The sequence below is a fragment of the Larus michahellis genome, chromosome 8, assembly GCF_964199755.1.
Source record: "Larus michahellis chromosome 8, bLarMic1.1, whole genome shotgun sequence".
NCBI classification, from domain to species: domain Eukaryota; kingdom Metazoa; phylum Chordata; class Aves; order Charadriiformes; family Laridae; genus Larus; species Larus michahellis.
In genome coordinates this window covers 510421-731282 of record NC_133903.1, presented here as the reverse complement: position 1 = coordinate 731282, position 220862 = coordinate 510421, and the positions used below count along the sequence as shown (strand labels likewise).

Here is a 220862-nt window from a genome sequence, read left to right as displayed (position 1 = left end):
GGATCAGGAAGAATCCTGCCAATTGATCAAGGAGCACAAACTGATATATCTAGCACATGTACACCGGAAAAGATGATTTTTGATACTTTCCTTGATTTTTAACAGTTATGGGTTCAAAAGACAAAATTCAGAACAAGAACCATTTATCAAAGGTAGTAATTGGACATAAATTTCTGTACTATTTGGTAATCGGAACAGAAAGAGGTATAAAATACCTCAGTGGAAATTTGTTACAGAGAAAGTAATGAAAACCAACGAGCAAAGCTTATGCCACAGACAGGGAACGACTCACTAAAAACAAATTGCACAAGCATTTTAAGAAACTTTGGCACTGTTAAGGACAGCGTCTTATTTTAAAAGTTTACTTATTAATTTTAACTGGTTACTTATGAAAAACAAACAGACCTGAAATACGTAGCTTATTTTCCTTATCCTTGCAGTCTGAGAGTCTAAAGATCATCCAAGAATCAAAGACCTCCCATCTTCCACAATCCCTTTCTCATCTTTGTAATAAAACTAATCCAACAAAAACAGGTTTACAAACTTATTTAAAAGTTTGGAGTCTTACAGGTGACGTTGCTTTACTAGTAGGATTATAAAATCCAGACAGATAAGAAGATAGTGAAAATTCAAGCAAGGATCATACTTAGCACAACTGTTTTTTCCTCTCCAATACTAACAACTTAATGAGCTCAGCTTGCCGTGCCGGACAGCCCTTCCCCCCTCGTTACAGCATCGTAGGTATTGCGTGTCCTTTCATTCCGCACTATATTGTATGGCCGTATCCTCCAAGGGAGCAGGGCTGCCTAGGTGACTGATATTACTCGTGGGTGCCAGTGCATGCAGAAATACTGATGAACTCTAGGAAAATACAGGGAATGATCCCATCTGGTAGGAGCAGGAGCTACCTGAGCACTGAAGACATTTTTCAAAACACACACCTCTTTGCTACTTTTCAAAGCTTTGACTAAACTGAAAAGGTCCAATTTCATTCAATAAATGTCAGTAGTTACAGTTTTCCTCTCCAATCCAGGAAAGGAAAAATTTGTCCAAATAAAAAATGCATTTATCTTTATGGAGAACCCGTGTTTTCTTTTGCTATCAAAGTAACGTAGAAACCAATAAATATACCTTTGTTTATTGTTTTGGTATATCAGACAAAACAGAATCTAAATGACTTCCGAACAGTATTAAGGGGTTTGATGAGAAATTGCTGACTATTTATCTGTCTCATGAATCAAAGTCTTTGTATGCTGAGTAATTAGGAAGAAGTGGTGGCTGACAAGTTGCATTTTTTTCTTCATAATTTCCAAATGTAAATTATTTGAACATGAAGGAATTTCAATCTGAAGATCCAAAGCTAATCAAAGTCCAAAGGCTGTAAGAGGTTCAGCAAGAGGATCTCTTATTCAGATCTGTGCACAATACCAAAAGGATGCGCTGTTTCGGTGCTGTGAACTCCATGGGGTACAGTGACTATCAGTGTAAATTGAGAAAAAACATCGTAGGACATTAAGCTAGATGAGAGAACAGTTAACAGCACCTTTGCCAAAATTTTAATTCCTCTGCAAGTGCACGCTACCTGTACCAGGTAATTTTGACCATCCAAATGTTTTTAGAATAGCTGACATACCTGCTCCAAGACATTACAAAATGTTAAAATCACGTCTACTTGAAACTTCCTTTTCATGCAGAAGCAGAATAGGAATTTTAAAGATAAGGAAAAAAAGCCCAACTTTATGTCATAATGTACTATATAAACCATTAAGCATGATTTCTTCTTGGGTTATAAGCATGTGCCATCAGCACATGGCTGGAAAGCTGCCTAACAAGCTGACAACTTGTGAATTAACCCTGTGCGAATACAGCTCAGGTTATCTATTTATAAAGTCGTACCACAGGTGATGCCTACAGTGGGATATTACAACAAGCAGCAGTTAACAGAGCTGTTCTCCTTTCGATGCGACCCAGGTGCTCAGTTGTGCCTTATCAGTCTTTCTGGCTACTGCTCTCAATTAGAAATTCCGGGCGCCTGGCATCTGGCAGAGGAAGACAACAGAAGTTAACATTACCATTTCCCAGGAGTCATGGATTAAACATGGCTCGCACCTGCTCTGTTTGCTGCTGAGCTGGTAAAAGCAAGATTATCACTTTTACCCTTTCATTGGTTAAATTTTACAGCTTAACCATCCAACACAGTATGGACCACTTACTAATTTGATCCAAATGTAATCTTCATCCCACGCACACCTCTAGACACATTTATTTTCATCAAAGACCTGTCTCAAAAATGCTGAATCACTGAATGCAGGTAACAGAAAATGTTATTTTTATTAAGCAAATTAACACAACTCGTATTGCATTTCTACACAGGTTAAAAACTCCTGTTTTACATGAAAATCTTACGCTGCTTTGTGCGGAAGCAGAAACATCAGAGGATCATGTCTTATTTTTCCTCTGCCTAGCATTTGATTACGGTTGTTGGAGATTGGAATAGTTACAAGAGCTTCCTCTTCACTGTCACTGCTGAACAATCAGCTGGTCCCAGCGCTGGGAATGGGTTTGTACACACGCCCTTGCTGCAATATGCTTTGCTCCAGCTGGCAAACACCAGCCTGGACACAATCTGGAGCATTCTCCATGCTGATCTTGATCCCCTGCCCAAGCAGACCTGCTGGAGAGGAAATATCCATGCTGAGGATTCCTGGTCTCATCTACTGGGAGCTCATCCTGTAGAGGAGGTGCTAATAGGAGAGAAAGTGGAGAAGGAACATCTGGATGGTCACTGAAAGGCAGGAGGTCCTGTCTGCACCCCACCATCACCTGGCAGTGACTCCCCCAGAGACGTGACCAGCACCAGGTAAAGCTCGAATCCAGACTTAACCTTCCCTGTACGCTCTGGTGCTGTGGCACCTGTGCAGGTGGCTCAATTAATGGGCACAGTTCTCCTCTAGTTGGAATAAACTCTGAGCGACAAACACACAGGAGCTCTGCCATGGACTGGTTTAGTGTCCAACGAGCTCACTAGCGGATATCGCTCCCTGTATGTGCTCCAGCCGCTTCTCTGCTCTGCCACTCCTGTCCTTGTCTGAAACACGGCGTTGTGCACCACTGAGAAATTAAGCACATCTCCGGATGGCTCTGGACGTTGCTTCCTTTAAGCAGAGTTCTGTACTGCTCTACAGAATTGCAAGACATTACAGAGTATCAGAGAAAGTACGCTTAGTGCCCTACAAAGTAAACAATGTCAAAGGGGCTAAAAACTAAGAGATACGAAGGTCACCGTTTGGAACACAGCAAGCACATAACATGGATTTGCTGACCCTGTGTTGAAGGAATCTTGCATTTAAAGATTTGCAGATATATATAGATCATTCACATAGAGAAAGAATATTCATTACGTTCAGAGGACCAATAAATTAGTTATATCGACAACAAAAACTGAAAGTGTTGGTTTTTTTCCGCTGCTGCATAACAAGCAATTAGCATATGCACTTGTGATAATTACAAATTAAAATAAGCAATTGGTGATGCATTTTGCGTATGTAATTTTGAGTCCAATTCATCATCTGGCCCAGGAAATACTGGGAACAACTATCATTTATAGTCATGTTTATTTACACCGCTCTTACACTGGGTCTGTGTTCCACATGACCAGTGTCTAGCAAGCTTAGCAGAAGCGAGAGACAGTCAAATGGATCTGGAGTAGAACAGGCCTTTGCCTGTTCTCTGCCGACCGCATTATTATTGGTATGCTTTTGCTTTTTGCTTCATGTTACTACATTTGGCAAAAGAACTCAGGCTCCTGCCCAATCTTAAAAAAAGAAGAATTGCTTAGGAAGGACGGAAAAGGAAGCCCACAGATAGATTTGGACGTGACAGACATACGTATGAACGCATATCAAATCCCAAGGAAACAATGTCTACATTAGTGCTACAAATTCTGTAAGCCTTTAAGCTGCTAGCAGAATACCCCTTTGATTCTGCCCTTTTTTTAACTGCTGGAGACTTCAATAGCAGTTCCGGCCGTCCACAGAATGAAGGGCCAGCCCCTAAGAGACTGATAAGGCATTACAGAGATCACTAGAAAGGAAGAAATACACCCACTTAGGGCTTGCTCTCCTGAAAAAGGACATGCTAGGAAGAAAACAGTGCCTTTCGAAATGGAACTACACAAAGCAGAATTTAGAGATCTGCCTTGTCCTGTGGCTGTCTTGAGAAGTGCAACATGACCCTGTTTATGCAAAGACCTCAACTCCAATTAGTTGAGGCAACACTTCTTCCCAAAACCAGGAAAAGAAGATGTAGCTTGCCTTCACTTAAGATGCTTTTCAGAGTTGCTCATCCTTCATTATACAGTCTTGTAGATGCTGAAAAATGAGTTCCTAGCTGAGAAATTAAAGAGGAAGCACACCAAGAGTGAAATAAACACAGTATGGGAATGAGGTGAGAACCTCAGGAAAATTTCATATCGCATTTCCCAAAAGTGAGCTTCTGTCAGAAAGATGATCATGACTGCATTAACAAGCCCCCCGGTTATTCCCAGCAACATGACTTTCAACAGCCTTTGATACACATAATGACAACTTTGCAGTATTACAGCTTAATTTGTTGTGAGTAGAATTCTTCCTTGATTTTTCTCTCCACTGACTCTGATGCAGTTAATTCCCCTGACAGTGCTGCTTGGAAAACCAGATAAGGCAAGTTAAAGCAGTTAATAACAAATATATACGGACCACATGTTCTTCCCGTGTCTGAATATCCTGTGCATATCTTCATGTAGAAACAATGACTCTTCTTGAAAATATACAGTTCATGTGATATGAGGCTGGAATTCTTGATTTTACATACATACACATTAATGACCTCAGGAAGAAAACTGCTGCAAGTCAGAACTTTATGTAGCTTTCAGAAGTGAGAACTGGATCTAGGTCACAACTGAAGCTTTAAATAAATACCACAGACCTTGGGGAAACTGAGGTCTAGGCTTGCAGCTTTGGTTCTGTAAACAGGAAAGATTATTCTGTATTTTCACTGGCATGTAATTCGTATTACAATACAGTTTTGAAGAAACAAATATGTGATCACTTATAAAACATTTTTCCTAACTGCGAATGAATCTATGGCGAAACAAAATAACAGGCTAGGATGGTGGGATCTTCCCTTCTCCTCGGCCCTCAAGCAAACATCCCCTGGAAATTCACATTATGTATTTTCAGATTATAGAACAAGATGTGAGATACTGAATAAGGCTTCTCTATCCCACAAGTCGATTGAGTCTTTACACTTTGATTCTGCAGTCAGAAGAACTTTAACTCTGTGAGTCCCAATGTTGACTCGTGCGTCTTAACAGAATCACAATGCTGATTTGGTAACACTGCCTGAAAGAGTTAAAATCAGCAATGAAAGTTCCCACTGCAAAGGGTTTTGTCGAGAACATAATGTGAATATAATGTTTTGGAAAGACCTGGACTGATGCTGTAGACTATAAATAGCTGAACTGGTAACTGCCTCGACTGTGAAGGCACCAAAACAACTTGTTTCATTCAAACCATTCAGACATCCGTGATTGGACCTGGGACATACATTGGGAGTATTATCACCATTCACACTATCACATACTTGCACTGGTATCTCTAAGAAGCATGACACATAGCATGTGCCCATAGAATAATAAATGTTTCGGGTTTGTTTTGTCATCTCTATTAAGCTATCACACATACTGCTGCAGGTACAAAACTCCACCTGAGTTGGAGCTGGAAAGTGATATTCAGAAACAGAGCACACATTTGCCCAATTTTCTTCATCAGCATTGAATCATGGTAGTATTGGCAGTGACATACTGCCCGAAGCTGAAGTCACGGACAAAATCATTTCTCCCCAATGGAGCTTACAATCCAAGGAGCACTATACAGCCTGCACGGAATTACTCCTATGGATCTGCTCACCAACCTTGGGTAAGACTCATGTTCACTCTGCACCCTAAAATTGTAGGCAGAAGATCAAGTGTTTATTTCAGCTGTCATTTTCCACCTGTAAGTCTTCCTCCATGTGAAACAACCCTCCTGTCTCACCCACCCATCCGTAGGGGCATGCAAAAAGAACTGCTGTGCTACCCTTCCGGCTGCAGCTACAACGCCTGCTGCCCGTAGCTATTATCTAACGTAGAAAGGCACAATATTTACTTTCTGAAAACAGTTGCTCCTGACCCTATGATGGCAATTCTTCATTGTGCAAACATTTGAAAAATGCTTTGCATCATCCAGCTCTGTCTGGAGGCAGTCCCAGCCCCAGCTGGGTGTGTGCAGCCACAAGTGACTGGGGTGAAAAGAACTTCAGCAATGTCGTTTCTCAACAAGTCCTTGATTTTTGGTTTGATGTTGCACTCGCTGCCGAGAAGCCGATCTCTGGTGGATTCAGGGGATCAGGTATGTGGGAGCACATCTCTCCCCTGGCCCTGCTCAAATTTATCATCTCAGTGAATGCCTTTGTGATGTGGCTGAAATCGTTTCTCTGAAGAAGAAAAGAACAAATAAGACAGGGAGATGCCTCGTTAGCTCAAATAGTTCTCTCCATAGGAAATGCCCTGACTGTTCTCATTGCCTCTGGGCGCCACAAAAATACTGAAAAAATTATATCCACCGGGGGGCAGATCAATAAGCATGAAAAGCAGTGTTTCTGTGCTCTAACGTCATAGGGATACGTCTCTCTGACAATGCTGAGTGGGTGTCAGGGCCTGAGGACCCGTGGAGTCAGGGTGTTCAGACAGGCAGCTGAATTCTCCAAGGTCTGTTTCAGACGGGTATTGAGCTGCCCGCTGGCAGCACACAGCTGCTCTTCTGCGTGCCGCAGGCCGTGCCCCGGGTCTTGAGCAAACTCTTGCAAAGAAACAATGGCAAAGGCAGACGAGAAATGAGGAGCTGCAAGGCCACGACACAGCTCTGCCTCCTGCGCTTCAGCTGGGGACAAATACTGCCACTAATGTGCTATGCAGGGAGCTCCTCAGGAAGGAGAGAAATGGGAGCAGAGGAGGAAGGGTATCACTGAGTGTTAAAGAAATGGCTGAGTGTAAAGATACCTCCTGTGATCACACGGATGAAATAGATTCTCTTCGCGTGGCAAGGACTGGGACAAGCGATGACACAAACTGCCCCAGAAGGATACTGCTAAGGATCTTTTACAGCCTCCCTCCTTTATTTAAACTTGAATATAAATTATAAGGGATGTAAAATTATGGGAAAATAATTCCTTGTTTATGGAAGAATTTAACTTCCCAGACACAATGCAGAAAATAAATGCCACCCGTGATGGCAGAGCTCCATCAAAGACAGGCGGATGGTAAAAGATGGGTTTCTGTAATAATCAGTTAACCAACAAGAGACGGCGTTTCTTCAGAGAGTGCAAAGAGGACCTTTGCCTTGATTTACATAAGGCTGATGACAGATGGGAATGATATATAAAGGAAACAGGAGTAGGATAACAGAAATCACAGTATCTTAGGAGAAACAAACTGTATTTCTTAATGCAAAAAACATTGAGGGACACATACAATCTCTTCCCTAGCATACTGAAAGAACTGGTACACAAAATTACAAGTAAACGCAGACAGTGTTTAAGGAATTTGAATGAAAGTTTGCCTAGGACTTCAGTATAGCAAATATAATATTCATATTCTAAAAAGTATTTTTTAGAAAGTATATATATTCTAAAATGTGTTTTTTAAATTCAGTATAATGCCAAGTCTTGGAACAAATTTTGAAAGAAAAAACAATTCATTGTAGGGAGCCAAAGAGAATGTGAGAAAAAATACATGGTTTACCGAAGTACAGGATGTCAAACCGAGCCAGTACATTTTGAGTAAGACAATTGTCTCTTTAGAACTGAATAATGCAGTGCACTCAGTCTGCTAACGCGGGAACAGATGATTTGACACAGTGCTCCACAGGAAATCGCTACTGCAAGTGGAGATGACAGCGATTAATACAAAAGCAATGTGAACAAGGAGCAACAGGTTATAATAAAAACGGAGTTATAAGAATGGCGCAAATTACCCGATGGCATTCCTCAGGGATTGGTCTTTGGAGCAACGCCATTTCATGTATGCTCCCATGAACCGGGAATGATGGTCAGGCCCCGCCTGCAAAAATGTGCATGTTATACAAAGCTGGAAGGGATTGCCCATACTGAGGAGCACCAGATCATCACCCTGGAATTAGATGACCTTCTTGCCTGCAGTGATAGAAATTTAATAATGTGAACTGCAAAGTCATGTTCTTGGGATTCATCAGCTGGAAGCAACAGAGAAGGAAAAAGATCCGAGTGTTCTGATAGACTGTCAGCGTGCCAGAGCGGCCAGTACGACACAGCTGTGGAAACAGATAATGTAGTGTTCACACGGGTGAGGTGAGATTTTTAGTAGAGAAGGAAATATTGGGACTTTTAGACAAGGCACTGATAAGATTTTGTGTGAAATATTTACACAATTCCAGTCAACAGTGTTGAAAAAGATTAGCTTAAACTGGAATCAGTGCACACTGGCTATTAGAATGATTACAGAAATATCAGTCTTAAGGAGAGATAAAAAGAGCACTGTTTGTTCAGTGTGACAGTGGAGAAATAATATGAAGTCCTCTAAAAATAGCCTGGGAGATATATAGCGTGGAAAAAGAACTAAGTTAAAGGTTAATGTGACTGTGAGATCAAATTTTTATAATCTGATCAGCAGTATGTTTAGATTGAAAACTAAAGAAAACATTTCTAACTATCCAAGGAGATCACACATTGGCATGATCTTTCAAAGACAGCAGTAAGGGCAAGGAGCCTAAATAAGGCTTAAGATGGGACTTGATATACCCACAGAAGAGTTGTATAACTAAGTAAGACAATGAGCCTGTGGTCAATAAATGTTTTGGGTATTCCCAACGAGGTGTGAAACAAGACTAGATCTCTCTTGCTCTGTATTTGTTGTGTATGGATCCCGTGCTTCACACAGCTTTCTGAGGGCCAAAAGGTTCCACCACCAGGGAACCAGCGGGTTCCTCCCAGCACATCCCCGTTGCTGCACAAGTTCACTTCTGAGGTCTTTTCACGTTTCTCTGAAGCACCGGAGCTTTGCCAACGGTTCGGTTTCCCCCCTGAGAGAAGACATCTGCCTGGGCAGTGCACGTTGCTAAATGATCTGCTTCTCATCTCAGACAGCTGTGATTGGTTTTGGCCATACTGATGTTTGGAAGGACACACAGGACAGGACCTCGCTGGACCAGCTCCTTCTCTCTGGGCCCGTCTGCTGCACTGGCTCCAGCGCAGCGGCACCCGACCCAGGAGTGCAGTCTGGCTTTCCCTTTTCAAACAAAACCCACTCTCTTCCATCCCCTAAACGCTGACATTTTATCCTCTACAACCTTACGGCTGAATTGTCATTCCTTAAGTGCTTGCTTTTTCTATTCTTACTTACCTTGGTATGAATCAGGAGCAGCCCCCCTGTAGGCCCCCCTTGGTAGCTGAAATTGGACATGGGTTATTACAGAGGACTTGGGAAACTTGGATTGCGTATTGTATTCTTTTCAAATACCCTTTGCCTCCTAAGAATTCTATACAGCACCAGCTGTTCAGTCTACATTCTCTGCTTTATTGGTTCTTCTCTCTTCTCTCAAAGTGCAGTATGTGATAAAGAACTTTTGCTGTGATGCTCAAGGATGACACTTCTGTACCTGCCAAAGGTGATTCTCTGAACTACTGCAGAACGGCTGAATGTCTTTATATTACTCTCTTCTCCCCAGCTCTCGTCTTCCCCACCCTATTTTACAAGGAAAGCAAGGCAGGATACTTACAGAACAGGCTCTCAACAGGAAGCAACGCAACTGCCAATACTGTATTTAGGTTTTTTGTTTCCATGTCAAACTGAAAAAAAAGCTCATATCCTACTGTGCACTACCTGGCCAGATACAATCCTTTCCTCTATGTCTGAGACAGACCTATGACATCTCGAACACTTGTGGGAATAGTATCAATAACAGTTACAACGACACCACATTTACCATGGTTTGAACTCACTGTTATGTTCCTTTTGATCTCTTTCCTGATGATCTGACGTGATCTGTCCCTAGAGCTCTCACATAGCCTACTCATGTTGTCCATCACATGAAATCTTTTCATATTTTTCTGGATTTTTGAACATGTGAAATCGGTACAAATAACTCTGATTTAATCACAAAATTCTCTGTAACTTGCAGCCTGTCAGGATAAACTGATTTACTCTCTTAGAATAAGCATAATTCCAACAGGCTCTGACTGGACACTTAGGCACTCTTGTGTCCCAATGGATATAGCACTGCAGGATACTTCAATCCCAAAGGACTGCTTTGTTTGAAACTGGGTCCTTTATTCGAGGATCCACTTTCTGAGGTTTCTACACAATAGAAGGCACCTCCATAAGGTTCAGCATGGGTGGATATGATTCAGGTCGCAGTGCCAACAGGACCTGTTCATAGCTTGATGAGAGAGTCAAGACTAGAGGGGAAAATTTTTCTGGAGAACTGAACCTCCACTGTGGAGAAATGCACTAAGGAAGATGGCAGCGGGATGAAGGCTCACGTGCAAGATACCCTGGCAGGATGAACGGGGTTTGGGTCATCTCAGAGCAGCTCTATGCTCACCTGTGGGAACCAGAGGAGCCACAAACAGGGGACACCAAACGACGGAGGAGCTGGAAGGGACAGCACTGGACACTTCCTTGACTTTGCTGCTGACATTTTGTCTCTCGATTTTTGCGGTGCTGGGCAGGATTTAGTGACCTGTCAATAAAACCTCACACTCACCCTCCCAGCTAACTCAGCAGTGTAAGAGGAGTAGCCTTTTCCATAAAATGTGATTACAGGTGTTTTTACAGCCTTGATTTTTGACAAACTTACGGCCTCAGCCTTTCGGTGAGCGTGCCCAGCCCATCGGTGAGCTCGCCGGCCCATCGGTGAGCGTGCCCAGCCCATCGGTGAGCTCGCCAGCCCGTCGGTGAGCGTGCCCAGACCGTCGGTGAGCTCGCCGGCCTGTCGGTGAGCGTGCCCAGCCCGTCGGTGAGCTCGCCAGCCCATCGGTGAGCTCGCCAGCCCGTCGGTGAGCGTGCCCAGCCCATCGGTGAGCTCGCCGGCCCGTCGGTGAGCGTGCCCAGACCGTCGGTGAGCTCGCCGGCCCGTCGGTGAGCGTGCCCAGCCCGTCGGTGAGCGTGCCCGCCCGTCGGTGAGCTCGCCAGCCCATCGGTGAGCGTGCCCAGACTGTCGGTGAGCTCGCCGGCCTGTCAGTGAGCGTGCCCAGCCCGTCGGTGAGCTCGCCAGCCCGTCGGTGAGCTCGCCAGCCCGTCGGTGAGCGTGCCCAGCCCATCGGTGAGCTCGCCAGCCCGTCGGTGAGCGTGCCCAGACCGTCGGTGAGCTCGCCGGCCCGTCGGTGAGCGTGCCCAGCCCGTCGGTGAGCGTGCCCGCCCGTCGGTGAGCTCGCCAGCCCATCGGTGAGCGTGCCCAGCCCATCGGTGAGCTCGCCGGCCCGTCGGTGAGCGTGCCCAGACCGTCGGTGAGCTCGCCGGCCCGTCGGTGAGCGTGCCCAGACCGTCGGTGAGCGTGCCCAGACCGTCGGTGAGCTCGCCGGCCTGTCGGTGAGCGTGCCCAGCCCATCGGTGAGCTCGCCAGCCCATCGGTGAGCTCGCCAGCCCATCGGTGAACGTGCCCAGCCCGTCAGTGAGCTCGCCGGCCTGTCGGTGAGCGTGCCCAGCCCGTCGGTGAGCTCGCCAGCCCGTCGGTGAGCGTGCCCAGCCCATCGGTGAGCTCGCCGGCCCATCGGTGAGCGTGCCCAGCCCATCGGTGAGCTCGCTAGCCCATCAGTGAGCTTGCCAGCCCGTCGGTGAGCTCGCCGGCCCATCGGTGAGCGTGCCCAGCCCGTCAGAGAGCTCGCCAGCCCGTCGGTGAGCTCGCCAGCCCATTGATGAGCGTGCCCAGCCCATCAGTGAGCTCGCCAGCCCATCGGTGAGTGTGCCCAGCCCATCGGTGAGCTCGCCGGCCCATCGGTGAGCGTGCCCAGCCCGTCGGTGAGCTCGCCGGCCCGTCCGTGAGCGTGCCCGCACGCAGCAGCAGCGGGCGGACAGGACGGCGCGTCCCGCGGGAGCCCCAGCTGCCACCCGGCGCCGCCGCCCGCGCCCTGCCCAGCCCCGCGGCCGCTCCGCGCCCGGCAGCCGCACGGGGGGGCTCGGGAGCCTCTGCCAGCCGCGGGGCCGCGCTGGGCTGGGCGAGGGACAGCCCGGCCGCCGGGAGCCAGGCTGGGCCAGAAAAAATCTGCAAACCCTGCGCGTCTAAGGGCTTTACGTTTTAAGCAGTCTTACGCAATGTAACAAACGTATTAAGGTAAGGTATGAAGGGAAAGAAAATTGGGGGAGCCAAGAGACATCCCAACGTGCTGGAGACAGAGCTTCTAACTTAGGATTTGCAGCCTCACCACCTGTGTCCTGTTCTTACTGCCAAGCTCAGACGACGGAAGCAAGACAATGGAGAAAGGTAAGACAGCCTAAGACGAGTAGTACAAGACAAGATCTTGTTCACATTTTCACTCTTGTTATTTTCCCGTCTTTCCTCATTCCCTTCTCCCTGCCTATTTATTTCCCTTCAGTCTCCATACTCTGTTCTCCTGTGCAGTCTCTCAGAAAGCACAAAGGGAGGGGCCCCAGCAAGCCCCCCGCGACTGGCAGCACAGAGCTCTGACCTCCCCATCGCAGCCAGCACACTGCCCCAGAGCCACGCTGCGGAGCGCACGTCACAGAGGGATCCCTGCCTTCGCTTCGTCTGAGAGTCAGCTCCTGCTTGAGAACTTACATTTACGTAAATGTCACAGGGAAGGGAAGACAGCCAGACCTCGCTGATCACAATGCAAAGCTCTCCCTGAAGGGTGGTTGATTATCATCACACCCCCTGTTACTTATATTTCTCCTGTAAAAGCAGGTCAGGCCTGCTTGTACGTGCTTTATTCATATAATCGTGTCCACGTGCATCACATGCAACGTGTGCTACTTGTGTTGAAACTAGCTGGGCAAGATTAGGTATCTGTATTTATTTATATTGTTCTTCATCTCAGAACAGTTGTCTCCCCGATTTCTTGGCACGGCCAGCATGTGTGAGGCCCGTTCTTGCACGCACTGACGTCTGGGGCTGCTGGAGTTAGTTGTATGACTTATCCCTGGGTAATGCCAACTAAATCAAAATTATGTTCATGCATAAGAACCGCTTCATTTTTCAGGCATCCAGCTTTACTGCAGGCAGCTCAGAAATGCTTTCCCTTCTTTTCTCCTTAATGCCTTGTCAGAATTTGATTAGTGTGTTATCCCTTCTATTCTTCCAGAACCAGCCTTTAAGCAACAGCATTCACTCTTCTTTTCCATCCTATTCTTATGACACTTCCTCTTAAGCAAATCCTGCCTGCTCCATGATCACAGAGGACTCCAAACATAATCTAATCTGCAAGGACTGACTACCAAGCGGGTGTAGGATTTAATGAGTCCACACACGGTGGCCACATCCTTTGCAAAGACCAGTTCCGTGGCTGTTGACTGCTACGTACCTAGAAAGTGTAACAGAGTGCAAGGTGCGTGTTTGGGATAAATAAAAGCCCGCTGCCAATGCTCTGTATCCCCCCCAGGAGCATCACAGCAAGATCAGAGCCATCAGGAAGCCGTGGTTGGCGCTGTGCCCATTGGCCCTGGTGGCACAGCCTCGCGCCACTGCTGAATGCCTCAGCTGAGCTAGAGGGGACAGTATTTATCCTTCCGCTTCAGTTTACTTAGACCAGTCAGTTCGCCCAGCTTGATCCCTGTACTGCTGCAGCAAAGATTTTCCAACATACCAGCATTCCTTCAGCCACTGGAAGAGCAGAACATTCCATGCTCCAGCAGCACAGTTTAAGTGGTACCTCCTCCAAAAGCAAAGGTCTGTGCATCTGCTGCAAAAAGCTGGAAGACCTCAATTCCCACCTCCAGGGCTGCTTCAGCCACCGGGGAATAAGTCCCGCATCTTTAAATGCCATTCAGAGGTCACAGAGATGCACTACCACAGCCATGGCGATTTACTGTTTGCTCAGTTGCCCCTTTGTCAATCAAAACAATCTAAGTGATTAATAAATCTCAGCAGTTTCAGAAAGGCGCGCTGTACATTCAGTAGACAGCAGTATCTGTAACAGCAGAGAAAGATGGCTCGCTGTCCCGTTGCTCGTTTCAGCTTTGGGAAGTCTATAAGCTAGCCATAAACAGCTACTTTTCATTACAATTAGGCTCCAGATCTTCACCTACCAACGTAAGATAAATCTGCAGTGTGTTTATATGTTTGTGCCGTATTTAAGGGAGACACTCTGAGAAAAACCTAAGTGCAGAATTGCTGATTGACTGATTCAGCAACAGTCAAAATCTGCATGATCTTGACCCACATTTTTACACTGGCTCAGTCTGTAACGCTTTACTTAAAACATTCCCTACTCCTGAGACTAATCTGACTTATTTACATATTTATTCTTGCACTGCTCCAAATCCTGGTACAACAGCTACCTCCCAGAGAATGTGGATTTGGAAAAAAAAAACGAACAACAAAACCAGATCCAAACTGGAGCTTCATTCTAGAATTGAACCCTTCCCTCTTTCTTTCACACAAATACTGTTATTCTGTGCTTTATAAAAGTAGGTGTTGGGCAACTGCCTAAAAATAGAAACCTTTCATTTTTTACTTTAAAAAAAAAAAGGCAAAGCAGAGAAATTATTCTCTGATTACTCTCTCTCTGATGCAGGAGGGTTGTTTTAAAAGTGAATTATTTATTAAAAAACATAATTTCCTTTTAACACCAAAGGCTTTTTTTATACATGAGGGTTCCCTGGTACTTAGTCGGTAGAAAGGAAAATCTTAGGTTTTCAGGGTGAAAGACGCTTAAAGAACAACATCACGACCGTAAGCATTTACTTTTATGATAATGGTTGAGCCTCTAACAACTAATACAGCTGATTACCAGTAGAAAAGCAATGACTGGCCCGTTCCTTAAAAAGGAAGCACCTTGCCCCGTCTTCTGGACAAGAAGCGGCTGAAGAGGATAGGGAGCGTTGCAGCCCGGCCACTCCAAGCAATAACACGTGAAGGACCAGCGGCGAGGAGCTCGGTGCCCTGGTCCGTGACAAGACACTAGCAGAGCTCAGATCTAACCCTGGCTGTCGCCCTGCTCCCAGAGGGACTCGTGAAGCGCAGTGTCGCGCTGTAACCCCGCGCAATAACCACTTTAGCCCCAGCCTTGCCCACGGCTCCTCTTGGGGCACCACTGCGAGGGTCAGATCAGTACACAGAAGTGGCGAAGGTGGAGGGTTAATGTTGCCCAGCGTCAGCATGTCACTTCTTAGCTTCAGTAAGCTAGGGATCTTGTGTCTGCACTGAAGAATGATTCATTTTAAAAGAACGTAGGGATCAAAATGCAGGCAGTTCTCCAACTACATACAAGTTAGACTATCCGTTTCTTGCTGATACAAATTTTCACACACTAGGGGGGAAAAGTGCTGGTTTCATGCATCACTTTGCGCTGGATTGTGTCCAGTTGCTTTACTTATCATTATGCAACTTAACCCAGGGCAACTCAACACCCAAAGACAAAATTAGAAATGCAAAAATATATTTGCACTGTTTCCTTGCTCTCCATAACAATATTTGTTTCACTCCCCAACCCAAGATGAACTGTACAGCACAAAATGAAGTATAGAGAAAAATACTAATAATTTCATTTTTTTCTGAACTGAGAAGCTTTGTCAATGCACAGGGATAAGCAAGGACTTGGGACTAATGAAAGACAAATTCTGTTTTTACCAGAATGAAGAACTTACAGAAAACCTAAAAATAAAACAAGTGGCCTGTACTTAAGTACAATTTTTCATCTTAGAATTAATTAATGGTAACTAGCAAGTTCACACAACACCTTTTTAAATCATTAAAGAGATTGGCCATGTTCTCATTATAGGGAAACAGAATCTTAAATAACATATGGAACAATTTGTGATACGCTTACACCAAGTAGGATCTGATTCCTAGATTCACCTGTCTTGCAATGAAGCAGCTTGTAGCACAAGAATCTGTTCAACATACACTTGAGGCAATATCGGCAATACCACGGTTTTCCCTTTGGGCTTTGACCTCTTTCTCTGACCCGCTTTTAGGGACAAAGCCTATCACTGAAATGCACGTGCGACAGACTGCACAGGGCAGTACAAACACAAGGCACACAATAAATAACTGCCCAGGGCCACAGGGAGGCTCAACACCAACACCAGAATTAGAATTCAGATAGCCCATGCTGGGGGCAACTGCGGATGTCTCTCTGATAAGCATAAATGATAGAAATACAGAGACAGAAGTTTCCTGGTGGCAGAACTGCAGAGTGCACAGTAGTGGGGTCCAGCCCTGCACTTGCTGTTCACCCCTAACAGTAGATCCTCACTCCTCAGCTCCGCTCACGGGAACTATTCAGCCAAATACCAACCTGCTGCCACTCCTGGGATCCTGCAACTGTTGCTGTCTCAGGAGTGTCCTTCCTCCTTACACTGAAAACTACCATCTTTCTTTGACCATATGTTGAAATGTTCCTATTTTGACTGGAAAGTAATTTTAAGAATATGGCTAATATTCTAAGAGTATGACTGATAATAACCACATTGCCTTAACAGAAACTTCCATTTGTTTTGCCAAAGACAGAGTCCACAAAGAAGGTTTCCCTAATAATACTACTACAAGGGCTTTAACCATGAAGAGGTACACGATGAAGAATTTATAGAGCTTGGTAAAAACAAGGACACTATTTAATTTTAAATTCAAGTAGTAGAGAAACAAAGAAAGACTCAATTCATACTAATGATCCACAGCTTCTGTAACTATCAGATCCACCTCATTAAGCAGTTTCCCAATGCTAATTATATAATAATTTTAATGGGAAACATTTGTCTTATTGCGGTCCAGATTCTGTTGGCACTGAAGTCAATGGGAAGTTTGCCATTGACTTCAATGGAAACAGGAATTCTCTGTATAGTAGACATTTATAAATGTCATATGTTTGTCCCTGTAATCTATAAACGTTTGCTCTGCTTGGAAGACTGAATCTTACTCCAGTCCCTGCAAAAATCCATGGAATTCCCTTGTCTTGGACCCAGGAGCACTGTGCCGGCTGTGTACTGTATTTATCCCTGTAAGGGAAAGTTCATTTCATTCTGCAATCTCATCTGTTCTCTAGCCAATGCAGAAATGACAACAGCAGCCTCTCAAAGAGCTTTGCCCAGCTCTCATCAGCCACAACGACTGTCGCTACGGTGTAAGAACCGCAAGACACAGGGATATTGCTGGCCTCAGACAGACCACGGGGATATCCAAGGTGAGACGCACTCAGATTTTAACTAGATCCATTCGCCCAGAAAAACTGTTTCTCATCAGAGCGATTCCTCAACGCAGGACAAACCCACCTGATTACTATCAGTTGCTACAAAGTGCAATTCTCCAACCACCCTCTTCTTATGAAGCTATAAATACAAAAATTCATAAAGAAAAGGCTGACCTAGCTACCACACACGTACAGAGCCTGTCCTTCTGTGCACAGGGGAAAATTCAAGTGCTACTGACTTCAAAAGATCATTTCTTTGTAAGTTGTTCAGTTGGGAGGATTTAAATACAAATACTAAGTTCAGGCCACAATCCCAATGCTGAGAAACTCAAAGGTTTTATAAGAATGAAAAGCAAAGAAAATAATACAAATAGGAGCACATAATAAACTTCAGTGTTGCCATACTTACTAATGCAATACAAACCCCCCTGTTATATAGGCACTTTACCCTAACCAAAACTAATGAAGAGATTGATCCCACAATCTGTATTCATTAAGTTCCCACTCACTCCTTACCAGAGCCCTGTTTAGAAATTTGCCAAGACTCCTGTTTCCTGTAACTTCACAGCTGTAGAATTTACAACCCAATTCACTACTGAGCAAACCTTGCCTGCAGAAACGTCAGATGATGCAAACTCAGAAAGATCTGGAAAGTGCTCAGCGTTCCTCAGAACAGAAATAGCCATTACCCAGGAAAGATTCCTGTCACGTACGGTTCAAAGAAATGGACTTTGGAACTTTAATTGCATGTATTTAAAAGTCGACACAATACAGAGAGTGCATTACATTTGTTTGGGGAGTGGGCTTCATTTTCAATGTTAAGAAGAATCACTTTGCCCAGGTTTTCCACTGTACCAGCAGCTTCTACTATGATATTTACAGACAGATATTTAAAACTCAGCATTCGGTACGCAGCTCTTCAAAAACCTAACTCCAGTACTCTAATATTTTTAACTTTGAGATAAAGGAAAAATAGGTGTTTTGTCCACATTGTGCTGGAGACACACCGCAAAGGTGTGCTCTAGGCATCATCAGAAAATACGTCCCTTCTCCCTTGCTCGTCAAGACTGCGCTTGTTCACCTGCATGAAAAGAAAGGAAATACGATGCTGCATTTTTACCAACACTATGGAGAAAAGAGACTAAGTCCTTGAGGTTAAAAACTGGATGCATTTAAAGAAAATATCTTCCATGTATTTATCTCAAAGCCATACCTCTCTCCCCAAACAAGCACAACCTGACAAAATTCGAAACCAGTATGTGGGACGTGATCAACAGGAGAAGCTCGGGAGAACTGGGATTCCAGTGACTCTTTTGGGGACGGAGGCAGAGTCTATTACCCAAACACAGAACTCAGTGTTTTTGTTAAATATAGCCCTAAACTCTTGCTATGCTTGAAAGTATGTGTCAGCTTTATCTGCATTGACCAGTCTGTAATTTTACACCCTGTCAGGGATCCGTAAAAACAGTCTTAACACGAAGTAGGTCTGTTCAGCTCAGAGAGCCTGGCCTTTTAGAAAACCCTGGGGCTGCAGTAATAGTCATGGTCTTTTTCACTGTTGTACTGTTGCTTTTGCACCAAGACCACACCGTGAGTGTTGCGAGCAGCAGCACAAACTAGATAGCTCTTACTACAGTATTGTTCAGCTTTGCTCTGTATGAGCCCAGTGGGAGTAAAGAGACGCGGTCCTTAGAGACTAGAGCTTTGAAAAAAACATCTAAAGGTCCTAGAAAGATTTCTACTTTTCACTTCACTTTCGAAAAGTAGAAAGATTTCTACTTTTTGACTTTTCACTTCACTTTGGATTTTGGTGGAGAGAATTTCTCACCAACAAGAAGGATCCATTAAACTTCTTTTCTTTTCCACTTAATTCATCGTTATTAATGAATTGCACTAAATGGCAGCAAAAAATAAGACCATTCAAGACACTATCCTTCAATTTTGAGGTTTCTAATATTGATGCCATTATCTTTTCAAGTAAATCCTCTGCCATGATCAGGTAAACAAGTCTGTTAGTCACTAAGTCTGCATGTTTCTCTTAAGAATGGTGCTAAAGCCATCATGGGGATTTTGGGTCAGCTGAGACACAGGACATCTGATCCAGCAGATCCTAACTGGAATTTCCTTAGTAGCTGAAACAGTAGAGGACGAGCTGAATTACCAAATTCATCAGACAACTTAAAATGGTCCTAAATTAAGTGGTGGAGTTAAACAAACTGATTTGCTTTTGCTAGGCTGGAGTGCAGGGAAAAAAAGATCATTTTGAAAAGCAGTGTTTGAGTCACGTTAATTTGATTCTAAATGGAGTTAACAATAATTTTTGTATGTTAAGCCTTTTTCACCCTAACACCCTTCAAAATAATCAGGAGAGAGACATACATAGGAATCTCATGCTTGTCACTTTAATTGTGAAGATTTCTCATCTATAATTCTATGTTTTTTTAATCTCTTCCATCTGCTCCGCATGTAGACACGGCGAGTTGAGTAACCGTATTAGCTGAGTTCTGAATCTCTTACCTCGGGCCGGTGTGACTACCGGCAAGTAGGTTACATGATTTGCTCTCGCTCCTGCTGAGAGAAGGGCTCTGCAATTGCCAGTTACATGGAATAAGACAGTATCTCAAAACAGAGTTTGCTCTTTTGAGAAAGCTGGATTCCAGGCTATTTTTCTTCCTAGAGGCGCAGTGCAGAGCTGAGGTAGGCTGTGTAATGATGGCTTCGGTGCTGCCCAGAGCCAGCTGCCATCTCCACCAGCTGCCGTGGGCTCTAACTGGGCTTACTGGAGAAGCTGAGATAACAAGGGGCAAAGCACCGTGGCCTCATCCCAGAGTCGGCGCTCCCCAATCCCACCCCCCAGCCACTATCCCGACACAGGGGATACTCCAAAGCGCAGTCTCCAGGAGGTTTATGGATGTTTGCCTCAATAGAACAGCATAAAAACAATTGTGGGAAGGGAGTTACAGCATTTTATCCTCTGAAGATTGCACTTTTATTTTCCATTTGACTGATTGGTTTTGTTTCTCTAATAGCTGTCTTGCTATTTTTGCCATTGTTGTTTACACAGTTTTCATTGGAAAACTCTGGGGGCTTGCTGAAGAACTGGCAGAATTAGGACACCACGATACAGTGAAAGTGATGCCCGATTATCAGCTCATGTTTTTCATACTTCTAGTTTTAAAACTGGGTGAAATCCAATTCCACTCACCCAAAGGAAATCCTCCTTGTGGAAGGCGACCTGCTGGCCATGTCAGCAGAAGATGAACTCCCGTCTTTGTTTTGTTAATAACACTTAGCTAAATGCTGTCCTTATACCCAGGGTCTAAATAGAAGTGTGTTCTGCAAATAAAGGTGATTACGGGAGACGTTCGGCCAAATGCCCAGCTCAGCAGGTCACCCCTCTGGAGGAAGTCACTCTCCCTCAGATCCATCAGAGTTACTGCTCATCGGGAAGCTCCCTAAACTGGCTCCAGCAAAATGGAGCAGATGATTGACAAAGATGAAGCTGATCGTTTCAGCTGCCTGCACCCGTAAAGTCACTGACATAACTACTTATAGATATTTTAATTTAAGAGTGGTGGCTTTATATACCGACTTCAACAAGGCTTAGAACAACTTTCAAACATTATTCAATGGAAGCTTCTCTATCTGTTTTGTAATACCTACACATTTAACAGAAAAATATGCTTGGTTATCTGAATGTTCATGAACGTTATGCCATGTCTAACTGTGTAATTTTCCCCAAAGCATGACATGAATTCTTCTACTAGTTCTAATAATGCACACACTTTAATTCCTATGCCAGAAAATGCCATCATTCATAACCAGAAGCATTCATAATTTAAGTGACTGTCTCTGCTGTTGATGACACCAATTATAAGGTTATGTGATGGAAAAGATCTGCACTGATTAGCATGCATTTTTCAACACCGCTGTTAAGTAAAGTTTTATAAAGCTGTAACTTTCAGGAAATAGCTGGGATTTGGTACTCTGAAATTACCTTACCATGGTATTCTGAGATAAGAGCTTTGGAGCATTGCTTAGTGAAGGCTTCACATTTCAAATGATAATCAAATTTCAGTAACATCACATTGTGCACAGAAGTAATTAACATTCCAGCAAAAATTTTAAGTGCAAATTTTGCCCAGAACTACAGTTTGCACAACCCAGCTCAGCATTGTGCAGGACATACAATACATTTGCAAAACGGTCTTGCTTTTCAAATTCAGCAAAGTACTTAAGCATATTTTCTGTTTAACACCTGCTTCCATCCACCTCTACTCAGAAAAGGACAAGGCAATACGGAGAATTCAGGAATCAGCAGGATACCTCCTGCTCTCACCTTCTGGATTTTCAAATCTGGAGCTTGCTATACAGTATATCCAAATGCAAAAGTTAAAAAATAATGAGTAAAGTCCTTCAAAAATTGTAAGATCGATCCAAGAATCTCCAGAGTTTTGTTCACCTATTTGCTGTCTACGGATTACAACGCCCCTCTGGGAGTTGTCTCAGAGAATAACAGCTGCAGACAAGCATCTGCCCATGTACCGCTGGCAGGACTCATCTCGTGTCAGCAAGAGCTCATGGCCGGTTTCCGAACAGTTCAAGGGTATTTTCTGCTCTAACAGCTAAGCAGTCACAGCCAGACTTGAGCTGCTGTTCAGAAGATGGAGATTCACTTAGCCTTTTCTTCTGAAGTTTCCAGTCTACAAAAATTTCCTTTCTAAATGTGTCCTTTTAGTAAAATGCAATCAGTGCTATAATCCAGCTTAGGTGGAGGCCACTACAATTCAAGGAAAGGCTGTTATGTTTTTCTCACTAGAATACGATACTATACACCTGACTGCAGCAATTTGCTAATAGGGCCCACAGTGAATATGTCCATAAAAGAATAATAAGAACTCACATTGTCGGTCTGCGTTGTTCCATACTATACAATAAAGCTTGAGATCACTGGACTATCTGGACACTGGTATTACTCAGGAGCTACAGCACAAATGCAGCACTGTATGGGAAGAACAATGCCCGCTTCTGTCTTTTCATCCCACTGATCCTTTAAATATTTGAACAGTGGCATCACTTTATTGATGCACCATTTGATTAAACCAGGCTTAGCTCTCACATGCTCAATGAATTCTTGTTTGTAAAGACTTAATGCTTTCATATCCAATGCCATTATGTCTCTAGTACCAGTTTTCATATTAATTCAGCTTACTTTTCTATAGTCCTCATTCCAATTATTGTCAGTGCTTTGCTGCTTGTTGGCAATGTCTAACGAGGGACGAAGGAATGCTTCCGAGTTCCCGAGTGGGGGTGCGTGCCCTGGAGACATGAACTCCACATTTGGACAATACCCAACCACCCCTCAGCCCCTTATTACGCTCAGTTTCCCTAGGAAAGCAGCCTGAGCACACAGGCTGGACCGGAGCTGTGCTGGGTTTTGGCCAGTTCCCGAGCTCAGCAAAGGGAGGGGCAGGGGTTAAATGACACCTCACCAGGCACCCATAAATCACAGTGCGTACGGCTTTGTGCACAGGAAGACATCTCTGAGAGGAAATGTTATGTCAGTCAGCATTTGGGATTTTTGAAACCTATATATCCTTGAAATATATATATCCTTAGCAAGCAGCTCTGCCAGGAAAATGGAAGGCACTGCTTTATTCAGCAATATCAGCGCTAGATTAGTGCGGGCATGAATAAGGCCCAATTCTTACTTCACCCTCCTGCAATTACATAGGTGCAGGGAGCCGTTTCTGTTTATGGTGGGACACATATGTACACAGGGTGCTAAGGACTACACAAGAATATACCGACAGGCTCAAAAACGTTGGGAGTTAATTTCCAACATAACTGTATTTGAACACCAGCTGCAACTGATGATGGTTTATTGTGCTTATAAACCCCGGTCCTGGAGCAGGACCGCGCTGGGCTGCGCGCTGGGAACACACAGACAGGTTACGACAAGGACCCTCTGGCGCGGTGTCATCAGAGGGGAGCTCAAGAACAGAATACAGTAGATCAAATATGAAATAGAACTTCTGTTTTCAGCAAGTATCTTCGCTTCCAACTTAGCTAGAGAAGACTGCCGTGACAGAACTGATTTTATTTTCTACTCAAAAAATGTGATTGTCCCACATGTACCGTTTTATTGGCAATTTTATTAGGATACTTTCAAAAATAGTAAGCTCTTTGCTTCAAATTGAAGCAGGAAAATTATTTATTCTGTAGGCTTTCTGACACTTGCTGCATCTAATTTTTAAACTATGGATAGACTCATCCAGAGGTTCAAGTATTTTGTCCATTTATGAATGATTGCATCAGATTTAATGGACCCAGGAATCTATCATTTCAGAAATCATTCTATGTGAATTTCTTTCTTAAAAAAAAAAAAAAAAAGCCTTTTTCTTTTCGCATCAATGCACTAACATTTTCAGAAAGAAACAGAAATGGAAGTGAACTGGAAAGTTTGAATTCAGAAACAAAAATCTCAAGCTACAGCTTGAGAAATCACATGGATTTTACATCTGGACCACATTCCTTTCAAATTCTGGAATCAGAATTGAAACTGTCTCTTGCAAATTTCAGATATGCAGAACCAGAAATTGTTCGATTTATGTAAACAATACAATTGGCTTAAAATTATGCTTTACACATGTAAGAAAAATATGAATGGAGAAATTTCATAAATTAGCGCTTTAAAGGGCACTTGAAGTTGAAAAGTTACCTTGTGAATTCTTAGAATCTCTGAAAATCTATCTCAGAGGCTGAAGCCACTTGACGCTAGGATGATAGCTGATGAAAAATACATTCCTTTATTTTTGTCATTCATTCAAATTTGCAAAAATAAAACAGATGCTATTCGGTATATTTCCCACGTACAGCTTCCTCACCCCATAGCAACCGTTCTGGTGTTTTTCAGCATTTTACTGGGGGGTAGTTACAAGATGTCTACAGGTACTAGATTAAGTAATATAAACCTAAAATCATTCACAATATTTCCAGATCACTCCAAGAGTTACGTTCCTCAAATGACAGGTGCATGATGCATTAATATAATTACACTAGATTACATTCATCCAATTTCTTTCATCTCATATATTCCCAAAGCAAATTGCAAGCTGAAGGAATATTCCACTTTCCCTATTCACATGTCATTTAACAATAGGTTAAACGCGTTATGTACGGTGATTTCTGTTCCTTGACTGGTGACTATGGATATCCCTATCATAAGCGTTCAGGGAAGACAACTCAGTCATACACGAGGGCAGCAAAGCACGCTTATTTAAATTAAAGCAGGCATTCGCAACTGTTTGTTTAGTGTATTTTTGTTATTCTGTTGCACACGATTCACGTCAGCACTCAAGGAAGAATGACGAGAATATATTCTAGAACAATCACAGAAATTCTGATGACCTAAGATGCAGCTTTTTGACCTGGGGAGGTTACTCCAGGTGTTAGAAGAGTTAAGATCAAAACTGGGAAGAATAGAACAACAAGAGAGGAGCATTCCATTACAGAGCCCTCTAAAAGGCAGTGAGACTCGGCAGAGAGAAATGCTCAAGTCGCAGGGTTTAAAACTGCTTTTAGTGCTAACCTGGCAATCTGAAAGGGTATCTTCTCCTTGGTTTTTAATACTTCCCCAGTTCCTCTCCCTGCCACGTTGGAAGGCAGCTGGAAAGTTACTAACGGTATTTGATTTAAGAAAGCAAAAGTGACCAGACAGATGTTTTTGCAATCTCTACTGTAGGGCTTGAAAATAAAATGGTTGTAAATAGAGTTACATGATCCTTGTGCATTTCATCCTGCCGGCCAGCGCACGTGTTTTGGATCTCTAGTGCCTCCAACCTCACTGCAAAAGTGACTCCAAAACTTGCTGGAGTCTGAATGCAGCGCAACAGACTGGAGCCATAAATCATTTGACGTTCATGCTTTATCCTTAAAATTTCAGAGAAGAAAAGGAACCATCTTGCTGAAGCCTCTTAGAAAAACAAAGCACCATTTTAAAGGCTGCATCCTTATATGATTCACATACAAAAGTTCAAACTAATGGCAACAGTCCACAGGCATTAAGGGAAATAACAGCAATCAATGCTATTTTTAAAGGGAAGAGTGGGGGCGAGGGGTTAACATATGTGGAATTAGCTCTGGGCAAAATGAGAAGCCATTGCATCTAAAATCAAATGCATTCTCTGAAATAGATACCAGAGCCCAAATTCCCATGTAGACTCCTGCAGTCCAAGAGTTTCAGCAGAATTTGGCCTTCCTCTTAACTTAGCTTCATTAGGTCATATCATGCCGGCAGTTTTTATCTTGGACGCCCTACTTACTTCACATCAGTTGTTGGCACTATGTAGGCAATTTTCCGAATTGGAGGGGGAGAAAAGGCTGGTGTGCGCACAAGGGAGAGGAATTTTTTCCCATGTAGAATAAAAGTCATTTCTTAGAAGAGTTTGAGGGGGGAAAGTGATATTTGTAACCCTTCTACCAGATGTCACCAGTGGCAACAAGAGCCAGTATTAAATATCTATCCATCAAATTCTTCTTGTAATTTTTCAGCGTCAGCTGGTGAACAACCCATTCAGAAAACTGGGAAAGCTGACATCTTCCACAGCCATTCATAACCAACAGTTCTTCCCCTCACGAGAATTATCTGTGAAACATTTTCATGGAGAGCAGACATGCAGAATTTGTAAAAAGAAGAAACCCTGTAGCAATAATTTCTCTTATGTCTATATGCAGCAAGTGAACTGCCACCCCCTCCATACACAGTATCTTTTGCGATAGTTTTTGTTCCTCTTTCACCAGCTGCTGTCACTGTTGGATGCACTACGGTCTCGTAGGTACCCCACTTGCCGCTTTTTCAGCTTCACACTAGGATTTATTAGCCGTTGACTTCAGTGCTTGGCTAGGTTTGCCTTCCACCTTAGAGGGAAGTGCTTCTGAAAAAGGATGCCTTGATACTCTGTCTAACATTAAGACAGCCTCTCTTACTGTGCCACCACCTCAAGCTGTGATGCGAGTTGCACTGTCACCCCATGCCATCCCTTACCCCTGGCCATAATGCCACCTTGGGCTGTCATCCATAGCACTTGTCTTTCCCTGTTCTGCTGCCTCAAGCCACAAGTGAGACCAAGGCTCCTCACCCACTTAGGCTACAGCATTCAGGAAAGAAAACGGAGACCATCGAATTGTTTCTATGCTATTTAAAAAAAAAAAAAAAGAAAAAAGAAAAAAAAGGTAACTAGCACAAAGGAACACTTGGAAACAGTGCTGGCCAAAACCCCTAAAAACCATAATCACTTATCTAAAAGAGATGGGAAGGTAGGCTACAGAATTGCAAAGACGCTCCTCACATAGTGTTCCCTGCAGTGATGCCGCTATCGAAATTTTTCTCTCTACTCTGAAAGCAAAGATCTTTCATGAAGGGCTCAGGGGCTTTTGTCTCAGAGACAGCTGGGTAGATCACAACCCCTTTGCTTCATACATACGCGACTAAACAGGATGTTAGAACCTTTCAGAATTCTAAGATTTTCTCTGGAAACATACCAGACAAAATACCCTCCCCCAACCAACTGTTCCGTGGATTGACATAATATTATTTTACCTCCTGTAGCAACAAATTCACTGTGTGGTGCTTTTTTCAAAACAACAACAGACCAGAAATTCTGGGAGACCACACCACTATTATTTCCCCTAAATGGTTTGCTACACAAACAATATTTGAACAGGACTTTTTTGATTTTTTTTTGTGTTCAGTGCTGTAACGATGAAACTTTATCACATGAAGTGTCTACAGATAAGATAACAAGTTATCACATTTAAACATTCATTAAAGGCATCTCTTCAGAAGTTAGTAGTGCTTCATTTCATCTGACTCCTTGGATCAAGCATATCCGATAGTGGGGGGGGATTTCTGCCCCACATCATATGGAGAAGTTGGTATTTTCTGCTTAAATCAGAAGAAATTTGATATGGCTCTGTCCTTTTCGCCTATCTAGCCACTTATCTTGTTTCGTTTGCGAATATCATATGTATTCTCTTGAGATAAAAATAGTGCAAGATGATTAGTTAGGCAAGTTCATTTGACACCATTCCCCCTTCGTGACGCCGAAATCTAAAATCTGTATATGGTATACAACTTAAAGTATATATATGCAAGCTCAGCTCCGGTGGAGACACACAGCAAGTACGTTCCTCCCAAGCAGATTGCTTCCTTATCCAGTCAAGAAGACCACAAAGGTAAGCTGATTAGATCCTCTGCTTTCAGAAAACGAAACACAAAAGCAAAATGCTCCCTAAATGGAAAGTGCCTATGCAATTAAACTATCTGTTCTTCTCTCAGCTTCCCGTATGTCTTATCTTTCTTACAAGCTAACTTGGAATAGAATCAGCATTCAGATCATAGGAAGGAAAAAGACAGGAACGATGCCCCTTGTGAAAAATGAGACCATGCTGCAATTTTTAGGTTTTCCTTCAACTCTTCCCCATTTTTAATCCTGTCAGCAGAGAGAATTAGGTGAATGGCAGAGCTCCAAATTATCTCGCCTAGTGCTGAGAGGGGGAAGTACTTTGCACAAGAAGCCACTGGGACAAAATAACTGCCAGCAAAACAAAAGTACCTCGTCAGCCTTAGCTGGAGAAGTGCTCATTGCCGTCAGCGTGAATTTGTCCCATTGTCTCCTTACACCTTCTGAGATATTCCAAAAGGGACTGAAATGGATGACAATTTCCTCTGCTGCAAACCAACAGGTACGGAGGCAGACATTTCACATTTGGGGCAGTTTCGACTTGTATGTAGATCTGAAACCAGTGCACAGACTATAAATGGTGTTTCCTTCTCAAGAACGCTGCTTTCCATGCTCAGACCGGACGGGGGATGTTGTTGAAGAGCAGTTAGAGATTCATGAAAAGATATTTGTGTTCTCTTGTGGCTTTCAAGAATAACTTTTCTATGCCTTAGTTCCCCTTCCTTCATTAACATGAAGTTACTTTACAGTATTGTCACAAGTTTTAAATTGCACTGGTGTGTGCCGTTTACCAAACCGTAAATGCATCGATGCTACGTTCACACTAAAAAATTGACTAGAAATTCAGGCCTTGCAGCATTTTCTTAAGCGATATGTATCATGTTGGCAAACTCTTGCAGCTGTTGGTGGCTGAAGAGTTATCTTTTGTCAAATGCTGCTGTATCAGAAGAACACACCTCCTCCGCTCTATTAGGAATGAATATCAAGTCTCAATACCTCTGTTCTAAGCACATCAATATACTGAAATGCCAAAATTTGGATAAAAATCTGGTTTATTATCACCTACATGGAATTAAAAAAAAATAAATCAAAAAATGCCACAACAGACATAAGAAAACTTTTTTATAAAGCTATCGTGAAATGTAATCTTTTAATGATACAGCAGCCCAGCAAGCCAAATTTATAGTGCAGTTACATTTATTGTTGCAACTAAACAGGAGGAACTTGCTCTCCAAATTTAGATTTCCCTGAAATGAGTAAAATTATTATTACTTATTCTGCACGACGATTTTCATTCTTTGGAAAGATCACCACATGTATGGATAGTAATTGTAGATTTTTAAAATTCCAATTACATTTATTCCAGATACAGTTCTAGGGGTCATACTGAGCCTTATTTTAATTGAATAATGAGATTTTAATTGAGTGGTGACGCCCCTCCAGGAAGCCATGAAGTTCTTCTCTAGTGGCAGAGATTGTAGGTTGTTTGGTTGGACTCGATGATCTTAAGGGTCCTTTCCAACCATGAAGATTCTGTGATTCTGTGATTCTTGGTGCCAGACCCCCGAGCAGCAGAGGCCCAGACGCTGCTGAGCCCCGCGCTCCGCCTGCACAGTCCCTCCCTCCTCACCCAGCTCCACGGGGGAGCACCTGCTGCAGCATCTGTTACCGTGCGCCCCGCTTGCGATTAGATGAATAATGTCTGCCCTATCATATACTGTCACAGCAGCAACTTCAAATAGAGCCACGGAAGAGGCAGAGAAGTCATTTTAATGACTAATTAGCTCACATTTAATTTATTTTACAGTTCAACAATGGCCATCACCGACATCCTTTCTGCTAAAGATATCGAATCTGCTCTCTCCAGCTGCCAGGGTAAGGAATGGTCTCTCTGCAGCCAAAAGATGCATATCATTTTTATGTCTTAAGATGACATGCCTATCATTTTCCCCTTAGATTCCTTCCCCGTGAGGTCTCTTTCGAGCTACATTACAGTACAGCCCCTTGAATTCACAAAGTCTGACAAGTGGTTATTTGGTGGGCAACATTCCCCGAAACACAGCAGCAATTAAAGGGCCACAGTTTCAGTTAGGGCTGGCTTAACTCTAAACTTTGACAATTTTTAAACCCATTACAGGTTTATTTATATTTAAATAGTTAGCCTTTTCCTGAAAAATGTCAAAAAAAGCCTCAGCTTGCAGAATCAAAGTGTCATTTGTGAAGCAATGACCAGTCTCAGCTCTCTTAAGAATTCCTCAGCAAGATCAAGCCAATTTTCCAAGTGTTCAAAGAGCTAGTTTAAGACCGTGAATTATTTACTTTTCTACCAAATTCCTCACCACAGTAAGGACTAAGCGAAAAGGAAGTAAGAATTATAGGAGCTGGTCTGCAGCTACAGTAGCACCCTCTAAATAATTGCTATTAATTGCCTGTGAGACATTGCATAAATCCTGATTTAGCAGAATGAGCACTGTAGCAGAAACCTTCAAACTGGCTGAAAGGATATATGACCACAGGCACAGAGTGATTAAAAAGGGAAATCATCCACCGAATCGTCTTTTTTGCTACACCGGAGAACAAGAGAAAGAGGAGCAGGCTGATGCATAAGAAAAGACATACATATTCACAAGGAAAACATATAGTAGTAACAACTTCAAGGAAAAATATTTGAACAACTTCCGTTTCTTCCAGCTGACGATTCCTTCAACTACAAGTCTTTCTTCTCCATGGTTGGTTTATCCAGCAAAACTCCTGATCAGATAAAGAAAGTTTTTGGAATCCTTGATCAGGACAAGAGTGGTTTCATCGAAGAAGATGAGCTTCAGTAAGTATTTTTTTAAACAATGTAACTTGCTTGGTGTCCTAGAAAAACTTGCTGCCATTTTAAAAATAAAACCCAATTCCTTGCCTTTCCTTGAATCTGTGTGGATTTCCTCAGCTAACAAGAGCAGGCATTACATTACGGGTGTTTTGGCACGGGCTGAAGAAAATCAGAAATACCAATATGCCAGGGCATTTCAGAGAATAAAACTCAAGCACAGTACTCTCCCCGGTTCTGTTTCAGGCTGTTTCTGAAGAATTTCTCTTCGAGTGCCAGAGTCCTCACCTCTGCGGAGACCAAGGCTTTTATGGCTGCAGGTGACACTGATGGTGATGGCAAAATTGGAGTGGAAGGTAAGACTTCTGGAAACTTCATAAAATTGGTGTTTTAAAATGCATGCGTTTAGGGCTGCATTCCAACTATGGCATGAAGAACACATCCAAGTACTTTGGCCTGGTACTTTCTGCCACAATTTTTATACTAGCGACTACTCCTTTATTCTCATAGCTTTATTCCCATTTGGTGTCCGTTGCAGCAACAGGATATTTAGGCCCAATGCAGAGCCTGTTCCTCCAATCAATAATAACGGCTTGGGGCTAATTCTGCCGTATGTCTGATCCATACACTCAACGTGACAGATCTTTAAAACATTCCCAACACCTATTCATTCTTTGAATTCCCATTTTGGCGGTGGATGCTCTGCACTTCTGGCCGTGTGACACTTTCATTTTCAAACATGCTTCCACCTACGTAAACTTATTTCTTCATCTACCACTGTCAAAGGTTGGCAAATATTACTGAGTGGTTAGTTCAGTAATGTAAAATAAGACTGGTGGTGTTTTTCAAGGCTGGAACTGCTGCAATGCAGCACAGAATTTTGTGCTGGAGAATTATCAGATAAGGGCAAGTTTCACTGGGCAGTCTACAAGAAACTAAATCAAATTCCTAAAGAAAACCTCACAGGGATGATGTGAATTAGCCAGGATTATTTCTTTTAGAAACTGCAGCAAGGGAAAATAGGACATTATGCATCATGTATTAGAGATGAAGTCACTGAAAACAGGGCTGTCTCGGCTGAACTAGGACAGGTGGCAATAACTCTAACAGACACGTGCTAATCTTAGCCAGAGTTTGGGAGGAGAGGGAGATACACTGTTGGAGGAATTTGCTTTAGCAGCAGCTTTAGCAGCTCCAGTTTATGAGCCCCAAATAAGGCAGATCTTATTTGCAAATATGATGCAGATCTTAGCCCTTAACCACTGAATCTCCCTTTCAGAAATTTTATCACTACTGGTGTTTCTTCTTTGGAATAACAAAACCAAAAAATCCCTCATATTGAAACCTACAGGCTCGACCTAATTCACTCTCTGCTTCCTTGGCTATAGTCAGTTTGTAACAGGTTAAAGACAGTTTACCTTTAGCTCAGGATTTCCCACAAATATGAATTTACAGGCGCATTCCTCCTCTCTGCACTTACTCCTTCTAAGGAGTGAAAAATCTGTTCCGCCCCCAGAATCTCAGTTTAGCAGTAGCTTGTGCAGTGTTATAATAACTTGGGAGCCCTCCATGGCTAGGAGTTTAAGTCATTTCTACCTACCTTTTCTAAAGATGTTAAAAACCACTTTCATCTAGTTTTATTCCCTGCCTTTCTCATTTTCTTCCTTGACAGAATTCCAATCTCTGGTGAAGGCATAGACAGCATTAGACCAAAGGCAACCTTGGACTGACTCTTCCAATTACCTCGTCCAACAAGCACTTCGCACTCAGCATGTGTTTGTACATTTTTATATTCTTTCGGGCGTTAACAATTCCCCATACATCAAAAGTTCACACACCAGATTGCCGAGAAATCTTGCAATGTACAGATGTTTTGGTCACATTTTATTCTTACACCTCCATTGTAAAGAAGGCACTTTGTGATTTTCAACCATAATGTTGAAATTGTGGCTGGAAGAGGAGGAAAATATTAAAAACAAAACAAACCAAAACAGAACAAAAAACAACTTCGAGGAAAAAGCTGCTTTTTAAATTTTGTTTACGTTTTCCATCCTCATGCTTGACCATGCTGACTCACCAGACAGTTTTGATGATCTTAAACAACATGACATCTTTTAAGGCTTAATTGTACTGATTTCGTTGAGTGTTATTTCTCCTTAATTCTCTGATCCTTGAGGAAAAGCAATGCTAACAAGATAGCTAAAAATAATTTATATTAAGTCCCAACCCTTAGAATATGAGAAAAAAATTTAAGAGGAGTTGACACATAGCTCAAAGCATGGAGTAAGTTTGCAGATAATTTTACGAAATGAAGTACTAGGCTACAGCATGCATCGCCAGAAAGTGTTTATGGCCTAAAATGTAACTCTCCCTTAAGAAGATTTATCTTTCATGAAATCCAAGGCAGCTGTGAGATAGAGGAGAAGGGTCTAATCCCAACTCTGACACTGTCACAAGTCACAGTCCCCTGACAACATGGGCCACAGGCCTGGTGGTTTTTCTGTGAATCATGAACGTGTTGCTTATTACCTCTTACTATGTACAAAACAATAATACTTTGCCACATCTGTGAGTTTCTGTGTTTCCTACAGATGAAACAACAGCTAGTCTTGCTGTTTGATTACCTTAAAGCTCTGTTTCATTGCTAAACAATGGCAATTACTCACTTCTTTCATTTATTATACAAATAATTATCTAGATAATATTAGCAATTTTCTTAAGTCTGAAAACTACTAAGAACTAGTCTTTCCTTTGATAAGTGTCTTAGAGGATTCAGAGCTAGTTATAGCATTCTCTTCCGTAATGGACAAAGTCAGTAATGTCCACGGTTAAATGCAGACCTCAACAGACTGAGTAGGGCATTTCTGGCTGAGTGGGCTGGAAATTTCCCCACCAACATTTAGGGGTCTCCGTTCCTGAGAACGGTCTCCTCCGGACCACATCATGACGTGGTTCCAGCTCACAAGTAGGCTGTCATTTTAATACTCCCTGCTGAAACTGCATGATAATTGTAACATAATTTGGCAGCTGTTTCGAAGAAGAGCAGAAACAAAGCCTGCTGGAACTTCTATGTAACACTCAGTGTTGGCATTTCCATGAATTGCAAGATGACGATGTGAGGCAAGTGCAGCTCACTCATACCCAGGCACATAAGAGAGCTGCTCGGCAGAGTTAAGACGGCTAATGCAAAAGAGGAATTCTAGCAATCAGACTCACTGAAGCCTTGGCGGAATTATAATGAATATAAATCCTAATTCTATCCCCACCGCCTTTGATGTTAAATCTGGACTAAAATTATAGCTGCTGTTAATTGCAGCACTGAAATATTTTGCATAATTATCAGACTCTGTTGGTTCCTTTTACCTTATTCATTTTTCTATCTGCTGAAGAAAAAAATCCAGAGCAATCCAGATTTGCAGCAATATACAGACATAACATACACATTAGCTCTTCACGCTGCTAATCTCTAAAATATCATGTCACTAGTTGAAAAGCAGCTGGCGCACACAATACCGTAAGTGACAGACCTGCATTCCTTGCACATCTGAAAGTCGCATGTGGAATGCAAGAAATGCAAGACTTCATAGTGGCTTATCCTGTATTTCAGAGATGCTGAACAACTGCACATCACTGCCTTCTGTTGCCACAAGGAGGAATTAAGCACTTCTGAGAATCAGGCGATTCTTGTGTATGTCGCAACTTTACATAAAACTTAAGAGAATGTTGTTTATGAGAAAATCTCTTCTTCTGAAACAGTAAATCCTGTCAAGACGATGAGTTTTAAATCTTATTAAAACCATCCAGCCACTTCATTAGAAGGAATTACAATAATTTTTAAAAAAGCCCATAGACCGTTCAGCAAAAACAACGCCTAGTCCCTATTAAGTCTTCTATTGGCACCAGAATCCACATTTTTAGAGCTAAACCAAACTAGAGGAGAATACTTTCCACCAAGAAGAAACAAATTCAAAAAATGTAAAGTTTTCTTGGAAGATTCATTTCAATGAATTTAAGTTCAGCCAGTGGCAGCCTTCAATTTTCTTAGGGAATAGCAAGGATGGCTCTCTGAACTTGACAGTGTCATTGAGCTAGAGAAAACCTTTGATTGCAGGATGCCTATGTGGATGCCATCTGAAGTAGTAAAGAGACAAACAGTGATATGACAATGTTACCACAATTAAGGTACAGAATCACAGAGTAATTCATGCTGGAAAGGATCTCTGGAGGCCTCTGCCCCAAGCGCCTCCTCAGAAGGCCAACTTAGGGCACATTGCTCTAGGCTGCGTTTGAATATTTCAAGGACGGAAGTTCTCTAACCTCTCTGGGCAATCTAATATGTAAGGATTAAATCCTCTGAATCAAGCTTTTACGAATGAAGTACACAAATAAAACACTGCTGAGTACACAGTTAAAAACGAAAATTCTGTTAGAAATTGTTTATGCTCCAACAAATCAGAAAGGATCTAAGAACACCCTGTATTATCACACTGATAACCTGTTCTCAGGTTTAGAGTAAGACGATCCTACTCAGTATGATACTCAGTATAATACTGCTGCATAATTCCCAGGAGAAAGGAAATGTTGTTTATATGTTTTACCTTTACTTAAGACAATTAAAGAGCAACACTAAATGTGAGTGGCAGATCTGAGTTCCACCTGGCCCAAAATCTGTCAGTTCTCAGACACACCTCGGTCCCCTCATTTCCCTGTAGGAGCAGGTTAATCTCTAATCCTCCCAATACTTCTTGTGAAATAAAGATATACTATGATCTCTTTAAGTGGGAACTAAACACATAGAAACTGATTGTCCTAGACAAGCTCTTAGAAGAAGAGGGCCAGGGTATTGAAGCCAATATCCCAGACCCACCCTAGTGCTCTAGCCACTGAACCCACCATCTCTCTTAAAATGAAATTATGGGTTGTCCTGATAAAGGAGCAGAATCATGCAAAAGATAAAATCTCCTGGTATTTAGCTGTCTGCCTCCTAACTTCATGTTCCTTTGGAAATCCCAACCTAGAGCCATTTGTAAACTTGAGATTCAATTTCAGCTCTCCAACTGTTCGAAATCTCACAGTCATCTTCTAACAAGTAAGACAGCACAGAAAGGGCAAGGGGATGTCAGAACATTCATTGCACACATACACTGGTAAAGTTTCCTCTTTGAGTTAGCAGCCAGCCCATGTGGAAAATCTTTGATGCAGCATCATCAGAGGCGCCTGGAGCTCTTCACACAAACAGTGTGGGCAGAGGGGGCCAAGGATGGATTCATTTCCTGGAATAGGTTACTGGAATAGATACAACTTGATTAAAACACTGAACAGACATGTACCTAACATTTTCATGCTTAATTGTTCATATATTTTAAAACATTTTAGTAAGTGGATGCTGCAGAATATGAACTAATTTAAAGTGTTCACATTTTATGAAACTTCATTTCCATATTGCTTTTGCTTGCAAGCCCACGAAGATACCAGTGCATTGGTATGGGCTTTCTGGTACACTTTCTGCATGGAAGGCCTATAGAGCAAACTACCTAGCAGCTGGGATATGGCTGCTCCCTAACTTTTGATTTGCTCACCAGCATGTCTTAATGCTCATGAAAACAAGAAAATCAGGGTTGTTGTATACCAAGCCCCAGAAAAGAAAATCAGACATGTAATCCCATGGGTTATAATATGAAAAGATGGTACCCCTAGACAATGACTTCCTCTGCAGTTACAAAGATATCATTGACCCGAAGTTCAAAGGGGAACTTAAGTCAAAGTAGAATATGCAAATACTTGACTCAAAGAGAATCACATCAGTTTCATCACAACCAGAAACTAATCACCTGGTATTTCCTAGATACTAACTTTCTGCTCTAACTCCCAGCCTCCAGAACAAACTGATCTTATGTTTGCAATGATCTCCCTGACAGACACATTGCGCCAGCATAAAAATAAACACAGTAAAGCCTGGTTTTGTTGGACAGAAGAAAAAACCTGTTCTTACTAATCATCACTGAAGGAAAGCCCTCTGGAATTATTTCTGAATTTTCAATCTAGCCTGTTTATATTCCAATCTTTCGAGTGGTTCGGTAGACTTGACTTTTTTTTCTTTTAAATATCTATTCCTTGCTCTTCTCTCCCTGTCTCACGAACGCCCACCCGTTACCCCTCTCTCATGCTCCGCTCCTCGGCTTTCTCTCACCCGAAGTTTCCCGCCTGGACTTGAGTGTCTTTGGTGCCATCTACGGGCAAGCTCCGGTTTGCCACAGAAACACTCAAAAACTGTTATCGACAAATGCTTTGCAATCTCGATGTGGTCTTCTCACAAGGATTATTTCTTGAATGTTCAGTAATTCTGACACAATTATCAGATCCTCTCTGATACCAGGCCATAGTCTCAACTATTTCCCTGGAAATCTGAAACAAACGCAAAGCTAGATTCCCAGATGGAAAGACTGCATCATTAAGTTTATATATCCACCAGTTGAGGATAAAATGCTGTCAAAAGTAACTTGCTCAGTTGATCTTACAGAGTCCAGAAAACTTTACTTTCACAACGCTCAATTTACCACACAGCACGGGTTTAGAATAATACAGTTAGCGCTTCTCCTAAGTATTCTTCTCTTGAAGAAATGATCAAGGGAAACCAAGATGTGCAAGAGAGGTTTTGTCTGTATTTACATGTATATAATTTTTGAAAGAAAAGACAGCAGCTTTATGTTATATTGACCAAGTGTTAGGCTTTATTTTAAATGTAATGGCATTACTCAAGTATTATTGAAGTCTACAATGCACACATTGAAATCTCCGTGTACATTTATGTATGTGTAGTGTGAAATGTTCTCCCAAAGGGCTTTTTACACCATAGGCCAATTTCAGCCATGCTCAAGGCCACTAAGTTCCAACAGATTTCATGCGCTAGCCGAGCGGAGGATCCTATAACCAGTATGAGAAAAGCTCCAACTTGAGCTTAGCTGCTGTTTGAACCCTTACAGAAGTTTATTTTTTCAGTACAGCAAAAAAGAACCAAATATGACAGATTTCACTGCTTAGTTCCACTCCTTACCATTAATTGATGCATACTCCTGTGTGCTGCTGAACAACTGACAACCTTCATTCTATAAATGGACGCATTTTATGACAACGATTTAAAATGTGCACCATGCAATGAACGAATACTGAGCAAATGTCTTCAATATATAGACTTCTATAGTCTGAAGTACATAGTTCAGAAATTAGGTAACCAAAGCTTATATACCAGCTTATTAAAAATACTTTGGGCTGATTTAAAATTAAAAGTTTTATCTATGAGATTCTACTTGTATGTCAGATATATCTATTACAAATGTATGAGTATTATTTGAAGAGTATTAGGGCAATTGCAGGAGTAATGTTTCATGGGTAATTCCTATCAGGATTGGGCCCTTAAAACTCTACCATGATGATGTCCATTTGTAGCTATCAGTAAGCAATAAAAACAATTTATATTTTTTCATTCACAGATCAAAAATAATTCGCTAGCCTAAAAATAGGCGCAAGCTGAGAGGATTTACTTTGTATGGCACTAAACCTTATATATTGTTTAAAACACCAGGCACATTCCTTTGGGATATAAATATCAATCTGATTAGCTAGCAGGTCTTGTCAGCCGCAGTAATTTATCCCCTGGGGTATCTGAGCCATCACGTGGCTCTAGGACTTCTGTAGAAGGTCGAGAGGACTTAACTAAGGTCTATACGTCATTTGAAAAATAATTAAGTCAAGAAGGCTCTGCAGATCTTTTACCTTAGTTTTTTCAGTTCTTGGCTTGGGGAAAACTAAGTGGCAAGGTGAGTTCAACCCTTCCTCTGGAGCTTTTGAAGACATCACAATAATCCACACAAAAATGCATGGATACAACCAAAGATCCCAAAATGCTGTGCAGTTGTATAAATATGTCTGGTTTTGTCCTCAGCTTGTGCACTGAAGACTTAACTAGAGATACAGCCAGGCAGACGCACTGCACGCATCTGAGCTAACGGATGGAGCAGTCGGCTCCTGCGGGGCAGCTCCCCTGATTTGCCCTGCGACCTTGGCTGCAACCGCCCCACTACTCAAAGCGGGCCGTCCTCACGGGGCAGCACCAAAGGCTGGTAGAGCAAGATCAACATGAACCCTACCCAGTATTATTTTTCATTTTACAGGAGCTTTGACATGGCTCTTGCAGGTATCCTGACAGAAGCTGAAATTGCTGCTGGCCTACAGAGCTGTCAAGGTAACATTTATGTTTTAAATTGGGCTTGTCAGTTTATCTGTCAAATTCCTTTGTCCTCACTACCCCCAACATCCCAATTCCAATGGAAACAGAAAAGGCTGAAAGGATGAACTAGATGGTATAATGTTGATTTCCTCTCCAGGGTACATGGTAAGATGTTCTTTTTATGTTTGTTTGCTAATTACAGCTTTAATTGTTTTACCAAAAAGAGAAAAAGGAGGCAAGGTAATGAAACATGCAGTTTTTAATCTCTGCCAGCCAAGTACAGGCACCCATCAATACTTGTGCACTGGAGCAATTTTAAGTATGAAAAAATCCAGAGGCTGAAATCCTGGGTTTTTTTCGCAGAATAAAAATAAAACTCCTGCTGATTTCAATACGAGCACAATTTTTACCATCAAGTTCTGTGAATTTACGTTTGAGTGAAGTATCTATTTACAAATGTATGTTCTTGCATGATGAAGACCACAGTCAATATTTATCTTCCAAGGTTTGAGAGATCATTGATGGAAAAATCTCATTAATCTGAAATGAACTCAGGAAAATAAAGATTGTGGATTGGGGTTTGTAATCACCCTCATTGTACTGCAGAAGTTTGCTACCTTTTGACCAAAAAGCTATTTTTTTTTTGTTCCAGATACTTAACTACTTTTCTTCATCTTTTCTTGCTTATTTCAGCCGCTGATTCATTTGATTACAAGACCTTTTTTGTCAAAGTGGGTCTCAACTCCAAGTCGAAAGACCAGCTCGCTCAAGTCTTTGGAATTCTTGACCAGGATAGGAGTGGCTTTATTGAGGAAAATGAACTGAAGTAAGTAAATAAAAAAATGAGTTACCAACAGGCTTGTGTTTTATCGTCTAAAAATGCAGGATAAGATTAGAAATACTCCCTTTCCTTCAGTCTCTTTGAACGAGAGACAATTGTGTGTGTGTGTGTGTGCACGCATGTGTGCTTGTGCTGAAGGAGCTGCAAGACAAAGAACAAAGGAAAGTCTGGATCACAACGAGAGAACACTTTGATAGCAATGCAACTACTTGTTTCATGTAGGGATAACTGACAGACTGTGAAGATAAAAATAGCAGTTCTGCTAGAGTTTGCTTTTTATTATTCCAAGATCTTTTACTCGGCTGAATTCAAAGTGCTATTTTTCTCTCATCTTTCTTTGTATCACATGAAGATCATATTCATCTGACTTTGAAGCTACGAGTAAGGTTAGAAAAATTCCTGCCACTCTTAAGAGTCTACATCTTAGGAGAAAAGAAGGAAGATAACACAGGAGGCAAGATGACTCCTGCCACTACGGAGTCAGTTTTAACTTTGCCTTTCTAATCCAATGAAACCAAAACATCATCAAGGATTTTTTCACATGTTCTGATGCAACATCCTCTTCCTTTCTCACCCTTATTTTCACTGAAGTTAGAGGAAGATTTACTATTGAATTCAAAATGATTTACAAAAAGCTTTTGAAATAGTCTCAAGAATTGAATCATGCTTGGAATTTCACAACTATTATGAATAACAAACTCTAAACGCTTCCAGTACTGAGTTCATCTCACTCATTTGTCCTTTTCCCTTAACAGGCTTTTCCTGCAGAATTTCTCAGCCAGTGCCAGAGCTTTGACTGATGCTGAGACCAAGGCATTCCTGGCAGCAGGTGACAGTGACGGAGATGGTAAAATTGGAGTGGATGGTAAGACTGCCTGTATGAAACCCAGTAGTATCTGCCACTGAGACCTGGCACTGGCTAGCTCTGGGCAGCTGCCCTGCTCCATACGGTGGATGTTACGGATCTGATTCTCAGGTGCTCAGACCTGCTTGGTATTGTGGAGAGGATTTAGTACAGGAGCCGGTCTACATTCTGCCCTTGGCTACAGGTAGTCAGTCCCCTTTTTCATCTACAGAGATTTTTCAGGATTGGAACCTAAATCGATATATTTATAAAATTTCAGTATATAATTTCACTGCTTTTTACTATTGAACCACTGTACAATGTGACACTTAAATGCAACACTTCCTTTGCTTTAAGTATCTAATATTATGAGTATACAATGTGCTACCTTTAAGGAATGATTGTCAGAGAAGTATCATTAGTTTCCCATTTTAACTCTAAAAATCAAGTACTTTTTTGACTGTGCTATTACAAAACGTGGTCCCATTTTATTATTCTTTTATTTCTTTTTCAGAGTTTCAAGCCCTGGTCAAATCTTAACAAGCAGTCAAGATAAAGACCAAGATATCTGTGCCATAAACAATCTTTCCTACTGCAAGCCTACTACTTACTTACACATTTTGTACCCTGGAAGGTCATGAACAATTGCTGGCAAGTGATTTCGTATTGCTGGAAAACATCTGAAGTAGTGCAAGCACTACTTAAACCACGTTCCCCAATGTCTTAAGCAGAAGGTCTTTATACCACTGGGAGACTGAATTGGAATCCACTCTGCTCATCTGAATTTTGGGCATTAAAAATTCTAGTAAAAAATATTAAGAGAAGGAGAAATTAAAAGCATCTCTGTGGGCCATTTAATTTTCAATATTTGCATAAATAGCTAGTACCTGTTGTAAAAACCTAGAATTAATAAAATGCCCTGGTGTAAAACCTGGTTATGGTAACTGGTAGCAGTGGTATTTAATCAAGAAGTGTATTTAATGCTCCATACGTTTTTATGTCATTCTTTATGCAACTGATTATGTTTCATACACTAATTATATGGCAGGACCTAGTGTTAATTAAGTTGTCGATTTTAATATAAGATCAACTGGATGCAGGATGTCTCTGGATTACTGAAATAGCAATACATTCAAAATTCTCCAAGGAATTGCTCACGTTCCTGCCCACCTGATGGCACTATTGTTCCACTTACAAGAAGTTAAACCACTACTCTATCAGCTTGAATTAATTCAAGCCAGAACACTTCTATTATCCCACTTGTCCACTTCTACTGATGACTCAGTTTTGCCAGATTAAATCATTCCTGGACACAGAATGATAACAACTTGTTTTCCAAAGTAGGGGGTGCTGTGCCTCAGATCTTGGGAGCAGGACGGAGGTCTCGGGAAAGAGCTGTGGTGCTAGTTTGTAGTTGGGGAATAAATATATTTTGTTGGGCCTGCTTGGTACACTGAATGCTCTTTAGTGCCAAACCCCAGGTGCAGGGCCCATCCCTATCCTGTCTCCCTGTGCTAGCAGATCACATACTCAGCATACCAGCTGGTATCTGGCAATCAAAGTTCTGCTGCTTTTCTCCATCTCAAAACTGAGGGTAACATAATGCCCACATCTCACAGGGCTGTAAAAATAAATGCATGATAAATAAATGTTTGTGAGGAAAGTATAATAAAATTAAGAGCATGATAAAAAAATTGCTAGGAAATCAGTATTTTTTTTCTTTACAGACAGACTGAAATAGCAATCCAGAAATAAGGAATGAGGAGAATGCTGAATTCTGAACAGTTGCTCATTAATTGAAGTTCATCCAGCTTGTGCGCTCACCTAGTTAGGGTTCGGGTTGAAAAGTAGGAGTGGGATGATGTCATTGCGATTTTATCATAATGCAAACATATACAACAATCAAATTAGGTTACAAAAATGAACTAATTGCAAACAGTACCAACTAGACACTGTGATGTGTGGGTTTTTTTAGGCTTACAGATGTGATAAAAATAAACAGATATCTAAACAGCCTTTTAAAAAATCTAGACGGCTTTAACCATCCAGAACATTATACTTCCAACACGATAGTTGCTCCTATGTAGACTTTTCGAAAAATTCGGAACTCTTGAAAAGTCTGTTCTTGGGCATTAAAAAACTGTATGACTGTCTCATATTGTATTTGCTGGAGCTATTTAAGAAGACGTTTCAGTATTTGCAGATCAAAAATCTTCATTTCAAAATGATCTGCTAATGTTATAGTGTTTCTGATGCAGAACACATTTATGATAAGACATTACAGAGAAGGAAGGAAACACCAATACAGTGCTGGGGAAATCATCGTATTACACAAAATTAAAGCAATCTACAGGACTTTAATGAATACTTAATAACGTGTTCAGGGCTTATATGTTAGCAAAAAATATATTTCCATTAACTCTAATGAACTAACCAGGCCCTGATACTGTAGAATTTTCCTTAACAGTGAAAAAAGAATTATCCATCAAACATATTCACACGATTTCAACGACATCTCAGGAGAGCAATAAACACAGGAAATTCTGTGGAATTAATAACTGCAGTCTGACTGCAGGGCTAAAAGCTATCATTATTGTCAGAAAATGCTATGTATCAGCTGATACCATGTTTTATATTTCTGCCATGTAATATGGGTCACCTGAAGATCTTCGAGCATCATACCAGTATTAATGGCTACGAGAGACAGGCACAGACAGCTCAGATAACTTTTGAGTCAGCAAGCAGCTCCTGTATTTAACCACACTTCCTTCCACACTGATTAGCTTGCTAGGTCTACAAATCTAAGACAATTTCACCACTTACCATTCCATTAAGAACAGTAAAAAATTAATGACAAGGTAAGTCTGATATCAGCTTCAGTGATCACTCCAGAAAGTAAAGAAGAGCTTGTGACTAGAGACATTTGTAGACGTCTCCTTCTTTCAGTATTACCACAAAGCAGATTGGTGACGAAAATGCCGTTTTCTGTCTACAAGAATATCCTTCCTTCCTCCCTCCCTCCCTCCCTTCCTTTCTCCCTCCTTCCTTCCTTCCTTCCTCCCTTCCTCCCTTCCTTCCTTCCTTCCTTCCTTCCTTCCTTCCTTCCTTCCTTCCTTCCTTCCTTCCTTCCTTCCTTCCTTCCCTCTCCGTCTCTCACTCACACAGGCTGTCAGGTGCTGTAAATTTCTGCAACGGTTTATTATGTGCTTTAAGAAAGCTCTTCAAATTGTGCCTGTAAGGCCACACCTGGAAAGACAGCTGCATGATCATAAACATACATTCCCACACAGCTCTTTTAGACTCAAGAACACTCTTCTGGAAACATAAATTTGGAGGTCCGAGACCATGGCCTGTATTGTGCAAATGTTTCCATCCAACCCTTTTCACCGGAGTCCCCAAATACGTGGTTGCCTTTTGTCAACAGAATTTTGTCACATGCTTTATGTGTGTGTTTTAAGCTCTTGTCTGAATCTAGACACCTGCTCCTCCTTTATTTAGAAGGCCAATTCTGTTAAACAAGTGACTTTTCATGATTACTTATTAGGTTAACTCTAATTATAGGGTATTTTTACTTTATACCTGACTAAGGGTGATACATCCTCCTACCACGGAAATTAATGGCAGAAATCCCACCTACATCCATGAGGACAGACAGCGAATACAGAAATAGCTGGAACCATTTCGGTGCTATTTGCTTTATTTTGCCATCGCTTCTTACACTGTGGGTCACAGTGAAATACAGCCATGTGCAAAAAGCCTTTGGTAATGGTATAGTACCACTGTACATATCTTTTACATGTTCACAGAAAACCCGAACAACTTAGACTTTTAAAGGTCATTCCATGTAACGCTGTCTAGAATGCTGACAGCAGACAGAAACATCTTAGACAATTACGTTTAGGGTCAGAGTCAGAAAATTGTGTTACTGAGTCACAGAAGCACTTGCAAGCACATTTAAGGACAAACACACAGGATATCAAATGCTAGCAGAGATCTTCCAAGACAGCTTTTTAAGTGAAAAAGTGTCCTGATCAGAACAAACTCTATGAATTAGTTACACTATTAAGCAGTTTATGTCAGTCTATTCTGCTATCACTTTCAAAGACAACTCAATCTCGTTTACATAGGACACAATTTAAACGGGGGAAAGTACACAAGACATTTCTCCTAACACGAGAAGTACCTGTCTTTGTTTAGCTCCAGACCCACAGTGCTGCAGGATGTATCTTGTATCTTGGATTCTACAGGCCAGCTCTCTGCTCAGTGTTCTGAGTAGTATCCTCTACTTGCTGGAGGGAAAGAAAGCTTTGTCACTGAGGCTTCCAAGGCCTGGATTTCATCCTTCATTGTAATAACACCCAGGACCACAAAAGGCAAATACTAAACTGTGTTCTTAAACCTCTCCATTAGATATGGTAAAAGATTATGTCCCAAGCAACCATTCTGTAATTATTTCTATATGATTAAAGCATGTGCCTTAAGAAACAACTTGAAGTGGCGGAACAGAACTAATTTTGTTGTAATGGTCTTTTTCAATGATTATAATTATATTCACACTAAGATTCTCTGCCATTACTACTGAGACATCAACACTAATGATCAACCACATAGATTACCGAGTATCTATTATAGTTACTTCCAAACTCATTACAAAAGCAGACTCTCTTATCCAGGATCATGATACAATTGTTTTGGCCCTAACGCGAAGATGGTTTGTATGGCTTTTAGAACAGCTGCTCCGGCATCTCTTTACATGACTGTAGTTGGTCTCAGGTTAACACCTCTCCTGAGACAACTGCTGATGTTCCTTTTGCATCTGCTTGAAGTCATGGTTTTGGTTGATTGCCACTGCTAATTAACTCTGGACTTTGCACCAAACAGAACACAAAGAGTACAAGACTAGTCCACTACTTGTCAATGATTTAGCAAAACACAACTTTCCTCTGCTTATTAGAGAAGTCTACGGTACTTGATTTGAAAACAGTTGGTTTACAATACAACATAAACAATATGTTTAGATTCCTAGCAAGAACTTATCAATATGAATGTTCTGTCTTTCTGAGAACTACACCTTCAAGTTTAATTCTGGATGTCTGAAACCAAAAAAATGGCTTTAATATTCCTGTACACATTGTGCATAAAGACATCTCAGGGGAAAACAACAGAAGTAAAGTTATACAAGTACATAAATCTTCAGATGAACAACTCCATAGCACTTTCAGATGTCCCCAGTAGAGCAACACCAAAACCAAATAAACAATCAAAAAAATTAATAATTTTTCTTGAACCTCATAGGAACAAGTGCTAAGCATTCCTGGAAACTGTGCAATACTCCAATTCTGTACCAGATTTTGCACTACGGTTAACTGCCCATCACCTAACAGCTGTTGTTCTAATTGAATTATTAGGTATTTTCTTTATAGCATTACATCACTTGCATAATAGAAAATTTTTTATAGATCTCAGTTTTTGAACTCCTAAAGTCATCACAATCACCCAAGTTACCACATACCCCAGAAGTAAGGAGAACAGGCAGATAATTTAGCTGTAAAATAGGTTAACTAATTAAAACATCCCTTTATATAATATACTCATCCCTGATTATTTAATTCTAATTGTAGTGGAGAGAAACCTCTACTTCAGATGAAGTGTCATTAATAAATAAATAAAACCTAGTAACCCTAGATTCCCACCTGTATCAATATACAGTGACATCAACTTGATTCTGAAATTCAGCTCTTTTCGGCTTTTGTAAACCATCTTTCAGCCAGGATTAGCATCACTTTTGTTGTCAGTGTTGAATTTCAAACATTAAAAGATCCCTTCATAAGCAATAATAGTGAACTTATTGTAACAATTAGCTCACTTTTATTTGAAACCATATTTTACTATAGTACTAATTCTGGGTACTTTACTACTGTTGAATACACGTAAAAACAGCTCAGCACCCTGTGTGCCGTGGCAGTGTATGAGGTAACCAGATCAAATTCTTTGAGCATTTGGTGCTTATATTTTAATATAATGCCTGAATTAGTTGCAGACATATTTTGAGCTTGAGTATTATATGCTTGCCTTGATCTCGTTGTTTACTTCTACTTCATTTCAATTTCCTTATTCTCGTGAGCTTTTAATAATTAGCGTTGTATGGCAAGTCAAAAATTTAAACAAAGCAAGCAGTTCAATGAGCAGTGTGTAGGAGCAAGCAGAAATAAAGGAAGCCAACTACAAAGTAACACCTATGGCACTACCACAGAGGTCTAAAAAAACTACCTCTCTCTAGAAACATCTTGGCAGGAAAAATGTCAAGAGGAATCAGTAAAAAAAACTTCTGTTAAAACTCTTATCAACTTGGGATGATCATAAAGGAGAAAATCCACATCAGAGTGCAAAAAGGTACCTACAAGGATGAAAGCTATTTCAGGATGACCCTGTAGAAAGCACAGCATGCGCTTCATTCCCCCTGCCGCTGTCTCATAGACCATATCATGCAAATCTCAGACAGAAAGCAATATGAATGCATAGTACTGAACAAAGAAGATAAATGGAAGTAACACCAAAAGACCTGAGATCAGATCTTCAACTTGTACAAATGAGCATTGTTCAATTTGTTTTAATCAGTCAATACTAATTTACAGCAGCCCATGGCTCATAGGTTTCATAGGAAAGTGTTTGTCCAGATTACTAGAAACAGTTTTCCTACTGAAAGAGACAAAAGAGAGCATTCTAGAGCATACTAGACAGCTGATATTTGGGATTAAAGGTAAACCCGATTACTTGTGATTTATGCCATCTTCTTTTGCATACAAAAGAGATAGCGGAAAAGGTAAAAGTATCATTAAATACTGTCTGCTTTTTTGTATTAATTATACCTTGTATTTCTCTATCCAAATTCAGACAAACAGGTGCTATGGAACAATAGCTATGCTCGTTAAACCAATCAGGAGTAAATCCACTGTAGTCCATTAACTTACCCCAAAGCCTAGATATCTTACTACTCTACTCCACTGTGTAACTTGTAACTTTTGCTACTGTAAAAAAAATTACTTGTTCAGCACACCAAGCTATTCCCGTTCATTACAAATTAAACAATGCTCATGTATTAGAAGAACATTACTTTGGATACCATAATAAACTTATACAATAAACTCTAACCAAAATACATGTGTGTTTTATTGGTCTTCATCCTAGAATTCTGACCACATAAACCCCCTGGAATATGGAAAACCTCATATCTGCTGTTCCAAATTTTCTGAGTTTTTTATTTCCCAAATTAACGTTCTTGAAATATCCAACAAACCCCCAGTTATTTATACCTACGATTTTAATTTCATATCAAGGAAACAGATTGTGAGAATGTGTGTTGTAAAACGTATATACATCTATCTCCACACTAACAACATTTGATTCCTACAACTTCAAGTAAGTCTATTATTGATTTAATGTAATTTAAAATATTCAAAATAGATTACTAAGTAGGCTATCTGATTATACATAATCTTCCAAGGAATACAGACAGCAAGATCAGCTTATTCAGCTTTACCTAGTTTCAGAGTTTTGTTGTCACTGAAGGCACCGGTGTGCATTCTACCCCTGATCAGGGACAGCACTGTAGTTTAGATAACTGTCAGGAAATATAAAATCAAATTTACTGTAGAAAGATCACCCCAAATTATAGCATGCTTTCCTCTATCCTAGTGACAAGTTATCTTTGTCAGAATGACACGTTGTCACCTCTGATCTTTCATCTCCAACTTCCTTTATACATTCCAAAGGATCAACAGACTTGGGGAAACCAAACTAGGTTCTTTTCATAGGGATTTGCCTGCTGCAGTCACCTTCCGAGGAGCGACTTTAAGGTCCAGAGGTTACCTGAAAATCTTTAGCATGCTTGGAGATTGAAAGGCTATGTTTGGATGCCAGAGTTGTACTTAATTAAGGACAAGTGGATTTATTTTAAAAAGTGTTCTTCTTGTCCATATTATCTTAGGATATAAATAGAAAGAAAAGTTTAATTGGTTAAGGAAGAAATTTGAGCTAGGTCTCAAATCAAACATTTGATCCATCAAACAGTAACCTAAGTAGTGGTTATTGTCACCTTTTGAATCCTTTATAAGCCAGAGTGGCAAGCCAGAGCCAACATTACTATCTTGCCTGGTATCTCCTCAGCTATTATTCCTTTACCTAGCTGAGAAAACTATAAAAGGTGAGCAGTTGACTTGAGATTAATGAAATTAAATTACTGTGCAGAGCTGTACCAGTAGTAAGTACAATAACCATTGTTCTAAGATTTTTATTTTAATTGCTGGAGTTACATATGGATGGACCTTACATAGATAAGTATCGGCTTTCTTTTCCTTTTTATTCTTCAGAGGTGTTGGGGGAGAAAACAGAAGCAAACCTTCTTGACTTTCTTTTTTCCACTGCATGTACTGTTATTTGTATTGCCAGATGCCATGCATTCCAGTAAGACTAATTATTAGATTAACGGTTACATAGAGTTTAAAAATGTGCTGCACTTAAATAGGACTCAGGTAAATGACAAAAACTTCACCATCAACTCACAACATCATTTAGGTAATCCATCTCATTAAAAAGTATTATTTCAGCACTGCTATTTTTAAGTAAGTAATGTACTAAATCTTCTAATTTGCAGCGATATTGGTTTGATCAAATAGATTCATCTACCCTTAGAAGTCATTAGCCATACAGTATTCTTTGAAACACAGAAAAACCAATTTGTTGTAAGATGAATTTGCATTTCACAAATCTGTTTGCAATATACTATTTTGCACAGGTTTAAAATGAGCCTTACAGACATTCTAAGCCCTTCTGATATTGCTGCTGCACTGCGGGACTGCCAAGGTGAGAAAACAATTAAAACTCTAAAAATCTATTATTTCGTGTAACACATGGCAAGTTTAATTCAGTCCCAAAGGAACACTGACCAAGCGCATACTGTAAACAGATTTCTGTAATCTCTTTACTTAGCTGTCACAGTGTATTTGTTCATGACTAGTTTATATTGTCAGTTTGTAACTTATCCCCATGTGATTTTTTTTGATGTTTAGGAGGGTATGGTGCACTACGGCAAAATTCATTCTTTGACAGGCTTTATCTATCATTCTTGTCTAGAACAATTAAAATGTAACAAAGCAAGATCCTCAGACCCTTTAGGAACAGTGAACGCAGTGGTCTGGGGTTAATTTATTTATTAATTTATTTTCAGCTCCAGATTCCTTTAGTCCCAAAAAATTCTTTCAGATCAGTGGGATGTCTAAAAAGAGTAGCAGCCAGCTCAAGGAGATCTTCCGGATTCTCGACAATGATCAAAGTGGCTTTATTGAGGAAGATGAGCTCAAGTAAGGATTTTCTGTGTTAACTATTTAGAGGCTATTCAAAAATCAGCACTTTTTATTTTCCAGAACTGCCTTGTAAATGTGAGCACAAGTCATGCTAAATGTTGATAAAACCTTTGGCAGATTCTGAAATATGTATTTAAGTACATAATCCCCCCAGAGAAAATCAAATTAGTACATACTTGCCTTTAATGCTCAATATAAAAAAAAAACCTCCCTGGGGCTGGATTTTGGTAGTGGGCAGAATCGATTGTATCAGGGCTGGACTTACAAAGCAGAAATGTACGTGACTAAGATTTAGCTTGTCAAAGAAAGCAGTGTTTGGAGGACTTGGCTGTCACGGTAAATAATTTATTTATTGATAGCTCTCAGTTTGATTATACAGCCAGCATAAAAGAATAATATTCTTTGAAAATCATAATCAAAGTTGTTTTCTTCCTAGGTATTTCCTTCAGAGGTTTGAGTGTGGAGCCAGAGTGTTGACCGCCTCAGAAACCAAGACCTTCTTGGCAACTGCAGACCACGACGGGGATGGTAAAATTGGGGCTGAAGGTATTAACTTATTTATATACAGAATAAGGCTCCTCAGGATGTGTTGTAAATGATGTGCGATTCTCTTCTATGTTGACAGTACATTAATGCACCTCCAGTGATTTTACTGAAACCCTTGCAGCAGCAACCTGTTTAAGGGCGGAAATGGTCCCTGATCTTACAGGTTCATCTCTGCAACTCCTTCTGCACAAGCAAGTCAAAAAAAACCACCTAGGCTGCCCCAAGGTGCTTTCTCATTGCCACTCACTCACTCACTCACAAATTTCCAGTTGTTTTGAACGGAACCACCCCTTATCTATCCTCCCACATACTCTGATATAAAGCAGTACAAGCATCACTTGTAATACACAAATCAAGGACAAAAGAACCAGCTCTACACAGGAGAATCAACAGCACATACATGGGCTCATTTACAGCAGTTATCTCCCAGCAGAAATCCCACTACTCAGTGACATCATTCACCATATGCAAGAGCTAGCAGCACATAGTCTAATATTTATTTTCCATAATGAGGAGAACAGAGTGATCAAGTGTTACTACCCTGCCACGAGATCCCACAACAGAGTCTGTGCATGGGGATGGATGCTACTTATCTTCAGTGGCAGGTTAACGACCAGATAGGAAGGAGCAGCTGTTTTAGGAAGCAGCATATTGCACTCACCCCATGGAAATGCCAGTGTGATTTAATGGCTGCTCAGTGCAGAAACCTCCGGATCTCATAATTCCGTACTTCTGTATCCCATTTTGAACAGGAAGCACACACTCACACAAAAGGCTCACAGCCGATGGCAACTTGCCCCATGAGAGAAGCAAGCTGCCTAGACGAGCATGAAAGGGGCTTAGGCAATAGCACGCCGGGAATGTGCTGGCGTGCAGATTCCCTAGCTCACTGCACTAGGAGGACAGAACTCTTCTGTTTCTTTCTTTGGAAGGAATTAAATCCAGTTCCTTAGGAAATGTGCCAGAATAAACACACATGATTTATGAAGCAATCTGTGTTCTAATATAGTCGTTCAGGGACAGGAGTGATCAGATACTTTTAACTCACAGAATACAAACATTTAAAAGATCTTCCAAGTAACAGTATCTTATCGTACTACACAATACTTCAGCATCATACCACATGCAACTGCACAATGGTTTTGGGTTTAGACTGTGCTCTAAATCAACACTTCTCAACTGCTGAAGCATTACAATCAGCTAATAATTCACACGGACTCACTTCTCATTCTTTTTCTTCAGCTCTTAACAACTTCTTACTCAAATTCCGTATTAGTCATTCCATTGGTTTTGGCCACCAAGATCAGCATTAAGGCAGAGAGAAAGCTAAAACTACCCTGAATATTTTATTATTCCTGATAAATGTCAGCAAACACTGTCTTTCCATCTGTTGTTTAGAAGAGGAAATTTAGACAACATCTCTCTTCCATACATGTTTCTTCTCCTGTGGTCATCTCTCAGGTAATTGTTTTCTCTTCATTCCTATTCTAAATCTCTTGATAAGCCACTAATCTTTTACTCCTAATCCTTTCATTTTAATAGTACTACTGTAAACATTCTCTTATCTTCCACAGAATTCCAGGAAATGGTGCAGTCTTAGAGGTTCAAAAGGACCAAACAAGATAGAATTGGGATGAAACTGCACAGGATGCTCCAAAACCTTGAAAATCAGGAGTCCCTTATTTATCTTGACAGTGTCTGTTATTTGTTCATTACCTTAGCAACATGATGAAACGCTGATTAATCTTTTTTTTTTCATTGTGTGGACCACTTACCATGTTCTAAACTCTACTTTAGCAGGCACTTCCCTTAAAAATATCCAATAAAGATCGGTCATATACAGTGGCTTATGTCTGTTTTTCTGACTGCTAAACTGAAGCGTGTGAATTCGTAAACTAAAAGTGTTAATCCCTCCAATATCTTATCAGAACTTCATATATGGAACAACTTTTGAAATTAGTGGGAGTTCTGTTTACAGTATGCCTTTTGGGTTAAGCGCGAAGTTCTCAAAACACTCAGATCTTCTCAAAGATCACATATAGTTGTGAAGTAGGTGAGGATAAAATCTCTTACTGACTTCCAAGCGAAAAGCAGTCATACATTTTTGCTTAAGAAGTGGTTTCTGCATGTGAATGTTGCAGTTTCAAACCACTCTTTTTACATTAGCCAATCAAGAGGGCAAGAAAGTAAAAACCACATGCTTTCCTGCAGGAAGAATTAAAAGAAAAGCCAGCATGGACTCGAGGTTTCAGATAACTGTGAGCAGAGGGGAAGCAAAAGATATCATCTTCCTGGTATTTTCTATCTTTCTCAATAGGGAGGACTACAAGCATGGAGGAAGAATTTGTAGAAACGCATGTTGAGAAAGCTTCAACGTACTCTACCGGTACTTCTGGGCTACATCTGCCATATTAAAAATGTCCTTCACAAAAGCATTCATATCTGGGGATGCTGAAGAAACGCCTTTATACGAACAAACAGCTCAGTCATTAGGAAAGAGAGATGTTCAGATGCTCTGATGGAGTATTTATATATTCATTTGTTTCCTCAACATTAACAAGTGCTATATACTGCAGTTCACACACATGCAGCTGTCACTGGAACACAGCATAAGCATTTTCAGCAAAGTGAATAGTTTAGAGTCACTGCAGTTCCTCCATTGCTGCAAATTACTACATTCAAAATTAACTGCATTTTTTTCTTTTCGGAAGTCTCTATAAATACTGGTAATTGTGCAGAAAAACACCAAAATCAAAACTTAATTGTTTATGAGACAACCAGCTATTGCTGTGGAAGAGACTAAAGAATCTGAATGCGCTTGCAAGAAGGACTATGTATGTATTTCAAAGCAACAAAGTCACAAAGAGAGAGTCCATATGGATAATGCTTTGATATGCTAGGCCCTTTTCTCTCTCCCAACCTGTATTTTGCAAACCTAACAAAGCTGTAATTGAAAAATTCCTGTTGGCCTCAAACTTACTAATCATTGAAGCAAGAACAGTTAAATAAATTAAATTTCTCGTTTACTCAGTGTGCAAAAAAGTTCATGGAGTGCCATCCTGCAAGACACCCTAGACAGCTGTGCCAGTACAAATTCTACAATGATTCATCCCTGAGTACTCACCTCTATGTCTTCTCTGCAGCCATCTACTCTTTTGTGAGCCAAGTACTGGAGAACCAGCCAAGAAACATCTACTGTTTTTAAGAAAAAACCATGTATATATTAATCTGCAATTCTTAACAGCTGATGGCTGAAAATTGAATTTTTGTCCCATTTTGAAATGTTTTCAAGCAGTTTAATTTGGCATACAAGTTGTTTGTAAGCTGGTATTCTCAGTACACATGAGAATTTAATATGGTCATCACATTTTGCCTTTTATTGTGCAAAAATAATACAAACTGATAAAAAATGAACATTGAATTTTAATAACACTTCTTAACATTATGAAATATGCTCACCTGGCGTAAATCACTACAGTATCAATGACTTAAACAGAGCTACTCAGATTCACACAAGCTGAGGATCAGGCCCATGGAGATTCGCATAGCATAAGATTGACGTCACAGGATATTCACAAGAAATAAAGTGTGTTCTTGGCAATGAAACCAGTCTGATGACAGAAGGGTTTTGGACTAGTTCACATGTAAGTAACAAACAAATCGCTCTCCATTTCACTTACAATTAAGTGTCCTGACCTTGACTAATCATATTACATCAGGCAGACAAATGCATGTAAAATAAAGAATTTTCCAGTTGCTGTTGCACTCTGAACTCTAGCTCCTCTCAGTGTCTCAGCCATTGCACCATGGACCTAGACAAAGAAACCCAGAGGCAAAGCACAAATTCTGTTATTCTCCACTAAGATGCAACACATTGCTGGAGCAGGCCACTGCACAAAGGGTAGACAGAAGATGCGTGCAGTGCCCTGGCACACAACAAATTTATGAGTGAAATTAGAACTTTCTTCATTTCCCAGAAAGAAGAATATATCACAGATGTCTGCATCTGAAGTTCCTGTAAAACATCTGAACTACAAAGTGTACTCAGGTCCAATCAAGAGGCAAGGAACAAAAAGACTAGGGAAGCACTTCTTGGCCTGACACATATCCTTTTAACTGGTTTGCATGTAGAGGCTTTAGAAAAATCTTGTTCATCATTACTAATTCAGAACATGTCTCAATTGTTTGTTTATAGCTTATTATTGTATACAAGTTGTGCACTAGAGCACCAAACAGAAGGAATACTACCCACTTACTCTATGTGAGATATTTTGAGATCTAACATACAAAGTACTGCAGTTAAAGGAACCTTTCCATACATTTTCATCAGGAAAAAACGTACCTTAAAAAACAACTTATCACTTCCCTGGAATCCTTGAAACGCTAAACCATACTTTTGAATACTCTTGTAAAACACATGATAGTGATAACTCAAACTGTATTTACGCACTCACAGAGATACCTGTCTGCTCCATGGCCTAAACCAAAATGCCATCAGTAAGCTTCTTCTAGAAACATCATATGCAGAATTCCAATTGTTTCAAGTAGGGACTTGTAATTGAAGAAAGCTCCTGGGCAGGGCTTTATTTACTGACAAGCAAGAAAAAACTATTTACCATATTTAACCATCATTTAACACATGGATATGGGTGCTCACTGAAGGGAATGAGCAGCCCCTTTCTATAAGCATATATTTAAGAAATAGGATGGAAATAAGGACTGCATTCATAAACTGCATTCACTACGAAGATTTGACAGGTGAGGCAGCAATCAGAAATCAGCTACTATCATGCTTACAGATTGCCACTGAAGTTGCAACTAGTTATCTAGTTGTATACAAAAATTATTTGTATGTGTATACTGCAATTATTCACTAGACACAGTAACTATAAAAATATACTTGTGATTCCATTAAAATACAGGACTCCAGAATTCAATTTCATGTTCATGTTATTTAGCCCATAATACCTTGTGCCATGTTACCCTGCCTGTGAATAGTTAAAATTAAAATAAAAAAGAATAAACAGCAGCTTTATTCAACTTCTCATCATAAAAACCACCATGCCTTAAATATGTCAAACTACGACATAATTCTTTATGTAATTCACTCTCTCATTTCTTGCTGTGATCAGCAGGGACATAATTAACATATTACTATAATTCATCTTCAGAGCTTTCAAATCCTTTTAACTGGCTAGCCCCTTCCTCATCACAGCTTTTCTTTCACATGTACTACAGATTCAGGCTAGTAACAACACCTAGGCATACCCGTTAAACACATTAAACAAATCAAAACACTTAAATATCTCAAGTCTGGCATGAAAGTAGCTTTTTATTGTTATTCAGTGACTTTGTATCCTTAATCATAACCAAAGCTACTGTAAAGTTACTACCTTCCTTTATGAAATCTCTGATCCTGCAAAGCAAATACATCCATTATTAAACCATCCCTACTCACCATGACGCTCAGCTGCTCCTATTCCTTGACATCACACTGAGAAGAAATCTGGGAGGGATGAATGATACTCCTAGCAGGACCCCCGCATCTAGCTGCAGTGTGTTTTCACATGGAGCTACAAAGGCCTGTTACAGCATTAACAAAGCGTGCAGACCAGGGATATGCAGGCATTGTGCTTTTTGCGGGATCACAGCACTATTTTGTAATTTATTTGCTAAACTAATCCCAAACTGCTGAGTCTACACATTTGCTAACACATTTAGACCACATACTGTCAATGGAACAGCTATTTGAGCTGTCAGCTGTATTTATTTACAGCTGTCAGCTCTAACACCCAGAGTGATTTATAGTATACCTTTTTGTTAAGTCTGCTACCATGCAGCTGACAGAAATGCTCAAAATAGGACCTTGAAATAGGCTCAACAAACCAAAAAGTATGACTACACGATGCTGAAGATACTATTTCTTACTCCTATGTAATTTTTTTAATAAATTGGAAATCAGTCAAAGAGTTGTTAATTATCTGTCTCTTGATGCAGGAGTTGTCCTGTCAATTCCCAATGTACTTATGCAGCAGTTTAATTTTACATAATCATGGGCTAGGAATCACATTTCAAACTCAGGGTGATCTGATGCCACTTTGCAAATGTCAAGGTGTGGTGTTACTGCACATACAATTAAGAAGATGGGATGAAACTGGAACCACAATCGAAGTTTCTTCCTGCTCTGTTAATTTGTACATTAGGAACGTAATAATTTAAGTTAATTGAATCTGTTATCACTTACTCTTTGTAGATTCTCACAAATACTTCCACCAAAAGCAACGTCAAGTTGCAGATGAGGTTGCACTGAGCAGAATTATGTTTTAGCAATCACTACACACACATTAATTCCTTTCCTAGGGAAAGCGTGGCACAGAAACACCTTCCTTAGCAATCACCAATTGCAGCAGGTATCTGCTGTCCAACCATATATGCCTCCACAATATACACCCTGCAACAGTATTTGCATTACAGCAGTAAATAGGCACCCCGGTCATAGACCAGGATCTCCATTGTGTTAAGTCCAGAACAAACACACACCTACAGGTTTAACAGAACACAAGCCAAAATCCAGTCATGGCAGTTTTATAATTTCTTTGGTAAGAGATCAATTAATTTTACTATCAGTACCACCAATTTTAAGAATTTCCACGTTTTGCATCAAGTGAGTAGTATAAAGAAATTAACTTCCCCTCTGGCCTGCTGTCCTGATCGCACGCCGCAGTATAGCGCAAGTTGGGGGGCGGACGGGACACTTTGCTGTTTTCATTTGATATATTCAATCCTGACTGGATGCTCTCAGAAATTGTCTCGTCCGTGTTTCAGCCTTCAAACAGACAGAACATAACTCTAAAGGGCTGACCTGCACACACTACTGAATTTTAACTCACAGCTGTAGGGCAGGAAGCAAGAATTACTGTATTTGGATGCCTCATCCCAACATATCTGGCCTGATTCCCTGCTCAGGGAAACCCTGTGGAGCTCAGCACAGCAGAACCTTCCCCCATCCTGCTTTCTTCTGCTGGCTAGAGGCAGGAGTCACCTTCCACCCTGACCCCTCTGAAAACACCTGCATTACATTGTAAATCAGATTCTCTCTGCAGCTTTGGAAACACTTCCTACAGCTGTGTGAGACCTGGCACTGACTGGAAATGCTCCGTCTGCTGCGACGGCTCAGCCTGTTGTGTCACTCCTACCTGTCCAGCCCACACGGCACGAGGAGCTGCTCAGCTCTGGAGAGGTTTGGGTTAAACGCCATACATGCAGATAGGAAAGGTGACACCCAAGGTGGCAACAAGCTCTACATCCATGGAAACGGATTCTGCACACATACTACATTCACATGAATTCACATATAAAAACTTCGTATTGAACCAGCCTGAGAGGGTCTCAGCATGGCTGCTCACCAGGCCTCACAGCCAGCACCTCCATTTTGTGCCTCACAGGAAGGAGCCCCCTCCATTTTGTGCGTCCTCTCCCTCACAAGAAGCAGCCAGCCCATTCCATTTTGTGCGTCCTCTCCCTCACAAGAAGCAGCCAGCCCATTCCATTTTGTGCGTCCTCTCCCTCACAAGAAGCAGCCAGCCCGTTCCGTTTTGTGCGTCCTCTCCCTCACAAGCAGCAGCCCCCCTCCATTTTGTACCCCTCCTCCCTCACAGGAGGCAGCTGCCTCCCTCAGGCCAAGTTCCGTGAGCGTTTGCAGCCATGGCATGGCAGTAGGGATGTGAGGCAGAGCTGCATGCTACTCCACCAGCCCAGGAGGAAACAGTGGTCATCTCTCTTGCTTACACCACTCACTTTTGGAGTACAGACATTAAATATTAAATTGATGCAATTTTACAGCATCTTGATTCCACACAGTGCTCCTACAGCACTGAACTGGGTTCTCAAGCAAGCCATCAACTGCTGAGGCTCATGGGGGCTATCCAGCATGACACTACCAGCATGGAAAGTAATACAAAGTAAGAGTGATGATAGGAACTGAAATAATAACAAAAATGAAAAATTAAAAACTCAATAAATACTATTTTCTTTCAGATTTAATCTGGCACAACTTTAAGAAAGCTTACTGGTACATTTTTCTAAATGATCTGGTGGAATGCGATGTTCAAAGGTTTTATCCTTTATACTTTACCTTGCTGTTTTATTTAAGTGAATATGTAACTGTAGTTTATTCAAATTCCTAAATGTCATACTCCTACAGAGAAGCAGTGACACATCTCTTACCATGTAGCTGGTTTTTTGGATAGTCCACACAGAATTTTGATTAAAATTGTAATTGAAAAGTAACAGAAGCGCTGAGTGCTTTTATTAGTTAAATGCTGCTGTCTTAAATGTACCAGACAAAAACCCGAAAAACTAATCAGAATAAATGTATCTACTTATGGAGAAAGGATTACCTCCACTAAGTGACGCTGGATGACATTTCCTTCAACATATTCAAACTTGTAGATCTCATCTTTCGAATCTCAGATTTTACCCCTAAAGCGTTTCTACCCTTTTTCAGCTGCCTGGCAGCGCTGACTGAACCAGAAGGGCACTGAACCGCCCTATATTTGCTCTCCGAAAAGGGGTGCTACGGCCCAACGGCGCTTCGGCACGGCGGCCCCGCTCCCCGCCCCGGCGGGGCTGTGCCAGGACGCCCCGGCCAGGTACAGCCTCCTGCTGAGGGCACACCGGGTCCCGGCGCTCCCCAGCCTACTGCCGGCCCCGCGCACCGCCTCAGCCGCTGCCGTTCCCCCCGCGCCGGCGGGAGCGCTGCCGAGCGCCGCTCCGGCCCCGCCGAGCTCTTCCGGGCCCCGCCGAGCTCTTCCGGGGCGGAAGGAAGGCGGAAGCGCTGCGGGGCCGGCGCCGGTGGAGGGCTCGGGCGGCTCCTGATGGTGTGTGGCGGCGGCCGGCCCCAGGCGCGCTCGCTTCAGGCTCGGTATGGCGGCGGCGGGGGGAGCCGGCCAGGAGAAACAACTCGCTCCGACCCTGCTCAGTTTCTTCATCTACAACCCCAAGCTGGGGCCCAAAGAGGGAGAGGTACGGGCGGGGGCTGCGGGGCGGGGAGCGCACGCCCGGCCCCGCTCCGTGCTGGCCTGGGGTGCCGCGGGGCCCCGGGGCGGCTCTCTGGGCCCTGCCGCCCCTCCCCGGGCCTGGGCCTCGGGGTTCCCGCTGTCGGGGCGGGCGGCAGTGGCGGGTACCGGCAGCGGCGGGTACCGGCCGGTGCCGTCCGCCTGCGGCGGGGCAGCCCGCAGCCGCTGGCAAGGAACGGCAGCGCAGGGCGCCCTCAACAGCGGGGCCCGAGAGGCTGCAGGGGGGAGCTGGTCTGTAAGTGACCGTCTGTTACTCATGCCGTAACTCTTTCTAAAAATTATTTTCTTCGGGTAGATACAGCGTGGTAGAAAGCTTAGTGCTTAACTTAGTTAAATTCAAGTTATTGCTAGTATTTTCTTATAATTAAAATCAAGAAACTATAGTCTCTATTTTTAGGTAACAGCACATTGCATGGTTCATGGGATAACCCTAGCGTTACCAGTTTTTGAACAGAGCAGCGTACTTACGTGCTTATTAGTGACCAGGGTGATGAGCCTGTGTGCGCCCTCAGCCAGCCATGGCTGACCCCAGCCTGGGGGAAGCTGTGTCAGGCTGGAGCAGGGCTGCTCTTCGCAGGGACCCTCAGGAGCTGGGAAACAGGCTCCCAGAGACCTGCTGGAGCAAAATGAAGGCAAACGCCCAGTCCCGCATGCGGGATGGCAGCATCCCGTGCACCATGGCAGGCCAGGGGCCGGCTGGCTAGACAGCAGCTTGGCGAAACAGGCATGGGCAGTCCTGGTGCACGGCAGCTCACGGGTGAATCGGCGTGTGCCCTGGCGGCACTGGAAACCGAGCGCGTATGGGGCCGTGTGCTGGAGCATGCATGAGCCGGTCCAGTGAAGCGATTGCTCCGCTCTGCTCAGCACTGGTCAGACTGGGCACTCCCCGGGGCAGGAAAAATACTGATCCAGTGAGGGGCTCCTGGGTTGGTCCGGGGGCTGCAGCCCGCGATGGAAGCTTCAGGTAACGGGATTTGTGTAGCCTGAAGGAGAGGTGATGTGGAAGGGGTCTGATGTCTGTCTTCAGGGTGGCTATCGAGGATGGAATTGGGTTCTTCTTGAAGTGAAAGGGTGAGAGGTAATGGATGAAGCTCCAGCAAGGGAAATTCTCATGAGACAGAAGAAAAAAATTTTCACAGTGAAGTGGTCTAACAGCAGAACAGGGCCCAGAAAGGCTGTGGAATCTCCATCTTTGGAGGTATTCAAAACTTGACTGGCCAAGTCTTGGAGCAATCTGAGATAGCTTTGAAGCTAGCCTTGCTTTGATCTGGCTTTGAAGCTAGCCTTGCTGTGAACTAGCTGTGGAGTGACTAGGGCCTGTGATTTCAACAGCCTGAAATCTGTAAAGCATTTTGAGAGATCTTGGGCTGACTGACTGCTTAAGTGTGCTTAAATATTCCTTCTATCTGTTTTTACAGAAGCCCATTTAGGTACAAGATAAAATTCTGCCTTGGAAATTAAGGGATTAAAGTAAAAAAACAAGCAAACCATGGACTCAGTATTCATCAACTCTAATTCTGTTACAATGCATTTGCTTTGATTCTTTTTTCAAAATTTAGGAGGAAAAGAAGATTCTCTTCTATCACCCAAATGAAGTAGAAAAGAATGAAAAAATTAGAAATGTGGGACTATGTGAAGCTATAGTACAGTTCACAAGGTAGGAAGTCTGATTGCATGGCTCATTGTGTTAGCACAAGCACTGTATTTTAGATTTCCCAATCGTGTGTTTTCTTTTTGTGTGTATAAATATCTTATGTCTACGTATATGTTTTCTTCCCAGGACCTTTAGTCCAACAAAACCTGCAAAATCCCTGCATACACAGAAGAACAGACAATTTTTCCATGAACCTGAAGAAAACTTCTGGATGGTCATGGTACTTATGCATGTGATATGCATATTTCTAAAACATCGTATCGCAATGTTCTCAATGCATTCTGCATTGTCTAATACCAGCCTGTTCCACTTCCTAGGTTGTACGGAATCCCATAATAGAAAAACACAAAGATGGAAAGCCAGTCTATGAATATCAGGAAGAAGAATTACTGGTAATACTGAACTTTTTTTTTTTTTTCTAATGTATTGTATTTTAAGAGTACCTCCAAAAATATCTTAGTTTGATTCTTCTTGAACTGCTGCCAAATTGACTTTTATATATATATTTGTGTGTGTATGTATGTATATATACACACATATATGTATACACACACACACATATATATATCTCTGCATAAACTGAAAAAGGGCAAAGTACGTTTCTATAAAGTTTAAAGAAGAGAGCAAGATAGAGAATTATCCAGATAACGGTTCAAGACCACCCAATAAACATCAATGAAATGTACAATTGTGAGACTTTTAGCTTGGAATAGGTGAATATTTCTTATGATCTGTTTGTTTAATAAAGTTCTTGTAAGATTTTAAATCTATGTATTTTTATTAGGTTTAAGCATACATGTATACTTCCTTACAACTGCTAGTAATCTTTACTAATAATCTGGAAAGACAAACAGCTCATAACTGTTACAGGATTTCTTGTCCAAACAGCAGTATGATTCGGTCAGTCTAATTCTATACAGGAAGGGTATGTGGCTGGGTGGGATAATATTTGAAAAGCTGGCTGCTTAAGCTGCCTCCGTTCATTACGGTGTGCACTGGTTCTGTTCCTCATTGTCATCTAAGAAAAGGATTGGTATCATAGGCACGCTATTTTGCCAGACAAACAATAAAATAGTCTTTTTTTTCATCTGGGTTAAGATCCTAGCCCAATAAAAACCTGCTGTGGTGTCCCATCTGCTTTAGCCTTTGACGTGGATGAAGAGAAAACTAGTCCGAAATAAGTTCATTTTCACTGAGCCCTGGCCTTAGGGAAGGGCGCTCTTTGTAACTGATATCTTGTGCACGAGTTAATGAGGCGCTTTTGGTATTAAATGTAAGGGGGGAAGGGACTCCCTTTATTGAAAAAGTACTTTATAAGGGCAAAGAAATTTCCAGATGCTGACTGAAAATGCTCTTTAACTTTGCAGAGATTGATTTTTCTAATTTGTGCATTTGCTGGCTCTTCAAAATCATATGTTATGCGTAGCTCAGCCAAAATATTTGAAATTCTGCCTCTGCCTGTACTAATATCCTGCTCTCTTTTCTGCAGGACAAGGTTTATAGTTCGGTCCTACAGCAGTGCTACAGCATGTACAAGGTAGAGTTAATACTGGAGCTCCTCTGGCGGGCAGAGGAAGAGATCCTCATGGTACCATCTGGATGTGCAAGCTCATCATTGCTTTGACATTCTTGTCTCATTACTATTGTCTGCTCTCTTCCTGAAGCTGTAATGGTGTTGATGGAGGAGAAAAACAAAGCTTTTGCAGTTACCTGTGCTGGTTCATTAGCTTATCGTAAAAATAAGAGCCTTCTAATTGCTGTGAAGTCCGCATTTCTTCCTTCATGGGCAGTTAACACTAATAAGCATTCGATTTTGATGGTGTTAGATATTATCTATTGGAGAAACAATGCTGGATAAAGGCCATCAATCTGGCTTTTAGAGTACGGGAGCATAAGATACTTAAGCAACACAGATAAATAATTTCTCTACTATTAAAGAGTTTAGTTTCCTTTGCTATCTAATTCCGCCACTGGTGCCATATAGACAGTCCCCTGCTGGAGTCTGTGAATTTGAGAGAGGTATTTTCAATAAAGGGGGTACATTTGGATCTCTGTGGAGTCCAAATACTGAGCTATATTGTAATCTAGATATATTCATGTCCGAGTTAGAAGAAATTATTGTAAACGAATAACCAACTGACTGATTTTCTTTATTTCTTTTAACTATTAGCTTTTCAATGGCACATTCCTGAAAGCCATGGAAGATGGAGGTGTAAAAGTTCTAAAGGAGAGACTAGAGAAATTCTTCCATCGGGTAAGACCTTATTTTTCAGGCACATACAGTGTGCTTTTGCATTGGAAATAAAATGTAAAAATCTTCTCTGGGTAGCTGTAGTAGCTATAACACATAAGCAACGGAAAAGGTGTAGTTACCACACCAAAAGTCTGGTTACCTATTTTTTCAGATACTTCTGCTTCCTACTAAGGTGGTAGGTTCTTTAAATGGAATAGAACCACAAGTAGGGTTATGGCTTGATGGAACAGCTTAGCTGATGGATGTTTTTCCTGATGGAATCACGTTCATCCTTTGGAAATTCTGCATTAACATTTGAATTGGTTAGTGTGATAACAATCTGTGCAGGCCCATATGAATAGCTGTTGCAGAATCATTCAGTTGGTAGGACTCTGGAGAGTCATCTAGTTTGGCCTCCTACTCAAAGTAGGGTAACACTGAATTCGGACAAGGCTGCATAGGGCTTTGGCTGGTTGAATCTTGAAAATCCCCAGGGATGGAGATTCCACAACCTGCACGCACAGGCTGAAGGTCCCCATCCCGTAGTACCGTGAAGTCATGGAGAGTTGTAATTTTTAACTTCGCCCCACCTTGTAGAATTTGTAGTCGTGCCTGGTAAGGTTTCAGGAAATATTGCTGTGGTTATAACTAGTCTTCAGCATTTAATTTAAATCTTTAAAAGCAAATGTTTTAGTGAAAGGATGGAAAGTAAAACCTATTTCTGAGCAAGAAATCCATCAAATGTTATTCAGGTATTTTTCACTTAAAGGAACTGGCTGAGTAGTCACGTCTGCCAGAATTTTGAGTTCCTACATGCAAGGTTTCATCAAGTTAGCTTTAAAAGATGGCATCCAAGTGTCTGTCTGCCCCTGTTTTTCTTGTTTGAACAGAAGGAAACGGAGGACTGCTGTCAGCAGTTGGTTCTCTTGTGGTAGAGATGTGAATATAGATATCTCTGATAATGATGGAGTATAGACACTGTATACTGGTGTTTAAAATCTCGTTCTCTTAGCAGATTTTTAAAATAACACAATATTGTGACTGTAAACAAAAGTACAGTTCAAATTGATTTTAGGACAGCCTTCACGTGTGGGTTTTTGGTGGTTTTTTTGCTTGTTTTTTTAAGACTGTCGTAGACTCTAGAATGAACACCGTTGGCATAAGGTGTGCTTGTTTGATTAGCTGGTGTATACCAGACTAAATTAAAAAATAGAGCATGGCAAAAAAGCAAGTAAGGTATTTTTATCTTTAAAACATTGTTTTTCTTTGAAGTTCCTACTGAAGATAAAACAGTAATTGCTGTAGATTTGTATAACAGAAAGAAATCCAAGGAAAAGTTGTTTCTCTTTTTCACTGGGGAATCAGAAATACCTAAAAAGTTTGGTCGTGCAAGTTGTCCTGTTAAACCCTCTTGAACGTATTGGCTACGTGTTGCTGGTGGGCTTGGACTGCACGGAAACTCTGAAAGGAAATGAGACTTAGATTGTAAACTGTGACAGAGATCTGTCACACCGCCCGTCTGGAAGTGTTTTCCTTCTTGGGTTTTATGGTAATGTGAAATGACTGTAGAGGGAGCCATTGGATAACTCGTCTTTCACACAGCAGAGCATTTGATAGTGCATTTGAAATCTCTTGCTAAAGGTTACAGTCTATCAATGAGAATAATAGAGATTATCTTTTCCTTTGCACATTGAATACTAATGAATTTATCTGCTAATATTTCTATGGAGTTGGTTCTCCAATTAAATATTAGTAAGATAGGCTGTGCTTCCTTATCCTCTCAAAAGATCTTGAGCTAGCCTTAAAAGCTGTTGTCACTGTGATTAAATAAGAGCAAGCTTACATCTGGAATGGCGTTAACACATAGAACGATACGGCCATCTAGTCCAGCCCCTGCCCTGGGCAGGGACATCTTCCACTCCATCAGGTTGCTCAGAGCCCCGTCCAGCCTGGCCTGGAATGTCTCCAGGGATGGGGCATCTCCCACCTCTCTGGGCAACCCGGGCCAGGGTGTCACTGCTCTCAGCATAATTTCTTCCTTCTATCTAGTCTAAATCTTTTAGTTCAGAGCTATTACCCCTTGTCCTGCCACTGCAGGCCCTGCTAAAAAGTCTGTCCCCGCGTGGAGGAGTATGTCATACAAGCAGAATTGGAAGGGGTGGTAGGTTTTTTTGATTGTTAGTGTCGATTACTGGGGATTAGACTAAAACTTGTAATTTAAATCTACACATTGGAAGTTTTCTGAATTCTAAAAAACAACTGTTATTATTCTCTTAGTACTTGCAGACACTGCATTTACAGTCCTGTGATCTGCTGGATGTGTTTTGTGGAATCAGCTTCTTTCCACTGGATAAAATGACTTACTTGAAAATTCAGTCGTTTATTAACAGGATGGAAGAAAGCCTGAACATAGTCAAGTATACTGCATTTCTGTACAACGACCAGCTTATCTGGTAGGTACTTCAGTAATTCTTTTGTGTGTTCGATTTCTCACTCTTTAAATAAGTGCCATAATAGTAGAGCTTCCGAAACAGTGAAAGAGTCGCTTGGAAATGAGAAAACTGAATGGTAAGATGAGTCGTATGTAAGAAAGGCATTGGTCTTTGGCTTTAAAATCTCTAACCTGTACCAAATGATGACTCCCAGGTTGGCCTGAGGAGCAGCTAGAGAAGTGTCCTTGTCATTTCCATTGCTCAGAGCCACTGCAGAGACACAGGTTCCTCTGTAGGACCTTTTTGTAGAGAGAAGGATCATTAAAGGATTGCTCTTTATACGGTTCTGAACTGGAAAGTTGCAATGCTTGTGAAGAGGTCTACTTAAAAATGGACTTAAGAATAGCAAACTTGATATTTGTTTGTTTAAATATTGTTTCTGTTTCTCTTCTGGCTTATGGCTAATTTAGATGTGTTTTGTATTTAGCAAGTAAACTAACATTTTATTAAAAATGAGTGTTCTCAGGTTGAATCTACCGAGACACCGAAATGTTGCTACTCTAGTTTGGTGTGTGCTTTGCCTGAGTTTTGGTTAGAGGAAAACGTGTGACCTGAATTGCAGCACAAACACAACTGGCGTTGCTTTTTCTCCCTGATGTTCTAGGAGTGGACTGGAACAAGATGACATGAGAATCTTGTACAAATATCTCACAACATCTCTGTTTCCAAGGCACATGGAGCCTGAGGTATGGGAGTTGGGGTTTTTTTTTGGGGTGGAGGTGGTTGTTGGGTTTGGTTGGGTTTTTTTCTTCCTTTCATTTCGTTTACCTGGTACTACTAAGGGCTAAAATACCAAAGAGGAGTATCTCTCTTCCCCTCCCCTCTTAAATTTTAGTTTAGGAATTATGAGATTTATTGCTTTCAGGGCACTTTACTAAACTCAGTAGTATTTGCACCTAATGCTTCTAATATGAATTGCGCTGATAATTTGAGTATGGGATGGCAATAGGGAGTTTACTGAACATCGATACCTGATGACTGCTCAGCACTGCAAATGAATCGCTTCAGTTAATGGCCAAGTGCGGCGTTGAGCGCCGTAAGACCACATGGAGTTAGTTATCCCTCCCCACATCAGAAGCTCCGTAAGGTAAGTTTTAAAATTAATAAATGCAAAATCAGAATGCCCGGTTCTATCAGCATCTCTTACACTTTAGCTTTACCTCCTTCATGTTACACAAAGAGTAGGTATCTGCATGAGTGGTAATTTCTGCAAATGGTTTGCTTTGATGTGATTTAAAGACGGTGCACAAAAAGTAACAGAAAATACCTCTAAGTTGTTTTTTCTTGGGTGTGTTCTTTTTCACTTCAGTTAGCAGGAAGAGATTCTCCAGTCCGAGCTGAGATGCCAGGAAATCTACAACACTATGGCAGGTAGCTCTGGTTTCCTGCCTGCCTCAAGGGCAGAATGTCTGGGAGGAGTACGTGTGTTTTGAGGAGATGTTCCGCACTCGGTTTGTTCTAGAGGGTCACACAGTAGTTGGTGCAGTGTAAAACTTGACTGACCTCTGGGGGGGGGAAAAAAAAAAGTCTTCATTAACATTACTGCATGTTTATTATTCCTCCCCACTGTTCTTAATGCACTGCATGAACAATTTGGGAAGTGCTCCTGTCATTTCTTTCCAGTCAGGCACTTCAGACAAAGGTATAGATTTATTCTAGGGATTTATCTATTTATTTTTCCGCTGTACTCAGCGTGTCAGAGTGGGCAATTCTGTATAAGCAGCTGAAGCAACATTATTTTGAATAATTGTGGGTTTGGACATACTTTAATCACAATAACTCCTCTTGCCTGATTTATTGTGTTCTTTTGGGATCAAGGCACTGGCACGCACTCCCTGTCCCGTGTCCGTCTGTCCCCCGCCCCAAATTTAGGTGCTTCTGATACCCCACTGTTGTACGTAAAACTACTTTGAATGTACTGTCGGAAAGCAAAGGAAACTCTTCCTTTGCCAACACTTTACTAACACCACAAAAAAAAAGGGGTTTTAAAGATAGTCACAGCTTGAATGCAGAAGGAGTTTTGCTGCTGTGTCTTTGATCAAACTTATTTTGTTGGCGTTATTCTGACTTTCTGATCCTGTCTCTGTTAACTCCTTGGAGCATATATGCAAATAATATTTGGAAAATGTAAGAGTGCCGAGATAATGTATAAAGGGCTCTATGCCAAGCTGGACAGCTGGAAACTCATTGTATTCAAATAGATTCGTACGTGCAAGTCATTGCTAGTTTCAAAAACATCTGTTAAATAGGAAAAACTGAAATGTAAGGATTCATCGCATCTGACCTATGGAATTATTTTCTAGATTTCTTACTGGACCTTTAAATCTTAATGATCCGGAAGCAAAATGCCGTTTCCCCAAAATATTTGTTAACACTGATGACACTTACGAAGAGCTTCATTTAATTGTTTATAAGGTATTACGTTTTTCTCTGCAATTATTCCACAGAGTTAGGAATCTATATACAATGAAGACAAAAATGATGTGAAGTACTTATGAATTGTATAAAAAGATGCATTGAAATGACGAGGGTAAAGCAAAGAGACAGAAAACTCTCTGCGATTCTAGCAACAAGCTTTAAAGCCTGAGTCCTCTCTTCCCCCCTCCTGTACTCTCCCCAGAACAAACAGTTGTTTTAGTAAAACAAAATACCAGCCTTCAGTTACTTCAAGTGGTTTCACACCTGGCTTCATTAATCAATAAAACAAAAAACTCTTTTTTTTTTTTTTTTTTTTAAATGAAAGGCAAGGTTCTTGCAGACATATTTCCTTACATAAAATGCATTTTTAGCAAATTTTACCTTTCCCCTGCAACTTAAAAACTGCTAACTGGGCTGAATTTTAAAATCATAACTGTCCCGTGTTGTGCAGGATTGCAAAGAGATTATGCTATTGAAGGGTTACTGTTAAACTACTTTTGTTTTTTTAACTGGTTTACCTCTGTGTGACCGCACTGAAGTATTGTCATTTGTTTGAGGTAGTGGAGGTAACCTGTTGTAAATGGTTTTTTTTGCTTTAACTTTTTTGTTCCAGGCCATGAGTGCAGCTGTCTGCTTTATGATTGATGGTAAGTACCTATTAGCATCACTTATTTGGCAAGACATAATTAGTATAAAATGCTGTTACGTGCAACTTGTTTTCCTCTTGAAAAATACTCACGTTAATTTGTTATTTGAGTCTGCTCTTCATGAGTGCTCTGATCAGCCTTTTGATTTTTTGTTCCAGTGCTAGAAGTAACTCAGTTTACACAATAAAACGACTCAGTGTTGGTTCAGTTAGCCACGCACTTTGGAAATCATCTGTAAGGTTATAATTAAGAGAGAAATTTGTCCCAGGAGTCTCGCTGATGTTTAACGAAAGCAACTGCAGAAACCACCTTCAGCTGTGGGAGGAGACTCTCATCTCTCCCTTTTCTTTACCCACCACCCAGCTTCCATCCCGCCTACGCTGGAGTTTTGCCGTAAACTGGACAGCATCGTTGGGCCTCAGCTCACCATGTTGGCGTCAGACATATGTGAGCAGTACAACATCAACAAGAGAATATCAGGGTTTGTACCACAGCTCTGTTCCTGTTGCAGTCCCTCATTAGTTGGTTAAAAAGGAGGTTTAACGAACTGCTTAAATAATGGTAATGTGAGCCCCAATGCTGAAAGCACTGAGTTAACCGTGTACTTTAAACGATGTTTATCTGCCTTTCCGCATCTTAAGCATTTATAAAGTGCCTGTTGTTGCATATTTAGGTCTTCCTGAAGTAACAACATACATGTTACTAATTTACAAACGAATGTTTATTGTGTGGCTGCTGAAACCTCCTTCCTGTGCGTGCATAATTGTTGCAGAAAAAAATAATGTAGATATTAAGCTAGATTTCACTGTTATCAGTTGAGATTCTGCCTCCTCATCCCCCAGCTGTCAGCAGATTATTCTGAGGCGGAACTTCTAGGTTTTGCTTCTTTCGTATGTGAACGGAAACTCGCTGAGTCCTACAGATCCTGGGCTTGCAGAAACGCAGAGCAGGTGGGAAACCTGCCGGCCGAGGCGGGAGTCTTCTGTCGCTGCTGCCCACGTTGAAGTAGAGAAGTAGCAGTTCCTGCAAAACCTCAGCTTCAGTTTATACTTTCTAACTTTTCTTGAGGAAACCAGAATCTCATAATGTTCACAAATAGCCCTGGGGCTAGTAGAACATTTGAGTTAAAAAAAAAAAAAAAAAAAAAAAAAAATTTTTTTGTGTGTCTGTGCCCACATCCTTCTTTGTGCTAGCTTCCTTTGACTTCTGCTTTGACTTTCTGCTATTTTGTATAATGTTAAAAAATGGTGTTTTTCACATCAAGTGGGCCCTGACCCCGGTGGCTCTGTCCCAGGGTTGCCTTGGACACAAGGTCTTACGGACGGAGTGTGTGGAACTCTTAACTCCGTTACAAATCCAAAAGGAAAATGAAGGTCTAGATGCCTCAACAACTTCTGTTTAATAGTTTGAAATGGGGATTTTAGTAAGTGGATTATTTGGTTACAATGCAAGCTTTAAAGTTGAGTACTTTTTTCCAGCATTACTGCTTCTTGGAGTGTTGCCGTGTGTAGTAGGTGAGGAAAAAACTGTCTTATTTTTTTCTGTTTTTCAGGACTAAGTAACTACTTGAGGGGTGGGAATGCCAAATGAGGAAGGATGTTAATGCTTTGGAAAATACACGTCACTTGGAAAATACACGTCACATTTGGAAAATACACTAAAACTATAGCTGGCTTTCCATAAAATTGTATTTATTTTTTAGTTAGATCTGTTAGTTGGGGAAGCAGGAACAGCATCGCGTATGACAGCAAAAGAGGAATTAAACCAAAGACAGGTGTGTGAATGACCTTATTTAGTGGTAGCATGGCAAATCAGCAGACCTGCAGGATATAGAATAGGATGTGCTCGAAATGGTGCCAGTCTACTAAATCATTAAACTTGGGGGGTTTTAATGTCATCTGGGACTGGCTTTGGCAGCTTTAACCCTTTTAAAGTTTAATGCCGTGGTGTCCTGAAAACATGATACAGTTTCTTGACACTAATGGCTGTGGGTGCAGAGCGCGAGGGGATCCAGCGCTTTGCTGAGGCGAGTGGCGGCATCGCGGCATCTCCCTGACTCTAAATAATACATGGCCAGAAGGAGCAGCTGCCATGGCCGGTGTGTGCCAGTCTGAATTTGTGGTGACTTCTACCAAAACTACAGCTTTAAGTAGCAGGTTTTATATCAACTTAATCAAAGAGGAGGTGGAGGAAGGCTGCCGAGGCAGGAGTTTGAGAACGGGCTCTTGGTTGGCCCACACAAGTGATGAGGGAAAGAAAAGTTTTCTCTTTTGGTTGTAACAAACAACAGACGAGAGTGGAAGATCGCTTATTAATCAAACTAAAGACCTAGCATCCATTCAAACCAGACTGGACTAGCACAGGGGAGCGAGGAAACAAACTGGGGACAGAGAAAAACCAGCTCGTCAGAAAAATGCAAATACTGCTGGGAAGCGGGACAAGGCCTTCAGACTCCCCTGTGTCTGTCACCAGCGGCCTGCACAGCAGAAGGGGAAAAACTGGTTGGTTTTGCAGGCTTGATTTGGTTTTTTTATTTTTTTTTTTTCTTTTCTTTTAAAGTGTTAAAATGAAGTCTGATCATGCCACAAGTCTTAATGAACTCAATCTCTTCAAGGGGCAGATAAGTTCAGGATGTCCGCATGAGCCTTGCAATGGCTCGTTACTGTTCTCTGTGAAGCCGGGGCTTCTAGAACATGTCAGTACTCACAAGTCACGTTTTCTTTTCAATCTGCCAGGGCTGAGAAGGAGCCGCAGTTCAAGTTTATCTATTTCAATCACATGAACCTGGCAGAGAAAAGCACCATCCACATGAGGAAAACACCCAGTGTATCGCTCGCGTCTGTTCACCCTGACCTCATGAAGATTCTCGGTGACATCAACAGTGACTTCTCCAGGTAACGCTTAACTATTAAATAGTCTCCGACTCCTGCCAAGTAGATTCTTTCAAATGAGTGAAGCTTTCGTGGCTCTTTGTTCCTGGATGGCTGTTCATAGCTCTGTGAGATCAATGGTGTAGCGTGGGTCACGTTTGGTATTTTCTGTTGGTTTAGAAGTAGTCTGTCTTAAACAAAACTTGTATTGTCCTTTTAAAAAAATGATTTAACGAAGGGCCAGGGCCTCTATCCAAGAAAACATCTAATCTATGTGAAGCTTCAGAGTAGCCACAACAAACTTAGCAGGGATGTGAAGCCTTGTGCTTTTGCACTTAAGTCTGTCTAATCTCTGGGCAACTAAAGGACGGGGAAAAGACCTGCCTCTGCCTGTATTGCCGCCTCCTCTGGAGCAGCTGGAAGCTTTTAGGGATTAGCCAACAGACAAAATGCAAGCCTTGCAGTTCCTGCAGTCCTGCTGAGTGACCCGCAGCCAGTTATCTTCTCTGTGGGCGTTGTGCTTCAAGGCGGGAGACATCCTCTGTCACTATAATAAAGAACGGGAAGATGCTGTATGATGGTGGTGTCTGTAACTAGCGACTAGCAATCTTCCCACTCTGCCTAAGGACAAGGTTTTAATTTTTCTGTAAATGAAAAAAGAACGTTTCATCATATTGTGGAAGTACTGGGTTAGTGAGAGCTTTATGTCCTGTACCTGGCTGCTGAGCATGGCTTAGTTCTGGGTTTAGCAATGAGATGGGGAAAGCTGAGTATCGCAGACCGTCTCCCCCTTCCGTTACGTGGTCACCTGTAGCGAAGTGTAGTTCTCTGGTGTGTCCGGAGCAGACTGGAGGGGGGGCGCTTCGGCCGAGCACGGGAGAGCTTGGCTGGCGGCCACAGCACTGCCTTGCCGCCCTGGGGACGTAACTGTCCCCAGCAGCCCACTGCGGAGTCTCCATCCTGCACTGCCCAGCTCCGTCCCAGCTCGTACTGTACCGGTGCTCGGTCTCTGCTACTGCACAGCCACAAGCTATGACGTTACGCTGTCCTAATGATTACAAATAAAGCTGTTGAAAATGAACTTGCTGCCACCTTCTTTACTTTCTAAAACCTCTTTCAGAGTTGATGAAGATGAGGAAATTATTGTGAAGGCAATGAGTGATTACTGGGTAGTTGGGAAAAAGTCTGACCAGCGAGAACTGTATGTTATTTTGAATCAAAAAAATGCAAATCTGATTGAAGTTAATGGTAAGGATTGTTTTTTATTACCTTTAAATACAGTTACTACTAAAATGTATGTCCCTGGAGAAGTAATAAAATCCATCTCACAAGAAATCTAGAGAGGGACTGATCTATGATGTAGATGAGGTAAGTTTGCACAAGCCTTTAGTCTGCCTTCTTCCAGCTGTTAAAAAACAGCAGAAATAGCAGACATCCATCATTATTATTAATCAGTCGTTCTTCCTCCTTCAAATAACAAGAGGAGACCCATGAGCTTAGTTTAGGAGTGATTAACGAAGGGTACCATAGGTGAGAGACGACCATGTTTACACGTGAGTTGGGTTTGATGTCAGCGATCCATGGGTGTGTTACTCGCACCCAGTGTCTCCTCTCAGTCATCCTCAGGCCAGCGCTGCCTTGTTTCTAATGATTTACTGTGACCGAGGGTGCAAATGACGATGCAATAAGCTTTTAAACAGACTAAGAGAAAGGGCAGTTTGAGTCTTACTTGCAGCAATTTTAGGGCTCACTGTTTTAATAGGGGGCAACGTGCTCACACTAATAGTTTTCCACAACCAAAGCCCAGCAACCTACGTTTTAAAGAGAGGAAGGAGCTGCGTGACCTACACAAGGATTTTGAATTGTCTTTCAGCATCAAACCTGCCATCCAGAAAGAGTAACTGGGTGTTTCTGTGCCCGTAAGCTTAGGGAGTGCTGCCACCCCCAGAGGGGTGTCTGTCAAGTAGCAGAAAGCAGGGGTTTTGCTGCCCTGAGGTGCTGTAACAGACACCCCCCTCCTTCCCCGAGGAGGGGTTCCAGGGCCCTGCCCTGTGCTGAACTGCAGCGGCGCAAACTCAAACCACCGTTTACCCTTCAGCTACTCGGAAAACAACTCCTCTTTCAGACAGTGCAGAACATCAGACTTGACTCAGCTTTCTCTTACTGAAGCCAGAATAAAACCAAGTGTATTCCTACATTAGAAACTCCTCCCTTTTCTTCTGTTTGAATTTATGTTCTCAGTGATGATCCCCGAGGCTTTTCTTGCAGAGGTTCCTGTAAAATACCATACTGACAGATCCTATTTTTATTTTTTTTTACAGAAGAAGTAAAGAAGCTTTGTGCAACACAGTTTAATAATATTTTCTTCTTGGATTGATCTGCAAAGGGCTGATTTATTGAAGATGTCAATGTCAGACACGTGTTCAACAGGAAAAGTTATTAGTCATATTATTGACTGGAATAACGACAATAGTAAAGCAATACTTGCTTTGTAAGAATCAAAATTTCTACTAAAATCTGTAAACTCTGATCATAAAATTTTTAGATTTTAAAAATGTTTATGTGCAAACTAAGTAAAAACCAGTCTGCATTCATCTGTACCATTCCATTCTGATAGCGTTATGTGAATATTTTACTGGAAAATAAAATTAATAATTGTTACACTTTCATGGGCATCTTTTTGTCTTCCTGTGTTCATTCGCATCGTCCTGTGCTTTCCTGCGGATTTTTCTACCATGGAAACTGGTCACCAAAGACCCCTGAGCAAAGACCTTTCCCGGCTGACCTGTTCCTGCAGCTCCTGCTTCAGCCCGAGGCGCAGTCTTTGTCTGATTCTTACATGTTTGTATGCAGTACTTCGGTCACATAAACCATGTTTTAAGCAGAAACAGTTTCGTTGGGACATACGATCGTGACAAGACACCACTTCTTGTATCAGCACTGAGGGAATTTTTAGGTACAAGTCAAACGTTGACTTCTGGAACGGTTTTGTCTAAAGGGTTACACCCATATAGATGAGACTCTTCTCTTCACCAAGAGCAGAGTTTCCCTCGGAAACCAGTAAATCCTGTGCGTACAGTGTCACCGTACTTGCCTTTTAGACCTTACTGCACATGTGCTGCTTTTGGTTGGGTGGTTTTTTTTTTCTTACTCAAAGAGTACTTATTTGACGCTTCAGAAGGTTTATTTCTTCCTTCTCTTTTTGCCAGCAGGCACCTTGGTGACAACTGGGGGTGCTACAGTGGGTGCCTCTTCCTGCGTCACGAGCTCCTCAAAATCTGCACTCTTGGAGTCAAATGTTTTTTCTGCTGCAGCTGCTTCTTGCCTCTTTGCCTCTTCTGCTTCTCTTCCAGCAATAAGTCTGAGTGAACAAAGTTTAAATTTAATGTCCTGCAAGAGGGGAGACGGACCGATACTGGGTAAGCAGTTACAGCTCTAGTCACAGTATGGGCAGGACGAACTGCCACAGTGGAGAGAAGCAGAACATCTGCCCAGTTACCACGTCAACTCTAACTTTGGGTATGTAAAAAAAAAAATGTCTTAACTGCCTTTACACACAGCAGGGCTCACGTGGCAGGACCTACCAGAGAGCCGAGTTCTGGAACCTGAAGGCAGCCCGTAGCTGTTACTCCTGACAGTGACAGAAGCCGCAGGAGTTACATTCCCTGGTTACAGCGGGGTGGGTTTGTTTTCCCAGTTACAGTATGCTGCGTGACTTGATTAAAGCACACTTCTCATTTTCAATAGTTTTGTTAGCAGAAGGTAAGAGATAACAGTACTTCAAGCAAAGATACAACACCCACCTTGCCAGCTCCTCATCCTTGATCTTTCTCAGCTCGGCTAATTCAACATCCCGTAGTCGATTTTCTTTTATTTTTTCCCTCAGCGCTTTTTCATGCTGGTAGGCAGGGAAGAACTTAGTTGTAAAAAAGATCTGCACCCGATGCATCTGCAGACTAAATTCCTCATCTTGTTCAGTTTTGGCTTCTTTTGGTTCATCTGCAACATGTAAACGAAGGGTGTTTATTTAGCAGGGCACTTCTACTTCAAATGTGGTTTGGACTGCAATATCTGAGAAGGGATACTCTGCAATGCCGAGTCTGGCTTCTGCATGGTACGGAGGATGACAACTGAGACACCTTTAGCTGATACATGGGAATGGCCCTTTTGGGGGTCTTCAGCGGGACTTAGCCCTGGGAACAGCATCAAAAGAACACAAACTTTCCCCTTTTATCCTATGATGAACGTCCTCCGCAGCGATCTGATGACAGCGCAGTACCCAGGGCTCCTGTGCCCGGCGGAGCAGAGGAAGGAACACGCTACCTGAGAGCAGGGCTCCGTGCGCTGTGGTGGTTCCTTAAGAAATAATGTTTTTTTCAGATCTGTAACTTTTCAGTCATCAGGTTTCAGTGAAAGAGCTGATGCCTGCCTACACAAAGATTCTGTGTTCTTGGATTTGCGTTCTTTATCTACAGAAAACACGTAACGAGCACAAAACCCAACCCCGATGAGATCTGCCCATCAGCCAGAAGGGAGACACTGTAAGAGGTCACTATCCTCAGCACATGAAAACGCTCTTCCTGATTTCTCTTCTGCTGCCCTGTCATAGCACAAGATATCTCATCCCAGCTAATGGTGGCACACCATTAATAATAATAAAAGAAGCAAGAAATAGCAGTAATATTTTTTTCTGTCCAAGACATTAAAAAAACAAAAGGGGCAGGCTTGTGGAGTGAGCTTCTCAGAGTAAATACAAATTACAGTTACAGATGCCCTAGAAAAAAACGTGGCATTTTAAAATGGGGGAAACTATGTAAGTCAGTACTTAAACGTCTCATTAATTATTTTCATTAAAAAAAAAAAAATCTTTTAAAACTATTCTTTAAAAACCTTCCTCCAGAATTAATGTTCACTTACTGCCCTCTTGTGACAAGCTGAACTCTGCATAAACAACTAAAGTTTCACAATTAAGAGCTACAAGGGATTTTTTTGTGTTAGTCTCAGAACAGCAGGACTGCTTTACCTGTCACTTCCTTTGCTGGACAGAAATCACGTTCTTTTTCTGCATCCCACACGAACAATGATGGACCTTCTTTGATACCTCCATGAGTTGTATGAAGTGAGAGGACAGCATCTGATATTGCAAAGAAAGAAAATTAAAATTACTCAGTTGGTAATTCTGTGCATTAAATGTCAGGTCTGATCTTCAGCACAAACAAATATAAATTGTCACCTGAGCTTACAGCTAGACCTGTGGTTGAAATACTCCTGTACTGATGAAAAGTTTGTCTATAATGAAGGCACAGTGCAGAGTTCAATCTCCTGTTTCCATGCCCAAGTGAGTGGGAGAGAACAGGAAGAATTTAATTTTAAAAAGCCTTTCAGTTATTTTTAAGGAAAATGTGACAGCTTCTCATTAAAAAGCACAAAAAGCCCAGAGATTCAAACGTGCCCAGCTGTCTGTGTAGAGCGGGTGAGGAAAGCTAAACGTCAACCTTGTGGGAATTGCCAAACTGAATGCAGCTGCCTCCGTAACTGCAATACATCCAGCGGTTTCCGTGATCAGCTACTGTTCTAATCATCTTTAAAGCTGTAGAAAGAGTGAACCTCCTCTAGCCCCACTGCTTACAGATGCTTATGGTAGCTACAGTACTCACCCAAGAGAAATTCTTGACGAGAACGCCCTCTGTCTTCACGAGGTCTCAGTGGCTGGCAAGAAGTTTTAAATCCAGTTACAAAATGCCTGGACTTGGGTTCAAATTAAAAAGTGAAATCGCATGTCCACTTGAGTCATGCAAATTCCTATCTCCAAAGCATTCTGCCAACCAAATGCATTCTGCAATTATGCCTATTTTAAAACATTTAAATTACAATAGTGTTTCACACTTTCAAGTATTAGCAAATCGGTGATAACATGTTACCTTTGACACCAGACAGGTTAGTAGGACCATCCTATTTCAGAGCTAGGGAAAGACAGAGCTACAGAGAATGAAAGCTCCTGTTCCTCTCTTCAGACATGTCCCCCTGTTCTTACTTCTTCTCTACCTACTATTATTTATCTGCTCCTGAGGAAACAGTAATGAATTTCTATTCCTGACTATAAGGATATACTCCAGGAATTACACTTAGTAAAAAGGAGAGAACAATATTCAAGAGTATGTCCGAGAAGGATGCTTTGAAATCTTTCCAACTGCTATCCCAAGCATCTTCTGCAGCCTGATGATGCCGCTCTTTTCAGACGACTGATAATAAAAGTCTCACAACAGCTCAGGTCAAACACAATTCTGTTTTCTAAGTGTATTTTCTAAAAGTTGTGAAGTTTCCAAATTCTGTCTGATTTCCATAATTCCAGGACAAAACAGTAATTCTTACTATTTTACCCTGAAATCACAGCGGTAAGACAAGCCATTTTTGGTCTTGGAATACGGAGAATCTCACTATAGTCACACCCTGGCTACAAAATTGTAAAGGCAGTGAATGCGAAAAGTTTGCCGGAAGCATTCTGAGAAGTGTTACCTTCCCTAGTGCTTCCAAATCTCTCTGCCCACTTCTCAGCCTCTCACTCCCCACCTTGCAAATAAAGAGAAAACGGTAGCTTTATTCGCCACCGTTTTAGTTATGTAGAAGATACCACCCAATATTCTAAATAACGATAGCTGAGGGTGTGCGGGGGAGCAAACTCTTTGTTGGCAATAGAAATGCACCACTCCTTGGCTCACATGTGGATCCAGGAACACACTGTATTTCATATTAGATGAAATTCCAGTCCCCTTAAAACTACCTCGGCTACTCGGTCACCCATGAGTTGCAAACCCTCTCCTCCATCTTTCAGTGTGGGCTTTCCACGTACCTCATATTTCTTTATTTCATCTTGTGAGACGACAATTTTGCTTGAAGACAACCCTGAATAAAGCTCATCTGCCTCAGAAACATCATCGTTTCTGTCTGTATCAATTATACTTCTGCTGTAAGTGCACTAATAAAAAGCAGAAAAATTTTACATTCAATACACTTTTAAATTAAGATTTTCTTTTATTCTTGGAAAAATCTGATTATTTTAACTGTACCACTTCACTGTGCAACCGCATTAATGCTTGCAGTGATGCAAGAGAAGGGGTTCCATAGCATGGGAACAACTGGCCAGCAAATGGGAAGCGGTGGTGTTCCGTGGCACTACTGGCTTACAGACACTCAAAATCAGGTGTTTGTGAATGTTCTTTGAATTAATACTTTCACCTTGTGTGTAATTCCAAATAATAACATTTCTAAGTCATGCCTTCAACTACCCTATGTACCTAAATTGCACCAGTGTCACAGGCTTACAACCTACAAACCTGTAGCTCTTACAACCTACAAAATCTTTATTCTAAAGTTCAGTAAAAAGAGCATAGCGTAACTGCTGGGAAACAGCGAGTCCTGCTACATACCACAATTGCAATGCCGTTTTTACAGGGACGTTTTAGACATTGAACTTAAAGCAGGAGAGGCGTATCTTCCACCAGTCAGCCAATCTGGCAATTCCCCTTTGAAGGCAGGAAGACTTGCAAGTACTTTCTGTGTATTTATAGTTATCTAGGGAAATGTGCAAGTGTGTTCAAACCGTCTATACTGATGTTACCATCTGAGGTAGCAACAAACAGAAAAAGCGGAAGGACCCAATCAAATGACTGACTATGCAAAAAGAGGAAATTTGTTTCTATGTTCAGGAAACGTAGAATGTTTAGAGGTCCCGGCTTCGCCCTCTAAAGTGGACATATAAGAATATTTAACAGATCTGCATCAACCTTACCTGAGGCAGAGAATGTTCTGGGTACAGAGACACGTTTGTGGTTCCCTCGGAGAGACTCCCGATTCTAAAGCTACTTATTTTCTGATAATCACAATCTACTTGCTCCTTAATCATATCACTGGTAACATACACCAACGCACAATCCAGAAGAGCTTCAACAAATTCAAGAAAAACCAACTACAGTAAAAAAACCACAGTGATTAATTCATTCATTTTTGCAAAACCCCTTCATTAACGGGCATATATCCCTGAGCAAGCAAAGAACTCAGAAGTGATGGTTTGTGAAGCCTCGCTAGCCTCATTTATCTATTCAAACATCCCTTCTTCTGGAGAAAAACTGAAAACGATTTTGAAAAAAACTCAGCAGGCAATATACTGTGTTACACCTTATACAAGTCATACTGAAATAAAATACTGCATAGATTTTTGCTGTATCTGGAGCTACAAATAATGCATAACCGTTGCTATTACCTAAAACATTTAATCGCATACAATGCTTCCAGAAACCCTCAAAATGGGTATATAATGAAACCCTTAGTAAGAATTACTGTGTTCAGTTTATCAGATACCATTTAAAACAATAAATTCAATTATGTCACTTACAATAGACGGTCACTGAGCCCATTCTGTAAGGGCGAAGGCCCTCTACAGCAGGCCAGATGTCAGGTAGCACAGGAGTCTTCTACAGTCACCGCTCAACCTCGCTGAAGTGGCAGCACTTACAGGTCATTAACCAGGCTGCTTGGATCACCCGATTTTGGGGATCAGTGCGTTCACATCCTTGTTACTGACCCACCCTACCATTTCCAGCGCGTGCCTCAGCAGCTGGAAGTGCCGAGATTCGTCCCTGCGTAATCACTGCACACACGCTGTCAGGCAAGTGCCCCGGACAGAACTATCGCTGGCAGCAGTCTCCTAGAGACGGTATTTCACTCTGAAGGAGTCATCTGCATGGTCAGGTATGTACGCAGGGTAAGATAATAAGCAAAACATAGAAATACATGAGCTGAGCCAGAAGATAAGATACAGGCAGAACAAAGGAAGACAAAAATAGATACTCGAGCTTGTACTCTTTATTTTTTTGGAATAAATTAATTCCTTTTCCTCCTGTTCTAGCAGATAGGACAGTATTTGCAGCATTTTTTAGAAGTAATCTTAATTGTTGCTGCAGCAATGAACTATGTTATGTTTTTTCCATACACACCTCCTGCTCCAGGTTGGTACTACTGCTATCATGTAGAGAAGGACTGTCTTTGACAAGTATTTCCACAAGTCTTGAAGTAGTTAATTGTTCGCCGAGAAGTTTAAAATCCTGGGTAAAAGTTACACGTTAACAACACTCAAGACATTCCCACACTGACCTAATCTAACTCCCTTTAAAGCCTGTGCCAAAATTTCTACCGGTTTCAAATGATACTTCCACGCATGTAATTAACGACAGAGTGAAATTCTGGCCCTACTGAAGCCAATGCGAATGTTTCCTAAACTGCAAAAACAGTGTTAAGAAAGAATTTGTGAAAGCTAATAAATAAAAATACAAAAATTTACAATTCTGCCATCTGGTATTTTTATTAATTTTTTTCATTAAAAAAAGGCTTGGATTTAAATGGTGAACCAAAATCCAGGCATATCAATGGAAATTGTTCCCTGGCTTCAGTGTAATCTTGATGTGTCCCTGAATTACTGAATTTTAGTATAGAAGTTCATGTTCATCTTGCAATATATTAAATCAATACATTATTAAAATGGTTTACTGTGTTATTTCCAAAGCTGCCTGTCTTTGATTTCTACCAATAAGACATTTTCGTATACACATTTTACAGGATTGCAACAGGGGAGGAGACAGCAAAAATATTTATATTCCCCTAACACATTTGTCAAAGATATGATTATTTTAAACGATCAAGCACAAAATCAGAATTCAATCCTGCAAAAGTACTGTCCTGGCTTCAGCTGGGACAGAGTCAATTTTCTCTCCAGTGGTTGCTGTGTTTCAGATTTGGTATGAAAGGAACGTCAGTAATGCATATTGTTTTAGTTATTGCCAGGTGATGGTCACGTTTTTCAAGGACTCTTTTCAGCTTCCCATAGAAGCTGAAAAGGAGCATAGAGAGAGCGATGGAATGGCCAACGGAGTGTTCTGTACCACAGACTTTGTGCTCAGTATATAAATGGGGGTTGGCTGCGAGGGGGGCAGAATCCACCATCACCGCTCAAGACCAATTCACCGGGCAGTGAGAGTGACTTGCATCATTATTGTTATTTTCCTTTTCTCCTACTGTTTCTATCGAACTGTCTTTATCTCAACCCACTAGTTTTATTTTCTTTTCCCTTCCCCTCCTTTTCTCCCCCTTCTCCCTGCCCTTCTGGGGGAATGGGGAGACCTGCGCAAGCGGACAGTGGTCCCAGCTCCTGGCTGGGGCCGAACTGCGACAAGTACATAAATAAATTCTGTACAACAACTGTCCCTTTAATGTTTGTTGGACCGTTCGTACAAATAACATCACTCCTACCTTTTCAACTGTGGAATATTTTAAAATGCTCATATAAACCAAACAAATAAAGCACATCTAGTCACACAAAAGAAAAAAAAATTAGATTATTACATTAAACATCCAAAGGAAGTGTCTCATTTTCATTGTGGGTTCAAACGGAGGTCTGCTACTTGGTCTACAAAAAGCTCTGTAAACTTCCCAGCATTTGTTGATGTAGCTCATGGCAAAAACTGTACATCGTTCTTCAGAAAACAAGACACCTTTAAAAATTAATTGGGAAAAAAATAACAGTTACAATAAAACCGTGATGTATGTGGTACTCATTGGTGAATTCTGCACAGCAGAGAATAAATCACAGAATCACAGAATCTTAGTGGTTGGAAGGGACCTCTGAGATCATCCAGTCCAACCACATAAAAAAAACCAAAAACAAACACACAAAAAAAAAAAGAAGCACCCACCTACTAAATTCCACACCCACAACCCCACACACAACACCCCACCACAAACCAATAATCTTTGGCACTAGAGCATGCCCTGAAGAGCCATGTCTACACGTTTCTTAAATACCTCCAGGGACGGTGACTCCACCACCTCCCTGGGCAGGCTGTTCCAGTGCCTGACCACTCTTTCAGTAAAGTAATTCTTCCTAATATCTAATCTAAACCTCCCTTGCCGCAGCTTCAGACCATTAAATACCATTACTTACCTTGGATACAACAGGCAGCAGGAATAACATTCCTGGACATCATTTCTAAGAAACACTTCTGCAGATAAGGACCTTTCTCTCTACAATTGAAACAAAAATACTCTTGTCTGGGAAGACTCAAACTGATTACACTGAAATAAATGTCACTAAAAGATGAGACTTACTTGTGCTCGTCATGATAGATACGAAATGCTAGACGGATAAGGTAAGATAGAAATGTTCTGAACAGTAAAGTCTCATGTGGACAATGTATCTCCTCAAGTGGTGTTTTATCACCTAAAAATTTTGGAAAAAAAATAATCTATTATCTCTTGCTATCATATACATTAAAATGCTTATAGGCACATTGACTTGTCAGCCTTTCTTATCCTCGCCATCTCTACCTATCACAGTGTAAGAACAGTCCTGGAAGAGTCAGGCCAGACACGGCATGATTCCAAACAAGCACGTCAAGGGAGAACTGCTCACCCATAGCTGAATCTTACCAAATTCTCTCTTTCTAGAAATGCATCCACTCAGCACATAGGAATGAAAGGGGAAGCGAAGCTGGAGTTAAACCCTTCACATACTAGTGACATTGTGGCATGCCACTGCAGGTCTACATGGACCTGACTGATTAACTCTCTCTATGGAAGGAAAAAAACTTTCCATATGCAAACCAAAGTTAAAAGCACTGGGGAAAAAAAAAAAAAAGGTTTGTTTCTTCTCTTTCTCAGACCTCTTAAAACTGCATGTAATAGCAATGGCAAGACCGGTGGTGGATCCAATTTTTGAACAGATAGCTCTTTAGAACAATTTTTTACATGGTATTTTAATTTTGCATTTTCTCACCTAAGCACGTGAAGAGCCTGGAGATGTGTTAATGCATCCACTGAGAATCAGGCACAGAGGTACTCACTCAGGGCCACCGAACTACCAGAGCTGAGCTAGCAGTAGAACGTGCCACTCCAAATCTCCACAGCTTACTGTTAAAACTCCTAGATTCCAGCCCCCGATCAACAGAAATACAAACCCCTCAGTGTCCGATCCATTTCAGCAAGAGTTATGTTCGAGTGATGAAACTGGCAGTCCTTCAGAAATCTCCAAAATTGGAGCTTAGTCATGAGGAAGGTGTTATCAAGAGAACGATCACAGCCTAAGCTGCTGTAGAATGTGTAAATTCTTCTCAGTTCTGTAATATGCCTCAACACAGCAAATTCTACCTAAAGAAAGCAGGGTATGTTTTCAGCATCGTCTCACAGCAAGTATGGATCGACTTGTATTGATCCTCTAACCACGAATATGCTGCTTTTGGCATTGTAACTTCGAAGAGCATGTCCCTGTCAACAGACAAACTCAGAGTAGCTAAAGGCAGCTGCTGAATGTCCTTCCAGATACCTTAACATATCTTTTTATTGTCTTCCAGTGGAAGCTCAGAAAGAAGCAATACTGTCTATTCACTCTTTTTGCTTTTCTGTTTTCATAGCCTTCAGACTTTTGAATAGTTCTTTAATGGAAAGAGCTACTTTAATAAAAATAAACCATAAATAAATAAAAATAATATGAAACACGCTGCGGGGGAAACTGAAAATATCAAACAATAGACTCTTACTTGTTTCACTTCTTCATGTCTCTCTTCCCTGGGCAACAAGTCAAGCAGTGAAGATACATCCAACTCAATATTCGATCCCAGAATAGATGTACTTTCTGGGCCATTAATGACTGTGAAGTTTTCTATCATGCAAATAAAATAAATTAGAACAAACTAAAATGATGTTAAAAATATATACACACACACAGAGGGAAAATAAAACATATATTATTCTTTCTTATTTTACTGACTTCAAACTGAAAATAGTAGGCTCCTTTTTAGCGCAAAGTGGAGATTTCATCATCAACAGCAAAACAGCTAAAGTGTAATTTTGTCAAATCCAACCCCTAGCCCAAAGGAAATGCAGTATTACAGTGTTCCAAAAGCCTTACGAGATGTAGTGTGGATGTGTCACTCAACTCAGTGTCATGCACAGGACGCAAGAAGCATGAGAGCAAAAGTCATTAATTGTCAAGATAACTCCCATCTTCATCCAAGTTCTTTGAAGAAATATGTCTGGCTCTTGAGAAAATACAAACAGCTTCACATTACAGTAAAAAGCAACAACAACATGTGAACAGAGTAGAATATGTTTTTTTAAGCTGCTTACCAGTGCCAAAATTTCTTCCTGTGCAAACGGCTCTCAGCTCTTCTGCATCCACTCGAAAAGGAGGGTATTCTACTATACAATCATCTATGAACTCTCCTTCATAAACATGACCATTCTTGAAGACAAACTTTCCCTATAGACAGATTAATTTCAATATAAATATAAATCAAAGATCAGAAAAAATAACACTAATGCTCTCAATCAAACTTCCTTTTAAGAATCTTGGCTAAAATGCAATATACGACATAAAATAAAGCAAAATAATTTTTCCTACCCTTTTTTTATAAAGTACTTTGCCATCTGTTAATTAAAGTACACTGCTGTGATGAATAATTGCCTATATATCCGTTAGATTTTGAAAAGTATTTTGAAGAAAAAACATTTCCCCTGCTATAAAAACACTTGTTTGCAATCTTTAGTTTGCAAATGTGGCACTCTTCTCACAGGTTTTTTTAAAACAGTCTGTTAATGTGAGAAATCTCTGTGCCCTTAAGGATAGCTCGAAACCCAGTAGCTCATAGTGTAAGAGTGAAAGTACTGACCAACCACCGCAAAAATCAATATGCACCTACTGCCCTGAAAATATCCACAGTAAAAAGTATTTCTTTATACACACAAAACACACCTAACCCCAGAGTCAAATTTGTGGCCCAGCAAGGTCCTTGGAAGGACTCCTACTGCTTTCAGTGGACTCTGCTCTTTACATCGGGATTCTATCCACAATGCAAACTGAATGCAGTTTTCCATGCAGAAATCTAGAGATCCACTATGCAGAACAGTCTCCTCTGGTGTCGTCTGTAGTTTTGTTTTACTGCTTGTCAATACTCACCTTGCCGTGCTTCTTATTACAAACCCATTCACCATCATATACTGCTCCACTGGCATATATGAACTTCCCACGTCCGTGTCGTTGCCCATTTACAAAATCACCTATGTATTCATTCCTCAAAGGATACTGAGATGCAGGCATTCTCTTCAAAAACCATATGTGGGTGCCATATCCATGCTGAAAAAAAACTGTGTGTTAAAAAAACCAAAACATCTCCAGAAGAGCTGCAATTGCTACAGGTCCAGACTTTTAAAAAGGAGAAACATCTAGGTATCTTCAAGAGTCATCGACGGCAAATCTCTCAAATAAAAGCACCCAGCTGACAGCTGCAGTACTTCAAACCATCCATAGAACTATATTCTACACAGGTGCACGGGAGAAGCGCTCAGAGCAACAACAGCTTATTTCCACTACCTCAACTGGCAAAAATCATTCAAAGCTCCTTTGACACTGCACAAAACTCCCTATCTAGTCTTCCTACAGTAATGGACAGATGCTGAACAAAAGAGGTTGCTGGGGAAGAAATTAATACCTGTATGCCATATACCCACTGGCCCGTATACTCTTGATCAGCTGTCAACCATCTCATTCTTCCTTTTCCATGACGTACATTTTTCTCCCACTGACCTTCATAGATATTTCCAGACTTATAGCTGCAAGGAAACAATAAAAGTCAATGACACATTCATAGTAAATTCCAAGTGGATCTCGTGAAAGCAAGGTTTAGGCAAAATTTCATTGCTAACAAATTTAGCGTTTATTAATGCCAAATATAAGCATTAATTTGAAAGGTGGCTCACTGTAACATGGATACAGAGGTTGGATTGTACCCACTGTTTACCTCCTATTTTTAACTTACAAATCACTGTAAAAATATTAACCAGTTCTTTTTTCCAAAGATTTCACCATAGCTAGTCAAAATATTCTTTTATATATAATTCCACAAATAATTAATTTACTCACGAAAGCAGCTCCATCTGTTCAAATCAATCGAGTGCATTTGTTTTTAAATGTTGATTTGTGGTTTACCAAAGCTGATTTTGGATTTTGTCTTTAGACACTCTTTTGTGGGAGTGATCAGCAGAAACATACCAAAATAAAAATGTAAACTACAGAGAAGGTCTATTTTATTATTATAAAGCACTTTGTACCATTATTTATTCCCCTGCAGAAAGTACACACTACTATGAAATGGCAGAATTTGTATTCATTTTAAACAATAGGAGAAACTGTATGATAATACATGTAAAATAAAAAAAAATGATAAGAACAAGTGTTATCACATTTACCATCTCATTCCCCATCCTTCCTTGACATTATTTACCCAGTCACCTGAATACCAAGAGGTATGCTCCTGATCATAATAAAGGGTACCCTGAAACAAACAGTACAGTTAATTTAAATACCTAAATATTCATCTACAATAATAAAATGTCACAAATTATATGACACATGTAATCATGCTTTTACATACAGTCACTTTGAGACACTGTACAGAAAGCAACTGAAGTGATAAATAAAAAAAGCAAAGTCTTTTGATGAATATTAGTTAAGACCTTAAAAAAACCCAAGCATTCAAAAAAAAGAAATCATATTGCATTACGTCAAAGTCTAATATGTTTTTCAAACCACTTGGAAATACTTTAAGCTGCCAAAGTTAGCTCTCTGAATCACAGCAGTCACTCTGAGGTAGATCAGTTTTCTGACTCATTCAGAATCCGACTTCCGACAGCAGGTCTACTGTGCTAATTGTTCTCTCTTTCTCTATCTGCTAGTTTCCTCTCAGAACACACTGGTGACTACCCACAGCAGCCTGAGTTATTTTAGTGTCTCATCGGTGACACAAAACAAAACCCCATGTTATTAGAATGGATTTTCCTCACATGCTGTGCATCGGTCTTCAAAATGTCAGGCCTAGAAGAGTGTCTCAATCTGGATGCACAAAATGGAGACAGATAAAAGCAGTACCTGCCTTTAAAAATCTGGAATTAGATAAAAGTTACACTAGATAAAGCAGTCCTAAATGTAATTATCATACTTGGTCTGCTTAACACATTTGGGAGGCAGGATCACTTTGTCATCCCTGGGAAGCTAATTGTCCTGTCGTTACATGGCTACTAATGAAGCCATCAGTTTTGACTTTGTCATCATCTACTTGGAGCAGCATAAAGGACAAATCACATAATAAGCCAATCACTCTTTCAGGATACCTTTCATCTCTTCCACTACAGACAAGATCGCATCCCAGTTGTTTTAATTAGCATTCACGACTTCAGAGAAGATCCTTAGGAAAAACAAATCTCTAGATAGCATAAGACCATGCAACAGCACAAATAATTTTTGCAAAACTTTTCCACAAGAGTGCTTGATGTTCTAGAAGGTAGTCACCCAAGACCATGCTCTCATTTGCTGTTCTTACCCACCTTTCCATGTCTTTTGCCTTTGCACCAATAGCCAATGTAAGAAACAGGACGAGTACCACTCCTAAAAAATCCAAATCCGTGCCTAACTCCATTCTTGATTGATCCTTCGTAAACGCTGCCGTCATTCCATGTGTAACGGCCATTAAACATCTGCATGTTCTTAACAAATGTTCCCTAAAAGATTAAGTTACAACATTTAAAAAACTAAGACTCACTGTTCCCCAACTATCAGGGAGGCTTGTGATTGTTCCCCAACTATCAGGCTTGTGATTGAAATCACTGCCATAGCTCTGCTTTCCATGAGTTTGCACATGTAATTGTCTGTAATTGTGTTCAGTTATAAATTAAATTGCACTTTACCTCGTACTTCACTCCATCAGCCCACGTGTAAGTCCCGTGTCCATGCATAAGCCCTTCAGAAAACATGCCCTTCAAAATGAAGAGAACGGCATCATTTGCCAATTTATTCTTACCACAAATGAAGCCTACAATAAGATTTCAAAATAATGACATATTAATTCCCCTCCAACTACTAGTTTCAAATGAAATTTTAATGCCAGAAACCATCACAGTTTTCAATGCTTACACATTCTAAGTGCTCAACCTCCACCTTACATTAAAAGAAATCGCCTGCTGCTTCTAAGGGAAGAACTCAAGCCACTACTGCTCTACTACCTTTTTTTTTTAAAAAACTTTTTTTTTTTAAATTTATACACTCACCTTATATGTATTTCCACCCTCAAAATATGCAAATCCTTCACCCTCATACAATCCATGGACTTTTTCACCTTCATAGCTACAAGGAAAACAAACGAAGATGAAGATTTCAAGTCACTGCCAGTAGATCTAAACCACAACAGACATATAACAAACAAACTTTGATTTACTAAGGTCTACACACAGGCCAGATGTTGCAACTTGTGTAGAAAAATGAGCTACAACAAAGTTTCCATTTTTTTGCACTTTCCTTGTAATATTTCATGTAATTGCTGTGTTGCCTCAGACTGGTATTTCTTGCAATTAAGGAAACAAAGCATATTCATAACATTTACTAGCTTACAACCAGGCAACCTGGCCAGTATATGAAACGTTACACATAGTCCCCTTGAACTACCAAAGGATTTGCTTAACACTGCCAGTCACCTGTTTCCTCAGTTTACGATATTCTTAAGGGCTATGAGCAGCCCTAAACACTAAACCGCAGCAGCAACAACATTAGACAGAGCTACATTTTCTTCACCAACTGTATACTTAGATAAAACTTCACCATAGGTGAACAAGGGAAAAGGAGGCGGCTTTTGGCAAGCAGAGAGCGCCACCAACACGTTAGGATGCAAGACATATATCAGTCTCATGAGGTGTCATGGCTGCTAGGTCTGAATAACCCAATTCACTGCCTCAAATCAAGAGTCAAATCTGCCTTTGCATGACACTGGGTACACCAGAGATACTTAAATGAGAATCCTTGACCTCACTGATGTACTTGTAACAAGCATACCTTTTCACAATAACTTCAGTAAGAACAGGCTCCTCGTAGTATTGAGGAACATCTTGGACTGGAGGCTCCTCTACCTCCTCTGGTTCTTTATCTGGTATCACCGGATTTGCCTGTGTTTCTTCCTCTTTGTTCACTAAGGTCTGCAAATCTGTCAGCTTTATTGAACTACCCTCAGCTGTAGCGTCCTGTGCTGGACTAGGAGGAGGTACAGATTTTTCTGTCTTCTTGCTGTCTTTCTTCTTGTCCTTTGCCATAACTACTGAATTGTCTCAATGTGTATCTTCCTTCTGAACATTTACTGTCTTATGTAAAGATTTTCCCCCCTATAATCTATGATTAAAAAAAACAACAAACAAACAACAAAATAGCGAACTACATGAAAAACTATCAATCTTAATTATTACATACACATGTATTTTAAGTTATTTCTGTAGTACTGGTTCCCCCAGGCAGTGGTTTCGGCTTGCGGCAGGCGGTGGGCTAAGGGGCAGCGGTGCCTGTGTAGGACCTCCGGGAAGCCCACCCAAACCATGGCACAAGTGCTGTCAATAGACTTACTTTTGCCACACAGAGGTCTCCATCTCTACTCGGAGACTTTTAGGTGTCTGGAGTTAATGATATGGAAAAATTGAAAACTACTTCTCAAAGACATGAGTTTAATGAGCTTCTTGGAATTTACAGCTGCACTAGTATTATTGATTTCACCTGCTTTCAAAGTTATAAGTTGCAAATTGAACCACAACATAGAATAACCACCATAGCTTACAAAAGTAAAGCAATTTTGCCAGGTAAGAGCTACCGGAAGGCTACCGGACAGCTTTAACAGCCGTAACCACAATTCCCACCCGTTTCACAGGCTGATCATCGCCGCTTTGTACGGCAAGAACCCGACCCGCCCGCCGCAGCGGCGAGTGCTGACGGGGGCAGCCTCGGGCACCCGCCATGTTCTCACCCCCGCTCGCTGCCGGCCAGCGCCTGGCTCCGCCGGGCGATCGCAGCACCGGGCCACCTGCGGGCAGGGCGCGGGCGGGCGGGCGATGGCGGCCGGCTGCTGGCAGCCCTTCCCGCCGCCGCCCCGCGCTGCCCGCCGCGATGGCGGCCGTTGCCACACCGACGGGGCCGCCCCGCCCCGCCGCCGGCCCCCTGCGCCGCGCCCCGCGCTGCTGCGGGGAAGCGACCGGCCGCTGTGCGGCCGGCCCTATGGAGCGCCCGTGCTCTGCCCGCGTTCAGTCGGCATTACCTCCGCCTTCCACGGGAGCGGCGGAACCGCCGGCTCCGGTTCGCTCTCACAGCCAGCCGTGGGCGGGACGCTCCGGTTAGCGGGCGTCGCGCTTTCCGCAGGGAACAGGGACCGTTCATAGACGACACCTGGCCCGTTCGCCCCCTCAGGCGGGACACGCGCAGCCACGGCGGGCAGGGTCGGGCCCCGGCCCGAGCCCCGGCCCACCTCACGGGCCCCGGCCCGAGCCCCAAGCCCACCTCGCGGGCCCCCGCGCACCTCACGGGCCCCGGCCCCGGCGCGAGCCCCTGCCCACCTCACGGGCGAGGGCGGAAGGGGCAGCAACGAACACCCAGGTCTCTTGGTTCAGACCTTGGTCCTTAGGGAACGGCAGAGCCCAGCTATTTGTTTTATTGGCTCTGTGATTCAAAAGACAATTTTCTAACTATTTTGATGCTACTGAGGCAGAATTTGGACTCACCTGATGGGCAGTGCCTAGGGAGACAGCTTTTTTTCCCTTCGTTCTCAGAGATTCTTGAACAAAAATGTTTGGAATGTGGATGGTAACAACATTAATTTAGATATGCCAGATGAATTATTCTATTCAAGCATTAAACACGGATGCCATCAAGTTAATCATTAAATGCAATATTAATGCTTGAAGTAATAACATTGAAGCACAACTTTAGTATAAGTAAAAAAAAAAAAGTATTTTCACTTGTATATCATTTGCATTTTCTTCAAAATTATCATATACAGAATGTATAAACATAGAAAGTGAATGCTTTATGGCATTACTAGAGACTTAAATTCACATTCCCCTTAAAATTAAGAATCAGTGTATTTGCTATAAATGAGGTTTACCTCCTCTTTATGTATAAACATTTATATTTATTCTTTAAAAGTCTTGATTGCAAAAATAAGTAATACACACAGTAAATTGCAATAAAATAAATGTTATTTACACATGGATTCCAGTATGTCGATATTGTTGACTTGACAGGAGTAAGAATGAAACCCTGCTGAATGCCTTTGTTACCGTCTTCAAAGTTTAAGGTCGGCTAAAATATTTTTTACTCAAAAAAAGAGAGTCATAAAAAGCTCAGAATATTGCCAAGAGTTAAAATTGAAAACAATAAACAGAAAGTGGCTTATTCTGGTGAAATCAAGTCTAAACTGACTATGTGTCTCATGGTAGGCCTTCCGTGGGGGCAGTTCCAGGGATGCTCAATCTCACCCATGTGGGTGATCAGTTTTCTCATCTCCTGCACATTCAGCGCAGTTCCAATCATCACCTGCAAGTCAAGGCAAAAAACCCAATTATTACTTTCTTTCTCCATATTGTCAACTGACACAGATAAGAGCAGTACTTCAGCTGCTAGAGTAAATAAATGCTGCACAAGGCATTAGAAGCAGAAAGACATACAAGACGATCAGAAGACAAAATACAGCTCGGTGTGTTCCTAACTGCACTAGCTTGAAACAAAATAAGAAACTACCAGAATTTTTTTCCAAAGTTACACTAGACAAACCCACAAAGAACAAAATGAAGAATACTAGCTGTTGACACTCAATAGTAAATAAACTTCCCCTGCAATATATACACAGATACAGCCACCTGTAATACAACAGAAAATATGGTATTTATTTGAAAGGAAAGATCAAGTTCAGTACTTACAGACTTCCTGCAAGCTCGAGAAGCAAACATCTGTCTGACCCTGGAGGGCCTGCACATGACTCCAGGGCAGTCACTTAACATGAAGATCAGCTCATCTATGTCTTGTGGACCAAAAGTCCAGTTTTTGCTTGTTGGCAACGAGATTAATTTAACTCTTTGAGTTACGGGAGCTGAAAGATTTGCAATAATTAATAAAGAAACAGAGCACTTGAGAGAAAAACTGAGAAACTACTTTGATAAATCAGTATGATGTGATCTGCATATATGCTATGGTTTAGATTTAGTCTTTTAATGGATGTTATTGACTAACCATAGTGGTAAGTATGGCAGGTATCATTTTAACATTAACAAAAAAATTGCTTGCAAACTTAAAAGCAGATAAGGTCTAGTTTCTGACAAGCCCTTCAATTTCAAAGAACAAATGGTTTATGAAGGTATTTTGAGGTTTTGTGACTACAAAATAATAAGCAAGGATTTTTGTTGGTAAGAGATTGGTAATTAATAGCCTTTTAGACAAAAAACAGAGATTCTGGAATGAAGAATATGGAAAAAATCCGTAGTGACTTCCAAAATACCAAAGCGCCTTCATTATCCTTGCTGTGTAAGGAAAACAAGGAGGAGCTTGCAGGGTAGACAATTTGCTCCTAAGTACAGAGCAAGTCAATGCTAAAGCCATAAGGAAAACCAAAGAACATGATTTACCAATGGTATCTAGTAATTTAGAATTACTAGATTTATCATTTGCCTGCATCTAACCTGCTGGGACCAGCAATGTACTAATAAAACAAAAGGATTTTAATGTAATACATCCAGAAAATACACATAGAGTCAAACAGTGACTCCAAATTCCTCACGAACTTCTGTAAAAAGCTGGTGACATAAGTAGTCTACAACGTTCTAATAAATACTGCAAAGAGACCACAGAATAGTAAGTCTTAAAAAAACCAAACCAACCACACACTATAACGCATATTATGTCAAAGTTTCTGATAACTACCAAAAGGCATTTTTGCGTAAGATAAAACCGTTGAACTACTTTTACTTCCGGCAATTCTGGCCCAAACTCACCATTTTCATTTATGACAAAATCAAACCCGTTTTTTCTGAATATTTCCAGGTTTTCAATCAATACAGTTTCATTTACAGCTGTTAAATTGAGATTTTGAGGCCTGAAAGAAAGAGAAAAACACGGCATTGCATAGTACGTAGTGCAGACCACTTAAGATAGGCTTCAGAAGCAATCTAGAGATACCAATACAGAGCTCTATTAAAATATTTCACTTCTTTTTGTTAAGGTCTGTCCGTACTGAGCGGGTCACTCGCAGCGTTGCTGCGCGGGCTGAGCCAGCTGGGCAGCTCTCCTGCCGCAGCCGCAGTCTCCGAGCTCCTCGCTGCGTGACCGCGCTCCCCAAGCTGGGGGGTGCCAGCTAAGCCCACTGTGAAATGTGCTTGACCGCTGGCTCGCTGCAGCAACTTCTGTCTTAAATGTCTTGAATGTGTGAAATGCTACATAAATATTATCATAGATATCCTTCCGAAACATTAAACTTAAAAATTATTCTTGTTAAGACGCTGAAAATACTTACACTATCAGCTTCTGACCTTGAAGAACAGTGTGTTGTTGTAACATCTCAAAGTTGTATTTCTCATCCGTAGCATGTTGGTCAATTATGAAAAGATCAGAATTCAACTTTGCTATTATAAACCCTAAATTGAACTGGCCAATGATTTCCATTTTTGCAAACATTTCTTTACTGTATATAGAAAATACAAACAGATTATAAATGACACATCATCAGTTACCATGTTAGACTGTAAAACTTAAAAAACATCTTTTTCTCCCCTGCAGAACACGCTTTACATTTAAAAAAAAATAAAAATCTTATTTAAACAGGATATGAATGTGACGAAGTAGAGTTATCTGGAATCTGCCACTGACTGATGCGGCCATTTCTGGCAGAACACTATCCATCATTAATACAGGACTCGGTCAGGATTCTCCCACTTTAAATACAGCCACTGGTGATAATGAAATTAGAAACGGGCAGTATGGCAGTAGTCCAAGTGAGTAACACCGAAGGCAGCATCATGATTTTGAAGTAAGGCAGCTGACATATCTGCCTCCTTTTCACAATTAGAAGGCTTTCCTAGCACTTTTTTTTTTAATCTAAAATTAACGAATTATACACTTTTACTGTCCAGTGACCACCTGAGTGTAACTTATTTTCACAGCTGTGTCTCACCAGATTTCAAATTCACATGAGGGAGAAAGACGAGTTATGCGATCTTCTCAGAGTGTTCTTATCTGTCGTGAAATTTGGTGTTTCTCTGACTACATTGCAGATTGCAAGTCTGAACTAAGACAAATATATGATGTTTGTGGACACCTTTTTAGTGTCTTTTTCCACATTCTGTTTGCACTTAGTTCAAACAGCTGCTCTGTCAGGTAAAATAACTTGTCAAATGGATATTCTAACACCATAAGTTAAATAAGAGATATATCCAAAATGAACAGGTAGATGTAAGCCTCCTGCCCACCCCCTCCAAGACAGGTCTTATATTTTTTCCTTTGCTATTTTTATTAATTGACAAACACAACATGTTAAGAAGGTAAAAATACCTGATCTCTTTTCTTAATTCATCTTCTGCTACTTTATTTTCTCCAGGACTAATTTTTGCTTTAAATCTTCTGTAATTTTGTGTTTCTGTTCTTTTCTGTTGTTGCTGTATTACCTTTTTTACCTTTTCTGCTAAAACCTTCATAGAGAATTCAAGTGGCACGGTTTTCTTTTTAACTTCCACCAGTACATCAACACTTGGCATACCGTTCCTAGTATTCTTCACTTCAGGACATTTCCCTGCCTTGAAGTCATCTGCTTCACTTTTAAAGCTTCTGTTTTTAAAACATTTTACTCTTGAGAAAGAACTATTGGCTTCTTGAGATAACTTATTTTGATTAGTCCAGTCATTCACTTGATTTAACTGATGTTCAGTGCCCAAGACCTGAACATCACCTTCCAATGATTTGTCGCTACATCCAACAGTTTTAAGACATTCATTTTGAAGTTGTTCTTCTGAGCTGCAGAATTCTTCTTCAGGAGGACTAATTACACTTTCACTATTGATGCAGCTCCCAGATTCTGGTGTACTACATCCGGCATCTGACTCAGAAGTGCTACAGAATCCAGAATCTGCATTATCTTCTAACTTTCCCAAATATCCACTTGGAATTGATATCTTTGAGTCCATCTTATGACAACTCTCGGACTTCTTGGTCAAGACAGCCTTTTGAGTCTTTACAGTACACAAAGTGGTATCAAGTGACATTTGTCTAGGGGAGCTGTGCTGCCGTTTTACCTTTTTAGGGCTTCGAAAATTACTTTCTGCCGTTTGGTGGAGGGAGAATGACTCCCTTAATCTGGCAAGAGTCATTATTCTTTTTCCGTTACCACTTGGATTTTCAGTCTCGGAGCCAAGCAGCGTTTCTACCTGAGGCTTTTGTGCCTCTTCAGGAAGCATCTTCTTCAAGTTGCCTAATAAAACCAGAATAAAGAATATTTCAAGATTCGAAGTTAGCTGGAAACATGAATTAATTGATGTGCTTTGGTAAAGGGAATGAAAAGAGAGGTAGAAAAATAGTAAACTCCTCAAAGGAGGTCTTAAACTTCAGACAATGACCGATGGGGCTGAAATGCATTAATATCCAACAGACAAGCAGTCACATCTTTAAGAAATTTAATGGTACTTGCATGCATGAATTTGTAATCTCTTTTTAAGCTGGAACAGCAATCAGTCCTATCAGCACGTTTATTTCTATTATCAAAAGAGTCTAATGACTGAGTGACAATGCAAAGTGAATTGCTTTAGTAGTCACTATAAAAGTTTGTTGGCAAGGTGTTAAGGGAGCTGGCACAACAGATACTTGTAGTATATGTGATTTGTAGATAATTAGAGGACTTCAACCTCACAAATTGTCGGTCTGACATGTATTTTACTGAAGATTAATTTAAAATAACAGTAAGAATCAGGCTATAACTGAGTCTATATGTCAGTAAAAAAGGAAATTAGAAGGGGTTCTGTTGAAAGAAATGAGGAGCGTGAAGTAGTGTTAACACAGAAATGCAATTTTGAAAGATACAGTCACAAGACAATCAGCAGTTTCTGTAGTGATCATAAAAGAATAAAAGTTCAAAATCCAATGAACTCGTACTCAAATTTCAGATTTTATTGATGAGAACTTAACCATTCTTTCTCAAGGACATTTAAATACAGGCAACACAGATCTTCCACTATCTTGGGAGAAATATTTTTCAAGCATTATCAATTAATTTTGTGTTCATTTTTTCCCCATAAAGTTGACTCTAAATCATGTTGTGCTAGCATGCGTAATTTCCAAAACAATCACTTCATAACGTAGGGTCCTTCTTTATTATTTGATGTCGATGACAATCTTTCAAGCAATACATGAAAAATCTGCCCTAAATAGCATATCAATTAACAACCAGGCATATTTATCCATTTCTTCTTTGGGTTTTTGAAAACACATTTTTCCATTTTCAATTTTCTATCATATATCATACACAAAACTTTCACATTTTGTATCCTACCTGCAATGTCCAGAAGTTTCTGATTGACGTTCAGTTTGTTAACATCACTACCAAACATTTCCATCAGAGAAGTTTTTAAAATTGCTAATAAAAGCTTTTCCTCCTGAAGTAAAATTTGCCTTTTGTCTGGAGTTACATTGATGTCAACACACTCTAAAGAAGAAAGAAAACCAACCACATTATAAACGAAAAATAAACAAAAAAAATATTTCACCCTGGGATCAGTTTTCTGCCCTTTCACCCTCCATTTTTCTTTCACAGGATTAAAACCAAAGCCAAAGTTATCATTCATAGTATGTCTGCAAATCAAACTTTTAACTTTCTCAACATTCCAGCAAACAAAAGAGAGGCTAATTCTTGTTTTGTTGTATTTAAGCTAACCACAAAATTGCCTTTTTCTCATTACTTGAGATAAGAAGTTACTTCTGAGTACAGAAAAAGCAGAGGGGAAGAAGTGGAACCATAGCTAGACTCTGTCTTTCCTCACCAACTGTAGGTCCAAAAATCTCCCCAGTGCAAGAAAGCCATACAGATAAAAATAAATACAATTTATTCTTCACTGTTATAACCTTTGCTGAAGTTACTGAAAATTACTCATAACTTACCAGAATCTACACAAATGTTAAGGACAACAAATGGATACTGGTGTTTATTGTACAAGTGATAAACTTCATTCACAAGCTTGACAACCTGCAAAGAAGGTGAAAAACCAATAAACGTCAATACTATTATATTCTATTTCCCACCACTATGTGTTATTTAACCCCCTTCAAAACAATTAATGTACAAAATCGTATCTTGTGTGATTGAGCTTTTGTTCACCCAGATAGACACAATGAAGACAAAAAGCTGAGACACAGGAACTCGCAGCATCAAGTCACAATTATACGTATCAGCTACTAATGCAGTGGTCTTCAGAGAGCATCAAACAAGTTACTGCTGGTGATGTTAGAAAAATGAAAATCTCACCTTTGCTGGATCACATGGACGTTGGTTGATAAAGAAAAACTGTCTGTCTGTTGTACTCCTTCCAACACCATGATCACAACGAGAAATGAAGCCTGCAATGCTGTTGAATAATAACATAACAGAAGTAAGGTAAAACAGAGGAGCAAAGGAAACAAGATTTTTCTGACTGACCATATGTAATGGAAGAGTATTTTCTAAGGGGCTAAAAGAAACACTATTATACAGCATCAGTAAATACATGTATGTATTTACTCTCCCGATTCCGTATCTGGCAAAGGCTAGATGTTCAGCTCCAAAAAGCATCACACAACTGAAAAAGTAGCTCGCTCGGATTTCAAAAGAAATGGCATTTGTAATTTTTCTGCTCTGAAAGCAGAAGAAGAGAGGTCAGTTGTGAACTGTCATTGGTCAGATATTTGACGATCTCATGCATAGTGAGAGATAAAAAAAAGTACATTTTAAGAAAGTAAAGGGAAATTTACTTACACAAACTTATTCACATTCTTCTCATGCCATTTCTCAGTAACACCACTGAAGAAATACAGGCGTAAACAACGGATACAATTAATCCATCCAATTACTCAGAGCACCGACAAAGGTGACGTTCAGCAGATCACAGTAATACGTAACTAACTAGGGCACACGGAATAGTAGTTTTGCTCTTCCCACTCATCTGACCAGCAACATCTTAGTCCTGAATTAACTTTTTAAATCAAGAGATGGTCTTTCCCAAACTAATACCTACTATGCTGTCTTAGTTACTTTTAATACTATTAATCACCCCACTTTTTTTTTTAATTTTCTAATTACCTATAAAGATTCTGTGGTATGTCAGTAGCGTCGAGGCCATATTCTTCACAAACAGCTTCATTAGGAGGTAACTGAACAAAAGGAATGAGGCTCTGCAACTAAAAAAAAAAAAGAGGGAACCAAAACATTAAACATGTATAGATTTTTTCCTTTTATTTTATTGTTATTTGTTAGCCTTAACATTTATTTGATAAAATGCTGGGCTTTTTCCAGTTGGCTGACCAAGACAAATACTTAAAATACCCAGACCTACTAGAAAACAGTAGCTCTGTTTACTGAAAAACAGAAACAATGCCATAATGAATTATTTTTATAGCTATGATTTAGAAACCATCCCAGTCCACACCTCTACAGGGGCTGACTGCAATCCCATTTAAAGTTTAACCAGAACACTAACGAAACTTGGTTTCACAGGAAGAGCTTGCAAAAGCTAGAAACACCTCAGTTTTCTGTTCCCCCATTGAGACTTTTACATCACACCATTTTTAGGATTTTTTTTAAATTGCTTGTTCTTGTGACATGCAGACTTTGCTAACCATGCTGTTTTTCAAAAGCACAAACCTCCAAAGGCTTGCTGGCACAACAGTTCTTAAAACTGGCTTCAGAGAGATACAACGCAGTACCCTTATCTCCTCAATCATTTCTCTTCCATCAAAACATCTCTAAGCAGATCTAGAAACTTCAAGGGAATCCGTGGAGGCTGCACTGTTTCTCCTTTTTCAACCTGCAGGGTGTGCTACAAGTCAACACGTGCTCCATCCTCTTACGGTTTTTAAAGGTTTCTTACATCCCCTCTAGTTACTAGAGATTAAATCTCTCTTATACAGCTATATTATATATCTCTCTCTCTTCCATAATAAACGTGATACCTGTTTTTGCCCAAATACTGCTCCAATGTTCTCCTTTAAGCTAGCACTTCCAGTAGTGGATACCACGGAGCTTTTTTTCCCTTGGCCGACTTGATTAGTGCAGTTAATCCGCACTCCTTTTGAAACAATACAGTACGCCTGCAATAGCTGGACCATTTTTGCATATTCCTATTAAAGGAAAAAGAAGGTTCACATTTATAAGAAATGTCTCTTTTTAAAACAAAAATGTATAAACCAAACATTCAATATTTGCAGGTAACACAAAAAGGGGGCGAGGGAAAGTTTAATATTTTTTTACATCTTTACAAACTAAATTACAAAAAAAAATAGATGTGAAAAATAGTGCTTTAAAACCAAAGCATGTTTACAAGATTGATACTTAGCCATAACACAGCAGTCCCTGATTTTAAAATACACAAAAGTGATTATGATATTGATTCTTTTCAAAATTTGAAAATTTGAGAATGTACCTCTAAAGCTAATCATTGCAAAACAGAAGAGGAAAGCATACGGGAAGACTGTTTTCTTTTTTGATGAAGATAAAAGGCAGGCACAAAACAGTCTGATATAATCAATGTCTTCTACAGAGGACTGAGTATCATTCAGCGGTGAATAAATTCTGAGGTATAACACTCCTTTGAATGAATAATTTCTGATCTAACCTACCTTTTTAATGTTTCTTTGAAATTCCTTATGCCGCACCGGCAAAGTATAAAATAACTGCTGTATGTTAACAGTTGTTCCTTGTTGTCGTGGAAAGGGAGTTTTCTGAGTAATTTTACCATTGTGATCAAATACCAAACGAGTCCCAACCTTTGCAGACTTGTGGCAGGTAAAAATGGTAACATCACTAACGGAAGGAAAGAGGCAACAGAATTACCCACTGAGCACTCTACTTTTTTACCCATTCCTCACAACCTAATCAGGCACAGAAACTACACCAATACTATTCATTTAATTAGAACTAACTCTTCACCACAAAGAACTAAAACCATACCTGAAGAGTAGTGTAACATTTTCCTAACCGCAACACAAACATTTTTATGCTTCTCCTGTAAAATGCAATGTTAAAGTCTGGTGTTGTTGGACACTACATTCCCCATACTAATACATAACAGCAGAATATTATTGATGCACAGAACTGCGTATAAAAGCTGTGCTATTTCAAATGTATAGTTTGTCTGGGAGGAGTCTAAACACAGTTTTAATGACTTACAGCCTAGCAAACAGCACTTAGGTATTACAGTGCTCTACATCAGAGGATCAAACCCTTATGCAAGTACACAGTTCCATCCTGTAAAGATTTGCATACTTAATTAACACTCAATTTTGTACATAAGAGGACCAGTTAGGTTCTTAGAATCATAGAATAATTTTGGTTGAAAAGGACTCAGGATGTAATGCAACCTACTGCTCAAAATTGACCTAACAATAAGGAACTGGAAGTTTCCCAAGCCTTATTTTATCAATAATGGTAAACTGAAAAGTTGGCTTATTTTTGTGCATACAGAAACCTTCTACTAATAAGAATTTTAATATTAATACCTTAATGCACACAGTGAACTCAGAGCTTCACCTCGAAACCCAAATGTTTCAACATGTATTAGATCAGAAAAATCTTGTATCTTTGATGTATAATGTTTCAGAGCTGGAAAAAGATATTTAAAATATATATTTCACTTCAAAGTGACACTGGTCTAGATTTTGCATGCATATCAAGGAGCAGAAAAACTTCTGTATTATTCATTGTATTTTACTAATTATTAGAGATAAAATAATTAAATACTTAATGTTTCCTTTGCCCTTTTCCTATGTGCAAGACCTCTTTAAAATCCTCAGATACACCTGTTATTCCATACTTACACCCAAAATTCACCCAGCATTATTGGTTTATGTGTTACAAGATGCCTCAGAGCAGTACACAGTACCTGCCTCTGCTACTGACGTACCCATCACTGATTTTGCCCTGCAAGAAAACACCTGCAGTGCTGTGCGTGCTGTATAGCGGACAAGCACGAGCCCATTCCAGTATGACCAGAGCTGAGGAGGACTCGGTCTACACCGTCAGTGCAGCACCAGTCACCAGGTGACAGACTGAGCGAGGAGCAGCACCCCTGAGCTCTCGCTGTCCCAGAAGAGCGGCAGAGAGAGTTTCTGATGTACCAGATGCTTAGTGTGAACACACAAAGTTACTGAGTACTGACTTACGGTGAAAGAGGTTCCTAATCATCATGCAAAAAAAGAAGTGCAGCTATTTTTGTTGCACTGGCTAGTCACATTTGTCATACAGTATTGTTCCTGCTCCCGTTTTGTGCACTTTAAAACTAGCAAATGGAAAATTTGACAGTCAGGTGTGTAACATCAGTTCACTTGCAATGTCACTTTCAGCAAATATTCAAGTTTATAATTCACCTCTCCAAAGCAGTCACTTTCACAAAGCTTGACTCCTTCAACAGTGACTCATGTCCCAACATGAATGAATCTAAATTAACATTTACAGGACTTCCTCTTCAATAATTATTTCTATTCTTTGTTCCACTTAAACAAGCAATCAAATCAAAGACTGCCTCTGAGCTACAAGAACTACAGTGCTACACAAGTCTCATTTAGTTTTGCCCAAGCCTTGCAGGTCACACATGCATTCTGTAAAAGCCAAGTATTCATTAAAAATGATTAAACTTAGGAAGTTTGCTTAAAAAAAAATAAAATAGCTTTCTCGCTGAAAATATGCTTTCAAATGTCCAAATATAAATTATGAAAAAGGTTCAACTTACTCAAAGCTTCAAAGTTTTCCTCTTCCACTCCACCTCCATTATCCGAAACCTCTATCAGTTCTGCTCCATGATCTTTCAGCTTTATATCTACAAAATTGAGTAATAAAGTCTTTTAATTCTGTATGTTCATACACAGTATTATTCATTTTGTACTTGAAGTAACTTTACTAGATAACCATTTTCCATGTGAAGTTTGAACAACAAAAAAAATCCTCATAGGTGTCAAAAATTAGGGCAATCTAATGCAAACCAGCCTGTACTTGCAAGAAGTTCAGCTTCATTGCCCTTTTGCCTGAACAGAACTTTTCCCAATTACAACAGTTATCATCCTGGCAGCTCTGGAAACTGCGACCCTGCCTTAACCGTCTGCTAGCCTAAGGCCTGCAGCTGGCAGAGCCTCATCACCACTGTTGTATAGGCGCGTACCTTATTTAGTGAGAAAAAGGCCTACAAATAAAATAACACAGACAAAATTACGTGCTTCTAGCACCCCAGCTGGAGCCTGGGAATCAAAATGCTTTATTTAACTGAGCTATAAAATCACTGCAAACACGCTTGGCCCAAACAGAAAGTATTTGTACACATTTGTTAATACGCAAGTTGTTTTGAGGAAAAAGAAGTACTTTGGAGGTCTATGAAACTGCGACAAAAAGCAGGTTACCGATGTTGGTAGCTCCAGCGTCCAGGCTGTTTTCCACCAACTCCTTGACGGCAGTGCCGAGGTTCAGCACGACCTGCCCCGAGCAGATCCGATGGACGGACTTGCGGTCGATGGGCTTGATGGCTCTGGCAGGCTGCGGGCTGGGGAGAGAGGAGGGGCGGGACCGTCACGGCGGGGCAAAGCGGGAGGGAAGGGCTCGCCCCGGTCCCCCGTTCCTCGACCGGGGGCAGCCGCACCAGGGGCGAGAAGCGCCGATACCCAGGGGGGGCACATCCAGAGGCCCCAGCCGCCCCACAGGCCTCCCCGGGAGGGGAGACGGGAACCAAGAGACCAGCGGCGGCCTAGGAGGCCGCAACAGCGTCAGGGCCGGGACCAGGGCCGGGACCCGGCCCGCCGCGGGACAACGGGGCCCCGAGCCGCCCGTGAAGAGGATCGGCCCGCCGGGCCCCGCCCCGCGCGCCGGACCCCGCTCCCGCCTCACCCCGGCGCTGCTGCCTCCATCGGGACCCGGCGGGCCGCGCCGCGCTCGCCTCAGGACCCGCCGCCCGCAGGCTCCACCCCCGCGCAATCATTGGCCGCCAGAGAAAAGAGCCCGCCAGTCCGAAACCAATGTTCAACTCGCTTGACACCCATTGGCCAATGGGGCTGCCCAATTAGAACCGGCAGACGCACCCTTTGCCCTATGGAGACTCGCTTAAGTATTCAGTGGCTTGCGCTGGCCAATAAGAAGAAGGCGAGGAGGCGCGGCGGCATTCGCCGGCTCCTATTGGGCCGCGGGCGAGTCAGTCAAGGCGCCGTGCTCCCGCCCTGCCCAATGGGCGCGGCGGGGGGCGGGCCCGGCGTGCCGTGCGGGTGCCGCCATGCCCATGTACAAGGTGCGGCCCTTCCACGGGCCCGGCGTGGTGGTGCGGGCCGAGCAGCTGCCGGGCTGTATGTACCGGGTGCCCAGCCTGCACCGCGCCGCCGGCCCGCCGCAGGTACGGGCAAGGGGGGAATGGGGGGACAGCGGACGGGGACGGGAGGCGGAGCTCGTTCTGGCGGCCTCGGCCGCGCTGGCGGGGTGCTGGGCCGGGAGCCGGGCGGGCCCGGCCGCGCTGGGCCGGTGCTGGCTCCGGCCCGGGCCTTCGCCTCGGTCGGCGGGAGCCGTCAGGGTCCGCGTCCCCGCGACCGCCGTCCGAGCCCGCGGGAGGTGCTGGCCCCTGCTCGCTCGGGGGTTAGCCGGGCTCGGCGGCCCCGGGGATTCGCTGTAGTATTTTTAGCGCCTTTGGCAGTTCTCAGCGTGACTGTTCTGGGCTCTCGCCCGTGTCCCGCTCTCCGTTCGGATCTTTAGAAGCCGAAGCCGGCGGCTGTCCCGGCAGGCCTCGGCTCGTCCTGCTGCGCCTGTTCCCTCTGCCGTGGCGGGGGAGGCCGTGCAGATGGGCGGCTCCTACTCCGGGTCTCGGCTGCTTCTGTCTCAAACAAGGCAAAAAAGCACAATACTGCATTTCGTTAGTCTAGCTGTCCCCAGCCTCTCTCCAGCATCAGGAAGGCCTTGAGTTCTCGCAGGCTGCTTGTGCCCGTGTTTAGCTTGATGCCACCAGGCTCTTCAGCCCAGCCCTCGCCCGGTGGCGGCTGGAGGTGCCGAGCAGGAGCAGGGTCGGGGCAGAACCGCACGGGAGCCATCGCCAAGATGCGGGGTTATGACTGCCTGTCTCCTCCGAGAGCGGCTTTTGTTGCACAGAATCGTGTGCTGGCCAAATAACGCTCGCTTAAGAGGTGTTTCTGCATCTTGCCTTTGAGAACGTTGTGTAAGTGGGTGTGATTTTGCTCGGATGCCTTGCTTGTTAGCTGTCTGTTAGACGGAAAGAAAGAAGTTTGGCCAATAGGTTGGGCTTCGTTAATCCTTATTCAGGATGCTTAGAAATGGATAAAGATTTTTCTTTAACGTTATTGTACATTTCTAGACTTAAAAGCTCCCACAGGAATGTACTTTTCATGTTTTAAAAGAGGTGGCATTGTAAGATAAGAGACTTGTAAGGTAATTGATATAACAACAATATACATTGGGATTAATATGTAACAAAGCTTATGGTCTTTTTTTCTCTATAGTTTATATTCTCTGAAACAAAGAATGACTTCAGAGAGTGATTTCATATGATGCACCATCCATCTAAACCTGCAGGGTTTTTAAACTTTTATTAAATACCTGAATTGCCAAAAAGTTCCCTTGTTTGGCAGCCCCAGCACAAGCCCAGTCAGTCAGCTCTTCTGGGCGGCAGAGAATCCTGACAAGCTCACTCTGGGGTTTTGGGGTTTAATTCAGCACTTCACTGCCAACTTTAAGTTTCTGTGGTTGTGGTCTGATTTTTACTACGTTACGGAGTTTGCTGTACCTAGCGGTTTGAAAAAAGATGTTAAACAGGAAGATTTCAGAGATTTTATTAAATAACCCATCTCCTACCACATTCATATAGATAAGAGAAAAGAGACAACTAATAGACACAAGATCATCATGTTTCACGATGTTCTGGTTATTTGAGTGTATTTAAAGTCTTTCAAAACTTATTGTCAAGTGAGCTGCGAACTATTTTGACACTGAGCCCAGTGAACATCTATGGGACCTTGTTTTTCCCTCTGCTGTAGGAAGAGGTTGACCCGTCACTTCAAGCACTTGAATCCCGCCAGGAGGAGATCCTAAAACGCTTGTACGAACTGAAGAGCGCCGTCGATGGTCTCTCAAAGATGATACAGACCCCAGATGCTGACTTAGATGTAACTAATATCATTCAAAGTGATGACTGTTCTCCTTTGCCAACAAATGGAGCAGACCTAGATCTGATGCTTGGAAAGGTAAGTTCAGCTGAGCACGTGCAGGGATAGGTAGTTTCTTTGCTCTTGGATTTTCAGGGTTGGAAGGGTGGCATTAAAACCTGGGACACATGGAACGCAATGTATGAGTCTTAGAGCCTTACAAATAACTTGCAACTACCACTTCATTTTGGGCATCCAGATTATAGATACAAACATTTATAAATGCTTTATCCTGTATGTTCTCATTTGTATATAAATCCAAGCTAGAATGGTTAACTTGGAAATTATGACAGTTGGTTTCTCATTTGTTACTAACTGGAAACTGTAACTTTGGCTTCAGATTGGACTAGAATTCACCTCAGTCGTGTTCTTGAATTATATTACTGTTGAAGAAGGAAGATGTTTAAATGTTTAAACAAGTTCTAAATGTCCAAACTTGGATTATTTGAATATTGTTAGAATTTCAGATATACACATGCATGGCTGTGTACATTTTGGTGTCAAATGAAAACTCCACTGCTTCAAAGTCTGATCTGGAACGTGCCTTACCTGCTGAATGCCTTACTTCCCATGCAGGATTATGGTGCCCTGAAAGATATTGTAATCAATGCAAATCCTTCTCTGCCTCCGCTGTCATTACTGGTACTACACCGTCTGCTTTGTGAACGCTATAAGATATTATCAGCTGTTCACACACATTCATCGGTGAAAAGTGTGCCAGAAAACCTCTTGAAGTGCTTTGGGGAGCAGACCAAGAAGCAACCACGTCACGAATATCAGCTGGGCTTTACTCTTATTTGGAAGGATGGTAAGAATGAAGTTACCTTGTAGATCAGTATTTTACGACAAGTGAGAAAGAAAGTGAAACTTGTGCTATAGAACCTGGCCAGCAGATCCCTTGGTGTCGTACTGACACACGATGGATAGGTGCTGCTCTCTTCTGATAGCTGGGAACAATCATCGGGACAGAGGAGGAAGATTCTTGTTTGGGGCTACCGCAGTTAAGATACATGTGGCGTTTACGTGGTTGGTTGTACCCACAGGATTTTTTTTATCAAAGTGTTTTTCAGTTTCTATGAATAAGTAAGTTTGCTAGAATAGAAATTAGGTGGGAGATCAGGATGAAGTTTGCAAAAGTGATGGCTTTATCCCAGGTTCCTGCCTTAGTCTAAGTATTTAGACGAAGAAAACTGAAAATTGTTCATCAGGTTAATGATGTTTAACGGTGTTGCTGGCATCACAGATCAAATCCATCATAGAATTACTGTTACATTAACTTCTCTACCATGTGCTATTCACTTTTTTCTTTTTTTAATTTCAGTTCCAAAACCCCAGATGAAGTTTAGCATTCAAACAATGTGCCCAATTGAAGGAGAGGGGAACATCGCCAGATTCCTCTTCTCCCTGTTTGGCCAGAAGTACAATGCCGTTACTTCTACTCTGATTGACAGCTGGGTGGATACAGCCATCTTCCAGCTGAAGGAAGGCAGCAGCAAGGAGAGAGGAGCGGTTTTGCGCTCCATGAACGCTGCCCTGGGCAAGACACCATGGCTGGTGGGAAACGAACTCAGCGTAGCAGACGTTGTTGCATGGTGTGTGCTCCAGCAGACGGGGAGCACAAATGCTGCCCCAGCCAACGTGCAAAAATGGATGAAGTCGTGTGAGAACCTGGCACCTTTCAGCTCCGTCATGAAGCTCCTGAAGTAAGCCTGTACTCCTGACAGTGGTGTCTTGTTACTCCTACTGCCCCTCATGCCTGCTGTAGCAGTTCGAGGCCCTTCCGAGATGTATTTAAGTAGTGCAGCTGGACAGAATTTGAAAATCAATAAAAACATTACAGCTACCTCTTGGGTGTGACCTTCCTTTTTTTGTGACTGATGCATAACTGTGTTTGTTTAATGATTATAAGGTATCCGAAGGATCCTGTGTAAGTACAAAATGCACTTTTAATTTTGCCTTATATTTTTCCTGGTAATCCAAATGCTTCTTTTCACAAGTTAGCCTCAGTACAGTCTAAGTGCAACAACAGGAATCCTTTCTGTTGCCTGGAGACTTCTGAACTAAGATGAATACCTTTAAAGAAAAGACAGAAGAATGCAAATACATTGAAATATTTTTATGTAAAAAAAAAAAATGTTTCATATAACTTAGCATACACAGAGGTTAGTTCTTCCTGTACTTAAACAGGAGAACCTAGTCCCACGTGTTCAGCTTGTTCTTCAGAAAGCAGTCTTATCCTCTCTCTCAACTTCTCTATTTCTTCCTCTTGCTGTCTCACCTTCTGTTGTAGGTTAGAAATAACCTGAAAGTGAGAGTCAGTTTAATTCATTGATAGACAGACAAGGAACAGCCTTATTAACCTATTTGAATAGTGTTCGCAATCCACTATAGACGCATTCTGCAGCACCACAGCTATTCTGCATATTGATAATACAACTTCATCCACAAAGTGTGGCAAAGAAAGAGAAAATGATAAAGAGATTCTGCAGAGCTGATAAAAAGCTTCAAAAGCTTTTCCGAACTATAAAAATAGCTCAAGCTGTATGTAGATCAACTGGCCAGTCTTCATAAAGTTACTTTATCCTTAATGACCATTTATCTCATATTTCCAGAAACATTAATATAGTGGGTTAAATATTATATCACACAATCCTCTTAAGAACAAACCAACCCCCACCCCCCCAATACAGGCAGGGAAACAAAGGGCATTTTCTTTTTATATTTCTTTATCCTGTAAAGGTTGAGGTTATTGGCATAACTTACATGTTCTGTGGTATGGAATAGTTCACTTTCACGAAGCTGAGCAGCCGTTGGTCTTTCTGTAGATCTCCGACTGGTGAGGAGTTTAATGTACTTGGCTTGAATAGGCCATTTTTTGTAGAAAGTATGAGGAATTTGGCCATTCCTTAAATGTGTAAGAACTTCTGTTCTTTCCATTTCTGTTCCAAATGGTTGGAAGAGTTCTAGCAGGATAACACCCATGCTGTACATGTCTGACTGGTAAGGGCGTGAAGAAAAAGTTGTGAGATAACTGGTATTTTAAATTACTTACTAGATTTCTTTTTCTCATAAAAAATTCACGATATGAGAAAGCTTCACATCAAGTTTCATGATATGAAAAGTAAGGAACACAAATTCAAATCTATATAGATTCTTCAAGATTATCTCAGAAAAGCCAACAATTTTTGCATTGGTAGCAAACTAGAAGGCAAAGTTGAAATCCATGTTTCAACAAAAACTTTAGGAGTAACAGTAGGAAGAGTATTTATATATTTACAAAATATTATGTATTTACCTACTGAAAGGCTTGTTTTATTCTTGTTATCTATCATCACGTGTTAATAGAAAAAAAAAAATGTACTCCCTACCTTGAAATCATAGTGAGATCCCTGCAGTTGTTCTGGTGAGGCATAGAGGCAAGTCCCCACGCCCGAGGTATGCGTCAGTCCTTTAAAAAGGCAATTTAGCCTTACTCAGCAAGTGTTATATTGTTACCATTTTGCTTAAAAAATTAATATTTAACTGTTTTAATATCATAGAAACCCCACTAAGCTTACTTCACTTACCATTTATCCTTTCTGTCTTAAACCACTGGTCTGCATCATCCCAAAGAAGGTCTTTGCAGGCCAATCCGAAGTCTCCTATTTTTACACGATGATCTGATCCATACAGAAAGATATTCCTGGGCTACAAAAAAAGACGGTATAAAATCTACAATACATCTATATAAAGAATTATGACATTTCAGCTGTTTCAACATCTATAAAATCTAGTGGTTCACAGATAGAAGGTAATTATTTAACACTTTCATTATAGTGAGAGAGAAAAAAAACAGTCATAGCTGATACCAAATTATACATTAGCAACACTTGGGCAGAAAGACCATGTATGAAGGATCTAGAAAACAGGAAGAAATGTAAAACAGGAAAAACAAAGATTTAGTGGAAAGATAAAGTACCTCCCCTCCCCACCCCAGCAGAAAGCGGGAAGTTTGCAGAACAGTAATGTTACCAGAAGCAGGCAAGAGCAGACGGCAAATCAGACCAACTGATGTAGGAGGAAGAAGACTAAGTATCATCTTTGGGCTAGACATAATGTAAAACAAAATATACTTTTCTAGATGATAAGCACAGCTGCAACGTGCTGCTTCCTTCTGGGAAGTCACTATTAAAAAAACCAAAGTGATGAGAGACTTGAGTAGAGAGCACTGACTGGAGAAACTGAAATAGTTTTACCCATGTATTTTGGGTTTAGGACCACCAAGGAGGAGAAATGCTAGCATTATGTGCACCCTCTGCAAGTTTGGGGATGACACCAAGCTGAGTAGTGCGGTGACACGACTGAGGGGCGGGATGCCATCCAGAGGCCTGGAGAGGTGGGTCTGTGTGAACCTCAAGAGGTTCACCAAGGACAAGTGCAGGGTCCTGCCCCTGCGTTGGGGTGACCCCAGTATCAGCACAGGTCGGGGGATGGAGAGCAGTCCTGAGGAGAAGGACTTGGGAGTGCTGGGGGGTGAAAAGCTGGCCATGAGCCGGCAACATGTGCTGGCAGCCCAGAACCCCCCGCAGCCCGGGCTGCATCCCCAGCAGCGTGGGCAGCAGGGCGAGGGGGGGATTCTGCCCCTCTGCTCCGCTCTGTGAGACCCCCCTGCAGTGCTGCCTCCAGCGCTGGGGCCTCAGCACAGGAGAGACACGGAGCTGTTGGAGCGGGGCCAGAGGAGGCCCCGGAGCTGCTGGGAGGGCTGGAGCCCCTCTGCTGTAGGGACAGGCTGAGAGAGCTGGGGGGGTTCAGCCTGGAGAAGAGAAGGCTCCGGGGAGACCTTCCAGCCCCTTCCAGGCCCTAAAGGGGCTCCAGGAAAGCTGGGGAGGGACTCTGGAGCAGGGAGGGGAGCCACGGGATGAGGGGGAAGGGTTCTAAACTGCAAGAGGGGAGATTCAAATGACATCTGAGGAAGAAATTCTTTGGTGTGAGGGCGACGAGCCCCTGGCCCAGGTTGCCCAGAGAAGCTGTGGCTGCCCCGTCCCTGGAGGGGTTCAAGGCCAGGTTGGACGGGGCTTGGAGCAACCTGGGCTGGTGGGAGGTGTCCCTGCCCAGGGCAGGGGGTGGACTAGATGATCTTTAAAGGTCCCTTCCAACCCAGCCATTCTATGATATTATAATCTAGAGGCCCAAGCACTGCCAGATCATGTCTGTATGTACAGATGAGATGGAACTTCGGCTTGCTTACACTTCTGTGAGCTTCACTGGCCTGAAGCTGAACTATGACAACTCACTTCTCATGCTATAAAACTACGAAATAGAGGAACTGAAGGCATAACACCATGTTAAGCATTCCCGCTGGGCACAAAGAAGCTGTGGTCAGCAAATACAAGTTAATGACCAAACTTCTGTTAAGTCATAGCAACTCATAAAATTTCTTCTGACAACTGAAGTTTTGGGACCTGTTACTATGTTACGCCATACCAGTCCAGGGAATTTTTGGTTTGGTGGTTTTTTGGGTTTTTTTTTTTTCCTTTCCTAAAAAGCAAGTAACTATAACTTGAACATATTTTCAAAAGCTAACTGATATGCTGTTAGCAAACTGAGGTGTAGTCAAGGGGTTTTGCTTATTTTTATAATCACATAAAAGAAGAATTTTAGGTAGATAATTTAGGTCCTACCATGGTTAAGGAAAGACCAAGACAAAACAAAACCAATTTGACCATCCCCGTTTAGGACAAGAAAATGGCTTCACAAAGGAGAAGACGTTTCCAGAGCTCAATCGTAATTCACTTGTAAGTCAACGTTACTGAGCTTATAGTAAAGAAAGTATGGTACTGCCATAGAGGAGACAATGTATGTTTTCATATGTCACATAGCTAAATTCCTAAGAGCCTAAGTCATCTCAAATTTAACTGTGACATTGCTCTCGTTCTCCCATAATGTAAGTTATCTTTGTATTCTTTAACCTCAAGTAATAATTTGATGAACTTACTTTAATGTCTCGATGCATCACTCCCATGCTGTGGATATAGCATACCCCTTCTAGTAACTCTTGAAAAATTTTCATTGTCCAGCGGACATCCACAAGATGGTACCGACCTTAAAGCAATTTAAAATATAAATTATTTCAGCTAATTTTTATTTTCAGCTAAAGTTATTTAAGCTTATGGTGGTACGTCTTGTTGAATTCTGTTTATTTATGATGCAGAAGAAATTTTTAACAGAATGAGCGAGCATAGTTTAAAAATGGAATTTCCCATGCTTCTCCTAAGATAGTATTTTTGAAACAGCAAAAAGTCACTAACCTCAAAATTCCAAAAAGGAAAGTTCAGGGGACATGAACATGTGTCTGCCTGAAAACATTGCTCCAAACCCCATCAGATAGCTATTTGATTACGAAGTTAACAAACTCTTTACTTACATGTAAGTGCTGAACTGGAATGAAAAATACAGTTCCAGATAAAATCATGCTAATTTACATGGGTTTTGTATTGATTTGCTCCCTTCCTTTTTGGATCCGAATCCTCTGCTGTTGTGCTACCCTCTGAAATCCCCAAGGCTCCTCTGGCTGTAGCTGTCCTAAATGAACTTACCATCTCATTGTTTTTACCATGTCCCACATCATTATTTTATTAAACTACACTGTCTTCCTACTCTAATGACCCAGACCTAACATGTCTGTTGCCGCTTTGAACACTCCCCATTTACTCCTGCTTGGGTTTCTGTTTTTTAACGTCTAACCTATGTTAGCATTCCTCTTTCCTCTCCTGTCGCCTGTGAACACATGGGAAAAGGGCGTTTTGCAAGGTCCAATGCCCTAGTCATTCTTTCATTGCCTGACCGGGAATGTCATCTTCTAGCTTACGAAAGCTAAAAAGACTATGATTAGAGGAGATATTAGTGGAAGTCAGCTCATAGTTAGCTGCTAAACCTTACTCCAGGACTGAAGAGAAGAACAGATTTATCTTAATAGTGATTAAAACTAACATTGAACATTAATCATACAGTTTATGTCTTACAATCTGTTAAGCATAGGCTTTTTTTATACAACCACCCCAGAGAAAGGAACGTGTCTCTAATGCTTTAAGAGCATTAGACTTGTTCTTCCAAATGTCAACCATTATTGAAGATGGCTTGGTATCGGGGCGTGAGAACTCCTCTGGCCACTCAAGCAAGTAAATGTTAAGATTCTTTAGACCAAAGACAAATTAGCCTGCGTAGGAGTTTTGATTCTTAAGAACAAACTTAAAAGCTTTTAATTGTGTTGTAACCTATCTGGAACAAAAGATGTATTTATATTTTCCGCAGCAGAAAATTAGCCTGTGAAGACTCTATTTTGTAGCAGCAAGACTACTACCAAAGCAAAACTTCAATTATGTAAATAGCTTACTGAGAAAAAGCAGATTCTGTCAATAAAAAACTCTATTCCAAATAAGTATCATTGTCCAGGCACAGATCTCTCCAGATAACAACTCTGCCTCAGGCATACATTCTTTTTTTTTTTTCTTTTTTTTTTAAGAGTTGTCTAAAACCCATGAACTTAAATCTCTTTTACCAACATCTATCATACAAAGGTTCAACACTAGCCACTCTTTAAGTGAAAAAGAAACTAATAAGAAGATCCATATTATAAGTTGCTGAAGTAAAACGTAAATTCAGGCAAGTGGACTTCCAATTAGGAAAAAAGAAATATTTGCTTTATAACGAATATGTAAATTTTTAAGACAGTGATGAATCTTACTGGAAGTTTCCTCTGCTCTCTCATTGCATCTTTTATTACGGTCAACAATCCAGTCCCACAAGGATATTTCACACAGTTGCATTTGTATATGAAGCATCAAACGATACTCCACCTAACAGAAAGACAATGGTCCATGATTTTGCCAGTGTAATATGAACAGTATTTTCTTGGTTATTTTATTTAAAGTTAATTAAAATAATTGGGTTTTAAATTAAAAAAACAGTTAGATAACAAAATGACATCAAATACAGTATTACTAATCTACTACATTCAAGAAGCAGATGCAACAACACTATCTAGTTTTGGGGTTTGTTTTTTTTTTGTTTGTTCCTCAAATTTTAACAATTGTTATATGATAAAATCTAACAAAATAGCCACCTACATACCGTAGTATTCAAATTACAGTTTAAAAGCTTCTAGACATACTGAACAGAAGTTCATTCTGGCTTAAGAAAACAGTGTAAATTAATATAAAATAGTAAAAACCTTCAACCTCTTGATATGGACGTTCATAATTTATTAACACGAATGTGTAATTTCCAGGTTCTGATAATGTACTAGTTCACTTGATAACCTGGGCAACTCAAGCAAACACCTTTAAAATCTTGGATTTCTTGCAAGAGGGAACTCCAAATGATAGCAAAAGCTCAAAGCTTTCCAGAGCTGGCTGTGCTATACAGAATGTTTCAGAACGCCAACAAAGTTTTAGAAGCACAGGCAGAATGGTGATTTCCTGCCCAAATCTGCTTCTCTCTTTTCCATGTGTGATCCTACTCTCTATAGGCACCATGTTACATACCCAGACACTTTCATCAATAATATCTGAATCAGCCATCATTAACAAATACCGAAGATTTTCAAGTTTGATGGGGTTTATTTGTGGGGGTTTTTTGGTTTTTTTTTTGTTTGTTTACTTTGTTTTATTTATTTTTGGGTTTTTTTTTAATGCAGGAGTAGTACACCTTATTCACGTAGGTGCTTTGAAAGGACCCAAGATAACTAACACGCATATGCTGAGTTTTGCCAGCTCCTCTGGTCAGCTTCCTTGTAACAGTGTTACCCACTTAAGTAAAAATTGTCTGTATTTTTGGTGTTAATCACAGTAATTTCATTTTTTTTTTTTTGAGTTTATCATTATAAATCATTCCTCTGCCAACCAAACTCTACTTTACAAACATCATTAAGTTAGACATTAAGTTAGACAGCAGTATTTAAAGAGAACTGTATTTACCTCAAACTCTTCACAGAGAGCTACATCATTGTTGGAGCGTTCTTCAGTGCAGGACTTGCTTCCAGTGCTAGCATCTTGATCCAGACTAGAATGAGGTCCCCGTGCTGAATGATTTTTCACATCAGGTGATCTACTGCTAACACTACTTACAGAGTCTTCTTGTAATTCTATGGATAATTCACATTTGTTTGGTTTCATATGCTCTTTACTATTGCTGTTTGTAAAATCATTCCTTACATCCATATTCTGCACTAATTCACCATCCAGCTTTCTAAGACTGGTACTGTCACAGGACGACTTCTCTTGTGAAGTAAGGTCAGCAAAGATAATGGAACTATCGCTTTCCATACTCTGAATGTGACAGCAATCACTGAAAATAAAAAAGTACGGGAGAGCAATCAAAGTATGTACATAGTTTTATACCATCTATTTGTGATACACCATTCTGAAAGCTTTTTTTTTTCCTCCCCGATTGCAAACTGCATTCCAGAGCAAGAGTTCAGCTGCTTCCCCTTATAAAACCTGAGGATGACACAACTGGCAGCGTAGGCTCCAGCCTTTTTAATGCCCTGCCCCAGCAGGGATTCCCGAGAGCTGACCCAGACAGCTGAGAGACACACACAGTACCAGGTCACAGCATTCACCACGCACAAGTATGATACATCCCCATCCCTTTAAACTTAGCAAGTTACACTGTATTTCTCAGAGGGCTCCATCTCCTTATTGAAGGGGCTAATCCACTTCTGAGAAACAGAAGGCCCATCGCCCCAACAGGACTCCACTAGAAACTGGAGAGTGCCAAAGGAGGCAGAAGTATCCAGTGATACTCTTCAGCTTACACAACCAGCAGAGAAACAACAACAAGGATAATTAAGACCTTTCTTTGGTTATCATTTGGAAGCAAAAAGCACTTGCGCAATCTATGCTGATTCTGTACTCTTTTAATGTTACTTTAAAGAACCACCGTATGTTAAAGCCAAATAAATGTTATCATTGAGGCTTATAATACTTACTTGCCACTCTCTTGCTCCAAGGATAATGGCTGCAACTCCATTATTGTTTTATCTATTAGATGAAAAGACAAATATGGTATTCTACAAAACCAAGCATGCATATATTTAATATAAACTAACATTTAGGCTACAGCATCTTACTGAGTTTAACTTCATTACCTGTAGATATCTTTTTCTCTATTCCTGCTGCTACAAAAGGTTTTTCTTAGCCTACTAAGAAGCAACACTAGTATGTTTTTCATTTTTGTTTAATTGAAAAGAAAATACATGTTGTGCAAGGTCACTGAAAGGGTTGTACTGGGCTGTCTTACATATTCACCTAGAATTCACCTTTAAGAAGTTATCTTGTTCAAAATGAGGACTTATAATGTATATGATCATACACCGTAAAAGAAGCAACTCCAGAGGGCACCATCCTTTGCACCACCCCGCTGCTGTGGTATTTCAGAAATAATTTTCATTAAGATTGTACATTTATATGAAAAAGCCGTTTGTTTTAGCACACAGAAGCAAATATGAAACACCAATCTTGTAAGCCATGGAAAACTACCTATAGATCTAGTTATGTACTTAAATTATCACCATTAAATACTTGTGAAGTACTCCTCGCACTAAAAAGTTGCATCCTTCAAGATTCTCAGTATCATCGGTTAGAAAGTCTTATCTGTTTTACTATACTGTCAACTTCCTATGCATTTTCTTTTGTGCTTATAGCTGACCGGGCATCAACTCACTGACTTGGAAAGCAATAAAGTCATAGAGAGCATAAGCAAACCTCCCACCAAGAGAGGATCAAAAGATTTAACTGCTAAAGGCATTCTGGAAAAGGACAAGGAAGAAAGGGACTAAGGGATTAGGGCTACAAAGGGACCAAAGGACAAAGTGTGGGAAGAGCTGAGAACAGAGAACCTGAAGAGAAAAAAAAGGGGCCAGGGAAGAAGGTGTAAAGTGAACAAAAAAGTTGATGAATTCTCAACAGTTACAGACAGTAGCTGATACACACAAAAACCCAGGTTGCTCTGTCACTGCAGAACTATGCTACACAATTCATCAAATTTAAAAACTCTCCTGTGGAAAGGAAAATAAGGAGGGAAATTTTTTTCTTTCTTGACATTGAAGTATTTATTTCCAGGTTCTTTCAGTTTTTCTAAACTCTTTTCCACACAGGAAGAGAAACATATTGCGAGACTTATTCTAGTTTTGCTGTATCTCTGAGATTTCAAAACATGGTAACAAATTTGTGGGTTTTTTTCCTCCTATTCATCACTTTTCCCCCAATAGCTGAAGTGGCTTGTTCCCCAGTATTCATTCTTCTCCTCGTCAACTCACTGCTTTTTGCGTTAAGAGGTTTTCATTGAACTTCACAGAACTTTAAAATCCTCCTCACATATTACCTGAAGTGAAGCTAATACTTTCACGGCTCCAAATTTATCATTAAGTAACAGATAAGTTATTAGGCAAGAGATTGAAGTGCACAGAGGGAGAAGACAACCTGGTGGTCACCTCTAGTTTGCTTTTTTGGGTTGTTTTAAAGAGGGGGGGAAAAAAATAGTTATTTTATAATAGAACGAATACTCTCCTGCAAATAATAGTACAGAGGTTATAAGCAGGATGCAAGCAAGAATTACACAATATGCTGTACTTTCCTTTCGGGCGTACTGTTTGAACTTGTTCCATCCAAGCAGTGTGATAGCCTACAATATTAGGATGCTGCAGCCCAGCCAGCACTTTAACTTCTCGTAGCACCTAAACAGATGAAAAAGAAATAGTATGACTGTCCTTTATTATGAGCGCTTAATAAACCCAAAAGATAACAAAAAAAACAGTTTCCAACAGAGAAAGAACAGAAAAAATTACTACCGTAATGAAGAAAATTTTGAAGCTTTAAAACAAATTATGACTTTCATAGTTGCAGAGATGATCAAATTCAAGTTAATAATATGCTTCCTTTAGTGGACTTAAATACCTCTCATATTCCTTTTTTTTCTACTAGGTGTCGATAGGGTCAAATCTTAGAAACTCAGAACGCGGAAAAAACCTTATAAATGTTTTTGATATTTTGGGAAAGAATTGCATTACTTAATTAAATCAGAATCAGCTAGAGCGGGCAGGGAGTTAAAACAGAGATGAAACATAGGAGAAAGAATACCTTCATACAATCTCTTCTTGTAGCCTTCTTGATGTTAATTTTTTTAATAGCATAGAACTGACCATCTAACTTGTTTCTGACCTGAAAACAATTACAATAGAACAAAATTAGTTGTTTATGCATTTAGAGTAATGAATTATTAAATCCTTTAGAATCAACTATTTTCTAAAAATTCATTTCTGAACTCCATTCAGATAACTTTTCACCCATATCAGAGAATGAAACTGGGATCAGGCCCCTGCTGTCTAAGATAAAGATACTCTACTTTTGCCTTCTTTCAGGACTGAAAACATCTAATCCAATCTTTGTGAAACACGTAGCTTTACAGCTATCTTTCCGTCAATAAAAAAATGTTGATAGGTCCTGATAACTGCTTAAACAGGTTCTCAATAAAGCTGTGAGACCACAACTGTCATTTACATATGGCACATACCACGTGGGGAACCTCGAGCTGGCCATACGCTACAAGTATTGAATACAATTCAATATAAACACAATATACAATACAGTATAAACACAACAGTTTATATTCATGTTGAGGCTACTTTTTTCCAAGCAGCCACAACTGGAACATTGCAGTGTGCAGACTCATCCATTCCTGTGGCTATTTTAAGTCAACACATCACAATACTTCACACAAGAAATAAGGACTTTTCATTTACTTTAAAGGGGTCAAAATACACCAAGTAAAACATTTGATATATCCTGCTTCCGACAAACAGGAAACAGAAACCACAACTGAGCATCTTTTGAAATGAAATGTCAACATCCTTCACATGTACAGGTTTGCACTTGTTCTACTAGAAAATTAGTATTTTTGTTTCTCTATTAGAAAAATAAACAAAACAGCCAAACCAGTAACTCTAAATTTCAAAGGAAAACTAGATATAAACTGATAAACAGAAGGTAAAGAATACCTTGTACACTTTACCATATCCTCCTTTTCCTAGCCTTGCAATCTCATCAAATTCATTCAAGTATCGTGAAGTCTGTGCTTCAAAGAGAACTTCTTTTTCCCTAATCAAAAAAAGTTAGGTTGCATTAAACAAAATTACAACTTATAAGTAAGGTATTAGATAGGCCACAGGTGTACACAATCTAGAAATACTATTTACGTTACAAAAAGATGATGACAATACTTAGACATTACCATAGTGAATACTGAAAACCAGCAGACTGCAAAAGTATGCATATGTGCTACAAAGCCACACTCTGTGTTCACAGAAGTATTAATATGATTTCTTTAAATTTATGCCTGATAAAATGTTGGTTTTTTGAGTGGTGGCGCTAACCGTGAGAACTGTACTGAAGAAGGAATTTTCACCAGATCGTTTTGAGAGTTTGGAGGAATTCTCACTTTTTTTTCTACATTTCAGAGCCAAAATATGAAATGCAGTATTAATTAAATTCAGAGCGGAGCAAGGAACTTCAGGTAGGGAGTTGCTTAATATTTCTAAATGCTTTGAATACATACCCAATTGCATGAGAATCTCCATTATCAAGTTCCTATGAAACAACAAAATCCAACATAAAAACATGCCGTACAGAATAACAGATCTACTGTGCCATCGGCACAGACAGCTAAATCAAAATAGAAACTACAACTATGTTCTTAGAAGAAAATGAGGTTACTGATAGCCGTTGATTCTGCAGAGAGCTTCACCAAATTAAAGGATTATTATCCCACCAGTAATCTTCTAACATCTATCTGCTGGAGAGATTACTGCCCTTTAGAGTTCTGCTGGCAAACAGGATAAAACGAGGGCTTTAAAATGTGCTTAAGACAAAATTAACTAGCTTAGTTCAAGCAGCAAGATAAGCAAACTGGTCTGATTGAGCCTGAAGCACATTACACAGTATACAAATTATGCCCTCCACTAATATGACTAGGAGGGTGTGAACATAATCAACTGGAACAGTTAAAAGTTGAAAATGGATGTGTCTGTTGTTGAAAAAAAGTGTAGCAATACTTAAAACACCTTGCCTGCATTTATAAAGATTTTAACTTTGGGGTTTTATTATTTAATAAGGAACAAAACACTGCTGGCTTCAAAAGCTTTAGTTTGCACCTGCAGAACCAGAACATGCCATCCCAAACAGCTACGGTAGAACAGGAGTACCACTTTGTGTAATTATTAAAAAGACCCAATCCAATATTAAAAGACACCACACACACACCCCCCCAAACAAAAGCTTCTTTGGATACAATGATGTGTTAATTCCCTAATGAGGAGGTTGCCAAAGAAATTTAACAAAGCTTACCCCATTAAGTATTTGTCGATTAGCTGCTTTCATTAGTTCAGTAATGGCTCTATTATGCTGCAGTCTTACTGTACTAAATTCATCGCAGAAGGCAAAGGGGGAGAGCAACCCTGTTCTTGTGAAAGCCTGACGAAGTACTGTACAAAGGAACAGAGAAAGGTCACATCAAATAAATCCTGCCAATAAGACCATGTAAACAGTTATTTCTTAACAGCACATCCAAAAAACGGAATAGTCACTCCTACTCTAATGCTGTTTTCCATACTCTTAGCAATAAAAAAAATTAAATCCAAACTAGAGCTGCTCTGTGGGAATCCCTCTGCATGATATAGTTATTCGCCATGCCCTTCATGGTCATAAGTGCATCTCCTCTTCCTTATCTCAGCAGATGAATTATACAAACATCCACCCATTCACTTACTTCTTACTCTTGGACTAATTTTGATCAGTGAAAAGAGAAATTCAAAGCATATTCACAACTATGAGGACATGTTTATGATAAAAACTGATAATGTCAAAATTTCCTAATTCACATACAAACTCATGCATTTCTGCACATACTCATAGTAAAGAACAAAGTCACTTCCTTCCATCCCCCCCAAAGCACATCTTTCGCAGGTGGAGTAAAACAATGCTGTGGCAGACAAAAAGCTAACAAATACTGGAGATGGGCACAACTGTGAAGATGCTACAAAAATGTACTTAAAAGTTTTAGGAGTTCCAAGGTCTTAAACTAAACTTGCTCATAAAAGGTGGGGGTTTTTTAGATGCTTCTTTGGGACCAGCACTTCAAAAATCAGCCTATTACTTTATATTTTAAAGTAGATAAAATTTATTGAAAGCGAACCTACAAAAAATCAGGAATTTTTCTACACAAGCCTTATGGACAGTTACACACACCAGAAAAGCAGGAAAAACCCAGCCTTGACAAGATGAATATATGAACACAGATATGATTACTGCAATATGTTTTTCTATTATTCATCAGATTTATTCCACTTGGGAAATTGGTTTAAACTATACCAATGAAGGAACGTCACTCCATAAAAGTACACTGGGAAGCCAAGCAGCTACATACTTTGGAAGATGCCCAGGTGGTTTGTTGGGTTTTTTTGGTTTTGTTTGTTTGGGTTTTTTTGTGGGTTTTTTTTTTGTTTGTTTTTTGTTTTTTGGGTTTTTTTTGTTCCTCTGCCAAAAGGAGAAATTTTGGTTGCGTTTTTTTCCCTGATATTTTCGGGTACCTCAAACCAGGAGAGTTTGATAGAGATAACAGTAAGACCCAGGGCCAAACATCTACATCAGACTCTGAGAACAAAAAAAGTAACAGTTGTCTGCGTTGTCATTACTGGATGCTATAAATGGCTTCAATTTTAAGCACAAGCAATATATTAGATTTTATTTTCTACAATCACGTATAACAAGGAGAAAAACCTTGGAGATTGTTTCTCAAATGCATTAAGTATGTGCCCAAATGAACAAAATACCTAAGATAATTCAGACACCAAAAAGACAGATTTCAAAAGAAACACTTCACACCTGAAAATGCAAGCTCCCTGAATTATATCAAAAAACTTTATGGGTAAATAAAGGACTTAGAAAGGTATTTACTCTGATTTTCACAGGCCATAATTTTGAAAGATTTAGTGAAGACTGTGCTACAGCTATTTCTTGATAAATATTTTTATTAAATTCCCCTTCTGTGTTTTTAGATCAGATTTAACAGTTAGATAATTTATCCTGTTACCCCTCTCATGATGCAGCTCACGTGATTTAGCTGGAACTTAACTGTCTGATCCTTGCATCTACCACAATATTCTGTCACTGTTTTCAAAAATAAGACAGGTCCTCATTCCCAATTAAGCTGATTCATAGAATGGTTCGGGTTGGAAGGGACCTTAAAGATCATCTAGTTCCAACCCCCTGCCCTGGGCAGGGACACCTCCCACCAGGCCAGGCTGCTCAAAGCCCCATCCAGCCTGGCCTTGAACACTGCCAGGGATGGGGCAGCCACAGCTTCTCTGGGCAACCTGTTCCAGTGCCTCACCAACCTCACAGTAAAGAATTTCTTCCTGATATCCAAACTAGATCTACCCTCTTTCAGTTTGAAACCGTTACCCCTCGTCCTATCATTACACTCCCTGATAAAGAGTCCCTCCCCATCTGTCCTGTAGGCCCCCTTTAGGTACTGGACGGCTGCTATAAGGTCACCTCGGAGCCTTCTCTCCTCCAGGCTGTACAACCCCAACTCTCTCAGCCTGTCAAGGCTGATTTAAGGTATCCATCCTCTTCTCAGAATTACCCTTGTCCCGGTGGGATGAGACCTACATCTTTGTACTGATGTCGTGCTGTAATTCTGCACAGAAGAATCTGGTGTATATTGCAGTAAGACAGTTTAAGAGACGGGAAAGAACTACTCTTACTAACTTCGGAACAAACACCTGGAATGAACGGGGTTGTGGGTGTACATGTGGCAGAGGTGCTCCAGCAGCGACACCAGCAGCAGCTGGTTTTGGATGGTCGAAGTGAAGTTCACAAACTTCTGCGACCTGTTTGCAACTCGCAGCTCCGCCGGCACATCCGATTCTGGAAGAGGACAGTCAGAAGGATGAGTTTAGGTCTCAGCATGTGCCTATTTACTAGAACACCAAAACCACACGGGAACCCGCACAGCTTCAACGCACCCCGGCTCAGAAAAAGGCACCACACGAGCTGCCATTGAGCACCTTAAGGCACTAATTAGGAAAGTAACTCTAATTAATTTTTCTAAGCGCACACGGAAAACAGCTACTAGCCGGAGGGCCGGGGCTGGCCCCGAGGGCCGGGGCTCGGGCTCCCCGCGGCCGCCGAGAGCCCACCGGCCCCTACACCCCCACCACCGCCCGAGGGGGAGGGGAGGCAGGGAGGGGATGGCGGCGGCTCAGACCTCCGTCCCGTCCCGTCGCAGCCCGGGGAAGGGGAGCCCCGCAGAGGCCCGGCGGCCGCGCCCGCCCCGCTCACCGTCAAAGCGCGGCTCCGGGCTCTCCTCAGGAAACTCGATGGCGGGCGGCGACGCCGCGGCCCTCGGCGGGAACCCGCCCCGCCACATGCCGGGCGCCGGGTGCCGGCCTTCGCCCCGGCCGGCAGGGCCTGCCCGCCTCCCTGTGGGCGGCCCCGGGGCCGGGCCGGCGCTTATGGCCGCTCTTTGAACGCGGAGAGATAAAACGTTAACCGGAGAGAGGCGGACGCGGCCCAGAAGGCCGAGCAGGCTACGGCCGGGGCGGCCCCTCAGGCAGCGGGGCCGGCGGACAGCCCTCACCGCCGCGCCGGGCCGCGGCTGCCCGCATCGCCCTCGCGGGAGCCCCTCGGCCCCTCGCCCGGACCGGGGGTCGCCGAGCCCCCTCTAGCGGCTCCCGGCAGCGGCACAGGGGCGGTGCCGGTCCCCGTGTGACCCGGAGGAGCTCGCTTCTCCCCCCGCCGCCGCCGCCGCCTCCTTCCCTCCCCCCGCCCGCTCGCCCGGCCGGCGCCGGGCCCCGGATGCAAGAGGCCGGCGGAGGGACGTCATTGTTCCCCGACGGGCTGTAACAGGAGGCGGAGCGGGCCGGGCTGAGGCGGGGGCTGCGGCGAGGGGGACCCGGCAGCGCCGAGTCAAGCGGGGCCGAGCCAGGTAACGGGGCCTGGGGGGAGCACGGGGCCCGTGGCGGGCGGGCCGGGCCCGGCGGCGCCGCGTGCGCCTCCCTGCCTGGAAATCAATGGGCCGGGGGAGGGGCCGGCCCGGAAGGGACGGGAGGGACGGCAGGGGAGGGCAGGGCAGGGCGGACGGCGGGAGCGGCCGGCGCGGCGCAGCCCAGCCGGGCCCAGCCCGGCCCGCGGGCGCTCGGCCGCTGCCCGCCCGGCTGGCGGCAGCCGGAGGGGGTGGGACCCCGGGCGGGGCGGGGCGCCGGCCCCAGCACGCGGCGGAGGGACCCGGCCCCGCCGCCACCCCCTGGGCCGGCGGGACCGGCCCCTCCCGGCGCGGCGCCTCCGCTCCGCGCCCGCCTCCTCCGTCAGGGGTCCCGCCGCCGCCCGCCTCTCCCGCCTCCTCCTCCTTCTCCTGCTGCCAGCGCGGGGACTCGGCACGGCTCTCCGGCTCCGGCGTCCCGCCGCCGGCGGAGGGCGGCAGGGCCGCCCTGCCTCGGGCCCCGCGGCGCGGTTCCGCGCCCGGCGCGGCGGTGGCTCCCCGCGGGGCCTGCCGCTCACGGGGTCCGGGCTCGATTCGTCTCCCCTTCCCGCCCCCCCCCCCGGCGCCGGCTCCCCGCCCCCCCGCCGCGTTGCCATGGGCACGGAGTCGCCGCTGGGCGCTGCCTGCTACGGTCCTGCCTCCGGACGCTCTGTGAGGTGCGGGCCGAGGGCAGGGACGGGGCGGGCAGGGGAGGGCGGGCACGGCGGGGCAGGGCTGGGGCACGGCGCGGGGAGGGCGGGCACGGCAGGGCAGGGCCGGGGAGGGCGGGCGCGGGGCCGGCCGCCGGCCGGGCAGGGCGCCGCGGGGGCCGAGCTGTGCTGGGGCCCGGCGGGAGCGGGGCGAGGCGCTTCTCCCGGAGCCCTGCACGGCCCCCCAGCTGCCGGCCGGTGCTGCCCTGCCCGCTCCGGGGCTCCCGCCGCTCCCCAGCGCGGACATGTTGCGCGCTGAGCCGGCCCGCGGCCCGGCCCGGCGGCTCTCGGTGCCTCGGGGGCCAAAGCCTCTCGGGAGGGCGGGCAGGGGCGGCCGAGCCGGGGCTGAGGCGGCAGCGGGCGGCCCGTCCCGCCGGCGGGTGCTGGACCCTGCTGTCCTCCGGGGCCCCGACGACGTAATTTTCTCCCAGTTAAGGGTAAAGTGATCATTAATTTCGCGTTTCCTGGGCTGGAGGCTGGGCTGTTCCTGATGGGAGTAGAGCTGTCTCGGGTGTTGGGGTGTTCGCTCGTCGCCCGGCGTGTCGGGGCGGGGGCCGGGCCGTGCCCCCCCCGCAGCGCGGCAGCTCCGCGGTTTGTGCCCGCCCGCAGCCACCGCCGAAAGTGTTGGGTTTGTGTTGAGATCAATGCGGTGTCACCGCTCCCCGGCCAGGCGCGGTTCTGTGAATGGCATCTGGTATAAAGTCTTCCTCGGCTGTGATTTATTGTACGCAAAGCAGGGACCGAGTTTAAATATTTAGGTGTAAGGCATAACTGGTGTGTTTTGCGATGAGACTGCTGAAAAAAAAAATCTAAACAACGCTGGCGCAAAACTCCAGACGAGAAGAAAGTAACTGTTTTGTTTTACTTTTCGACATCGTCCTGGGAAACGTATGTTGTGAGATCAGCACAGGGCAGTGACGCTCGGCGCACATGACAGTGCGCACTTCTGTTCGGCAGTGGGACAGGAGCAGAGTCTGTGTGTGCGCTGAGCGACGGGAGAGGAGAAATACCAGTGTTGGTAGTTTTTGTACTTCGTCAAAGAGATGTTATATCCAAATTAAGAATTGTATTGATGTATTTTGAAAAAGTGGTGGATCTGGTTTAGTCATACTAGCGTTGGTACTTGCTGTTCTGTAGTGCTTGATATCTGGTAATGTATCACTCAGTCGTCAAAAATAATTTTAAAAATATGTAAGGCTTACCTTATTGGTCAGTATAACGCTCAGGCTTTTTTGAGATAATTTTCTGTTTGGCTTTCACTGCAGTTTTGATTCTGTTTTTTTGTCAGGCAACTATGTTTTAAATATGTTGTTGAAACACTTTCCCTTTCAATCAGAAAAAGGAAATGCGACTAGTGTCTGCAATTTGAAGACTGGATCTTATCTGAAAATCACTGAGCCCAAGAACTGTCATCTTAGTCTTCCAAATGGACAAAGATGTCTTAATTTCTCAGTAAAATGAGAGGGAATTTTCCAGTTTTGGGTATTCTCGGAAATGGAAAATGTGTATAGAGTGGATTTTAAATTGAAAATTTAAAAAGGGAAAAAGATCTAAATAAAGCTTTACACATAATTTGTCTTTTGCGGGACTAGAAGTTCTCTAATTTACTGTGCTTTGCTTAATCTACCTTAAGTTTTATCAAGAGCAGCCAAGTTGTGCCATAAATCTAAAACTGCTTTATGCTTAGTTCTCTCAGTTACTTCAGTATAACAAAGCAGCTTATGCTTTGAACCCTCAGTTAAGTTTATAGTTTCCCTAAACTTAAAAAGGGCCTACGTGCTATAGTAAGATAGTAGCAAAAATTTACATCAGAAATTGATAGTTGATCATGTAATTATTCAGTGGCTTACTGTGCACACACAATTACACGTATTTGAAGAGGTATCATCTTGAAAGCTAATCAGCATTTTAAAAAGGACTTAATATCAGTTATTGCCTCTGTCCTTGACGGCTGATGGTTTGTTTTGCCTTTTTTTTACGTTCAGCATTTTCTTTTTATAGCTGACATTCATCTGTTGTTTTGCTGAGGAAAAATGTACAACTTTATATACGTAGAACTGAAAAAGATGCTTTTTGGTTCAACTCTTCAGTTGCTAGTAAGAGTTGTAAATATGACAGGTGCAAAGTACAGCAAGTACTGCTGCCAAAATTGTATCCAGACAAGTATTTCTTGGAGGGGCAGGAGAAACCCAGACGGAAATAAACGTACAAGTGCTTTCTTGCCCTCCCTTCCCAAGATGTCGCAGAGCTATATCCCATTCTCTGTGTCTCAGAGGTGCGTGGCTCCCAGGAGTGAGAAGATGGGCCAGGCAGCTCCTCCTGGATCTCAACAGGCTGGCACTTGAACGGGCCACTACTCACAGCTCCCCATATAAAAAAGGTCGTCATAACCGTAATGGACTAAAATCCCATAAAAGTGTAAGAAATGTCATCGGTCACCAGCTCTGCAGAAGTTAAAAGTAATACTTAGACAGTTTTGATGGAAAATTCTACTTTGTGTGTTTAGTTTTGGGTTGGTTTGGGGACTTCTTGAGTTGGTTTTTTTTTGTCAGTTGTTCTTATCAGCTATTTAGTTCTTCAAGTTATCTCTTTGAGACTAAGTGACAGGATTTCTCATATTCTTTTCTTTCTGGAATGCTTTTGACATTCTTCTGTCAACCAGAACTGTTCCCTCTGTTACAGATATGAACAATGACCATAGTTAGCAAGCCAAAATCTTCAAAATCTAAAAAGTCATCATCAAGGCGGTCTGACAAATCTAAGAAACCCCGTACTAAAAAAATGACGTCACGCACCGCAAATTTGAGCCGTGTACCACCTGCAGAAGATCCAAACAAAGTCTCTGTGGACAAAGGACCTGGAGGTGCTATTTATTGTAGATCATCTCAAAAAACTAAGCCGTTTGCCCAAAGAGATCTAGGTAAGTGTGTCTTTTGTCCTCCCCCTATTTTCTTAAAACAAAAGTAGAAAATGCAATTCTTAGTTGTTGCACTGCTATAAAATGAGACTTCAATTTTGTTAATGCCCTAAGACAACTGAAGTGACTGGTGTTACAAAACTTAGTTTTAATCTATTTAGAATCAATTATAGGGAGCTTTTTATAATATGCAGACTTTTCCATGTCTTTTCTGTTATGCAGAGAAAAATACATTTTTCCATTGCTCTTCGTGGCTTCCATTATTCACAAATCTTTGAATGATAACACTGCTCGGGAACAGATCTGGTAGCTATAGGATTACCTTCTGTGCTAGTTACTCACTTATTTTTCTGTCTTAGTTCTTACATTTATTAGCATATAATTACAAGTGTAAGGTTGTGGTTTAAGTTGCAATAAAGAAAAAAACCCAATAAACGAATTAACAATCAGATTAAAGACTGTAGACAGGAAAAGAAAGAAACCTGGCAAAAGTTACTAAAATCAGTGTTAGTTTGTCTTGCGTTAGAAGAATTAAACCGGATGAATAAACTATTGTCCAAAACAGCGCATTGACAGCAAATTTGAGTGGCAGTGTTAAAGCTGTGTGTCATATGTTTTTGTGTTTTGGCGTATAGCTGGTTCTTCTGGGTGCTCCTGCAGAAGGCTACTTTTTAAATATCCTTTTTAAAATAAAATCAATACGTCTCTCTCAAAAATACAACTTTCTTGCAGTTATTAATGATGGAATTGCCCCGCCACAGAGGATTCTTTTTCCACCTGAGAAAATTTGTATGGATTGGCAGCAAACCCAAAGTGTTGGAGTTGGACTGCAGAACCTCGGCAACACCTGTTTCCTTAATTCTACCTTGCAGTGTTTGACCTACACACCGCCTCTCGCCAATTACATGCTTTCTCTTGAACACACCCAGTCATGTGAGTGCTTTCTACCCTGTTATAAATCTGTTTCATAGCTCTAAAGGGGAAAGAACAGCGCTGATTCTGTGCAGAAGACTCTTAGTTGTCCTGTTTCATCTGTAGAGGCCGGCTTGGAGCACTGTATTAGCAGGAGGCTCAGAATAGCATATAAAGTACATTTGTTCATTTAATGCACTACGGTAAAACTTCAAAAAAAGATCATTTCTTGCTTCATTAAGATAATTAAGTCCATTGTAAAGTAAGGCATTGATGAACATTTTCGGCGTTTCAGTTTCCTAATGGTAGAAAGCTGGTAAAATTTAGGATGTTGGCATTGTAGATTCTTAGTCTTTGCAGCCTAGATACTGTAAGGCACTAATACTGTGAGAAATGATTTGTTCGCTGTTGACCCATTAAAAAACCCCAAAATCCTACCCTAGAAGCCACTACGAGCTAATCTCTTATGAACTCAAATAGAAATTTTTGGGGGACTGAATTAAAATTTAGTCTGATTTTATTCCAAATAAAATTTTGTATTTTTAAACCCTTTAATTTCTGTTCTTTGAATTTCATCTTTATTCTTCGATGTATTTAAGCCTAGAAGCCTCTTTTCATATCCATATATGTGTATTTTTACAAAGACACCCATATGCTTTCTAGTCTGGTATCTTAGTATTTATTCCTAAAAATTTAACTTACCATATATAAAAATGGTTTCAGTTAAGAATCCTGTTGAGAAAAGGAGGGTAGAAATACTAATACATACATTACTTTAATCTTCCCTTTCTCCCAGAGGATTCTTAGCTCTGTGTCATGTAGCTCACCTAACAGCAGTACGCTGAAAATAACACACGTTCTCTCTTAGTGCTGCATCATCACTGTCAATGTTGTTTCCTCATGTATTCTGCAGTTGACATTCCTGTCAGCCTGCAAAAGAAATGACGTTGCGATAGTTACTTAGATTTCTCATCAGAAAATGCGCTTCAATACAGACTTAATCGACATTTCTATTCTGTGCGGTTCTGCATAATAAAATGGCACAAAACTGTTGGGATATTGACACCTTAAGAGACGAGAATGTAGCATGGGGAGTGGACATTGTACCTGTAACTTAAAGATTATTAGGTTTTTTTAGGCTTTTTTGTAGCAACGTGTATTTGACTAGGCTGGGACACTTCCTTCGTTCACTCTTCAGGTCATGAAGAAGGCTTCTGTATGATGTGCACGATGGAAACGCACATTAACCAAGTCCTGTGTTGCTCTAACAATGCCATCAAACCTACATCTGTTATCAATGGCCTTAAAAGTAAGTCATTTCAGATGGTTTTATTTGTTGCTATTTTTTAATTTTTCAAATAATTATTTGATGCATATAAATGATTTTGATACTTTAAAGAAGAGAGATTTTAGAAATATGCGTTTTCTTTCATTTTATATGAGATAAATATAATAACCTTCTTATTTATTAGGAATAGGAAAACATTTCCATTTCGGCAGTCAAGAGGATGCACATGAATTCCTATGCTTCACTGTTGATGCTTTGCAGAAAGCTTGCTTGAATGGAAGCACCAAGTAAGCACAAACAAATTAGCTTTTAAATGTTCTCTAGCCCCTCTTACTCCTTTATTTACTATCATAAATTAAAATCTACGTCCTTGGTTTTCATAAAAAGAAAAACTGTTTGAAGAGTTAACTCTGTGCCTTAAACCTTCTGAGGTCTGATTATAATTTATTTCCAGATTGGACAGATCCTCTCAAGCCACCACACTTATTTATCAAATATTTGGAGGATATCTCAGATCCCGAGGTACTTTTTCAAAATCTTACTGTCCTTCGAACTGGTCTGTGACTTTCTGTCTGTCTGTAGTAAAGGAGTTTGTTATTTGACTAAAGGATATGTATTAATAATTTAAATTTGCACAGTTAGTCTCCTTCACATATTGTTAAGCATTTGTATTTTGATTCCAGTAAAGTGCTTGAACTGCAAAGCAGTTTCGGATACCTACGAGCCATTCCTCGATATTACTTTGGATATAAAGGTAAGGTGTTTTGTGAATAGAGTCGAGATGTGTAAAGACTTGCAGAGCTTTCTGAAATAAACTCATTTTACTTAAAAACATGTACTGTTACAACAAAACAGCTCAGTGGGGTAGATTGAGCTTGGTTCTTCTGTGGAAGCCATGGAAATGGTCTCCATGTTTGCATTGTGTTTAAGCTGGAAAAATAATCATTATATCTGCACAAACAATGATACTATGCTACTTCTCAATTATTCTGCTTCAATATACATCTATTGTTAGACTGATGGGTCTGACTGTTCTTGTTACTGATGCCAAAGTATACCACAGATGCTGTCTGCAGCACTGCAAAATTTATTTGTTTTGAAGTAGAGTGATTTTCAAATGAGATAAATGCTGAACATACTTTGTTTCTGCCTCCTCCTTTACTGTGTTTGCTGGTTTGCAGTAGGTCACTTAAGTATGAACTAGCAAGGTTCTCTCGTAAGCTACTAGTAAGTGTTTGAAACTTTGCATTTCCAGTGACTTAGTGCTCTACTTTCTTCTTTATCCAGGCAGTTACATCTGTCACCAGAGCTCTGGAACAATTTGTGAAACCAGAACAACTGGACGGTGAAAATAGCTATAAGTGTAGCAAGTAAGATTATTACTAATTACATCTTAATACAAGATACGGATTTAATGTATTGTGTGACTTAGAGATAAGTTATCTTTTGACTTTGTTTAGAAATAAGATAATGAGACACAGTGCTCTGTTGTTCTTTTATTTGGTTTTGCTTATACAACTAATATGCTGAAATCTGAAATCATTCAGAGCTTGGAAAATAATACATTTGTTTCTAAGCGAGTAATTTTTGTGTTTCTGTTTGAGTATTTGTAAATACATTATAAGAATTGTGACCGTTAGCTCACGTTAGACTTGTATTCCTAGTATTGTCTACCCGGGGGCTTGCCAGCCTTCCTAAGTGTGGATTTGCGCTTAGGAAGTGCAAGTTAAAAAGCGTGTCTGATGCGTAGTGGTGAGCTGAAGCAGAGAGCTATGGGCAACAACGTGGGGTGGGAGGCAACACCAGCTTGCTGAAGGTCCCCGTGTTCACTGCGGAACAAAGTGAGATTGGGTCTCGGGGAATGTGAACAAGCTCAGTGGTAACTGACGTGAGCAACCTCTGCTGGCTCGCCCAACAATGTCTCGCACGGTTCTTGAATTGTAAACCCTGTGGACTACTGTCGTCTGGAATGAGCCGCCTAAACCTAACCTCTGCTTAGGGAAAGCAGACGGAGTTAAGATGTCCTATATGCTGATCAATGTGTAAAATGTTTCTAATACGTAAATGCATTGAACGTTTGTATAAGATGAACTCAGAAAAGCAAAGGCCGCTGGGCTTGGTTCTGTAACATTCCTGTCTGATCCTTCTAAATGAAAAATGCAAAACCTGCTTTTTGTTGTTGGAAAACTATAAGTTAATTAGGAAACCTGAATGCAGCTGTTGAATAAAGAGCATCCAATAGGCTGTTAGAGTGATTCAGTCCCAGATTCATTTTGGTCTGTGGATCCTATCAAGCAACACGTAAGGTACAAAGAATTCTCGTAGGTTACAGGTTGTGGTCGAGGAAGACGTAAGGCTGCAGGTGGTTTCGGTGTCTTTCCAGGCCACCTCAGTGCACAAAGACTTGCTGCTGTCCGACCTCTCCCTCCTGCAGGATGACTCTTGCCTTCCAGTGAACTTTTTATGTTGATGTATGATCCATTTTGGAAATTACTTGCAGTTTCTAGTCCCAGGGACCGAGACTCTCTTGTTCCACTTTTACTATTTGCATTCCAGCAGAAAGCTGAAAGAATGTATCCAGGACAGGGGTTCAAAATAGCTGCTTTGGTGTTACAAGAAATGGTACCTGGCCTTATGTTCTGGTGCTGTGCTCTGGCGAGAGGTTCCTGGTCCTGCTTTGTGCCGAGCTGTTGGGAAGCCTTACCTTTTTGTCATAACAAAGACACATGTTCAGACATCTGTTTGGCTATCAAAAGATAATGTTCTAAATCCTTTATTCTTTGTTCTGTAGAGCTGTCCTCTTATATCCTGCTATCTTCTCTCTATTAACAAACCTGAAATGCAGTGTATGGATTTATGAAAAGAAAAAACATATTATGCAAGTAAATATCATTCAAATAGCATAAGCATGTGTGAGAGATGAAAACTTGTTTGACTTTTTCGGGGGGAGAAAGAATATGCTGTTAAACATTTGTCTGTGCTTGTTTATAAGGTGCAAAAAGATGGTTCCTGCATCGAAGAGATATACGATACATCGATCTTCCAACGTTCTCACAATATCACTGAAAAGATTTGCGAATTTTACAGGTGGAAAGATCAACAAGGTATATTTACAGCTGTAACGGAACTTTATCTCCTTGGAATGGGAGATTTCTCAGAGATGAATACTCATTTAAAAGTTGTAACGTTTGCAGGCAATAACTATAGACGAGTAACTATAGTCTAAGAAAAGTCAATATAACGACGATGGCTTTTTCTTTCGTTTTTAATAATGATAAAATTCCTGTGCGACCATAAAAATATACTTTACTCTTAAAGAGCTAATTCTGTAGAAAACAGCTCTCTGCAACTTAAATTATTAGATGTTGTTTATGAGAATAGGTATGTTTAAATGAATCAAAAAGTATATTCATATAATCCTAGTCTGTGTTCTTAGAAGTGGTTTTCTTGTGCTATTCCATGAAGTATTCCAAGATAATTTTTGAATCTTCTTGGTCTGTGTTTAGGATGTAAAATACCCTGAATATTTGGATCTTCGAGCATACATGTCCCAATCAATTGGAGAACCGCTCATCTATGCTTTATATGCAGTTCTTGTACATAGTGGTTTCAACTGTAACGCAGGACACTATCTCTGCTTCATAAAGGTAGGTATCAGCGGGGTTTCTAACAGGGTGACATCCGTGCTAACAAAGAAATTATAATGTTACTGGTAACCACTGTTTTTAAGGGGAAAGTTGCATGATGTGTTTTGTTTGATTTGTTTTGGTATGTTTTATTCTGTAGTGTTCTATCTGTGATGCCATTTGGAAAACGTGCAGTTTATCTAAAGATACCATTGTCTTTATTTGCAGGCCGGTAATGGACTTTGGTATCGAATGAATGATGCCTCAGTAGACCTTTCTGATATCAAAACAGTTCTCAATCAGCAAGCTTATGTACTTTTTTATATCAGGTAATAACAAATACTAAATGTGTTCAGAATATATTTACTCTCATGTTATTGATATTTTTCTTTTTTCCAAATGTTTTTCTTTCTGTCCTAAGAAAAGATTACTCTCTGTATAATTCAGTTCTGTCTAACCTGAAATTCCCCATATTGTTTATTGTCTTTCGTTGCTTGGCCTTAAACTGCGGCACTTGCGTACATTGCTATATCCATGCTCTCTGTAGCTGGCTAATTTAGAAAAGAGGAGGAATTAAGTCCATAGGTGGTGTAAGGATGAGTTATTGCTCTGAAAGGATAGTCGTTGTAGGAAGACCATTATCTAATTTTCAGTTTGTAGTCTTGGGTAAGTCTTCCATAGATGTCTTCTGTGTCATGTAAACTGTTCCTATAAAATTATAGGGTGGGGTTTAAGCCAAGAATAGGCTGAAAGGAAAACTCTAAACTAAGGTTGCTGCTCTTTTCCCAAGGCGCTATGATTTGACACTCGGAGAACGTGCTTTTTACTTACCTGCACCGTCTTATCCCCGTTCATTCCTTGGTCAGCGAGGGGCTAATAGCAAGCAGGCTGGATTTATGGGACCACGACTTCCTCCTCATATGATTAAGGTAATTTGAGGGGGACAGGTAATGGCACGAAACTGAGAGTGGATTTTGGTTTTGGTGCGAGGTTTTGTTGTTGGTGGTTTTTAGCATCTGAGCTTTATTTTCCCCTCCCACACTGCAGCTGCCTCCCAGCCCTCATGCTACAGCCGGAATTATTCAGACAGTGGCTAATCCTAAATCGTGCAGCCGTGCTACTTCATGACTGTATACTTCCAGCTCAGCTTTCTAAAGCACTGAGAGCTATGCTCTTGGGACAATTTAAGTAGTCTATTAATGCTTAAATAATAAAAAAAATATAAACAAAAGTAAAGATTTCCCCCCTCCCCATCAGTGTCATGTTATCTGACATGGTGAAAACAAGTTGTCTTGTTCCTGAGTACCAGAACAATGTGAATGTTTAAAGGGGAAAATAAATGTATATGGGAATAGCTCAGTCAATATTAAGTTATTCGGATGGGTTTCAGAAATGATGGTCATTTGATACCAGTATGCAGGAAACCAAAAGCGGGAGTTAAACACATTTGTGTTTGAATGGGGGTGTTTTTTCTTCTTAGGTGTTGAGGCAATTTGTAGAAATATTTAGTGGGAGAATTTCATGTTTTAAAACTTTAAATGCTGTGTGTTTGCATATACCCATCTTGCAACCTCTTATTTTAAATACAGAATTCAAGTCGTTTAAATGGAAATGGACCCCTAAAAGAGGATCCAAATACCGCTGGTGTCACCCTAAAAAGGCCGTCTTCAGCTCCGCCAACAGCTTGTGTTCAAAACTGGGCAATTACCAGGCCTTCAAATACGGATCCATCAAAAAACCAGAAGATCACTATCAGTATTCATAACAAGTTGCCTGCACGTCAGACTGTGTCACAGCCTGACTGTCTTAGCAGCGCTGTGGAGGATGAGGATCTGAGCAAGCCCGTTCCTTCATCCACAATTACAAATTCTTCTGCAGCAGAGTCTACCTCAAACGCATCTACAATGGCAGTGGCTACTAACGTTTCCAAACAAGAAGTTCCTGATGAAATCTTTGCTGAGCCAGCAGTGAATGGAAATCCTAAACTCGGCTCTGATAACACAGTCCATTACGTTCCAGAAACTTCAGGAAAATCTGAGGAGTCGAAGGGCTTGTTTAAAAGGAATTGCAACATAATAGCTTCTAATGGAATTCTGATTGGGAAGGTGGTCCGTACCTTGCCGAATTCCCATTCTGCCTGTCAGACTGCTGAAGAGGAAAGGTCTCAGCATGAGCTGCCAAAAAATGACTCACTAAATGGTGCTATTAGTTTAGATAACGAATCTAAAGAAAATGGACTGAAACTTGATGATTCCGCTTGCCAAGTCCAACCCGTTAAACCTTCTGAGATTTTCTTTTCTAAAACAAACGGATTGCTTGAAACAGTGAGTTATGTTTGTTCCATCTAGAATTTCTCACCTATGATGTATTCGGGAGCATTATAATGTCCCTAATCACGTGAAGTACTGAGAAAGCACACAGCACAAATTTCATCATAACACTTTGTGCTATTATCCCACGAGAAGCTGAGCTGACATATGAGAACACGTCAACTCGAGAGAAGTTCACCTGAGATAATACTTCTTAAGTTTCGTAAATGTGTTTGGCGGGGCGATGTGTAAAATGGGGATAGCGCGTATAACTCAAAGCGATCTTGTCGCTAACGTAGATCAACAAACATCTAATGTAGAGATTTTGCAAATGGTAGTTTTCTACTAAAGATAGTATTTTTTCTGTCTATTAACTTGTGCTTTTTAATTGTAGATGCCTATAGCTTTGTCACCGGTTCCTCAAGAAATAATCTTAGAATCTCTCACGTACAGCCAGTTGAACAGTTCGTCAGAGGAAAGAAGGTAAAATGAGTACGCTCTGTTTAAAACAGGATTTCATGCAAGTTTATCATTGTTTAACCTGTCTACTAACACTATGTAATAGAAAGATTTAAATCAGTACAGAGAATTCCACACTGTACATCTAGTGTTGCAAACATCAGCACTGAGTAACTCTTCGAAAATGTTGGATTCTTTGTAGAATGTTTTTCATTTTTTTTTTCCATTGTCTGTAATACTTTTTCTGCTCCTCTTTCCATTTTTTTTCCATCCTAGGATGCGTGAATGTAAATTCCCACCGTCTGCTCCTCCATTTGGGAGCGAGAGGGAAATCCACGTGTTTACTTTTTTTCTGGTTGGGGGGAGAGCAGACGCAGTGGGTTTGGCTGTTGATGTGATTCAGAGCAGCAAGTGGAGGGAGACAGACGTGTCGGGTGGGTTTTTTAACGCAGAAGCATTGCAGAATCAAGAGGGGGAAAACGCCACCTTCTCTGGGAGCTGGGAAAGGCAGAAGAATAGGTTTCTGAAAGGAATGTCTCAAGAGTTTTCCAGTAGCCACCAATTTTTTTACTGAAGGGGATTTTTCTCCTAACATTCATCTTTTAGATGGACTTTTTCAAACGAAAAATGGTTTTTTTATTTTGTGCAGTGTCCCTGGACCTCAGAAATCTTCTGAGAATGATGCTCTTATGGAAACTGTAGTGATGGAAGCACTGTTCGCCTATGAAGAATCCAGGAAGGTTCCTTCCAACTTTAGCTGTGAGGTTGAGAATCTTTTTCCTCAGTCAGATTCTGAAACCATTTCTACCAAAGAAGTTGTTGCTGAAAGTATTGTAACTAAAGCTGATAACGCGCATCCCAGTATCAATGGTCAGCACAAGGTCAGGAAAAAATCCTTGGACGCTGAAGATGAATTCTTCGGGCAGCGTGAGTCTGAAGACAGTAGAGACAAAGACAAACCAAGAAGATCAAAAGAACCTGAACTCATTTCAAAAGAAAATCCTTTGTACATCAAAGGGTCTCCTGAGAGTGAAGAGAAATTAGGGCAAACTTGCTCTGTAAAGTCTGACATTGAATGTAGTTCTAAAAAACTCGCATCTCTAGATATTACAGATAAATGCCAAGATAAAAAGGACACTTCTAATAACTACGTAGAGGTACCACCTGTTAATGACTCTTCTATTACGAAGCTGGATAAAGTTTTGGAGAGTCAATTTTCTAGAGAAAATGAGGGACTGAGTAATAAAAAATGTGAAGAAGATAAACATAGGAAAAAATATAAGAAAAAAATATACGACTCTAAAAAAACTGACAAAGAGCACTACCGAAGGAAGAGAGAACACTCGGACACTGAAGAGAGGGAGAAGGAGAAGCAAAGCAGAAGCAAAGCAGATGATCATTCCCACAAGAGGAGGAGGTGCTCTCGCAGTGTGGAAACAAACAAGCAAAATCGTCATAAGCAGGAGTACTGCAATGACAGCAAGTACAGATCTTCCCACAATGAAAGGAACAGTCCAAGTAACGGCAAAAGCTCAGGAAAATATTCTCGTTACAGATCCCGAAGCAGAGAAAGAACAGAACAAGACCGGAATAGGTATTATCATTCCAAAGGAGAGAGAACTTGGAGCAGAGAAAGATACTATCAGGATGAACCACGGAGATGGGAAAAATGCAGATACTACAACGATTATTATTCCTCCCATGGAACAAGAGACGGCAGAGAGAGAAAGCCCTCTTATTGTGATAAAGACTTTGACAAATCCAGCCAAGCCTACAACAACAGGTCACATAAGGATTATCATTGCAAAAGCAGGTGGCCTCACAGCGCGCTCGCTAGAGAGGAGGACGTCCATCACTTCAGCAGCCACAGAGCCAACGTCCATCATTGTTCGGTACCTCAGCAGCAACCTGACAAATACGCTCGGGAAAGGCACGCGCTTCCACCCCTGCCCGCTCATTCAAACTTTGAGGACTCTTCCCGGGAAAATGGAAAAGAAAAACTACGAAATGGCAAAAGAAAATATACCCACACAGAAGAAAGCGGAAGCGAACTAGAAAAGAAATGCCGAAAGATAGACGACCAAAGAATGAAAAAATATAAGAAGGTCAAGAAGAAAAAGAAGTCCAAAGATAAACATCGAGAGAAGGATTACAAGTAAGCAAGGATTCCAGCATAATCGGCAATTTTTCGTAGTTCTTTTCTGGGTGTTTCTCATGTCTGCCTTTTTTCCATTGTTTCTAAGTTATTTATATAGCATAATCTGGCTGGGGATTGTGTCTTTAGGTTGGTCGAGTGAAGATAGGACAAATATTGCTGAATTGTGTTAGAACACTAGATCTGGACCACATTGTTAGAATCGCATCTGCGCACCGTTCTTGATTAGGTTACAACAATTTTTTTATTTTTTTTTAATTCCACTTACTCCACAACTAGCCCCCGTTAATGGTTTGTGTACAAACCAGGACCTATTGTCCTTCAAACCGAGGGCGTAAGTTTGCTGCATCTAAAGTAAGTTAGATGGGCAGAAATTGCCACAAAATAGCTGACGCGCTGCAAGTCGTCACCTGCGGTAAAATAAATAACGTTTCATATATGCATCAAGTGCCACATCTGTTTTCTATTTTTAACTTGCATGTTTCCTTCAGACTTTATGATTTGGATTTCTCTGTGCTCCGCTTTGACAATGACAATCGCAAACATAAGAAAAAGAAGAAAAAGAAGAAACATATCAGGAAACTGAAAGGCTTCTTGGAATATTTAGATCCCCGTTTCCAGAAGAAATCACGGGAGAAGAAGGAAGAATCGGGTCCTCCAGGCGGCTCTTTCTGTGAGCAATACAGACACCAGGGCAGTAACCAAGCCCACAAGGAAGGGAAGCCTTCTGGAGCGGGCGACAGCAAGAAGTACGGCTCCGTCACATCCAGTGAGTACGTTACAGGTAAGGGCCCAGGGCGCGTTCGCAGGACTCCTTTCTGTTCACGTAGGCACTGTTGTTTAAAACAATCTTTAAACGCTTGCGTGATGAAATCTCGGCTTTACATCATGGCTTCCCAACAGTCCGCATTAATGTTTAAAAAACAAAAAGTTGATAGGCTTTTTTGCTTTCCATTTTTAAATGACTGCTAGGAAAGAAAGTCTGAAATAAAGCTGCGAAGGGGTTGAAGGGCAAGTAATTTTAATTTCATCTGATGGTTAAGTGGCAAACAAGTGGGAGAGAAGCAAGATGCCATATTAAATTCAGTCCAGCTAACTAGGAAAAAACCCTTGGGCGGCTCTGTCTTAAAAAAGAAGTGAGTAGTAGAGAGGAGCGCAGCAGTCGAGAAGGAAGATGAGGACATGAGGCTCCCGGGCTAGTCATACTGTAATATTGGAGTGAAACACCGTCTTCCCCAAAGGCTGCCGGAGCGATGGATTTCAGTACAGTGCTACCGTCAGCTCTCCCGTAGCACAGAAGCAGTGCTGGCTGCTCATCAGAGTAAGGGGAGTTGGTGGCTGTTTCAGGTGTAGATCTGCCTTCTCCTAAGCCCCCTGAATTCACAGTTGTTAACCCTCCAGAGGACACTTCGCAATTTAAGACCCGGGGAGTACGTTAAGTTCCTGCTATTCTTTTATTTACTAGTGCTGGTTTTTTCTGTTGGCGTAGGCTTAAAAAATACAGAGAAGTGGGCCGATATTAAAAAGTCAGTTCGGTGCTTGTCATAGAAAGCTAAAGACAGACCTGGGCGCCTGACTGAATTCACACTCTGCTGCTGCTCGTCGTGGTCCTGAGCTGGGCTCGCAGGAGATAGTACGGTTTAAATGAATTAGCTCTAGAATTATGCAGGGAAGAAGATTGCACGCTGCAACAAATGCAACATCTAAAATAAAATTTGACAACACTTCCCATGAAATTTTTCTGAACAGAGGTGTTTATTACAAAAATAGAACCTTCTTGAATGCCCGTTATCGGACATCGAGCCAGTCCCAGTTACTCAGATATTTTAATAAGCGAACACCTCCCCCCAGCCATCCATTTTACTCCAATAGGTAACTGAAGTAATCCCTGAAGAAGACAGCTCGCTATCCAAAAGGAAGTTTTATTTTTAAATTTTCTACATTGTATACCTACCCACAGTTGAAGAATTGGGTTAACAGTCAGTGAGAATGCTGTTCATGAATAGCCCAGGGTTGAAAATGGCAATTCTGGCATAGAAAAGAAAAGAATTCATCTTACAGCTGAATGCATTTCGCAATTTGCAGAGGTTTAATCTTGGAAGAGATTTTGATTTTTCAAAAATTTCATGTGGTTTCCGCGTTGAAACCAATTGCTGCAGGCAGGAGATTGTCGCTTAAGGCAAAGAGGAAGAGCATTTGTGGGAAAACCATTGTATTTTGGGACATAGACAACCAGAGGTTTTATTCTGAAAGTATAGTACGGAGGAAAAGGTGATTGTTCACGCATTCTGCCTTTAAAATTTAATATGATATTTATCCCTTTAAGAAGGAAAACTTAAGAAGGACTGAACTGAGGTCTTTCAAATACTATTGCTGCCAAAGAAAGAGACTTTAATGGCAGTAATGGCAAAATAGCCCTTCCTGCACTAGAAGCGTCTCCGTTGTAGCTGAGAACGGGAGCGGCGCAGGACAAAACGCGTCCGCTCCGGCCCGGCCCGGCCGCGGGGGCGGCTGCGGCCAGCAGGGGGCGGACTCGGCCTTTCCGAGCCGGCCAAAGGCACGGGGCGGCGGCCGCGGCAGCGCCCGGCTCCGGCGGCTCCGGCCGGGGCTCCAGCCCCGCGGCGCGACCCCGCTCCCGGTGCGAGCGCCCGCCGGCAGCCCGCGACGCGCGGGTTGGCGTTGTTCAGCCGGTGCCTGGATGTTAATTGGCGTCATCCTGTGGAAGGACGCTCTTCTTCTGCAAAAACGGGTCTCGAGTAGGACTTTTGGGATGATGGACCCCATCCCAGAACAGGCGGCGCCGGCGGGGTGTCGGGGAGCACGGGGCCGCTCGCGAGCGCGGGGCAGACAAGGGCCAAGCGCCACACGAGCGGTAGGCCGCGCCTTGGCACCAGGACTCGTGTCACTGTGAATGAATCAATAAGGCTGAAAAGGGCTAGTGATAGCTTGTGATTTAGGAAAAACCCAGCTAGGATGGGAGAAGGAGCAGCTTTAAAGCAGTTAATTTCCCACACGTTCTCTCCAGCAAGTTCCTGAAGGCTGCTGCTTTTGGGGGTGGGCGTTGGTCAGCTCGCCCACCAGGGTGTCAGTAACACAAGGGCGTGTCTAGGCGAAACTTCAACCTGATTTAATTTAGCTGAGGTCGGCTGGTGGCTTTCGAAGCAGGCAGCTTTGTCCCAGGACTGGGTGCGGGTCACCGCGCTGAAGTGCCGCCGCTGTACGGGGGGGAACACGCTGCGGGAGCCCCTGGTCGAGCTGCGGGAGCCTGTGTGGGGCCGCGGCTTCGCTGGGAAACCAGAGAGAGACACGGCCGCGCGCTGAAGGTGCGTCAGGGAGTGACTTTGCTTCCTTTTGTCTTCCAGAGGCCGAGCTCACCCGTGGAAGCCTTCAATACTCAAACTAAACCTACCGTCAAAACCAACAACTCTTTATCATCAAAACCAACAACTTTTCACCATCAAACCCGGCATTACCAATATTGACCATCAAAACTTAAAGTTTATTATCAAAACAATTACCATCAAGACAAAAATCCAGTCATAAGTGGTGCTTAACATTTCTGTACAGAATTTTACCATGAAAGAACTTTTTTTTAGTTTTTAACTTGAGACTTTCTTTTTTAAAATATACTTCTAATCCAAAAGGGTGGAGACTTTTTACGACTGCTGAACATTGTAAATTACCACATAAATATCTCACCGACGTGAGATAATGCCCTGGAATAGACCATCTCAAATGCTGCTTAATTACAGACTCAGGTTGACTTTATGTTATTCATGTAATGTTACTCCGAGTTAGACATCTGGTGCAAGAGCGACCAGGAATTATAGAAATTGCAACTGACAGTCTGTATATTTAATTTAAAGACTTATTTAAAATTTCACAAGCTCTCAACTAACTAGAGTTTTGCAAGAGCTTCATCTTTTTTCCGTGATGTCTGACACTAGAAACTAATTTACTTCACATTTGAGTTATAGTCAAGATCTGAAGAAAATCTTCTGGTTTTCAGCATTGTGAAACAACGAATATGCAGTTCTGAATGTATCTCTCAAGACTATTTGTATACTCTTCCATATGTTTTTATTACATTTTCTTAATATACTGTCACTTGTCTTAAGTCTCAGTTGTCTGTTTTGTCTCTCTAAAGTGTCTAGTTAGTTACAGACAAATTCATACTGTGATTTTTATTTTTATTATTAAATGCTATCAAACTGTGATGCACTTATTATTCACTGGTCCTGCATCAGGAGATGAGTGGGGAACCTGTATTAAATACAGTTCATCTGAATAATCTGTCTGGTTTATACAAGCTGTGTTGTTCAGAGATGTCTAAAGTTTGATCTTTGTTTTTTTAAAGATAAAAAGCACTTGCCCCACTGTAAATATATAGCATGTAAAATTTATATAGTATATAAATACAGCAAAGTTAAAATGGATTTTTACTTGAGTTTTACTTATTTAACATGCAATATGTCATGTGAATGGACAGCTTTCGGAGTGTGTTTGATACTCGAGAAATCAGATCTTCCTTTCAGTGGTAGGGGAGAAGATGCTGTCGGTGTGACCAGAGAAGTAACTTGGGACTCCGGCTGCCTAGACAAGAATGCAGACGGCTTTCTCCTTCCAAGTTAAAAGCTTCCAAAACCAGGCACCAGGGGGGAAGCGCCGCAGTAGCCTTTTACTGTGTGTGACACTAAAAAAAACACAGAGGAGCAAGGTTAATGTTTTACTAAATACTTCAAGTAATATTTTGGTACGTGGAGAACGCCATAAAGCCAAACCCTGAGTGTACCCTGCATAATGTTCCTATGGCAACGGTTATGTGAAGTTACATAAAGTAACATGACAAAGAAACCATATACCTGTCCTGTATCTGGCTTTTTTTTTCCTCTCTTGTCCTCTGGCTCCCAGAGCTGGCGTCTTGTCTCTCGTCTGGTGGTAACTGGCGTCAGCGTACAGGAGCGTGAACGATGCTGTGCCGCCGCTACGCGCTCCCGGAGAGCCGAGGGAGGGCGGGCAGGTCCTGAGCCCTTCGGCTGGGCGCCCTGGAGAAGCCGCCGGGCAACCGCAGCAGCCTAGGCTAGTTCTAACCGGGGGGGGTCTCATTAACCTGCCTGAGGAGCAGGAGCCCTGTTCCCCCGCAAATCTGACTGAAACTCAGGGAAGGGAACTGACAAAATCCCCGCTTACTTTCGGGCGGCTCTCGAGGGAAACCACTTCGTCGTGGACTGACGCTCACAGCTGTCGCAGACATTACAGAATCGGTTTTGCAGTTGAAGGTTTTTCTCTCTGAAAATTTAAACCTGATAATTTAAATTAGCGTGCCTAAAGGTAGGGAAAAGAGGCCTTTTACTTACAAGAGCAGTTTAACACATGCTGTAAACTTGAACCTTAGGCTCTAACAAAAAAAAAAAACAAACCAAAAAAACCCCACAAACAAAAAAAACCCAAACCAAAAATATCAGCAATCGTCTCCCATGTATTCTTGGTAAATGAGGAGCTATACAATACCATAGTTTCACACTTTATTTTTGATAAAATCTCCTGATTTAAGCAACAGGTCTCAATGATAAATGAAAACATTAATATTGCAGTGGATTTACATAGAACATCACATTTTTAACAATGATTGATACAGGGTATTTGTCATGCAAATCACTTGCGTACACCAAGTAATACTTATCTCAATACATATCTGTACAGTATTTACATTTTAAATTTAAACTCTAGCTAGAAACATTTTCCAAGAAAATATAGAAATGAAACTGGTAAGCCACAAGTCAGGCTGTAGCGTTTGGTCTACAACAGACCCAGCTCTTCCAGCAAGCATATCTACATAGATATGTAATAAATCTTAAAAATATGCATTGTTTTTATATATGAAGCATTATAAATGCTGCTTGGTTTACAAAGGTTCAGTTTTGTACCAGTTCAAAACAGTTCAAAATGTGAAGTGACGTAGAGCTTATTTTGTCAGAATATTGTAAAATTTAAGTCAGTCCAGCTGAGCTTAAGCCTTCCCTCGGCTCTCCCTGGCTGACGGCGGCGGCCGAAGGGCTCTGGCGGAGCCAACGCGGCTCCCACGGGCCCCGGGGCTGGTGAGGAGCCGAGGCACCGGGCAAGTGGCCGTGCCGCAGCGGGAGCCGCTGGCCGTCCCCGGGGCCCCTCGGCCCAGCCCAGCGCCAGCAGAGACCGCGCCAGGCCACCAGCAGCTGCGCCCGGTAGCCACCCCTGGACTCGAAGCCCAGTGAGAAAGGGGAAGGATGAGAGAGATTTTTCACCCTCGGGGATAGTACCTGATTTGGCCAAAATTTTCACAAGCCACTTTGTTTTACTGGCCTCGTGGCCAGTGGAAATTTTGGGCCAGTTTCACTCCCTGTTAATACTGTTACGAAGAACATTTGAAATCAAATATTATCACACACAAGAATGCTATTCCATTAGCTTTGGTAAATTAAATAGATATATTGAGCACCACAAATAGCTGTTTAAGATGTCGCATTTTAATGCTAAGAAATAATATATTTCCTGCTAGAATATCCTCAGTTACATGTTACTCTAAATAACTATTTCTGCCGGACAGAAGAACTTCAAACTAAATACAGCAAATGAACTCTCAAGGCATTTCCTTCATGCGTATAGGCAGACATCCTCACCTGGCTAAATAAATAGATCTTCTTGAAGGTGATATTTCAGAAGAATTGATACAAAAGTGCTTCATGGCTTACTAATGCTTTTGTAACCTCGCATTTCTCCAGAAATACTTTATTTGCTGCTTTTCACCTTTCCACTCATTAGTACCACTGATTCGCGTTTGTCACTATTTGCATTACAAATCTACTTGTCCACAGCTAAAACCGACTTACGCGTTGCTTGAGAACAAAACTGGAAGTCGCAGAACAGAAGACTCAGAACAAGTGATGCTGGCAGCGCTACAGTCCCGCTGCCTCGCAAACAGGACACACAACTTGATTCATTTCTATAAAGAGTTTAAACGTGTTCCATTAAGCAAAGATGTCCCCACACTGACGCTTACTCAGGGATCCTACCTCCTGTGGCTGAGTTTTACTCACTTGGAAGTACTTGGGTTTGAACACTCATCCGAGTCGAGTGCAACTCCACGTACTCTGGGGAAATCTAAGGTGTGAACACGTTGACTTTGTTCTTTTCCTCTCGGCCTTTCTTGCAAACATGCAATAGCGCGAAGCAGTCACAGGCTGACACCCCGTGCAAAACAAGGCAAATCAGTAAGACGGGAACAATGGAACAGACTCTCCCTTGCAGCTCGAAGGAGATGTGGAACAGATCGCCTCAGTACGTCTGTGTTCTGCCAGTGCGGCACGTTCCCCGCAGCACATCCAGAGGCTTCGGGATACAAGCGGCAGAATTGCTCTGGCTGTGTCGGGTCTCCCAAGCCTTCGCTGGCGCAGCAGGCACGGCTCGGGTCCAACGCGTTTGTGAAAAATGGAGAACTAACAGAAGCAGTAGGGCCCAAAAACCCCACTTTTTGCCCCCATTGGGAAATTAGGGGCTTTACCTTAAGAGCGGTGTGTGTGCTACCGACAGAAAGGCGTTGTAGTAAAATCTGCTGTAGCAGTTTACGTGTTACTGAAAGACTGTCCGTAGCACCACAGAAAGATCTTCCACAAACTACAAAAAAGAGAGACGCGTGCTTGAGTGGGAGTTTAGCTGCGCTAGGTAATCGATATGTAAGATTTCATTTTTTAAGTAAAAATAAGGATTCTGTTCATTTTTTCAATTTCAACTGCTGAAGCACGGATCTGAAAAATCTCCTTTAAGAATGCAATAGAAATACTGAACTTGTCTGTACGTCCAAAGTTTGTACTCGAGCGCAAGAATGAATCCTGCTTCACTATGCAGGGCTGTACCTTACAGAGAGATTTCACTTCCCTGGTTTTTCCCTTTAAAAACATTAAACGCACGTGAAATTATTCGGGGGTGTTTTCACAAGCAAAGCCTCAACCCATGCAAGCCCCGTCATCTTACTCCTTTAGTAGTAACTAAGTGTTAATTAAACTACAACGTATCTAAAACATAAGAAGGATGTTACTATATAAAAAGCAGATTAATCCAGTAACTAAAGCTCGCTGCTTATTGCGAGGTATGAGCAGACAGGAATGAATTTCAGCCTACTGGCAAGTACCAAACCAGGTCTGTACGTGGCGTCACGCCTACGGACCCCAACCTTGGCTGCCGGCACCTGCATATCTCTCAGCGCACGTCGACCGAGCCCTTTGGCACAACTCGTCACTACCGCGCTACCGCTGAGCTGCGCTGCTGAGGAGAAGAAAAGCTGTTTCCATAAAGGCGGGAGAGCGACTCCTAAATGAAAGCTGCACGCAGCTCTTCGCTTCCCGCGAAACACGCAAGACTTCAAAAACGATATTGAGATTGTGGGGTTTCTGCTTACAGAAAAATTAAGCGCTGTACTCCACTTTTGGTGCTGCATTTTAGCGAGAGATGAAAGTCTTACAATCGCTCCTCCTTTTACGGGAAGTGCGTCAAACAACAGATACAGGACATTTTACTATTAGCCTCGAATACCCAAGTAAACTGGAGCTGTAACTAACGTAAGTGAAAACAAGGCTTCCATGTTTTCAGTTGAATTAAGTTCCAATATAATCATCCTCTGGGATTTGAAGCTTAGTTCAAATTATATGCCAATAACTATTTACCCTGACAGGTCTGGCCAAGTTTTTGTGCCATAGTAAAGTGTGTGTGTATATATATATATATATATATAGCATTTACAGTTATCGTCTTCATTTAGTTTGTCCAATTTGTACATTATCACTTCAACTGTACGCTCATTTACAGGTCGATGCAGGTATACAAGCTGCCCATCATGTTCTATTTCTTATTTGCAATTCTTCGTTTCCTGGTTGCCAGCATATCATAAAAGGGATCCCTGCTGATACTTGCTCTGGAAGAGAAAAAAGGAATCGGGGGTTTGGTTAACAAATATCTGGTTTTGAAACCAAAACCTGTTTTCGTTCTCTCTTCCCTGTGGATGACTCCATGCTCTTAAGAAGATAACGGATGGTTGACTTCTAAGCATTACAAATATTTCTTTAGAAAAAGATGCCATTCACCTGTGATTTGTTACGAGTTCATACCCTCATCTTGACCATTATTTATTTCTTTAAGCGTGGGTCTGCTTTACAAGCCTTCCAAGATAAAGTCAAGCTGTGAAAGTTTAAAGCTGCACTGTGAACATGCTTGAGATACATGTCACTGAAGTTAATTATTAGGGGAAGTAAGAATCTAATAAAATTAGGGCTAAAGACGATTCACGCAAGGCTTTACGTTTGCTTAGAAAAAAAAATAAAAATCCACATTTTCCTCATTTGAGTTAAGAGCGCTATTTCCTTAAGACCAGACACTAACGGGAGATTTGTGCCTCGATCCGTCAACCCCAAGTACCTTGTCACTAATCCTAGAGGATATTGCTGCATCAGAATGCTTTAAACAAGTTAGAATACTAATTCTTTTAGTACCTTACTCCAAAAAGACCTTACACTTCATTTCTGGGAGACATTTAAGACTTTAAACTCACTTGATAGATTTAATCCACTCTTCCTTTTCTTCTGGGGTGGGAGCAGATATTCTGTACACTACGTGGTTGCCTTCCACCACTCTGCCATCAGCTTCAGTTTTACACGCTTTAATTACTTGACCTTTATGACTGGGGTTGTAGAGCTCAAAGCAGTTCTGCAGGGTAGAAAGGAAGAAATAAGTTTAAAAACCAAACAAAAAAACCCCGACAGACATCTTCATTTAACACTACATCCAAATTCTATATGGTTCACTTGTCTTCATTTAAAAAAAAAAAAAAAAAAAGAGAAGATATCTTACTGGTTTTCTAGGGTCTTCAACTTCTCTTATGCTAAGATTTTCTAACGGAATAATTCCTCTAGGTTCTTTGTCCTAAAAAATTTGGAAGATATCACATTATTAACCACTTCAATATCTCGATTACAAACGAAGCTCGCTGTAGCATATACTCACCGTCGTGTATTCAAAGTAATACAGGCAATTGTCAGTCAGAATAAACCATCTCCGCTTCCATGTTTTCACTCTTCCCCCTACAACCAAACGGTATGGCTGCATTAAATGTGTGTTGCTGTCACGGCTTCAGCAATGGGTAAGAAAGTGATTTAGTTTTGCTTGTTTTTCAAAATATGGCTTAATTACTTAATCCTAAATGGATGAGGCACAGACGAGCTGAGGTTAAGGGAACACGTTGCTGTAACTCCTGTACTAGGATCGAACTCCTGAGGCAGCATTAACCTCGGCGTTGCCACCGAACAGCCACAAAAAGGGCGCGCTCTCAAGTTGGAAATGTCTCCTCTCTCGCTCAGCAGCCAGAGCGGCTCCCTCCGTCCCTGCCGCCACAGCGGTCTGCGCACCAAAGCCAGCCACAGCGCTCGGCCCTCGGGAACGCACTCGGTGCCGCTACGGCAAAGGCGGTCACCGGCAGAACCAGTAACCGGGTTCCGGCCACAGCAGCGAGCCCCTCCCCAGCCCCTCGCACGAGGGGAGGGCCCCACCAATAAGTTAAGGGCGTTTTATCACCTTCCTTTCCCCCCCACTCGTGAGCACACACGTCTAAGAGTCTATCTCTGCTTCCAGATACAGCATCAAGTGCGTAAGGTGCTTGTAGACATAATCAGCAGAACAAATACGACGTGTCATCAATAAGGAGCAGATCACATGCCAAAATGTACCATTTTTAGTCACTTCTCATCATTTAGTATTTTAAAAACAGGTTGTCTTTATGGGTTAATATATCATTGAGTACACCTGGCAGAAGAAATAGCTACTGCTTCAAAAACGCCCATTTTTCCTGCATTAGCAGTTTAGACAACAGCAACCAGAGAGCTCCTCTTCCTTACACCTGCTAATGTCACACTGTAGGGAACATTCCTTTTAGGAAAAAAACATTATTGTCTCAGCCCTTTCCGCTGGTCTTTGCAGTCGGCTACTTCAGAACATGGCCAGCGTTCCACACTGACATGATTTTTAAAACTAATTTCCAGGAAAGGCAATTGCAGATGAAGCAGTCACGTGTTGTTAATATACAGGCTTAGTTCCACCAGTTACCCGACACCAGGATTATGTCAGCACCTGTGCATCATCCATTCAGCAGTGGTTTAATCTCATTAACCCAACATTTCAAAATAGTTGCATAAAAGAGTACCATTAATACACGCAAGACCCCCATTTTAATCCAAGTCATATCACTAAAACTAAGACATGACTGTAATTTTTTAAATCTTTTTGTTCTACTTGAGATTGCTGGGTTTTTCTTTAGTACAGAAATCCAAATCGTATTAAATTAAAGGACAATTCTAGGAATACGATCGAATTTCTTGGTACCAACCAACTACGTGTTCGCACCACAGACGCTGCGTGTTGTATCCTCCTCGTGCTTCTCCCACCACCTACACGATACCCCGGCACTAGCACACTGCAGCGTTCAATGTACTCAAGAAACTTTATGTTTTCACTACACACACACGTATCTTAAGAAAAATTTAATCTGCAAGCAAGTGCGGTGAAATAAGAGAAGGCAAAACAGTGCAAGATGCAGAAGCCGTGACAGAATGAATGGTTGAGTGAACTGGAGACAGTGAGGGAAGAACTGGTGGTATTTCAGTACAACCACTGTGACAGGTCCTCAAATAAAGCATTGTGGAAACATTCAAACTGGCACGTAAGTCGCTAGAAAAATTCCCATCACCTTGAGTAAGAGCTGGTTCAAGTATCAGGACGTATTTGGGCCGAGAATGGAAAGCCAGCAAACTTCTTCCTGACTCCCCTGCGGGCGGGTGACACAACACCCGAGTCGGGACAACCGCCAGGGCAGCCCCGTGCACCACGACGCCTCTTCTCCTAGAGCCCAGCACCCACTGCCCCGACTCTAAGCCACGTCCTGCTCTCCGAGGCTAACATCATTTAACGTTTTTACAGCACAAAAACATCACCAGGCTTTTCAGCTAACAGGTACCACCAGCTAGCACCAAACGCCACGGCGCGCCCAGGTCTAGCATGACAGTTCAGCAGGAGAGAGGGTGAAAATCAGGCACAGGGTCCACTGTCACAGAGGCAGCTCAAACCGAACAAAGGCGTTTCTTGTAAATTGTGGTATCATGTCAAAACGTAATAAAAAAATAATCAGGTATTAACCGTACATTCAGAAAAAGGCCTGCTTATGACTTAAGGCAGAAACAATGGGCTTAAAACACACGCCTCCTAGAAGCGTGTAGTAGTAAATGTCAGTTGCATTTGCTGAAATTTTTTCTGACAACATCCCCTCTTTGGAAAAGCCAGATTTCTCAAGCCTGAAACCTTGTGTAATCACGCTGCGGTTTCGATGAAGCTTTTGTCATGAAACATTCCCCAGCTCCAGGACAGTATTCATGCTGAAGCCGGAACGAAGACCAAATACTTCCCATGACACCCCTTCTCCCTAAGCCCGTCAGCGGCTCTCTGGGCCCCAGCGCTCCCGCGAGTCCCTGCTCCACCACCAGTGACCCATCTCCTCCAGAGAGGCAGCAGCACGGCAGGATTTTTGGGCGGGATAAGGAACTATTCTCACACGGCTCTGTCTCCCCACCCCATGACTTGCTGCAGCTGTCATCAGCGCACAAAGGCTAATAACGCTTGAGAGAGAATCTAACGGTGCTGGTGGAGCTCGCGGGGGTCACCGGACAGCGTGCCTGCAACGTGCCTCTGCAGCGGGCAAAACCCCAGGAGCTGGCTGACAAGGCTTCGCGGCCCCAGAGCTCTGCGGGCACGAATAACGGGCAAGGAGTGGTAACAAAACAGCCTTTTCCTTGGCCGAGGTTGCTGTAGGCTCACGAAACAACAATGAAGGGTTTAGTACCATACGTCATACCTTATTCCAGCTGCCAGCCCTTTAAAGATTAAAGCTGAATTAAGTCAGAAGAGGATCAAGAAAATCAGAGTATGAAACCCTAAACACCTACAGAAATGGAGAGACACAAGTGATGTACTTCTCAAAGACCTATCTGATCAACTAAAATGCAAAGACATCTCAAACAACAAAGTAAAGAAGCATAGGATCTTGTAGGTGTAAATCTAAGGGAACTACAAGAAAAGGCCACAACAAGGCAAAATATGTACATAAAGAGGAACAGAAATCCTCTTCACCTACGTAACCCAACAGAGGATTTCCCCCCCCCGCCCCAACACTGGGCAAAGTATGAACTAGATAACAGGTAAAAGAAACCACCTATACTAAAGGGAAAAAGAACTGTCAATGACTTCGGAAACACCAATTTCAAAATTAAAAAAGGCTTTAAGGCTAAAGGCAGCAATGTATCCAAACTTAGAAAATTCTACTCAAATCTTCAGCGTGTTCACATAGTTTTAGAGGGGAAAGAGAGAGATGTGTGCATCAAGAATGCTTTTTTCTTCTCAGTTCATTTAGACACCACTAGGCATAATGGACTCGAAAACTGTGTAATTATAAGACGACTGGATCAAAGGTTGGGTTTCTTCAGAACAGAAGTCTCCCTGGGCCACAGCATCAACTGCCTCAGCCGAGCACGCGCATCGGGCACCACCAGAGCGGGCAGGCACCGGAGGGTTCCAGGTTCCCCACCAGCCCCCACTTTTCCCCCCGGATGAGGGGGGAAGCAGCGTGCTCGGGGGACGGACGTGCTGGAATAAGCGCCACTGGCCGGACAGGCCTCAATGCGAAGCCCTTGGATGGTCTCCAAGCTCCCAGTAACTGCCTGACTGGCAGAAAAAACTAACACGATTGCGCGTCTGGCTCAAATCATTTCCTCTCCAGTTTGGTGGAAGAATGTCACAGTTTCCCTCTAACTCGAAGAAAATATTATGCAAACCAAGCTATTTGCCAAGAGAAGCTGTTTTCAGCAAGAAAACGCCTCCCTGTGCGAAACGATTGCAACTTGGGCATTAGGACAGAGCGCCCAAACAACAATTTCAAAATAATTTAAAGCGGATGGCCGGAAATTTCACAGTACCAACACCACTAAAAACTATGACGCAGAAAATTTAAAAGCTCGTAACGTCTCAAGCTGCTCTAAGCGAGGATTCATTAGCACGCAGCAGCTTTCAGATTTTCACTTGCAGCACCATTTTCATTACACCATGCTTCAAACGATGTGGAACTGAACGATAACTTAGGTTTACCGAGATAAAGGTGTCGATATAAAGACACCAGCTGAGTCCAGACCGCTAAAACCAGAACTGCTGTCTGGCTGCCAGGTTTGGCACTGGGACTTACACCAAGTCATCGCGGAACAACTCAGAGCCAGCAAGCGCTCCACAAGCGTTCCGCACCCTGCCAGCTTTCTAGAAGGCAGTGCCTGGCCAGGCTGCCTTAGGACAGACGCATTTCACAGTACAAGCTTCACAACGTCCATCTCCTGCCCAGAGGACAATCAATACGGTGAGCTGGAATACTAAAAAGAGGGGCAACAAGTAGGTAAGTGGGAAGAGTGGACTACAAGAAATACCAAATACAAAACATTGTCTTGATATACCCAGGGTTTGCGAGTTGTCTTAGTCATATTTATAGCTTTATATAAAACTTTGTATTCATAGAATGGTTCCGACTTTTAAGTACTATCACAACTGAACTCTTAAACTCTCACGCAGGAATAGAGTTTCCTTAGCGTTTCAATAATACTGAAACTTTTAACATCAGCAGCTTCCAGAACTGAAGGAAACCCTACCCATCTCACAAGAGTTTCCCAACAGAAAGGGCTCTAAAAATGCAGACAATGTGGACCAAGACAGCACTGTCAACATACAGCTTCAGCCTCCTAGCAAATAGGAAACTCAAGGGAGAGGAAAGAGAGAAAGAACAAAAAGAAAAGATAAAATATTGCGGGGTGTATTTCTGGGCAATGCATCCGAACTAGCAAAACGTGTTTGTCTGTACCAGTCTGTGTCTGCGGAAAAACACAGTCTTTCATGGAAGCTTCACCCTTTTACTGGCTGATTCACCAGAGGCTTCTGGACATGTTTCATTTCTTTATTCAAATAACCCTCGTGCCATGGGAGTGCTACATGCAACACCCTTCCGCCCCACACACGCTTTTGCTATTGGGCTCTCTGTGCACTGTCTCTCACCTGCATCGTACGTAACAGACACTTGGTTTTATCGACCTGTGCCAGAGCCACAGACGCATTGTGCAGAGGTACCTGGCAGCTCTCGCTGACTTTGAGTCACCATATTTTCTTCAATTTCTTTGCTCCCCTATTTTTTTACTAGATCTCTTATATGCCTTTTACTGACAGTGGCTTGCAGAAGGGATGCTGTCACTCCTCTACACACACTCAGGCTCTTGCTTGCACTCTCAGTATGTGTGTAAGTATACGAGAGCACACGGGACACAGGAGAGACATACGCACAGCTTATCCCCAACCTCTCCTCCAGAAAGCACATTTTATCTTCATCTTGAAAGCCTTTTCTGTTGAGATAGCTATCGCCTCACGCTACAAAATGGAGAAAAGCTGCGAAGTCATCTTTGAAATGGAGTCAGAGGAGCCAATGTGCGTCAAAAAGCAATTTTTGCAGTTAGAAAGACACAGAGCTCTACAGCATCTGCAGCACGGGTCAAAATAAGACACTGGAGAGTATGTGAATTAATTCCAAATGCTTCCTTTTCACATCCATTTCCTCCCAGCACTAGCACGGCCACCGATTTCCACGTGCGATCAGTAGATGGGCCCAAGGCTCTAACCAGGCTCTGCTTTCACCATACTCACCCCCACGTGCACCCCAGCATGCTTCCCTTCTCACACTTTGGTCACCATTCGCAAGTGCAAAGGCCCTTCGACTCTAACAAGCAGTTACACACTGAAGTGGCCACCAACTGGATCTACTGGAGTGTGTACTGGTGTTTTATATGAGAGGTTTATTTATTTCATTAAAAAAAGAAGTTAAAATAGAATTTCAGTCTCCTTTACATAGGAAAAAAAATAATCCCTAGGCCCAAGTGAAAAAAGTGAATCCCCATCAACTTTAAAGAGTCTGTAAACGAGGCCATCTTGCAGAGCCAGGAGACTGCAAAGTTTCTGCAACCCTAAATTTGGTGCTCATTTAAGATCCTGTTAAGCTAAATATGTTATTTTTAAAGGAAAATAAGCAGAAAAAAGAACAGCTTTTATAAACGCATAGTTAAAATGTAACCAATCTTTCAATAATCTAATATAATTGATGTACAAGTAACATAATCACTCTGGAGCTTCATTACAAGACTAAAGACATGCTGTCTCCTCTCAGTAGAAATTATTCTTCCCATGTTATGTTCTTCAGTGAACAAGAAAAGTATGCCGAATAGTCATCTTTATTTTTCTGCTTTAGATGTAAACACTTTCTCCTTTTGCAGAACACTCGCATGTGAGCTAGACACTGACATGCCGGTCTTTCAAAGTAGCACTGATGATATTGTTAGTGACGCTGAGTGTAAAAACAAAATGCTGCAATAAATTTGATTTGAAAAAAAAAGAAAAGAAAAGAAAAAAATATCAGGAGGAAGGAGGGAGAAAATAAAAAGAATGAGCAACTGAAAAGGAGGGGACTGGAAAGCAATCAGATACGTACCTCCTAACGCAGAATAAGCAGAGACAGCCAGTCACAGAACAGAAAGGTGATAGGTCATAGGCCATAAGGAAAACAAGAAGGCACATTTAAACCACTCATTAAAAAATCATAGCCAAAACCAAACCAAGAGAAACTCACAAATAATATGGAAAAATAAAGACATACAAAAATAACTATTTGAAGAGACATCCTTTTTTTGTACACAGAAAACTCCATTGAAATATCACAGAGTTTTCTGAAACGACCTTATGGAGACTTAGTTGTTATTTATCAGCCAGAGCAAATGGTGAATACCATACGGCGTTTCCTTTTTGTCGCTGAGTTTTTATTTCTCATAGATCAGAAATAAAACTCCAAAGTTTGAAACAAGATTGCTAAATTGGACACATAAAATGAGAAGTAACAACCTTCACATGTAAAGGAGTTACTTATTTTGGTTCATACATTTTCAAATACGAAGTACAACGTTAATCCTATTACCTTCCCAAGGAAGCGGACAGGCACAGAGGCAGCAAACACGCCAACAACGAACAAACACGTAGCAGCAGAACTGCCCTTATAACTAACCTAATTTCAGCAGCCAACCTTCTCTATCTGGATTAAAAAACGTATGCGTTAGATCATTTCCATCATCCTCTGGAATTTTAAACGGCTCATTCTTAATACTTTCATATAAATTCTAGAAGAATAAAAAAAAAGGAAAAAGACCTCATTAATAAATGTCTAACAGAAAACGCAACCAGGACATCTTATTGCTTCTCAGACTATTTGTATAAAAGGCATAGGAAATACTGTCCATAACATTCTGGACCATCCCATCTCAATTGTTATTTACTACTTGGATTAAGTTTCATTTTAAGCTACTTCATCTACAAACAAGTGTCTCTTTTTACAGAGTTTATAAGCACTCCTAACAAAGACATTTTTTCTTTAACTTCAGGATTCAGTATTTCAAAGGTTTGAGCTTCAGGTTTCATTTGGTACAAGTTTTGCCAAATGAACCTGGGTTTTCAGAAAACAGTTTAGGCCATCGCACTGTCTTAGAGAAATAAGTATTTTTACTGGTATCTGAAGGGAGAGGAGGAGGCTCCACAAGACACATGGAAAGAAATGAGAGGCAATAAAGAAACAATGGTTTTTACTATTTTTTCTGGCTTTCTCTGGCTTATGCAGAAATACTACTTTTTTTTCTTTTTTCATAAAAAGCCGATTCCACAAGAATTTTGCCATCAGCAAACTACAGAGAGGAATACAGAGTATCTTCTCTGGAACCTTCTCTCCTCAACAACAGATTGAAGATAGGGAGAACTACCTCAAAGCAGCTGTGAATATCAGAAACTGCTTCTTTCAGCTACTCGGGTGGTTATCCATGCTAGAAAATGTTCTTACTTTCCCGTGACAAATTTGCCTGAGAACTGTTGCATGTGCTTCTAAGTTTCCTATTAAAACCACAAAGCAATGCCTTGTCTTACCCAGTCTAACTTACCCGTAGCAATTCTTCTGGAAGGTCTCCGCCTTCGTTAATTCCACGATTCATAGAAATAAACCTCTCTACTGTTGGTTTATCTCTTACATTGTGGTTGTGCAGACTGGTATTTAACATAATGATCGCAAATGAAAGCACATAGCATGTATCTGAAATAAGATTTGAAAAACGATTTACCTTTCTCTGTGTTGTGACGCAAACCTGTAAAATGATTATACAGCTCATTCTGACTGATAAAATAAACAGGTAGTCAAAAAATCCTAAACACTATACAGAAGAGCAAAATCTCAAATCTTTCTTTAAACTGTTGGAATAAGCCTAAAAAAAAAAAAAGATATGTAACAATTCAAATTAAAAGTCAGTATGAGAAAGACTGTACAAGAGAATCCAAATTATCTCTTTTTTTAAAAAACTCTTTGAAATCATTGCTATCACACTAAAGTAACACTTTACTTGAAACACTGAAACGCTGTTGGGCAAAATGTTCTCTGCACACAGATTTTTACCTAGATCATATTGGTAGATCTTATAAGAGACTTGGTCCTACTCAAAGTCCTTCCACGGATTTCTCCAAAGAGAAAAGACAGTCTCTTCAAAATAACACTTGAACTGCATTTAAACAGACTGAAAATGACATTGACTCCATTTCTTGGCATACACGAGGTGGCTAGCACCACTGAATAATATCAAAAGATGACAAAGAAGATCTTATCATGCCTCTTGACGTGGTTATGATTATAGTAAATTCTCCCAGAATTCAAGTACAAGATCCTGCGTAAGAAAAAGCAGGATGGAAACCTCTCTGCTAAATAGAGGAAAAACGTGTTTGCATTTTCAGCATTTTGTTTTCAATAAGTATTTTCCTCTCTAGCTGTTGCAGACCTGCTTCACATTAACCTTTTCCTAGCCTATTTATTCCTCAAACTAAGTGCCGAAAAGCAAGCTGTGCGTGTACGTAACTAAATAGACCAACAATGCCAGAATGCTCGGGCGTTCTGTACAGTGTCACAAAGTTTTGCTAGCTTTTATGACTTGAGTAATTCTAAACCAAGTAATTCAATGGAAAACTGAAGTGCAGTTCTAACAGAGATAAAATATTGTGGAGCAGACAACTAATGAGAAAGGATACAGTCCTCATAACAAAAATGGATGACTTTCTAGATGATATACTACAGCCACGTACAGGTGGCCTTGATACGGAGATAACGAGGTCTAAAGTCCTTACCACTGACAGACAAGACTGCCCAGCCTGTAGGTCTCTTCTGCCTTTAAGCCCCTGAGAATCTTACTTTTCCAGTTCCTAGCCAAAATCTTTGGTGACATTTCTAAAGTGTTTTTTAAACTTTAATTGGGTTTTTTATATATATATATATATATATATATATATATATAATATAAATACTATATTTTTTTAATATATATATATATAAATGCTGAAGTTTTCTAAATGGAAATGCATTCAGACCATAAGCTTGCACCTCCTGGAAGCACAGGATTAGACAGTTGCATTTCCTCACTTCTCAGAAATGTCTCATGATCCAAAAAAAAGAAATTAAAATAATAAATATGCACACATTTAAGAACTCCTATTGTTTCCTGTGACTAACCTGTAGACTGGAAGACTCCGGGGTTACAAAGGCAATAACGTGAAGCAAAAGCTTCCATCATACGATCAATTTTTTGAGCCTCTCCTGGGAGTCTGAAGCTCCACAGAAACTGCCTAGAGAAGGGAAGAGTAGCTGTTAGTCTTATTCCACTATTTATGTATTAAGCATATATTACTAACAATCAGAAGCAAAATCAAAAAAACCCTGCAATGTCTATATAAAATATCCTAGAAATATGTTCTCAATCTCTCAACACACAAGTCAGGAGCTATTATAAAAGCAACATGCACAGATGGCTAGCCCAGTAATTCAGCCAGCAACACTGCATGCTATCAGGCAAGATAATATGGCAGTTCATATTCTGAGACTCTCTCTTTTTTCCAGACTAGTAAACAGTTTTCTGTATGCATCCCATTTTTGCCATGAGAATGCCACGGGGAAACAATCAGTTCATTCCTCCCTGGGTTTTCTGGCTACTAAAAGCAATAAACACTCAGCTAGACTTTACTTACGATGTAAAAAGACACATTACATAAAATACTTCTGGTAGGGGAGAGAAGCAAGGAATAGAAAAACACTTAGCATCTTGAACTCCTCAAGCATTTAAAAATAGCATCAACAACAAGAAAAACCCCAGTGCTTAGAGAGGTGCTGCCTGTCTAGTGTAAGTTCACCCTACAAGAATCAGACCCAGACCTTAAAAATAAAGACGCACGATATCACCTCAGTAATTTTGCAATATATGCAGGAGATCTGTGCTCCTCTTTAGCAGCATGAGCTGAAATAGAGTTTTTACATTCGTAACTCACTATTTCTATATACAGGTACGCTGGAATGCATACAGGACAGAAGTCTTCACAAATTACTTTTGGCACACTGTGGCGCTAAAAAGCTCCAATGAATTTAATCGCTTATTCTTTTCTTGTTTAGAGAAAGAATTATCTAAACCAGCAAAGTTACATGCTCTGCCATGCAAAACAAGTTCTCGATATTCCCTGTACGCTGGGTGCCAATATAAAACCATTTACTCCTGTCTTCATCAGTTTTCATTTTAGGACATTATATTAAAGTGTCGCAGGCCATCTTTAGTTTGTCAGCTCTACATACTGTCTTTTACTCACCTCGTGCGAGGTTCCAACCCAGATCACGAATTTTGTAAGCTACCAAAATACAAACATTTAATAGTAGCAGCTGCTAAAAAAGAGTAAAGTCAAACCTAGCGTTAATAGGGCAAGAGACAGGAATATGAAGCCTCCCAGACGAGCCTCAGCAGCCAGAGAAAAGGCTTCCTTAGCGCAAGCCTCAGGCAGCTCAAGTTACGGTCACCACACCACTCAACCACAGCAAAGCTGTTCTGACTCCACATCACAAGGCACCGCACCAGGGACAAAGATCACACGGACATTTCAATTTATCTGAGGTCAGGAGGGAGTCACCTGTGGCAACGAAACTGGCAGAAGAGTCTAAATCAACTCAATTTGCTAAATCTATTACGGATTTCCACCAAGACAAGAAGGGACTTCACAAGGTCACTGTATGCTGGCATCCCAGAGAAATCAAGTAAACTGCGAGCTCAGCAAAAGAAAAAAGTACGCTATGATATTACACTTTCTTTCACTTGAAAAGTGGGAAACTCTGAGGAAAGAAGGAGGAAATTACTTGATTCAAAGTTTGTAATTGAACATAATCACTGATTATGGTCAGCGGGATTCCCCCCCTCCCCGTCCAGAGGAACAAGTTGAGGTGGTAGGAAAGGAAAAAGAAGACGGCAGTGAAGAAAATGAGTTATTTGCCTGTGTTAGGGGCTTGCTTGTTTTTTACCTATCTCTCTGCTAAGATACAAAACAGATCTTCAAATGTCCACACGTGGCGGGCACACCAAAGAGTTACAGCTACGTTTTAGTTGTTTGTACTTGTCTGAAATAATTAAAAGTTTTCACTTTCAAAGGCAGCACACACACAAGCAAGTGGAAGGGTTAAGACAGAGCTGTCTCTGCCAACTTGCACAGTAACGCGTATAATCGTGCTGAGCCGTAGATCAGCTTTCTGACACATAAATCAACACAGTGACTCATGTGAACGTGCAACTCCATAAAGGAAGCTCAGGTCAAAAAAAAGAAAGAATTTACTCACCTTAAGGCTTGTACAAGATTGAGATCAGCGAACTCATGGAGTTCAACAAAAGCCTGAAGAACTTTAATATTAAATTCATCTCTATGAAAGACAAAAACGAAAATAGAAAATTACAATTCTGAACTTTAAAGACTTGTTAGTTATCTCTATTTGCTTCCAAGAATAAAGCAAGGAAATAAACAGTCATACTGATCAAATCAAGTAATCAGAAATAGTTCACACGTTTATTTGAGAGGTATTTTAATACCGAATACTAGTAATTTGCCCTTTTTTGCCGGTAGGTTAGCAAGAGCCAGTACACTTGAACTGATTTTAGCACTGCTTATACAAATGACCTGAAAATGGCCAGGCCTTCTTTGCTTCACATTTACTGTTACCACACCTGCCTTGATATGGGATGGTACCTGACAAATCTATCCAGTTAAAAGCCTTTTGCAGAAATAGTGTCATGACCTCTTAAAAAAATGGTTAATATAGGATTAATTTCTTTAGCCACACAACACATGAAAGCCAAACTATCCCATGTGTGAGACCGATGGAGGGGCTCCGGGGGCACCGGGCATCCAGCCAGGGCCAGGCCACCCAGCTGAGGAACACCAAACTGTTCGGATGCAGACAGAATTTAGTCTACACCGTCACTGCGCTCACACGCCAGAAGCATGAAAGGTTTATAATGCGCAGGGTGTGCTCTAAATACATCACCGAGACAGAATGTTGCACATCAGCCTCCACCGGAAAACAGAAAGGTGTGCACCCAGCAGGAAGGATCCGCTGCGCTGCTGACTAACCGCGCGGTCAGACTAACCGCCGACACCCACCAGCAAGGCCGTAAAACGAACTGCTCGTTCATCAGGATGTCCCCACATTGTTTACAGAAAAACACACCAGCTCTGTCAGGCAAAACAAAGCAATTCTCACAAAATTTAGTAAAGCATAACTCAACTGCGTGACTACTTGTCAGGGCAGTGAAATAAAGTGGCGTAAGAGTGTAATAAAAGAGAGCGCTCAATAGGGTACTTTGTTACTCTAAGCCCAATATTGATTTTGCTTCTATGTACATAAAGCAGCAGTGATTCAGAACAAATATTAGCCTTATAGCTAATTTTTGCTCTTCTAGGTTTTAATATAGGCTGGATTAATAGCGATACTTGTGCTGAGTACAGCTCCAGAGACACAAGCCAAATATCATGAAAGGTCTAGGAAGCCACTTAAAAAAAAAAAATAAAGTAAGTGAAGTCTTACTCACATATAAAGAAATCTTAAATCTTTTCCAGAATGTAATTAATCCCTTATTTATTGTACGTTTTTAGGTATCATCTCGTTCCATTTTACCATTCACTTTTTTTCAGTTTGCTGAGTGCTTTAACACTTACAAAAGTCAATAATTTAAAATATATCTCTTTATGGCAGAATGTTCTTTCATTCTGCCCGCTATCCCAGTCTTGTCTTCAGCTCTATGTAGGTTGAATGCAGAAGTAATTCATGATGGGCCCCTGAGCGGGAGTGGCAAAGTAAAAGAGAATGTCCTGAGACTGCTGATGCCTTGACAAAAGACAGCACACAGCTCAATAAAAACTCGTCTATAACGTGCACTGCCATTTGCACAGCACAAATCACTCAGTAGCCTGTTCCTGAGGTAATCACAAAAGCAAAACTAGCAGCTTAAGACCACCTCAATTGTCACATTTTATTTTATCCCAGGGTTTTCATTTTACCCCGGGGACCTAAAAGCCTAATACATTGTTTTCAGATGAAGATGAATAAAAATTATCAGAATTCCAGGAAATTAATGTTGCAGTTCAAGGAGTATGATGAACCAATTCCCCGTTCCAGACCCGACTACCTTGAAACGTCCATACACATTCCTGAAAATCAGATTGTCATCTCTTTACCTCCACCCCTCCTTACTAATGCATGTAAGTGGGAAAAAAAAAAAAAGACAGACAGAAATACCATTTGCCTTCCCATTACCATATTAATTACACCATTCACAGAAATGAAGAAATATGCAAAAAAACCACCCCACAATTAAAGTAGACTGATTGGATACATTAAATAAAAGTTCCTTTTAAAGCAAAAAATAATTTTAAATCTCGTTTTTACTTCAACTGCTCCTTAAAACGGATAGGTTGCTTTTGCATTTTGGCAATAGGAGCAGTATGTTAATTTTTTTTAACTTCTCCTAAGATTTTACTATCCGGTTGATAGATTTATACAAAAGTCCCTGATCAAATTTGCTGTTGAGTATAACCACTACTTGTCTGTGTTTAAGTCTTGAAAAATTCAGAAGATCTAACCGAATTGCGTATTTATCTGTATGCATACTCAGTACTAAGAAGGGCTGCCCTCTATTTTCAGCTTAGACCCCAGTGCTGCCCAGCAGTATCCTGCCAGGGATGCAAAAGAACGAGCAGTTCTTTAGCTTTAAATGTGAACCCAAAAATAGCCACACGAATATTACTGATGACTCCAGTGGGCCTGCACATATTGGTAAGACCTTTTTGCACGAGTGCAGGGGTTCTGGGAACAGGGCTAGAAAAACTGGAAGTATTTCAGAAGACAATATCAAGGTACAACACAGCTCTCAAAAATGAACACAGACTCCTTTATACAAGCTTTGTTACAGTTTCGCAATTATGGACATTAATATATAAGTGATTTTATAATACTGATTGCCCAAATATTCAAGACAAACAACATAATGCTGTTGTATAAAAAAAATATGTTGAAATGTCTACATAAACTGTACAGCAACTTCCTAGCAAAGACCTATTTTCAAAATAGACATATTACAGTGAAAACTTTCATTAACCCTATTGATGTCAGGAGGAAATTGCTGAGCACAAACTAAGCTGCTGATGCTGTAAACAGATTATGGGATCTGCCGGAACATATCGCTACAGGAGTATATCCTAAATGAGTCAACTTTTAAACCTCCGTAACCGGCATCTGGACCAGCACGTGTGCGGGCACGTAGAGACACATACTTCAACCCGCTCTTCGCTTCTGCCTCGTTCTGCTGCCTTTTTCAAAATCAATTCCTAGGTTGCACAGCAATGGAATTGATTTGCATTTCAATTGTGTTTTGCAATAGTATGCATAAATAAGTGTGTTGCATGTTTATTGTACGAGGATCAATAAAGATACGGTGTGGCCGCCCTTACTAATAGTAAGTCTGTGTGCAGGGAAGAAGACAACACTAAAACCTGCTTACAACTATTGTCCCAGGAACTACCCATTTTAATAAGCAATTTCTTTACTATCCAGTTATTAGTGACTGTAAATCACTCCTGGTCCGGGCACAGTATCAAGAGTTACCGGAACTGATGCAATACAACTCTCAGGCATTCCAAAATCTTATGGTATTAAATTCTGCACTACGGCCAAATGTAAGGGCATTTTCTCAAAATAGTACATTACAACGAAATAAGTATCGTTCCACAATATACCCATTTAAAAAGAACAACAAGCTAACAGAAAAAAAACCTTATCACAATACCGCAGTAGTTTTACTTCCTGCTGTAGCGTCTACAGATGTCAGCGGCAAAGCAGCGCTCTCGTGCAGCCTGTGAAGGGGAAGGGAACTACCAAACCCCCAAGTGGGCTTTGTAAACTCAAGAAAACAAAGTTTCAGTACTTTTATTTTACCTTTCACCGAGGTAATCTCCAATTACCGTTTTATTTAATCCTTCTCCTTTATAAAGGAACTGTGCAATGTCTTCTGCAGTGTTCTGCAGGAGGTCATTTTCTATCAGAAACTGTATTCCCTAGGAAAAACAATTCCAGAGGAAAAGGAATGTTATGTTTTCTTCCACAAGCATTTATGTAAATACTGGTCATAACATCTGATATTAATATACTGACAGAGAGAAATCAAAAATTACATTAGCCTACAGACCTATTTTTTTTTCAATAAAATGGTAAACAAATGTTTTTCAGTTAGATAAGCAATATTTAGTACCAGTTTGAAGATTAAGATGAGAACATATTTTTAAGGCTAGAAGTACTAAGTGGCAATTTGAATCCCTCAACAACAGAAATATCAAATATTAATTGAATAATGATTCCACGTTGCTCTTTGGAGTTAATGTGAGAGTTGGCCTGTTCCCAATATTGCATAATTGTCTGCAGAGACATAATCTGTAAAATCATATAATGAAGAGTTACATAGGAATAACTTAATTACCACCACGACACAAAATAACGCATCTGTTATATCTACAAACTGCAACCCAACACATCAAGCCATGACTTGCAGCAGAAGTCGCGGATGAAGCTACTGAAGCCTGTTCACAGGAGGCTGCGCCGACACCGGGGTTATCGGCGACTTCTGGCCGTGCTGGCACTGAACTATTCACAGAGCCGTAAACGGGACTATTCACAGAGGACTGTCCACGAGCCAGCCACGCTTCTACCACGGCGCTTCCATCAAAGCCAGCAGAGTCTTACCCCCTCCCTCAGCGGGCGCTCGGGCAAGCCCTGGGCTGCTCCGTCTGCAGAAATTACTGGCCCTACAGCTGGCCCACCCCGGGGATGCCCAGAGAGCTCCCTGCGAGCTGGTGAAGAGAGGAGACTACGAGTTACAGAAGGAATACGCAGAGGGTGGCGGGGACATCCCTCCAGCACTCAGCAGGCCATGGAGAGCGTGCTCCTTTCCCCCCACAGTCCCCAACAAGGGCGCTGCTGCTCCTGCTGGTTCCGCAGAGCTGTTAGCAGCACGCCAGCGAAACGCAGCAACGGCAGCCCTACGGAACCTTTGCGCCCTGGATTCCAAACATGCGCAGAAGAGCTTAATAAATTATTCCAAATATTTATTTCCTGATAGAATAGTTCATAATTTCAGAAATAGTAGAAGTTTTTCAATTTTTGCAAATAGAATATAGTCCTTTTTTATTTCATTACACCTGGGGAAAATTCCATTATTTTTTGACATAGCACAGGAGGCCCTGCAGTAACATTCAAAAAAGTAATTATCCTTCCGTTTGGTTGATTCTGGGTTTTTATAATGAAATTATTACCTGCCTGACAAAAAAAAGTCAAATTTATGACCTAATTTAAGAAATAAAATGAACTGTGATGTTATAAGGCTTGAAGCTCTTTTTTCTTAAAAAAAAAAAAAGTCTGGAATGCAATTCTCTCAAAACAATTTTATCATCATTTGAAAACTTAATTTCAATGACAGGCTGGTATTCTGACTCTGACAACTTAATATTTTTGTAAGTCATTTCAGAACACAGATGATTTCATTGCAAAGAATATATATCCATTTTACCTTGAAGGAGACATAGCTCAGCTTTCCTCAGCAACGATCCCTTCAAAGCTTATTTGGTAACTATTTGTACAAGAAATTAATCTGACTATGAAACACGATGTTTTTTCCCCACACCAAGTTACTCAAAAAGCTTTCTCAGCTCTGTCAACCAACAGAGAACCTTCCCCCAGCAAACATCAGGAACAGCAGTTGCAGATTCCCTTGTTCAACCCCTGGACCGCATTATTCACGCTCAGTGTAAACAGACTGTCCAGAACAGGTTATAAGAAGTTGTACAAGTTACTGAAAAGAATAATGGACATGACTAGAAGCACAGAAAACAAATTTCTATGTGTAGAAGCAGATACTTTAACATACTACAAAAATCAATTTAATTTTCCTTTCTCTGGATTTTTTTCCCCTGTTTTTTTCTTTTTTATTCTTAAGATGTTAAAGGACCAGAAGTCAAATAGACAGGAAAAGGAATTTGTCTGGGACAACAACTCCAGCGTCTGGAATAAATGGTAAAATAGGTCAGCCAAATCCCCATCAACTCCTACGCTATCTTGTGTCTTGATGCAAATCTTCTTTCTGCAGACTGCGGAGACTGGAGACAGCTGTACTCGTCTGACCTCCCCACACAAAATTCATGGCCAGAGAAATATTCAATATTGACTACAAATATTGCATAGATTTTATTTTTTTTTAAGTCAGTGCAATGAAATCTGCTTTTAATTTCAGAGCTTGTACAGTAACTTAATTACAAATTTTGCAGTTACTTTAACCCTGCCTCTGTCAGAGAGAATTCATTCTCTGGGCCCGACGCAGGCAGAACTGACTTCCAGAGCTGCAGCTCAAGCCGCGTGTCCCTGCACGGGGATTCTTGAAGCCATTTACAAACTTTACCCTTACAGCCCTTCCCACACCAGCTACCAGATCCAGACAGCGAGGTACGCGCTATTTATCGCACCACATAACTGCACAAAACAGATATTCTGAATGGGGGTTTTCTGGGTGGGGGCAGGGAGATTGCTCTACAGATAGGTGGGTTACACGCGAGAAAATGTCAAGGACTTCAAACAAAAATGGTAAAAGAAAATTACCTCACTGTTTTCCTGCTAATATGAAAACATCAGAACTCTGTTATGTGGCTTTAAAGAATACTTGGGGGATTCAGCGCATGTATTCTTACCCCAGTTCTTTCTCATTCCTAACCCGGAGGCCACCTTCCCTCCCACTTGTGAACGAAAAGCATCCTTTTTGCAATGACCCCAAGTTAACTCTCACAAGATCAGAAGGACATATATTTTAGCTGCCTGTAATTCAAAGTAGCAGCTGCGAACAACAAGCTGGTCTAGCTTCAGAGCTGCCAGCTGCTGCAGGCCACCACCAACTCATTATTAAGAAATTAGTACTGTAAGTCTGTTTGCCACGTTTAAATTATGGTGCACTAGCAATGCGGCCACAGCAGCTATTTATAGAAATAATTTCATCCAACAAGAACAGTAACAAAAAATAGTTAATATTGGAATGAAAGCATCTGACATCACTCTGTGACTTTGCCACAGACTTCTAGGATAGAGCGCTGGAGGACAACAGCAAACTGTAAGGATATTGGGGGTATTCTGCCCTCAACAGAACCCAAGTCAGAGAGTCACCAAAATGGAAATTAAAAATAGAAGACATGGTCAGTAACTCAAAAATGTTTTGTCTCTCAAAGTACTTGAGTGTTTCTGGTAAACTGAAAACAGCCTGAAGAACAGCAGCCGTCACTGAACTTGGAATATTACAGAAGAGCCAGCAAAACGTAACTAAATTCAATACAAGAAAATAAACATGTCAACAACTAACACAGAAAAACAAATGCTAAGCAATTTCTAAAAAGACCTTAAAGAGGACTCTTCACAAATTCAAAATGAAATCCCAAGAACAAACAATAGAAGGCAGTAAAACAAAGCAAGAAGGATGTAAAATGAAAAGTAAAGGCTAAATGTCAAATATGCCAAAGCAGCTTTTTTAAATATACCAGGGGAGGTCTGTAAGAGCACGTGCAGGTCCCTGAATTTTCCAGAAAGTTACCAATTATTTAAGAAAAGCAGAGGCGCCACAGAGAAATGAACTACTTCTTGGCTAAATGCATGGGAGACTTCTTTAATGGGTAACCAAGCTTCTACCTGCAGGGGTTTGTGCAAGTCATATAGGTACACGTATACATCTATACAAACAGACAAATGTTCATACACGCCTTTTTCACAAACAGAAATTATATATGCAAATCTAAAAGTCTACATGGGAACAAATTAAAAAACAACATGTTAAAGGTATTTTCAAAGAGACAAAGATAGGAGGGCATAAAAAAATGGCCTCACTAATAACCAAACATTAAAATATTTTTAGAATTACATTTGGCATATCAACATAGAACACCTCTATCAGGTATAAATCATCTTTCTGCAAGCCAGCTCAATCAATACCTGGCATATTTGACTGTTGATAAATAACCTCCATTATCAAAAAAGGTTTGCTTAAGCGAAAAAAGCACACATGACTGTCAAACGACTAGATGACTGCTTCTAATTTAACCCTCTGCTCAGTGTGCTACAGGATGTACGAATAAGGCCTGTGAACTTATAGTAACAGAAATGTTTTCTTAAGAAAACACGACTGTATTTGTCATAGAGCATATTACAAGCAGGAACTTGATTCCTGACAAGTGGGGAAAAAAATAAAATTCTCTACCTTCTTAGGGTCCATGTTGAATTTCTTCCTTCCCATGGCTATTTGCTTATTTCTTTGTGTAGTTTTGCTACACATGGAGAAAAAGAAACAACAACAATCACTTACCAGTTGCTCTTTTACAAAAACAACAATCTTCTGCATGAGTCTCTTTTAATTTATATATTGGTTACTTTGTATTTTCTATTACAAAAACAAGACATTCATTTTACAAGGGGGAAATTACATTACTATTTTCAATTCTTTCAAGTGATTGCAGTCTCGGAGAACTATACCATTACCAATTGGACAGTCTAAAATATTACTTTCTATCCAACATACTCTCCATCCAAATGAATGACGCACCTGAACAGCATGAAGTCAGGCTTTACAGACTTTATAACAGACTGAATAAAGGTGATACAATATTTGTTTAGCGTGATAAAGCTATTTTCATTTGCTATTCCTGGAAGACCTGTTCCAAGGTCTCCCTGAATCACATCCATATGTCAGCATTACTTACCTTTCTTCTACACTAGTCAGATTATCAATTTCTGTCATAACCTCAGCAATTTCAAATTTTAATCTCTGCCAAAAGAAGGAAGGACAATATGTTAACCTACGTTAAAACACTTTTTGAAATCATGTATCATATTATTAATACAATCAATTAGACTTTATTTTCTAATATTTGCTACTCACCTGAAGAAAAGCGATGAATCTTATGGCTTCCTTAGATATTTAGCTTAAAGATTTTACCACAACTGAACAACTGTCAAACACATGTCTCTGAACTCACAGTGTGTGCTCATGTCAGAGCATCAGGACCAAATTGCCATTACCGATTTCAGCATAAGATTTCTTGACCCAGATTTCTCACTCACTCTGATCCCGTATGCAAACCTGCTGTTTAATGAGTTCTTGATTACACAAGTCAAGTGTGTACGTATTGCATTACATAAACACAGAAGATAGCATTTTTAAGAGCACACAAATGATGCATAAATCCTATTCGTTATCAGTAAGATTTAGCTTAAGCCATTTATATGCTTTTAAAAACGCTACCTGGAATTCATACCTAGGTATGCAGTTTACTGTAACTTTGTCTACTGAAGGAGTCTTCTAAGGACCTTTACAGATAAATCAATTACCTCAATGTCATCAATCAGTTCTTTTTTCCTGCGACGAATATTTAAAAGCTCTTCTCTTTCTTCTATGGAGAGGTCATCAGGCACTGAAATAGAGCAAAACATACAGTCTTTTAGCATTTGCAAACATATCTCATCGCAGAAAACTGAACAAACCTGATTAAGAAAAGTAAGTTCACATGAAACCTGACAGATTTTTTTTTAGCTGGGATCATTTTCAGAAAAAAACACCAAACAAACAAAAAACAAACCCCAAACCTAATGTATTGGAATTGTACTTCATAAAATCATAAGTAATTGAACGAATTACTATGGACAGAAACTATCTTTCAAAAGAAAGCTAGAGAAACAAAGGGAACTTGTTATCATATAATATGTGGTAGAATTTGGCAATTAAGCTGTAGAGCCAAATCTAAGTCTGATATCTTTCCAGTTGTTTCAGTAACAGACCAAAATTCTTCCTGCAAAAGAATTATGATTCACAAGACACCTGAACCATTCTATGATTCTGTGAATATCTTTCCAGGAAAAAAGCCAGAGAAAAGCCAAAGCTATATAGAACTCATTACCAAGGTGTGTATCCTGGTGTTGATATCAAACAACATCAGAATTTTAGCAGTCCCCCTTCACCTGGTTGCTTTGTAGAGCAGAGATGCAGGTTAAGTACAATACTAACATCCTTAACAGCAAATACTTGCCGTCAGTAGGACATACAAACAAATACACAGTCAGAATCAGTTACTTAACGCAGCGTATCACAAACTTATGTTTTTGTACAACATCATTTAAGTGAGTCTGAAGCACTTAAGGCCATTTCAGGTGTCTCCGTGGCTATGCTACATCAAGTAAGAATGGCTTGGTAGCGCAGACGCACACGTGCTCCTGCAAGGGCCACGGCTGTCACTCTGCAGCCCCTTCCCTGGGGTCTGAGGTTACTCACACAAAACCTCTGCTCTTCTGGAGCAACTAGGTTTTCCCTAGCAAGAAACTTCTTTGGGCAGAGATCACTGTCATTCACTCGTACAGCACTAGACGTCAACCACAAATATTCACCTCATTTGCAACGGTCCTACGAAGACAGTTCTAACGCTACCCACTTTCTCCTAAACAGCTCCCTAATTAGACAGCAGCTTTTCCTTCCAGCTCAGTAAAACGGAACAACAAAAACAATCCTTAAGATATTGAAATGGTTCTGCCCCAACAGCAACACAAACCAAAAGCAGTCATTTGGGATGGCCAAAGCTGCTCCTTTGTGTCACAGACTGCAGCAACAGGATCACAAACAAAGGCTTTTAGCAGGAGATTTTTAAAGACGCATCTGAAACACACCCTCTGTTCAAATCTTAATAATTAAATATATTGATTATTTTCAACATCCAGTGGTTAAGCTCCTTCCTTTTTAGGATTCAAATCATAACATAAAATCCAAATGGCAACAGACCTTGTTAGACATGAAGTAATTATGGCAAATGATCTCATTTAACTACTCCAGATACAAACATGATTAAATTACTTTCAGTTTAGGAAATGACAGTCTTCTGCTGAACGAATACCAGACTTCAATATGTTTACCTGCTTTCTCCCTTCATCTCATCAGAAACCCACTCACTCCTAAAAATCCTTTGTATCCAAATACCCATAAGGTTCTTTTCACATCAGACCTTACAAATACGTGTGCCTACATCACATCTGTCTCACACGTATACTCTAACATCTTAAATCATCAAAACTCAAGAGATTTTATGACTATACTATATACATACACACAGCACAAATATTCCAATTAGTTAACTGCGGACTGACAATAAAGAAAATTAAGACTGTTACTCAATGTTGATTATTAAAAAGGCAAACAGTGTATCATCACTCACTGTCTTCGCTAGGAAGTACACTCAAGTATCCTTAAAGCATTTTTGCAGTATTACATCAGTAGATGAAGTCAGATTAAAATTCTGCAATGCCATATTTGTAAGAGTTCTTAATTTTTTAATTTTTTGCCACGGCAGACATTTTGATAACTCTCATCTTTGTTGGCAACTGGAAATACTAATCAGAACGGAAACAGAAAATAATCTTTAAGCATTAAATATTTAGAATTCATGGATGGTGCTTGATTTTTCTTCAAGTTGAATTAAAAAAAAAACAAAAAAACAAAAAAACAAAAAAAAAAAACCAAAAAACCAACACACCCTGGATTAAGTGCTATCATAAACTCTTCCCAAAGCAGAAAGCCAGTGAGTGGTACTGCAGTTTCTTCTCCCTTACGTTACCATGCAGTGAAAGGTCCGGAATATCTAGAACGAGGGAAATTGCTATTTGGAATCAACACAGATTGTGACAGTTTTCTATGCTCAAGCAACCCACCAAAGAAAAGAAATGAGACACCTCAATCCTTCTCCTACAGCACCCCAAGACTGCCTGCTGTGTTTTTTCCTTCCCTCTGATCACAGCTGCAACACAGAGACAACCCTCGCAGTATAATTAATGATGCTGTTAGACAAAAAGGAAATAAACTAAACGGAGTCAGACTGCCTTTTGCATTAGGAAACAACATCAAGCATCTATCTGCCAGATGCAAGACAAGAAAAGTCTGCTGGAAAAGAAAATCCTGCACTTGGAGAGCACATTGGAGACAGCACTTAGAGAAAACTGCACATTAATGCAACATCTTTAAATAACGGTATTAATATCAGAGACGAAAGATTACAGTATCTTTTGATAAGAATAAAAGAACCACAATACAACTGAGCGTGGGCTACAGTAGCGCTCAGCTACCAGAAACTACTGCTATAGTCAATATCTTACTGGTACTCGGATACACCACCAGCACAGAGGAGGAGCAACTGACTGCTCAGGACGCCTCCTACATGCACTGCCCTGTCGCCACCAGAAACTGGCAGATCTGCGAGACACTGGAGAGGTTTGCCTTATTCTCATCCTTCTGTTGGTTGTATATCTTGATTGCCTGCCTTCTCCAGCACTGCTCTTCACGCTGATGAGAAAATGTATCAATGGGAAGGTGAAGTCACCAAAAAAAGGTACTTAAGAGACTATATGTGGCACTTCAGCCTGCAACCCCAGAGGCTGAAGGTGTCCATTCCAGCAGGCTACATGACTTTATGCCTATTGTCCCTGTTGTTTTGATCCTGTCTTAAAACAAAATTTAACAATATTTCTGTATTTCAACAAAGGCTTTTGAAATATGAACACTGGGATGTGCCTACCTTACCTGAAAGAAAAGAAAGAATGGAAGATAATCAACTGCACCAAAACAAAAGGGGGGGGGGAATAAAACAACCACATCCCCAAAAACCCCAAAACCAACCAAACCAAAAAAAACCCAGACCCACCAACACAAAAAGGGCACTCGCCATCGCCATTAGTTAAACCTTTTCCTTTACAAGTAAGGAAAAGTAAGGATCTACTCTGCGTTTTTCATGTCAATTACTCTTTGCTTTTCATTGATCCCTAATGACTCAAAAAACCCTAGAAAACATTAAAAATCCTACATCCTACTTCCAAACAGATAACACATTTCCTCAAGGATAGACTCCAACGGCAACCAGTCCTTCCCACTTGAACAGGAGGTGCCTCACACAACCTGCACCACAGGGACCACCGTAAGAGCCTGAAAACGGTTTTCTTTAGAAAGCAAGCCTGCAGAGCTGTGGTGCCCAGGTGTTCTTAGAAAACAGAACTAGCACTTTGAGTTACTTCCAGTTTGAAAAGAAAAAAATATTCATTTTTTTTGTTCAAAAAATTTGAAAACGACAGTTGAAATGTTTGGCATCAAGGCTGATGTTAGACTCATGGCAAGCAGGGAGATCAAAAACGGCCAAAAAAATAACAACACTGCATTAAAACACCTTTACAGTAACAAGCAAATATTGCAGATAAGTGATGAGTGATGATCTGCCCTGGCAAGACCCCTTCCATAAGCCATTTTTTTGACTTCAGCAGCGAGAACACTTTTGCTTTTCCTAACCTTGTGTTCACATAATCCTCCACGCAGAAGAGCTCGTAGAGCACGTATTACGTATTTGTTCTGCCAGACACATTTTCTAGCTGTCCTCTCTGAGCCATTTCCAAGTTTTTTGTCTTTCACCAATTCTAAACACAAAGTAGACAGGATGGGAGGAGTTAGCATGAAATTTAACTACTAGATAAGAACAAAAGCATTTCAGTATCGTGAACAAACTGCAGTTGCAGCATGCTTTCATGCTATCTTCTAATCTTGAAATAAAGACAATGTACTAAGGTAAATCATTTGTGTGAAAACCTTTTAGCTTAAAGGGAGAGCATTTCCTTTTTCTAAAACTTCACAGTTTCAACTACCACTAAATAGAAAGTCAATATATTTAAGAGGAACAAAGTTGTTGAAATTACAAATTATATTCTCAGCCAGGCAGTAAGAGACAAAACCACACCACCATATATGTTGCTACCAATATTACTCCTACTGCCACCAGTATTAAAAAATAATAATAATAAAAAAAACGTATTCCAACTGGCCTATCTCTGTTCAACTACTGTAACTGACCTAAATGTACTTAAATTAATTTCCTGTAAACAAACACTTACTGGAATACATGCTTTTAAAACAGGTAATAAATGTGTTAGAAAAACAAACAAAACCCAAACTGCAGCTTGCCACAGAAGTCAGTGATGTCACTTTGTTAAATAATTTTCTACTACTGTCAACACACGCACAGTATCCGAACAACAGCATTAGCCCAGAACTCTGACATTTATGACATAAGAAGCATTTTTGAGCAAGGAGGCACCAAAAAAACCAAAAGAAAGTCTTTTCCAGGTTGAGAAAGCACTGCAAGTGATCAGCTTGCAAAGGAAGTCCCCCAGGTTAGTGAAAAAGAGGAGCAAATCCCATATTAGCAGACAGAAATCTAGTCCTTTCCGAGTCCACACCCCTGATACCGTCATCTTTTTCAGTGGCAAAAATTAAATCCTTTCCAGCTCTCCAATGGTATTACACGAACCAAAACTCCCACGTTTAAATTTGTTGTTACTCATGAGCCCCTCGACTGGCAATCCCCAGCCAAGGTGTAACGCCATCTCACTCCACCACCTCAACTGACTTCGGAGTTCGGTCTCTCAAGGGGACACAGTAAAACAACCCACAAGGCAGCAGAAAGCAGGCATCTAACGACAGATAAAACACTAATTCTGTAACCCCACTTATGAAGCAACACAACTCCCTGACTCATTGCTCAACTAACTTTCTGGTTTCATAAAGATAAATATTTTCCTTCTTCTGTGTCAGCCCCAAACTGGTGGTGTTAAGTATTTCCATTCCAAGCAAAGAACAATTACATGGAATTTAATTTTGCTGCACTTCAAACATCTTGCAAGCAAAGATATTTACACAATGCGAGGCTTAAAACTAAACAAACCTATCCTCGCCCCTACACCAAATGGGTAGACATGTTTCTTCTGTATTTAAAATAATACACATTCATCTCTGAGAACAAATCTGACTGTCTCAGGACATTTGCCTCAGCGGATATTCTCAGGCTATTCTCTCTGCCTTTCTCCCTACACACTTTTTTTTTTAAACGTAATTATAGGAACATTTTCCAGCTTTCAGACGAGATGTACAAACAAAGCTGTGACCACTTGTGGCTATTAAAAATTCCATAGAGGTTTTTGTAGGAAGACATCCTCCTGAACAGATTTATCTCACAGTACAAAACCAAACTATACCTGCATTAAATTCAATCAATAAAACCAGCTGGATTTGGTTGCTTCCTTCCTTTAACTATTATCTTTGCCATTTAGTCACTGCTGAACATGTTGCAGCACCAGAGCGATCACACTTCCCAATAAGAGGGAAATAATCCTGTACAGAATATCCTTTCGCACACAAAAGTTACCAGTCAGTGGTAGGAGGAATTTAGGACTGAGTCCACGGCTTGCAGAGTTATTCTGAGGGTTTTCAGTCACGAGGGACGTTGTGGCCAGAAAGCACATCCCTGGCCAAACCCAGCAGAGAACCTCAAACTCGCATCCGTCGTTCTCATTGTTTAGCTGCTGGAAATCACACCACAACAAGATGTTCTTGAAAACATTTTTCACTCTAGGATAAGGACATACTTTACAGGCTAGTTATAGTTAAGATATTGTCCTTTTAGGCTTCTAATAATACGCGGAGGAAAAAAAGCCTAACAATATTAATCCTATTGCCACATAAAAGTATGTTTTTAGGAATTTAGAGGAAACAGTTTCCCTCTGACATGACCCACTAAATCTTTCAGATTTTTTTTTTTTTTAAACTTCCACTGCAAGGTAGGTTTAATTACACCAGTGATTTACATTCATCATATTTTTTTTGAAAGAACAAACAAAAGCATAAAAGATTAGAAATACAAAATACATTTTTATTCTGTAAAGAAAAGAAACAGCAGGGTAACTGCATGACCAAGGGTGAAATAATGTCTTGTAAAAAACAAACAGTATTTATTATAATCCATAAGAATTACTTCAAATAAGGCAAGATTATGTTTTTGTCCTGGTCACAAATAGCCATGCATAATTTAATTAGCGTTAACATCCCTAGTCAAGCACGAAATAGGCAGTTCCAAAATTGTGCAAAATCAGGGTCCAGATAACACTGATTTGGAGGGTGAAAAAAATAACCCAATCCACGCACTTTGCCTGCCTCCCCAAAGCCCTTTGGTTTCAGCGGTCGCGCACAGAGTGCTGCCTCGCCGCAGTACCTGCGAACACGCTTCTGTCTGGAAGCCACAGCAATTGCATTTTTTGAAGGCGAGAGAAGAGGGGGCTGCAGCAGAGGACTGCAGCGCAGGTATGGGATTTACAGACGGGAATGTCGGTAACAGGAGCGGCAGCGTGTAACGGCTCCGGACGAGCTCTGACCCCGCTGCCAGCGGCCGCCCTCCAGCCACACTGAAGCACAAACGGGCCCTTTGCAGCCCTCAGATCTTCACCTTTCTACACAGCTATGCCCACGGAAAGAACGGGAGAGACACCTGCCTTGCTTTTTAGTTCCTAATTATGCCATTGACACAGATATTTGCCATTTGAAAGCAGTATGTAAGTTAATGAGTATTTCTTTTTTAATGTCCATGCTCTGTTCTTTTTATGAACAAGCAGTACTGAAAGCCACGACTACATTTCATTTGCCTCTTTTACATCTTACACTCAACAATGTATCTTATTTCATCATTTTGATGTATTTCCATTAGGAAGCCAAGTGTTTTGCAGCAACAAGGTAAAAGAGCCACCTTCCAGCAAATAAAGGAGCATCACTTGGGGAGACAGAATAAAAACCAGAGGGGGACCAGCTCTGAGCGAGATCTCACAGGTAGTGAGTTGTTCCCTGTGCCGCTTTACCACTTGCTGCTCCCGGATATACCATCCTACCCAGATCCGCTTTTTTCTGGGCTTGCTTTTTGCCAGTTTGGCAGGCCAAATACTTTCACCGAGGGACCAGAGAACTGCCCAAGCCGACAGGGCAGGCACAGCAGAAACCCCCGGCAGGGAGGGACAGGAGACAGCAACCCCGCGACGACAGCCAGCCCTAAAACCAGCTTCGCTCTGCCCCAAAACCCCACCCTTACAGGCTGCATTCTCCAAATCCTGAAAGTAGTTCAACCTGATATTAAAAATAGATAAGCGTGGATTTCCTTTTAGAAGCATTTTTCTTTTGAAGTTGCTCTACTCTTGCTTCAAGATCAGAAGATGCTTCTAGGCCAACTTTTCTTTCTAAAACATGTAAATACAAATTACTGCATATGAAAAGAAAGACGAGTTTAACTTAACATTCTAAGTCTCTTACCCAAATACATTAATACTTGCATTAATAATATAAAGTGTTAAAATATGCATGGCCATGCATAATTAAGGAGCACAGAAAAAAATTTATGCTAGCTAATGTGGAAATGATAAAGGGAGATGTTGGTCACACTGTAGTGGTATGTGTGTTGGGGAGGGTTGTGAACAGAGTAGCACAGATACAGGAAATACTACCCAAGATAGTATGTGCCTTCAGTAGCACCAATTACCAATTACTGTTCAAGAAATATGGTGAATCACCATTCTGATTGCAGTGTTACGGCTATACGCTGTCACTTATACTGTCAGCATTATAGTCCTCTTGCAACAGGGAAAACAGTAACATCGAAGTAATGTGGGAGAAATGTAATACTTCGCAGTGCCAAGCACCATAAGCAAAAATGCACAATCTCGCATTGTCCTGCTGTTTTAGGAACAGTGGTGCATTTATATTGCCTTAAAAATTCTCTTACTTGGCTTTCAGCTTTTTAACACAGTGACTGCATCTGATTTCTTTTCCTCACAGCAAGTAATGGGGAGGGGTGATCAGAATCAGCTTTGTGTAGTAACACCACCACTATAAATACGGATACTGCCCTTCCAAAAATAAGAAGCCTCAAGCCTTGTCTTTACACTGCATCAGATCAACAAAACACTGTCAAACAGAATCAAATTATTTCTCCCCCCCTTCAATACACATGCTGCAAGGCAGAGTCTCACAGATAAACAACTTTGGGAGAACTCAGTAATAATTTTCTCCCCATGGAGCACTCACATGTGCAAAACTCGAGAAACACATAGGCAGGTTACTCAGTGCTACAGCTGAAATCAAATAAATTTTCTCTGACGTTTGCAAAGGCTTATAGTATATTACATCACAGTAAGCATAAAACAAAAGTTAGGCTTTATAGAGTAGAAGTCTGCAAATTCTGAATTTCTTTTGTTAGCTTTCATAGCAAGATCCAGGTCACAAGAAATTTTAGCATCCCCGAGTGCAAGAATGCTCCAGCAATAACACCAGGAGAGACCGTGGGTAACAGCTGACAGCAAATAACGGATCCGCTTGCAATGCAGAACAAGAGCCACTGCTCACGTGGCGCCTGGGAAGGAAATCAGGGCTCCCCCTCAGCGGTATCTGGGGGGCGAAAGGAACAGATCACCAGGCCATGTACGCACTTAGCATAGCTAAGTGACACATTGCAGATACCACGTATTCAACTGAAACCCTTCGTTCATTCCAGAGCAAAGAAAGGGCAGCAAAAGCGCAGTGGATTTTGCTTCCCTGCAGCAGGAAGAGAAAATTCTGAAATTAAAAAGCGTAGATGGAATGGCTTTCCAAGAGTAAGATCTTTTAAGCCACAGAATAGAAGCAGCATGTACCTTTTAACTTGGGGCATTCATGATTTTGCCCCATAGAAGTGTAGTGTATTACTACACAGAATTACACAAAGAATGGGATGGAAAGGCGCTGGATGGTCCCATGACTAGTTTCTATGACAGCGCAGTTCACTTCTGATTGAGCGAAGCATACGGGCAATGCTGACAGTAATTAAAAAAACACTTTAGTTCTAAACAAAGATGCAAGATGACAAAACTCCGGGTAAGCAAGCTTTAACAGATTTCCGCTAAGTCTTCAGCAGACTGACATCATGCTATATAATACAAAGACATTATCCAGTTCAAACCCAGATCAGAAAATTGGCAAAGAATATCCACCTTTGTGAGTTATACTACGTTCCCTTTTCATGTAAAATGGGAAATGGTTAGCACTGGACTGCCTCCGCTCCGTCAGCCATTACCAAAGTTGCCCTCCTCTAAGGGAACAGCAGTGGTCCTGTGGGTGACCAGCACGGACTGCTGGTGGAACGCAGGTCGGACAAGTGGACGCCCATACAGACTGGAAGCTGGATTGCCTGGGGAAGCCCATACAGACTGGAAGCTGGATTGCTTGAAGTACTGCTGCCACTGACCAGAATTTGGCTCCATCTTCACTTCAGAGGGGCTGGGATGATTCCCAGCAGCTCTGCGGAGTGCGAGGCAAAGTTCAAACTACCAACAGAAGAGTAAGTCCCCTCCGTCAACTCCTCTTCCTTGTCAACCAGGACAGGACTCTCTCTCTCTCCCAATAATCCCAAAGAGTATGTGTGGATGACAAGGAAAGCAGAGATACCCAATCTGTGAACGACTGGCCTAACCACAGATGCCCTGCTGCCGAGCGAGGCTGCTTTCAGCTCCAGGAGCCAAGCATCCCGACCAAGGACAGGACAACTCCCTCTGAAAGCAGAGATCATTTCATCGTCCCTTGGGTGCAGAAGAGGCAAACAAGAACACGCTGATCCCTTCAGCTTTTGAAATTATGTTATGAGAAGGAAAAAAAAAAACAAAACTGTAGCAATGTTTCATCTTTGCCCTTACAGACAGCTGTGTTTCCCACAGCACCACAGTCACTGGGGAGGGGACACGCTGGCTGCTGTGCACCTACATTTTTTTCTAGGATATACCCTGGAAAAAAGACTCGAAAAAGCAAACACACCAGAGTAGTAGCAGACATTCCCGTCAGATCCATTTTGAGTAGCAGCATGGAAAATCGAGAGGAATGTCACTGAGCAGCTGCAGGGGGGCCCCAGAGCCCAGCCCCTGCGGCACCGCCAGCAATGCCCAAATCCTGATGGAGATTCAGGCACAGCTCATCACACCCACCGTGCTCCCAGCACAACGTTCAGGGCTCAGACAGTCTCTCTGTCACAAGTTTCCAGTAACATCTACTCTTGGCAACGAGGGAGCCACTCGCTGTACTTCATTCATTAGTGGAGAGCATTACCCAGCTACTTAGGATTGCTGGCTCTTTCTAAAGATCACAAATCCAATTTTCTGAAAAAACAAGTCAAAGTTCATCTTTCCCCTTCCCCCATCCCTGCCTACCACAGCTCTGGAGTTAGATTTCAGAAGCAGTGTTTATTGCAGAAGCTTTCTATTTATTAATTTTCCAAGATCAGTTGCACACTAGAGGAGGTGGAGCAACCGCAGGATTTGAAAGCAATCTTCGTTCTCTGAAGAATGTCTCCAAAAGGCAGCTACAGAGGGCCGTGCAGGACTGCTCGCCTACCAAATAACTGCTCGAGCAGCATCCACCGCCCACCAGAACAAGAAGAATTGTGGGACGCGCAGCGCTGTGCACAACGTAATCGCCTGATAGTGTGTGAACCCTCGAAGCCCCTGCGGTCCCCCCGGTACCTGCCATGGAAACCACTGAGCTGCAGCACTTGGGGAGGAATGCATGATAGGTAATACAGTGTTTTGCTGCTTGGCCATCTCGGGCCTGAACTGCTCCGTCTTCTTGCTAGCGTATCAACAAGCCCATTGGGCACATGCCCTGTGGCCTGAGAGGGCACTAGGAGAGGTCAGGGATTTATTCATAGGTTTGTCAGTGAAAGCATAGTAAGGCTTAGTTTAAGACTGTAAAGTATTTTCAGATTCCTCAGATTCAAATTTAGCTTTTGTGAATTGTTGGCTGCCATCACACCATGAAACAATTAGCTTGACAGGTCACTAATCCAGATATAAAAGAGATTTTTATCTGGTGCGCTGATAAGAAGTTTGCTGGACGGATCCACTTACCGTAAGGTCCAGCCCCGCTCTCCTGGTCTTTGATTGGCAAAACACCATCGTAGCTCATACCAACTCTGGCTCACCCCACCTCCAAACAGAGCGCATTCGGCATGCGCTCGAGTCCTTGCAAATGCAGACATAATTTCTGTGTTACAACAAGAAAGATTTTTCATACTCCAAGCAGACCTTCTGGCATGATGATCAAAAACCCATTTGAATAAATACATTCCTCCTATTTAGACCTTCCCTAACGGTTTCAGCCAGATCTGCTAAAATACTACATTGACCTTTCTAAGCTGTTTTTTCTGCCTGATATTGGCAAAAATCACTGCATTCCTTCCAGAGACCAGTGAAAAATAATCTGAACATATAATCTTTTGTACTTTATTTTCAAATAATTTAATCGTTTTTTCCTCAGCTAAATACTTAACAAGAAAAAATGTCACAGCCCTACAACTTCAAAGATCTAAGCAATTCAGTTCTATTACTCTCGATGTCTCTTAATCACAGCATATAAAATTCAGCATTTCCCCTGAAAATGAAGAGATTTAAAAACTTTAAGCAACTAACTGGCATTCAGCCCTCAACCTCTTTTTTAAATCCACCAGCTCCTGCTGCTCCTATTAATAAACATTCTTTCTCAGATTTCTATTTCTTCCTGCCATGCTCGAATAGGAAACATTTTTGTTAACTGGGAAACAACTGAGAGGGACCAAATGCTTTAGTTCTGCCACCCCTCGACATGACACAGGAGGTAACAATAAAAGATATCTCTTCCTAAATGAGTAAAACCCACAGCAAATCATGACTTTTTTACCTGCAGGTACCAGCTTCATAGACAGTGTGGTTATACAGCCTCTGCTAAGCACGTTTCCAAAGCGGGAGTCTCTTCCTCAGAGCAGTGCTCTACCTGGCACAAGCTTTCACTATACAAAGACAAACTTTGTATAACGTGGAAAAAAAATCTGACTCACATTAACATACTTGCAATCATCCTAAATTTGCCTTAGGGCAACCAAAAATACCAAGCTGTAACTTCTGTTTTAAGCAGTCTGTAGCAACAGTATCTGCAACTCTGCCAACACAGCTCGTGCAAGAAGTAGCGAGAAAACTTGTTAATGCAGTTTAGAGATTCTTCCATATTTCACAAAGACAGACAATGCAGCAGTGAGTAGAAAACACCTGGAGAACACCATTCACACAAACTCTTTACTGTTTTAAGTATTTCTCAACCACTGAGAAAAGTGGTGGGTAGCCAAAGAGGTAGTGGCACTATTAACCATAGATTTTTGTCACCGGCAATCATCTAATGCTGACAACATACACCTAGAAAGGCAACAGTCTACAGTCCACTTCAAAATTATACAAAAACTACTTCTAAGATATTCTTCAGTTACAGTATCTGTCCTGCCATTTCTTCAATGTCTTAATAAATTGAACCTTAAAACTTTGTTGAAGTATTTGAAGCTCGACCAGAACACGAGTGCCATACCCAACTGAAGCTGCAGAAGTTTAGCCAGTATCTCTAAATATCCAGAAGCTGGTTCCGAAAAATTACATTTTGACCTTTCAAAAAAATAGTCAACAAAAAAAAAAATCACTGTTATACAAGTTTTCTTATCAGGCTGTCAGATTCCATTAGATCTGACTGCAAGTATTTTATCATGACAGTTTAAAACTGTTAAGACAAATGGAAGCATCTAATTTTTCTTTTTTCTGATTTCTTCCACAGTTGTACATTAAAAAAAAGTCTTATCATATGCCAAAGAACCTCAAAGCATAATTAATTATGAACTAACTATCAATGGAAGTCTAGCCTTCCTGCATTATCCTAGCTAAGAACTTATGAAAATAAAATTTTATTATAAATTTTCCATTTTAAATGCCAGATTGGTCACTAATGAAACATAAAAATATTTTCTACTGATTTAATGGTGATGTACACGCTTCCACTAAATACTGCAGCATGCAACTTTGCATGGCACACATAACGTGCTCATACTAAATAGATGACATAGTTTCCATAAGAATTAGTAGCAATGGAAAATGACAACTTATACAGACCCGCAGAATATAATCACGACATTGTTCATTAATGGCTGCCACCACTGTTAACTCTATTCCAGAAAGTCTCAAGAGGAAGCTAGATATAGTAGCAGGAGCCGATGAACTTCCAGCTGCAAGGGAGTGGGAGGGAAAGGAAGCAGACCGATTAGTTGAATAGATTTATTGTATGCACAAATTCTATGTTAAAACGCTGTATCTACTATAACATAAATTTTTTTTGAGTCATCTGACTGTTCACAATTCAAATACAGGAAAGTGCTATCAGGCTAACATGTGTTTGTTCAGCAGGAAACCCTTTCTTCAACATGTAAAATGAGGTAGTGAAAAGCCAAAACTTTGCTAGAATTGTCATACTATTATTTCTCAAATGTGAGAAGGACCTTTTGATGTTCTCCCATTACATTAGAAAATCATCTCTTAAGTCCATATGAGCTCCAGAGAAAAATACAATGCAGTAACGGCTGAAATGCAGTGTTCTCTCTCTCTCAAAGATGCAAGACATTATCATACTACTTTCTTCAATTTAGCTAGCCGATTTTATTCACAAGCCATGAATATTTCCTGTATTTTCCTTACAATATATCATGAATACAGCCAAAGCACCTTAAAGCAAACCTGTAAGCAAAGTTTCTTATTCTAGTTGCTCTATTTTAACGGTCTTTGACACTGGCAGAGTCTACATACAACCAACTTTGCAGAATGCACTGTAAGTTGACCTGCACTTCAAGAAGACAAACTGAAAGAGATTCCTTTAGGCTCTTCACTATTCAAATAAAGATCATAACCCTTAAAAATTGAGAGAAAAGAACACTGACTACCATTCTTGCAAAACAAGGATAAAATGAAGTAGTACTGCTTACTTAATCACTGCAATGTTAAAAAAAAAAAAAAGGAAAGCAAATTATTTGCCTTGTATTAACTTACAATATTGCATTAAAAACGAAGAAAAAATAAAATGAAGATAAAATACAAGAGTGTTTCGGAGAGGATACAATCTGACCAAAGCCCGAACACAGGCACACCATATACATCGCCCAATGCAGTAATAGAGCAAAATGAGTGTCACCGTTTGCTTAATCAAACAGAAGAAACACGTGCTAATAAAAAAAAAAATTGGTTGCAGGTTTACAAAACACATTGACAGTGAACTAATTCAGTCATTGTGCAAACAGCATTAACTGTTATTGTCACAGACTGCAGCAGTCCTGCCACCGAAACAGAACTCCTGCATTCTTACGATTGGCATTGGTGACCGTGTTCAAGAACTCCAAAAACCATTACATTTTACATTGCTATACGGACATCATAGACATCTTTGCATTGTAATTGATTTGTGTTAGAAGCGTTCTGCCTTCAAAGCAGACTGTTTTGTCCACATTTCACTTCCTCTTTGAAGTGGAATCAGCGCCTACTAGCTCAGGAAGGAAAATAAGCTGTTGTTGTTGTTATGTTCCAGCACCGTGGGGCAAAACGCCAGGCTGTCCGGCAGCCCGACCACAGTTTTTTCTCCTTTTTTTTCCCCTTTTATCGGAGTGAAAAAAAAAAATGGGAAAAGAATTAATATTAACAACCAATTAAGGTGCCTGGAAAGAAATGCACTAATACTGTCCAGGATTATGCTCAAGACAGCAGTTATGTCTTAAAATGCCTTTCACTGTCACTAGTAATGGAAATAACTTACAGTATTTCAAGCTAGCTCTTCCAGTCCATTAGGACTTACAACTTGTATACTATAGTTATTAAACTTACTAGACTAGCGTAATTACAAACCAATTGAGTAACAGCATTCTAAGACTTGGAGTAATAGTAAGAGAATCCTGAAACTGAGGTAGCCATCTGATGGACTCCACCAGCAAGTTAAGTTTGGAGGGAAGATCTGGAAAGGAAGCAGGCAGGTAAAGGACAGTGTGTTTCTACACCAGCATCACTGGTCTCAAGTAACTGAGAAGCATGAGGACTGGCTACAATTATAAAGACACTTGAGAAACACGACGCTTTTAACAAGGAAAAAGTCCCAAACTGTTTTGAAAGAAAGAAGGATGCATAATTCTGATCACCATCAAGTATTCTCACCGTTCCGTATGCCTGCTGTATTGCTCACTTATTTTGTTTAATATCTGTCCAAAGCAACATCTACGGAGTCAGAAGCACCAAATTTACTAAACTGTGCAGAAAAACATTAGACTTCTCCCCTCCTTACAGACTTAGGCTCTGTAAAACGAAGGCTAGCAAAACACAGCATAAGTGAAATTAGTAAAATAAAAAACATTTGATATACTCCACGTTGAAGCATTACACATTGTACCAATACTTCAAAGACAGTAAAGAATATTGTTTTAACTAAAACCTTGTACTACGAATGAGAAACTGGTATCTTCTTCCATGAGTAATCTAAAGGAACGGCCACCTTCCCACTCCAGTCAGACAACCATTTCTGTTTAAAAAATAAACCAAAAACTCTTAGATGACTTAAAGTCTATAGCAAAATCTGAAGGAGTTTAAGCATTTCAGGATGGGATTTATGGCAGAGTTCTGAAATGGATACTCCTAGTTCCTGTTGCTTTTACTGGAATATTTTTACAGAGAGTCACTTTTTTCCCACCCTACCCTTTTCCTTTGCTGAATTTCCACACAATAACTTAGATTTGACCATCACCGGACATCTGAACAACAATAAAAAAAGCTACAGCTGGATCCTGTATTAGTCCCAGCTGCACAGGATCTTTGGCTGCCTTCAGAAAGCAAGAGAGCCAATAGGAAAACAGTAGGAGAGCTTCTTTTAGCAGCTTACCTTTGAATAAATTGTTTTTCCATATGCTACTACAACAAACTATTTTATTACTCAATGTAAACTGAAGTTATTCTTCCTACTTTTCATCCCTTCTCTAAAAAAATAAAAATATTTTAAAAATTCCTTCTTCAAAAACCTTTACTACAACATGCCAGAAAATAATCATCTCCATATGGTCTTTCAAGTCTAACATACCACAATGGATACATCTGCCAAGTCCACCCACCCACAGGCTCCATAAACTTTAGAGTATTATTTGTATTTAATTTGGATTAGCAATTTCACCCAACCTTTCCCCTTCATAATACACGTTACTTTTTCAGGCTTACAACACAGGTAGAAGATACAAAAGGAAAATATGTTTTCAGCAAAGTAATAACGATAACAAAACGTATACTCTCCTTACTTTGGATATCAACGAATTCATAGAGGAAGGCCTTAAACTAGTCTTCTTTTTATGTTCGCTCTTAAAAAATATCACCTAATCTTTTAAAACATTCATGTGATATTATGTCATTTATTGGTACAAGACCAAGACTAAACAGTGCAGTCTTTCCAATTTACATTGCACAAAATGAGAATGAGGAGAGTTACATGTATTTTGATTATTATTTTTTTTTAATCACTGGGGGTGGGGAAGCTTCCTCTCAGATACTTAAAAAAAGAAAGTTACTATATTTAATGCACAAAAATCCACTTCCTATAGCCAAAAAAATAATCAACTCCATATGCTCCATTTATCTGTCCTTGCTAAAACATGTAGAGCAAACCGAAATGCTACAAGCTGCCTAGAAAGGCTGACCTCACGTAACACACAGAACACACAAGTTTAAGACCCAGCCTGAGATTCCCAGATTACAGAATTAATCAGCAACACCCACACAAAGAACAACCCAGTCACATACCTGAAACCTTTCAATCTCTCCCTTCTGTGACTGCAAACGACACAACAGTCGTGTCTCTAAACTTTGCCTCTGACTAACCTTGACTACCAGTTTCAACTTCCACTTTGGAAACAGGTTCTATACAAACTGCAATTCAGGAATAGCACGAATTGTAAGAGATGGTGGGAAAACAAGACATCTTGTCCCCACATGGGTGTTGGATACTGCTTAAAAATGTTGCAAGTATGTGATATGATAATTTTAATAACTAAAAGGGTGGTACAGTAGGTCAAAAGTGACTTGCAGAAGAGTAAGTTAAATAATAATACTGCTCTATAAAATAAAAAAGTTACTTTTGAGACTATAAACATAAACTTCCAGAATAAGACTACCCATTTAGGCATTTACATGATGCAAAGTGATTTATTCCCCGATTTGTATATACTGGGGTTACAAAAAGCAAGACTAAACCAATTATTACTTCAGACTGATAGAGGCTGTTGAAGGTACCCTCCTAAAATATTGCTTGGTTTGGGTGGGTCGCAAGTAAAACCCTTTCAGTTAAAAGAAAAAAGACAAGAAAAAAAGACATTTAAAAAGTTAGAACCAAAAATAAGAAAAAAGTCAAGGGAGAACCACAAGGCAATACACAGACACACATTCACCTACCCTATGCAACCAAGTCCATAGATCTGTGATAACGGGCCACCAGCCCACACGGTTTGGACCCAGCAGCTCCTGTGTGGGCAATCACAGCCAGCTCAGCACTTTCATGTACAAGAAAGGGGTCAGGCCCATTTGGTCTTCCCAAGAAGGACTCAGGATGGTCCTAATGCAGGACCAACCCCCTGTCCTGTGCACATTAGGAGTTTCATGGTCAGAGAATGCATTGACCTTGCAAGGTTCTTCCTTGGACGGAGTTTCTCCGTAACAGAGCCACCATCTCTTCTTACAGCCACTTGGTTTAACCTCAGCTTCCTGAGAAAACTTTCCTCCACTTCTCCTGGCTAGCCAGTTATGAGATACTGAAACAAAAACATGCAGCAGCTTTACAAATTCAAAAATTGCATTTGCAAGTAGTCAAAGTTGTACTCAAACAGAGCACACAGCCTGGTGGGAAAACTCCTCCTCAGCGTGTTAGAATGACTGGGCAGGAAGTTCATTAGTCCAAACTTACAGGAGCAAGAAAGACAAAAAACTTACTTGGAATCTGACTACTGGATATAATAAATACTGCTTCAAGCAACAATAATTCATTTTTTTATAATATGCAATGCAATTACAAACATCCCTTTTGACAGCTACCCCTCTCTTGTTGCAGGGCGACAGGATCTGTTTATGTCAGAATTTGACCCTATAGACCACACTGCTCATGAGCTAAACAAGGACCTTATTAAGGAACATGATATCTACAGTTCATGAAAGCAAAGATCTAGCAGCAAATAAAGACTCTTGAATAGTCGGAATTAAACAAGAAAACAACCTGAATGGTATTCTGCAATATGAATCAGATGTAAAAAAAAAAAAAAAAGAAAGAAAATAAAAAAAAAAAATAGACATCTCCATGCTAGAAGTTACAATGACTATTAACGAGGCAGTTCTATAAAAACGTAGAGATGACTCATTAAATGATTACATCTCACAGTTTGTCTTAGAGAAAACAGTAAGAGGCAGTTCCCCTACTCGCACATGCCAGTTTTTTCAGCCTTTTTTGTGCGTGCATGTGTGTGAGAATGAGAGTGAGCACAAGAGAGGTTGGACACATTTATTTTCCCACCCACCAACTCCTCCTGCCAAAGTACACCCAGCGTCGCACTCAATTTCAATCTCATTTGACTGAGAAGCAGATATTCCTACAAACTGTGTGAGAACCAGAAGCTGGGTAGAAGAGCCACTAAAATGAACTCCCAGTTATTGTTCAGCCTCTTCCATACCCTGAGAGACTTGCATTTCATCATTTTCACACAGCTCTTTTGTTAAGAAACTCGCGGTATCTAACCTAAAAAACAACAACAGTATCTCCTTTCGCATTAAGGATCTGCATCTGCAAAGAAGAGCGGAAGCTCCTCCAAACCCAACCAAGCCCTTGGCGAAGAGAGTGGAAGCCAGGCTTGAAATCAGATTCAACTTTCACAAATGAACTGATCTTCAATTCTTGTTGAAGAATTTTCTTATGGAATACAGAATAATTATTACTTAATAGTCTTACAGTAAAATCTGTCCTCGTTGGTAGAATTTCCATTGGGTTGCTAAATAAACAGTAACAGTTTCACAGTTCTTCCATATACCTGGCATACGGTAACTATTTCTTTTTATAATGAACAGAACATCTGAAAATGAGCATAATTAGTAAAACCATGCCAAGACGACCAACCTGTTGAAAAATTAGATCAAAGATCTTCATTACTCCATATACTAAACGAGATTCTGATTTAGATTTCACAAGCTTCCAGCATACATTTCCTGTTAACTCCATGAGATCCTACTGAATTTGTCAAATATTTTTTTTCCTATGAAATACTAGATAACATTTGTGTTTGCCTTTAAACACGTCAACTTTTATTGGAAAATCTACCTGCTTATATCATACCTATGTATAAGCAGATATCAGAACTCCAACAAAGTTGGAGAAGCAGCTATGCATCACTTTACTTTCCTTAAATTAAACTTTATATTACCAAATAGTGGGTTTAAAGAACCTCAGAAAGTAATGAAATAAATGTGACACAGATGTTCACACAAAAAAAAAAAGAACAAGAATGTTTTTACTTCATAGCAACCAAATAGGTCAAGCCATTTCCTTCTTCAGGCAAATCCCAGAGGACCACAAAACACATGGTTTTCTAGTGGATTTTGTGCATCTATCCCACTAAGAGGAAACACTGTTGTCCAAAAAAATTGCAATACTAAGTTTTCCCATGAAATTATTGGAATTAAAAGAAGGAAGTCATATGCAATTAAAAACAATTTGCTAGATATTAAAGTTATACAAATGGCATAATTAAATACACTTTTATTACTTAAGTCACATACCTTTCCTATACAATATATTGCTTTAAAAGAATGCACAGTGAACAAGTCAGAAATGCCAACTTTATGGTTGTTCACATGATTTTTCCTTTGCTTCTGTAAATCTTAAAGTGCATTATCATGTGTTCTTCACTTCCATGGGATTCCTGCCTTACAGTTCTCTAAGTTGACAGTTTTTTCTAAATACTTATTTCTATCCTCTGTCAGTGAAGCACGTGGTCAATATGTCCAAATGTGTCCCAATGTGTTCACTGACATAAGTGTTCTGTACATACTTAAGTACTCTTGAACTACAGTGAAACAAAGCAAAGCAGACATCAACAACTATCACTTTACTTTAAAAAGGAGGAAAAAATTCATATAGATTCATTCAATCACCACAAAACGCTATTCCCATGCAGAAGTCTACAGAAAATGTCAGATGCGATCCCATAACCAGATTAAATCTATTTGTGCGTTCAAATAGGAAAATTAATATTGCATAGGAGAATGTAATTAATTTCGTAACTTTGAGATTGCAAAAGTGTTCCAATACTTTTGCATTGCCCTTTTACTACCATTTTTATTACAACTTTTCCACAGACTATTTTTAAAGAAAGAATAAATTATAACATCTAACTATTTACTTGTCAATAACCACTCGGGATGTCAGTGTGCATCCACAGACATCAAAAAAAGGAAGTGGGTGGAAATAACATTAAGAGCTCTGTTTTAGACTCATAAAGCTTAAGATGACAATTATGCAATCTTAAGATGTCAAATAAGCCAACATTTTAGTTGGGACAGATGGTACTGGATCCAGAGCACACAGTATACACTGTGAGTCACCAGTTTAAATAGGATAGTTCAATTTTTATTTGCAAATTTGATTATCCAGAAACAAGATGCAGAGAGGAAGAGCACATTAAACCAAGCACAGGGTCCTGCAAACCTTCACAAAGAGTTGGACACAGAAAGATCTTACAAATGAAAAAGTGATTAACAAAATAGGAGGGGAACAAGGAGAGAACAGACAAAGAAGCCAAAAAAGCTTGCAAGATTTCAAAAAGAAAAGTATAGTAAATAGTACTAGAGGCAGCTGGCAGGACAGAGAGGAGGAAGGGAATGTACCGACTACAGGGGGTCAGGACAAGTGTGGAAAGGACCCAGGATGAACCTGGAGGAGATACTCTTCAGACAGTGACCGCAAACAGCTCATTCAATGACTTTCAACATGAAAGGGAGATGGGACGGTAGTTCAGAAAGCAAATGGAGCCAAAGTTGAGGTGTAAAAAGAAGCAGACTAAAGCATGTTCGCATTGGGACAGAAGGGAAGGGAGCAAAAGCCAGCGGCAAAGATGGAGCTACAGTAAAACATTTTAAAGCTTTTAAAACCTTTCTGTTGTATTAGGAAATGAGACACTTATAGGACAAAAAGATGGCAAGCAGGAGAAACCAGAGAAAGCCGCAACACCTTTAATTTGTTTTCCCTTGGAACAGTGTTCAAAATCCTACAAAGAAAGAAGGGGAGACAATAAATACGACGGAATTGAGAAATTTTATGTGAACTGCAGAACATATCTTGGAAAACTGTGTGTTGCCTCAAGATTTGCAGCCCCTCAAGTGGTAAAAGCTCTTATAACTGCAGCGATATTAAAAGATTGCAATTTTCACTCAATAAGAGCGGCACACGGGTAGCCCACTTTCAGGTGGCTGTTCCTCTGATTCCCAGAGGTGGTTCTGCTCCCCCCAGTCAGACCCCAGCTGCTGCCCTGGCTGCGACAGCACAGGCGGGGGCTGCCCGCAGCCACACTGCGCCCCTAAACCCACAGCTCTCGCCGCCGAGCGCAGGGCACCAAGTGCCCTTATACAGCAACACATCAAGTCTGGCAACCGACAGCCTCTGAAAATTGTATCAGCAAAAAATTAACGTTTTCTTCCAAGTCACAGCTAAAAATATGGAACTTTAGGCGAAGAAAAAACTTAATGTGTTACTGCAATTAACAAGTCCACTTTCTGATACCACCAGAAATAACTAATATTTACAACATAATTATTAGAGTGATAAAAGATTAAATGTTTTTTGGGCTACAAATTAAGAGATTGCTGATCTGACAGGTAATCTGTACAAATATGAGATTAGTTTAGCACGAAGAAATATCTGTTTAGCAAGCAGACTTAGCATGAAGCTCTGCTGTCTGACAGAAGTCATATTTATGTCATTTAGTTTTTTGTGTCCTACCTCTGTATGTGCTCTTTTTCTCTCCCTAGAACCAATCCATGTGGTTAGTCTAACACTCAGGTGCATTTTTATATTCTTGGCATTTCCCTAGAGTGCTATTTAAAACTACAGCCCTCTGCTAAGGAACTTTTGGGACAACTTTTTAAAACTACTGGTACAAGTTATCCACTTTGATGAGTATGGAGTGAAACATATTTAACATTCTTCTGTGTTAAAATACACTTCTTATTTTTCTGAGTTTCTTTTATTATGAAGAAAAACCAAAAACTTGCAGAGTTAGTCTTAAACGCAAAGCAAATCTCTATAACCATGAGGAGGCCACATGGACTCCTCTATCTTTAACATCTACCTTTGAAAGATACTACAATGTGAAAAGAACAGAAGACATCAAGCTGCTCACGTCTAAAAGTGATATATATATATATATTTAATCAGTTGTAAAACATTTCTTCTAAGAAAAAAATCTGAGGGTTTTGTCACATTTAACAGCTTTTACCTATAAATGGGTAACTGCTTTGCCCCGCAGAAGAACCAAAGTCATCTTGCTAAATCCGGTTTGGCAGCAAATCCATTCTTCTGAGTCCTCTGCGAGAAGATCTGGTCTCTCGGTCTAGTTCCTTGTGAATGGCTGTCTACGTAACAGAATCAACCTGCTACCTGGCACCATCGCTGGTGACTACAGCCAACAACTAACAGAGCTTGGCAACTGAACTACATTCTCCCCAGAAAAGCTTCAAAATTCAGAAATAAAGCAGAGTTTGGGGAACAGTAGGGAAACCTCAATGCCATAATCACTGCTATAATTTGGCCTATTTGTCGAGCAGAAGCAGGATTTTAACCTTTTGGCATGTCTGTTTAGAGACAGCTTAAAACAAACATACATACAGAAGAAGCTGGTAAGTACTCAGTCTTGCAGCCTTTTCCAAAAGGAATGGCACGGAGTTGAATTTGGGGGACTACAAAGCCACCACATGACTAGACTCAAATTCAGAAAAACAAAGAGAAGTACCATTCTGTGCCTCCAGCTTTGACTGTTTATGTATTTTGACCTTATACAGAATATCGCTTACTGTTTAGTGGTACGCAACCATTCCACCTCCTATGAGCAGCACTATTCAATGCGAGGGTCTCAGTTCCCTGGTACCACCACCACCACGTAAAAGTAAGCACACAAGAAAAGCCTCAGCCAAATCACAAAAGATGCAGTTTTAAACCAAGCGAGGAGAGGGAGGAGGAGAAACTTCCTGGATTAAGTGAACCACAGGGATATTTTAATCAGAACACAAAAGAAGGTTGAGAGAAACACCAACTGACTCAGATCATATCGCATCAATAATCCATGCAGAGCCTCTGCTGAAATCAATGGGAGGGTTGTGCGTAAGTGCATTGTATAATATAAATGCATGCCCCTATTCAGGGCTCCACATACAAAAGAGAAAGCAGTACTAAGAACAATTCCCTTAATTAACATTTCTCTTCCATCAAGTGCTTCTAAAATAATAAATCCTAACTTTACATAGCTCAGTTTGCATTTGCAGTTTTTACCAGAGGTGGTAAAACAACTGACCCCATTTGACAAATAAGGGAACTGAAGCACAGGATGCAAATTAAACTGAAGAGCAGGGCAGCAGGCAGAGCTGTACTGGGAATAGCAGTTTACTTTCTGAATCACAGTTTAATGTCCTAGATATTTAGATGCTTATCTAGTTCAAGCCTCTAATTAGGGTGATTCTGTACAGTCCTCAAATAATTCTGCATACTTCCTAAAGTACCTGTGCACAGCAATATGCTTATCTCTGCGAGTTTCCCACTCAATGTCAATTTTCTGAAGATCTCAAATATCCTGCAGAGGTTCAAAACACTGGACTGCCCTGGTCAGGCTCCCTTGGTACTGCATGAGTCTCACTACTCAGTGGCACCAATGGATTTTAAAATTGGCTGTCAAATCCACACTTCCCACATGCTTTCTATTGTTAAAAAAAAAAAAAAAAAAAGAGAGAGGAAAAAACACAACACTTCTTTCAATTCAAAATACCAATTCATTAGCTGGAAATGACCTAAGTAATCCTGGTGACAGCAGTCCATAAGAAAAAGCCAGACTGGATCTCTGTTCAAGAAAAAACTGCAATACTCACAAGAAGCCAGCGTAAAATGTCAAACAGACCGATTGCAAAAAAATTCCCAGTCTCTATTAGTTTACAATTGTTTTACAATGAAGTCAAGTAAGGAGGAACATAAACTATACTGTAATTTGTCCCCAAAAAAGCAACACGTTTATTAACATGATATGAAGTTATAAAGAATAGTTTCACTTGCATGTTAGGTGAAAACCTGACTTCACCTATAGAACCACCCTTTAGCTAAATACAGACCATCTTCTCCCAAGGTCCTGAGTATTCGTCCTCCCATGAAAATCCAACTTTGAAATGCTTAACACCTTACGAAAGATTGATTCAGCAGTGCATCCATTTTCTAGTTTACATCTTGTATGTGATTAAGTACTACATTACACAGGGTTAGTGCCAATAACAAGTGGGTTCATCTCCCCTAACTAGAGATGCAAGTCCCTAATCCTGTGAAAATAACATATTTTGAGTTGAATGAGCTTTCTACTCTTTACAATTACAGTGTTCAACTGTTTTGAATAATAACTTTTCAGGACTGGGTTGTTTTGCCTTTTGTTTTCCTTTTTCAGATTATTTTTTTTTTAAAGACTTACTTCTACCACTGACAAAATGAGCAGAGGTGCCTGCTGAGGAATGGCCACGTTTCCAGACGACTGCTTAAAGAATTATATTTCTGATTCATCATAGCCTTTTTTTTTTTCCCCCTCCAAGTTGTCAAAACAAACACCACACCCACTTGATTTCCGAGTTCTGGGTAATTATATCTAGAATTAGCAAGCACCGCGCAACTATTAATCACACGAGGTTTAGCCCTTACTTTAGCCATTTAGAAATCAGGCAGCGCATTCAAAGGCAGCCTGTTCAGCAGCGCATTTCAGGGATGCCCCGGTGGCTCCGCGGGTACCGCCACACCGACGGCGGTGGCGGCGAGCGCGGGGCAGCCCCCGGGCCGGCCCCTGCCCCGTGGCGGGACCAGCCGCTCCGCACACACCGTCCGCGGGGACGATACGGGTTATTTCGGCCGGCAGCGACGCACGCACCCACAGAACACGCTGCAAACGAGGGGAGGGAAGCGTGCGGCATGCCTGCGGTGCCTCAAACCGGGTCGGCGCGCGAGCCGGCCTCCGAAAGGTAAAAACTAAAAACAAAAGCTCCCCCAAGGTGCCGGTCCGGATTCTCTATAAGTAGTATCTGGCGACACGAACGCCGCTGCCTTTAGGAACAGTTCGCCTCGTTTAAACCGGACGAACCGCCCCGCGGTTGCCCCCATGGGGGCGGCCCGCACAGAGCCCCCGCGGGACCGGTCCCCCCACACCGCCCGGACCCGCTCCTGCCCGCCCTGCCGCCGCTCGCCCCGCAGCCGCCGGCGGGAGCCCAGCCGTGCCGCGGGGCTGTCACCGCGCCGGGGCCCGGCCCTGCCCGGCTCCGCCGCCCCGCCGCGGGACACAGAGCCCCCTTTGTGGCCGCCGGCGCCAGGGCAGCCCCCGCCACGACCGGCAGCCGCTCGGTACCGGCTGCTACAGTCGCTCCGCTCGGCTCAGCCCCTCAGCGCCCGGGGGCGGCGGGCGGGACGGGGCACGGCGCCGGCGGGCGGCCGAGGGCGCGGGGACCGCGGCGGCACCGAATGTGGCGGCCTGCGGGACCGCCGGCCCCTCCCGGCAGCGGGGCGCCGCGGCCGCCAGCGCGGCCTCCTCAGGGGCGAGCGGCCGCGTCCCCCTCGCGCAACCCCGCCACTCACCGCCGCCGCCGCCCTCCTCGTCCATGTCGGGGCCGCAGGCAGGGCGCGCCGCGACGGCCGCGTCTGAGGGAGGCCCGAAGATCGCTCCGCTCGCTCGGCGCCTCGCTCCCGCTGCTCCGCCGCCGCCGCGCTCCGCCGCCGCGTCCCTCTCCGCCCAGCCCTGCCCCAGCCCCGGCGGCCGCAGCCCAGCCGCCCGCCCCTCTCATGTGACCCGCCAGGGGCGGAGGGGAGGCAGGCCCGGCCGCCCCGCGCCGCCGCCCCCGCCGCCGCAGGGCCGCCGGCCGCCGCCGGGCCGCCTCCTCCCCTCAGGGACCGGGGAGCCTCCCCCGCCCGCCTCTCTTGGTCGCTGTCCCCTCCCCGGCGGCGTTCGCGCGGCGCTGAGGGCCCTGGCGGGGCCGCCCCGCGGGCGGTCGGGGGCGGGGGGAGTCCGGCTTGCGGGGCAGCCGCCGGGGCGCGGCCGGAGGGCGGTGGCGGAGGAGCTGAGGGGAGCCGTCGCGTCAGTGGGGGTTCATGGCGGCTGGGGCCATCCCCGGGGCCTGCGGTAGCCAGGAGTTGTCGGCGGAGGCGCTGGCGCTCCTGGAGGGGTCTTCAGCGGGTCCAAGAGCGGGCTGTGACAGGGAGGCGAGGGACGAGCTGGCCTGAGGGCCCATCGTGGAGGGGGACGGGATGGGTTGAAGCCTCCAAAAAGGAGCCTGAGGCACACGATGACGTTTCTGCATGTTTTCAGCTGATTCTTGCTCGCTCCTTGCTCCTGGGTCTGGGCTGGTGCTGGGCACTTGCCCGGCCACCGCTGCTGTGAAGAGCCTGGCATGTAAAGGGGATGGTGCCCGTGTGTGGGGCGCGAGGCCTGCCTTGAGCGTGCTGTCTGTGCTGGTAACAGAAGGGGTTTGTCTGTCCATTGCCCTGGAGCCAACGCGCCGCGGGGCTTCCTGAGCCCTAGCAAAGGTGAGATCCACTCAGGGAGATGCCTCAGGAGCCTGGGGGTCGGCAGCCTCCACAGTCTGCAAAGGTAAGCAGGAGCGTGCTGGCACGAACCACTCTTCCTTCCTTCCTTTCCTTCCTTTCCTTCCTTTCCTTCCTTTCCTTCCTTTCCTTCCTTTCCTTCCTTTCCTTCCTTTCCTTCCTTCCTTTCCTTCCTTTCCTTCCTTCCTTCTCAGGCAGCACCCCTCTTTATTTCTTTAAAACCTTTGGTGTCAAAATTTTATTCAGATAGGAAGCTGTGGGAGGAAAGGGTCAGCCAACAGGAAAGTATCGGGGTTTTCATTTTCCTCTTGTAGGCTGGCATGGGGCAGAGCACCGCCGAGGCGTCGGGAGCGCTCACCTCTGACGCTCCTTGTGCTGAGGGCTGGGGTTTGCTTTGGCAGCTGCTCTGGCCATAAAGCCTTCTGCCTCATGTAGAAAGCATAAACATCACAAACCTTTGAAATACTCTGAATTTCATACTTTAAATTAAACATTGTTATAAGTTCAGTAAGTTAGTGTATTAAAAAGGGTGTGATGGCATAAAACAGAAGCATTACCTTGGTAAGAGATGTATTTTGAAATGTGTGTCTATAAAGTGTAATTACAGGATGGTTTTAAAATAAGTCTGAATGTAGATGAACTGGCAGTGGGCTTTCAATATCTTTGCACACTGAGGAAACCGTTACATTAGAGGGGAATCTGGTTCATGAGAAAAATTCTAGTTTTATAATTGACCACAGCTTGTTTGCTTTAATTTCATCTGTGTTGTTTTACACCTTTATATAGAATATATTCCTTTCTTTTGTTGTTTTTGCTTGTTATTATCACTTTTTTTCCTTCCGTCCTATATTTCAGTATAACTTAATATTTTTGCTATAAGGAAAACTCTAATGCAAAATAAAAGCTATCCCAATCACTAATTCTAATAACAGAGAAGAGTGAGCCATGGAGAACAGTCCTTCTCCCACCAGTTAGGTGCAAAATTCCTGTTGACTTCATGGAAGTGACACTAGGTGTTAAAATTCTCCAAATTAATAGAGAACATAAAAATGATTTTGTGATGCAAGCAAGATATGAAGAAAAGTCTGTCCTAGTTATAAGTTATCAGTTGGGATATTCTATATAAACTTCATGGTGAAATCAGAAAATTCCAAACTTGTGAGATAAGCAAAATGTTCTTTATTGTAACTTCATCATTAACTTGAGCTAACAGTTACATTTTCAGTATTTTGCGTTATTGAATGTGTAGCTTGCTTAGTTGTAACTTTGAAATATATGTAGTTCAATACCCTCTCGAGGAAAATCTGTCTTCCCAGTCCTGTTTTAGTAGGATGACTTATTAGCGATACATAGTCACATAGAGTGTTGAAATTATAGTGTCTTCTTCAAGGCTGTATGTCTCTGAAATGATGGCATATTCCTTAAAACTTCAAATTTTCATACATATTGTGTATATTATAAATAGACTTACTTTAGCATGGGCCTGATGCTACGAGTGTTCTAGGCATAAAACTGTTAATTCTGCATACAAGGTGCTGTTTAATCTTGAGGTGAGATGTGTGATAGAAACTTTAAAGATCAAACCTTTTACCTTGTTGTCTCATTTTCCTTTGTATAAAATAAGTCTCATGTCTGGCTAGAAAACTAACTGGGTCAGGAAGAGATTTTTTGAAAATGTACAAAATCAAGTAAAGAATTACAGTCATAGTTCTACATCGTAGCTATAGTAGTTCTACCATAGCAGAACTACTCTGACTCTGTAGTTTTTGGTAATTCAACGATAAAAATGCCACTATCATTAAATAATGGGTAGTTCCTTACCAACATGCCAGGTAGCAAGAGAGGTTACAATCTCAGCAAATTTGAGCATACGCTCCAATAAACTGTTTCCTACTCATGTGAATAACTTTCTCGCATCTGCTTTGTTTTCTGGAACTTTGATCATTCTTCTGTTTTGACATACACATGAATTTTATTTTTTCTCTCCATATTAAGAAGGCTTTAATTCAACAGTTTTCTAAAGATTGCTTGATCTTTTTATTCTTTCGTGCAGTCCCTTCTGTAGTCATAGCTCTATTTTTACCACAAGTATGTTTTGCCAGCTTGATATCCACAAGGTTAACCTTCTGTGTTGGAAGAACTTCATAATCTGTCATTCGTGTAAATAATAGTCTAATAGCTGGTCTGTTGAAATTATTTTTAGGGGAAAATTGGGCTTTCTCCAAAAACTGCTGTTGGCAGAGTTGATTCTTTGATAATAAGTGTGGTTATTTGCTGATTTTTCAGGTAGTACGTTGTGTCTTCTTTTTTTCCTCTTCAGATAGTTTATTATGTGTTTTGATTCAGTTTCCACTAAGTAGTAATTTATCATGTCATTTTTTATTTTAAGGGGTGAGGAGCACATCTGTTACGACATTTGTCACTACACAGAGTCAGTGAAGACATTTTTGTGGTCTAAAAGGCTCATTAAGTATTAAGCCATTTCTATGGATTTCAGTTTGAACCAGATTCCAAGCAGTAGCAAATGAAAATTACTCTTTACCCCTCTTTTTTTCTTTTTTCTTTTTTTTTTTTAAGTAATCAAAGAATTCAAGATCAGGATAGCCCTGTTGGTTACCACATCCTTTCCTCAGCAAGAGTGGATTCCCTTTTTTTCTGTATTGGTCTTTATTGGCTAATGGAAATTCTGAAAAAACATCTCCCTTATTCATCTTCAGTTTACTCGTAGAAATAAATAAGCTTAAGCTTACTTGGGTAAGTTTCCTCTTTCAGTAATGTGAACGTTTCAGTGATGTAAAATTCCATTTTAAGATGCTAGATTTCGTAAACTTTTTATTTCTAATCAAAAGCGTGAGCTATGATGATGTTCGTTACATGGACAGTAATTGGAAAGTAGGTAGGAATATTGTATTCAAAGACAAGAAACACAATTCTGAATTTTCTTAAAGCAGAAAGAAACAAAGTAACAGCTGTTGTGCCATCAGAGCAGGCATCTGGATCAGACACAAGGAGATGAAATAACGCACCTTACTGTTGGAAGGAAGAAAGAATCTTTGAACTCTTCTTTAAAGATGTAGTCGTCCTGTATGCAGGTATTCCCATTTCACGCGTTCAGTCAAGACATTGCTAATTTTCAAGTCTGTCTTATTCTGACTTCTGTCAGATTTGGTAAGAAGGATTTTGTAGTTACCCTTAAGGAGAACAGTTAATCTCAAAGACACGAACGTCTGCATGGTTTTAAGAATACATTTTTAAAGAATATAGATATATCTTACAGAATATACATATATCTCAAAGAATATAGATACATCTTAAAGAATATGTTGTTCGACATTTTGTAAAGTGGAATTATTTGGTTGATTTCATTACTTGCTCGCTTAGATGCTCACAGTTTTAGAAAAACAGTGCAAGCATTACGTTTCCTAAGACAATATCTTGTTGATAATCAGAATCACTCTCATTGATCCTCAGCCATTGTATTAAAGAATACTTTTGTTCCAAATCTAGACAATCAAACAATTTTTATTTTTTAAGAAGCATTGTCTAATAGTTTCCAGGCAGGAAGATCTTAGTCCATCATCATATCTTCCCCCCTCCCTGTTTTTTTTTTTCATTTATCTGTACTTGAATAATCTGGTATTCTTAAACCCCTGTGGCAAACTCTTTGGCTTCCTCTGTCTGGCAGATGGGTTTTAGCTATGTATTGTTTCTTAAAATGTTTATGCTGTCACACATATTGCATTTGTCTCAGCTGGAAAAACACATTTATAGAAAATCCTGTTTGCTGGTTGTCTTAACGGTTTCAAAAGTGCTTGCACCTTTCATTTAGTCTGAAAAAATTTACATGCAAGTATTTTATATTGCTTTGGGGAACATCAAAGCTGAAGCTTAGCAAGTCAAACATCTTTTATGAATGGTGCTTTGTTGTATGGATAGGAAGCTCGTTCCCTTAAAATAGTCAAAACCCCCAAAGTTGAAGATGCCTCTCTTCTAAGAATTTTGCATAGGTTTTTCTTCAGATGAACTTTTAAATCATGTCCTGAATTTTATTTGCAGCTTATTTCAAATTTCAATTCTTAACATATTTTGAGGTTGTTCATGTTTTTAAGACTTCTAAATGGGCTTAATCTACTCCTAACATCAAATATTACTGGTTTTGGAAGTCAGTGCTTGTTTCCATTGTGTAACACTGATAGGGCCACCGGTGAGTCGTGGAATAAAGAACACCAGAATGTCCCAGTGAGGAAAACCAAAGGCACTAAAAATTGTGGAGGTCCACCAACTCTGTAATGCTTATGATCTGAAGTATACTTTGCATTAGAACTTGTTCTACCTGTATTAATTATGCGTAGTACCAGACACAACCAGGATGCTTTCTAGCATGAAAGCCGTGCGTAAAATAACAGAAAAAGAGGACTTGGATTCAATGGACATGGGCTGAAACAGATCATGAGTGGAATTTTGCATGAAGCTTGAGAGGTTTTTTCTATCTACCTCAGGAAAATGAAAGAGCTTGATGTAAAGGAACTCTCAAAGGAGAGCGCACCGAGTAAGGCCAGACTGTTCCCACCTTGAGAATGGCCACAGTCTGTGAATTCACCTCTGCTGGCTAATTCCAGCTTGGGGTGGTTAAATGCATTATCGCGTACCACTCTCCAGTCTCACCAAGGCCTGGGAATTTTAAATTCCTAATTCCTCCGACACTGGAGGCTGTAGCTGAGCTGCACACCACACACCAGCCCTGCTCTAGCTGCGTGCATATGGCAGCAGCAGGGAATTATTGTGGTAGTGCTGTGTGGTGCATGAAGGCACGGACTCCGGCTGTGATGAGCACAAAATCATTGATTGCTTCTCAGGCCTCGGCTTTCATACGCGAGCTCTAAAACTTTCCATGCACCTGCTAGGCAAGTAAACACATATTTCAGATCACTAACCCGGCCGCCTTATTCAGTTCCCACCAAGATAAGCATGCAAAGCTGTTTTCTTGTTCCATGTTTATATTGAGCCAGTTCCTCTTCGTTCCATCCGTATCGATATCTGCGTTCCTGTTTCTGTGTGCTCTGCTCACTGTGTCCTTGGCCGTACGCAGGCCTCTGCTTGTAGATCTGCCACAGTGCTGGTAAACAGGGGAGGCCCTCACAGTTCCTTCCTCCTCCCCACCCAGAGAAGTGTTCTTAAACACCTCCACAGCGTAAGAGAGCTGGCACCCCGCAGTACGTATGGCAGCCAAGTGACAAGCTGGGCTCGCTCATGACATGCAGTGCTGGAAGGGTTAGACCAGGTGCTCCTGTTGATTCACCAGTGAGCATCTGAAATGCAATTGCGTATCTCCGCATGAACTGGCTCAAATCTTGCTGCTGGCTAGTCAGCAGCGCACAAATCTGGGTTTAATAAATATAGAACCATAAATTTAGACAGGAGCAGGAACTGGCAACTAACGATTGTGACTTTTAGTGCCCTCTAAGCTGTTCATGCAACCGTTTGTGAAGCCACACTGTAAATCAGATCACTCAATCCAGGTTTTTAAAGTTCTGTTTAGACTAATCATTTTTATCCAGAATTGTTCCATTGATTAAGCTCACACTCTGGCCCCACAAAGAGTTGCATTGGCGCAGTTGCAGCACTAGTAGACTGTGACAGACGGCTGGTGTGGAAAGAAGGCAGGCAGGCTGCTGGATAGTTATTTTGTCAGTGGGGACAACATCCCTGCCTAATTCTAACCTAATTCTGAACTACGGGCTCTCCATCAATTTCACTTTCTGATCCCTCGTGCTCATCCCTTCTCAACCTGTGCCTATAGTCAGACTTACATGCTTGTTAATGGCTGGTCTGTGCAATACTAGATCATCTAATGGTAATAAATTGATCAAGATCAAATATGAGCATGTAATTGTATTCCTGTCAAGATTAGCCAGCTATGACTTAGAGTGTTTAGACCAAGCTTTATCCTGGCTTTATACCAGCAGCAGGAAGGCAGACTTTAATGTAAAATCATTAGGAGTAAAGCTACTCCCCACTCCTTGTTTTTTTAAATAACTTTGTACTGGTACGTTGAATTTGGACAAAGAATTTTGTGCCATGTCGCCATCAAAAAACTAAAAGTATTGTGTCATGAAATTGCAGTTGTGTACTGGTGAGAGTATGCCTTCGGCCTCTCTTATAAGTTATTTTTGAATACATAGCTCCTGCAGAGTCCAGGTGAAAATGGGAGTCATTCTTTGTTAAAAAGCTGATGTGTAATGTTACAAATTCTAACTGTCTCTAACCAGGAAAGGTCCCTCTTTATTCCAACTGCTGCAGTTTGAAAGAAACACGCAGGGTCTGAGGCAGAAAAACATCACTGAATCCTTTCCCTCTCATGGCTATACAAACTATTTTATTCCTTTCATATCCTCAAGGATGTAAGAATAATCCCATATACTTCTATACCAAACCAAAAAGGTTTTGGTGTTTTCTTACCATAATTGAAGTGTACTTTCAATTTAAAAAGCAAATCTTCACCTTAATAGTCCTCCAGCTGTATTTCGTTCTTAAAGAAAGAAAAACTGTCTCTAAGTACAAGATGTTAAGCAAGGGAGAGTCAAAGTTAAAACTTGGCAAGCGCTAAAACAAAGAATTTTTCCAAGGAAATGGAGGAGACAGGTCAAATTAATTCCTTATGTAACTCCCTTTACTTCAGTGCAGTTACATGAAGGATGAATTTGGTACCTTATACCTCCGTGGTCAGAAAAGGATTTCTGTGATCTCAATCAGGACAGTATAAAATAATCGTTCTTAAGAAGCAAAATTTTAACTTAAGTCTGATAGAACTGCCCTCGTTATTTTTAGTCTATTAATATAATTGTAGAAGAACAATAGGTCTACAGAACAACAACAAAACCGGCTTCATAAAAAGATTAGTACATGATGGTTTGCAGCTTACATCCTTAGTAACCGTTTCTTGTGGGAAAGAGGAATTCACGACAGACTGCTAAAATGGGCAGTGACATCAGGGACAGCTTTTCTTTCTTGTGACTTCCAAAAGCTTTCCTCCAGTTTGCTGCACCGCAACTTTAGCTTTTTCCTCTGATCTCATTCTTCTCCCCTGCCCATCCCTAATTCAGTTCTCCTTCCCCTCAAGTTTCTTTGGGTTCCACTGTGCGTGCAGGGATGTCTGTGGCTTTTCCTCACTGCTGAGTTTTCTAGGTTTTTCTCCTCAGGCAGAAATATTCGGCCTCTTGGGACACATAAAGGAGAGGTGTTTGTCATCCACCATAATTTCCTTTTAGATTTTAAATTTCGATATGCTTAAATTTGAGATGCTCTAAAATAACGCATTTTGACTGCGAGAACCCAGCCTCCATGTGTCAATCTTTAGTACTCGAATATAGCTCTACCCAGAGATTATTTCCATTTTAAAACCTTCTCATGAAACATCAACCCCTGCCTCCCCACCCCACTCCCAAATTCAGGAAATACTTTTAATATCAGTATGTTAAATCTTTTAATATTGTAATATAAAAGCATCCATATAGTATATTAGTGCAATGAAATTGAAGTCAACAGTCCGTCTTTTTTATCCTTACCAACTTGGAACTCTCAGTTTTAATACAGAGGAAAGGACCTGTGTATACATGCATATAAAAGATGTGAAAATACAAAGGCATATATTGAAAACAGACAAAACCAGGAAGATGATAAAATGGCAGAAGGAAGTTGCCTCAGATATAAAAACTTTTGCTTTGTATAGAATAATTTATCTCTAAAAGCTAAGGTTGGCAAATTGCCATGCTTCAGATAAAACAGGCAGTGTAATGTCAAAAAAATTTGACTTAGTGTACAAAGTACAATAGACGCATTTGAAAAACTAATGTCCTACAAAGTAAGTCAATTAAACATTTTTTTTTGTTTCCTTTTTTTATGTGTACCTTTAAAAGCTTCATTATATTTTCAAATACCAGAAATCTCAGTAGTACAGGTGCAAGCTCTCCTCTAAGGATGTCTGCATCAGGTGTGCCATTCAGCGCGACGTAGAAAATGTCCCAATATCCAAAATTAAACAAAGATGGTGGAGATATATTTTGAAAGCAAATCTTTTGCTTTCAAAATGGCAGAACTATTAAAGCATGTTTTATAGCAAAATGATTCACATATTTAAAATATCTACTGCACAATTTTCATCCACAGAGCTACTCAAGTAAATGTGTACTGCTCAACGGTTTCACATTGGGTAAAGAATAGCTTTTTCAAACAAAGTATCTTCTCCATTTCCTTAAATGTCTGTGGGGAAAAAAATTGCAAGCTTTAGGAAATACCAGTACATTTATACCTGAAAGATTTTTCATCTAAAAGTTTTTGAAATCTGATGTTGACTGAGGACACTTCAAAAGCCTGAGAATGTGGGGTATTTAGTCCCGTTATTGTGCCAGCTGCGAACAAATGAATTCTTTCCTGCAAGGCTGTTTTCTCCTCCCTGGCCTGGTAAGGCCTGCGCTCTGGTATTCCTGCTAGAAGAGAAACCATTTCAGCAGAAGATGGATAATGAGCACAGCTAAATTCTCATGACTAACAAAATCATGCCCTTGCTCTTTGTTCCCGTCTGTAAGGCTTTGCCAGAACTCAGCACGTATGGAAGACTCCAAACCCGAAAAACAAGATGGCAGATAACTACAATTACAACAAACAGATAATTTTTTCAGCTTCTTCATCACATTTGCAAGATAAATAGACTGTTATCTGAGTACTGTTTATATTCTTAAATAATGTCTCGTTCTCTCACAGTGAAAACCTTGTTTAACTTGTTGACAAGGATGGCTATCTCCTTCAGAGATTAAATCATTCCATGAAGTATATTTAGGGGTTTCTTATGTTTGAATCTGTAGCACCCTGATTGCTTCTACGGAATTTCCAGATTTACTCTTTATGAAAAGCAGTAGCCTGGTAGTTCTTTTTCTAGCTGCTGCTTTTTCCTGAAATGGTCTGGATTTTCTGCATAATTTGTACAAAGCTCTCCTTTCTATAAATGTTGTATTTCATTCTGTTTTAGTAAAGCCGATATATACAAATAGGAGTTAAAGAGAGATAAAGTCTCCTTCATATTCTTCAGCTAAAATAATGAAAGGCTGACTTGTAACTATTAGAAAGGAGATAATACTGTTTTTATTAGATTATGAAACTGCAAGTAATGGCAGATAAACGCAGATAAAGCAGTCTTCTCAGAAGTCTAAACTGCTAATCAATTAAAGATGTTTTTCCAGACTGCTGACCATAGGCAACAGAAACGAGTAAAGCAGTATCTTTATCACACTGGGATTTTGGAAGATCCATATTCATTCCAGAATAGTACAACAGAAAAGAAAGGTATGCTTTTACCATGCTTATGGGAGCACTTAGCGGGGTGTTTCCATTCTTTGCTGCCGGATTCTTATCAGTTACGGAAAGCACTTAAGCAGGAATTTATTCTTGAGCTAAACAAGGAAAGATATTTATGCATGTGTATGTTTATATGCAAATATTAATATGTGGTTATATACATGCAGTCAGAAAACTACAGTTTCATATTTTATGATAATGAAATGGTCTTTTATCTCTAGATCACAAGATTAGAGGTATGCGGGGAGGATGATGAGCAAAAGATCCTCTGAAGGCTGCTTACAAAGCTGGTGTGGGTATACTACATCGGTTTCAGTCCAGTTTTGTACAGAGGCGTGTCCACTCACGTTCAATAATTGGTTGAATAACGGGAGCTCTTTTTTGATTTCCTTACGGAGCCCATTTGCAAAAGTTCAGAGGCAGACCCCACCTCTGAGTTTGGAGTCTGCCTGATTAAAATAATTTCTCCTCCCCTTCTGCTAACAAGCAGCAATTGTTTAACACTTCTGTAGTACTTCTTTAATAAAGCCACCGGTAATAACAGCAAATTAAAAAAATGTCATGTAAAATTCTCCCTGAACTATTGAATTGTTGAATTATTTACTGTTAGTTGGGGTGGCTTCTGTTGTAAGTGGAAATTGCAAGGAGACACTGTATTACCGCTCTGCCGATGTGCGTGTCGGTCGCAACGTCCTTTAGAATAACTGGGAGAAACCGACTGTGCATTCTTCCTTACAATAACGAGAAATCATTACAACATAACAATGTTTGTTAGATTAATTTGAAAGCAGAATTTGTTGTGATTTAAACTGTGAAAAGAAAAAGGAGCTTTGAAAATATTTTTTCATACACATTTCTTCTAACAGCATAATTTCTTGTAAGGACTTTCTAATTAACGTCATTTGGTGTTACTTAATTAACTCACGTTTCAATAAGATAGTTCAATGTATTTTCTTGATTATTAGTAGTAGATAAAAATATTAAACTTCTTTTTCTTTAATTGCACCACTGACATCAAGCAGCTGAATTTAAATAAAGTCATAAGAGCCAGCATATTGCAGGTGAACAATGTGTAGCTGAGAAACAAAAAAATAATAACCTTGTTAACAACGGCTTTGTGCAGTTCATGTGAGAATATCTAAGATTAAAAAAACAACAGTGACTGAAGCTATGTAAAAATTCATAGCAAAAGCTGTTATCAATTTAACCATTCCAATAAAGTAGCAAATTATTCCATTTTATAAACAGGAATTCCTAGGAGTTTTCTCTGTTTTAGAAGACCGTCCAGTATGCTGTAACTTTGGACCTTGTGTATTTTATTTTTATAGTTCTCAGTTGGTAAATGCTCTTTGTTTCCAAATAATACACTTACATTGTGTGTATTATACACTTGTATAAGGAGTGCAGTATTTGGAAAGTATGCAGTGACTTTCAGAGCACTTCAGGAACATGGTGTTGTCTGCATTTGAATTGCTGGGGAGATTCACACTGACTCTACTTTTAGGAGGCCTGGGCTTTTAACCTGGCCCAAACGTAAGGATATTCCGTAAACCCCCCGAGTCCAGGCCTCGTAGCTTGGCTCCCGGGGAGACCCTGGCGCTTACAGAGCTCCGATGGGGGCAGCGAGGCTGGAGACCAGCTCTGATCTCCTGTGACTGGATTACAGGATTGAAGCAGTGATTTGTCCTACTAAAAGCACTCGATAAGTTACTTAAACAGATAAATCCTACTATCAGATTTCTTTTCTTATTGATTACACTTTCTGAAATGCAAAAAAAAACCGACCCGAAACCTTGCTTGCTTTCTCCACGTTTTTATTGGACTGCTTCACCTAGTTCTGCATTATTGTAAGGTCTGTGTGGGACTGGAAGGACAACAGAAGTAACTCTGAGGGGAAAATAGTTTTCCATAAAACAAATGTAAAATACCTTTGCTTTTTTATTTCCTCTGAGCCCATTTCCAGTCCTTATTTAACCCCACCTGCTCCTGAGTTCCTTTTACAAAGGAAGATCAGATGGTATCTATGTTGTCTCCTGTCCCAAGTTGTAATTCACACCTCATCCCATGTTTCTGGCAAAATGACCCATTGAAATTAAACCAAGAATATGTCCAAAGGACTTTTTTCTTGGTGGGTCTTCCCCACACACTCCCCAAGTTTATTCCTTGCCTCTCAGATTTAAGAGTTGGGTTGAGAGGGGTCACCTCGCGTATGTCGTTGCCCATCACAGCTGGAATACTGCTAGGAGGCAGGAGCACAGTTCCTTCCCCGGCAGATCAGCTGCTGGATTTAACAAGTACCAATGAGTAACAAATATTTACCAGAGGTGTCTTCACTGATGAAAGCGTTCTTTCATAGTAATAATACGCAAAATGGAGTCGAACCTTTGGACAATGCTGTTTCAATGGGGGCCTTCAGAAAAACCACTTCCTATGTGAGGGAAGAGAAACTGCTCAATGACCCGTTCAGGAAGAGCTACAGTGCCTTATAGGTAATTTATGAAAATATATAGGAATTAACTGTAAATTGAGCAAGTAGCCAAGAAGCTTGATGAACTGCTCAAAACACGCAGTGATGAAAATCTCTACAGACTTCCAGCTTGCTGGCATCGGCAAGTAAGCAGTTTAGCTAAATAGAAAGAAATCGGAAGGTACAGTTATCAACTGCAAGTGAATGATTATAAACAAGAAAATGTGAGGAAGAGCTCTGAAAATCATGTTTGACGGTGACAACACAGACCAGACAGCTTTTATTTTAACAGCAGCTTGTTGGGAACACACGCCATGTAGCAACGTGAAGGCTCGAAACCTGCTCAGTCTGTACAGATGTTCTCACTCAGAAAGCAGCTAGAGGGAACAGAAGATAAAAGGCGGCTGTCCAACTTTGAAAAACTAAAACACTTTCAGTCTGTCTTGGCAAGTAAATCTAGTTTTTGTAGTTGTTTCTGATTTTCAGCCTGATAGAGAACTCGACATCTACAAACCTGACCTAAAATGACAGACACCTGAGGTGTACAAGCAAGCCCTCGGAAAGGTGCTCTACAGTATCATAAAAACATTATTTGGAATTTTTTAATCTTAAATGCTTTTATACGGAAGGAGGGGAGCAAAGACCAGAAATTGGAAACGTTATAACTGCTGTAAGGGTGGAGCAGGTCGCGCAGGCAGCCTGCAGTGCTGGGCAGGCCAGGCCAAGAGCTGGAAGGCCGATCAGGAATCTCTGAGGTAGAAAAGGTTTTTTCGTTATACGAAGCAAGACGGGACTACTGACCTCAGAAGGGTGATTTGTGAATAACTTCCAGCTAAAGTGATTACGGGCTCCAGCCGCTAGCTCCCAAAAAAGAGCATCAAAACCATCCTGCTCGTCATCAGTGCTGGCTGTTTGTTCGGTGAGCGGGAGGCGAGCGCTGGACTTGTGCCTTGGTTTTGGTCCTTTGCCCTTGGGGGTTCTTTGAACAATGCATAATGCTTGGAAGAACTCCAAAATGCATTTGGGGTTTTTGTTTCTTTTCTTTGAACTATGAGGTTAAAGATAAATAAAGGAGTGTTTTGATATGTCTAGAAGATACCTGTGATAACAGACAGACGTGGCACTTCCTAACACACACGAGACTTACAACGTGCTTTTCACAAGCACACCACAGTTCTCGGTAACAGAACCCCCCCATCCAGTGTTTTCTTTTTTCATGGAAGGCAAAGCACTCCATCCACTTTTAAATTTCTCCTCAAGAAATGCGAATATCTTCAGTAGAAGCTTTGGTATTTGTGTTTGGTTGGAGGGTTTGGTGTTTTGATTTTAAGCTGCAATATATGCCAGAAAAGGCAAGAGCCAAGAAACATACGGAAGGGATAAATGTTGTGATGGGTCTAAACTGCCAAAAGGTTCCTCCGGCAAGCTCAGATTTGCAGAGGCAATTTGGGTTCCTGCGCGGATGAGCTGCTCTCATAGAATTCTGTAGTATGAGATGAACAGAGACCCAGACGACCCCAAAGTCATAGGCCACCAACTTGAATCTAACTTCAAATCCTCACAGGAAGGGGTCTGGATACGCACGTGGTAGCGTGGCTGTTCCCGAGTTTACTCACAGAAGCATTCCGAGTTCCTTGAAATTCCCCTGGTACTGCAGGTATCATGCCCATATATATATACATATATATGTAAAACTACCGCTAAACCATCTGAAAGCGATGACAAGGTGAGAAATTAAGGCAACATCCCATCGCTGTCACAGGGAGGTGGGTGGAAGATGGTGGGCAGCCAAAGAGGTTAGAAACCATGACTTGGGAGCGTGCCGCAAGCACGGAGGGAGCGATGAGGCATCGATGAGGCATCCCCAGGGAGGTGGCACTTCCTGGCCTCCCCATGTCCCGCCCTGTGCCGAAACTTCACAGTACATTCATCTTCCTTCCCCCCCTTTCTTTTTTTTTTTTGCTAAATGCATGTTTTGAGGGAAAGGATGCTCTCAGCATTCATCAAGAAAAACAGTACTTGTTCATTTTGTTCTCAAGGTATCGGCTTTTTCTTCAGGGTTGTCAATGCTGTTTCTTTTCAGAACAAATACAGCACATAACAATAGCATACTTCCTCAAAACGTTATCACTTGTGGCATCAAGGGCCCTAAAATCAAACAAAAACTGTAAGTTAATTATGTCTTTTGAGTCTAGAATCAAAAAGTCATCTGATAGCAACTTTCAGAAGAGAGATCTGAGGAGAGGGGTTTCTGGTTTGTTTTTTAAAATATATTCCTTAATGCGCAACATCAAGCAGAAGATACATTTTTATTCCACTCCTTTAATGTGAATATTTTATTCAGCAGAAACAAGAGGTCTGGCATATCTGTTAACACTCAGGTGATGTTAGCCCTGAGGAGAAACACCCGGCGGTTCTGGGGCTGTTCTTACTTACCGTGGTTCGCCTTCCCCTTCCCGAAGGGGAGCGTGTTGCAAGATTAGCGCTAGTCCGTTAGGAAATACCTTGGAATTACATGGACAGCAACTGGTTTGTTAAGGCGTGTCGCTAAAAAAATAAAAGCATGTAAGAAGAATGCCTGTGAATGAATATTTTTGGCCAACCTGGCGCAGCTGGCCTACAGCTCACATTCCAGCCTGCCAAGGCATTTAGCCCTTTTTCACACAGGTTTTAGATGTGTTTGGTGTTCAGTAAACACAGGTTTCAAATTGTGCCTCTGAAATAGCCACTCACTGCCTGACTTCATATTGTCAGAAACAGGATCTCGTTACCTACATCCGTACAATTTATACAGTGAAAAATTGGAATAAGAAGCACCAAACCCAGCTCTTTCCCTGAGCACAGACAAAAGATAATTTTTAAAAAGATTTTTATTTGTTTTTAAATAGCTTGATAAAACCCATCAATTGGTATTCAGAGTTCAATTGTAAACAGTTACAATACATTACCGCTGCGTATTGATTTTGTACATTAACCTATTTGCAGTGACAATCCAGAACACAACTCAAAGTCAGCATGTTTATAAACTGAAATGCACTGTACTAAGAAAAAATGATGCCATAACTGAAAATATTTGAAAGAGCGATGTGTAACTCCCTCCTGTGGTGTACGCGAGCAGCATCACAATCGGCAGCTTCTGTAAGCTTAGATAGCGCTCTGTTATTCAAAAATCTGTATTCACCTCGTTAGGACAACAGGCTTCAAGTTTGCTACGGAAACTCCTCTCGCAAGTTAAAAAGTGTTACAATAAATTTCTAAAATACATACAAAGTTGTAAACATCTTTCCCTGGAACAAACAAAAATGATCTGTGCCAGCCTTCTCCATCTCCCACACTGCAATTAACAAAAAAACAAAAAAAAAAAATTAGAGCCAAAGACAAGGCCACAGACTAGAATTGTTCCGCGTGGGCAACAGCGTCCCAGGTGTCAGCGCTGAGGAGCAGCCGGTCACGGCGGGGAGCTGGGCCCATTACGAGAGTTCGGGGAACACGCCTCAGCCTCAGGTGATGAATCGGGCGCTAGGCGCCACATTTACCTACCTCCAAGAACAAAAGCTTAAGTTACATCCAGGTATTTTTATAGATGACAACAGGTAAAATTGACTACAAACGGAAAATTAAAGAACACCAATACTTTTACAAGTCTGAATTTTAACCATTTTTGCTACCAGGTTTATACAGATCTTCCACAAAGATGGAAGACATGAGATTTGCAAAACAGACTATAAATATACTGAGATCACAGAAATAAAACGGATCTTTTCATGGCAGATTTTCCTTATGGAAGTCCCTCAGGCTGTTTTCTAAAATGTTTTCGCTTTTAAATTGATTTCATCAATTGAATGCAACAATGAAATAACCATCTACTCGGTCTGAATCTCGTATCACCAGTTCCAAAGAGTAAGATAAGAGATTCTGGAACACGACACGGGATTGATTTCAAAGGACTGACTTAGCGCATGGTGGGAAAGGACAGCATCGTTCCAGCACTTCATACAACTCTTGTTTTTACACCTTCCGCAGGTTGATATCCGTGTCCTTGTATTTAAATATGTGTGCTGATCAGAAATATTAACATTCTCATAGGCAACAAGCTGTTTACCTGAAAGTTCTATCGAATGCGGCTCTTCCCTGAGGATCAGAGGCTCTGTAGTCTGAGATAGCAAAATAGCAAAAAGGGGATTCATCACAAATATTAAAAAAAAATCCTAAAAAGTTTTTTTCCCTAGTTACTGACTGCACATCACAGAAACAAGTGTCAGAACACATTTTATTCTATGCACTCTTAGGAAAAAAAGGTTTCAAAGTATTAAGAGCACATTCACGTGAATTTTTCAGAAAGTTATGCTAATGACATAAAAACCTGAAGAGTATTGAAGCAAGTCTGACTGTTTCTTCAGTTTTGCCCTCAATGTGTTTGATAAGCCTCACATTCCAGCTGCAGTTCTCAGCTGACAGAGGTACGACAAATCTGAATGAAGTATTAGATTTTAATCAAAGCAGCTGCTTTGAAGGGAAAAGGCAGAAATAAGTCACATTGACTATCTCTTGCTCTGTCAGATATACCGCTGGTCATACGGCCTAATGACAGACTACGGACACTTACATTTCTACGTGCTTTCTGTTAATTCGTTATGCATAATTAATTGCCAGGGAGTGTTCTTGAAACGGAACAGAATATCACCGTATGCTTATGCTGAGAAATGAAGGGGAGGGAAGAGAAGGAAAATATAGGTAACATCAGGCCATAAAAACCAAAGGAACGACTTGACAAGAAGATAAAACATTAGGAGAAGATAAAACATACGTACTTTTCATCCAAAAATTAAAAGTGGGTATACCTATAAGGAGGGGCAAGGGAGGAGAAAAGGAGAAAGAATGCAAACTTTGGCAAAGTTTAAGAAAGTGCAGTCTTTACAGTCCTAAAAAAGCCAACAAAACACATGAAAAAAAAAAACACCCAAACAACAAAACACCAAACCCCAAACAAAAACCCCCAAACAACCCAACACTGAAAAAGCAAAAGGCTAAAAAATGTCTACAGATAAAATTGTCTCATGGTGCATGATGATGCACGCAGGTGATTTCTAGGATCGCACTGGCTAATGTCACACGGAGAAGGACACCACCATCCCTACTGCACCGTGCACCGAAATGTCAGAACGTAAATAAGCATTTGCATACGCATTCCAACATCATACTGCGATAAGACACTTTAGCTACATGCAGAGCTCTGTGCGCACACATTTAAAAGTATATGTTCTTTTTCAAAGCAGTACACCATATAGTAAATTTCCACTCAAGTGTACATTTAAGGGAAACTACTAGGTAATTCTCTAAATATTGAATATTTGCTTACTTAGTTTGTTTTCTAATGGCAGAAATAGAACTCTGCTATCTATGGCAGGAAGGACCTAGATGCTGATCAATGAAATTTTAGAAAGTGGGAGTTGTTTAGTAGAACCCTGACAGTTTGCTTAGAAACACCTTTTTCCAACACCAACAGAACAGCAAGATGAAAGAGGAACTGGAATTAAGAAGGCAACTCCCGGTTCAGTGTAAAGGTCCCTTACCCCACTAAAAACCTTATTCTTCTGTACTATAATGATCTTCCGTCTCAGCCCTAACAGCGCATTTACTCAGAAAAGCGGTTTCCATATCTGACTTATTGAAGCCACAAAACTCCATGCAAACTGGTTTTTAGCTGAGACACCTTCCATCTTTTGAGATGAGTTAAGAGAACAGCAGCCTAAGCCTTATAGTGTTTGATTTAGGTACAGTTTCCAAGGATGCGCCATCATTACGGCTCACTGTTCTCCCCCAGCCAGTAAAAGCCATTTGAGTGTTGTCGCTGCCAGTCCCACAGTTCCATTAGTGCAAGAACAGCGCTTTCAACTTATGGCCTCCACGAGCTTAAAGTGCAGTATATTACATGAGATTTTAACACACCCAACTCTCCTTTATTTGAATCTCGGAAGGAATGTTCAAGTTAGAAAGTTACCTTTTAGGTTTTAAGCAACAAAATCCAAGGCAAAGTACATAAACTATCTTAAAATTGATTAAATCCACTCACTTAAGACATATTCTTTGTATCTTATGTTCAATATACATATAATACACAAAAAAATTCCATCATTTCACTTAGCTGTATTGTATATGTATTTAAAGTGATCCTGTAGTAAGTAATTAAAGGCCACTCACTCAAAGCAAGTTTTGCTTAACACAGGACTGTATTAGCTGGGCTGTGATACATAACGTGATTCAGCGCTCCAAGATCCCCTCCTGCACAGGCTTGGCATCAATAAAGACAACCCTTCCCACCCCACTGCACACACGGTTCAATTCTAATTTACAACTGGTTTCTCTCATGTTTCGTTTTCTGCCCCACCCTTTATTCCCCCCCCCCTTTAAAATCACCATGAAGAATAGGTGCATTAAAAACTGGATTAATGCCTTTGTGCCTTTAGCTGCTCCTCCTGCCTATTGACCTGACGGTATCACCTGCAAGATTTTGTTGTACATAACTGCGGTTCCCCAGAGACGCAGAGCAGAGCCGAGCCTCTTCCCGCTGAACTGGGGAGGTCTCGGGTACCAACTGCAGGCACAGCTCTGCCAACCGGTTCGCCATCTAGGAAGTTCAAGCTCTCAGCTGTGGATGCAGGATTGTGTTTATGTGCAACTTAAAGAAAAAAGCTCACCCCACAGGAGGAGTATTTCTTTACCCATACAGCTAGTTACAGAGATTAAGATGCAGTTGCACAATGTTTTCTTTAGCAATGAAGCCAGCTGAAATAGGCTCCAACCCCTCCCCACCTTCATTCCTCTACCCTCAGCTCTGCCAAGTGTTTTTTTGGTTCAAGCTGTATGCAGACAACAGCTTAACACCGTAACTCAAATAAACTACACAGACTTTTGGAGAAGTATCTTTGTTTCTGGTGTTCGGGGTTTCAGACCCACATTGCTTCAGCAATCTCGATCCACAAACACTCCTGTAATACCACCGCAGGGGTGATAAAATGCAGCCGTGGAGATGGCAGTGAACAGTATGAATGGTTTGATCAAGAGGAAGCTGTTGCTGTTAAAATAATTACTTAAAATATATAATCCATTATTATTTTAATGTTTTTGATAATTTTGTGAGAGGTAATCATATGGTCAAAAGTCTAGAAGTTAAGCAATTAATAGAAGTACAGACCAGGGAAAAAATTCTTTTCTACATTAAAGTAAATGGCTTTTTATCTCTTCTAACATCCAGAAGAAATAGCCAACCAATGGGGATAGTAAAAATACAACATATCATTTAACGCAACAAGTAGTGTATCTTACTTTCAGCACTCAAACAGGGTTACAAAATTCCAACATTTCTCCCCATAACACTGATAACCAGCATCTTGTCTTCATAATCAAGGACTTCTCTACACAAGTGTGCTAACGCCCAAATAAACACCGCATCACCTAGTCTCCTTCCAAAAAATGCAACATCACCTACTCTCCTTCCTGAAGGAAACACATTATCTAGCAAAAAGGATGCTTGGTGTGTGAATCACTGGCATGACTTCACTCTGCATTAAGGGTGAGCTGAAAATGCATCCTAAAAACTTCCCCATATCGAGACCTCGCTCTTTAAGTAAGTCCCTCCAGCACATTAATCCCACCTACAGCGACTCCCTTGTTGAGAATTTGGGACACCGAGTTCAAGCTTTGACCTACTGCACAATGAGTTTCTCCATCCAAATGTCCAGGGGAGCATATTCCTGCAAATTATTATTCGCAGCAGCTCTACTGATTCCACCATGCGTGCTCCATTCTTTGCCAAACCCCATCTGTCCCAAAGCCAAAGTCAACAGGCCCAGAAATGATTACTATGCTTCAGTGATAACAATCACTTTTTCGAGGAAAGAAAACATTATTTTAGCAAATTGTTTATAGTGTCTATTGTAGCACAATAAAGCTCATGAGAGATTGTTTAAATTAGAGCAGTACCATCCTTGAGAAGGAACACTGCTGAGAATTATGCTGTATTGAAGATCACCCTCCCAACAGCTTTCCAGTTCAAAGCATTTTAAAGACTGACACGTTAGTTACTGATGGATGCAGAGCAGGAACTCAATTCTACAAGAAACGGTGTCGTTGGAAATGGCTGTAAACAGCAGGCAGGACACGCAGCTAATACAAACCCTAAGGAAAACAACGGATCTGTGCTGAACAATCACACTGAGTTCTAGTCTAGTGTTGATGGCAGACCTCCAGAAGTCCCAAAGGGTTTTGAGATTAAGAAGTTCTTTCCACTCAGACACAGATATTTCTTACAGAAAGAGTCCCTATTATTCCAACAGCCAGTTTTACTAACAATTACACAAGTATAATTTTTACTTTAGCTATCTCCTTCTCACTGAAACCTGAACTGTAACCTTGTCTCTGTTATTTAGTCAATTAAGTTTCTATTAATGTTAAAAACAGTAATTATTAAAATCTTAGTACTCTTTTACCTTCACTACTGCATACCAGAGACCTGCTAGTGCAAAAGCTAGAACAGAAATTACTAGCTGTATGATGTGAAAATTGTTAGTCACATATTGTATATTTGAAAGCATTTTCTTGTATCCAAGTGTTTGCTCTGAAGATACGAGGTTTAAGTAACAAAGAAAAATACATGGTTTCTGGTTGCTTGAGAGTCCCAAAGCATATTCATGCTGTGAGGCAACTGGAATAGAACAGAGATTGGGAAGTCCACCAAACTCCAACTCTTTAGGAAATGCAAGCTGCGGTTCATCCTCTTTGCTGCTGCTCATTTCTAATTCCAGAAACTGCAGTTTTTTATTATTCCGCAAATTTCCCAGCCAGAAGTGTGCAAAAAATACAAAGCTGTCTCCAGCGAAACTACAAGCTTCCTGCAGCCAGGCCATGACTGAAATACTATTAATGCAGTGAGAAACCCTATTAAGACTGTCTTTCTCAGAAGAAAAATGCAGATGAAATGAATCCTTCCAAGGAGCAGCTGCACTTGAGTTTCTCCCTGCTGATTCACTCAAACTCAGAGCCATTTCCTTGCCAACAGACAGCAGAGGTATAGTATTAAAGAGAGAACAATTCCTGGTGTTAAAATAAAATAATTCTTTTTGTAAACTGCTACTATAATTTTGAGAATTGTTCAACACGGAATGTGCGCGTGTCGGGTGAGCCGCTGCCTTGTGATGATCTGGGCCGCTGTCGCATACTCGTTTCTGTTTTAAATCTTCTTTCTTCATAGCCCTAGAGAAGAGGAGCATGGCCTTGGTGTTTCACAGCAGGCTGGATCTGTGGAAGAGTGTGACTGCCTCCAGTTGCAGCACACAGCGCAAGCAGCACACCACGACACCAGTCAGTGGATCTCAATATGGACCTAAAGAGAAAGAATGCAGGAAGTTAGTGTACTAATATCCCAGTTTCTCGGTGCCCAGTATACAGAAAACAGACAACACAAAAAATTAACATAAAGAAAAAGAATAACCCAACTGCAAAAAGTTAACAGTAGCCCAAACAGACAAGGCTCCCTGCAGGCTGCTCCAGCACATCCAAAGGGGTAGGAAGTCCACCCAAATACAAACTTTCTTTTCTAGTTTCAGTTTAATCTGCTACAAACTCTCTTTCGGTAACAGCCATCAAAGTGAGTCAGCAAACGAGCACCTCCAGAGATTGGCTGCGTAACAGTACGATTTTCCCTAACTGACACAAATGCAGACTGTAACTAATGAGAGGCTTAAAGTTACAGGCAAATACTAAAGTAACCGTCCTGTACACGGACATGCGTGCTGAAATGAGACACGCGACACTGGAAACCAAGAGTGTACGGCACAGAGCCTCCCAAAGGGAACTGGCCAGACTGGCTGCCCCGGCGCAGGTAGAGGGGACTGGTTGTACTGCAGCCAAATGCCGAGCTGTTGCGTACCAATACAGATAACAAGCAAAGGCAAAGCATTTTTAGCCCCCAAGGTTACTGAGCTACGTGTACACTCTGGGCAACGCAGCTCCATATCAAGCTTCAGAGCTGTAGGAGAAGTCCCAAAAATAAAAATGAGACGCCGCATTTTGACCTCTTCCCATTTCAACTTACCTTTTACAAGTCACAAACTGCAACCAGACTTGTCTTTCAGCACCTGGCCCATAGCCAGATGTCACAACTTTCATGACAGCTACGTTCATGGGGAGGAGGAAAGTGTCCAGCCCTTGGCTGGAGCAGATGTTTGCTGTGACAGCCTCCAGCCTGCTTCTGCTGCCAGTTAAGTTAAAAGTAAAGCTCTGATTTCATCACAAAACCCAACGGAACTTCAACCCTACGAAGCGTGAGAGTTCCCAATGTCTGCAGGTCAGAGCTGTTTCAGGGAGATCCATGTTTCGCAAATGGGCTCAAGACAGGGGAGCCGCAAAGTAGATCTGAGCTGTCATTTTCACACGGTGACGTTATTATTTAAAACTACTTCTGCGTTTTCCCTGCTACAACTGTTCTTGACTTTAAGGCACTTGTTTTATTGGCCCCGCCAATTGCCAGGGACGCGCTGTCAAACGCGCACCGCACGGTTTGCGGTGTGGGGGTGACCGCGGCTCGGCAACGGTCACCGAGCCGAGGGGCGCCGCGGCCCCGCCCACAGCGGCGCGACAGGGCCAGCACCGACACTGCCGCTCGCCCCCAGCCCGGGGGGCCGCCGGGCCGACACCCGGACCGGAGACACCCCCCGGTCCCCGCCGCGACCCCCCCCTCCAGGCCCCGGCGCTCACCTGCAGCCGTACGTTGAGCATCATGGAGGCGACGATGTAGAGGTAGGGGAAATTGATGCGGAGCTTCCAGGCCAGGTCGAAAAAGATGAGCAGGGTGCGGGTCAGCCCCTTGCAGAACACGCCGTAGGAGCGGGCGGCGGCCGACCGGGACAGCCGGGCAGCCAGGGCGGACAGGCCGGGCAGCGCCGCCGCCATAAAAACACAACGCGGCTCCGCCGCCGCCGCCGCGGCGGGAGGAGGCCCCGCCGCCGTACGTGCGGCTCTGCGTCACCCCGCCGCCGTGCGCCGCGGCGTCTGGCGCGCGGGCCGCGCATGCCCGCCAGGGGCCGTGAGGGGCGGGGCCGGGCTGAGGCGGGACCCCCACCCGCCGCGCCCGCCTCAGCCCGGCCCCGCCCCGCCCCTCACGGCCAGACATCAGTTATTCCGACTTCAAAATACCGAAGATTTCCAACACATTTTGCGAAACAGTTTCCCGGGAAGCTCTTTGAGATCAAAACTCGCTTTGCCGCCAGGGGAGACGCCTCAAAAGATGAACAGATGACTAGAACCATTTACAAAGCAGGCCCCTTTTTTTCCCCCCAGAACTGCTCTATTGAGCTTCCCTTCAATCAGCTGTAAAATGAAACACAAAAATGACCTAAACTTGTAAGTCGCCATCCCTGGAGGTGTAGGTGTAAAAGACGTGTAGGTGTGCTCAGGGACGTGGTTTAGAGGTGGGCTTGGCAGTGCTAGGTTTACAGTTGGACTTGATCTTAAAGGTGTTTTTCAACGTAAATGATTCTGTGATTCTGTCAAGTACTATTTTATTGACGCAGAATCACACTGGCACACAGAGAAAGAATAATTCCAGAACAAAACCAGACACTTTCCTGGGTTTATCCGCAATCCCTTTCTCTGTAATCCATTAGCTACATAATAGAGTGGAAAACCCCTGGAAACCCGTGTGCGCCTGGAAGCCATTAACAGTTCGCTCATGGAAAGCAGAGGCACCAGGGACTGGGACTGTTTCATGGGCAGAGGGTGTCGGCAGCTCCGGCCCCTCAGAAGGGGGAGAGGCTGGTTTTAAGTGGCAGAACCAGTAAGGGGAGCTGTGCTTAACGTTATTTTTAACTCCATCCAGCCTCTGAACAGACCTGAAGGAGCCCATTTGTATCTCAGGCCCCTAGACAGACTCTTCTTAGCGTGGAAATAAATCCCCGATCTACTTCCTTCAGACCCAGTTCTCCAGCTTCGGCCTTCTAAGCAGATCTGAATGAATTTCAGGCTGTGGAGTTCAGTTTTGTCTCAGCGTTATTATCCTACTGACACTTACAAAGCAAACTACCACTCATTCAGATCAAAAAGGTCTCAAAGAAAAGGTATCTTAAAACCTACCTTCTCAGGAACTTGTCCAAAGAGCATCCTAGCACATTCAAAGCTTTTCAGATCCCTCTTCTGTCACAGGCTTCTGCCACTTCTTTAATCAAAGATGAATGATCCTCTCTGAGGCCAGCATTGATCTGTCTATGGTTTGTCTATGCACGCCTGGCTGTCTTGAGCCTACCTTTACTATTCCAAAGAGGGAAAATTTCAAAGGACTTGTTATCTGCACTGTTTTCATTTTGGAGAACTTGAAATAATAGCCCCGGCTCTCCCCATCAGTTCATTCAGTAAGTATCCT

At 41.5% G+C, this 220862-nt stretch overlaps 11 protein-coding genes across 20 annotated transcripts; 6 read left to right on the top strand and 5 right to left on the bottom strand.

The window, feature by feature from the left end:
• Window positions 1–27592: 27592 nt before the first annotated feature.
• On the top strand, window positions 27593–34887 carry LOC141747369 (parvalbumin, thymic). The gene is made up of 5 exons (XM_074597538.1): window positions 27593–27651; window positions 29467–29534; window positions 30351–30483; window positions 30724–30833; window positions 32150–34887. Exons 2-5 carry the CDS (start codon window positions 29474–29476, stop codon window positions 32173–32175), a joined length of 330 nt encoding a protein of 109 aa, XP_074453639.1. The 5' UTR covers window positions 27593–27651; window positions 29467–29473; the 3' UTR covers window positions 32176–34887.
• A 3723-nt stretch (window positions 34888–38610) lies between these two features.
• LOC141747392 (parvalbumin beta-like) lies at window positions 38611–40929 on the top strand. The gene is made up of 4 exons (XM_074597569.1): window positions 38611–38719; window positions 39398–39530; window positions 40301–40410; window positions 40904–40929. The coding sequence occupies exons 1-4, from the start codon at window positions 38614–38616 to the stop codon at window positions 40927–40929; spliced, it is 375 nt and encodes a 124-aa protein (XP_074453670.1). The 5' UTR covers window positions 38611–38613.
• An 8261-nt stretch (window positions 40930–49190) lies between these two features.
• On the top strand, window positions 49191–51897 carry LOC141747417 (parvalbumin, thymic CPV3). Its single transcript, XM_074597606.1, has 4 exons — window positions 49191–49251; window positions 49616–49748; window positions 50188–50297; window positions 51872–51897. Exons 1-4 carry the CDS (start codon window positions 49191–49193, stop codon window positions 51895–51897), a joined length of 330 nt encoding a protein of 109 aa, XP_074453707.1.
• A 7190-nt stretch (window positions 51898–59087) lies between these two features.
• On the top strand, window positions 59088–74363 carry CCZ1 (CCZ1 homolog, vacuolar protein trafficking and biogenesis associated). Of its 2 annotated transcripts, XM_074597212.1 has the most exons (16): window positions 59088–59321; window positions 60934–61031; window positions 61155–61248; window positions 61346–61420; window positions 62518–62565; window positions 63199–63282; window positions 65539–65714; window positions 66358–66439; window positions 67063–67124; window positions 68057–68168; window positions 68785–68818; window positions 69182–69299; window positions 70297–70332; window positions 71554–71712; window positions 72809–72936; window positions 74010–74363. In XM_074597212.1, the coding sequence occupies exons 1-16, from the start codon at window positions 59223–59225 to the stop codon at window positions 74063–74065; spliced, it is 1461 nt and encodes a 486-aa protein (XP_074453313.1). In that variant the 5' UTR covers window positions 59088–59222; the 3' UTR covers window positions 74066–74363. The 2 variants fall into 2 exon arrangements, with proteins under 2 accessions (XP_074453313.1, XP_074453314.1); XM_074597213.1 differs by lacking the exon at window positions 70297–70332 and having other exon boundaries at window positions 59089–59321.
• LOC141747230 (radial spoke head 10 homolog B2-like) lies at window positions 74059–90987 on the bottom strand. 3 transcript variants are annotated; one of them, XM_074597210.1, is made up of 21 exons: window positions 90564–90708; window positions 89612–89941; window positions 88834–88909; window positions 88474–88542; window positions 88114–88287; window positions 86980–87065; window positions 86223–86343; window positions 85691–85867; window positions 84862–84994; window positions 84273–84394; window positions 83694–83883; window positions 82846–82957; window positions 82682–82761; window positions 82084–82232; window positions 80682–80789; window positions 79478–79654; window positions 78539–78664; window positions 77346–77397; window positions 76712–76822; window positions 75492–75687; window positions 74059–75049 (listed from the first exon to the last, which is right to left on the bottom strand). In XM_074597210.1, the coding sequence occupies exons 2-21, from the start codon at window positions 89863–89865 to the stop codon at window positions 74872–74874; spliced, it is 2691 nt and encodes an 896-aa protein (XP_074453311.1). In that variant the 5' UTR covers window positions 89866–89941; window positions 90564–90708; the 3' UTR covers window positions 74059–74871. The 3 variants fall into 3 exon arrangements, with proteins under 3 accessions (XP_074453311.1, XP_074453312.1, XP_074453310.1); XM_074597211.1 differs by lacking the exons at window positions 89612–89941; window positions 90564–90708 and adding an exon at window positions 90852–90987; XM_074597209.1 differs by lacking the exon at window positions 90564–90708 and having other exon boundaries at window positions 74064–75049; window positions 77346–77436; window positions 89612–89865.
• Window positions 90988–91561: 574 nt separating this feature from the next.
• Window positions 91562–103760, bottom strand: PMS2 (PMS1 homolog 2, mismatch repair system component). Of its 2 annotated transcripts, XM_074598503.1 has the most exons (15): window positions 103680–103760; window positions 103199–103338; window positions 102538–102624; window positions 101309–101411; window positions 100430–100613; window positions 99764–99931; window positions 98895–98992; window positions 98085–98184; window positions 97721–97805; window positions 97116–97268; window positions 95129–96041; window positions 94095–94262; window positions 93577–93677; window positions 92509–92678; window positions 91562–92125 (listed from the first exon to the last, which is right to left on the bottom strand). In XM_074598503.1, the coding sequence occupies exons 1-15, from the start codon at window positions 103697–103699 to the stop codon at window positions 91982–91984; spliced, it is 2634 nt and encodes an 877-aa protein (XP_074454604.1). In that variant the 5' UTR covers window positions 103700–103760; the 3' UTR covers window positions 91562–91981. The 2 variants fall into 2 exon arrangements, 1 of the variants encoding a protein (XP_074454604.1); XR_012588804.1 differs by lacking the exon at window positions 91562–92125 and having other exon boundaries at window positions 92541–92678; window positions 94111–94262.
• Window positions 103761–104012: 252 nt separating this feature from the next.
• Window positions 104013–107831, top strand: AIMP2 (aminoacyl tRNA synthetase complex interacting multifunctional protein 2). Its single transcript, XM_074598510.1, has 4 exons — window positions 104013–104175; window positions 105821–106027; window positions 106565–106796; window positions 107310–107831. Exons 1-4 carry the CDS (start codon window positions 104059–104061, stop codon window positions 107693–107695), a joined length of 942 nt encoding a protein of 313 aa, XP_074454611.1. The 5' UTR covers window positions 104013–104058; the 3' UTR covers window positions 107696–107831.
• A 78-nt stretch (window positions 107832–107909) lies between these two features.
• Window positions 107910–123827, bottom strand: EIF2AK1 (eukaryotic translation initiation factor 2 alpha kinase 1). 2 transcript variants are annotated; one of them, XM_074598504.1, is made up of 15 exons: window positions 123364–123827; window positions 122791–122949; window positions 120367–120503; window positions 119579–119610; window positions 119022–119121; window positions 118105–118185; window positions 117604–117701; window positions 115956–116009; window positions 114943–115312; window positions 113712–113823; window positions 111963–112069; window positions 109555–109675; window positions 109357–109436; window positions 108752–108985; window positions 107910–108290 (listed from the first exon to the last, which is right to left on the bottom strand). In XM_074598504.1, the coding sequence occupies exons 1-15, from the start codon at window positions 123449–123451 to the stop codon at window positions 108168–108170; spliced, it is 1896 nt and encodes a 631-aa protein (XP_074454605.1). In that variant the 5' UTR covers window positions 123452–123827; the 3' UTR covers window positions 107910–108167. The 2 variants fall into 2 exon arrangements, with proteins under 2 accessions (XP_074454605.1, XP_074454606.1); XM_074598505.1 differs by having other exon boundaries at window positions 122805–122949; window positions 123364–123508.
• A 43-nt stretch (window positions 123828–123870) lies between these two features.
• On the top strand, window positions 123871–143276 carry USP42 (ubiquitin specific peptidase 42). Of its 3 annotated transcripts, none has more exons than XM_074598502.1 (17): window positions 123871–124009; window positions 127435–127672; window positions 128402–128602; window positions 129780–129890; window positions 130054–130156; window positions 130324–130391; window positions 130553–130623; window positions 131157–131239; window positions 132862–132973; window positions 133376–133516; window positions 133724–133824; window positions 134286–134424; window positions 135085–135819; window positions 136199–136287; window positions 136913–138418; window positions 138910–139187; window positions 141781–143276. In XM_074598502.1, exons 2-17 carry the CDS (start codon window positions 127444–127446, stop codon window positions 141819–141821), a joined length of 4008 nt encoding a protein of 1335 aa, XP_074454603.1. In that variant the 5' UTR covers window positions 123871–124009; window positions 127435–127443; the 3' UTR covers window positions 141822–143276. The 3 variants fall into 3 exon arrangements, with proteins under 3 accessions (XP_074454603.1, XP_074454601.1, XP_074454602.1); XM_074598500.1 differs by having other exon boundaries at window positions 138910–139202; XM_074598501.1 differs by lacking the exon at window positions 123871–124009 and adding an exon at window positions 124632–124719 and having other exon boundaries at window positions 138910–139202.
• A 652-nt stretch (window positions 143277–143928) lies between these two features.
• On the bottom strand, window positions 143929–195836 carry CYTH3 (cytohesin 3). Of its 3 annotated transcripts, none has more exons than XM_074598509.1 (13): window positions 195663–195822; window positions 169392–169474; window positions 168764–168828; window positions 168265–168331; window positions 163923–164041; window positions 160275–160355; window positions 158142–158254; window positions 156535–156683; window positions 155616–155727; window positions 148448–148524; window positions 148295–148366; window positions 147996–148150; window positions 143929–147362 (listed from the first exon to the last, which is right to left on the bottom strand). In XM_074598509.1, coding segments are annotated over exons 1-13 (1167 nt in total). In that variant the 5' UTR covers window positions 195664–195822; the 3' UTR covers window positions 143929–147289. The 3 variants fall into 3 exon arrangements, with proteins under 3 accessions (XP_074454610.1, XP_074454608.1, XP_074454607.1); XM_074598507.1 differs by having other exon boundaries at window positions 147144–147362; window positions 195667–195836; XM_074598506.1 differs by lacking the exon at window positions 195663–195822 and having other exon boundaries at window positions 147144–147362; window positions 169392–169508.
• A 19710-nt stretch (window positions 195837–215546) lies between these two features.
• Window positions 215547–219492, bottom strand: SMIM10L3 (small integral membrane protein 10 like 3). Its single transcript, XM_074598511.1, has 2 exons — window positions 219203–219492; window positions 215547–217829 (listed from the first exon to the last, which is right to left on the bottom strand). The coding sequence occupies exons 1-2, from the start codon at window positions 219395–219397 to the stop codon at window positions 217809–217811; spliced, it is 216 nt and encodes a 71-aa protein (XP_074454612.1). The 5' UTR covers window positions 219398–219492; the 3' UTR covers window positions 215547–217808.
• Between the last annotated feature and the right edge of the window lie 1370 nt (window positions 219493–220862).

Excerpts from the sequence above, each read along its gene's own strand:
- LOC141747369 (XM_074597538.1), top strand. The coding sequence starts at position 29,474 with ATGGCCATCACCGACATCCTTTCTGCTAAAGATATCGAATCTGCTCTC. Across the intron at positions 30,484-30,723 it reads ATCGAAGAAGATGAGCTTCA|GCTGTTTCTGAAGAATTTCT; the intron begins GTAAGTATTTTT and ends GTTCTGTTTCAG. Across the intron at positions 30,834-32,149 it reads TGGCAAAATTGGAGTGGAAG|AATTCCAATCTCTGGTGAAG; the intron begins GTAAGACTTCTG and ends CTTCCTTGACAG.
- LOC141747392 (XM_074597569.1), top strand. The coding sequence starts at position 38,614 with ATGAACCCTACCCAGTATTATTTTTCATTTTACAGGAGCTTTGACATG. Across the intron at positions 38,720-39,397 it reads TGGCCTACAGAGCTGTCAAG|CCGCTGATTCATTTGATTAC; the intron begins GTAACATTTATG and ends TGCTTATTTCAG. Across the intron at positions 39,531-40,300 it reads ATTGAGGAAAATGAACTGAA|GCTTTTCCTGCAGAATTTCT; the intron begins GTAAGTAAATAA and ends TTCCCTTAACAG.
- LOC141747417 (XM_074597606.1), top strand. The coding sequence starts at position 49,191 with ATGAGCCTTACAGACATTCTAAGCCCTTCTGATATTGCTGCTGCACTG. Across the intron at positions 49,252-49,615 it reads TGCACTGCGGGACTGCCAAG|CTCCAGATTCCTTTAGTCCC; the intron begins GTGAGAAAACAA and ends ATTTATTTTCAG. Across the intron at positions 49,749-50,187 it reads ATTGAGGAAGATGAGCTCAA|GTATTTCCTTCAGAGGTTTG; the intron begins GTAAGGATTTTC and ends TTTTCTTCCTAG.
- CCZ1 (XM_074597212.1), top strand. The coding sequence starts at position 59,223 with ATGGCGGCGGCGGGGGGAGCCGGCCAGGAGAAACAACTCGCTCCGACC. Across the intron at positions 68,169-68,784 it reads TTCATTTAATTGTTTATAAG|GCCATGAGTGCAGCTGTCTG; the intron begins GTATTACGTTTT and ends TTTTTGTTCCAG. Across the intron at positions 69,300-70,296 it reads ATCAACAAGAGAATATCAGG|CATTACTGCTTCTTGGAGTG; the intron begins GTTTGTACCACA and ends ACTTTTTTCCAG.
- LOC141747230 (XM_074597209.1), bottom strand. The coding sequence starts at position 89,865 with ATGGCAAAGGACAAGAAGAAAGACAGCAAGAAGACAGAAAAATCTGTA. Across the intron at positions 86,344-86,979 it reads GAAGGATGGGGAATGAGATG|CTATAAGTCTGGAAATATCT; the intron begins GTAAATGTGATA and ends GTTTCCTTGCAG. Across the intron at positions 83,884-84,272 it reads GACATGAAGAAGTGAAACAA|GTAGAATTTGCTGTGTTGAG; the intron begins GTAAGAGTCTAT and ends TGCTTTCTTTAG.
- PMS2 (XM_074598503.1), bottom strand. The coding sequence starts at position 103,699 with ATGGAGGCAGCAGCGCCGGG. Across the intron at positions 101,412-102,537 it reads GGAAAACTTTGAAGCTTTGA|CTCTGAAACATTATACATCA; the intron begins GTAAGTTGAACC and ends ATCTTTTTCCAG. Across the intron at positions 100,614-101,308 it reads AGTTCACTGTGTGCATTAAG|TGATGTTACCATTTTTACCT; the intron begins GTATTAATATTA and ends TCCTTCCGTTAG.
- AIMP2 (XM_074598510.1), top strand. The coding sequence starts at position 104,059 with ATGCCCATGTACAAGGTGCGGCCCTTCCACGGGCCCGGCGTGGTGGTG. Across the intron at positions 104,176-105,820 it reads GCGCCGCCGGCCCGCCGCAG|GAAGAGGTTGACCCGTCACT; the intron begins GTACGGGCAAGG and ends CCTCTGCTGTAG. Across the intron at positions 106,028-106,564 it reads TAGATCTGATGCTTGGAAAG|GATTATGGTGCCCTGAAAGA; the intron begins GTAAGTTCAGCT and ends CTTCCCATGCAG.
- EIF2AK1 (XM_074598504.1), bottom strand. The coding sequence starts at position 123,451 with ATGTGGCGGGGCGGGTTCCCGCCGAGGGCCGCGGCGTCGCCGCCCGCC. Across the intron at positions 122,950-123,363 it reads CCCGGAGCCGCGCTTTGACG|AATCGGATGTGCCGGCGGAG; the intron begins GTGAGCGGGGCG and ends GTCCTCTTCCAG. Across the intron at positions 108,291-108,751 it reads TATTCCATACCACAGAACAT|GTTATTTCTAACCTACAACA; the intron begins GTAAGTTATGCC and ends TCTCACTTTCAG.
- USP42 (XM_074598500.1), top strand. The coding sequence starts at position 127,444 with ATGACCATAGTTAGCAAGCCAAAATCTTCAAAATCTAAAAAGTCATCA. Across the intron at positions 133,517-133,723 it reads ACTATCTCTGCTTCATAAAG|GCCGGTAATGGACTTTGGTA; the intron begins GTAGGTATCAGC and ends CTTTATTTGCAG. Across the intron at positions 135,820-136,198 it reads CAAACGGATTGCTTGAAACA|ATGCCTATAGCTTTGTCACC; the intron begins GTGAGTTATGTT and ends TTTTAATTGTAG.
- CYTH3 (XM_074598506.1), bottom strand. The coding sequence starts at position 169,508 with ATGCTAAAAGACTGTATGTTTTGCTCTATTTCAGTGCCTGATGACCTC. Across the intron at positions 155,728-156,534 it reads TTCCAGAAGAATTGCTACGG|AATTTATATGAAAGTATTAA; the intron begins GTAAGTTAGACT and ends TTATTCTTCTAG. Across the intron at positions 148,151-148,294 it reads TTGAAGACCCTAGAAAACCA|AACTGCTTTGAGCTCTACAA; the intron begins GTAAGATATCTT and ends TCTACCCTGCAG.
- SMIM10L3 (XM_074598511.1), bottom strand. The coding sequence starts at position 219,397 with ATGGCGGCGGCGCTGCCCGGCCTGTCCGCCCTGGCTGCCCGGCTGTCC. Across the intron at positions 217,830-219,202 it reads TGCTCAACGTACGGCTGCAG|GTCCATATTGAGATCCACTG; the intron begins GTGAGCGCCGGG and ends CTTTCTCTTTAG.